Genomic DNA, 264,932 nt, shown 5'->3' with positions numbered 1-264,932 from the left:
CCGCCTTGCCGAGTGGAAGACAAGCAGATACTGGAACAAAAGTGTGCATTAAGATGAAATCACACACGAACCTGACCCTAAGAATGTGGCGGGGCCGGGGGGCCTTGAGCTTTGCTTTTCAGCTCTATAGTAACCGCAAATTCTTGATTGTCAGGCACCTTACATCATCTCATTTGATTCTCACAACCGACTGATGAAATCTTTTCCCCACGTTGCAGATGAGAAGATAGAATTCGCTCGCCTTAGGTAGTCAGTGAACGGCCAAGGCGGAATCTGAAGCCTGGTCGCCTGACGTCGTTGCCTGTGGGTTTAACCATCATGCTGTACAGCCTAGAGGGGCCTAGGTTCTATAGTAGGGAAAGGGGCTGGGACAGCTCAGAGAGCCAGCAAGGACATTTGCCGGGAGAGCATGACATTTGAGCTAAACCCCAGGTGATGAGAAGTTGACCACGTGAAAAAGTGGGCAAAAGTGCTTTCCAGACCAGTTGTAGAACAAGTAATGTAGTACGTTTGGAATATTGATCCTCCTGGGAGAGTGGTAGGAGATGATGCTGAAAAGTAGGGGGCTCAATAGCTGGAGCCTTGTAAAAGTACATTAGAGTTTGTGCTTTATCTTGAGGGCAATGGAAACCACTGATCAGAGGATTTTAAAGGAGAACAGTAAGATCAGATTTGTATTTTCTGGCCGTGGAGTGAGGACTGCATGGAGATGAGTGGTGCTTAAAAGCAGGTAGTCCCAGCTACTCAGGAGGCTGAGGCGGGAGGATTCCCTGAGCCCAGGAGTTCAAGGCTACAGTCCCTGCACTATAGCCTGGGCAACACAGTGAGACCTCAACTCTTAAAAAAAAAAAAAAAAAAAAAAAGCAGGGAGACCAATTAGGTGGCCAATGCAATAATGCTGGTGAAAGATCATAGTGCCCTGGACTTAAGTAGTAGCTGTGGAGATGGATATAAATGAAGAGATTCCAGAGATCCTTAGGGGTAGGCTGGACAAGAGCTGGTGATCAATTTGGGTGGGAGGGGCTAGCAGACAAAGAGAGAGGAGTCTGGGGTGAATTCTGGGTTTCCTGCTTCGACAAGTGGCCCAGTGGTGGTGTCATTCACTGTGATGAGAACAAGAGGAGGAACAGGTTGTACTAGGGGTGGAGAGATAAGTTCAGAATTAATACCTTCAAGTCAGAAAAAAGGCATGAGGTCATCTCCCCTCATTATACCAGCTGGAGATAGAGAGGGTCACAGAACCCTTTAGACAGGTTCAAACAAGCAAGGCTGCAAGGCTAAAGTAATAAAAATTATTTTATGACTGAGAGCCATTTAACTGTTTCTCGTATATATAGAGATAGAGGAAAGCAACCCAGAGGAGGAGATGGGCATGTGCAATAGCAGGAGAGAATTAGGTTACAGGGGGAGAAAGGGCTCTTAGATGATCTCTAGAGGAACCTAGAGGGTGGGTCTTTTTAAGCCTTTTTTTAGAATTTTTTTAAAGAATGAAATACAGAAAGTGTTGCTCATCATTGATCCTCAAGTTTATACCACCATTTATTCATTCACTCTTCACTCAGCTGCCACATCTAGAGGTCTACCATGTGTCAGGCCCTGGAAGGCCCTGGAGGTAGAGAAATAGGAAGGATGACCCCTGCCCTCCAGGAACTCCAGTCTCATAACAAGACAGTACCAACCTGTGATTTCAATCAGCTGCTGAATGTGCTAGGATTGGAGGATGCAGCTGGTGCTCTGAAAACACAAAACAAAAGCAGCTCAGCCACATGAAGGATGGAGAGTATCAAGGAAGGTTTCCTGCAGGAGGTGCCTCCTAAACTGAGTTTTGAAGAAAGAACAGGAATTAGCCAGCAAGGTTACATCAGGAACATCATGCTCCAGGCAGAAAGGGCTGTATTTGCAAAGACTGGGAGAAAACAAAGTTCTGGGAATTGCAAGTGATTCAGTCTGGCTGGTCTGTGGAGTTGCAGAGATGGGAAATTGTGATAAATGGCATGAAAGAAGTAGGCAGAAGCCACATCCTGAAGAGCCTTGTGTGCCTTTTGGAGGAGTTTGGACATTAAATTAAAAATAATGGGGAACTTCTGAGGAATTTAATCAACCAACTGACACTAGTTTTTGATATCCATTATCTCTTTTAGTCTTCTAGACAGACTTGTGAAATAGGTATTGCTGTTATTCACATTTTGTAGATGAGGACACTGAAGCTCAGGAAGGTGAAATTCTTTAGCAAGTTCACACAGGCCTTTGGACCAAGCTCACTGTCTTTTCACAGTGCCCCTGGCCTCCGAAACTTGCAAGAGAGAACTCCTCCTTCGTCTGCATGGCTCAGGGGCTTCTTTCCAACAGGGCCTTCTCCACCACACACTGACTCACAGATTGACTCCTGTGCCCTGTCTCTTCCAGGCTTTTGCTTGGAAATGATTCCACTGGGAATGATTATCTGCAACAAGCTTTAATTGTCACCCAGTCATTCTTCCTGCTGCAAGATCCTCCTCCCTCTACATCCAACTATCCTGGCCTCAATCTGCATATTTAGGGAAAACAGCAGGTACATTTTACACATCAGCTTAACAGATTGTATCTGGGAAGATCTTGGTACTGGGCCTATTTGCCCCTGATCCATTCCTCCCGTCCTCACAGGAGGAGCAGGATTGCCTTGTTTCAGTTTCAGAAACTCCCTCAGGCAGGAGCTTCCAGCTAGAACTGGCCAATGGGCAACCTGGTGGGAAATTAGATGGGAGAAGAGAGGAATGAGTTATCACTCCTCCTCCCTGTCTGCCTCAGGGGGTGTCTCAGAGCTCCAGCTTCCATTGGTGACCCTGGCTTCTGGGCTCCAGTAACCTGCCTTTGTCCCTCCACCTGTGGCTCGTAGAGTGATCTTGCTGTTGATAATTTCTTAGTTGCCTCCATCTCCTGTTTGGCTTCCCCCACCCTTCTGCCCCTGGACATTGTAAAGACTGTGAACTTACTTAGGTTAGAGTGAGAGGGAAGCCTTTAGAGGGAGCCATTTGAGCAGAGAGTCCCAACATGATCTGACCTGTTTTTCCAGGATTACTTCGGCTGCTACTTAAAGAATAGACTGTAGCGGGCAAGAGAGGAATCAGGGAAAGGTTATTACTTGGATGGACCAGAGTAAAACCAGATCTGCCACAATGAGTTTTGCCCCTTTTGAAATCCTGTGGAACCCACAGTTGTAGCACATGATTCAAGGCTTGCATACCTTGCCTATTTGATCTCTAGTTGGCTTACATAATTCCTTTCTGAACCTCCCCTGCCTAGCACAGTGCCTGAAGGAGTAGGCATTTTTTAAAAAAGAAAAAAATTGTATGCAATGAATGAGTAAATAAATTTAAAAAAAAAAATAAGAGCATGACTTGTCTTGCTGTCTTGTCTGTGAACTCCTCAAGCTCAAAAGGCTTATCTAGGACTTTGCTGTGATTCCCACGGGACACAAAATAAATGTGCAGTGAATGTTTGTTGAAAGAATGACAGCTGCTTTGTGCCAAGTGCCACAGGCAGGGTGAAGCCATTGTCACCAGCCCACCCCCACCCCAGTGGAGGTGTCCCTCAAGTTCTACTCCTCTGGCTTTCCTAGACAGCAGGCCTCCCAGCATGACCACACTGAGGCTCCAGTGCCACAAGGGGAGGATCCTTGTAAATGACCAGGCTACCCCGTCTCCCGACAGTGGCAGGCGCTTCCTGTTTGGGGTGGAAAGGAACCAGACACTTTCCTGTTAGCAGGTCTTTTAAGCAAAGCAGCAGATGCTGAGCAGGTCCTGGCCCAGCCTCTCAGGCCAGATGCCTAGCGGTGAGACAGCCTTTATGTGGAAAGGAAGTGAGGCACAGCGCCAGATTGGCCAGGCTTTTATTGTGCTCCTTGCAAGTCCCCTGGGTCCTGGTGTGAGTAAAAAACAAACCAGAAGAGGCTAATGCCCTGCTAACCCAGGATGAGAGTTAGGGGAGATGGGGCTGCTCAGAGACAGAGAGCATTGCCTAGATAGGAGATGCTCATGTGATTGCCCTGAGACAGGCTTGTGTATGTCATTTGGATGTGAGTGTGCTCGAGTGTGAACCTGTGCACAGAATACATGAGTGCATGCTTGGGTCTGTGTACCCAATATCCAGCACTTTGCAGAATTTAACAGTTTCTTAGTTTGCTCCCCATAACACGTGGGGTAATAGAAAAGGCAGGAATTATTTTCCTCCCATTTTAAAATGGCAGAAACTCAGAGAGGTTAGTGGACTTGTAAAGGTCACAAAGAGTGTGAAAAACTCAAGATCCAAACCCAGCTAGACATGGTGGCTCACACCTGTAATCCCAGCACTTTGGGAGGCCGAGGTGGGAGGATCACTTGAAGCCAGGAGTGCGAGACCAGCCTGAACGACATAGTGAGACCCTGTGTCTCAAAAAAAAAGATTCAAACCTGAGTCTGTCTTCCTCAAAATTTCTTGCTTTTTCCAGTCCTATATGAGCACGTGCTTGTGTATATATGGACAGGGAGGTAGATAGCCAGGTATGCTATGTAACCCAGACTGCTGAGACTACATCCCCATGTGCCAGAGAGGAAATTTCTCTTCCAGAGGCAGAGATGGTTACTAGAAAGTCAGGGCTTCTGGAATTGAATCACAGCTAAAAACACAAAGGCTACGGTAAATAACGGATCCAAATGCTCACAGCTGGAGTCCTCACAACTCTGGAGACAGCCTCCTCTCCAGCTCTCCCAAACTAATATCATGTTCTCATGATTCCTCATATTATTCCTGTTACTATGGTTGTTTGAAGTTGGTTTCTTTATGAGTGCCTTTCTCCGGACCCCAGAATTCTTTCTGATAAAATCTACTTTGCGTTCCGCACACTTCCTGAGGAGGAGGAAGAGGCAGAGACAAAGCTGATTGTTCTTCATATTATGAAGAGAGAAACTGAGGCCTGGAGTAGCCTTGTCCAGGTTCATACATCCTGCCTGACTCAAGGGATCCTGCTGCTGCCTTCTGCCAGAGCAGGAGGAATGGCCGGGGAGTGGCAGCCGCCAGACACTGCCCTGAGCAGGCAGCATGCCCAGGCCCTGGCACGAGCTCCACAGAGTCCTGTCCACTCTGAGAGGGCTGGAGACAGTGTGGAGCTGAGCCGAGCCCCAGTGCACAGAGAGCGAAGGAGGAGAAGCAGCTCTCTTTGAAGAGGAGGTGTGGAGAGGGCTACCAGCCAAGCTGGGTCAGGAACCTGCTCAGCCAAGCTGGTGGGGGGGGAAGAAAGGAGAGAACTAGAACCCTAGAAAACCTAGAGCTAGCTTCCTCTTGGACACTGGTATGTAGAATTTAGTGATTCAGTAGGTCTGGAGTAGGGCTCAGGAATCTGAGGTTTTAACAAGTGCTTCCAGGTGATTCAGTGCAGGTAACCCAAGACTCACTCACATTTTATAAATTTGACTTGAGGCAAGATTGTGTAATGTTCAAGAGCCCAAGATCTGAAGTTATATCAGCCAGGTTTAAATTGTTGGCTCCATTACTAGAATTGTGACCTTGGACAAGTGATATAATCTCTCTGTGTCTCAGTTTTCTCATCTTTCAAATAAGGATGCTTATAATAGTAGCTTTCTCATAAGGGAGTTGCAAAGATTCAGTGACATGATTTATGTAAAGCACATAGCACATACTTGGCTCATGTCAACTTCTCAAGTGTTAATCATTTTCATTTGTCCCAACCACTCCTTCCCATCCCCACATCCACTTCCACCAGAGGAAGAAATAATGGTACTGGATTAACATAGGGACTTGTCACCACAGTATTGTTTTGTACGTGTTGGTAATCTTAGGTCAGACTTTGGGAATCCCTGCTCCAAATCCATTCTCCAATCACTCTCCGGATGCCTTCCCTATGAACTGAGCCTCTTTCCAATAAACTACCTTGCCTTTCTCATCTCCCTTTCTTCCCTGGACTCCCCTCCCATCCCCCAGGGTGCACACAGCAAACTGCCCTCCTTCTCCACCTCATCCAAAGTGATTTGGCTTAGAATGTATCCTTGAAAGTGAAAACATACACCAAGTTAGTTGTGGGACTTCACAGGGCCCTGGACTTTGAAGACGATCACAGAATTTGGTGCTCTGGGATTTATGAGTAAACTTCAGAGGTAGAAGGGAACTGGAGCCTTCTGCTACCCAGGCTGGCTTCCTGGGAAATAGAGACATCCTGAGCAAAGACATGGCTAAAGCCCCGGGTGAGTGTGTAGATGGAGGAAGCTTTGTTCTACATAATTTTTTTTTTTTTTTTTTTTTTTTGAGACACAGTCTCACTCTATTGCCTGGGCTAGAGTGCCATGGTGTCTTATAGCTCACAGCAACCTCAAACTCCTGGGCTCAAGTAATCCTTCTGCCTCAGCCTCCTGAATAGCTGGGACTACAGGCATGTGCCACCATGCCTGGCTAACTTTTTCTATATATTTTTAGTTGTCCAGCTAATTTCTTCCTATTTTTAGTAGAGATGGGGTCTTGCTCTTGCTCAGGCTGATCTCCAACTCCTGAGCTCAAATGATCCTCCCATTTCGGCCTCCCAGAGTGCTAGGATTACAGATGTGAGCCACCATGCCCAGCCATGTTCTGCATGAATTCTTGCAGACACTTCCACCTCTGGATGGCATCTCAAGGTGACCACAAGCAGAAGTGGACTGGGGAGAGGTAAGGATGGGATAAAATAATCAAACTGAGGACACCAAAGGAAAGCAGAGGAAGTCAACATTCAAACTCATCAGTGGTACTAGTTTGAGGGGTCCAGGGACCAGGGCTAACCTGGGATGCAGAGAAAGACAGGATCGGCTTTCTGCATGGCCAAGCTTGTCTCCTCCCAATGCTCAGCCCTCCAGAGGACCTTGGCTTCCCCTCTTCCCCTCTCTCCCCAGTGCAGCTGAAATGGAGAACCTCTAGGATATAAGGGGAGAAGAGATGGAGAGATTCTGCCTAGAGAAAGAATTGGCAGACCCAGACCTGACTCCAGCTTGGCCCACAGTGTCCTCACAAACTAAGGCTCCTTGGGGCTCCCTGCCCCAAAGCAGGGCTATTTGACCTATCAAAATCCACTTGTTGGAAAAAGCCACCACATGTCATCTCATACCTGTATCCTTCACATACATGCACTCTCTCCTTTCTCTCTTTCTCTCTTTCTCTCTCTCTTTCTTTCTCTCAGGTTGCCAGATAAAATAAATGATACCCAGTTAACCTTGAATTTCAGATTAATGATGAATAATTTATAATATATCCCAAGTATTGAATAATACCCACTTATATTTTTTAAAATTATTCATTATTAATCTGAAATTCAAGTTTAACTGCAGGACCTGCATTTTTATTTGCTAAATCTAGCAACCCTATCTCCCTCCCCTTCAGACTCTCCCTTCCCGAGGTCCACTGCAGGACTTTGCTTGAACCACCAGCTGTGTCACAGCCTGTTTTTGTTTGTTTCGTTTTTCTTTTAGAGACCCAGGGTCTTGTTATGTTGCCCAAGCTGGCCTCCTGGACTTAAGTGATCCTCCTGCCTGGGACTACAGGCTCGTGCCACCATGCCTGGCTCACAGTCTGTTCTGTCCTTGACTGGAAACCTTCCTACTGGTCTGCCCGGCTAGACTGGAAGCTCTCTGAGGGCAAGACCCAGGCCTCAAGTCCCCCATCTCTAGGGCACTGACTCAGTCAGGGATGCCTCTTACAGATGTGCACAACAGCACTCTCAGAGGGGGGCCATAGATCTGCAAGGAAACCCTTCTTCAGCTCTACGCACCCAGCAGATCCCTGACACAGTGATATATATGCCTGTGCATCCTTTTTCTCATTGGTCTGCCCAGAGGAGCACCAGCTTTTAATTGGTCCACCCAGGATGGGTACCCTTTTTTCATTGGTTGGTTGGAAGGTAAGCTGGGCCTGTTTCCAATTAGTCTCCCCCAAAAGAATGCCTGTTTCTAAGATGTCTATTCAAAGAACTTTTTCCAATTCCTCCACCCCAGTGGAGTCTTTTTCCACATGTTTTTAAAAAACATTGTGTACTACTGAGGCTCTGAGCCTTAGGGTTAGAACACTGTATTACTTTTGTTTAGCACTTTATGTTTCAATTTATTTTTACACACATTAACTCATCCAATCCCACGAAGAGTCCCAGAGGTCGGTATCATTGTTTCACTTGCATTTTACATACTAGTGAGTTGAGGCTAAAAGAAAGACAGCAACTTGCTCTCAGGAAGACAGATAATGAAAACAGTTTGCTTTTGTTCAGTATGAGTTTAGCATAGATTGTCAGGTAAACTGTTTCACTCCATCCTTTATTTATTTTTTTATTTTCAAAACTGTTTTCAGAAACAGGGTCTTGCCCTATTTCCCAGGCTGGAGTACAGTGGCTCAATCATAGCTCACTGCAGCCTTGAACTCCTGAGCTCAAGGGATCCTCCCTCCTCAGCCTCCCTGGGCATGCACTACCATGGCCAGCTATTTTTTATTTCTTGTAGAGATGGGGGTCTCGCTATGTTGCCCAGGCTGGTCTAGAACTCCTGGCCTCAAGCGATCCTCCCGCCTCGGCATCTTAAAGTGCTGGGATTATAGGCGTGAGCTGCCGTGCGGGGCTTTCATTCCATCCTTATAACAACTGTATGCGATGTATAAAGCCAGGCACTTTACACTCATTTTGTCTTTTCATCTTCTTACAACTCTGGGAACAAAATATCCTGTTTTCATTTTATTGATGAGGAAACTGAAGCTTGAAGTAGTTAAAGCCTTTGTCAATGGTCACACGGCTGCAACCCACCACTTATTAAGTGCGTATTGCATGACGCCACGCACTGTGCTCAGTTACTTACACGCATTATTATTTCATTAAATACTCTCAATAATCACATGATGTCGCTATTCTTATTATCCTCATTTACTGATGAGAATAGTGTGTTCAGAGAGGATAAGTGACTGGCCCAAGACCACATAGCCAGCAGGTGGCTGAGGCAGGATTCACAGGGCTACCAAAAAAGCAGATCTGGAACTCAGACCCGGTTCTTCTGACCCCAGCCCAGGGCTCCTCTCACACTGCAGGGCCTCGCTCCCCCCCCTGACCGAAGCAATCAGCGACCCTCAGATAGGCCGGGACCCCTCTTCATTGAAGTCTTCGATAGCCACAACCGCCAGGAGACCTTTCTTCCCCCGCCTGCCCTGGAGAGATCCGGATCCAGCGGAGGCGGCGGGCGAGAGACCGGTCGGCAGGGCGCGGCGGGCGCAGGGCGAGGCGGCACAGCCAGCGGAAGAGGCTCCAGGACGGCCGGGCGTTCCAGCGGCGGAGCCGGTGGGTGGGGCACGAGCGCCGGGCTCCCGCCCCCTTCTCCCGCCCTTCCTTCCTCCCTCCCTCGGTCCCCGAGCCGGTGGACCCGCGGGCAAGCACTGCCAGAGCTGGACGACCTCCGGCCGGCTCCCGGGGAAGCTCCGGCGAGCCCCTGGGACTGTCTCTCTTCGCGCGGGGGCGGCGCAGACCCGGCGCGTCGCGGGGGTCCTGGCAGGGCTGACGGCCGGCGGTTCCCCGCGCCCGGATCCCAGCGGCAGGGGGCCGGCGAGATGGTCGCGCGCGCTGTCCTGCTGCTGCGCGCCCTGCCGCTGCTGCTGTGCGGCCGCCTGGACGCGGAGCCCGCGGAGCGTGGAGGCCGGGAGCTGCGCGAGGAGGCGGAGGTACGGGGTCGGCCCCGGGCGGAGCGCGGTGCGTGAGACCCGCCAGAAGTTCCGGTGGGGCCGCCCGGCAGTCCCCTCCGAGCGGACAATCTGCGTTACCGTCCCCCGTCCTCCGTCCGCTTCACACTTGCATACAAAGAGCCAGGGCAGTGTCCTCCCCGTGCCGGGGCTGGAAACACACGGGCACGCGGATCCGCAATGATGGGCGGGGGCGGGCGACAGCGACAAGAACTGACAAGACGGCAAGAGCCGAGAGAGGACCCCCATACCCCAGTTTGGCACGGAGCCATTGTCCCTCACCACCTAGACGGTGGAGACTTGACGTTGATTCGTCGGATGCCCCCGGACGATGTGGACGCCCCCAGTCTGGTGTGGTGGAGCGGGTCCCGCTGACCCGCCGAGATGCGGGACAGCGCGCGGGCTCCCGGCCTCAGGCTGCCGCTGACCAGCTCGAGCAAGCCATTTAAACTGCTCAGGCTAGTTTCGTCGTCTGTAAAATGAGTAAGAATAGTATACTTTCAAGAGTTGCTTCTACGGAGTTTTATTAATATATAGGGCTTCAGGACTGAACTTGAGAAAAGGGGGCAGAGAGGGGGAGGGGAACCTTAAAGATTTCCCGTTTTATTTTCTTTGCACGCCGCTTCTTGCTATAGGTTGCACAAGGGGAACTCTTTGTGAGGTAAGGGTGGGAATTGATTTGGAGCATCTATTTTCTAGATTAAGGTGATCGTAATAACACAATAGCATCATTTCTTTCTTCCTCAAAGAAGCATCTCTGTTTGTGTTCTTATCTCTTCTCAAGAATAGTACTGGAGTCTCCAGTATTTTAAGGAAAAGGGATATGGATAAGTTAAATTATTGAGCCCAAGGCTCTACTCTGAGACTCCTGCTCTTCTAAGAATTTCATTTCTGCCCTAAAACTGCCAGTTGAGAGCTTCTCAGTATCCTGCCTACTCCCCTCCCCTAAAAGGAGCAAGCTGAATTTGGGGAACCTACGGAATGGGAAAAGCCCTCTCTGAATCAGCCAGTTCCCATCACTGCTCTGCAATATCTGGAAGTGACCCTGCTTCAACAAAGGAATCCTCTCTCCAACTCCTTCAGCCCCTCCCCTTCCAAGCACGGTCTCTTGCTCTGTGCTCTCTGCTTTTGCACATTCAGGGAATCACTTTGTTTCTCTGAATTTAGACTCTTACAACATCAAGCACAGAGTCCTTGCAGTCCCAGGAGAAGGCTTCTGTCTAGCAAGCCAAGTCTTGTTAAGAGTCCCACCCCAGCTCCCCCCACCCAAGTTGAGGTCCCAGGCAATCCTTGGCAAGGGAACAGAGGCAGTATCTTTGCTGCCCATGCCTGTGGTGGCCCCAGATGGAGAGAATTTCATCCTGGGGTATGCTTGGGAAACTTAATCTCTAGCAGATTGAATCTCTTTCAGGCTATTTAACATAAATTTGGGGAAGGGAATTTTTAACTTAGAGAACAAAAAATAATTTAAAAGCATAAAAACTATGGAAATGTGTAAAAGATATGTATGTGTCTCTTACGTCTATGCATGTACAAGTATATATGCAGTTGGGGTGCGAGTGTGTGTCTGTGTATATATGTGTTTCTATGTATGATTACTTACATGGGCTTCAGTGCCAGGCAGACCTGAATGCAAACCGCGGATAAGTCATCTAACTTCTATGAACCTCAGTTTTCTTCTCTGTACAATGAGGATTAATAATGCCTATTTCACAAGATTGTTGTGTGATTTCATTGAGATCATCTATGTAAAATGCTTAGCACAGTGCCTAGTTGCCTAATACATAGAAAGTAGTCTGTAAAAGGAGGTTGCTCTCAGTGTTGTTTTTGATGTTATTATTATCTTTATCATTATCTTAAGAGAACAGAGCTTTAAAGTCCTGGCTTGGAGACTAGCTCTCCACAACGATAACATAGGACAAAATATGCAAGCAACTATTTTCAGCATTGGACGACAGATTCCAAAGAGACAATGTTGCAGTTACTATGGCTACATTACAAATTACCCCAAAGCTTAGTAAAATAAAACAACCATTTATTAAGGTCACAGATATTGTGGATTGAAATTTCAAATAGGACACATCAGGGCAGCTTGTCTCCACTGTGCAGCGCCTGGGGCCGGATCCTCTGAAGGCTGTTTACTCACATATCTAGCAGTTGATGCTGGCTGTCAGCTGGGGGCTTCAGTTTTTCTCTATCCAGGGCCTATCCATGTGGTCTCTCCGTGTGGGCTAGTTTGGGCTTCCTCACAAGGTGGTGACTAGGTCCCAAGGATAAGTGTTCTGAGAGAGGGAGAGAGAGAGAGAGAAAGAGATGGATCCTTTTTATTACTTAGACTTGGTATTTGCAGAGCATCACTTGGAGTTGCTGCACTCCATTGGCTAGAACAATCATGAGCCCCCACCCAGGTTCGAGGGGAGGGAATACCCCACAATTGATGGGAGGAGTGTTGAAGTCACATTGTAAGAAGAGCATGGTAATGGGAGATACCATTGTGGTCATTTAGGGAAATACAACCATCCACAGAAGGGAAACCCACAAAGTGAGCCCTCTGATTACCCTGGCTGTTTGCTCATGGACAATTCCCTGACTTCAGTGCAGGGAGCTAGACCCCCACACAGAGCACAGCAGTCCTGCTGAGCTGAGGTGGCAAAGGTCAGAGTTCAGGGGTTTTGAAGCAGCTGGAATCTGTGGAGCAGTATATCACAGAGGAGAAAGCTACACTGAAAGGAGTTCCTGTAAGTCTGTATGGGGGTTCACTGAGGACTGTGCTGGCTCGTGTAGGGCGAAACTGTGCAAGGTTTACCAGAGAACAGCTGCTATGTGATTGAGAACAGAAAAAAGGCTCTAAAAGTGGAGCAGTTCTGGAAGATGTTGGTAGTCTGGGCCAGCCAAAATGGGAAAAACTCTTTAACACCTGGGCATCCATCTGAAACACCAGGATGCCGTGCTTGACAGTAAGGACCATGAAGTAGAGTAATACCTACTCTAACAAAGCTTGGAAGTGGGTAAACATAAAATACTTCTTCCCTTGTCATAATTTCCTTAAAAGACAACTGACTGCTTAAAGCAAAACAATAATACTTACACATCTGTGAATTGACATGTCAGGTGTGAAGTAGGAAATGGGATGTGTCAAGTGGGAAGTGTTAAGTGTTCTAGTATTGGTACAACTTTAAGTGGGCTAAGATAGGTTAAGGATGCACTCAGATAGATTAAGGGAGTCACAGAAACAAAAATGAAAAAACTTAAAATCAAGCCTTGACAAGATCTGTAGACTAATTTCTGTGTCTATATATTTGCATATCCTGCACATTCCATATAAATGAAATCATTATAATATGTGGGCTTTGGCAACTGGATAGTTGGAGATTTTAATACCCCGCTCTCAATAGAACAAGTAGACCAAAAAAATCAATAATGATATAGAAGGCTAGAAGACTTGAACAACACTGTCAACCTTCTTGACTTAATTGATATTGATAGAAAACTACACTTGAGAACTGCAGAGTACACATTCTTTTCAAGTGCAAGTGAATCATTTACCAAGATAGACCATAATGCAGGGCCATAAAATAGTCTCAATATAATATAAAAATGGAAATCTTGCAGATAGTGTTCTTTTACCAAAACAGAACTAAATTAGAAATTGTAACAATAAGACATCTAGTGCCTGTAGTCCCAGCTACTCGGGAGGCTGAGGCAGGAGGATCACTTGTGCCTAGGAGTTCGAGGTTACAGTGAGCTATGATCATGCCACTGCACTCTAGCCTGGGCAACAGAGCAAGACCCTGTCTCTAAAAAAAATTAAAAATAAAAAAATAAATAAATGTTGATAGTAGTAAAAAAGAAAGGGTTTAGGTCAATGATTTAAGCTTTCACTTTAAGAAGGTAGAAAAAGAACATATTAAACCAAAAGGGCATAGACGGAAAAAAAACAATAAAAGCAGGTTGTGTGATCATAGGCTAGTCTCTTCTCTTTTCTGGGCTGACTTTCCTCCTCTGTAAAATAGGAGGCTAAATTTCTTAAATGACCTCTGAGATTCTCTGTAATTCTAACATTGTTTGTCGTTAGTGTGTTTATATGCCTGTGCCCGTGTGTGTGTGTGTGTGTGTGTGTGTGTGTATGTACATGTGTACATATCATCTGCCTGTGTGTCCATGTCTGTCTGTCTGGATGTATCAGTGGTCCCATGTCTCTGTGTGTATCCCTGTCCCCTGTGTGCATGGCTTTCTGTTTGCTGTGTGCACACAAAGTAATAAAGCTGAGGGCTTTCCAGAGTAGGCTTTGTGGGGGAGGAGACTTACTGCTTACAAGTTGCATTATGAACAAGTTCATTGTTGCCCACTTAGCAAAACTAGAGCTGCTCCCAACACTAGTGAGTAGGAAGAACATCCACTGCTGAGTTGCAAGATTGAAAGTTAATGAATGACATCATTGCCCTGGCCCCCTCCTCATTCCCAGACAGGCCCTGTCCTATGCTTGAGTGACACAGACCTTTTCAAGGGATCTATCTACTATTTGCTTTGCTTGGACCTTCTTTAGAACAACCAAGCAGCAGTTCCGAGCATGTGGCTTCCACTTGGTGGTCTATCCGTATCTGCACAGTAACTTCTAATGTGCCAGTACAATAAGGAGCTGGATAGTATGTTTCTCCAGGGAGACATTGGAGCTTCTGTGGATTATCTACCCGCAGATGCAGTGTCTGTTTCTCATACCCCAGAGCCATTCATTTGAGTTTTTGTGAGTCATAACCCCAGAAGTCTGGGTGTAGAAGCCATTCCCAAGAGCTCAGCTTAGTGACTCATGAGCACAGAGTGAATAAAAGTGCAGAAGAGAATCTGAAGGATCCCAGTGGACCACAAGTTGGTGGAAAAGCATTTGTCAGGCCAGTTTGAAAATGAAAAAATCTAGCAAGACCTGGGTCATGGAAGCATGAACCTAGATAGCAGGGAGAGACAGATGGACAACTTCTCCCTAAACCCAGCCTTGGTCAGGGCATTATTTTGTGCCCTAAACTTAGCAAGACGGGCCTAGTAAGAACCATGAATCCACACAATATGATTATTTGGTATTAGAAAAAGAGTACAAAATGGGGTCCAGATGAAGACTGGCCCGCTAATGTCTTCTGCCTTCCTTAAGCACAGAAATGAAAGAAGGAGTGGGAATTCCAGCAAGAGGTATCTCAGTTACACCCAGACAGGACTTTGTGAATATAAGACTAGGGTCAGGGAAAGAAGGAGAGGAGAAGGGGAGTCAGACAGGAGGGAAGGGGAAGCCTTTGCCCAAAATAAGGGAAAGGAGCTGAGCTGATTCCACCACCCTGAGGCCTTCAGTAGCCCCCAGAAGCCAGGGGGTGAAAGCAAAGCATTCTGGAAGCAGATGTTTGTCTTTGCAAAGGAATATGCTTCAGTCCTGTTGAATACCTGTAGCTTGTCAGATGATCTGTTTAGGGTCTGATGGGAGATGTGATCCCAGCCTCTATGTGAAAGCCAGAGTCCAGTGTCTGAGCAACTTCTTCGCTTTGCTCTGTCCCTGGACCTTCCTGCAGAGAAGACGGGAGAAACCCAGCTAGAAACACTCAGTTTTACCTTTTTCGTAGTTGAGAGCCAGCTCTTCAGTGGAGAGGGCAGCTTGGCCCCTGCTCCTTCAGCTTTAAAGCCTCCGAGACACTTGTTTAAATGGGCGATAAAACATCCTGGGGTAGATGTCAGAGGATTCAGATTCAAGTATTTTCTCTGTCACATACTAGGACATTTGAGCAAAACACTCCACTCCCCTGAGACTTAATGTCCTCATTTTTAAAAAGGGGAATAACAACACCTGTCGTATCTACGTTCTTGCAAGGTGATTGTGAGGTTCCAAGAAGGTATAATACCTTTAGAAGCTCTGCAGTTGTTAAGGGCTTATTGTGCTCCTGATTACCAGGAAATATTTTTATGTACAGAACATGTCGAGGCAGAATGCCAGCTATCATGTCTTGCATCTTGTCTTGCATAATAATGCTAAAGAGGTACTTGAATAAGCACAAATCTCACAGAGTCACTATGGAAAGACTAAAATCACAATGAAACATAATATGAGATGGACTATTTCACAGGTAAAGCAACATGGTCTCTGCAAGACTTTGCCATTTTGCAATTTTTTAATTCTTGGTTTTATTTCTGCTGCTGAAATTCTTTGATGTGGAGGATATCTAGGAAGGTGAGTCCTGGACTCAGCTACCAAAGGTCCATTCCTGCAATAAAGCTCTGTGACTATAGAGGTAAAAATAACATTTTAAATGGCACAACTGTCAAAAAGCTTTCCCAAAGCATCTTCTTATTGGATTTTCATGATGCTCCTTTGAGAAAAGTAAAGCACTATTCTTTCCCCCATTTTATACTTTGGGGCACAGAGAGGTTAAGTAACTTTGTCGTAGTATACACAGCTAGTCAGTTGCAGAAACAGGACTAGAATAATAAATAGAGCTGGGATATATATTAGAGCTCTAATCCAATCTCCTCATTTAACAGAAAAGGAAACCAAGGCCCAGAGAAGCACAGTCTTGCCTAAGGACACGAGGTTAGCAGCAGCACCAGGAATAAAACTCAAGGCTCTCGGTTCAGTCCTCTTGCCCTGCTAGTCCAGTGACTCAGAGATCTTGACTCAGGTCTCAGATTCATTTTGCTACACCGCGTCACTAGTCTTGCTCTTCTCAGAAATGGCCACAATTTTCCCTTCCCTCGGGCACTCAAATGGGCCGGGCTCTACACACCCTCCCAGGGCAAGTCAGGACCCATGCAGGACTAGAACCCCTGCACGGGGCTGTGATCCACATGACTGGCTGGGTCCCGGGAGAACCATTTTCATTTTACCCAGACACCACAGCCACTCCCAAGGACTTTCAGAGGTGACTCCCCAGGAAAGCAGCCCCAGCCCTAACCAAGTGGGTGAGGCATGTTGGCACAAGATTTTAGGCCAGAGTGGGGTGAGTCACCTAAGGGGCACAGTCCTCCAGCTTCCTCTCCACTCGGCTCAAGCCTTGGGCTCCCCAGGAGAGAGGATGGGTGCAGAACAGGGAAGAGAGAAAACCTGGTGCCTGAACTTCAAGGCAGGGAAGAGCAGGCTGGGCGCTGCTTCTGTGAAGTGGGCCAGGGAGGACCCCAGGTGGAGCTCAGGGAACACTGGACAAGCCCCCAGGAAAATGGAAGCCTAGAATGGAAATGACTCCGTTCGGGGGTTAGTGGTCCGGCTGGGGTGAGAACTGGAGCTGTGCTTCCCAGTCCTGCATCTTCTCCTGGGATCCCTTTGCCACGCTGCCGCCCCTCCACCCTCACTGCACACCTCTGCTCTTCCTCCCATGCAGAGTGGAGCATTTCTCTTACTTTTGCAGGGGGAAACTGAGGCATGGCAAATGGACTCACAGAAGAGAGTTAGGGGAGGACAGGGAGTCTCAACCCCGCCACCTCCTCACCCAGAGATGTGGACCCGCCTCTGCTGAACAGAACTTTAGGGCACTCAGCACTGACAGCATTAAGGGACCCCTTTCTGTATATAATTTAAAATTGTTTGAATATACTCATAGTAAGCATAAAATAAGTATAAGGGAGTCCACAAATCCTGATAATCCCTACTATAATACCTAAGTGCTTTTACGGAAATATAAAATGTCAAGTTTCTTCTTTTTCTCATTCTTTTGATGCCTCTGCTTGGCTGGTGTTCTGGGCAGTGCTCATTCTGCTTGCTAGGAATTCAGCTCCGCCTTGCAAACTCCAGAGTCCCAGAGCCGAGTCAGGAAGAAAGGCCCAGGACTTCCCTCCGAGGGACCCCTGAGAAAAGCTCCCACACCTCATTCTGCCCTGCACTCGCCTTGCCTGCCAGAGCACCAGGCACAGCAGGCCAGCCAGGAAACAGGAGACGCCGCCAGTCAATTTCCCCTCCCTCCTGCTCTGTGCAGGGCTTCTTAGTTCCAGAACTCCAGCCAACTCCCTGATAACTCCCTGATAAGGGCTGGGCGGGTTTGTGGAAAGAGTCATGAGGGAGTGCCAGCCATGCTGACCTGCGACCCCGTCTCTCCCAAGTCACTTGTCCAGCAAAATTGCTTCTAAAGAGACGTTAATTCCCGGGCTACCTTTAGAAAGCCCTCTGTCCATCCTCATCAGGGGAAAGGGAGGAGGCACCTGGCAGAGGTGAGGCAAGTCCGAGATAGAAGCACCTAAATCGAGAACAGAGATGTAACTGCCTTGTGCAAAGCATTTCCCGTTGTACAGATGGGTTGCGTTTCAAAAGTCTGTTGTTAATTTTCTATCTAAAGTAAATCAACTAGATCGACTGTTTATTGAGCATTTTCTATATACCAGGCACTATGCTAGATGTGCTTTGCTTTATTGATTAACAATCCTGAGAATCCTGTGAAGTTAATCTTATTCTCATATTGTGGGTAAAGAAAGGGAAGCTCAGAGAGGTTAAGTAATTGGTCCCCAGCCACCTAGCAGAGTCAGGGATGGGAACAGATTCTCAATCCCAAGCAGAGTGGCTGTTCCATGATGCCGCACCATTTTGAGCAGTTAATAGTTTTCCAGATTAAGCCATTAGAACCCCTTCAATCTGTTATGCATCCAAAAATAGTGTGCATTTGCAAAGGGAAAAAAGAAAACAGTGGTGCTGAAATGCTAATAAATTAATGCAGAAAAACAATACAGTGAACTTGGAAAGAGTTCTGTTGTCTAGAATGAGGGTTCCTTATGAAAAGTGACTTTACTGAGAAGAGGATGTAGAAGTCGCTGAAGACACATGTAGGTGAAATCCACAAAGAGGGGGCTGGGTGTTTGCAAAGACTTCAGAGCTTGCTGATCCTGGCTCCTAGTGTCTAGTTTCATTCCTGACTTGTGCCTTTTCCCTGAGGTAGCAGCTATGATTGGAATAATTTTGAGTGAAGAAATACAACAAAGAGGCTGGGCGCGGTGGCTCACGCCTGTAATCCTTGCACTCTGGGAGGCCAAGGTGGGAGGATCACTTGAGCTCAGGAGTTTGAGACCAGCCTGAGCAAGAGTGAGACCCTGTGTCTACTAAAAACAGAAAAAATTAGCCAGGTTTGGTGGCACACATCTGTAGTCCCAGCTACTCAGGAGGCTGAGGCAGGAGGATCGCTTGAGCCCAGGGGTCTGAGGTTACTGTGAGCTAGGCTGATGTCACAGCACTCTAGCCTGGGTGACAGAGTGAGACTCTGTCTCAAAAAAAAAAAAAAAAGAAGAAAAAGAAAAAAGAAAGAAAGAAAGAAAGAAATACAACAAAGAAAAGTGGGAGCAAGAGGACAAGGAATACAGAAAATGATTTTTGTATAGGAGGGCTAAAAGTAAGAGACTGTGTGTATGTCTGTATAAGAATTAAGCAGCTGAGGTGACATTTATGTGACTTTATCAGTGAGAAGGGCAAGCATGGAGCCAAGTGCGTCCTCTCCCCCAAGGGCAGGACTGGTGATAGGTGTGGAAAATGAGCCACACACTTCTCTCCACTGGCCTCAAAGAACTTGGTCGCTGGGAGAGCAGCTTCCAGGTGTGTAAGGGCAGGCCGGGAGTCAAAGGCATTCAGACTGTGGGATGTTCTCTAGTTACACTAATTTCCCCAGACAGTGTCATCCAGGTCCACGGCTTTATATTATCTACATGCTGAAAGATTCTGGCTGCTTCTCTGAGCTCTAGGATAATGCAGCCAGTGCCACTTGGACATCACCACGTTACTCCTATTCCCACCGGCCCCCATCTGTTCATCCCTTGGGTTTTCTCCTACAGTAAATGGTACAACCTTCCAAGCCAAACACTTAGGAGCTATCCTAGATTCCTTTTTCTCATTCCCCACAATTAATCCATCAGCAAGATTAAAATAAGCCTGCACTTCTTACCCCGGCTGCCAGCCTTGCCTCTGTCTCTGACTTCATTGCATGCACTTGCTTCTTCACACTTCACCCTGTGCCCCAGCCTTCCTTCTGTTTCTTAAACACATCAGCCTCACTCCTAGCTCAGGGCTCTTGCATTTGCTGTTCCCTCTGCCTGGAATGCCCTTTCCCACCCCATTGCATGGCTAGCTTCTCATTCTTTAGGACTCAGATCAAATATCAGCTTCTCAGAGAGTCCTTCCCAGACCTCCTGATGTAAAGTGTTCCTAAACTATTCTCAATTATATCACTTGGTTTCTTTTCTACACAGCACCAATTTATCTCCTGTATTTGCTTGTTACCTCTGTTTTTATTGTCTGTCTCTATCCACTAGTATATAAAGAGGTATGTCCCATTTACCACTGCACCTAGCAGGGTACCCAGTACATTGTATGAACTAACGAATGAATGAATGAAAGAAGGAAGTTACAGGTTTCTAATTCTAAACACATCTTTATTTCTAATTCTAAAATACATCTTCACAGAGTCAAGTTGTTCATACCAGTTATAAGATTGAGGGTAAGTATATTGTTCATGGGGCCTTAAATATATCTGCATTTTGAGGGAGGAGGATTGTTTAGGAAGAAGATAATTCCCAACCGAGGCATAGCAGAACCAGCACCTGATCAGCTCCTAATCAATACCAGAAGATCGTCTAGGAGCTTAGTTGTTTCAGGAACAAATTTGATGCCTATGAATAGTGTATAAGCATATAACATATAATGGCTACTGTGTATGGAGTCCCTGCTATGTGACAGGCACTGTGTTAAGTGCTTTTTAAGCACTATTACAATTAGTCCTCACACACACACACATACGTACACACACAAACCCTGTAAGGTAAATACTAGTATTAAGCCATTTTACAATTGAGAAAACCATAGTTTAAAGAAGTATCTTGGCCGGGCGCGGTGGCTCACATGTGTAATCCCAGCACTCTGGGAGGCCAAGGCGGATGGATCACTTGAGGTCAGGTGGTCAAAATCAGCCTGAGCAAGAGCAAGACACTAAAAGATACTAAAAATAGAGAAATTAGCCGGCCATGGTGGTACGCACCTGTAGTCTCAGCTACTTGGAAGGCTGAGGCAGGAGGATTGCTTGAGCCCAGGAGTTTGAGGTTGCTGTGAGCTAGGCGGACGCCACAGCACTTGCCTGGGCAATAGAGCTAGACTCTGTCTCAAAAAAAAAGAAGAAATATCTTGCTAGCTGAAATTTAAACCTAGGTGGGCCTGACTTTACAGCCTGCAGCTGTACTGTCCAGCAGGCCTGGCTAGATTTCTAGCAGTGCCATCAGATATGCAGGGTAGGTACTGCTGGCCCAGTTTTAGAGATAATGAAGCTAAAGTTCAGAAATATTGAGTGACTTGCCTGAGATCATCCAGCTAGTCAGTGGTGGCCTGGAATTGAGTCCAGGTCCTTTTGACTTTAATCCCAGGATTCTTTCTGCTATAGTTTATGGATCCTCTTGAGACAAGAGCGGAGATTGGGCAAAACGTATGTGCCATGGGCCCTTGGAGACCAAGGGAGGGCAAAGGATGCTGCATGGCAGGAAAAGCTGACAGTCCTCTCTCCCCCAGGCATTCCTGGAGAAGTATGGATACCTCAGTGAACAGGGCCCCAAAGCTCCCACCTCCACTCGATTCAGCAATGCCATCAGGTAGGATGGAGGGAGGTGGAGGCCTGGGGGTGCCGGGGCTGCAAAGCTCCAACCATTTCCTCCCTCCGCCAGGAAGGCTGGCCAACCAAGCCCCAGGGAGGCCAGCCTCCTGCCCTCACCCCTGCCACCCACGCTCCCTTTGTGGTCCTTTATCTCAATTCCTCCTGACAGAGAGTTTCAGTGGGTGTCCCAGCTGCCCGTCAGCGGTGTGCTGGACCGCGCCACCCTGCGCCAGATGACTCGCCCCCGCTGTGGGGTTGCGGACACTGACAGTCATGTGGCCTGGACTGAGAGGATCAGTGCCCTGTTTGCTGGACGCCGGGCCAAAATGAGACGTAAGAAACGCTTTGCAAAGCAAGGTGAGCACTGTTCAAATCCAGCTGGGCTGAGATTCCCCAACGTCCCAAAGCCCATGGCTAGGAAAATGGGTCAGCCTGGACTGGGCTTTGTCAGGAACCTCTCTTCCCCAGGGCAGGGGAGGAGTGGGCAAATAGGACCTCTTGACTTGAGAACCATGATTGTAAATACAGACATTTAAATCAGAGTGATACCCATGTTAATGAATTTTCATTCATCGTACAAGTGTTTTCCAGAGCAAACCCCGTGAAGCCCACTTAATTCCTTGATCAATTTTTAATGCAGAACAGTTGATATTTTGCCGAAGTTATTTTCATCACAGCCAGTTCTTTCTCATAACAGTTATTCAACAAAGATGTGTTCCATTGATCAGTTTTATTTTATCCATAGCACATTTTCAACAGCTTTATTGAGATATATTTTACATATCATACATATACCCATTTAAATTGTGCAATTCAGTGGTTTTTAGAATATTCACAGAATTGTGCAACCATTACCACACTCTAATTCTAGAACATTTAATCACCCCCAAAAGAAACCCCATACTCATTACAGTCACTTCCCATTCTCTCCCCCCTGACCCCTGGCAGCCACTAATCTGCTTTCTGTCTGCACGGATTTGCCTGTTCTGAACATTTCATCATCGCGCATTTTGCACATTGCAGCTTCTACTGTCGTGATCTTCCTTCTGTAGCTTTGTTTTGTTTCTTCCTCTTTTTTCTCTTCTTGCCAAATCCAATATTTCAGGGTGAAATGGTACAGATCTAAGGTTTATGAAGATTTGATGCTTCTGTCAATTTTTCACAAATAACACATTTTATTCTATGTAATTTTAGCAACACGATTGCTTTTACTAAGTCTAATTTTCTCTGATCAATTTTTATGGTTTTCAAGATTTCTAGCAAGATAGGGTTTTCCAGTCAGGTTTGCATCTATAATTAATTTTACCGTAAGCACTTTGGGCCGTGGCCACTTTTAATTTGTGTTAACTACTTTTACCGATAATACTCATTATGAACAGGACAGAAGTTTGTTTTCATTTCCCAGCTAATCCATAAGGGAATTGTGGGCAGTTCCCCTCGGTGTTTGCCAATCCAATTCTGCTTTGTGTACACGTCTAGTCACTCTGGGTCCTCAGTACTGCCTGTCTCCATGCCTGGTAAGGCAAGGAGTCAGTAATGGGGTCCCGGCTCTGGGGTCAAGATGTCCTTGGTCTCCACATGTTCTGTGTCCCCCTGTGTTTCTGGGCGACAGAGGGGAGGAGTGAAGTAGAAGAGAGGAGAGGTGTGAGCTCAGGAGGTGCTGGTGAAACAGAGAGAGCAGCATCCCTACAGCCAGAAGCCCTGGGTTCAAGTCTCAGCTGTGTCACCTGGGCCATGTCACTTTGCTCGCTGAGGCTCCATTCCCTCATCCAAGACACAGGCCCTTTCACGCTGTAAAGCAGAGATGGTCCCCGATTACCAAGTAGAAGGGGCTCGTTGTGAGAACACAGAGGAGGTGGGCAGCCCCAGAAACAGTCTCAGCAGCTGCACTTGGGACCTGAACTCCAGGATGCTTCCTTCGGGCTGCGTCTCACCTTCTCATGGACCTAACGGAGTCTGTCTGTCACTGTACAATTTGTAGCATCCCTTTTAGGCAGAGGATAGTGTTACTTGGTTGCCAGATAACATACAAGATGCCCAGCTAAATTTGAATTGCAGATGAACAGCAAATAATTTTTAAAAGCTGTTTGAAACCTTATCTGACAACCTCATTTCAGAGACCTGCTCCTCTCTGTGCCCGCAGGTCTAATTTTTAATCCCCCCTTTCCCGTCACAGAGCGGTGGGTGTGGGGGGCACGGGGGTGGCAAAGGAAGGAGAAGGGAATGGATATTTTCTGAGCACCCACTACATGCCCGGCAGCCTCACGTTGCTATCTCATTTGAGCCTCACACCTTACCACAAGGTAAGTTTTGTCAACTGCATTTTGCAAGTGAGGAAACTGAGGCTTCGGGAGATTCTATAATTTGTTGTGTAAGTTTGCAAGTGGAGGTACTGGGATTCCAACCCACGTTCTTCCCACAGTATCAGCAGCCTGATGGAAGTCAGAACTCCAGGGTCCTGCCCCGGCAAAGCTTCTAGTTCTCTTCCCCCTCCTCACTCCTTTTTATTCCCTCTTCCTCTTTGGATCTTGGAGCAAGGGGAAGTGGGTGCAGTGCGGGGTGATACTGGTGCCTGAGAGTCACCAGGAAAACCAGCCCTGCCCGGCCAGGAGTTTGGGATGGGGCCTGAAGCGGCCAGCCTTCTCCAGGGGAGCAAGTCTGGAGCAAGACAGGGAGAGGGCTCCGGCTGCTGGCCCCCGGCCAGTTCCTTCCCTCCTGGCAGGCACACCACCACCCGCCTTCCCTGCACCCCTCCCAAGGAAAACAGTCATTTTCTCTCAATTCTTATTCCTAGTCATCCTCTCTAGCCTTCCCCCAAACACACACACACACACACACACACACACACACAGAGTTTCACGGAGGATTTTTATTCTGAGACCTGGCACTTTCACTGGCTAACATAGAATGAGAAAATTGCCCACCCTCCTGCTCTCCTGTGGAGTGTCCCCTAGCTGCTAAGAGGCAGAAGGGGCCATCTCACACTATACTCGAGGATTAAAGATTTGTGAGGGGACAGAGCGAGCCTGGGAGTCCGTCACCCACAGCAGGGTGTGAAAGAGCCCAGCGCCAGCCCGTCTGGTGCTGGTGACGTGAGGACCGACTGTGTGGCTAGCGGCAGTGTTACTGGTACATGACGAACCCTCAGCCTCGCCTCTGGACCCCAGCCCCTCCCTCCACCTTCCGTGGCTCACTCCCTTCCTTAGAATCATTCCCTCTCCCCTCCCTGAGGGTTGGTCACTGGCCGGGAGGCAGAGGTTGGGTGGCTGCCAGGCCAAACAGGCCCAGGGAGGCAGCATTGCCTTGAATGGAGCTTGGCTCAGGGATGGGAGAAGGGACATGCCCCGCCCCCACGTCCCCGGGTGGGGAGGGGCAGGGAGTCCAGCTCCCCTGCTAAGACCCTCCCTTCCATCTGGACAGTCTCAGCTGGTGCTTTGACCCAAAGGAGCGATGCTCAGGTGGATTTATCAGCCTGGAGAGGAGCAAATGTGCCTGCCCACCTCTGTGGGGTAATGGAAAGAGTGCAGGGTTAGACGTCAGGGCCTGCCTCGGCTACTCCCTTCCCCTGGGTGGTAGCTACCCTGCACCTAGAAGTCCTGCCTCCAGGCGAATCTTCCACTCGAGGTCACAGTCTCCGCCCCTGAGTTTGCTGGGCTCAGAAATAGCCCGTGAGAACCCCGCGATCTGGACCTCCTAGCCACCCTACTCCTGGGTGCGTGTTGAACTGCAGACGGACCCAGACTCAGCTGACCCGGGGCTGTGGCAAGAGGCCAGGGTCTCAGCCCTCAGGGAGGAATTGCAGTTTGGGGCAAAGGGAGAGAAACCCTTAACTAAGCAGAGATGGAAAAATTTCTCAGTCAGTGACAAAACACACCCTTTGTTCTTATTTTTTTCACCTCAGAGCTCTCCGGAGTCCCTGAGGAAGCGAGGAGGAAAGCAAGGGGGCAGGAAAGGACCTCACATAAATGGGTCTTATGGCTGGTGGCCAGGGGCAGGCCCAAGACACTGGAAAGGGCAGCGTGAAGCCTCCCGGAGGTGGCAGGAGGGTGTGAGACATGGGATGGGGGGGTCACAGCTGTGGCCTCTGTGGCCCCGCCTCTCCTCTGCCATGACGCTGTAGGCAGGGGCTGGGATTTGCCGGCAGCAAGAGGCACAGAGCTGTTTGCAGGCTCAGCCCAGGCTGCGGGGAGAAGACCTCAGACCAGGTCCAGACAGACTTCTTCAGGTTGGGGGCTTTTCCTGGGTGGAGGCTGCATCCCCTCCAGCAGGCCGGGACCTCCCCAGCCCCAGGCACTGCACTGGGGACTCTCTGGGGAAAGGGGAGTCCTCTCCTCAGCAGGGCAGTATCTCCCCAGTCAAGTGGGGGGCTGCCCAGGGCAAGGGCTGTGTCTTCCCGTCAGATCAGGGGCTCCCTTGGGGAGGACCTACCTCCCCATCATGCGAGGTCTATGGGGATCTCACTCAGGCTCTGCAGCAGGTGTGACTGACTTGGCCTTTCTGAGTGACAGGCAACAAATGGTACAAGCAGCACCTGTCCTACCGCTTGGTGAACTGGCCTGAGAGCCTTCCTGAGCCGGCGGTCCGGGGGGCCGTGCGTGCCGCCTTCCAGCTGTGGAGCAACGTCTCGGCCCTGGAGTTCTGGGAGGCCCCAGCCACAGGCCCTGCTGACATCCGCCTCACCTTCTTCCAAGGGGACCACAACGATGGGCTGAGCAATGCCTTCGATGGCCCAGGTGCTGACACAAAGCCTCTCTCCACACGGCAGGAGGGGACCCCAACTAGGAGAGACAGTTTGGGGTGGCAGTGAGGTGTTCACTCTCCCTGTGGCCTTGGCCAAGCCACATCTGCTGCAAAGAACCCCTGGTCTCCTCGTCATAAAATGGGAATGTGGTCCCCGCCCTGTTAGGTGCCATATGTCCAAGGCTCTGCATGGAAAGTGGTTTGCAAACTCTAGAGAGTGGTATGTGTTCTTGGAGAATCTCCCCAGATCCCATCATCCATCCCCTGCATCTGTGCTTCTCCTGTTTTCCAGTAGTAGATTCGAGAACCTTAAAAAAACACCCACTGGCCCCCACTGCTCCCCCTCCCCTCCAACTGCCCCACTCCTGCCTCCCCCCACCAACTACCACAGTCACTGCCACAGGGCAAGAGGCACCTACCCCTGACAGCCACAGAGGTGCTTCATATACCCACACCACAGGCAGTTCTGTCTGTCCCCAACCTGAGGCTTCTGGCTGCAGTTTAAACTGCTCTGTTCCCAGCTGCTCAACACTGGCCTTCAGAACCTGAATATGGGCTATTTGCTCATTTCCTCTCTCCTAATGATTAGCCCCTTCAAGGGTGGGGACTGGTGCCCTTGTGTGTCTGGGAATGTGAGCCCCACCTCCCTGGCACCCTCCTGCAAGCCCGTCTGCAGCACAGTCCACTTCCAGGCCCTGAGTTAGGACCAGGAGAATCTAAGCTTTGCAAGAATCCACAGGAGGCACACAGACGTGCTTACATGTAACTCACTTCGCCCATGATATCTATATGAAATGGTTACATCCCGACCTAGGCAGAGCCTCGTAGCTAAGACAGCACTGTGCTGGGTGTCAGGACATTAGGCTCCTCGAGCAGCTCTCCGATTTGGGACAGATGCTTTGTCTTTTTGAGGTCAGGTCTTCTCCCCTCTGATACCTACCCATCTGTCTCCCAGAGAGAGCTGAACGGAATGAACAGTGCAGAAAACAGCTCGAGGCACGTCTATTCCTCCTAACATGGCTGACTCTCCATGCCCCGTGGGGCTCTCCCTATAATGCCAGCGTCCTGACCTTTGTCAGTCCCCGCTGGCCTGGGCTCCGAGAAGGCAAAGCTGGAGGGACCCTCAACAAGCTTCCAGGCCAACATTATTACTGTGCAGTTTGCTGACCCCTCTGTTGCGGTCACCTGCCCCTAGGGAGATGAATTGTGAAGGGTGGGGCCCTGGAAACTGCACATCCAGTAAGCTCCATCTGGGGCACACTAAAAGCTTGAGAACCACTGATCCAGCCCAACTCCCTCTGTGCACACAATTACAAGCAGCGAGGTAGAGGCCCGAAGAGGAGCCCTGGCAGAGGAGAGCAAGAAAATAAGAATACATATACTTTTATTAAAGAAAATGTACATATACATAAAAGTGCACCGTATCATAAGTTTACAGTTTGCTGAACTTTCATACACCGAACATATCCCAGCATCCAGATCAAGAAACAGAAGAGAAGGTCCCATCATGCCCACTTCTAGGGGCAACCACTATACCTATTCCTAGATCTTTTTGAAAATAATTCTCATGTAGCATTTGTAAGGCACTGTTCTAAGCATTATTAGTAATAGATGTAAATACACATACACAGATTTATTCTTCAGAACACCCGTGGAAGGAAAAGCTCATTATCATCATTGCCATGTTCAAATCAAGAAGCTAAGACACAGAGAGGTTAAGCTACCTGCCCAAAGTCACACAGCTAGTAAGTGGTAAAACTAGTATTGGAACCCAGCAGCTTGGCCCCGCGCTGTGCATTCACGCCCCACAGCCTAGTCATCTGCTCACGTCTGCACACTTCAGCTTCTGCCAGACTTAACTAGGAGAGAAATTATGCAGCAGAAAAGAGCCACACACAGCCCAGTGGCATTTGCGCTGGCCCCTGGGTGCTTGGGGCCGTCGCGGGCCGTGGCTCCCCTGACCCTCTGCGCCGCCTGCAGGGGGCGCCCTGGCGCACGCCTTCCTGCCCCGCCGCGGCGAAGCGCACTTCGACCGCGACGAGCGCTGGTCCCTGAGCCGCCGTCGCGGGCGCAACCTGTTCGTGGTGCTGGCGCACGAGATCGGCCACACGCTCGGCCTCACCCACTCGCCGGCGCCGCGCGCGCTCATGGCGCCCTACTACAAGCGGCTGGGCCGCGACGCGCTGCTCAGCTGGGACGACGTGCTGGCCGTGCAGAGCCTGTATGGTGAGCCCCCAGCCCGGCGCGCTGCTGGGCCCGCCCACCCCCGCCGCCGGACTCCCATCAGATAGGATCTCCCATCCCAAGCGCAGGGATCTGGCCTCCCTGTCGCCTGCCCCGCCCAAGCCTAAAGCCCCGGGCTTCCCTCGAATCTCAAAACCTCGGGCTCCTGCTCCGCCCAGTCTGCGGCCCCCATCTCTCCGTGAATCCCAACTGATTCCTGTGCACAGACGCCCCCACTTGCGATCCAGTTACTGGATTCCTGCCCATCCCCCAGCCTTGGCAGCTCCCCTCACATCATACCCGGCCCCGTCCTCGTCCTCGGGCACACCTCTTCCCCCATGGCGAAGTCCAAAGTCCTCGTTCCTGCCTCCAGCCCCACTAGCAATCCCCTAACCTTTCCCTCAAGGTGACACTGGTGCCCCTGCCCCCAAGCCCGTGCCTCTTGCCTGGTGGTGGACTCAGACGAGGTCTTCTCTCCCAGGACAGGCCAGGCCAGAGGAATAGGCCAGTGCCACTGTCCTGGTACCTGCCTCGGCCCGGGCTGTCTCCCTCAGAGTGCCATGGACAGAACCCGGAGGCCTGGGTTCAAGTCACCTTCCATCCCTGATTAGTAGTCGGTCTTAAGCAAAGCATTTTCCCTCTGAGGGCCCTCAGTTTTACTTTCTGTGAAAAGGTGTAATAATTGAGGCCCTGCCTACCTCACAGGGCTGTTTTTCTAGTGGGTATGAACATGCATTGTAGCCTGAGAAACCTATACAATGTACTAGTGAAGGCTGCTGTCTCATGAGTATCTACCATGGGCCCGGCACTTAATATAATCACAACACACCCATGAAGTACGTCTCTTTGTCCACAGATCAAGAGAATGGGGCTCAGAGAGGTTAGGTAACTTGCCCAAGGTCACACAGCTAGGAAGTTGCAGACCAGGATTTGGGAGCTGATGCCAAATTCTAAGCTTGTTGGACTCTCCTCACTCCTCTCATAAGTGAAGGACACTGAAGTATAATAATTATTATAATTGCTGTATTATCACAACCTGGGTCCCTGAACTCTGCCCTCATGCCACCTGTGTTGCCCAGGACTCAGGGAAGAGGACCCCCTGCCTTTCTTAGTTCCAAACCCTTGCTTGGTCCTCCCACTCCAAGTTCACCTCTGTAGTCCCTGTTCCTCAGGATGTTGGGTAGGGGAGAAGATTCCCGAGTTTAGTTCTATGGTTAACACCAACAACAAGGGACAACTCTTAGCCCCCCACTCCCACTCGCCTTCCCTGCCCCTCATGTTAGATAATCATGAAAAGAACCAAGGGGAAGTCTTGAGTGTGCAACTTATCCCCCGCCCCCCTATGTGTTCTCTCTCTTCTCTCCGTCCCCATAAAGGGAAGCCCCTGGGGCGCTCGGTGGCCGTCCAGCTCCCAGGAAAGCTGTTCACTGACTTTGAGGCCTGGGACCCCCACAGCCCCCAGGACAGGCGCCCTGAAACCCAGGGCCCTAAATACTGCCACTCTTTGTTCGATGCCATCACTGTAGGTAAGACGGTCCCACCTATGCTTTGCTTCTTCCCTTCCTCCCCACATCTCCCGGGGTCTCCAGAGCTGGACTATAAAGTCGGGGGATGGATTATAAAATCCAGAAATCCAAGCCACAAACATGCTGCAAGGTAGCAAGCCCACACCAAGCAAAATACTGCTTTGTCCTGCCTACTGTCCCCTCTACTGTAACTGTGCATGCCATGTCTCATGCTTGCCAGTTTAGGAACCAGGGTTCCAGGACAGCACCTTCCCTGGAAAGCTGGCAGGAGGCTGACAGTCATTCCTCAACTCTCTCTTGTCTCTGGGCAGACGGGCAACAGCGAATGTACATTTTTAAAGGGAGTTACTTCTGGGAGGTGGCAGCCGATGGCAACGTGTCGGAGCCTCGCCCGCTGCAGGAGAGGTGGGTCGGGCTGCCCCCCAACATTGAGGCGGCCGCAGTGTCACTGGAGGATGGAGATTTCTACTTCTTCAAAGGTACCAGCCCTGGGGAAGCTGGGAAAATTGAGGCCTAGAGAGGGGATGTGTCCTGCCCAAGCTCAAAAGAGGAAGGGAAGGAAGGAGTCTCACACCGTGAGGGAGTCCACGGTGGAGTCTCTACTCCAATTCGAACCTGTGACCCCAGGAGAGACTCTACCAGAAGAGACCTTTCAGTAATGAAATGGGGAGCAGCAGGTGTCAAGGCTGTCCCTGGGAGAGTTTCAGAGAAGAGTCTAGAGGGGTCAGAGGACTGCTCTTAAGCTCTGCAATTCAGCAGAAAGAGCCAGATCTTGCTTGGAATCCTGGCCGTGTGAGATGGGGCATGTCACTTAACTTTTGGAGAGAGCATTTCTTGAATGGGAAAAAATAACACTTCGGGTTTGTTGGGGAAGGAGGATTAAAAGAATAATGACTGAAGAGTGGGCAGTATATCACTGGATACGTGGCAATACTTCAGGAAGTAGTATTCATTTGTTCATTCGTTCAACCAATACTGAGTGCCTTCTGTGCCCTAGACACGGTAGGTGGTGTTGGGGACACAGCAGTGAACAACACAAAATCCCTGTCCTCATGGAATTAGTGGTAGTGGTGGTAATGAAGAAAGCTCACCCACGGAGAGGGCCCTGTCCCCAGCCTGGGATAGGCTCTTTCGGTGCAATCTGCCCTCTGTTGACACCTGCTGGAAATCTAGACCATAATAGTTCCTCCCCTGCGACCTCCCTACTGTTTATAATTAGTAGTATAATCCATTTTGAAAGTCATGAACACAAACAACTGTGGGTTCCGACTGGAGGAGGAGTGGAGGCATGGGGGGCAGGGGTGAGGTGGAGGGCCAGTGGGTGAGCGCCTCCAGCTCACCCTGGCTCTCCCAATGCCCCACAGGGAGCCGATGCTGGAGGTTCCGGGGCCCCAAGCCGGTGTGGGGTTTCCCACAGCTGTGCCGGGCCGGGGGCCTGCCCCGCCATCCCGACGCGGCCCTCTTCTTCCCTCCTCTGCGCCGCCTCATCCTCTTCAAGGGTCCCCGCTACTACGTGCTGGCCCGAGGGGGACGGCAGGTGGAGCCCTACTACCCTCGCAGTCTGCAGGACTGGGGTGGTGTCCCCGAGGAGGTCAGCGGTGCCCTGCCAAGGCCTGATGGCTCCATCATCTTCTTCAGAGATGACCGCTACTGGCACCTTGACAAGACCAAACTTCGGGTGACCACTTCAGGCCGCTGGGCCACTGAGCTGCCCTGGATGGGCTGCTGGCATGCCAACTCAGGGGGTGCCCTGTTCCGAAGGCACCTCCCCACCTGATGAACTGTGGGTGCCCTCAGAGCCAACTCGTTTCCCCTGCCCCAGGGGCAGAACCTGTCTTGGAAGCCTCTGAGCCTCCCTGCAGAAGACCAGGCAGCAAAGCTTCCACCAGGAACTTCATCTGTCTTTGTTCCCACCACATAGAGGTGAGGGTGGGATCCATTCCAGGAGAAGCAAAAAAGGGCCGCAGATCCCTTGGCCCTTTCCTCCAAGGACTTCTTTCCTCCCCAAGCCTTGGGGATTTTGTTTCTTCTGCTAAAGGTACAGTGTATTCAAGAGGCAACAGCACAGCACTGGATCCAACCAGAGGAATGCAAAACTCAACAGAGAGGTTGGAGACTATTTTGCAAGACTGTCCCCCTCTATGCAGGGCCTTCTGACTCTGGTCTTGGAACCTTGTGTGATATTTAATGAGGAAGCTTGGATGGGGGTGAGGGCACGGGGTCTGCAGCCTCAGAGGCCCTTTGTGGGGTCAGGACTCAGAGCAGGAGGGAGACTGACGCAGGCCTGCTGGGCCCTGGCTTTTTGTCTGGGGCTGGAATAAAGGGGCACCTCCAGCTGGTGGCCTAGTGGCGGGAAGCAGCCTTCCTTGGAACAGTTCTTCCACCCTTTCCAGCGAGAGTAGGTGGGCACGCATGCGGGAGAGGCCGGGACCGTGCTCTGCCACCCAAGCCAGGGCCAGCCAGCTGGGTGTGTGGGGTTGTGACGTAGAGAGGGGACGTGCCTCTCCTCAAAAAGCAAAATGTCCTTGCCTCCCCCCCTGCCCCCCAGGCCAGATGGAGAATGACGTGCAGCAGGGGGAGGTCAGGGGGCTTCCCTGGGGGTGGGCAGTGCTGCGGGGTGGCGGGGGGGGTGCCCCCCCCCAATGCTGCAGGCGCAGGGTTGCAGCCTCCACAACTGCCGGCCCTGCAGGTTGCGGGAGGCCTTGTGCTCACAATGGCCCCACTCACCAGGCCACACACGGAGCATTCCTAAAGCTCCTACTGTCTGGCCAAGAATAGCAGGGATTCCTGGAGAAGGAAGCAGCTCCCCAGCCTCCTCCTCTTCTGCCTCAGCCAGTCCCAGCATTTATTTTAGCATCTGGTTCTCCAGTCCCACCCCCACCCCACCCCCTCCCTCCACACCTGCCAATGCCTCATCTGCAGACACAGTGACCTCGGCGAGCCAGGGCTTCCTGGGCAAGGGAGAATGGCAAGGGCTCAGCCCTCAGTTCCCCAGGGGCATTCCTGGGCCCACGCCTTCATTTTCTTCTCTGTGCAGTGGGGAGAATGGCCCTTAACTGCCCTTGGATGCGAGTGCTCCTATGGTTCTGGGGAGACGAGGGAGAAGGCCCTCTGCCTGCCCTTTTCCCTCTGGCTTGAACCCCAGGAGGGTCCCATCTTCATCACTCCCACTTGAAACCACCTTGCTGCCACCTGAAGACACTGACACTTTGATTAGAGGCTATATTTAATGATTTCAGGGAAAGGGAGCAAGTTTCTTAGAGGGATGAGGGAACCCCGAGCTCATTTTCTCTAGGCGATGCCCCTGCCCACCGGGCCAGAAGGACCTCAAGTACCCAAGAGATGAAGGTGAGGCCAGGGGTGGGGAGGACGAATCAGGTGCGCGGGCAGGTGCTGGTTCTGCCTGGGGCGGGAGCCCGCAGTGGGCGCTGTTACAGCTGCGGGGCTCTAGGTTATGCTGGGCTCTGCACTGGGGGGACGCTAGATGGCAGGTGGGAACCCCGCATCATCGACAGTGGGCCTTGGTGTCTGAAGGGGGCTCTCCGGCTGGCGGCTCCGAGAAGGAGCAGTTCTGTGGACTGTGCCGGAGAGGGCTCGTGTCAGGGAGTCTGGGGTCAGCGAGGATGGAGGGCACAGAGGCTGAGAGTGGGGGCGCCCAGGAGCCCCCGCCTTACCCAGATCCGGGTGATCCAGAACGCAGTGCGCCACGTAGGCCGGGTGGCTGTGCAGGTTCTTGCATTTCTTGCAAAAAAGGATCTCGCAGCGCGCACAGCACCCTCTGCGCGGCGGTCGCCGCCGCGTCTCCAGCACGCACGGTTCCTCCGGGAGGCTCTGCTTCCTGCGGGCGGGGACCCGAGCGCTCAGTCTCCGGTGCCGTCCCTCCTCCCTGCGGCGCCGGCGCCCGGCCCGTCGCGTCCCGGCCCAGGGGCGCGCCTTCACCTGTCGGCCGGCACCCCCAGGCCGCCCAGCAGCGCGAACGGGCTGAGCCAGCCCCAGAAGCTGCTGTCCGCGCGCCGCAGCAGCGCCACCTGCTGGGTGCTGGACTCCTGGCGCAGCGGGCAGTAGCTCACGCAGCGGCCCTCGCCCTCCTCCGCCTCCGGGCCCAGCTCCGGGCCCCCCGCCGCGCTCTCCTGCGGCGGCCTCTCCTCGTCCTCGTCCTCGTCCTCGTCCTCCGCCTCCTCCTCCGCTTCCTCCTGCTCCGCCTCCCTGGCCCCGGGCTCCTCCAGGTCCTTCTTCCACAAGGGGGCCTTCACACCTGCGGGCAGGCAGGAGGTCAGGGCAGTCCTGCTGTCCCCAGCGAAGGGCCCCGTGGGCTGTTGACCACAGCCCGACCCCTCAAAACGGCAGGTGGCTGAAGGACGGCGTGTGCGAGACGCACCGGGCCAGTGGGACTCCGTGGGGGGCTCAGAGAGTGCAGGGAGGCCTGGCCGGCTGCTCCCGGTCTCCTGGGCTTCTGCACGGCCCAGCTGAGGATTCGGGCATGTCACCTCACTTCTCATCTCTAACATGGGAAAAAGTGGTGCCTATCCCAGGGATTGTGAGGCTGACACCAGATCATGTCTGTGTACATCGCCCAGCCCCGGGCTTGGCGAGCGGGAAGCAGTGAACAAAAGGCAGAGGAGGACTGCCAGCCCGGAGGGAATGATGGGTCGTCCCCACCTTCCTTCCAGCTGGCTCTAGGGCAGGCACCTCGTCTCGGTGTAGGCTGTCAAGAAACATTAATTGAACGGATGGTCGTTTTAATAGGAGGTTGTTAGGGTATTTTATTTTCTGAATGGAATTTCCTTCCTCAAAGTGGGTCTTGCCTTAAGGAAGCCCAGCGTCACTGGTGGCGGGTGGGCGTGCAGCGCCTCTGTGTGGTTAGAAAAGATGCCCCTTATGGGCGGCTAAGTGGAAAAAGGCCCGTTCATGCGCAGACCAGTTGGGAAAAGGCTGCCCTTGGGGTGAACCAATTAGGAAGAAGAGCCTCTTCCGCCATCCAAGCTTGACCCCAAGTGCCAGGTGGATTTCAGCCACCACTGTCCCCTTTTGCTGGTGCCTTTGTTCAGGACACAGACTCCACAACTCCAGGCAGTAGCTCTGGCAGGCAGGAAGTTCCTGGGCTGACATGGAAACTAAGCTGGCTTCCTTTGGTAGGTGTCCGCCACCCGTTCAGCACCCGGCTCCACGTGCCCTGCTGTCTGCCCCATCGGAATAGCTAGATTTGTAATGGAAAGAGGAGAGAGGAGGGCAGGGAAGACACAACACGTGGAGTTTGCTCTGGAAACGTCAAGAAAGTTTTCTATCGGTCCCTGTCCATCCTGTTTAAAGAGGTTGAGAGCAAAACAGAACGATAGTAATTGGTATCCTAGCCCATGTCTATTGAGCACCAACTGCATGCAATCACCGTGTCCAACTCTCTTTATACTTCGTGTCCCTTAATCTTCACAGCCCTCTCAGGTAGGTGAGGTGGGCAATAGAGGTGCCTCTGAATTTGATCCAGGACATTTGAAACCTTTAAAGAGAAGTTTCAAAGATTCTGGTTCTTAGTATTGCTCAGGGTGGAGAATCAGCGTCCACTGCACTTTTATTTAGGAAAACACAATAAGGAACCTTCTGGTTGTGAAAGGCCAGGCCTAGTACATAGCTAGAAAGGGGTTCCTGGGACATTTCAGCAGGAGGGGGAGAAGGAAAGGGGACTGTGAGTGCTGAGCTATGGAGTTTGGACTTTGTCCCTTAGCACTGGGAAGCTACTGAACATTCTGATGGAGCGACATGTTCAGAGCTGTGTTTTAGGATGTTTCCTCTGACAAGACAGAGGGAGCCCTACTTAGGAGTCATTACAGTCCAGGACAGAGAAGACAGAGGTCTTAGCAGGAGTAGGTGGAGATGAGGGAGAGGGCTGTAGGTAGCTACATGGATGGGTAATTGAGAGAAGGCTTGACTTCATGGTGATAGACTGTTCGTCCAAGCTAGGGTCAAGAGGCCCTGTCCTCCACCCCGCCCCCAGCCCCACTCACCGTGCTTATCCATTCTCACCAAGGCTGCGCTGCCTGCTTCCCCTGATCAGGGACTGGGATGTGAGGGGGTCCCCTGAACCCATGGAACTTGGTCTGGTCTCTGGGGCCTCTATTGGATCACAAAGGGTGGGGCTAGAACCTCACTTGCCCACAGGCTCTGCCCAGGAATAACTTCCTTTTCAAGAACCTCCAGAAGCACTCGAAACCCAGGTGTCCCCTAGTTTCCTCCTGGAAAGATATTAAGGGGGAGTAGAGGGAGGCTTTGGCCTCCAGTAGACTGGGTTCAAATCTCGGCTCTACCACATAAATATAAAGTTATCTGACCTTCAACATGTTATTTCTCTGACTTTTAGTCTCTTCATCTGCAGGTGAAAGATAGTACTATAGTACCAGACTTTCCCTGGCCCACAGAAAGCACTCAAAGCACTGTGTTTAGTTGTATCATTATAGTGTATGCCCGCCTTCTGTCCTATCCCTACCCTTCCTTACCCCATAATCCCCACCCTCCTATTTTCAGCTCATTGCCTTAGCTCCAATAATGAATAAAAGGGAATGGTGCCAAGTCCAGCAGGAAGCAGGAGTCAGGCAAGAGGCAGGTGTAGCTCCTGGATATTGTATATGTGTGTGTGAGTGGGGGCGGGGGGGCAATAAAATCATGGAGCTTCAGGAAAACCCCTTCTTTTCCTGGTACTAGAGAGGGGGATGTTGGCAGAGACAGGAGTGTGCAGATGGGCACTGGACACAGGCCCAGCACTGGAAAGCCCTTAGTCTGATGGGATGTGTTGCTGACCTCAAGGAGATTCCAGTCTGAGAGGGAAATATGATATGATCCTCCATCCAAGTCTGAGAGTGGAGAGAAATAGGGTCTCTTCCTTTAGGCATCTTCCAGTTTGGTGGAGGCAAGTTAGTGGGATGGAGAACAAAGAGAGCAGACCCAGCCCCCCAGGAATCTCCTAATCACATGGGGGCAACCTGTCAAGAACTGTGAGATGTTACCCTACGTGTAGGCTACCACGTGAACCTGCTGTCCTTTCATGGGTGCTGCCACAAAACATGAGACTCCTGGGTCGGAGACAAAGGACTTCATTCCTCATGGCACAGAAACATCAGCATATTTGTGTCAACTCCCCTTGCCTCAGTGTCCCATGAATGTGACATGAATGAGTGCCAATGGATATCTGCAGTGGTTTGTATGACAAGAGAAACTGAGCTTAGGGAATCTGAGTCTTTTATAATGGGCAGTAAGCAAACCTGCTCTTTGCTCTGGGAAGAGACACAACCTCTGTCTTCCAAGGTTGTTCGCTATACAGAAATCCTTGAAAAGTCAATGCCCTGGAGAATTGTCTCCCAACAAACCCATTCTCCTTGAACTTACTGAAAGAGCCACCATGGCTCTTGATGGCAAAATGCAAAAGCTCACACTGGCTAATTTAAAGAGAAAGAATAGTGAGCACTCACAGAAAGACCAGAAGGCTTGAGAACTGGATAGGAATCAAGGAAGGCTGGTGACTATAAACACAGCCAAGGTCACATTTTAGGAACAATTCAGTTCAGAGGCCACTACCGGGGGCCACTATGGACATTGGCACCCTGAGCAATTTCCTTGAGACACTCCCTAATATTTAATGCCTGTGGAGGGCACATCTGAACCAATGAGTCTGTGCTGTGGCTTTTGGGGAGCATTCCACCAAGTCACCACAGCAGGGTGTCCCTCTGGCCTGGTCATTCATCTCATCCAGCCTCCCCAAGCCCAATCTACCCAGCAGCCCTTTGCTACCCATCCTTAGGATGTGCATTTCCTCTTCTTAGGGCTATTGTGGGTTTTGTGGGACCTTCATAAAAAGCGAGATTGTCTTAACAAAACCATACCAGCATAAACGCATGCTAGAAATTGATCTCACAGAGTAGTAATATGGTCTTCAGTGAAAACATGAGAGCAAGCAGGTAATCCCACTGGCACCAGGGACATACGCACACCTCCTGCACTCAGACGCCACCCTGGGAGACCTCTTGAGAGGGGAAAAACCACACTGATAATGAGTGTGGACTCATCTCTATCCAAAAGACACTGTTTGAAACCAAAAGAGAATGAGCTATATTTTATTGGCAAGCTCAAGCATTATTTTCTGCCATTCATAGAAATCATACCTAGAGGACAAGATGAGGTCAGTTATCAAAAGTAAAGCTACAATTTTTTGTATTAAACTTTAACTTTTAAAATGAATAGTATAAATAGCTCATTAACTTCTAATATCCAGGTATAACACAGAGATGCAACATTAATTTTAGTTGAGCAATAAATATAATTTATAAGAAAAAATATCCAAGCCAGGCATGGTGGTGCAAGCCTTTAGTCCCAGCTACTGGGGAGGCTGAGGCAGGAGGATTGCTTGGGGCCAGCAGTTCAAGGCTGCAGTGTGCTGTGATTGTGTCTATGACTAACCACTACACTCTAGCATGGGCAACACAGTGAGACCCCATCTCTAAACAATTTTTTTTAAAAAGAAAAAAATATCCAATAAGAGAGTATGTAAGTGCTACTCAATTGGGAATATCTGTACCAACATCTTACATTTGTATAGAGAAAAGGCATGGGGCCTCTTAAACTTTGAGCATCATGTCAATTAAGATGTAGTTGGCTGGTCAAATATCAGAATGCCCAACTAATAATGGCTCAAACTTTATAAAATATATTAGTTTACTGAATAAGTCTGAAGTTAAGGGGCTCCAGGATTGGTTCAGTGTCTTGATTGGGTTATTAAGGGCCCTTGCTATTCTCATCTTTCCTCTCCGCCTTCCTTGTCTCCTTTTGGTTACAAAACGGCTGCTGCAGCTCCAAACATTGTAGCCTCATGCAACTATGACTAGAGCAGGAAGAAAGGGGATGCATGGCATAGACTTCTCAGAAGCTCTCCGGCAGACTTCTCTTTGAATCTCATTGGCCAGAACTAGGGCACAAACCCATTCATACACCAACCAATGGCAAAAAGGGGGTTGCCAAGATTGGCCTAGACTAGTTGGTTGTAATTAGTACCTTTGATCAAGTAGGACTCATGGAACATAGTTATAAAACAGTTTCAGTTTTTTCTCCTACAGTCCTTTTAAACCTGCTCAAGGGTTTCCCTTGTCCCTGGAGGATAACTCAGGCAGGCCCTATGACCTGTTCTGGGCACTCTCAGGAAATAGAAAACCCTGTGGTCACTGAAAATTGATATATGCTACATCTTTCCTTCCCCTGCCCCGCAGTGGCCTGCTATGGCCAGTGGCATGCAAACAGGATGGTGTGGGGGACAGAAGATACGGTCCCTTTACCCTCGTTCCCTGCCTCTCCTTCCTCCTCAGCTCCCCAAACACTGGTCTTTCCTTGCCCCAATCCAGGCAGTTCCTTGGATCCAGGATACACTGAATTCTGGGGTTGCTTTTTCCTCTGCAATCCTCAGGATGCAGGGTGGTCCACTTCCAGCTTCCCCTCCACTGAGGCCTGTTCACCTTCCAGGAGCCCCACTGAATAAGATCTTAGACAGTCTCTCTCCATCTTCCTCCTGACGAGTGGTCCACAGGAAACGCTCCCACATTCCCTGCTCAAACTGTGAGAGGACCCGCTGATTTCAGTATAGCTGTTCTCCTTTGTCCCTGCTGTGGAGCAGTTAACCAGCTTGTGTCTCACATTTGATTTTCCATGTCAGACATCAGTCCACCGAGCCCCCTTAATCACAGGGGACATGTGTCCAGTTCTCTGGGTGGTCCCATTGAAACCCATATTGCTGCTTCTCCCCTTGTTGGGGATGGGGAAGAGGGGAGAGATGGTGACATGTACTGGGTTCCTATTGCTGCCATAACAAATGATCACAAACTTAGTGGCTTATAACAACACAAAGTTATTCTTTTGAAGTTCTACAGGTCAGAAGTCAGGTATGAGTCCTATGGGGTTAAAACCAAGATATCAGGAGGGCTGGTTCTTTCTGGAGATTCCAGAAAAGAATCTGTTCCTTGCTTCTTCCAGCTTCTAAAGACTGCTGGCATTTCTGGCTTGTGGTCCCATCACTCTAATCTCTGCTTTGGGTGTCATATCCCTTTTTTCTGTAGTCACATCCCCCTCTGCCTCACAGTTGTGATTAGAGTTAGGGCCCGTTCTGACAATCTGGATAATCTCCCCATCTCGAGACCCCTAACTGTATCTTCAAAACCCCTTTTGCCATATAAGATGACAGTCACAGGTTCTGGGGGTTAGGAAGTGGCTATATTTTGAGTCCATTATGCAGCCTACCACAAGACACACAGCACATCTGTAACATTCTCTAAATAAATCTTTACTAATCCTCTCCAAATCTGTAACCACCCAAATCTTCGTTTACTCTAGGTGGGAGAGAAGTCTGAGAATCAAGGATAATACATATGGTCTTTATTCCTTTTCTGGCTTGTTGCATCTATGGTGTCTTGAATCCTTGGCAGAAACTTTGATTTTAACTCTGCTATGATTGACTTAGACCTATCATGGTTCTCCCTCTGGGGTTGGGCCCACATTCCCTAATTTCAAGGAAGCACTACCTGTTACCTGAACAAAGCCAGGATTCTATTAGCGAGAAAGAAAAAGAAAGGGGTCTTCTGTATGGGGGAGCCAGCCTCCAAGATGTCCCTCAGTGATCCTTGCTTCCTGGTACTCATACACGCACGTGAAATAAGGCAGATCTGGGTAACCAACAGGATATTGTAGAAATAATGATGTGTGACTTTTGAAGCTAGGTGATGAGAGATGTGGCTTCTCCGTCTTGTGCTCTCTCTTGGATCACTCACTCTGGGGAAAAGCCAGAGGATGTCATGAGGATGCTCAATCAACCCTGTGGAGAGGTCTGCCTAGTAAGGAGCTGAGGTCTCCTGCCCACAGCCAGACCAACTTGCTGGCCATGTGAATAAGCCATCTTGGAAACCCAGTGAAGCCTTCAGATGACTGCAGACCTCGCTGATATCTTGACTGCCACCTCATGGAAGACTCAGCTAGAACCACCCAGCTAAACTGCGCCTGAATTCCTGACCCATTGAAACTGAGATAACTGTGTGTTTACTACTGTTTTAAGTTGCTAAGTTTTGGAGTAATTTATTATGCAGCAACAGGTGACAGGTATAGGACCCACAATGTCTTTCAAAAGCACCTACTATGTACAAAGGCACTGAGCATGATTCTATCCTTGATTCCTCATAGCAGCTCTGTGGGATGATGACCCCCATCTTACAGTTAAGCAAACTGAAACTTTGAAATGAGATGTGACTTGCCCAAAGTCTCAGTTTCTCAGGGGTAAAGTCAAATTTCAAATCCAGGCCTATCTTATCTTGCCTGACTCCAAAGCACACTCTTGCTACTGTGCATTCAACAGTCAGCTCTGAGTTGCTATTATATAAACTCAGGTATCTTTTCCTTTTAATTTCCAAAACACTTTTCATTAGTTTCTTTCAATTATATTCTAAAGGCATCAAGACTATGGTTATTGTACCCATTTTATGGATGAGGGCACATGAAAACTGAGGGTGGGTAAGTTAAAGATCTTGCTTGCTACAGCCTCACTCCCACTGCCCCGACTGGGCTGGGAGAAGAAAAAAGTAGATTGTTATTACCCTTCCCAACCTGGCTACTGTTCCAAACCCCCAGTGCTAGAGTCACCTTTCCAACTGGTACTCATAGCAGGAGAGCAGTAAGAGCTGAAAGGAGAAGGGTCATGAGCCCTGGGTGGAGGGCACAAGGAGCAAGTTCAGTCTCCCCAGCCCTGAAGGATGTGTGTGCATGTCAGTAGGGGTCTTAGCTGTCATGAACAGGAAAACAACCCTAGCTAAATTGAGCAGAAAAGCAATGCTCTGAAAAGTTATTGGATAGCCCACTAGGCTCCCCAAACAGGCAGGATAAAGGTGACCTGGGGACCCAGCACCACAGCTAAAATTCTCCCACAGAACATGGATCATGAAACATTGAACCCCTGACTCCTGTCCCTATGGTTCTGGGAACTAGGTATGAATACCGCCAGGGCTGCCCCCATAATGAATTCCTTACTGCTTCTGGGTACCACCAGCTCCATGTCATGGCCCCAGGTGGGTGGGTCTGATTGGGTGAGCTCAGCTCACGTGCCCATGACCTGGCCAACAAGAGTGGGGCCTGTTGAGCTTCCCAAGGTGAAACCAGGCTCCTTCCAGGTGGGGAACTGCCCAAGCAAGCACGAGGACTCAGACTCTATGCTGTACAATCTAAGCCTTTTATAGGTTACAGGCAGGATCTGCACAGGCAGGGAGAGAGAAGAAATCCACTTTTTTCACTGTGCTTTTTTCTTCCAAATTCACTTTGGCTATAATTGACAGCAAACCAACTCAAACTAGCTTTAGAATAAAAGAGTGGGTGTACCCTTCCTCTGTCACTGCTCCATCTGTGTCTTCCTATTAATTAAGGTGTTCTCTGACCTAGTAAAAGTGTGAACACACAATTTTTCATTTCTTATTCAAAGCCCAGCTCAAATTCTATTCATTTCATTAAATTTTCCAAATGGAATGAATGCATCTCTATCCAATTCTCCTTCAGAGTTAACTGGATGCCTATCACAGTTCTCTTTCACTTAACATGTATATTTAAATTCCTCTCCTATCCAGACTGGTCAAAAAATAAAATTTGTGTTTAACTGAAAAATACCAAAAAAAAAAAAAAAAAAAAAAAAAAAAAAGAATTTATTGATTCATGTAATCCAAGGGTTAGGAAACAACAGGCCAAATCTGCACACAGCCTATTTTTGTATGACCCTTGAGCTAAGAATGGTTCCTATATATTTAAAGGGTTTTAAAAAAGAAAACCAAAAACAAAGAATAATATGTAATACAAACAGTACGTGGCCTATAAAGCAAAGTCTGAGAAGGGCAGTGTGGTTGGTCTATTACCTGTCTCCTGTCTCCATTCTCCCTTTCTTCCTTTTAGTGAAAGAATCATCACTGGAGATTCACAGGGCACATAACCACCATCTGGAATGCACATGTTCAGCCTCCCTTACAGCTAGGTGTGGCCAAATGACTAGATGTGAGTGGAAGTGATGTTTGCAACTTCAACACTGTATCATTAAAAAGGAAGCAGGTTGATCCCATCTTCTCGGTTCCGCCTTCCTGCAACATGGGAGAGGACAAAGTTCTGGGAAGCCAGCATTGACTATGGAGGCAACTACAACAGCCCAAGGGAGCAACAAAATAGAAAGAACTCGAGTCCCTGGACAACTTCAGAGGCATAGCCACCTGCCTACTTTGGATCATCTGCCTGTCTCTGAGAGAGAGAAATAAACCTTTCCCTTGTGTGAGCCATGTTTTAGGTGGTCTCTTTGCTATATACAGCAGCTTAGCCTGGCCCTAACTAATAGAGGCAGAGTTGTGGCTGGCCTAAAGACAGCAGAACCAAGGGTTCCAACATCCTCAGGGTCCTCTCTCCTCCCATTTCTGTGCTCTATGTGCCAGCTTCATTCTCACCTGCAGTAGAAAGACTTTCTCTGTATGATGGGAACATGGCCCCAGACTCACATCCCTAAAATCCTCACCATCTGATTGACAAAACAGCCTGTCCCTATAGCTCCAATTTAAAAAGCCCAGGGATGGCCTGTTTGGACTAGCTGAATCACACGCTCACCTCCTAGATCCATGGCTCTCTGTGGAGGGGGGAGAGGATTTTGCCTCCCAGGGACATTGTCCCCCAGAGGACATCGCCAAATGCCTGGAGACATTTCTGGTTGTTGTAATGGGGGTACAACTGGCACTTGGTGGGCAGAGTCCAGGGATGCTGCTAAACACCCTGTAGTGCACAGGACAGCTGCCCACAACAAAGGATTATCTGGCCTAAATGTTCATAGTGCCAGGACGAGAAACCCCATCTTGGATCAATCCTATTAACTCTTCAAGAGTTATACAGACTGTGACCACTTGTCATCACCTCCATCAGCACCACCTGGTCTAAGACACCATTGCTCTTCCCTGTGACTGCAATGGCTTAACCGTCCCCCTGATCTCACCCTCTACCCTGCAGTGCTTCTCCACGCGGCAGCCTGAATTTAAGCATGTCCCTGCTCTGTCCCAAACACTCCAGTGCACTTTTCGTCTCACTCAGAGAAAATGCCAAAGTCTGTAGAGCCACCTACAAGGCCCTGCGTGATCTGGGACCCCATTTCCTCCCTGCCTCTTGTCCCACCTCTCTTTGTGATTCTTAGAATAAGCCATGCATACTCGTGCCTCTGAGCTCTTACACTGGCTGTTCCCTCTGCCCGAGCACTCTTCCCCCAGGCAGCTGCAGAGCTCACGTCCTCCCTGCTGTAATACCCCCTCATCCTTGGGACCTTCCCTGACCACCTCATAGAAAATTCCACACACACCCTCGTTTCCTTGACTGTTTTGTTTTTCTCCCTGGAATTTATCGCCATCTGACTTACTATAGATTTATTTGTTCCTCTGTCATCAGTCACCCAGTAACATGTAAGTAGCCTCCATGAGGTCAGGGACTTGGGTTTTTTTGTTTATTGCTGTATCCTCAAGCCTACAATAGTACCTAACACATAGTAGGTGCTCAAGAAGTATTAGTTGAATGAATGCATTGCTGTGGCCATGGGGGTGAGGCACTATGATCTGCTGCATGGTTAGCGTGGGGGATGGAGCAAGTTCTCCAGAGAAAGACAGGGTCATGGTGCTAGAACCTGCTGGGAGAATCAGAGAGCCAGACCGACCCCGACCCGCACCTGTGTTCTGATGGTCTGATACTTTCATGTATATTATTCCTTTATTCCTCACAACTCTTCAGAGAGATAGACTATTATTCCCATTCTACAGTTAAGAAACTAAAGCATGGAGAGGTTAGGTAGTATCTGATGGGCACATGGGGATTTAGGGCTAAACTCCTGTCTTTGGACTCTACTGCTGTCTCTTTCATCTCCACCATCCCATGCTCACTAAATACCAAGGGGCATGGTACCCCCTGGCACCCCCCATTCTCCTGAAGTCCCCACCTGGTCTTCCCAGTGAGAATAAACAAATAATATATGTGAAAGTATCGGCTCCAGCCTGTCCTCCCTCTCCCTCACTCGGCAGGGCAGTGCTTGCCTGCCGGGAAGGGTTAACAAGGAGTGTTTGTAGCAGCTGCTGTCTCCAAGGAGAGGAGAGGAAAGCAGAGCAGGGAGGCCGACAGCCACGCCAGGCTCCACGGCGGTGGAGGGTGGGAGGCGGCCAGCTTGACCTGTCCAGCCCTGGGGAAGAGAGGAATGACCTCACCTCCACCCAACCCTGGGAGGTGGTGAACCCTGAGCAGACGGGGCAGCTGCGGAGTGAGGTCGCTAAACGGCCACCAAGCAGGGAAAGTTCTGGCAGGGACTGAGGAATGTGGGGGAGTAGGGGCCAGGCCTGGCCCGGCGGCTGAAGCCAGCGGCAAGTAGCAGAGCTGGAAGTCCTGGGCTCTCGGAGGGCAGAAGGGGAACCTCTGAATCAGGGAGAACTGGGCGGAGACCCAGCAGGTGGCAGGAGCAAAGAGGCAGCAGTGGGCGAGAGGAGGTGCCCACCTCGTCCCCTGCTGAGAGTCTAGCCATGACCCAGCCTGGGGGGCACAGGAGGAGGCCTGGGACCCTGGGGCCTCCTGTCCGCAGCATCCGGCCCTTCAAGTCCAGCGAGCAGTACCTGGAGGCCATGAAGGAAGACCTGGCTGAGTGGCTTCGGGATCTCTACGGGCTGGACATCAACGCTGCCAACTTCCTGCAGGTGCTGGAGACGGGCCTGGTGCTGTGCCGGCATGCCAACACCGTCACCAAGGCTGCCCTGGCCTTCCTGGCTGAGGCACCTGCCCGAGCCCAGAGGATTCCCATGCCCCGGGCTGGCGTTTGCTGCAATGGGGCCGCCCAGCCAGGTACCTTCCAGGCCAGGGACAATGTCTCCAACTTCATCCAGTGGTGTCGCAAGGAGATGGGCATCCAAGGTAACTGCGCTGGACCCCCTCCCCCATCCTAGACCCTTATCTTTCAGGGCATCCATCCCCTCTGGGAGGGCACAGCCTGGGTCCTCCTTGCAGATTCGCCTTGGGCCAGCTCACCTCTTTTCATGCCTCATTTTCCCCATCTCACAGTAAATCCTCAATAAATAAATGTGTTGATGATTGATAAATGTTTGTTGATGATTCATTCAACAAACATATATCGAGTACCTCTTCTGTGTTGATCACTGTGCCGGGCACTAAGAACTGAAAGGAATGAAACCCAGTGCCCGAGGAATTCATGGTCTAGCAAGAGAGACAGATAGTAGATCTGTAAATTACAGCCCACTGTGATGGACCCTCAAAGCAGGGGTGTAGCACCCCCAGGGGAGGAGACAGCGACCCCATGAGGTGAAAGTGGGAGCCAAGAGAGGCTGCATAGAGGAAGGAGATTTGGCTGAGTCTTGAGGAATAAATGGAAGTTTGGGGGGGAAGGGAATTCTAGGCAGGGGGACCAGGACAAAGGCACAGAGAAGGTACTGTGTTTGGGTGACTAGGAGAAGCCAGGGGTGATGAGGAAAGCGCAGGGAGGAGGGAGGGGCCTTGTCGTGCTGGGGCTTGTAGGACTTGGGAGTGACATGTCAGGATCCCTCATCTCACTGGCCTCAGACCCAGGAGTGGGACGAGGCTGGATGTTGCGCCATCCTCCAGGCCAAAGGTGGTGGGGGAGAGACTGGGGAAGGGTTGGGCCTGGGCTACTGGCTGGTGGCACAGCAGTGGGAGCAAGACAGGAGGGCGAACACAAGCTAGTGTTTCATGGAGCACCTACGTGTGCCAGACACTGTCAGCTCATCCAGTCCTCACAACAACTCCGTGCATCCCCATTGTACAGAGGAGGAACGGAGGCTCAGGGACCAGCTCAAGATCATGCAGCTGGTAGTGGGAGTCAGGACTCCAACCTTAGTGGTTGGCTCCAGAGCCTGCACTCAACCCTGCCTGGTTAGACCTGGGCTGGGGAATTGGGTTTGAGGTACCTGGTGGATGTCTCAGGTGGGAGGTGTGGGGAGCAGTAGAACAAACTGCTTCCTGTTTCTGGTCCCATCCGGGCAAGAAGCTGAGTGGGGAGACAGGAGGGTGGACTTAATCCTTCCCTTCTCCCCACCCCCAGCCTCTCCGGTGCCGTGGCCGCCCTGTCTGCACCCAGCATCTGAGCAATTCTGCCCAGACCCCTCCTAGGGGGCTGGCAGACGGGACCCCAGGATCTTGAGATCCAAACCAACCCCCACGTCTGCCACTCCCACCCGGATGACTCCCGGGGCTCCCCCCCTCCCCTGCCCCCGGAGGTCCGCAGGGGCTCATGTTCCCGCCACCCCCGCAGAGGTGCTGATGTTCGAGACCGAGGACTTGGTGCTGCGCAAGAACGTGAAGAATGTGGTGCTGTGCCTGCTGGAGCTGGGCCGCCGGGCCTGGCGCTTCGGCGTCGCGGCGCCCACCCTGGTGCAGCTGGAGGAGGAGATCGACGACGAGCTGCGGCGGGAGCTGGCCCTGCCCCCGCCCGACCCCCCGCCGCCGGCGCCCCCCACGCGCCAGCCCTGCCACTTCCGCAACCTGGACCAGATGGTGAGGACTCTGCACACACCCTCGAGGCCCCCTTCCTCCCCGCCCTCCTCTCCTCATCCCGCTCCAGCCCTGGTTGGGCCACCCTGCTCTTGAGTTCCTGTCCCCATCCTGACACTAATGCACCATGTGGCTTTGAGCAAGTCGCCTTCCACTCTGAGCCTCCACCCTAACCACAGGTAGTTTTTCATACTTTTTCTTTCTTTTTTCTTTGAAACAGAGTCTTGCTCTGTTGCCCAGGCTAGAATGCTGTGGTGTCAGCTTAGCTCACAGCAACCTCAAACTCCTGGGCTCAAGTGATCCTCCTGCCTCAGCCTCCTGAGGAGCTGGATTACAGGTGCTGGCCACCAAGCCCGGCTAATTTTTACTATTTTTAATATAGAAGAGGTCTGGCTCTTGCTCAGGCTGGTCTCGAACTCCTGAACTCAAGCGATCCTCCCGCCTCAGCCTCCCAAAGTGCTAGGATTACAGGCGTGAGCCACAGGTGTGAGCCACTGCGCCCAGCCCCTAACCACATGCAGTGATGGCGGTGCCACTTATGAGGCTTCATTACCAAGCCAGCACGCTACACCTGCCTCGTTTAACCCCGGTGGGACGGTTTTCCAAAACACAGACTCTGGCACCCTCTGCGACACCCTGGTTCAATCTTAGCCACTACTTCGTGGCTGTGTGACTTTGGGCAAATTATTCAAGCTCTCCATGCCCAGCTTCCTCATCTGCAGCACGGGGGCAGTAACAGCACCTGCCTTCTCTGAGTGCCGTCAGTATTAAGGAGCCAGCACATGCAAAGTGCTTGGGACAGTGTCTGAACAGAGGGGGCGCTTCACAGCAGTTCGCTCTCACTAACCCCATTTCTACCACTGGGGAAAATGGAGCTCAGGGGAGTTTCTTAACCACTGCACTCCGCCGCCCTGCTCAGCTGACCCCCCCCCCCCCGGGATGCTGGTCCGTAGGTCCACAGGTGGCCACTCCAGGTCTTGTTCTCTCTGTCACTTACAATCTTCTCTACTTTCTACTTGCTTCTCAGCCCCCAGTCTGATCTCAGCAGAAACCCTGGGGTGGCTCTGGGGGCGGGCAGGCCCCCCATTTAGTTTGACCCAGCATGCGGGGGAACCTTGGGCACCTGGGCAGAGGAGAGGGCTGATCTCACTGCCACGTCCCGCAGGTGCAGAGCCTCGTGAGCCACTGCACGTGCCCCGTGCAGTTCTCCATGGTCAAGGTGTCTGAGGGGAAGTACCGAGTGGGGGACTCCAACGCCCTCATCTTCATCCGGGTAAGTCCGGCTGGGGGTCCAGGGGCTCCCAGCATCCTCAGCAGAATAGCATTTCTTTCCATGGGACCTTGCGTAGGCCCGAGGACAATGACAGGAAGTCACCATTCACCCCAAGCCATCAGGCTTTGGAGCTCTCCTTCTCTCCCTGGGAGAATTCCAAGATATTCTGGCAAAGCTGGAAAGTCTATTCCCTCTTCCCGTCAGGGCAGCCAGAACCACCACCCTCCATCACCTCCAGCTTAGCCTTGTCTAGAGGGTGTCCCCAGGCAGAAGTGGGGCATGGAGAGGGGCACCCCATTTTTCCACTCCACCCACTCACTGGCTTGGTCAGAGCAAGGGGCCTGAGAGCCCCAAGTCTGTGTTCAGTGCATGGCCCTGGCCCCATGGATCCCATAGTCCCCTCCGCTTTGCATGTCTGGCTGGCTACATTCTGCAGTGAGTAGTAGTACAGGTCTGAAATGTGCCCCAATACCTGGCTGTGCCTCACCAGCACCTGTACCCAAGGGGGTGGCCAGCAGCTCTGGGCATGGCCAAGCCCTTTCCTTGAGCACAGGCCACACCTGAGCCAGCTCCCTGGGTCCTCACCTGGACCTTGAGGTAATAGCCCTGTGAAGTAGGTAGGGGCAAAGAATGGTGGCCTCCCTTTTCAATAGGAAATTGAAGCTTGGAGACTCTGTGTGACTTTCCCAGAGTGCAGTGGGGCTGGGACTCCCATGCACTCATTCACACGTATCACTGCAGCCAAGCCAGCACCATTAGGTCCCCATTTCAGGTACAAGGATGTGCAGGTGCAAAATCCTTTCCAGCGAAGGGAGAGAAAGGAGTGCTCTGGGTTACACAGTGCCTGTGAGAGCCCCGGTCCAGTTGTGGGGCAACTTTCAGTTTGCCAGCCTGGCCCCCCACCCTTGACAACATGCGTTATCCAATGCCAGTCATGGAGGAAGACGCAGGCTGCAAAAATATACAGGCTCCCAGCCACACACGTGTACAAGGGAGTATCTGCGTGTGCATGAGTACGTGGACGGGAGTATCCCCGAGTGTGTGCGGGAAGCCTGCAAGCTGGTCCAGGAAGAGGGGACGCCCTCCGCCCTTAACCTCACCCCCTTGCCCCCTCAGATCCTCCGCAACCACGTGATGGTACGTGTGGGCGGCGGCTGGGACACGCTGGGCCATTATCTGGACAAACATGACCCCTGCCGGTGCACGTCCCTCTGTGAGTCCCCTGAGAGTCCTCTTTCTGTGGGGCTGGTTGGAGAGGTGTAGCTCTTGGTCGGGAGGCCCGAAGCAGAGGTGGGAGGCAGGTCTGATCTCCAGGGTTAAGAGGGGTACCGGGAGGGGCGGGGTGGCTGGAGGGAGGAAGACACCGTAGCTGGGCAGTCACGGCGCAGTACTAATTTTAGCCACGAGATGGTGCGCAACACACGCAGAACCAGTATTTGGTCAGGGTGCCTTCCCGCAGAGCTTAGGTCTGGCTCTGGGGTCCACAGTGGTGGCACCAAGCATGACTCGGAAGGTCCTTCCGAAATCTCCATCAGCACGTCAAGCCACCCCAAATAAGCATATGCTGTAATTAACAGTTGTGGACCTGCCATGCAAATGCAGCTTTAAACAAGCCCCACAGCTGGGCCTCTGACCACGTGTCCCCTAAATGCCCCCTATAAGGAAACTCTGGTGCTGCCACTGTAGGTCCCACTGTTTTTAATGTGGGACAAGAGACAAAGGACGGCTGGGGGTGGGGAACTATGGGCTCCATATGCAGGAATTGAACCCTTCCCTCCTCTCCTTTTCCTGGGGGACGGTGTTGGCAGCACACAAGCCGGGCAGCCTCCTGAAGCCCCCAGCCCCACCGGTGCAGCACGAAGTGAGGGTGCAGGACGGCCCCTCGCAGCCCCAGCCTACGATGACCGTCAGCCGCTCCCAGAGCCCCCTGCCCCCCGTGGACTGGAAGACATATACTTCTTCAGGCCGAAAGCTGAGGCCCCCCACTGCCTCCTCACCCAGACCCCGCAGTGAGCGGGGAGCAGGGGTGGCAGTTCTCAGGTATGGGGGGTTCTCAGGGAAAGGCCAATTTTTCCTTTGGAGTCCACATTCTCAGAGGCCACCTCACTCCAAGATAAAGAGAGCAGGCCCCCAGCAGCGCCCTTACCCCAACAGGACCTCAGGTGTTCTGAACTGAAAAAGCACCAGGAACTTAGGGCTCCTTTGGTCCCTTCACATCCTTCCCATTTCACAGATGAGGAAGCTGAGGCCCAGACGGGGAACAGACTCACCCAAGGTTCGCTGCCTTATCCCCCATCCCCCCACCAAGATGAAGCTGCTAGTGACCCCTGGTTGCCAGACCTCTGGTCTGGGATCACCCCTCGAGAGCTCTGACCCCCGGCCCGGACCAGGCTTCCTTCCATCTGCTACACAGGGAACAAGGGAGAACAGACTGAAATGGTGGCCGCCACGTGTTTCATTCAGCTGAAGTCTGGCCGCCTTGGCGTCTCCCTAGGGAAAGACCATCTCTCCGCAGAGCCAGGGGACTGCACTAGCCCACCCTGCCAGCCTCATGAGTCCCCCTTTCCAGCCTTGTGATTCTCCCTTTCAGGCGCCAGGAGAGGTCTCTCACCCCATCTCGGAGGCAGCTGCCAGCTGGGCACAGCCCACCCAGCACCCGATCCTCATACACCCATGGGGACCAGGACCCACAGTGTACCTCCTCCAGGAAGAGGGAGGACAGATACCCCCCTGGACTCCCCAGGGGAAGGACTCCCACATCTTGGGTTCATGAGGAAAAAGACAGCCAGGAAATCACGGCTGGGACTCCAACTCCCCAAAGACTCCGAGCCCCTGAGGCCACCACCAAGGGAACATCAGCACGGGGACCATCTCCCCCGCCTCGTTCCTCTAGCCTAGCCAAGCCCCTGGGCCTCAGGCTGCCACTCTGGGATGAGGCCAAGGGTGCTTCCTCCCAGCCCAGGGAGCCAGCACCTGTCCGTTCTCCATCCCCCGTTAAAGGGCTCACCAAGATCCCCATCCGGCTGCCACCTGCCCGCCCCCCTACACCAGGAAGAAGCTTTCCAGGTGCTGCACGTGAAAGTCCCAGGACAGAACTTGGGAGAGGCCCCATCCCATTAAGCGCCATCACTGGGGACCTGGCTGGGTCCAGACATGAGGACTGCTCTGTGGAAGCGAGGCACAGGGACCAGAAGCCGGACATCCAGGACACAGCAGAGGCTGGAGAGCCCTGGGGCCTGGGCCCACAGGGGCGGGAGAGAAGGCACACTCCCCCGCCCCTGGGCAGCGCCGGGGAGCAAGCCATCCACCACAGCCTTGAAGAGGAGATTCTGGCCAAGATGAAGCTGCTAGAGGCGGGGGGTGCCTGTCCCCAGGGCAGAGGGTCTGGGGTCATTCCTCGAAGTGGAGTCTACGTTCCCAGCCTGGGTGGGCGGTGGCCTGAGCCTGGGAGTCCTTATGACAGAGTCATCCAAGAACTGGCCCAGGGCCTCCCGCCCCTCTTTAAAGTGGACCTGGAAGCCTGGAAGGCAGCCCCGACATGCTGCCCTAAGCCAGCTGGTACCGTGGGCCCAGGGAGCCCAAAAGGGAAGCTGGGAGCCAGAGAGTGTGGGCCAAGGACAGAGGCAAGTGCCAAGAGCCTGAGTGCCAAGGGCACCAGCACGAGGAAGGTCCCACCTCAAGGAGGGCAGGACTGCTCAGGCCCTACTGTATCTGCCAGCCCGGAAGCCCCTGCACCTTTGCCCTTGAACCCCAGTTCTGACAAAGCCAAGGCATGTCTGGGCAAGGGCAAGAGAACACTCCGGAAACCCCAGAGGGTCCCATCCATCTACAAGCTGAAGCTGAGGCCCAGGATCCGGCCCCGGAGAGACCACAGGCCTGAGAAGCGGCCTTCGCGAATCCCCAAGCCACTGGCCCACCTCTGCCTGGGTCCAGCCAGGGCGCCCCCCAGGGGCAGGCTGTTGAGGGCCGGGCGGGGCAGCAAGGGAGGGGAGGCTTCTCCAGTGGCTGGAGCGTCAGCAGGTGAGAAGAGGGAGGAAGAAAAGGAGAAGAAAGAGCCAGCCGCCCCACTGGAGAGCAGCCCGCAGCCTCTGGGGGGCCTGGGGCCACAGCAGCTTGACCGACCCCGGCTCCCACCTGAGGAGGAGTCCTGGGTCTAAGGGCCTGAGGGTGCTGCAGAGGACGGCAGCAAAAAGGGCACCCACGTTTCCACTGGATTCGCTGCTGCAGGCCCACAAGACAGGGCCTGGGCCAGAAGGCAGGCAGAGGGCAAATACAGCCTCAATCTATTCATCTGAGAAAAGGAGCAACCCATTGTCCCCACTCCCACTCCAGAGGAAGGCCAGGGGTGGCAGGGCCCCTCCCCAGAACAGCTCCCCAAACTCCTGGCCTCTGGCCTCTAGCCATGCCCCTCATTTCTGCAAGTCCTGTAAGTTATTAAACACATGTGGGTCTGTGCTTGACACCCCAGCCTCTTGAGTCTCTCACTCTAGGACTGTGGTGGTGCAGAAAGGAGTAGCTTTCAAATGTCATTCCACTGGAGGGGACGGGGAATGGGGACAAGCGGGAGGGAGTGGGGCTGAGCTAGTTGTCCTCTCTTGAGGCTCAGCCAACCTCGCCAGGCAGCCCATCTTTCCTGGAAGGGACTGGTGGGTCAGCACCATGGACAGGGACAAGGCCACCTATTCTCCACCCCCTCCCCCCCAACACACGGGCTCCTGCAAGCCACCCTTGCCCAGGACTTTGCTCTGGGGGTTGGGAAGTTAGATCACTCAGGGTGGAGAGGGATGGCAGAGACCATTCCTAACACACCTACATCCAAGAAGTTACACTGAGAGGCCACAAAGGCTCAGACCTGAGTGGGAGGGAGAAGCAGAAGCTGGGACTGAAATTTTCCAGACAGTGGCAGGGGAGGAGTTACACTTCCCTTCTGGATGGTTTTAATTAGCTGGAGGGTTCGGGTTAGGTGGAAAGGAGATAAGTCCCCAACTCTTCCCCTTTGATGTTCTGGTTAACCTGGGCTTTGGGACAGGGGCCATGTCATCACCTTCACCTCCCTTCTACATGGAGCTCAGCAGGCAGGCCCTGTAGGGACCCCGCCCCTCCCATCATGAGGAATGGAGCTGACACCTTGGTACAGAAACAAGGGAAAACACTCCCTGATTTTTAATCTGACTTCCGATAACAGCTCAATGGGCATCACACACACTTCCAGACCCTGTGGTGGGAAACCCTGAGGGGTGGGGGGAGAAGGGAAGGACAGAGACTCAGAATGGGGGTGGAGGGACCTGACATCCAAGACCTGGGGTGAAGCGGAGGGGGGGAGGGGGCCTGTCAGGTGACACATTCCAATGGCTCCCATGGGGGCACTGGGTCCCCCACCCCCACCTCAGGTGCCTCAGAGTTGGGGCTGATGGGGCATGTGAGATGCTGCCATCCCTCACCCCACCCCCCTGGGGAACCAGGGGACCGGAGTGGAGACAAAAGGGGCGGGCCCTCTTCTTTACCCTCCCAGCCACTGCGGAAGTGTGGGGAAGGGGAGCCACCTCCTCTGTTTCAGAGGGAGGCTCAGAGAGGGCAGGTCACTTGCCCAAAGTCATGCAGCACAGCAGGGACTAGAACCCAAGAACACTGGCCTGCCCAAGGTCAGGGCAGTCGCCGTAGGGCTGTGCTACCCCCAGGGGGTGGGAGGAGTGGGAATTCACCGGGGGAAGCAGCAGAGAGAACCACAGATTCCCTCCCACACTGGATGGCGATGATGAATCCCCCACCCACGACTGTTCCCCCAGACTCCTGTCCATCCCCACTCTGGACTACCTGACTTCCTGGTCCATGTGCTGCAGCCCTGGCCAAGGCGGCTAAGCCTGAGTTGTCCTATCTGTCCCTCCTAACAAGGGACCTTGATATCCTTCCACCAGACCAGGGCTGAGGGCTCAGCCTCAAGGAGAACTTTCTTTGGCCAGGAGGCACCACTTCTTCCTCCCTCCAAGTCCCCCAGCAATCCCTCAGGCCATTCCTAGAATCTTCATTATTATTGTTATTTCTAAATCGGTACAAAACTGACAGTGATCAGCTCCGGTGACGAGAGGTAGAAACCCGGCCAGGCAGCCGGAGAAAATGGGGCGGAGTGAGTTAGGGCATAGGGCCAACTGTGTTGGGACAAGGGGGTGTCAGATCCTGAGGGCCTCCATCTATGGGTGGGGATGCAGGCTTATCTCCCCCAAGCACAGGGGTCTCCACAATTCTTTTCCTGGCTCTGCTCCTCCCCAGATTAATCAAGGGATTCTGGTATCTGAGGCAGGCAGAGTCTGGGGTAGTCAGATTAGGGTGGGACAAGAGATAGAATCTTCCCTGGCATAGTCCGACCCCCTCCTGGGCACCACCCTGCCCACCACCAGCCCCCAGGACTCAACATCCCCCAATCTGGCAGACCAGATGCAGGAGGGGATAGAGAACTGGAACCTGGCACCCTGGAAAAGAATGTAGCCTTTGGGGGATTCCCTCTTCATAGTCTTGTAAAACAAAACAAAACAAAACAACGTTTTAACCCAGGGGGTGATCTGGCTTTGGGTTCAGGAAGAGAGTGGGGGCACCTGGCAGGGACGGACCATCGAGTTAAGGCTGGAAGGTAGGTTGTTGTGTCTCTGGGGGCTGCTGGGTGGGGAGGTCTCCCCGGGAGCGAGAGAGCTCAGCTTTCTCCCCATGACTCATCTGGGACCTCAACCCCCGGACCTCTTGATTGTGGTCCCTGGGCCACCCGCGACTCTGCCCTGTGCCGGTGATGCTGACGGTCAGAAGGCCTGGCCTCACAAAGCGGCTGCCAGGATCTGCGACAAGGGGATGGACGAAATGAGAGCCCTGTGAGCGGAGCTGGGGGCCGGCAGGGGGACTGGAGGGCGGGTAAGACAGGCAAGGGCCAAGAGACGCTGGGGCAGACGGACACAGGAAGGGAGGACACCGGGCAAAGACAGACACACTCCGGAGGAGGCAGGTGGGGGCCCGGCCAAGGCAGCGCCTCCGCACCCCCACCCTCCATGTCACACGCGCACCCGCAATCCCCAAAGGCTGTGGCGCCCTTCTGGGCCGGGCCGGGCCCTGCACTGACTGCAGCGCCGAAGGCCGCTGTCCCAGGAGCGCGAACAGGCGGGGGACTGAGCAGTTACGAGGGGGTCCCTCTCGCGCTCCGCCCCTCACTGGGAGGTGCGTGGCTGCGGGACGCCTGAGGCCCGGGCCACCACAGTTCTATCCTGCCCGCTCCCCGGGGAAGCCGTCCCCACACAGCCGGCCCGTGCCGGGCGCAGGGGCGTCACATGATGGCGCAGCGGTTGCGGCGCAGCGCGCCCTGGAAGCGCAGGGCGGCGTGCACGTGCTTGCAACGCGCGCAGCCGACGCTCTTGAGCAGCTCGCTGAAGAGCAGCAGGATGTGCCAGTTGTACTTGGCCGAGCACTCCACGTAGCCGCACTTCCAGGTCTTGCGCACCAGGTGCGACACGTTCCAGCGCGGGATCACGCGTCCGCGCTGCAGGTCCCGCTTGTTGCCCACGATGATGATGGGCGTCTCCGAGGTGCCGATCACCCTGCGGGGCGAGGCAGGAATCTCAGAACTCTGCCAGTGCCAGTCTCACAACCGCTGGACTGCCCAAGGGGCAGGCTGTGCCTGGTCAGTACTATCACCACCGTATGTTCTGTTCCAGGCGCAGCTCTAAGCCCTCGAGGTTAAGTTAAAGTCTGATCAGCACAACTGATCCAAAAGGGGGATACCATTATTATGCCCATTTCACAGATGAGGAAACAGGCTTAACTGTTAACTGGCCTAAGGTCATGCAGCTGAGTGGCCCTGGCAGTCTTGTTCCCGGAGTCCAAGCTTTTAACTACAGCACTAGTCTAGCCACCCCATGGTCAGGGTCCCAAAGTGAGTAGACAGAAATGGGGACAGCAAGATGTGGGTGAGTGTGTGCAGGTTTGAGTGTGGGAATCTGACAGCATAGATGCTTCATCTCTATCCCCCTACTGTCCGCTTTTCTTGGGACTGGCTGGCATTGGGGTATCCACAGAGGTGGCAATGGACTGGGTTGCTGCCCCTCACCTCGTCTCCAGGATCTGCTGGCGGATGGTCTTGACGTACTCAAAGCTGTCAAAGCAGCAGATGTCGTAGACCAGGATGTAGGCATGGACGCTCCGGAGTCCCCTGCAGCAGGCATCTGCCCACTCCTGCAAACCGCCCCCCCAAGCCAGTACCAGGGTCAGAGCAGTCATGAGGGCTCCCCTAGCGTCCAGCCACCTTCCGCCAGGCTGACAGCGCTCTCACCTGCCACTGCAACTGAGGCCTTCCATACCCACCCAGCACCCACGCCCAGGGGGAAGGGAGGAGCTCAGTGCTGCAGCTTCCCCATTCTCAAGCCAGGATACAGCAGTGTCCTTCAGGGCCACTGCACCGTTTGCGTACACCTGCCTCTCATCCAACCATCTACCCATCCACCCAGTCCTTTGTTCAACAAGTACATTTATTAAGTGCCTCTAAGAGCCCATCCCTGAGCTAGTTGTTGGACCTATTGAAAACCTCTCTGTCTTCCAAGGCTCAGCTCAAATGCTTCCCTTCCAAGAAGCCTTCCTGATTTCCCCCACTTCTTGCAAGCAGGAAACTGCTCCCTTCATCTCCTGTGTTCTCACAGTCCTTTGATTATGCCTTCGTTAGAGCTGTTCCACCTCATTCCCCACTTCTGCTGTGAGCTCCTGACAGGGCCAGAGCCAGGCCTTCCTCATTTTTACATACTCCCTTCTCCCCTCTCAGTGCCTAGCACTGTTACCTTTTAGCAGAGGCTCCTTAATGGCACTACCTAGGCTGGTGAGCTCTCCATGGTCCTGAATACCAACTGGCCCAAGCTGGGCTCAATGCAACTCCTGCCTCCGACGCCGCCCTTAGTTTGCCACCCAATATGCCTCTACTGTATGCTCCACTCTGCCCTCAGGGTTGAGAAATAGAAGTCCCGAGGAGAAAGAATTGAGACTGGATGCGGGACAGGCTGAGGTAGAGCAGGGCCCCAGGGCAGCTCCAGGGAGATGGAACTTCCTGAATGTCTGTGGCAACTTCTCAGGGAGGGGCTGCAGCTCAAGATGAATAGGCCCCTGGACAGGCTGAGTGCTCTAAGGAGAAGGTTCCCTAACAGATTGATTAGCTAGTTAACCTGCCAGCAGATGCAGCTGCAAGAGCAGTTTCAGGCAGCCAGTGTGTGGAAAGAAGGGGGTCCATGAAGTTGAGGGGACAGAGGTAGGGCAAAGGGAACTAGGGTCTTCTCCCTCGAGGACTCAGGCAAAACACTAGAAGGAGGCAGAGGCATGTCTCCTGTCCCAGCTTATGGGGTGAGTGGGGCAGGAACCGGGCACAAAGGAGGACTACAGTTGGTTCTCCACTTCAAAGCAGGAATAAAAGGGAAAAGACTTTGGTCGCAGTAGCGCAGTTAAGTCTAACTTCAGAGCAGCACTTCCCAACTCAAAGGCTTAGAAGATGCTGCAGTGGATTTCCCCATGGAGATGATGTGGCATCTTTTCTTTGTGCTGAGGTTTTAGTTTTCAGCGCAGGGGAAGGATGCTGAGGACAAATCTAAAGCCGTAGGAAACCATGAACTGGTTTCTTAGACCAGGGAAGACTGCATTCTGCTGGACACGGTGACCCCCAGGAGCCTGGGACCTGCATGTGTATGTGACTCCTTCCCCATCGCACAGGACAAGTGGACATCAGTGAGAAGTGAGAGGGGTGAGAGGTTCCCGCCCTTCAAGCTCTCTGTTGTGAGAGGGCACAGCTGCCAGACCTTGAGGGTGACAGTATTACCTCTCCCCCAACATTCTGCCTCCCTGAGGGGACCTCCAGGCTGCTTCCCACCCACTCCTCTCTGGGGGCTCCTAAAAGGGAAAGGAGGAAGGCTCTTGATTGGCTGGCTTGTCCCTTTACTCCAAAACTCAGGGCCAATTACGAAGAAAAAGGGCCCACAGCCCAATAGAAAAATGGGCAAAGGAAATTAACAATTCTCAGAAAAAGAAACACAGAGGCCCTTAAACATATGAAGAGATGCTCAACTTCACTTATAATCAGAGATGCAAATAAAGACTACAGTGAGAGTATCTAGCTCATCCCTCAGATTGTCAAAAATCCAAAAGTTTGAAAATACACTCTGATGGTGTGGCTTTAGGGAAACGGGCTCTCGTACACTGCTTGCAGGAGCTCGGCAAATGCAGCTGTTACAGGGGGGAACTGGGAGCACCTTCCAAACTCCACTTGCCTTTGCCCTTTGATCCAGCCATGCTATTTCCAGGAATTGACCCCACTGATATGCCTAGCTTTGTACAAAGTCACTTATGTACAAGGCTATTCATTATGACATTGTTTGAAACAGCACAAGACTGGAAAACACCCACTTGTCCCAGGAGAAAGGACTCCCTGGTACATCTCTTCAATGGAGTACAGTGTAGCCGTGAAAAAAGGAGGAAGTCCTCTAGACACTGACATGGAAAAATCTCCAGGTTATAATATTAAGTAAAAAACACACAAAAACCCACCAAGGTATAGAACAATGCAGTTTTTGTGGGTTTCTTGTTTGTTTGTTTTTATGTAAGAAGGGGGCATGGAATGAGAATACATTTTATTTTTTGTTTATTTTTAGAGACAGGATCTCACTCTGTTGCCCAGGCTGGAGTGCAGTGGTCTGATCATAGCTCACTGTCAGCTGGAATTCCTCTGCTCAAGGGATCCTCCAGCCTCAGCCTCCCAAGTAGCTGGGATTACAGGTGTGCACAACCACACCTGCCTAATTTTTATCAAAAAATTTTTATTGAGATGAGGTCATGCTATGTTGTTTAGGCTGGTCTCAAATTCCTGCCCTCAAGTGATTGATCCTCCTGCCTTGGCCTCCCAAAGTGCTGGGATTACAGGCCTGAGCCACTGCACCCAGCCTACAGTTTCTTATTTGAGTAAAGAAACACTGGAAGTATGGATCAAAAACCAATAAGAATGCTTACAGAGAGTGGGGCAGGAGCCAGGGAGAAAGAGGCAAAGGATGAGACCAAGACTTCTCTAGGCCAAAGTTTGGACTTTTAAATTGTATCTTACCTATTCCAAAATTAAATTAAATTAAGTTAAAAATAAATATACAACTTATATGAAAAGATAAAGTTCAGTGTGTAGGCTTGGAGAAAGAATTTGAGTGTCTACTCAAGCTACCAGTAAAGTCTCCTTTAAAGGAGAACTAGACTGGCTCAGCCTCACTGGTTCTGGGGCAGATGCGTGGAGCAGGCATTTGTCTTTGTGCTGACCCAGGCACCTGGGATGGGAGCAACAAGTGTTTCTAGCAGGTTGGGCCAAGGCCCTTCTGCCTGGTGTCACTGACACAGTGCTGTGCGCTGTCTTAGTCTGAGAAATTGCTGTATTTTCTCAATTACATTTGGCCAAGCCCTGTCCCCTGCCTTCTGGGTCTCTACCGCGGTGCCTTTTCTTCCCCGCAAACCTCTGCTCTGCTCAGAGGCTTCCTTCAGTGAGCAAACATGTCTTAGAGCTCAGCTTCCCTCTGCTGGGAAGGGAAGGAACACCGTAAGCGAGGACTCTGGGGACATTTAAACCCAAACCTGGCAGAAGGGTGTCCAGCAGGCATGCCCTGAGCTCAGGGGACAGAGCATCACCTAAGAGAAGAGGACCTTGGGCAGGAGACCAGACTGGGATCTCCACAGTCTTTGAGAACACACCTTCCCAGGTCCTGGCCTATTCTGCTGCTTTCCCTGCTACAGATGACATGGGGTGTGCATCTGAGGCCATGGTGGGCAAAGCCCAGAAAATCAGCAGGCAGCTAGTGTTCCCTGTCCTCCTCTCTACTGTCCCCTTCCTGCTTAAAACCTACTTAGTCGAGACATCACCTCCTGTGAGCCCCGTCCCCACCCCGACACACTGGGTCTGCCCAGCTCCCTGTGTCTCCCCCAATCACAGCGCTTACCTATCACACTACCTAGTAACTGCCTGTTAGTCTTTTCTCACCAGACTGTGAGTTCCTTGAAAGCAAACTCCCATTGTGTTTTGCTCACCATTCTGCCCCAGTGCCCACTGCAGGGCCTGGCACACATTAAACGGTCTTCAAATATTTGTTGAATAAACTAGCACACAAATGAGTGGATTCCTGGAACAGCTCTAAGCAGAGTGGCCCAAGATGCAGAGCTCTCAAACTCAGCGGCAGGGCCCTGGCAATAGGGCCGGAGCTAGAGGGGATTGGAGTCCAGCTCCTCCTCCCCCACCCCTCCATTTCCCCATTGCCCACTGCCCCTGAGGGCCCTCCTACCTGCAGCGTGTTGACAGGAAAGGCGCTGATGGGTGGGAAGTCGAGGATCTGGAGGTCGTGCACGTGGCCGTTCATGACTACAGCAGGCAGGTAGAGGCGGCGGGCGGTGGTGGGCACACAGACCTCGCTGAACTCGTTGTACAAGAACTGGCGCACGATGGCACTCTTGCCCACGCCTCGCGCCCCCAGCACGGCCACCCGGTAGGTGGAGACCATGCCTTCCGCCCCACTCCGCCACCGCGTCCTTGCCGCTGCCTGGGGCTCCCCCGGGCTGCATATTCCAGGGGCTGGGGGCTCAGCCACCGTCGGGACCAACCATTGTTGCCTCTGTTTGCCCTGGGCCCTCTGTGGCCTCCACCTGGACTGTGGGGACAAGAGGTGGGCTTAGTGTACTGGCTCATCCCCAGACACGTCCTGCACTTTTCCACCTATGGGACTTTGCTGAAGGTGTTCCTGCCACTTGGAATGCCTTCCCTTCCCCAGAACCCCTCTCTCCACCTATCCAAAACTGCTCCATTTTTTCCTACTGTCCTACTAGTGGGAATATCTTTCTTGACTTATATCATGACCTGACTTTTCTCCAGGTCCAACTCCCCAATCAAGGCAGGCTGTAGAGCAGAGTGCAGACAGCACTGGACTTGGGTTCAAATTCTGCCTTTCCCACAGAGCCCAGACAAGAGAGCAACTCCTCCGTCTCAGTTTCATCACCTCAGGGGAGGCATTCCTGGAATTCCGTACGGGGAGAATTCTTTATTGTGCAGGACCGCCCACACACTGCAGGGCATTTTCCTTCCACGGTTCCCAGGAGGTAACTGCCAGCAGCAGCCTCCAGTCACAATAATGACCCAAATTGCTCCCCAATTTCCAAATGCCCCCAATCCAGAACCCTGCACCAGATGACCTCTCCGGCTCTGGAGCACAATGCTGTCGACCACTTACTCTGGTGGCATGTCCTGTGGTTATCCCTGAGCAATACAATATCCCTAAGGGATGGGTAGTGTTATTCCCCACTTTAGAGAGAAGGCGCAGAAGGAGTAAGAAGCATGCCCCCAGTCACACAGCTGGGAATGGCAGCTACTCCTTTCTACAACGTCACAGCACTTCCAACTTTCAAATGTAGTGATCCTAACTGGTGAATCTGACAGGATCCCTTGGAGTTCAGAGGGCCTGGCACACAGCAGGTGCCAGGAAGGGGGTGCTAGGGGACTGGACCTTGGAATGGATTCCTCAGCTCCCTGCTTGCTCAGTTGCAATGACTTTAGAGCTGGGCTGTAAACCCCAACTCTGATGTGTTCTAGCTGTGGGTCAGTGGGCAAATCACCTGCCCACTCTGGGCCAAGCTCTGCACATATGTAAAACAGGGCCAATAGCCCCTATTTCTGAGATAATCAAAGTAAATCTCTTAGCCAGGAAAAGGAGAGAATCTTTCTCTTTCTACTGGGGATGGTGACCAGGGAGGCTGGTAGATGCCTGAGACCTCCTGTCTGGATTTCCAGCAGGGTGATACCAGCACTTGCTAAATAGGTCCAGGGCAGGTGGGTTTGCCGGATTCCGACAGGGCCATGCTTTTAGCGTGTGTGTGCATGCTGCTTCAGCGGATGTGTGTGCCCTCTACATAAGCACAGTCCACAGCTGAATGTCCCCTGTGGCTGTCCTGGTTCAGAGAACTCAATCCATGGAGTACGTGTACACACAGCAGAGCAAATAAAGTGCAGGATTTGAAGTGAGAACCACCAGGGTTGGATTCCCAGCTCTGCCAGTCACCTAGAGGCAAGACTTCATAGGGTCTTGTGAGGTCGTGCATGTCCAGCTCCGTGCCTGCCACAGAGGAGGCAGTCAATGAACACTGGCCATTATTATGTACAGGGGTCTTTCATCCATCTAAGGTTTTCCACTTAGCAATGGGACCTCCTAGCAATCCCAGGCGGGGTCACCACCCACTGTTGTCTGGGCTCACATACATGTAGTGTGTATGTAAGAGATTCTTCTCCTCATTTTATTGACGGTTAAAAAAAAACCCCAAAGACTTAGTGAAGAGCTCATAGCCAGTTGAGTTGTCAGCTAAGACTAAGGATCAGGATCTCCTTCCGCTCCATGCAGCATCCTTTTTCCAACAGGTGCTTCTACACTCACATGGGCTCCCGACTAGGAGAAGTATCAATCCCTCCTTCCCATATAGGCCCCTCAGGCAGCCCTGGCCACTGCCAGCTTGGCAGAGAGACTCAGCTGGGTTAATTACATAACCAGCACAAGCAGGTGGGGAGGGGGCAGTCCTAGGGGAGGAAGAGAGGGCAAGGAACGCAAGAGTCCTGGCCTCTCTCTGGGTGTGGCAACTCAGAGGTTTCCAGGATGTACCCTACCTACAGATTCTCCCGGACACCACACTCCCTACCTAGAAACCAGCCCTTCCTGGGGAGTAGCAGGGAAATGAAAGCGGGGCACAGCCCAGGAGCCAGGGAGGGGGTGCAAGAGAGGCCCCTAGGCTGGGGCCAGCCTCCTGGAACTTACCAGGCCTAAGTGTGGCCCCGTCCCCAACTCAGAGGTGATCCGTGCCCCTCCTTCCCAGGCAGAGGTCCTGGGTCTCAGCATACATTAATCCAACACCCTGGCTGGGTGGGGATGGAAGGGGGCTGTCCCAAGAAGCAGGGCCCAGGCCCCCGAGTGCTCCCTCCCCAAGGCCTGCGCTCTGCAGTGAGTCTGCAGACAGCACCGGCAAAAGACCGGGACACACACAGGGGCCAAAGCCTGGTTCTGTCCCCTTCCGTCTGCCTGCACACCTGGGTCCCTGCCCCTGACTGAGGGCGGGGGCTTCGCGGATCCCAAGGGCCGGGTCACACGTCCGCCAGCTGTTTGTTCCAACCACGTTCGCGTGGGGGTGGGCTAGGGGGCGACGCAAGATGCTGGGCTCCCCATGACCTGATTGGTAGGAGTTTGGGGGGATGCAGGAGCCCAGCTCGCTCTCCGCCTCCAACACCTTGCGGGCACCCCCCGCCCCCAGCTCCAGCTCTCACGTGGCCGCCCCGCGCCGCTTCCCCGCCAGCCCGCCGGCCCCCTCCTCCCTCCTCGCCCTGGACGACCCTCGCCCCGGCCGTCCCCTCCGCACCCCCTGCCCCTGGCCCGACCCATCCCAGCCCCGCCCCGCCCCGCCCGCCGTCCCCTCCTCCCGCCGCTTACCCGGGGCCGTCCTAGCTGCCCCCTGCCCTGGCCGGCCGGCCGGCGGGGCTGTGCTCCCCCCGGGCTCCGGCGCTGCCCCCCGGCTCCCCCGCCCGGGGGGAGAGAGGTGGGGGCGCCCCCGGCTGCCCAGTCGGGGCGGGCTCAGGGCGGGCGCGGGGGGGCAGGTGCGGGCCGCCGCGGGGGTAGAACCTCCAGCCCCGGCTCTCCCTCCGGAGCGCGCCGCCCGCTCGCGCCGGCGAGGGAGGAGGGGGGAGGGGGCGGGCTGGCATTCCGCTGGGTCCCTGAGCCTGACATATTCGCCTGGACAGCCCTGGACGAATTCTTCCTCAGTCCCTCGCCTCGACCTTCACACCCCTCCAGACTCTCCCTTGGAGGATGTATCTCTAACCTGGAGGAGCCGGAGAAAGGCACCAGAAAGGCCCTGAAGGCCTTTGCTTCATTCCGACTCCTGGCCTCACTTGCCCCCCTGCCACGCCAGCCTTCTGACCTCCGCCAGGCAGTCTGGCAGTTACCCCGCAGGCGGCCCCTGTGTGCCCCACGCTGCGTGCTGGAGACACCCAGGCTCTGCTCCTCCCCCACACCCCGGGAGGACTGAGCAACGGGTGGTCACTCTCGCCCTTCACTGCAGCAGAGAAAGACAGACCCGGCTGGTGCAAAGCAAAGCTGATTCCCTGCCCAAGGCATGACCTCCATTCCCCTAAAACTGCTGTTCTCCTCTCCTCTCCAGACTGGGAGATACCAGCATTTGCCAGAATTGCAGGCAAGATCACCCAAGTATTTATTCTAAAACAATCATCATCAATGTCACTTCATCGTCAATAGCTAACGTTGATTGTGCCAGAAAGCATGTTACGAGCTTTGCCTGCATCCTCAAATTTAATCCTCACAATTCTAAGAGATAGATTCTGTTTGCCCCATTTTACAGATGAGATAGCTGAGGCCGAGAGAGGCTGAGTAGCTTGTCTTACTTCAAAGCAAAATGTGGAATACAAAGATTGAGAATCACTAGCTGGGCAGCCACTGACGAGCTTGGCAGGAGGCTCACAGTCCAATGTGAGACCAAAGGCAGACAGCGCTAAAAGATGCTTTGTGCAAAGTCAAGGCGCTGGGGAAGGGCAGAGGAAGTGGGTCAACTCGCTAGAGGATCAGCAAAGGCTTCAGAGGAGGCAACTTTCAAGGAAGCAACCTTGAAAGAAGTAGATGGAGGCTGAGTGCAGGGAGATTACAGGATTGTAGGCAGAAGTAGGGAGCAATGACAGAGCATTGAGAAGCGAGTCCAGGAACCAGACAGGAGCTCTTGAGGCTGGGAACATGGCGAGAGGAGAGGCCAAGAGGTTGAGTATGGTGAGGTCACAAAGGCCCTGACTGCCAGGCTAGGGAGTTTGGATCCAGCCCTGGGCTGGATGGGAAGGCATCGAAGGGTTTTGAAGCAGAGCAGCACCTGGTCCGGGTGCATTTTAGAGCCTTCAGAGAGGGAGGGAGGAGGAGCAGGGAGCTCTGAGAGATATCCCAAGTGTTTTTGCCCCTGGGACCCTGCATCCTCCACTGAGACTTTCTGCTACCGTGGGCTCTTGCTCCCTCCCGGAACCCAGTTCCTGCTTCCTTCAGGGTCTGCATTTTGGGCGCCTTCCCAATTGCTCCCCTCCCTCTCCTTCCAGACAGGAAACATAGTGGGCATGAACCTGGGCTTCAGAATCACACAGATCTGGATTTAAATCCTGGCTCTGTCACTTACTATTGTGACTGAAGGCAAGTAAGTTGAACTCTTCAATTTCCTTATTTATCAAATGGAGACATAATTAGCTGTCCTCCACTATTGTTGACAAGGTATTAATGAGCCTAGGTGTGTAAAGTCCTTGAGGCAACACCTGGAATATAGTAAGTCTCAGTGTGTGGCCTGCATTTATTTTTGTCTTTTTTAGGGACCCACGGCCATCCTGGAGGAGGTGGAACTCCACTCTGGGAAGCAGTTCCATTTATTCTAGGTGGGCCAGAGGGCTGTGATGGGGGTATGAGAAGGGCCAGGGCAACAGCTAAAAGCAAGTACAGGGCTGGGAAGGATTTGGCCTCCTGGAGCGTCACTTTTGGGGGAAAGAAATCAGATTTTAACTGGCCCTTCGGGATTACATGGGGTCACTAAGAGCCTCTTACTGTGATTAAATCATCTAGGGCACTATCTAGCCCCCACCAGATCTGAACATCTTTAATCCTTACCCTGACCGAGGATCCCAGGCTGTGTGTCCACCCCCCCCCCCCCCCGGCTGTGGCCCTCCACTCTGGTTCCATTTCAGCCCAACGTGGGCTAGAAATAAGAAATCGTGCAATGGTCACACTCACACCTTGGGGCCAGGCTTCTCAGAAGCTTTTCGGTTACACTAGGGAAGACAGAGCCACTGGCTAATGACGGGACCTCATACTGGCCTCCAGTGGTAGGTCACCCAAAGCATTATTTTTATTTAAACTAACAGCCATAGTATCTACATCAAGTGGAAAATCTGCTTGAATTTAAAATAGTTAAGTCATTTTGGTTTGCTGAGAGTCACTTTGGGCCAAGAACACACACTCTTAGGGGCCTGTTCACGTTCCTCTGTTACTAGGATTACCTTCGTGGAAAGATTTGAGAGGTCCCATCCTTGGGTCTGTCTTGACCTTGAGCCTCAGGCGGGTCTGGATGCGCTGAGGCGGCCTGATGGCTGAGCTGCCAGCGGAGGTCCCAGGGGAGCAGACTCACGAGGCCACCTGCAGTAGCAGAGGCCCAGACGTGAAGTAGGACTACCTCTGTCCCCGCTTCAGCATAGCCGAGGACCCCGCTGAGCTTTCAGAGGCTGTTTGGCCAAGCCTGGAATCTCTGACAGTGCATGCGGAGTGAATGAAACGAGGGAGGGAAAGCCAGAGGCTAGACTTGAGCATCACCCGCTAACACCTACACAGTTGGAGAAGTGGGGTGAGTGGAGTTCTCTCAGCCCCAGAGTGCTGGGGCCCTGCCCAAAGGAGAAAGGATCCCAGAGATGGCAGTCTCATCTCGAAAAACAATGCTCCTGGAAATTAAGCCCTTGAAAACCACTTCTCCAACTGAGAATCTGGATCTAACCAACCCCCAAATTAGCCTTCCCCTTGTTGGCAGCATCAAGCACGGCAGGGCAAAAGCTAAATGAGAAACTGAGATGGCAAGTTTGGAGCCAACTCGGAAACTTTTCAAGAAACATCCTTGTTGCTAATAACATGTCTGGGGGCTGGTCTGGATTCTAGGATTAGTGTTCAGGAGATAGAAATGGGTAACAACGGGGGAGGTGTGATCTTTTTCAAGTGCCATACCAGGTATTAAAATAAACAGGCTCTTGCCTCCTGGAGCTGGGGGTGGCAAGGAAAAGAAATCTGGGTCCAAGCAAAATCAGAAAAAGCATTAATGCAGGAAGTGGGAGTAGGAAGGCCCAAACCTGGGAGTCCTCAGCTGTTTTCCGACCTCAGAAACAATGTACCTGAGATCTTAGAACTTCCTAGTGGCCTCTCTAGGGGCAGAGGACAGTGCAACCTCAGGGGAAAGTCTGGGGCAGCGTGCCCCGAACGTACTGGTATCCTGGGGGTTCAAAAGGGCTGGCTGTGGCTAAGAGCAGGATGTGGCCTATTACAGAAGTCTGCAGTGGAACAAAGGAAGAAGCTGTAGTGTAGCAGGAAGGACACAGAGAGTTAGAAGATGTGGGGATATTAAATTCACAAGACAGGCAAGGGAATAAGCAGGCATCATGTGCATGGAAGTGCTTTAACCATTTTTCAACTGCCATAGAACATGAGTATTACTTTAGAAGAGGAAGTAGGTGAAAAGGTGTGAGCATGTCTCTCTCTGGCAGTAATTTTTTACCCTGGCTGCATATTACACATGCCTGGGGAGTTTTTAAAAACACAGATTCCCCCAGGTCCCATCTCAGACTGATTGAATAGAACCATCAGTCTTTTTGTGAAAGCTCTCCAGGTAATATTAACATGCACCTGACAGTTGAGAGCCTCTACCTAGGGACTTGCTTTGCCCAAACCAACATCACTCTTAAGTGGTGACCCCAGTTAGATCTCAGTAAGGCCCCTCTGCATATCTTTGACGCTGACCCCATTCCTCCCCAACCCTAATTCCTATTACAGCTTGGGCTAACCGTAGCCTGGCAACATGGAGACGACCACAAAGTTCTGTTTCCGAGCACCGTGCACAGCGTTTTACCTACACTCTAGTGGTGAGAGAAGTTCAGGGACTCTTGGTATTGGGTCCCTCAGTCCAGCCTCTTTCCCCTACTCCAGGCTGGGGGAGATTTCAGCAGCTGTCAGCTCCTCAGAATGCAGGGGCAGGGCCCTCTGTCTTGACAACAACTGAGTCATGTGTCCCTGCAACACAAATGCAGTTCACTAGACTTGAACTCCTTGGGAAGCTTTACTTCTGTCTGGTTGGGACTATGCAGGTTCTGAGCCCAGGTCTGAGAGGCTTTTGTAAATTGAGAGATGAGTGAGATGTCCTGGGTAATAGGAAACTGATGAGACACCCTGCTGGCTGGCTGCTGACCCACAGATCAGAAAAGAGCTGCTGCTAGTGCCCCTGGGACCATCTGCCTGGGCCCCCCACAGGGGACCTGCCAGGGAAGATGGATTGGCTCCTCTGAGAGCTCCCCTGCCTGCAGAAAGATGCCTGTGGTTGGGGCTTGGTCAACAGGAGCCTCCATGAGATACATGATTCTTCCTCAAGTCAATCTTAATTTCATCTGGCTGAATCCCTGGGAGGGCTAGGGCAGTCAAAGAGAAAAGTTTTAATAGAGTGGTTATTAATGCTGTGTCCCTCCCCAGGCCAGCTGTATTTTGCCCTAGAGTGTCAATTCTGGGAACAAAGTACATACCACAAACTTCATTTTGTGTAAATGAGAGTTTATTGACGAAGACACAAGGTCAAGCTTCCCCCAGCCCCCACCCTCCCCAAGAACAGATCCCAACAACAACAGAAGAATGAGAAGCATTCTTAGGGCAACATTTACCCCTCCCCCCTCCCCATGTCTCTCCAGAGTCCCACGCTTCACAACACAGACACAGGGAACTGGCTTGGGTGAGGACAGACACTCAGGGGATCTCTGACCAGCAAGAGTTCTGGGTGTTTGCTTCCCTTGCCCTTGGTATGATGCCAGCTGATGTACAAAGATGCACTCAGGTGGAGGAGAGGGGGATACAGGGCAACCTCCACCCTGCTCCCCCAGTGTGGCCAAGCTTGGAATGGGCCAAAAGGGAAGCTGTGGTGGAGGCAATGGGTCCTGTCTCTTCAGGAGAGAGGGCCTTTTCTGTGAGTGGAACCCTTCCCTCCCGCTGCTCAGGGGTGCGATGGGAGGCAGCCTCCCCAGGGAGCGAAGACTTCGTGGATTGGCTCAGTCAGGTCAGCTGAGAACAGTAGCTGTTACCCACCACTGGTGGGGAGGCTGAGAGAAGCCTAGTTTCAGGGGTTGAGGGACATATCCTGGTACAAAATTGTGTTGTATGCTTGCCCTGACATTCTCTTCCTTCTGGAACTAGTTTGCTTTGAGATGAGAACACAGTATTTGTAGTGTGAACCTTCTTCACTGCTTGTATCCAACTAACTCCATGAATGAGCCCCAACAAGGGAACTTTATCAACCTGCTTTTCCACCCCACACATCACCAAACTGTCCACCTCCAACGCACAGTCCTGTGCTATTTCCTATAGCCCACGCGCCTGATGGGCAGTGAGCGAGGGGCGTATTTCCTTCCCCCACCCCAGTATTTCTTCTCTTGGACATTCTCAAGGTTTAAGGAACAGCTTTGGGGGACCCGCTCTCCCCAAGCTTTGCAACCGGTATGAAGCAGGGTCATTTCAGACAGGGCTGGGGGGTAGTTTTTGCTCTTGTTTTCCACAATTCCTTCTCTGAGTCCAATGAGTTCGATCTGAGTCCAACATGAGGCTTCTGATTAGAGCAGGGGCATTTGAGAAGAGCGGTCTTAGTCATGGACCCTGTATACCGCATGCCGGGTGATGCAACAAGTACCCACGGATCAGACAGGGCGCACACTGCTAAACAGCTTGGTGTTTGGGGCACAAAGCGTTCTTTGACAAATCATATCCAATGTGTCGGGGAGGAGGGTGGGGATTTCACATCCCCCAGTCTTTTCAGAGATGATAAGAACTGCTTGACCCTCTGGGATGTTCTTAATTTGCCTTGAAGTCTAAGTAACATGAATAAAGAGCAGATCAGAGAGCTGAAGGGATAAAGAGAATTTTCGACATCTCTAATCTCACTTCATCTCTGCACCCACCCTGCTGGCCTCAAGAACTGTGGCTCCAGAAGCACTGGGAAACACCAGCTACTCCTTCATTCTGGCATCTCCATTTCCCTTCAAGTAATTGAAAAGATACCCTGCTGCCACCTGATGCCAATGACTGGGGTGCCCAAATCAGTGTGGAGATGTGAAGAGCTGCAAAGCAGGCACAGAAGAGGCAGGAGAAGGCATGGAGGGAAAAACAATGAGAGACAGTCCTGCAGTGAAAGCCCCAGTGACGGGGACTGGGGAGACTCAGTCCAGCTCCGCTGCCTAACAGCTGACAGGACAGGCAATGACTTTCTTGCCTTTTATCTTTCTCTTTCGCAGAAAAACAGGGTGAGTTATTACTCTGTTTCAATTCTAAAACTCTATGACTTTAGATCTGAATTGGACCTAAGAAACACAGGGAAGGGGTGAGGGGATGGATGGCATTTTGGTTCCTGTTTCCCATCTCTACTCAAATTCCTTCATCAGTGTTATGAATGGGTTGGTGCAGGGGAAAGGAATGTAGTAAGTTGAAACTTCTCTCAGCTGTGCTGCTGACAGGCCCTGTGCTTCCTTCCTGCACCCCGAAACGTCGTTCAAGGAAGATCCCTGTGCCCAACTGCAGAGCGAGCAAATGAGATGATGATATGGAATGGGGGGTGGCACAAAGGCTCGGCCAAGGACAAGGAGTTTGCAGAGAGAGGAAAATCCAAACAACCAGAGAACCCATAAAAGGGTAGGGCAGGTAACTGCATCTCTTTCTCCAGGACTACGTGGTTAATGACAGCCCGTTGTTTTAACACTTTCTACTGGTTACACTACTCCCTCAATTTCTCATATGTACAAAAATATAAAACAATAAAGTGCAGTTTATGTTTCAGTGACACTTTTCCTTGCTTTAATATTTGTTGTCATTTTCTGCTCTTGAAATGAGCTCTCGATTACAAAATATCAAACTACACTCAAAAGAGGGTGTAGAAAAAGCCAGTCATTGGCATAGCATGGAGAAGCCCACAAGTAAGGACAGATAGCAGCAACGGGTGGCAAGAGGTGGGAGGTGATTGAAGCAGTGGTTACAAATGTTCACAGGAAGCTAAAACTATCCAGCAGGTTGTGCCCTAATGTTAGCACAGGTTAGACTAGTTACTACCTTGGTGGGTGGGTGGCCTCAGTGTGTTTCGGTTCATACTCTACACAGCAATACAATTTCTTCCAGTTAAGAGTTCTTGGCTTGCACCGATCACAGGGTGACTGGAGGGCACTGGGCCAGTCTATTAGTTTTTCAAAATGCTGTCGTAGACCTGATAGATGTACTGAGAGACTTCAGGAGCTCTACACTTCAGTGACAGCTGTTAGGAGGAAAAGGAGATGGACAGTTAGCACAGAGGTTGGCATTAATCCTAAAGGTATCCAAGCACTCAGTTCAAGAAAACTTCTGACACATGGGAGAGGAGCTTCTGTCACTGGAGTAGCCAAACAAAGAGATCATGTTAATAGGTACTGTGGGTTTTAGAATTTCAATGTAATCAATGTCAAGTTGTGCTGTTTCTACCTACATTCTATGTGGGTCTACCAGATTAGGAAATAATCCACACTAAAAATATCAAAGCCTCTGACTGTAGATGGAACAGCTGCTCTAATGCTTTGCTAAGAGTTACGGGGATTGTTACCAAATGAGAGGGACGGGCTAAAACCCTTAACTCGGGGATGGTCGTTTCAGCTGCCTGCCTCAGTTTTGATCTGACCAGGATGGTTATATCTCAGTCCCAATTTCAGGAGGATGTACAACCAGTAAAACAAAAACGTAAGCTAGGTGGATCCAAGGTACTAGTGCTTTCTGTATCATAATGAGGAGAGTATATACCCTTAAGGAGGGAAGACAAGAACTAAGACAAAAAGACATTTATTTAGTACGACCCAACCACAATTCATGTCAATAGTTAATCTGTTATTTTCTGCCTCTTCAGACAGGCAAATCAGATATTTCTGATCCCACTCTACTCCTCTACCATCACCTCTTCTTTCAGTCTAACAATTACCAAATTAAACATCAATATTAAAAAGACCTCAGTGTTGACTATTGAGAATTTCACTTTGTGAGTCAGTAAGGATATTTAAATCCAGATTTGGACTGCTTAGTTGTATTAGATTAGGAAAATATTATTAACAATACTTTAAGCACACACAATACATTCTAGAACCAGAAAAATTTTTTTGTATTACTGACATCACTGCTCTTGTTTATTAAGGCAGATAACAAAAGTTGTCTTAAACAATGTTTCACCATGAGATTTTAGACTACTTTACCTCTTTATTCTCTTGAGACCATGGACAATTTAACATAGTACAAAACATGAGAATATCTTTGGGAAAAAGATCAAGAATTCAACCCAAGTTTCCTGAAAAACTAACATCCTAGAAGTTACAGTTAAATTTAAAAATGCAAAAGGCAAAAACCTATCAAACAAAAGAATATCAAAAGATACACTCTATTTACAGCTTTAGTATTCAGTCTCTCAGGCATTTCTAAAACTGCTGCTTGATATTAGCCAGGAAGACAATTCTGATAAATGTAAAAAAATAAAACAAAAAATAAACCAACCAACTAATTTTAGAATATAAATATACATAAAAACAGCTTCCTACTTTGGTCCAAGTTGCAGCTTTAGGCATTTCCCTGACTTTCAAACTCCCTATAGAAGCAATTCTTGTACCTCCTCCTCCTCGACAGCCTTCTCCCCCGCCAATGCTGTGGAAAATTCTAGTGGGAGACTATGTGGGTTCAAAAGAGGAGGAGGAGAGGAAGCTAAAACGAGGAACAACAGCTTAAGGGAGTCAACTCTCTCAGACTAAAGAGGGGTATAGTTCCTCTCCCCCAAAATACTGTCCGGTATGTTTTCACATCTTTGTAACAATACTTGAAGTTCTACCAGCTGTACGTTGTTGTTTTTTTTTTTTGAGAGTCTTGCTCTGTTGTCCCAGGCTAGAGTGCAGTAGCATCATTGTGGCTCACAGCAACCTCAAACTCCTGAGCTCAACCAATCCTCCTGCCTCAGCCTCCCGAGTAGCTGGGACTACAGGTGCTCACCACCAGGCCTGGCTAATTTTTTTTCTATTTTTGGTAGAGACAGGGTCTTGCTCTTGCTCAAGCTGGTCACAAACTCCTGACCTCAAGCAATCCTCCCGCCTCAGCCTCCCAGGGTGCTAGGATTACAGGCGTGAGCCACTACACCCAGCCTTTTTTTTTTTCCCCTTGAGACAGAGTCTGGCTCTGTCATCCAGGCTGGAGTTCAGTGGCAGGATAACAGCTCACAGCTCACTACAGGCTTGAACTCCTGGGCTCAAGTGATCCTCCAGCCTCAGCTTCCCAAAATGCTGCAGTTACCTTGAGAGACACTGTACCTGGCCTCATTTCTTGTTCATGACTAGTAAGGAAATGTTGCCTTCCTCAACAAAAACCCAAACTGCCAAGGTTGGCACTGGGTGAGGAGTCACAGACTGAGCAGACTTAGACCCTGAGCATTACAGCTGCTCTTTGGAAGAACCTTTCCCTTTCTCTAGACTCCAATATCCCCAGCCCTCCATTCCCACCTCCATCCCAGCCTTTAACAAACGGTCAAGTTTTTTATGGCTCCTAGGGGAAAAGAGGCCTTCCCTGGGTCTTAACTTTCGAACTGCTAACCTGCTTATGTGATATATCTTTAATATCAACCACTCAGGAATGCTGCCCATCTAGACCCACCAAGGGCAGGAGAGTCACCTGTCCTGCCTAACTAAAGCTAAGGGCTTACACATCCACTTCTGACGTATGGTCTGGAACATATGCTTCTTCACCTGGGACAAGTTATCTTTTCAGGTGAGACTTACCTACTTACAGAGATGTGGCCTCACTCTTATAGGACAAACACAGCTTCCTAATGAAATACAGTAAGGATTGGGGTTGAGGGAAGTGCTCTATCAATGTCTTTTAGGAGACTAGGGGACAACCAGATCTTCATGCATCAGCATTGGCTCAACCAGATGTCTTTCCTCCTTAATATCTAGCTGAGATCAGATCAATCAGATTAGCATTTAGGGTGATGGAAGGAAGGGAATGGATCTGAATGATTTTAGAGTCTGGAGTGCCACTTAGGGGAATGGATTAGACACCTACGTCAGTGCTGTGATGGAAGATTTAGATGGTACTGTGGGCAGAGGGAACCTAGTCACCAGAGGGATGGAGACTAGGAAAGGGGGCAAGGAAGTATGAACAAATTGACCATTTAAAAATACGGGGGAGGAAGGAAGGTGGGTACTGCTAAAAAGGATACCATAAGGACAGGCTCTCATTGTATTCTTTTTTTTTTTTTTAACCTTCATTTGCATTTATTTTATGCTGAATTCATTCTCAGGCCATAAATTCTTACTTCTTCAGTTTCTTCTAAGATGTCTTTTTCTTCTATGCAACCTTCTCTTCTAGTTTAGGAGAGTTTATTCTTTTTAGTACAAGGATCATCTCAATGTGGCAGGGTAGTTCACTTATGGGTTAATCCGACTATGAGCTCTGTAAGTATGGTACCACATCTTGGGGCTTTGTCCACCTAGAAGTGCCCAATGACCAGAGAATCTACATCCAAACCCTTAAGTTCAGCATCGCTCTCTGCATTTTTAAGCATGTGCAGCAATAATTCAGCCCTCTTTTTGGGCCACAGACCCTGTGTTCAGCCCCACTGTTTAGCTTAGGCACACCTACCAACTCCACCACTGCAATATGTTTGAAAGCAATAGTACACCCTGCTTCTATACGGTGGTATCTTCCAGATACTTGGTGGCTTTTGGATATGCATACCTTTGATAGCTTGGGCAGTTCCATGGGTGTTCTTAAAGAGAACATGAAGATGTGAACCTCTTGTTTATATGATTTTGTGGGGCTTTCTGGGTCAACTGAATAAAGATCATTTTTAGAGATCACCTCAGGCTGCTTGTGGGAAGAGCTCACTGTATAATTTCTTATAACTGCATGTGAACCTATAATTACCTCAAAATAAATTTTTTTAAAAAACCATGGGAGACTATGGAATGTCCTCCGATGGGTGAATGGAGAAACAGTGGTACATGTATACCGTGTACTATTATTTGGTCATAAAAAAGAACAAACTATGGATACATGTAACAACTTGGAAGGATGTCAAGGGTATTATGCTGAGTGCAAAAAACAATCTCAAAAGGTTACATAGTATATGAATTTAATTTACGTAACATTCTAAATGCCGTAATTAAAGTAGCTGCCTGAGGTTAGGGCTGGGGCGGGAGTCTAACTATAAAGGGATAAAGGGATAGCAAGAGAGATTTTTTTTTTTTTTTTTTTTTTTTGTGGTGATGCAACGGTGTGTCCACACTGTGGTAGTGGTTATAAAAAACAATACATGTGATAAGATTTCACAGTACTACACACCAACCAATCAAAAACAAAAAAAGTAATGTAAAAATTGGTGAAATCTGAGTAAGGTCTATAGTTTAGTTGATTGTATTGTACCAATACCTATTTCCTAGTTTTGAAACTGCTCCACTTTAAAAACTTGTAAGTCTTCAATAATTTCAAAATAAAATGTTGTAAAACATTTTTACAAACTATGTTTAGGATAGTGATATTAAAAGGCCCTTCTCAAAATAAATAATATGGTGTAGGAAGTGCCAAGAAATACCTGAGTTCTAAACACAACTCACCTACCGACAAATTACATGGTCTTGAACAAGTCACTAAACATTCTTAGCCATGGTTTCCTTATCTGCAACCTGGGGGTAAATCATGCTTCTTTAACAGAGCTGGCATGGAAGAATGTGTACAATAAAATAATGGATGGTAAATACAAACACACACATATATACAAACTTCTAGCAAATTTCTAGGGAAGTAAATGGAGTTATTTGTTTTTTTCCCTTTTTTAAAAATAAAACTGAGATGGGGTCTTGCTATGTTGCCCAGGCTGTTCTGAAACTCCTGGGCTCAAGCAATCCTCCTGCTTCAACCTCCGAAGTAGCTGGGATTAGCAGGCACATGCCAGTGTGCATGGCTACGTAGACTCTTTCTGCAAGACCTTGATTTTATAGTGAAAACCTGTGCCTCCAGGAACAGCACAGAGGGGTTTTCCTTTCTTGGGGAACTCAAGATAATTAACAAGGTAGGTAACTCTCCCCTCAAAAAAGACAAAAGATTGGTGGAGGACGAGGAAGGAGGGAGGAGCGTACATTTTATGGGGGAAGCCTGAAGTTTCCCAGCTCACAAATGCTTGGGCATTTAACTTGATAGGACTCACACACACACATGCTATTCCAACTTACTTCAGGCGAGAGAACTAGTGAGGAAAACACCAAGAATTTTCAGCTCTGGGTGGTACTATTCCCTGATACATGCTAGTGAAAACAGACTTAGCTGTCAAAATTAAGGAATGGGGTCATAGGCTTTTCTCAGCTAAATGGCTAAAGGCTCCCTTAATCTACTGACTACTCAGCTTCCTCAGAATTAAACAGCCTATAAAAACCCCATCCCAAGGGCTTTTCTTTTACTTTTCAAAATGCAGGCGACAAGCAGCACCCTATCAGGCAACCACATTTTCCACCAGCAAACAAATGCCCTGTGCTTAGGTCTCAATCTTCACTGTTTAACAAAGCAACTGCTTCTGCCCTATAAAGTACAGCCAAAATTTTGACTGCAGTTCAGTGTCATACTGGAAAAAGTTTTCCAAACGAAAGTCCCCTTACAGGCTGCCAAAGGTGTGTTCCATTTTGCTTTACCTTTCACAACAAACATTCCACTTCATACAATGCTGCTAAAAAAAAAAAAAAAAGGGCTCACGTGTTTATGATATCCTTAAGGTCACAAACACCAAAAGCAGGAAAGGTCTTCTTGAAATTAGCTATGTAAACAATCCTCTCACAGTAGCTTGTTACAGTACCACATGCACAGGTGTGGTAGATAAATATTAACTGATATTGAGGATGAAGTTGCCAAGTTTTGTTAGCAATTTTGTATGTACCAGGGGGAGGGATGGATTTGAAGAAATCACTGCTGCCAGAGGCACCGTGACTCGGGCAGACACTGCAGACAGCAGGTCTTCCCCTGAGATAAGTGGGGACTTCTTCATGGACTGCTTGTTTCGCATATCTCAGGTTGTGAAATACTCCCTCCAGGTATTTCCAGGGTGCTGAGAAGAAAGGAAAGGGCTCCTACCTCCCTCCTCTAATCCATCTTACCCGTTGTGAGAAGGGCCTTACCGTATAATTGGGGTTTCCTGGCTGGATGCGTAGCTCAGCCAAAATCCAAATGCCATTAGTGAGCTTCAGAGATTGGTACAGCATGTCCTGCCCTTCCACATTCCTCTTGGCAATAGTATAAACATTGTTGTTTTGCAACTTGCTGGAAACAGTGTCTAGAAATACAGATTCAAAATCCAACTTCAGTTAAAATCTCAAACAAGTGCATGCTCTCTTCTGACATCCTTATGAGCCACATGTGCTCAAGTTCCCTGGTAAGTACTGCCATGTGCACATGTATACCTTTCAGAAAGCCCTTCTCCCACAAAAAAATAGCAAAAGGTGAGGAACAAGCTCACGAAGTGCCTGCCTATAAGATTTCAGGACAGAAAACAGATTAAGGAACAACTATGCATTAGCATAAGAGTTACCTGTGCAGATTATAAAATAGGTGGGCCTAAGGAGCTGGTAATCTCAGCATGTGCTAGATAGCTAAAAAGGCTCTACAGAGGATAAAGACAGAAATAGTGTGCCACAGTGACTGTCGTGTTGGTATTCACTTCTGGAATGCTGGTCCCAGATCAATGGGGACACACAGACCGATGATCACATCCATAGCAATACTTCCCAGGTCACTACTGCTTCACTGTGAGCCACTTCGGCCTCAACTGTCAGGATCAGAAAAGGGCACAGAGTTGCAGAAGTCAAGTGCAAGTCAAATTTATTAACCTAGATGTTTAAGATTTTTTAAATAAAAGCAGGCAAATGATTTCTGAAGCCTTTAGGGAAACGTTCCTCCAAAATAATAATGAAACAAACTGTTTCAACCAAAGACTTTCAGAAAAGACTGAAGTTGTACAAAAGTGACTGTGCTAGGCCCCGAAATCCCAGTTGCTGGATGGAAGCCTTCCTAGTCAGCAATTCAGAGTAAGAACAGGTTGGTGTTTCAGCTCTTGCTTGTGACTACAGCATCAAAAAGACACGATGTTCCAGAATTAAAGATCAATTTTTCCCTCTTTGTGAGATGCTGCAGCATCAGAGAAACTTTAAGAATAGAGATGATAAACACTGCTGCTTTGTTGACTATTATATTCATTTCTAATGAGAATTCAAATTACTCATGCCTACTTCAGGAACTAAATTCTCCCCACATAAAAATCTGTCATATTCTATTGTGCTGTCTAGGAAAAGGCTGCCATGATGGATGGTCTCTCTACCCTCCTAAATGGTAAACTCTCTGAGCACGGGGATCCTGGAGGTTTTCATCACTGTGCTTCCCACGGTATCTGGGACACAACGCGTACCTGGGATCAGTATCTGTTGAATAAGCCTCTGAGAGATGATGGAGATGCCAATATTTACATAATGGCATAGACATTAAAAACCATCTACTTAGATGTGAGCTACTTTTAGAGGCAGTTCTTGTCCTGATGTCTTTCTTCCATATTCAAATCAATGACAGCTCGGGGAGGAGGCACTAAGGCCCCTACTTCGTGAAACATTTTTATTATACTTGGTTATTACTTAATTTTCCCCTTTTTGTTTCCAAAGTTTTCATTAACACCAAGCAGAATAGAAACTTAACAAATGGCTCTATTTGAGGAGCCAAAACACGTATCTCAGGGTAGTTACATGCGACACTGCTGGATGAGGGGCCTCAATATGCTTTTTAATCACCTTGTGGGGAGTCAGGCAGTTCTGACTGTCACCTTGGTTCCCACAGTGAAGGGCTCTTGCAGCTCTGACTGGGTTGCTAGGCAACATCACCAGCTGGAGTTTGGCTAATGCCTTTTGACAGGATTGCCTTTATAGGGGCTTGCTTTAAGTTGTAAAAGCCATTCCCAACTTTCAAGGCTCTTGTCCATTTCCCAGGAAAACAAAACACACAGTAAGGAACCTTTCTTGAAGAGCCACCTTGTTGCATAGGTACAAACACGGTCTAGACTATAAATATAGCAAGGCCCAGATTCCTATAGACTTCTCATGATTATTTCACCAGCTATGTAGGAGATGACAGGCTAACACTAACACACACACAGACACACACACTCTCTCTCTCTCTCTCTCCCCCCAATCCAAAATTAGAAAACCTGGCAAACAGCCAGGAAGAATAAGCTAGTTGAATGTATGTAACTTTAATACATCTGGAAACATGCTGGCCAGGAACCTGGCTCTGCTCCTACTGAATGGCTGTACTGTGTCTTTTACCAGAAGACTGAATAGAAGGAGTGTTCTATAACATTAGTATGTGTGAATCAGTTTTTATACATTTTAGATAATAGGACTGAGTTTGGGGATTTATAGATTGCAGAGTAATCAGACTTTGCTAAATGTACTGATTAAAAATGACCATGGGAGCCAGACATAAGGAAGCTCCCTAGACAGACTAGAATAGAATTCTTAACAAGACATTATAGTTCTTTGTGTTTTAAAACACATCTGAACTGGGAAACACAACAGAATCCTGCAGTTGCCTGACTTTGAGAATGGGAAGGTGATGTTAATTGTTTCAGTTTGTGGTGATGATATCACCTGAGGGGCAAGACACTGAGATCTGCCCCAAAGCAGAGAGTTAAAAAAAAAAAAAAAAAAAAAAAAGTCAAATGCTGTCATAACTTGCTTCAAGATGTGATTTCTTCTGGTTTATCTGTATTCTTCTATAAATTTGGCTTTTTGGATCTAGAGCCAGAACTCTTAGAAAGTATGGGCATGATTTTCCTTCCTTCATCTTTCTACGTAAGCTAAGGTCACACCTCATCTGGCAGCAAAAATGGTGGAGAAGGTACTCATGTTAGAGAGTGGAAATGGGAGAATACGCATTTGGGAGCCCTGTTGTGGTATTCATTAGTAAGTTCAAAACCAAATGACTGCTGAAAAGAACACTTTTTACCATTTGAGCAAACAAACTATAGTTAGCTGTTGGCTGGGAAAGAGTTTCCATTTCTGAAATGTTCCAAAGGACAGGGAGACCCACAACAAAACAAAGAAACAGAACTCACCCTCACCTAGTCCCCATGCCAGAAGACATATTCGTCTTTCACTACAGTATCTAACTAGTGAAAACAGATACATCACGTATCTGAGCTTTTCAGAATATAATAAACAACTAACAATACATTTTATAGAACTGCTTGGAGCAAAGATTCCTTTCTGGATATGACTGGAGATGCAACTACTACTTATCTACTTAAGATAGTAGTCCCAGACATATACTAACCCCAAATGCAGCTGTAATGGTAAGATGCAAAACAGATTCATACAGATCTCTTGATGCCCACAGAAATGATCAGTGCTAGAAAGCCCATTAGTACCTTTCTAACATTTGCTAGTTCTTATACAACTAGTGGCACCATAAGCACACCATCCTGTATACTTTTCTATTAAGATCTGATTAATTATTAAGATTTGGGAAGAGAGTTTCTTCTTTCTTCTCTAGAAAGAGATTAAAGTGCAAAAGTAAAAGCTCAATGCTAGGCTGGTAAGTCCTTTAAGCCTGTGACTTCCCGTAGCCCTCAGAGTGCTGACTCCATCTGTCAAATGTCTATGCTAGCACAGAGAAGCTATTTAAAGTGTTGGTGCTATTGTGATTAGGGCAGATCAGCTGGAAAGAATGGTATTTTTAGCTCTCAGCTAGACCCAGGGTGTTGAATCAGAAGGCACTAAACCTGGAAGCAGTCGTGTTAATAGAGTTCTCAAGACTGGAAAGAAATGTAAAGGCCAGGGCACTCCAGACCTTGAGATGAAGTCAAAGGAAGAACTGGAAAGGGTTAGTTGCAGGAAGTAGTCTCGAAAGAGTAGCAGTGATTTAGTGTGGGAAAACGATGACCTTGGGCCCCTGAAGAAAATGAAGTGGCTGTTTTTCCCTATGTTCCATGTGCTATGCAGCCACAGAGCAGTCTGTCATTAGAAATCTGATTCATTTCTATTTGGAGCACCTAAGACAGGAGGGACTGGCGTGAGGCCATGGCAGAATTGATCAAAACTGAATTTGCTCTGAGAAACTACATCAGAGGACACAGCCCCACTGGGAGAAAGGCCAGACATTTCCTCCTTGGCAAGATCACAAACATACACCAAGGTGCAATGAGAGTTCAAAACTCCAATCTGGAAGCAGGGGGATCTTTTCTTTCTTTATTTTGGCAGGTCAGACTAAAGTCCTCTGTCACCCAAACTTCCACTTTCTTTTATGAAAAAGCATGTCCCTTTCATACTAGAACACCTCTGAAACCAAACCTGCTTTCCAATTACTCTGGCCTATCTCTTGGTCTCTATAGGCCAGAGTTTCCCAGATGATGTTCAAGGAACATTGGTGGGTCACAGGATATTAATAATAAGTATTTTGTGATTTTAAATTCCATGATCAAATAAATTCCATTAACACTGAGTTAAATGGGATTCTTCAATGTAGGACTTCTTAGAGCTTTTAGTGTCCTAATGTGCAATGGTGACTTCTAAGACAGGCATACCATATGTTGTATATTTCGACTTTAATTGACCACAGAACACCCCCCCTCTTTTTTTTTTTTTTTTGAGTGGGCAAGTGTTCTCAGGAACATATTATTTGAAATGTTGCCACTGGATTAACTACCATGAAGGTGACTATAACCAGGGGTCTGGTCTCTTCCAAGCTGGGTACAGAGGCTGCTTCTCTAACAGGATCTACTCTGGTTCTTAGCACCAGCCACTGTGGATTCTGCACCAGAAAGCTTGCTGAAGAACAGCTTATACTGTGGAAAGCTACCCAACCTCCTGTACTCACCAGTTCTGGTAACTGACCAGTGAACCTCAATGAGAGGGACAGGTGACAGTATCATCTACTTAGAGTATGGCACACAATAAGGAGAATCAACTATCTACTTATTATGATGGAAATTATAGAAGACTCTCCCTCAAACAACTCTCCAAGGGCTCAGGAGACGGTAGACAGTCACTATCAGAGGCAAATGCCTCTCTGAAGTTTTTCTATGTGCAAAGATGCCAGTCTGTCTGTCTTTTATTTCTGAGGGTTCAAGCAGGATTTCAGCCTCCTGAATGTCTCAGAAAGGGCCTATAGAATCATCACATCTAAAAGAGGTATCACAGGAAGAAGGTGATCACTATTCTGCTGGGTCTCAAAAGCCTTGTAAGAAAAGATTCATCTGAACATAGATCAATACAACACATAGCCCTGAAAACTAAAATTAAAAATGAAAAGTTGGAATGAGGCAGCAGTGTTTTGTTTTTTTCCCCCCTTTCTGTACTGAAATATTACCTTTTTCCCCCAAAGTGAGGCTCCAGCTGCAATGGGAGGACAGCCATGTGCTAAAAACCCCTTATGAGAAACACCAATGTATGGAGGCACCAAGGCTCACTTGCACTTAAACTTATAAAGCCTTGTATTAACAGAGAGAGACAGAGAGAGAGAGAGAAACTGGCAGAAACTAGAAAAAAGGCAGGACTGAATAGCTTAGAGCTTCTTCTTTCTACTCCTGGGGAATACTTCAGGGAAGCCAAAGCCCTAGGGACTGATAGCTGCTATTGCTTCTCCTCTTGGGATATCCCTTTTATGTTCCATTATAGTAATAAAATTAACTACAAAAGGGTCTAGAGGCTTTTAAATGGTGGTTAAAGAGGTTAGAATTATCATAAGAAAGCTGACACAGGACAGTGAAGAAAAAGGTTATCAACTAGGCTTTAACCCACTGTGACACATTATGTAATTATAAACACAGGATTGTAAATACAGAATCTCAGAAAGAAATCTACCCTCCCTCCAGTATCAAAGGTTGATCTAAAAGAAGAAATAGTCCTTTCACTTTTTAGGAGAATGTGTATTCTCAAGTGCCACTTCAGTTATTTGATACTTGGGACTTTTTTTTTTAAAGAGACAAGGTCTTGCTCTGTCACCTGGCTGGAGTTCAGTGGCCTGATCATAGCTCACCGCAGTCTCGAACTCCTGGACTCAAGTGATCCTCCCGAGCCAGCCTCCTGAGACTACTGATGCACACCACCACGCCTGGCTATTTTTAAAAGTGTTTTGTAGAGAAAGAGTCTTGCTCTGTTGCCCAGGCTGGTCTCAAACTCCTGGCCTCCCACCTCGGTCTCCCAAAGTGCTAGGATTACAAGCATGAGTCCCCACACCCAGCCCAGATACTTAGGATGTTTAAGTAACGTGACTAATACATCTTCAACTACTGAAGAATTGGGTAGATAGATCAACTCTAGTTTGTTTCTGAAATCTGTTAGGTTTTTTTTTTTTTTTGAGGCAGAGTCCTGCTCTGTCACCCTGGCTAGAGTGCTATGGTGTCAGTCTAGCTCACAGCAACCTCAAACTCCTGGGATCAAGCAATCCTTCTGCCTCAGCCTCCTGAGTAGCTGGGACTACAGGCATGCGCCACCATGCCCGGCTAATTTTTTCTATATATTTTTAGTTGTCCAGCTAATTTCTTTCTATTTTTCAGTAGAGACAGGGTCTCGCTGTTGCTCAGGTTGGTCTCGAACTCCTGAGCTCAAACGATCCGCCTGCCTTGGCCTCCCAGAGTGCTAGGATTACAGGCATGAGCCACAGCACCTAGCTGAATCTGTTAGCTTTTAAGTAATAAAGTATCTACATCAAAACATACCAAGTTTTTGGCCAGGTGTGGTGGCTCACACCTGTAATCCTAGCACTTTGGGAGGCTGAGGCGGGAGGATTGCTTGAGGTCAGGAGTTTGAGACCAGCCTGAGCAACAGCGAGACCCTGTCTCTACAATTAATAGAAAAATTAGCCGGGCGTGATGGCCTATGCCTGTAGTCCCAGCTATTCCAGAGGCTGAGGCAGGAGGATCACTTGAGCCCAGGAGTTTGAGGTTGCAGTGAGCTATGATGATGCCACTGCACTCTTGCCGGGGCAACAGAGCAAAAGTCTGTCTCAAAAAACCAAAACAAGGCCAGGCAAGGTGGCTCACGTTTGTAATCCTAGCACTCTGGGAGGCCGAGGCGGAAGAATCATTTGAGCTCAGGAGTTCGAGACCAGCCTGAGCAACAGCGAGACCCTGTCTCTACTAAAAAAATAGAAAGAAATTAGCTGGACAACTAAAAATATATAGAAAAAATTAGCTGGGCATGGTGGTGCATGCCTGTAGTCCCAGCTACTCAGGAGGCTGAGGCAATAGGATTGCTTAAGACCAGGAGTTTGAGGTTGCTGTGAGCTAGGCTGACACCATGGCACTCTAGCCCCAGCAACAGAGTAAGACTCTGTCTCAAAAAAAAAAAAAAAGAAAGAAAAAAACCACAAAACAAAACAACAAATCAAACCAAACCAAAAAAACACCAAGTTTTTAAACATAAGTTTCCAAAAGTCATAATCTACCACATAACCACTAGAAACATGGTAGATATGGAAAAAAGAGGTAAGTAAAGATAAGAATTTCAAATATCTAACTTGATTTACTGAGATGAAAATGAGATTTAGAATTATTACTCACCAGCATTTAAATGACATTCCTTAATCTGAAACTGAAGTTCATTTTCATTGGGAATATCCTTCCATGTTGCAAGGAAGACCTGGCGCTCTGTAGTGAAACAGAGAGGAAGGACGGATGTACACAATCTGTCAGTATTCCGATTTCTAGCGCTTTGCACCACTTCTCCTTTAGCATGCTGGCTCTTGCAGTACAGCTAGCAGCAGCCTGGGACTGGAGCCAATTTTTAGCTATGCAGAAGTGCTTTACTCCAGGGTCAATTAATCCCTCACCAATAGCACTAAGATACCTTAGAAAAGAGTTTACATCTAGGATTTCGTTTTGGCTCCTCTGTTTTCCTGTTTGGGTGACTCTGGATAACTTTTTTGAGCCTTAATTTCTTTACATATGATTACATCTGTCCTGGCTACCCAAAGAGCTACTGTCAGATTCAAATCAATTAAGTGTAAACGCAATTTCATGTGTACCAATATAAGCCAATTTTATTAGATGGTGATTTCACAAGTAAGGGAAGAGTGAAATGTCAATAGCCACATGGGGAGTACTGATGGTTTATTACAAATCCCTGAATTCTTACCATGAGGCAGTATGAACTTAGTAAAGGGCTAAATTTACATGTATTAGCTCATTAAGTCATTATAAAAACTATTTATGCTTTGTAAACTTGGAAACCGAAACTCAGAAAGCACCCTGCCTGCGGACACACAGAGATTAATGGCACAGCTCGATTCAAATCCACATCTACCTGCCCCCAAACCTCTTCTTCTGTATCCTGGGGTAACTGGATTATTCAGATAATGGGGATTATGATTTAGAGATCAAAGGCAGAGCAAGAACAATCATGACTCAGGTGAATGAATAATGAGCAATTACGAAGAACTTTAGAATATCCTTTGCCTTTTTTTTTCTCCAAAATATTAAGGGGGTACAAAAGTTTTTGTTACAGGGATACACTCTATAATGCTGAAGTCACGGCTTTCAGTGTGCCTGCTACCAGGACAGTGTTCAGCGCACCCAATAGTTAAGTTTCAATCTCTCCTCTCCCCCCACCCTCCCTGCTTCTTAGTTTCCGATGTCCTTTAGGTCTTCTTATGGCCATGTGCACCCATCATTTAGCTCCCACTTATTAGTGAGAACATGTGGTGCTTGTTTTTCCATTCCTGACGTGCTTCACTTAGGATAATGGTCTCCAGTTCCATCCAAGTTGCTGCAAATGACATCACTTCATTCCTTTTTATGGATGAGTCGTATTCCATGACACATACATACACACCACATTTTCTTTACCCACTCATGTGTTGATGGGCACTTAGGTTGATTTCCTTTCTTTGCAATTAATTGTAAATTGTGCTGTGATAAACATTTAAGAACAAGTGTCTTTTTGATAAAATGATTTCTTTTCCTTTGCCTTACCCCATTTTTTTTTAACTTCAAAATAACCTGTACTACTAGGGGTATGCTCTGCTGACATTCAGAGGAAGGGCAAAGGTATACCGGGCAGAAGGACAGGAGGGGATGTACTTACCCATTTTGCCATCTTCTACAAAAAGTACATTGAGTGGGATGAGGCAGCTGAAGTAGAAGACATCAATATTGTTTTTCACAGCCACCTGCCAGGAAAGCAACAAGGGAAAATGAGGACATCATGGGAAGCCAGGAAGGACAGTTAGAATAGTTACGTGTCTAGAAATATAGCTCCTTAATTCCTTCCTCTTCCAGTCAGTGCAGGCCTCCCCAAATCAAGACACACCAAACCATACACTGCAAAGCACACTCTTCCTTACTCCATTGTCATACAAATGTAACAACCTGCAATTCTACCTCTCTCCAGAAGGTCTGTCTTCAAGGCACAACTTCTATGCCCAGAGTAATCTACTGAGTTATTTTTTTGTTTTTATGATTAACAGTAGCTGCTACCACTTACTAAGTACCCACTAATGATATTATTCTAATTCTCATTATAACTAGCCCAAACAAAGTAGTTATTATTCCTCTCTCTCTTTTTACAGATAAGGTAAACTGAGGTTGAGAAAGACTAAGTATTAATATCCAGGGTCACATAGCTAGTACACAGAAGAATTAGGATTCAAACTCAAACTTGTCTGACTCTAAACCTTAATTTTTATTTTTCCCTACAGTAACTACTGACAGACTGCCTCTTACCTTCCTTTTAAAGTTTTAAAGTTGTTTCTTTTTATAAAATCTTATTTCCTAGATCCTATGGTTGGAGAAAGCTTGTTGGGTCAAACACTGGTAAATCTGATGACTACAGAACGAAAAACCTTTAAGTAAGCAAAGAAATGAGTTTTTTTCTCATAATACAACTTGTACAGTGAGACTATACCATGGTCTGTTTAATTCAGAGCACGCTGTTTTTTAAAAAGCTACAGTAAGTACTTTCATTCAGGGCAACACTGATTGGTGTATACATTCAGGAATAGGCAGATTCCACGACCCATATACTGTAAGAAGAGAGAGTAGGAGGAGAAGTGCTCTAAACCACCACCTCCCACTGGTTTCTGTCACTAGTGACTTTCCTATCTATGCTCTTGGCACTGCAGGAAAACATTTCTCTGGGCAAGTTCTATGATCAGTAACTATACCTATTTCTTTCTCTTTCTGCTCTAAAAAGATAAAAGAAAAAGAAGCGCTTGTCTAGAACCACTATTCTTCCTCCCTGACTTTTATGGCAAATGTCTACACTTCGATAGCCTACTTACGCCTTCATCCAAACTTTGGCTATGAGATCCAAATATCCTCTTTCTGAAGCCCTTCTAGTCTTTTTACATTTATTATCAACTTATCTTCCTGACTTTAAATAGTACCTTTATTTTCTCCTCCACGATTGTTTGGTTATGTCTATCTGAAACAGTTTTTCTGTTCTCTCTCCCAGAAGATTCCATCCAATACTTGCTTTTAACCTGTCAAATATGAAGCCTACGAGTTTCTGACCTATATCACACACCCTGATGCCCAAAATGCTGACATAGCAGGATTCTCAAAAAGCTTGAGTCTCGTGAATTTAAGCAGAGTAACTAATGCCAGGAAAAAGGGACTTAAGATATTAAGATGTACTAGAGCACTACTTTCAAAGATTTATGTCAGTTATGGGCTTCTGGGAAAGAGGTATTTTCTGATTCATCTGCAGATGAATTAGAGAGAAGGAGAGCCCTTACGTCAAAAAAGGGCACCAAGATCTTGGGACAGTGCCAGGCTCTGTAAGGACATTTAGGAGTGAAAACTGGGGTGATGGATATAAGCTAGTGGTAGGTCACATAAAGGTCTCAATGTGAAACGTGATTATTATTAATATCATCTGTGTGTTTTTTTTTTGTTTTTTTTTGAGACAGAGTCCCACTCTGTTGCCCAGGCTAGAGTGCTAGAGTGCAATAGTGCAATTGCAGCTCACTGTAGCCTGGAATTCCTGGGCTCAAGTGATCCTCCTGCCTCAGCCTCCAAGTAGCTGGGACTACAGACATGTACCACCATGCCCGGCTAATTTAAAAAAAAAAAAAAAATCTTTTGTAGAGACAGGGTCTCATTATATTGCCCAGGCTGGTCTTGAATTCCTGCCCTCAAGTGATCCTCCTGCCTTGGCCTCCCAAACTGCTAGAATTCCAGGCGTGAGCCACTGTGCCCACCCTCATCTTTGAATATAAAGCAGTTATATTCCACAATGTGCTACTCATTCAAACATTAATGTTTATTGCATCTCAAGCATTTGAGATATAAGGAAAGATACAGAAAATAGAATCCTTGTCCTATGGAGGATAATATTAGTAGTTCTTAACCAAAGACTTATATCAGGGCCAGTTGTGGTGGCTCACATCTATAATCCCAGCACTTTGGGAGGCTGAGGCAGGAGGATCACTTGAGGCCAGTAGTTCAAGAATAGCCAGGACAATAGCGAGACCCTGTCTCTACAAAAAATAAAAAAAAATAAGCCAGGTGTGGTGGCATGCACCTATATCCCAACTATTTGGGAGGCTGAGGCAGGAGGATCCCTTGAGCCCAGGAGTTCAAAACAGACTCCAGTCCCCATCACCATCCCCAATATAAAAGAATTATAATCCTTAAATCTGGGACCTGGCATGAGGTATTTGGGAAAAACTTCCCAGGAAGATCAGCCAGATAAGCAATTAATTTAGAAGGATGTTATCTAAGAAGTCTCAATGGGCTTGTAAATATCTTGTTCTTCTGGGGGACTCATTATGCCAACAGGAGCTCTTTACCAATGGGAAGGACATGAAACACTCCTCTAGATCAGTGGTACTAAACTGTTCTGCCCTGTAGTCCCTTTTGACAAACAGATGAAAGCCATCAATTCTCTTGCTAAAAAATGTACATGCAATTTTTTGAACATTTCAGGAGTTTTGGGACACTCTGAGGACTACCCTGAGACTTCTGCTCTAGAATAATTCTCTGAGAAGCTGGGACACCCACACCAGAAGCAGCAGACACAGTGGTTCAGAGCATGGACTTGGGAGTCAGAACACCTGATTTTAAATTCTAATTCTGACAGTTTCCTGTCTGTAAAATGGAGATTACAACAGCACTAAATTCATGGGTTGTTATGAGAATAATGAGTTAATATTTGCAAAGCACAGAGAACTGTGCCTGACTCACAATAAGTACTATAAAAGTATTTGTTCAACAAAGAAAAATTCCCTCTGCTTTCACCATATCCTGTTTTACCTTTTAACTTAGAATTTTTCATAATTAAGGATAACCACATTAGACTTATCTGAAATTTTACACATGCTCAAGTGCAGTAATACTGTTATGCTAAAAAGAGATCAGACGAGATTTTTAAAAAGGCTTATTGGCAAATTGTTAGCTTAATGGTTCTTTTTGCTACTGTGCTTGGTAAATTATCACCTACACAGGGTACCCGGTGGAGGAAGCATTTCATCTCTTTTTCATTATTAGCTTCTCAAATTCTGTATTTTGCAGCTCTCAAATTTTTACTCATGGCTAGAACTGTGTTCATTTCAAGAATATATGGCTCTCTTGGATCTGACTCCTGCCTGCCTCTCCAGCCTATTTCCTTAACTTCAACCACATCAGAATTATTACTTCTTGTTCCCGAAACAATGCAATTCACAGCTCTGTTCCTTTTTTACATGTTGTTCTTTCCGCTTAATATATTCTTCTCTTTAAGCTTTGACTGTCTGGAAAATACCTATATTTAACCTTAAGATTCAGTTCAAGCTTGAAATTTCTCAGAAAGCTCTAACCCTTCCCCACAGTACCCAATGCATACACTTCTACCACAGCACAAAAAAGCTGTTTACATCTGGCTCATCTGCAATACAAGGAGCTCCTTGAGTGCAGGGGCTGTCTCTCATCTTTACTAGCATACTGCCTGACTCAATAAATATTTATCGCATGAAATTAAGGGAAAGATGTTGAGCAAATAAAATGAAACACTGGTTTCTCAACCTTTTTTTTTTTTTTTTTTTTTTACCTCTACATCATTCATATGCGTAGCATCATCCCATCAGTAACATCTCTCATTAGGCGCACTGATTGTCAATGAGGCAGGGATGGGGGGATGGGATTGTGCGTGGGTTCTTTTGGTTTCAAATCATGTAATATCTACATGTTAAGGAAGAATAATATAGATTGTGGATCACAACCCTAAGAATGCTAGATTCTTCAAGGATTTCCAAAGAATAATATGCAAATCATTCTTTGGGTGTTAAAGAGAACGAAGGGAAAAAGACAGTATGAAGCCAGTTCCAATTCCAATCCTGATGTTGACTATTCTTATTAAATGGAACTGAATCAGTCTTAAAAGGTATGATATTGATTGTTATTGGAGAGAGGGAGAGAGAGAGGAAAAGAGAAAGGGGAGTTTCTTGTTTTTTATTTTAAAATTCACTATCCCAACAGGTACAGTATAGGAAGATATAATCCAAGCAAGATGGAGAATTATTTTCCAAGAGCTTTAACATCACACCTAGCTTGCCTATGGGAAATCAATGATCACATATAAATCTAACTGCCTACTTAATACCTTCATTTAGATAACTAATAGATATCTGAAAAGGAACACGTCCAAAGCTAAACTCTTGACCTTCCCTCCCCATCCCCAAATAGAATTCTCCTGCTGTCTTTCCAAACTCAGTAAATGGAATCCTGCAAAGCCTTTTAACAGTCTCCCTGCTTTGCATTTTTCTCCTACCCATCCCCCCCACCTTCCTCTTTACAACACCTAGCTTCCCCAGTCTATTCTCAACAGCCACAGAGATCCTAAAATGTAGGTCAGCTCATAAATATTTCTCTGTTCAAACCTCCACTGACTTCCCATCACACTCAGAATAAATACCAAAGTGACAATTGCCTATAATCTGATCCCATTACCTCTCTGATGTCGTGTGCTAATACTCCCTCCCTTGCTAGCTCTACTCCAGCCATATGACCTGGCTCTTGTTCCTTGTATATACCAGGCATGCTCCCACTTCAGGGCCTTCCACATTTGCTGTCTCTCCTGTCTCAAATGCTCTTCCTCCGGAAATCCATGTGACCTATTCCCTGTCTCCTTTAAGTCTTTGCTTTAATCAAACACTATCTTCTCAGTTAGGTCTTCTATGACTAATGCATTAATAAAATCACACTACCTAACCTCCAACCCCAGGACTCCATATCCCAATCCTTGTTTTATTTTTTTCCATCACCCTGCCTACCATCTGACATACTATTTATTTTACTTATTTGTTGGTTTATTGCCTGTCCCCATGCTACGTACTCCAACTCTGGCAGAGCACAAATTCCACGAGGGAAGGGATTTTAGTCTTCTGTTTGCCACACAGCATTTTCTCAGTTTCTAGAATAGTGGTTGCACAGAGTAGGTGCTGAAAAATGACTGTAAAATACATTACTCAAAGTTTCTGACCCCGTTTCGGTTTAGACAAGATATGAACTAACAGATTCCAAAATGATAGTACTTCTCAAGTTTTTCTAGTGTACTTCCCTTAGCAGAAGAATAAAGTACAGACACACACTGGAGAGGAGGTGGGGGAAGGTCAGGATAGGGTACAATACAAAGTAGCCTGCCATAAGAACAAGGTCTCTTTAAAGTTCCATGATAAATTCCATAATGCATCCACATGTGTTGTAACACGAAAATGTGCTTCTCCCTTTACCTTTGAGTAAAACTGATGCTGCAGGAAAATGTGCATTGTGTATTGCTTACCTTCAAGCACCCCGAGCATGGTGGATCATGACCAACTAGTAGTTCTTAAAACTGATTGAGTGGGTTGAAACTGGCATAAAAAAATAGAATAGAAAGTATCATAGTATATCTGATGAAGAGTAAATAATGTTTCCTGCAACTGTTCAGTTTTATGTATGTAGTGTGTATGTGCACACATTATGTAAAATACATCTTACTGTAAGTTGCAGTCAAAAAAGTATGAAAGCCACAATGCTCACACACCAAATTAAAAGCAAGCAGTGAGGAAATGGTTCAACGAGTGAAAGAACAGAACGCACACCTCAGCTTCTGCTTTGAGGATGCCCAGAGCAGATCACAGATGGTACTAAGAAGCACATTACCTAATCCTCTGTTCCTCTAGTATGTCACGTGCAACATGTGGCCATAACAATATTAACTTGCTTCTCAGGGACACCAACAGAAAGAGCAAATAGAAATGATTATAAGGCACTTTGAAAACACAAAAGCAGGCTACGAAGGCTTAATAATAATAATGATTTTTAAAAGTTACTTTCAGTGGCTGCTGGGGAAAGAGCAGCCTGTCAGCTTCAGCCTGTAACCAGCAATTAGTTCCTTTCCAGAGTGTAGGAAGCCTGCTGCAGGAGCTGCAATCTCTTTATGGTGGCACAGCTGGAGACGAACAGGCTAAATTAATATTCTAACCTTGTTCCAGTATACTCAAAAGTACTATAAAAAGGTACAAGATGAACTCAATCTGAACTCTGGCAAATGAGGCCTCTTACCACACCTCTCACCGCAGGTGACCACAGGAGGCACTGCCACAAGAAAAACCAAGTCAAGCAGTACAGGGCTCGAGATTATATCATCTACTCTTCCATGACGTCACTTGTGACCTTTCCAAGTCTCTGAAGAATATTTTTTTCTTTTATTCCTCCTCTCCATTTAGCTTTTGGAAAGATTATTTGCAGGCTGGTCCAAGCTAGGACCAGGCAGTGACGTCAATCATCTCCAGTTCTCTGAGGAATGATGACTCAAATGTGTTTTAAGCACCACACAACCGAGTTGACAGATTCCTAGCGGAATGTCTCTGAGTGACAGGTTTTTAATGACACAACTCCAACTGTCTGATATGTGTCATTTGAGACTTGAGCAGAAGTGGCCCTTTCTGCTAGCTGCTAGAGTTAAATCAACCTGTAGCTCTGCTAGTTAATGCCAAAAAACATCTACCATCTAAACTTTAAATCTAATTTCAAACCCTATTGACCAATAAATTATCAAGGAATTCTCAGAGATACTCTGACAAAACAGAAAGGTCTACCTACAGTATTGGACAATATCTGACTACAGTAAAAAGACAGCAGAAAGAGTCATGAAGCCCACCACAGAAAATGCCATATTACTTTCCTTTCAGTGCTAATTAAATTTTAAACTGAATAGCATCTTTAGTTCACTTCCAAGGGTAAGATTCAAACAAGAACCCTCTTCCTATAGTCTTTCTCAGTCTACCCAATAGATCAAATGGATTACATGACAGCTGAGCATCCCTCAAAAAGTACCCACCTGTTGTTCATCTAAGCAAAAGCCACACTTGTTTATTCTCAGGAGATGTTAGGACACTGTTCACTGTTAAGAGTGAGTAGACAGTGGAACCCTTTATAGAGAAAATTTTATCCTTCTGATAAAAGCAGTGGTTCCATGTCCCTAAGGGCAACAACATGTACTTCAGCATTTAAAGTTTCCATATTTAAATGGCTCTTAGAACCAGAAAGGAAAGCTTTGAACAGAGCCCCCAGATGATTTCTAAAATTATAAATCCTCTAGTAGCACATATAATTATAGGGCTTTAAAAAGGCAATGCGGTCCTAACAGCCAATCTCTCCTAGTAAGTTTGGTTTGAAAGGAGGTGAACAGAAGCTAAGATATTGAAACTGAAATACTATGACTCCTCTTGTAGTCCTCCCCATTCTGCCACCATGAGATCTACTAAATCTCCAAAAACTCAAATAATTTAGACCATGAATTAGAATGTAGGCAATTTAATCTCTAAAGAGAAGATTAAGATTGTAAAATGGTATGGATAGACATTGGTTTAAAAGACTTTTGGGTTAAACTGTCAAAATCCTGATTTGTGCAGGAGTAAATCAGAATGATGAACTTCAGGACTGTCCACTGGGGAGAAGGCCAAAGCACAGCAGGGTTAGAACTACTGGAATAAAATTCTGTAACTCTTTTGCAACTTAAACTACATTCTCAATTACTGCTTTAAAAGAGAATTCCCCCTTCCTTCAAAGCCATTTGGAAAAAGGGTGGCTAGGTCACCATTTTCATAAAAGATTATCTCTGTGAAGGGCAGAAAAAGCAGCCCGTGGGTAGCCATCACTGAAGCCACCTAACTGCAGAGGGTCAGGCTGAAGTCACACCCTCAAAGTGCCAACACAATCTTCCGGTGCAGCTGGGTGTCACCTCATTCCCAAAGTGAATTTCAGCTTAGGGGTCTCAACCCTTTTACTCCTTTTCTCTTACTTCATAAACAAGAATTCCTACCAAAGTAAACTTTAAAAACCTGGAATTGGGAGGTGCTAGACCACTACCTTTTTTTTTTTTTTTTTTGAACTTTTTTTCCCTTAAAGGCAAAAGTTAGATTGTTTTGAGTATTTGAAAAAATTACTTTGTTAAAGCAAAGAATTGAGCAATGAGACATAATGAATATCCATTGGCAAAAGACAACCCTTTTTAGCCCTTCCTTTTCAAGTTTGCCTCCTTGCTGCTTTGTCTCTATCAGGATTATGAAAGACAGGCTTCTTTCAAGGGGCTTGCCCAGCTCCATTTCCTGCCAGGCATGCGAATTATTCTGATTTTCCCTGAGGCTCCAAGATACTTATAGAGCATCCTTGAACTTCCTCATTTACTCTGACCTTGAGCTTCCACATTTACTCTAGGAGTATTAACCAAAATAGTCTTAGGCTCTTAGGATAATAGTTTAATAGTTTCATGATGGCAATTTGTTTTAAAAAAGCACATATACCTACATTAGCAATAGAAAAACTTCCCAAAACGTTAGCACATTTTCCTAGTCATCTCCAATCTTGGAAATAGGGTCCATTAATGTGCTGTGATCTTGCCTTTTCTAATATAGATGAACAGAGTACAGGAAGCAACAACTTCTAATATTTGCTCTGCCTACTTGAGAGAAAGTAAATTTATGACAGTAGTTCTCAGATTCAACTTGGACTGGGACCAGACCCATCCAGTTAAAGAGTACTAAATCAGAGTCCGAGGATGGACGGCAAGGTCACTGAGAAATAGGCAGCTGTGTTTAGGGATACTCTGTTTGCTAAGATGAGGAGACGGCCTTGCTGAGTTTGGTTCAAGAACTAGAGGAATCTGATGCTGGTTAACACTTCCTTAAATGAAAGCAAAAAGACTCATTCAACAATAAAAAGACTTGTGTGCCAGGCATTGATCCAGGCAATGGGATGTATATCAGTGTGGAGGGGGGAAGCACAGACAAAAACCGCTGCCTTTTTGGAGTTTGTGTTCTAGTGGGAGAGGAGCAGGAAGTGATAATGAGTAAACTAAATAGTATTTAAAACGTAATAAGTACCACAAAGAAAAAATAAGGGTAAGGAGGATTGGGAGTACTCGGAGTGGAATGAGGAGGCCTCAATAAAAAGGCACTATTTTAAAAACATTTTTTATTGATACATAATATTTGTACATATTTATGCAATACATGTGATATTTTGATATATGCATAGAATGTGTGATGATCAAGTCAGGGTATTTAGGATATCCATCACCTCGAGCATTTATTATTTCTTTGTTGAGAATATTTCAAATCTTCTCTTCTAGCTATTTTGAAATATACAAAACACTGTTGCTGACTATAGTCACTCTACTGTGCTATCAAACATCAGAACTTATTCCCTCTAAACTGTATGTTTGCACCTACCCATTAACCAACCTCTCTTCATCCCCGACCCCAAACACACACATCCTTCCCAGCCCCTGTTAACTATCAATCTACTCTTTAAAAAAGGTATAATTTTAGCAAGACACAAAGGAAAGAAGGAAGCCATGCTGCTATGGAGTTTGGAGGAAGGCACATTCCAGACAAGGAAAACGGCCCTGGGGTGGCAGCATACCCACTCCAGGATCAGTGAGGAGGCCAGCGTGGCTACAGAGAAGGGGAGCAGTAGCAGATGAGGTAAGTAGGGAGGGACAAGGCACAGTTAGATCATATTAGGTCTTGTACACCATTGTTAGGATTTTGGCTTTCTGCTTAGAAAACTTTTAACGCAAGTTCTTCCAGATTGGCAATGCAAGCCTGAGTATAGTGGTGTAACAAGAATTAAGAACTTTCACGAGTCTGCTAGGACCATACCTATGTCAATGGCCTCACAAATAACCCAGGTTAAGTGAAAATAATTTCATTTGTTCCTGCTCCAGGGTAGCTTCCTCATTCTAAAAAAGTTTTATATGTTAGACAAAACAAATCAGGAACTTACAGCAAATGTGTGTGTGACTGCTTTCTGCCAATATATAACCCACCTGTGATACTATACTGACCAATCCTTTACTCTTCAGAAACCGTTATTACAAGTCCGTAATTATCCCTTCTTCTAGCAGCCTACAACTACAGTTTCAGTTGCCAGAAATAGCCAGAAATTTCATAAGCCTCTCAGCCCGCCTCACAGGTAAGCTTCCCAAACCCTAAAATCTTACCTTAAACAGGTTCTGTGAGACCTATATTAGCAGGAAAAAAAAAAACCCAAAACAAAACAAATCTCACAAAAAAATGCATCTAAAGGCATTAGTCTTTCTCTTTTCTCCTTTAATGGCAGCTACATGTACTGGCTGATGTGCCCTTGGTTGCACCTGTCCCATCCTAGACTACTACTATTTATGTTAATTGTCTGGAGGTGGGGTGGGAGGACTGGAGGTGACAGATGACTCATGAGCTGTTGTTTGCTGTGTAGGGCTTATTGTTAAACTTTAAAAATACATTTAATATACACTGTACTGAATCACAAAATGGTGAAGGCAAGACTATCAGTTAAAGTGATTAGATATTCAACACTCCAGTCTACATGTCATAGAAGACCTAGTAGAAACTCAACAGAACAGACCTCAGCAACTGGCAATGACGGCAGTGAATGAACATTACTGGTTTTTAAATTCCTGGGTAACACTGACCTAGAATCAAATCTAGGTTCTGGATATTAAGAATATCGTCCCAGATTAGTTAGATGCAACTTAGAAATCAAATGAGTTCACAGCTATGCCTATGTACTGCCCAGTGTACTATCCAACCGTACGTGGACAAAAGGAGGACATGTGTGTGTCAAGATGGCTGGACAGATGGGCAGGCCACTGAGCATGGATGCCATCTCTGGGTAGTTCCACTGGGGAAGCAGGTCATACATATTAATAGAAAGGACAGAAATGTTTGTCAGGAGCAAGTGTGAACTATGGAACTGAGAAGTTTTGTGCTTTCAGATTCTCAGTACTTGCCCTCCAACTCTTTCAGTAGTTCCTGGAAAGGAAGGCTGCTACCAAACCAAGGACCATCATTTATTCACACACTTTTCAAAAATGATTAGATAATATTTTCCTTTAGTCTCTAAACTATAACTGACTCTAACTACATTTACCAGTGTCCCTACTTCTAACTCGTGTTTCTTTTAAAACTAGAACAAAACTGACATCTATATAAATGTCTTTCCATAAACTTAGACATTCCCGAAGTAAAATAAAAGGGAAAATGAATTCAGACTGAGCACGTTTTCATTATAGGCCTACTTGATTGATTTTTCAGGCCCTGTGTGCCTTGATTCAGAAAGAAACTTGTTTTGCAAAATCCCAATTCTACAGATAGAATCTAAAGGAAGATATATTTTATTTCAAATAAATAACTTCCTCACAGAGTTTTATGAAAATGGAATAAGCCATTTTAGGGTAGTAAATCACCGGTCTATTCATGTAAACACTGAGATTGCAGTCGCTGCTCATGTAGAGGAAATTCCATCAGAAATAGATAGTGTTTGAAACAGACAATATTAAAGGTCATCCCTTCCAACTATTAGGTTTTACATTCTTTATGTGTACATGCTCATACGCCTCAAAGCTTTTCTGAAGCTTTCAAGATGTATGGATCTTAATACTATAAATCCTGTGCATAACCCCTACATAATTGTAAAGGATTGAATGATGTAAATTCTTTCCCTATCTCACTAAACATGATACTACAGCAAAATATAAGAGAATAAATATGAACGAGAGCAGGATATGTCTCTCAAATTCAATCTAATTCAGGAAATTAACAGAACTCAGTGAGTTCTATTAATTCCAACCTACGATATACCTTAAGGCTTTTTTTTTTTTTTTTTTTTGAGACAGAGTCTCACTGTGTTGCCCGGGCTAGAGTGCCATGGCATCAGCCTAGCTCACAGCAACCTCAAACTCCTGGGCTCAAGCAATCCAACTGCCTCAGCCTCCCGAGTAGCTGGGACTACAGGAATGCGCCACCATGCCTGGCTAATTTTTCTATATATATTTTTAGCTGTCCAAATAATTTCTTTCTATTTTTAGTAGAGACGGGTCTCGCTCTTGCTCAGGCTGGTCTCGAGCTCCTAGGCTCAAACAATCTGCCTGCCTTGGCCTCCCAGAGTGCTAGGATTACAGGTGTGAGCCACTGCGCCCGGCCTACCTTAAGGCTTTGAGTAAAGATTATCAGCCATAATGAGAACATATGGACTAAAAAGAAGTGCCTACTTTGTATCTAGAATTCAAAGTCCACTAATGCATAAAGACCACAAGGTTAAATCTATTTCCAATCAATTATCAAACTAGAAACACAAAACTTACTCCATTTTCTATCATCAACTCCTAATTTAAAATCATGATAAAAAGATGGCTGTGAATTTAATAAATAAATGAAAGTCCACAAATCACTTTTATTACTATTTAGAACTACTTTATGTAATTCATTATCCTTTGCTTAGGATCTTAGTATGGCTTCTGTTACTTACTTGGGTAATATGACCCAAGCTTGGATATTTTCAGAATTGAATTCTGAATTTCAGAAACTATCTCCTGCCTTTGAGAGCAGATTTCTGATCCATCATACCACCTCTGCTTATCAGAATACAGAATTCTTGTCTACTACTTCTGTGTGGCCATTCAAGCTGGGCACTTGCTATTAATAGGCATATTCTTAAAAGAGTGTCCAGAAACCACTGGTTGAGTGCTGGTTATAAAAAGACAAAAGATATTTCTTAGTAGAATTTTGATTATTTTACAAAAAAGATAAGGAGTGTCCTCAATAAGGGCAACCTACTAGAAAAGGAATATCGAGCACATAAGATATTGAATTTCTCAGATGAGATTAAAGGATATGTTTATAGTCCTGATGTGACATGAAAAATACATTAAACTTGAAGTAGTAGTCATAGAAAGTAATTTCCTATTTTCTTTTCTTTGGTAGCAAAATGTTTTAATCTTTCATAATTAAGAATCCATTACCAGCCGGGCGTGGTGGCTCACGCCTGTAATCCTAGCACTCTGGAAGGCCGAGGTGGGCGGATCGTTTGAGCTCAGGAGTTCGAGACCAGCCTGAGCAAGAGCGAGACCCCATCTCTACTAAAAATAGAAAGAAATTATATGGACAGCTAAAAATATATATAGAAAAAATTAGCCGGGCATGGTGGTGCATGCCTGTAGTCCCTGCTACTCAGGAGGCTGAGACAGGAGGATCCCTTGAGCTCAGGAGTTTGAGGTTGCTGTGAGCTAGGCTGACGCCACAGCACTCACTCTAGCCTGGGCAACAGAGTGAGACTCTGTCTCAAAAAAAAAAAAAAAAAAAAGAATCCATTACCTATATACTGCTATGTAATATTTTAGATGGAATATTTTTAGGCCTTACAGGGGTTATTTGCAGTTATTTGCAGCATTGGATCTATTTGACCTAGGAATCTCTGTATAGTTCCTTTAAGATCCATCACTTCAAGGACTCAACGTCTATTCAAGCAGCATTGTGGTCCCCACAAAAGCAATCAATCAGAATGCACAGGCCTCAACTGTAGATCTTAGAAGACCAAAGAAGGCTTTAACACTGAACTTGTTTGGCTTACACAACAGTCAAGAAAAGCCAGCAAATGCCAAGCTGGTTTGTTTCATTTGATGAAAGCCGCTGAAAAGGTCTTCCGTTTGGAAGCATTTACCAGTTTTTCTGGTACAATAGCTACGGCTGTGGGTTTTCTGAGTGTGAACGGACATATGCAAGACATGAAATATCAGGGACAGGCACCATCTGCAACTGACTGTCTCATAGGCTGCGACAGCAATGTAGGAGTACCAAGGGACAGAATTTTTTCAGGGCCATACACTAGCAAAATTTGGCTGACGATGATCTTAAAGACATGAATAAACAGGATTATACGAGTGTACTTTGCAACTAGTGTCTTCAGCACTTTCTGCCCTCATCATTCAAAGGTTAAACGAACAGAACTAATGAATACTGCCTTGTTTCAGATGAGACATTCAAAGAGAAGAAAAAAAACAAGAGACACTATGTCTATTTCTTTTGCCTAATTAATATCATGCCTCACCTGTATAATGTTTAGGTGAGATTTGAAAGCAATAAAGAGATGGATTACAAAAACCACATATAGGAAAGGGCCAATTCTTTATCCATAGATTCACCTCTAGGTTTCCTAATTATAAAGTTGTATAGAAGGAAGGAAAGAAGAATTTTTAAGAGGGTACTATCAGACCTCCAGGCAGACACAGTACACTGAAAAATCACATTTAAATTTCCTTTCTCCTAGAAGAAATTCTGCCATAATTAAAGGAAAATAAAAAATTTTAAAAGTATAAATTCATAAACACAGGAAAGAAAAAGATACAACAGCAGTAAAATCTTGGTAGCTGGAAAAAAAATGGATTAGCAATAATACCATAGAATCTCAAAGGTTTAGGACTACCTCTGGAACTGTATAGAGGGGAGGGAAAGGAGGGTGTTGAGAGGATTAAGATGCCATTAAGGATCCTCAATGCCCACCCAATTCCATACTGCTAGACAGCTCTTGGCCCCCCAGCCCCGTATAAAACTGAAGACTGATTTTTTTAGAGAGGATAAAATACATGGCACTTAGACAGGAATGCCAGACACGGCTGAGGGGTGGTAAAGTAAGTGAATTTATGCATACTGAATGCTAAGACTCCAGCCTTCTTTCCTAACTTAACTCCCAGGAGGCTGGCAGTAAGCCTTACATTCCAGACAGGAGACTCAAAAATAATTTTTCAAATCATCAAGCCAGCCCAAGGAGAAAGACATGCAAATATTGAGAAGGATTCTAGCTATCCTCAGTGATGGGCGACTGGAGCTCCTGTCCTGGGCCTGATGGTGAGGGTTCTGATACTCCTACCCTCCTCTGGCCTCCCCCAGCCGAGAGAGAGAGGAATCCACAGGACTAAAGGGACATGCTCAGCCAGAACACACAGAATTCCCTGGCCAGACAACTCCAATGCTGCTTCTAAGGCCTGCTTGAGACACTCCTACTGGTTACTTTTCCTGAGAGACAATAAGCATATCCTTCCGTTTTAAAGATACATATTTAATATTTACAAATTAAGTAATATAAATGTCTGGGATTTGCTTCAAAATAATATGGAGTAGGACTATGGAAAGGGGTACAAAGGAAATGATATTAACCATGTATTGATCACTATCAAAACTGGATGATGGGTACACAGGGACTCATTATACTATTATGTTTACTTCTGTAATGTCAATAATTTTCCATAAAAATAAACTTCTTGGAAAGTGGAACAAAAGGAGAGAGAGAATGAAAATACGAGGGAAAAAGAAAAGGACTGGTCCAGGAGAATCAACATCCAAATAGCAAGATTTCTAATAAGACTAACGGAGAAAATAAAAGGGAGAGCACCAGCAAAGAAACTTAAAGAAAAATTCCCAGAATTGAAGGATGTAAGTTTCCAGTTTGAAAAAACCCAATGAATACCCAGCATGATGGGTAAAAAGAGATTCAAACTGAGACACATCACTGCGAAATTTCAGAACACTGGGGTAATGCAAGGACTGTACATGTTTTCATTGAGAAAGAACAGGGCACAGAGAAGACTCAAGAATCAGAATGGCCAGGTGTGGTGGCTCACACCTGTAATCCTAGCACTCTGAGAGGCCGAGGTGAGAGGACCGCTTGAGCCCAGGAGTTTGAGACCAGCCTGAGCAAGAGCGAGACCCCGTCTCTCTAAAAACTAGAAAAATTAGCTGGGTGTAGTGGTGTACTCCTGTAGTACCAGCTACTCAGGAGGCTGAGGGAGGAGCATTGCTTGAGCCCAGGAGTTGGAGGCCGCGGTGAGCTATGATGACACCACTGTGCTCTAGCCTGGGTGACAGAGCAAGACCCTGTCTCAAAAACACCCAAAAAACCAAAAAAAAAAAAAAAAAAAACCAACAACAACAAAAAACAAAAAACCAAACCAAACCAAAAAAATCAGAATGGCTTCAGACTATGAGGAAAATAATTCCTAACCTACAGTTGCAAACAGAAACCATCAAACCAAGTATGAAGAGGGAATAAAGGAGACTTTTTTTTTTTTTTTTTTTTTTTTTTTTTTGAGACAGAGTCTTGCTTTGTTGCCCAGGCTAGAGTGAGTGCTGTGGCGTCAGCCTAGCTCACAGCAACCTCAAACTCCTGGGCTTAAGCGATCCTACTGCCTCAGCCTCCCGAGTAGCTGGGACTACAGGCATGTGCCACCATGCCTGGCTAATTTTTTCTATATATATTTTTAGCTGTCCATATAATTTCTTTCTATTTTTAGTAGAGATGGGGTCTCGCTCTTGCTCAGGCTGGTCTCGAACTCCTGAGCTCAAACGATCCACCCACCTCGGCCTCCCAGAGTGCTAGGATTACAGGCGTGAGCCACCGCTCCCGGCCATAAAGGAGACATTTAAAAACATGTGAAGTCTCAAAAACTTTGTTTTCTGTAGACTTACTCTAAGGAAGCTACTGGAAGATGTGTTTCATCAAAAGAGGAAGTAAACCAAGAAAAGGCAAATAAACAGGAGACCCAGCATAGGAGAGAGATGAAGAGAATGAATCCCAGGGTTACAATGACATGAGATCCCATGTTAACAGCTATGTTTCGGGAGTTCAAGAAAATCAATTGAGACTGCAACAGGTCAAAAGACCACAGAAGAGATTTCACGAAAGGGAAACTGATAAAACATTTTGAAGGGCCTGATCTTGATAGAATTTGGGATTGAATTACAGTTAAGAACACAGACAAAAATATATAGGTATTAATTCTGATTATTTTTGGGTTTTTTTAACAGCTTTCTTGAGATATAATTCACATACCAAAAAATTCACCCACTTGGGCCAGGCGCGGTGGCTCATGCCTATAATCCTAGCACTCTGGGAGGCCAAGGCAGGAGGATCGCTCGAGGTCAGGAGTTTGAGACCAGCCTGAGCAAGAGCGAGACCCCATCTCTACTAAAAATAGAAAGAAATTATCTGGCCAACTAAAAATATATATAGAAAAAAATTAGCTGGGCATGGTGGCACATGCCTGTAGTCCCTGCTACTCAGGAGGCTGAGGCAGGAGGATCGCTTGAGCCCAGGAGTTTGAAGTTGCTGTGAGCTAGGCTGAGGCCACGGCACTCTAGCTTGGGCAACAGAGTGAGACTCTGTCTCAAAAAAAAAAAAAAAATTCACCCACTATGTACAATTCGATAGTTTTTACTATATTCAAACAGTTGTATAACCATCATCATCATTTAATTTTAGAATATTTTCATCACCCCTAAGAAGACTCCATACCCATTAGCAAACACTCCTCATTGTCCCCATCTTATCCTCAAGTCTAAGCAACTACTGCCAATCTATTTTCTGTCTGTAGAGATTTCCCAAGGGATATGTGGATTTTTGTGACTGGCTTCTTTCACTGATTTCAAGGATCACTCATTTTATAACATGTATTAGTACTTAATTTCTTTTTATTGCAAAATAATATAGATACACCATATTTTACTTATTTATTCAGCTGATGGACATTTGAGTTGATTCCACTTTCTAACTATTATGAATAATGTTGCCATGGTAATTCATATGTAAGTTTTTAACTCCAATTATTTTATGGAGGAAAAAAATCACACTTTACGGCTCAGCTTTGAAGTCATAATAATGCAAATACTGAACACTGATTTAAACAAATTCTAAGACAGCTCTATCAGGAAAATGAGAATATGGGAAGCATACACGCAGATGATGGCAGTGAGTGGGGGAGATATAGAGGAATACCTGAGATGGAAAAATCCAGAAGTCTCAATTGAACATGGTACTTAGAGAGGTAATTATCAAAAGAATCCACTAAAACAAGTGAAAGAAATTGCCTCTGTAGACAGAGAACTTGGGGGCCATGTCAGGGAAAGAAGGGTGGGGACTGGGGTTTTCTTAGAACTGTACACTTAGTTGATGCCTTTATAACGCTGATAAAAATCAAAGCTTGAAGAATGATGCTATCAGTGTTGTCATAAGAGTTTACAGCCGCTTGAAAATGAAAGCCAAGCAGCTGTGAGAACTCTTCAGCATCTCTATGCAAAGACCTTGAGCATCGCCCTAGGGAAGAACACATGCTGTATCATAATTTCATTGTCTTCTTGCAGACACTGACTTGAAAAAGCGGTCGCTTGCCAGGTGTCAAGGTTGAAGTAGTATATTGGGAAAATGTTTCTAAGCAACTAACACTGATGAAATGAAAAAATAAGGACATCAGAGTTAGAGAAAACTCACTCAGAGAAAATTTAACATTTATTAAGGTTTTTGTTTTATTTAAATAGAATCAATTCTCTTTTTTAGGAGTATAATTATATGATATAAATAAACTCAAGAGGTTCCCAATGGGAGGAAGCTGAATGCTTTTACTTTGTATAATATTCATAAGTTGATTCACAAAGGCTTTTACAACTGACATTAGTACAACAGAAAAATTCTTCTAGGTTCAAATCTCTACTAGGTATTTAATTCCTATCTCTGAGGCATAACGTATTTTATATTTTAAGAAGGCTTTTAAGGTGTCTTTTTAACCTTTTAATAGCGTTTCAAAGAGACTATAAACTAATAAATAGTTTAACGTGAAAAGTTTTTATAACAAGTGTTACGTTACAGTTCTGGTAGCTGGGTTTATTTGTTCTACACATAGATAGCAAATTAGCCAAAATAGCTAAAACCCATACAGCATTCAAAATCTCAACTCCTCAACCCCCAAACATTTTTTCTTTCCCGATTTTACGGTCTGGAGTACTAGAAAAAGTACTAGTTTTCCTACATGAGCTCTTGAATCTAAACATTACACAAAATACATTTAAATGCTAGCTCAATCTTTACCTGGCTTTATCTGTATCTACAAGGTCTAACCTTGTTGGAGTTATGTTTTGATTTCCTCTTGTTCATATGGGGTCATGGGCAGAATGGAAGTGGAAATCTAAAGTAACCCACCCATCCTAAAGCAGCCATTAGTTTCAACTCCCACAAGCAGACACTAAATAGAGCTGCTTAAAGGGGGGAAAAGTTTCTCCTTTTTCAAATTTTGGCTTATCTTCTTCAATGGGAAATGCCAAATAATGAGAAAATAGCCATAATTATGACATCCAGAAGAGAATTCATGGGGAAAACTGGAGAATCAGTAGTTGACTATAGATGAAAAAATTTTAAGTTTGCTTCTTATAACGTCAGGTTTGTGAAAATTAAAACTTGCTAGTCCTAATACCACATCAATACTTTTGAGGGAGGGAGTTGGACTAAGATACAACTTCTCTTATGAGGGTTCCTATTTGGGATTTAGTGAAGTGGAAGTACAAATAGGAAAGCAAACTGACATTCATACGTTTACTGATTCTTTTCGTTTTAAGAACAGAAAATTTGTCCTGGTTTCTGTGACCCAAATTCCCTTTCCTACTTCTGAAGTAAAGCATTCTTGCATGCATGCTGATGTCCTCAAATATTAGGCTTGAGGCTTTGTGGCCAATGTGAGGTTAGATTTTGATGAAAGGGGAACAGATGTAGATTTGGGTTAGTTACTTCAGGATCCTATGCTGGAAAAGCCCCTTAACACATTACTCTCGTCATAGTAACAGCCAATTCCATCTGCATAGTAATCCCTGTTTTATTCTTCTAGTCTGAGCCAAGTTACATTGTGACTCACTCATCTCCACTCTAAATCGTTACTCCCTCTGCTGAAAAAAGAGGCAGTCAACTACTGTGGCAACAAGGTAGTCAGTGAACTGGCAAACAGTCCTGGTATGCTGGTATTTAAACTACTGAAGAACATTTAGTTTTCACTCCAAGGTATTTTACGCTCAATGTCTCACCATCAGTATTAGTACCCCACATTGGTATTTCTAGAAGAATGAGCAATGGGACTCCAACTGTCTCTACTGGAAAGTGGAAGGTGGGTATTTTTCTTTCATCATTTTAAAAACATATCATACTCTCATTCAGACTGCTCAATCATCCTAAGTTCTTAGTGAGGGTTGGGGAAGTACCAATCCTCCTTTTTGCTATGTCTTCTGACACAGAAGATGATGTCCTTCACAGTGCATCCCCTTCCCTCTTTCTCTCTGTCCCGCCTTTGTTAAATTGTGACATGACTTTCAGTAGAGATTTTCTTTTCAGCTGGGAATCCTGATGGCCCTAAAATTTAGAACTGTTGCTGAAGGGCGGGTTTGCATTTGCTTCTGCCAAGATCCTAGGTTTCACCAGTCCTGGACCAATTTTACATTAACTTATTGATTTGGAGATTACTACACCTACACAGCTCACATAAATGTGGACTATATAACTTATGTATGGCATACACTGGCCCTTGAATTTCTCACAAGAGGCCACCTAGAACCCTGCCCAGAGAGAAACTCTGTCACTTTTGGGGGATAGTGAAAACATTTTTCTAATTCCCCTTTCCCTTTCATTGAGGGAGCTGCCCTTCAGGGTCTCTCCTTTATGCAGGGATCAGTTACATTTCCCCATCTCAGGTTGGCCCAAGGCTATCACCCCTGTCCTTGTGCGCATTAAAATCGTAATCTCAAGAGCCTGTACCTGACTAAAGCCCTTCAGGGTTGCTACAGCTTCGCCTTATGAGCTTACTACTCTGCCTTCACGATGCCTGAACTCCAGAAGGTTTATATTTCAAAAGAAAATTCAAGAGGAAAACCGAATGAAACTCTAAGCTGGTACCCACACACTCTAAAAGATTCAACATTTTCAAGATCAAGAGGCTCTTATAGACCAGATAAAGTTGTTCTCGGTTCCTCTAAGATGCTGCTACACTTATCATAGATATGTGCTAACAGAGGGAGGCATTTAAATCCAAATAGCCTAGCTACTTGTGGTGCAGAGCATTCAAAGATAATCTCCACATAAATCTCCTCTGAAATCTATTCTTATACAAATGACATTCAAATTTTGCTATAAAAGTCATAAAGAAAAAGATTGTAAATAAGAAGTTAAGAAAAAGTTTCTGAATGTTTGAGTAAAAGAACATCTTTCTATGGCAATGCATGACTTTTGTTCTTCTTAAAAACAAAACAAAATAAAATTCTTCTCCACAAAGACTTATTTCAAACCCTATTTTCCATGACCAACTCTAACATAAAAAAGAAAGAAGTGCTGTTCTACAAGTGAAAAATTGGCAAGATATCAACCTGTACCACCCAAGTGAGGTAAAACTCTGACCTGCAGGTTATTCAGAGGTTCCATCTTCATGACGGGTCCCAAAGTGTTGAGAGGCAGGGAGACATCAATGCTCTGGTTTGGCATCAGTGGTGTATGGATGGCCAGAGGAGTGCTGGGGATGACACCAAAGCTAGGAGAGAAGACAAATAAATCATAGAGGTTAACCAAGAGGCAGGATTTAGCCACATTGTTGGATCTGAATGGATTTTTACTCCATTTGAAGAAAATAAAAATTTTAATGCAATTAAGCAGAAGGAATAGCAGGAACCAAGGTGTTCAATTCCAACTTGCCATAATATTGGTTATATCATAACCTCTGTTTTCCATTAAATGGATTTGAGGAAGGGGAAAACTTTCCTAAGTACAGAATTGCTTTGTAGTGTTATAATTCTGAAAGTTTATTCTCTTTCTCATGTTACTTGAGGGACAGGTTTGATGAGTATCTTTTTTTAAATAAATCTTTCCTTAATCTTTGGTAGAAAGGAGATTTAAGAATTTCCACTCCAGAAAGAGAAAAGTACAATAAATTGTTATTATTTCACTAGCTTAATAAACCTGCCTGATCAAGTCCAGAGGATTATTTACTGGTAACTCTCATTTTCTTTCTTTCTTTTTTTTATTCACTTATATAGGATGCAATTAATCACCGGGAAAGAGCAAGTCTAAATAAAGCAAAATTGACTGGCTTATACATTCCAAAAAACTAGGATAAGTTGTAGACCCAAACATGGCCGCTTTCTAAGCCTACAGCAGGCAGTGGGTACCCACCAGTTTGACTTCTCAAGAAAAAGCCTCTTTAATAATAATACAAGGATGGTAAAGAGAGAAAAAAAAAAAAAAAAACTCAGCCCAGGTCTGAGGTAATATAAAAAACAAAAACATGAGCAAGAAGGTAGACAGTATGAAAAACATAAGAATAAAACTTTGTAAGTATGGAGTAGAAAGAGAAAAGTGGGCCTAGAAGTGTAACAAACAAAATGATACAAATTTATATTTATGTTCTAAAAAGCCTCAAGAAGGAAGACAGGACTATAATACTTATAAAATAGCTAAAGAGTTTACATAGATAGTATCTCTTTCAAGAGTCAGATGGCTAAAGCAATATTTTCCTTTTCCTAGACAAACTACACCTTATAGTACCAAAATAATAATGAAATGATCCTGAGAATTCACATCACTCATTTAGGGGTAAAAACTCATAGGTCAAAAAAACATTTTGCTCTTTTTTTTTTCTGAGACAAAGTCTTGCTCTGTCACCCAGGCTAAAATGCAGTGGCATCATCATAGTTCACAGCAAACTCAAACTCCTGGGCTCAGGCAACCCTCCCACCTCAGCCTCCGGAGTAGCCGGGACTATAAGCACGCACCACCATGCCTGGCTAATTTTTTCTATTTTTGGTAGAGACAGGGTCTCACTCTTGCTCAGGGTGGACTGAACTCCTGAGCTCAAGCAATCCTCCCTCCTCAGCCTCCCAGAATGCTAGGATTACAGGCGTGAGTCACTGAGCTTGGCCCATTTTGCTCTTTTGATCTTGCTCTCACAGTCAGCAAAACTGCCTTTAAGTCAATATTGGGATAGAAACATGGCAGAAATATAGTTCCAAACTTTCCAACTGCTCTTCTTGGAAACAATATAGAAGAAACAAAGAAGGGGGAAAAATCCCCATAAACCTACAATTTCACCTTCTGCAAAACTACAAGTCAGAGAAAACCCACAGAACTGGTAAGCGATGCTCTGGTGGTGCAGTACGGAGGCCCAGGGAGTCCAGAGGAAACTAGCAGCAGTAGGTCTCAGAGACTGACAGTAAATATCCATTCTCAGAAGACAGCCCCATTCTGACTGCTGTGGGTAGGACTAAGATCAAACAGGGAGCAACATATAGGCAAGGTTAAAAAAAAAAAAGGTAGAAAGTCCCCACAGGGGCCCTGGAAGTGAGAGAGCTCAAAAAGCATCACCTTTTAAAGAGAAATAAACTCTTTAGAACACAGGGCTTAGAGGAAGAGACCAGTTAAGGAATTTGAAGTGCACAGGACTGGAATCAAAAGCCCTCTTGAGTCAAGTTAGGTTCTGAGAGGCAAAGGAGTTTGTGACTACACCATAGCAAAAAAGGAAGAGATCTTGAGTAGCAAAAACTAAAAATCTACCCTGGCCTATCTTCCTCTTCTATGGGACTCTCCTGCTAATAGCTAGCCCTGCAGATTCCAACTTACTCAAATATGAGCATCAAAGTGGTATAAACACAGCAACTATTCAAGGCACTATTACCAAAAAGCGAAAAGAAAGCAGTACAACTTCCTTAATGACAAACAAAACATACTTGAAAATAACTTTCCATTAAAATAAATGAAATTATGAAACATTTGTACATGAGGGAGGAAAAAAAATCAAAACCTAATGAAGCAATTGTAGCTACCAATGAACACACAATAGTAAAGAAAGCCACTGGGGAAGAGATAACCAGATAATGTGAGGTGAAGGTAGGATAAGAAGAAAAGAGGAAGGGAAGTCAGGAAAGAAATAATAATAAAAGTAAATCATGTCAGAAATGGTAACTATATACCATGAACATAGATGTAAAAATACTCAACAAAATTTTAGCCAATCAAATCCAGTAATACATAAAAAGATAATATTAATATGTACTGACCAAGTAGGATTTATCCCAGGAATGCAAGGTGGGTTTAATATTTGAAAAATCAATTGATATAATCCATCATATTAACAGACTAAAAGAAAACCTCACATAATCATCTCAATACATGAAGAAGCATCTGACAAAATTTAATACCCAATTCATAATAAAACTGCAAACCAGGAACAGAAGGAAACTTCCTCAACCTCCATGAAAAACCTACAGCTAACATCCCACTTAATGGTGAAAGACTGAATGCTTTTCCCCAAAGAATTAGAACTTTTCTTAGCACTTCAGCTCAACATTTACTGGTCCTAGTTAGTACAATCAGGCAAGAAAAAGAAATAAAAGGCATGAGATTGAATAGGAAAAGATAAAACTCTGTGTTCATAAATAACATGATTTATCTAAATAGAAAATCATAAGGAATGTACAAAAAGGCTACTAGAAGGGAAAAGTGAGTTTAACAAAGTTGCAGGATACAAGTTCAATATAAAAAAAAATCAATTCTATTTCTACATACTAGCAACAATCAAAACTGAAAATAAATACTATTTACCATAACATCAAAAATATGAAATATTTAAATCTAACAAAAGATGTGCAAGATCTGTACATGAAGAATTGTAAAACACTGTAGAGAGAAATTAAAGACCTAAATAATGTTATACAACGCCAATGGATTAGAAGATTCAATGTTGTTTAGATGTTAATTTTTCCCCAAATTAATCTATATATTTGCTGCAATCCCAATAAAATCTTAGCAGACTTTTTTATAGAAACTGGCAAGTTGATTCTAAAATTTGCAGGGAATGCAAAGGACTTAGGATAGCCAAAACCATTTTTTTGGAAAAAAAAAAAGAGCAAAGTTGGAAGACTTACACTATCTGATTTTAAGACTACTATGGGAAAAAAGTTTACCTTGACTCTTCATATCATATTTAAAAGCTATCCCCAAAGGGATTATAAAACTAATGTAGGAGCTAAAACTATAACACTTATATTAAAATACAGAAAAAAAAAAAAAAACCTTTGTAACTGTGGGTTAGGCAGATTTCTTAGAACACAAAAAGTATAAGCCATAAAAAGAAAAAAACTGATAAACTGGACTTTATTAAAAACTTGTTTTTTGAAAGACACTACTAAGAAAAATAAAGGCAAGCCACAGACTGGGAAAAAAATGTGCAACACATATATCCAACAAAGGACTTGTATTCAGAATATATAGAGAACTTTCACAACTCAAGACAATCCAAAAGCAAAAAAAGGTAAAGATTTGAGCACATACTTCAGCAAAGGATGTAAGAATGGCATCCACTTATGGAAAAAATCCTCAACATTAGGGAAACGTAAACTAAAATGAAACACTACTATATCCCACAAGAATGGCTAAAATTGGCAAGGATGTGAAACACCTACAACTCTCGCACTTAACCATATGGGCCAGCAACATCATTCCTATTTACCTAGGAAAATCAAATATGTACAAGCACACAAAGATTTATACACAAATGTTCACAGACACTTTAGTCATAAAGGTAAAACTGGAAACAACCCCAAATTCTAACAACTGGTGAACAAGTCAATTATAGTATATTCATCAATGGAATACTACTTAACAATAAATTGGCAACGGACTACTGATATATGCATCACAAAAGCAGTATGTTAAGTGAAAGAAACCAGATATAAGACTCCATGTGATTTCATTTATAAAAAATTACAGAAAAGGCACAGTAGAGTGACAAAGAACAAGGGACTAGACAGCATAGTAAATACAGTAAGAAACACAGAGACTAGAAATGAGAAAAAGCAAATATTTATAAAAGAGAAACAGGATTTGAGATCCCCACCAACCATGAAATATTTTTCCAGAAGATCAAGTTTAAATCTATTTAAGTCTATATACAGATTCGCCTCCGATTTACAGATGTAATTAGCAAAATCAAGATTTTGGGAAACTCTGGGAGGCCAAGGCGAGAGGATCACTTGAGCCCAGGAGTTTGAGGTTGCTGTGAGTGGGGCTGATGCCACGGCACACTACTCAGGGCAAAAGAGTGAGACTTTGTCTCAAAAAAAAAAAAAAAAAAAGGTTTTGGGAAACTCCACAGGTAAAAGATCTAATTTCTTCTACAGACAAATTTCAAGGTGGGGCCCCCCTCCTCTGGTAGGGGGTGGGGGGAGGGGAAGAGAGATAGGAAACCATAGGTTGTAAGAAACTTAAGACACTTATCTCCCAATTGCAATACATCTTTCAAAAAAGATTAGAGAGAAAAATAGCACATATAGAAGTAGACAAAGGAGAGCCAATAAATGCATAACTGGAAACTCCAAAGAAGAAAATCAAAACGATGGAACAGAACCAAAGTTTAAACATATAAACCCTGAAAACTTTCCTGAAATTCAATACTTCAAAGTACATATTGAAACAGCACATCTTTTTCTTTTTTTTTTTTTTTTTTTTTTTTTTTTTTGAGACAGAGTCTCACTTTGTTGCCCAGGCTAGAGTGAGTGCCGTGGCGTCAGCTCACAGCAACCTCAAACTCCTGAGCTCAAGGGATCCTTCTGTCTCAGCCTCCCGAGTAGTTGGGACTACAGGCATGCACCACCATGCCCGGCTAATTTTTTCTATATATATTTTTAGCTGTCCATATAATTTCTTTCTATTTTTAGTAGAGATGGGGTCTCGCTCTTGCTCAGGCTGGTCTCGAACTCCTGAGCTCAAACGATCCGCCCACCTCGGCCTCCCAGAGTGCTAGGATTACAGGCGTGAGCCACCGCGCCTGGCCGAAACAGCACATCTTATTCCAAGAAAAACTAACCAAGATTGGTCAACATTAAGAACATGCTAGTATAATTATTGAACTTTAAAACTTTGGGCAGCCAAACAAAATAATCAAATCATTTATATGGGAAAATCAAGTTGGTAACTGTCTTTTCCTTAGGAACATTCAATGACAAAAAGACATTGTAACAAAATAAAAGTTCAAGTCAAGAATTTTCAAGCATAAAGGTCACAGTTCTGACAATGTAACAAAATTCAAGAAATATTGTTCACATGAGCCCTTTTGGGGGAACCTGCTAGAAGATATCCAAGAAATGACAGTGCAAAGGACTGGCAATGAGTACAATTCCAGGGCAAACAAAGATGGGAACAAAGGTGAAACAATCAACTGTAGGAATGGTACAATTTATAAAAATGAGAAGGGGCAAGAGATGAAAAGTGGAAGTTTTCAGCCTCATCTGTCATAATGGGTGACAAATCAAGTAGTAGAAGTTTACTTACTTAAGAGTTAAGTAGAAGCATACTTAAGAGTATAAAAGTAAACCCAAAGAAAGAAGTACTACTAATATTAGGTAATGGGAGGAGGGGAAGAAGATATAAGTTACTCATAGTAAGACATCAATAGACTACAGAAAGCAGGCACTAAGGTTGTTTTATAAAGTAATAGGCTTGATCATCAGAACAAATATATGAGCCTTACTGATTATCGGTAAGTACCAGAATGACTTTAAAAAAAAAAAAAAAAAAAAAGCACAGCCTGAGCTAACAGCAAAACCCTGTCTCTACTAAAAATAGAAAAATTAGCCAGGCACAGTGGTGTGTGCCTATAGTCCCAGCTACTCAGGAGGCTGAGGCAGACTGGAGCCCAGGAGTTTGAGGTTGCAGTGAGCTATGATAACTCCACACTGCACTCTAGCCAGGGTGAGAGACAAGACTCTGTCTCAAAAAAAAAAAAAAAAAAGTAGCAAAGACAAATAGAGATGAATGATGTAGAGATTATGTAGATTTCCTTTATCACAACAGATTCCCCTAACAGGTTCAGCTTATCTATCTATCTAATCTACCTATCTCATCTCATCTATTGATCTATCTGCCTGTCTACCTACCTACCTACCTATTTTCCCAACAGCCTTCCAGGGGTGGGTAACCTGCAGCCTCAAGGCCACATGTGGCCCTCCAGATCCCCAAGTGCAGCCCCTTGACTGAATCCAAACTTCACAGAACAAATCCCTTTATTAAAAGTCTTGGCCTTTAACAGGGCCAGCTCCCCAAAAGTGGCTAGAAATATATCTGGTCTTGAAGAAGGAGAAACAGACTTTCTAGGTACTTAAATGATTTCTAACATGCCACACTCTCAAATCCAGGGTACAAAAGTGTTTATGAATAATGAGAAATAAATCACAGCCACTGAGGCAAATTGTCATTGACAAATTTTATTAAATCTACTTTAAGGGTCCAATTACTACTTTGTTATCAGCAAGGTTGAATATCTTGTATTTACAAATGAATGGACCTGCTATTAAAGTCCAACAGCCAGTTTCCTGAACCATAAAATTCAATAAAAATCACTGATGCTTCAGAAGTATAAGACATTAACATTCACTTCTTTATGCTCTCTTCCTTAGTAAGGCAGAGAATTCATTGCTAAAAGCAGATTGTCAGCCTGTGATTATTTAGTTAACAGGTATACCATATTGACATGTCTTCCAGTATTTCTGACACCAAACAAAGTACATTAATTTTTCCCAGCAAGAGGGGAGGTGGGAAAAAAAAAAGAAAGAAAAAAACATTTTTCCCATCAAAATGTGAACTTTACTCAGGGGCTTTCTTTGGTTCACTACTCTAGCCCAAGTACCTAGAAATGTCTGGCACATAGATGCTACCTGTTATCTGTTGAATGAATAAATAGATTTCAATTAAAAGTTTAATTGTTTTATTAAAAACATTCTAGTCCTAGAACCCTTCAAGCCAACAGTAAATAAGTTCTGGTTTCTTCATTTCATATGGATGAGTTTCCCAACAAAATTCCTTAGTGCCTCCAGGGTTGAAGCTGACAACTGAATATACTTGCAAAAGCCAGGGCTCACTCTACATCCACCATCTGCCAACATTTGAGTTTTTATGCATTGTTAAATAACATTCTCTTGTTGCACATAAGTACATTGTTGTCTCAATAACAAGCTGGGACTCAGATTTCTTACCTATTCTTGTTAAACTGGATTGCAAAGTCTGTCATATGCTGTAGAGCTTTGTTGGTGAAGTTCATTTCCATATAGATGTGTCCTTGGCGGTGAGTAAATGTTCCTGAAATCTCTAAGCCTTTAGCCTTTACTGCAGGTAGCCAGACCTGAAACACAATATAAATCTCAATAGAACCAGATAAGATTTATCTCAATGCTATTTATTTTTTAACAAAATAAAGATGAAATTAAGATTTCACAGGCCGGGCGCGGTGGCTCACGCCTGTAATCCTAGCACTCTGGGAGGCCGAGGTGGGCGGATCGTTTGAGCTCAGGAGTTCGAGACCAGCCTGAGCAAGAGCGAGACCCCATCTCTACTAAAAATAGAAAGAAATTATATGGACAGCTAAAAATATATATATAGAAAAAATTAGCCGGGCATGGTGGTGCATGCCTGTAGTCCCAGCTACTCGGGAGGCTGAGACAGGAGGATCGCTTGAGCTCAGGAGTTTGAGGTTGCTGTGAGCTAGGCTAACGCCACGGCACTCACTCTAGCCTGGGCAACAGAGTGAGATTCTGTCTCAAAAAAAAAAAAAAAAAAAAAAAAAGATTTCACTTTAGGCAATTATGGTGATTTTTATACTATAAATGTCAAGTTAATGCAAATGGCTCTACATAAAGTCTTTTTGAATTCTGAGATCATCCTCAATTATCTAAGAACCAAAAAACAATCTACAGGCAACCTTGGCCGCTTCTCCATCTTCCGTTCAATTTGGTCATTTTGCTGCTTTTCAATACTGCTACCAGATGTATATGTGTGTGTGTATACACACATATACACATACGGAAAAGAGAAATCCCAATGAGTATGTGTTTTTCTGTTAGTTTTGGTAAAATGTTCAAAGAGAAGAAACTGAATCCTCTAATGAAAACAGCATGCTTGTTATCTTTGAAGACTTTTTCATCATTATCATCAAAAGCTATTACCAGTAATCTCCTTAAGGGCATGGACCATGTTTAATGTATATTTTTAACTCCTGCTATAATTTCTGGTAAATAGTAAATATTCACATGTTGCTTAAATATTCTGAATGCCTATTTTCTCTATCTAATTCATTACCCACTCCTGGTCCCAGAACCTTTGATACTCCTGGCCTATACCAGTGGGGGGCGGGGGGAAGTCAGGAAATTCATGAACTGTTATGACCAACTAAGACAGAATACCAAAGCGTCTGTGGGTGGTAAATAATCATGATAATATACTCAGCCACAATAAAAGAGTGGGGCAAGGACTAGGGCGTAACCTAAATGTCCACCAACAGAAGAATAATTATAGGTACATGCATGATCTTTCCTTTTTCTTTTGAAAGGACATATGAGAAAGTTAACAGTGGCTATATATGGGGAAGTAGGGGCAGGGAGAAACAATTTTCCAGCTTATATTCCTATATTATTTAAATTTGTATGTATTACTTTTATGTTAGTAAATGAGTACATTAGATAATCTTTTAATTAATAATTAAAACTCTGTGAGGATTAATATTCAACATAGCAAACCTTATAACAAAGCTATTGAGTTGTGCCAAAACACTATGGCTCAGTTTTGAATCATATTTTTGGTTATTCTACGCAATGACTGTATGAACTGTCATTCCAGTTATGACTCCTGGAATGGACAACTGGTCTACATCTCTATAGGAGGGATCCCCTATAAGAAGTTGGATGAGCAGGCAGAGAATTCTGGAAGCAACCAGGTATGCTGGTCCTCAGAAAGGCAAGGTTATATGAAGACTAGCCTATCCTGGATGGCACTTTTCCCAAAGGGTTAAATGAACTTCCTTAACAGTGAGTTTGTCCTCTGAAATTTCAATCTGAGTGATATCCAGCAAGGCTGAGACAAGAAGAGCCTCAGTGACACAAATCTAAGTCAGAACTCTAAAAAGGTACAATAAAATCCATTAAAACAAAATTTGAGCAATGGCACTCTAGAGTCCATATGTAATACCAATGGGGAAAGGGGGATGGAAGGAATGAAGTAAAAATGTTACTTCTCTTTACTGTATTTTTTCTGGAATACAAGTGTACTATATACCGGGATTTTTAGTAGATTAACTTCAATGTTGACAAACAAGACAATATTTCTAAACATGAAAACAAAATTAAAATACTTAATATTTCCAATTTTAAGTCTAATTATAAAAATGTCTAACAAGAATGCTATTGATGCTTCCTATTGCTAAGTTTGAAACCACCTTTCATCTGCCTCTTAAGTCCTCCAGAACAATGGCCCAAACCTTGGATATATTACCAGTGGAAGTAATACAAATGTTAGAAGTGAAAAGATTTGGGTCCTGTCCATTAGGAAAGAAAGTATTGCTATGCTAACTCTTTACTTACAGCCTTAGGAGCCACATATCCACCAGGAGCCATGCCTATCCCTGTGGACAGTTCAAACAGGTCATTCAGACCACTGCTGACCACAGCAGGAGTAGGTGAAGGAGCAAAGGTTGCAGGCACTGATGATGGGATGAAGGATTGTCCCACCTGTGGGCAGGGGGAGGGGAGAGATCAGGAAGAGCAGATTAATAGTCCTTAAAATGTTGCTATATATTTTAGCACTATTGATAAATCAATAAGAAAACACCATAATTAGATTCTTAGGAGTTGAATAGTATATTCTTTCTTTTTTAATCAGCACAGTTATTTTTTCATTACTGATAAGATACACACACTCAAGAGAGAGTACTCAGTAGGATATAGGAACACAGTAATCCAAGATTTTGTGTGTTTGTTTCCAATTTTAGCTTCCATGATTCTGTGCAAAAGGCCTACAGGTACCCTAACAAAGGGGGGGAGTTTGTTTCTATAGAAAGAGGGAGAAGCATCCAACTTAAATAGCAGTTCCACTTCCACTCCAGTTCAGCAAAGTCTTATTTCCCCATTTAGGCATAAATAGCTAATAGGAAGCTCTCCTAGGGAGATGGATATTCACACCCCCCCAAACTAACTCGTTTATAAGGAGAGTCTCACTCTGAGTCCACCTGACTCTCAAGTTCTTTCTAGATGACAGCAGGAATAAGAGCATTCTCTAGTCAGGATGGGAGGTCCCATTTCCTTTAGCTTTTTAATGTCAGAAAGACAAAGATCTCTATAGGCACCAAAGTACTAGTCCCTAAAGATGTCCCTAACACCACATGTGGTACATGACCCCAAAGATTCCAAGTAACCTATACTATTTTCTACTCCTCATATACTGTAATAGAGGTTTTGGTGTGCAGTTCTAGATAGTAGCAGTGGCTGGTCTGATAATGTGTACATAGGAAAGGCATCAAACAGGGGGCAGCGCTTCCCATGGTGAAAAAAATGGATGGCACTTACTGCCGGACTTCCTCCAATGCCCCCGCCAAGGTCACTGCCAAGCTGAAAGAGAGAAAGGAGAGAGAGGAGAGAGAGGTAGAGTTCATTTAGCTAAGTACTAGATGCCCATATAGAACCTATAAATTGTTCTACCAAGTTGCTGGAAATACATGCCATTCAAGTCGTCTCCCAAAGCCTAGAGAAATTCTAGATCGCAAAGAAACGTGTATTAGGGGAACCAAGTGGTAGCAGTGATGGTGTATGGGTTTTGAGAAAACCTGGAAAGAAAATGGAGCTGGGACATCTCTGGGATGTTCCAGATCCAATCTTTCCACTGGGTTACACGGGCACAAACCCAAACAAGATTTAAAGACTTTGTATATTCTAAGAAGCTCTATCCCCAAGCAGCAATGTTTTCAATGTATTTTATTTTTTCTTTAAAAGAAATTTAATGAGGCGGGGGAAGGAAAAGGCAAAGAAAAACTAAAATGTACCTTGACCTACAAAGCCTGCTGACCTACTGAAAGGTGGGAACCAAACTAGCATGAACTGCAATTTTAAGCTTCAAAAACTACAGGTGAAGCAAAAGTGATTTTTAGAGTTTAGAACATTCCTAAGAAAGAAAACAGCTGGGATAGAAAGATATCCTACCTGGGGAAGAAGTAGGGAGGCATGCAATGCTTCGAATCTCTCTCACAGCATTATCACTAAGGAGAAATACTGTGATTTTCTCACAGTATTATCACTAAGGAGAAATACTGTGATTTATTTGGAGTAGATCATTTAAAAGGATGCTAAGCATTAGAGAATCAGACTAACTGAATTAGTTAGCTGATAGGAAAATAATTCCACATGGTCTTAGTCCTGCTTTTTTTCTCAGGATCCTAAGACCCTGCTTGAATCATCAAATGCTATGTCTGCTCTAAAAACACTTTCCTTTATTGTCTATAGAAACTTGGAGATATAATTCACCCTGAAGTCAGTCTTCCATGACAAAAACATTAAAGAAGAGCTGAAGTTGAAAACAGCTAGCATGTAAGAAATGTCAAACATATATAAACACAACTAATGGCACTGATTAAAAAGCAAAAATTACTTTTATTGGGCTACAGTTCCACATTTTCTTCTTCCCTAGTTCTCACTCTGCATCTAAAACACCTCCTTGAATCATCAAATGCCATGTCTGCTCTAAAATCACTTTCCTTTGTTGTCTATAGAATCTTGGAGATTGCTGTAGTTGTGTTAAAAGACAAAATTATACTGCATCTTTAGGATTTGAGAAAGGATTTATTTATCTTCTCAATGAACAGATAGTATATAAAATGGCATTTCCAAAATTTAAAAATCAATCTTAAATATTCAAAAATACCACAAAAGTCTACTTAAACATGACAGAAAATAACCCTGGTAGGTGCTTCATAACTGGCATTAGCAAACATGCTCTGCACAACTACAAGGCACTCCAAACCACAGAGCCAACATTTTCAGAATCAGTTCCCTGAAGACTAATGACTGGACATGGGATGAAAATCATATACTTAAATAAAAAGGTCATCCCAACCAAGAATTTGAATAACTGGAAAAGTGTAAAAGCAAACAGAAAAGATTACACATCTGCTTTCTCTCTGGTTTTATAATGGCACACATCTGCAGCATGACATCTGAAAAGCATGAAATTCCTTTTATTCAAACAAACACTTATGTAACATTTACTGAATGCAAGGCATTACAGGGGATGTAAAGATGCCAGACAATGAGGAGACTATATAGATAAATAAGAATCAGGCTTTGCAAACTGGCAGGAGAAATCAAACATGAATGCAAAACATACAGAATATACTAAAGCAAAAAGGGGAAGTTCTGAAGGGAAGAACCTCCTTTTGGCTAAAAGATAATAAAGAGAAGCTTCAAGGAGGTGGTAGTGTGGGATTATAATGGGAAAAATTATAAAAAGCTAAAATGGGGCAAGCTCATTTCTCAGATAGCATGAACAAAGGCTGAGAAAGCAGGAATGAAAGCCTGATCAAGAAGAATGAGTGCTCTAATTAGACTGGAGACCAGCGTAGATATGTTTAAAAAAAAAAAAAAAATATTCATGTGAAACAAGTTTGCAAACGGCAGTTTGATTATAGGAGGTTCTTCAATTTTCCCTTCATAAGAACCTAGAGGTTTCTTTGACTAATCCTAAACTTTCTAAGACAAATAATTATTTTAATTATGTTCCAGTAACTATGATTTCAACCTTGGATACCCAATGTAATCAATCAATGGGGAGGAGTGTTTTAAAATATACTGATACCCGAGTCTCACCCCAAGAGATAGCAATTTAATTGTTCTGAGGTATAGCCTGGGCATCACAATTTTGAAAAGCTCCCCTAATTGATTCTAATGTACAGACAAGGTTGAAAACATTGAGTCAGAGAATGAATTATGTTGGAGTCAGACAAGATTCATCTGTGCAGAAATGACTTTGGAGCTTACTTCTGAATAAAAAGAATTTGAACAGAGAGAAAAACCCTTTCTAACAAAGGAAAGGAAAGGCTAAATACAAAAGCCATGGAAGGGGCTCTACAAAACATACTTTGATGTGGTTTTATCACTTTCTGATGGGCTTACCCCTTCTCCTAACCATTCTCCCCCTTCTGGCCAGGCTTACAATCCAAGCTTAAAAGAGACAGAATTCCTAATGGACCTGGTTGGCACTCAATGGCAGACAAGTAAAAATACATTGGAAAGGAAACAGCAGTTGTACCAAATATGCTAAATTCAATAAAAGGCATTGAAAAAAGATACTCACTGGCAGTGCTTAGACCAAAGGAAATGAAGCTCATGTATACCCATTATCTTCTTAGATTTCATTCTTTTCATCTTTGAATATTGTGTGAATGTTATCTTAGCCAATGATATAAGTGTTCACCTAATTGTGTTATGTCCAAAGAGCAAAGGGAAAGGACAATTTCAATACTGTGTGTTTTCTAACTAGCAAGACTATTGCTTATTCAGACTTTATTCAGCGTCTTTTCTCTTAACTGAAAAAGATTCCAAAGGAGGTGATCCTCTTCTCTGAAAACAGGGCAAGGTGACAGCACGATGATGGGTGTGAGTGACTAATAGGGAGATGTCAGCAAGGATGGAAGCCAATTACCCAGTGAGTGGCTTCTCCTATCTACAAGTGACAAGCAGGATAAAGCAGATATTAATCAGGTGGGAAGGAGGGGAAGGAGGGAGGGAAGGAAGGGTAGGAGGAAGGCTGGAAAGCTAAACAAATACCCAGGAAAGTTGTATATCAGCCTGTACTAGACATTAACCATGTCAGTTCTGCTGCTAGCGTTTTTGGGAGTCAGGTTCATCTGTTTGGAAACACTCCAAGCCCATACTTATCAGATAGAGTACAAAATTAATCAAACTAGGACTTGTAAAATTCAGAGTGATATGTTATCCAGTGAGTCCATGGGAGTCAAGAGTGAAAAGGAATAGGTTTACAGGGCATGGCTTTGATCCTAATCTTAGGTGTCCAGACACTGTGTTTTAAGTGTCTCTTGGAGGTGTCCACTTCCCACTGTTCCCAGGATTGCCTTACTGAGGCTGCCATTTTCTCCATGAAGAAAATAATGTCAACTCTAGGCCAACTAAATCAGGATACAGGAGGATAGAGGAAAAATTCCAATTTCTGGAAAAGAATTATTTCAAATGCTGAAAATCGAGCAGAATTTTCTTAAAGGGCTGTAGCTAATATCCAAGTCCAAATTTTCTGATAATGGTAGAATTCCCACAGTTTCCAATCATAGTAGTCCCCAACCACAGTAGCTATAGTATTAAATGGCACTGAAAATAATACTAATATTTGGCTATTGGCAAAGAATGGTCACTTTACTATGTCTGAAGTAATGCTGACCGGGACTCAGTTTATGGTGAATGACACAATAATGTGTTGTTTAATGCATTATTAATTCAGTAACTGGATGGAAAGCAGTGATTTTTGTGGTGACTTATCATAACTTACAGGCTAAAGGGATTTTAGCATGAGCTCTGCAGCAGAGCAGGTAGAGCTAAAAGTTCCAGAGCTGAGCCTATATATAGGCTCTACTTCAGCTACAGATACCAAAAGGAAACATTCTCACCCAATGGCAATATGCTATAATAGCAGAAATACAGAAAGAGAACTCAAGACGGAGGTTCTGTAAGGGAACAAGTCTGCCTGACTTCAAGAAAGAAAAGAAAAACAATTTTTTACAAAGAAATATCAACTGAGATGACCACTGAGCAGACCAAAAAAAGAAAAAAATCGCACAAATTATCACAATGACTGATCTGGGTTAGCCCCTTTATGGTATGTCTGATCAGTCCAAAGTACATCTATTTGCTTCTAAAACTGTGGAGCTGTCTAGATATCTGAAGACATTCTCTTAACTGGAGGTACAGATCATAAGCTCTATGCTCTATGTCTAGAGCTATCATTTCTTTTATTTAATGCTTTCCAGAACTAATTGAATTGAAGGGAATCTAAGGAATATTCCAAGTCATATCGTTTACCAATAGCTCTGTTATCTGGGAGTCAATAGAATGATGCAAGGCCGGGCGCGGTGGCTCACGCCTGTAATCCTAGCACTCTGGGAGGCTGAGGCGGGTGGATCGCTCAAGGTCAGGAGTTCGAGACCAGCCTGAGCAAGAGCGAGACCCCGTCTCTACTAAAAATAGAAAGAAATTATATGGACAACTAAAAACATATATAGAAAAAATTAGCCGGGCATAGTGGCGCATGCCTGTAGTCCCAGCTACTCGGGAGGCTGAGGCAGTAGGATTGCTTAAGCCCAGGAGTCTGAGGTTGCGAGGTTGCTGTGAGCTAAGCTGACGCCACGGCACTCACTCTAGCCTGGGCAACAAAGTGAGACTCTGTCTCAAAAAAAAAAAAAAAAAAAAAAGAATGATGCAAAAATAGTACACAATGATTCCCATCACAAACAATACAACCTACTGTTGTTAAAATCCTACTGGTGTCAAAAACATCAATCTGTGTTTTTTTCAATCAGGGTTTAAATTATAGAAGGCACACAGCATCTTAGAGGTAAAAGTACGGTTTTCAGCTGAGCTGCAAATTTTAATTTGATCTTTAGAAAGCTATTCAAAAAAGACATCATAAAATGTAACTAATCAAATTGGTGAAAAGACTCTGTAACCACGCAAAAGCTATTAAACTGATGGCTGAGCAGACTTGATATGGAATAGCATAAATGAGTTGAAAAAAGAAAAATTGGAAGATTCCTTAACTTGAAGGGAAAAAAGGCTTCTATCAGCAAAAAGCAGGTGGATATAACAAAATACTTCCTGACATGGGACAAAAAGGCCTTAGAATGGCCACCATGGATCTCTCAGGTCAGACAAGTCAACAGTCAATGCTGAACATAGTGAACATCCACAGGAGAACCTCTGCATCCTGCCTCACTGTCCTTCACAGCATTTGTGCTACCTCATTATATTCATATTTATCATTTGTCTTCTCCCACTAGAGTGTAAGCTTATAAGAACTCTGTTTCATTCACAACTATATGCCTAGTACATAGAATACAGCCTGACATACATAAGCACTGAAATATTTACTTATTGAATGAATAAATGTTCTACTAATTATATAAGTAGGGCTACTGGCAATATTTCTCGGGGGGCAATTTTGAAATCAATCACTTTATTGGAGAAAATTCTCACCAGAAGGACAGAAGGCTGACAAAACTGTTTGCCAACTGCCCTAGAGCACAGTATCTGCATCAACATTGCCAACACATATGAATAGAACCAACTGGGGAAAAAAGATGAATCCCCTCCCACTCACCCAGGCCAAAACCCTTTCTAGAGAGGACATCTATTATTTGAGTGGTTTTGATAGCAAATTTTCAGGAGAAGAATGCCTGCACATCATTTAATTGCCCAGAATGTATGAGTGCTTTATCATAGCTCACTGCCAAACAGATGGGAAGATGAGATTTTGGGCTCTACTTAAACGAAGATAAGATGAATAATCTTTGCTCCTTTTACTGCAAGAAAGGTGCATGAAATTATTCAGTCTCTCTTTTAATGAATGAATACACTTCTATAGTTCTTCTCAAACTTTCATGTGCCTCCTAGGGACATACTGGCCCCAGCTCATACACGCAGGGCTCCTGGGAAGTACAGCATGAAGAGACCCAGGGCAAGCAAGCCATGTGTTCTGTCTAAACAGTGGTGCAATTTTACATTCTAGGCCATAACACACTGATGGTTATTCTGTGTTTACATTACTTACCATCAAGTAGGACTGACACTACAAGACAATGAATCATGTTTATCTTGCAGCTTCAAATGCACCTTGTACTCTCCTCTGTACCCCAGTTTGAGAAGGACCAAAGTTAGGTGAAACTGGGCTTTATTCTAGAAGGTGACAATAACAAACTGGAGGAATCACAGCATAGTGGAAAGTGTATAACCTCTGAAGTTTTGAAGAAGTCCTAGGTTTAAATCCCAACTCTGCGACTAATTGTTATGTGACCTTCAGTTTTCTGTAAAATGGAGGCCAATATCAACTACCTCGGTGAGTTTTTTTGAGGATTAGAAATTATAAAGGTTCTAGCACAGAAACTGGCACTCAAAAATTATTTAATTATTCTCAAAACTGCCTGAGTCCAGCCTTGACTAAATCTATGCATCGATTAAAAAAAAAAAAAAAAACAGTGGTTACAGAAGCTATGCTGAAAAATTTACTGGACAAAATTGGGAAACAACTTAGAAAGATCTTTTCACACAATGCAAACTCTAAAAACTAAGCTCTTAAAAATCACTGCAAAGCTCCTCCAAAGTAAGAAATATGAAGATGTAAAACTAGTATATATGATGCATTTCCTGTAGGCTAAGAAAACTCAAAACTATAATAAACAGCTCGTGACTAAAATATCTGGAAGGTAAAAACCTGCAAGAAACAGAGCGGGAGATTTTGAAAATCATACACTGGGAGCCAGCAAAAGGTAGTTTCTCCTATATTCCACTCCACTCCGGCTGGGCACACAGAAGACATTTCTCCAGTATGAAATCCTTCATCAGCATAGAAAAAGGGCACTCGGGGTAATGCTTCCTTTCCATTTTTGATACACAATAACACCATTTATCCAAAAGAATAATGCACAGTATCTTGCATGAACGAAGGCTGTAATTTAGCCAAAGCCTCTGCTGACAGACAAGGCCACTTCCTTACTAGAAGTAAAGGCAACAAATAATAGAGATTCAATCATTACTTCAGCGATCCGCACAGACGTCAGACTCGTGAGCACCTAACACGTATGCAAGAGTTATACACATGGGTATCAGGTCACCTCCCACATTATACCAAACCAGAAGGATTTGCACTGTGAGAAAAATCACACTACCCAGAACCTCAGTAAAGTGTCAGAGGCATAAAAAGAAACCAAATCCCTCCACCCCCCACCCCCCGCAACATATATGGCTTCTGAAAGAAAAAAAAAAAAGCCCAAACAACTACTATTGCAAGCTTACACCTAAATAGTATACTATCATGTTCTACATGTAGAACACATTAAACACATAAGTTACATTACTTGAATTCACTCCACATCAAGGCAACACTCAAGTTTATACAAACAGACAGAAGAAACTATCTGTAGAATACAAGCAAAAGAGAATATGCTGAAGGGCAAGCAAAAAATAAGGATGGGGATGTTCCAATAAGGAGAATAAAAAGAGACAGGAAATCCACTTGATTCAAGCCCTGTGATGAAGAGGCATTCCATTTTTAAATCTCTGCCTAAATCAATGATTTCCAAAGGTAACTGCTTCCTTTAAAAAGCATACAAGAATCAATCATCTGGGAGGCACAGCAAGAGTCCCACCCCACTCCTCTTTAAGAATCACAGATATTACAAGTCACCATTATTGAGGGAAGAAGTCTGGAGCCTCCAGGTATGCTATGGCAAATAATGATAATAAATTGATAAGAATTTCCAGAATATGATGGCTTTAGAAAAAGGTCACAATTCACTAAATCTCAAAAGTTCACAAGTGTGATAAAAAAAGAAGATGAAATAGCACAAGATCTAATACGGCAGAAACACCAGGCTATGAAAAAAGAATAAAAACATCTTCTGATGACTATCAAGTTTTAAGTCAGAGGAACAGAAAATGGTTAGACAGTCCAAAATATAAAATGTCCTCAATTTTCAGTATCCAATTATGGAAAGTAAGCAAGGGTAAAAAAAGATCCTAGGACTGAGCAACTACATCTAAATTGGTCAAATTCATCTTGCAGCTAACTTCTGATAGGGTGGATCACCTGACATAAAATCACAATGGAAAAATATCCTGGGTTGGGAAGAACAAAGGTAAAATCAGAGATGTCTCTTTTTGTAGGAGGGGCCAAAGAGGCTCTCCAGAATATAATTCTTTTGTGGAAGTTACTGTCTTGGCTTAGAGATCAGCTTTTAACATCTCTTCTTCACTCCACTTAGAATTTCATTTGGCTCAATGTTCTCAACCCCAGCTGCAAAATTAAAGTAACCTGGGTAATATTTTAAAAATAGGTCTAAGTCCTGTCACCCAGAAGTTTTGTTTAACTGCTCTTGGACCCAAGTATTGACAGTACTTTTTTAATGGTACTAATATGGGACTAATTTTGCAGCTAGAGTTGAGAACCAGAGAGGTTAGTAGCTGCCAGGCAATATTTCATTGGCAGCACACCACTGACCTCTATGGGTGAGGTTCTCTTAGAAACCCTGCAGTCTAGAGGCCTGGTTGACAGTCTTTCTGAAAGGATCACTAAACTAACCTAAATGCTGTTGTCAAACAACCACACAATTCTAACGCTGGCCATATTTTAAATAGGCGTTTGGGTCAAATTCTACCATTCCTAGCAACACTATTCTTCCTAGAGGGCAAAAGAAAGAGCTTTAACAAAATAATTTCACAAGTTTCTTGCCCTCCCTCAACTAATGTGAGGTAGTGGAGGAACCCTCTTTCCAGGATTGTTTACTACTAGTGAAGTCAAGACAAAAAGACATCTGAGTACCTAGGCAGCTATGCTTGAAAGACCAAACTGAAGTGGTTCACAATGGTCACAGATATTCTAAGTCCGGAGCCTGTTAAAAACGCAGACTCCCAGGTCCCACCCCAGACCAACTAAATCAATGTCTCTTGTACAAGATCTCTAGGAGATTCACATGCATATTATAGTTTGTTGTGAGAAGTGCTGCTTTAAGACAAGGATGCATTCAAGAAATGGCACTATCTATATAGATTAAGTGACAACACTGAGGATTATTTTCCTCTTTAAATTAGATAATTTAACAATGACAGCACTTTAAAAGTGGCATAGTCCATTGCTGCCTTAGAAACTCATCTTCTACACAGCCAGATTTAGGTCTTCCTTGTCATGTTCTCGTAAAAGGAATCTAGGTTCTCTGAGTGAATATATATTTAACCACATACAGATCCAAAGCAAAAATAAGGGCTTTTATTCCTTCTCATTTTGATTTCTGGGACATATTTATATCTCAGAATAAACTGAAGAAAATTGTACCGTAAACACTTTCTGGGGGTTATAACACCAAGGATACCATTTTAAATCCCAAAGTAAGGAAAAGCTAAAATTTAGAGTTATACAACAACATAATTGGGCCTACCTAGCAAAGCCTGTATAATATTTAGAAATACAACTGGAAAAACAACTTACTTCCTCTCCCAAAAAATCAATATCCTTCACAGAAAAAGAAAAAGGGAAAAGGTCCATGTGTGACTTTGGCTACTACTAAATATAATCCAAGCAAATTCTAACAACTTTTCTATCTGAAGCAAAACTTGTCAAAATTCTAATAGATGACTGGATACCCATGTAAAATATAAAGACAAAATTCATTGGTTTTGCGGTCAGCAAAAGCTCACAAATTCAAGTGTAAATAACATGTCTCTTTGTTTCTATGCTAAAGTGGGTCAAGAAACAAGAGTGTAGAATTCTGGGCCTGTCAATATCAAAATGCAGGGCCTCTTTCTCCCCTCCATCCCTCAAATTTAGCTCCTTTTTCACCCTCAGGTTCAATGAGTCTACCATGTAGTAAGCCACCAGGGAAAGTAGTAAGTAGGGTTGTTATGGCATAAACTTGAGACAGCTGCAATATTTAACTTGTGGTTGATGTGTCAATAGAATAAGAAGAGCTATTTTAATTTCATAAGGGACTTTTGGGAGCCTCAGTGGATATTTAAATATTCATTTGTCAGTCTCTGGAGTTGATAAGGAGGCTATACAGCAATGCAGAATGATCATATGAGGAAGCTATTCTGCTTATACAATCAGTAAACCCCATTCATTAAAGATATGAATATGTAAAGTATTTGCTTATATTCCCAAGAAAGACAACAGGAGTGCTCACTTGTGTCAATATAAGCTGGAGTCCACAGCTTGGTCAATGTATAGATTCTCAACGCAGTGACTTTCCATTAGTAAAATGTACAACCCACATATGACTGTAACCTTATTTCCTTAGACTCTCTGCCAGCAAAAAAGTAAATGTACCTGCACTGGCTGGCATAAACCCCAGACACACTACTGTTCATAAAGTATATGAAGTAGACAGTAAGGTTGTTTTGTTTGTATCATCTGTGAGGACATATATTTTTATATCTATGATATCTGCCTTCCAGTGATGTTGGGATATAAATCATTCTTGAGCACCTTTATAGTCATCAGGTTGACAAACATCTCATTTGCAAGTGTCTAGCTCAAGGAGCCTCTAATTCCACCACAGTCAAGTACCTAGTTTGCAGGGAGTCATGTGATGAGACCTGTTATTTCTGGCCTTCTCTCCACAGATTGATGGTCATCCTTAATATTTCTCATTTATCTTGTACAGCAACAAAAAATAATCTTGGTTCCCATTGCTGGCACATATCACAGATATTCTGGACTTTGGAGCCTTTTAGTGTTAGAATCCTGGAAGCTAATTAAATTGGAAGTATAACAGGGTAGAACAGGTGAGGAGGAAGGGGAAAAAAGAACCAATCAAGCAGTCCTTCCCAACTGTAATAAAGGTACATTTTGTACAAAAATGGCTCAAATGGCTGCCTTAAAACCTTTCAGAATTAGGGCATAAGTCAATAAAATTTAAAAAGGCAAAGGCTAAAAGCCTCAAAATAGGACAATCTGTACAAGACCTCTTTGATGCTGTTCAGGTCAAAGAGAGAATTGGAGGGGGTATCCAGAATTAAGGAGCAGCAGCAATAATGAACACTGGAAAGGATAATAAACACTAAGGTTGCTAAACAATAGACTGGTTAAATATTAAAAGCTCTATTTAGAGGCAGGAAAATAAAATAATCCCATATGCTTGCAGATATACCCTATTACCGATGATCAACAGTATTACAATTAACTTTCTAAAGACAAATAATCCTGTCCTTTATGAAAGGACATTACCGCTCAAAATCAAGGAAAGGTCTAGTTCTACAAAGCTGAATAATTTAAAGTTCTCTAGCATACGAAGAACTAAAAATAAACCAAAAGGAAAGGGGCGGAAAGATACTTACCAGACTATCTAGTCCTCCTCCCAAGAGATCCACGGCTCCCATCTGCATGGAGGATACCTGTGGCACATTGACTGGGGGACCGAGGTCAAGGTTTAAAAGATCCCCGAGAAGGTCACCTTGAGAGGGGATAACCTGAGGCTGTTCCAGGTTGGTTGCAGTAGTGGTACCAACAGGGCTGTCACCTGCATCAGTGCTGTTGTCACATGGACACAAAGAGGAGAAAAGACAAAAGTCAGTTTCACCTACAATATAACAATAAGGCAACAAATGGATGTCAAACATATAGCTATGAATATAAAACACAAGACTAAAAAATCCTCTTATTTTATAATCATTTGTGCATGTTCATGAAGAGATCATAGCAATTCTTGTTCTCATGAAAACACAGTTGTTAAAACAAAAACAAATTATATTATGTAACCTCATCAGTCAGTCAATTTTAATTGAGTATCTATGAGGGAACACTGTAAGGAGCATTCCATGGTTCTCTGTAGAAACCGTAAGGGGAAATATACAATTCCTACCCTCAAATAACTTATGTACTAACAAAAAAAAAATCAGCATTTACAAAATGACTGAAAGGCAAGTTTACTGTGTAACAGTAGAAGCAAGTATTGTGCGTCTGCATACTAACAGGGTATGGGAGAGAAGGAAAACAAAACCGGGGGTACTGATTCTAAGAGCTTCTCAGAATTGTCTTATGAGACCTCCAAAGAGGGGGGATAGCTTGTGCAAAGGCAGAGAAATGAATAATTTGACTTTAGGGTGGCAAAAAAGTTATAATGGCAAGAATAGAGATTGTGAATGGTAAGATTTGGGGGAAGAGAGGATCAGGGAAGAGGAACTTTGAACCTCAGTCTCAGAGTTAATTTTTGCTATGCTAGGAAATACAGAATCACTTATTTCTTGAACAAAGAATAAAAACTAAAAATAACATTAGAGGACCATTATTCTAGCAGCTGTGTGTATAATGGACTGAAATTGGGAGAATGGACATGAAGATCAGCTAAGAGTAACGTAAACTGCTAACTATCATCAACTATATATGTAATAATAAAAGCCCAACAAGCTGTAAAAACAAAAACAAAGTGGTGAGTTCCAAAAGATATTAAATGGACTAGCAGGAGAAATGATGACCTTTTCCATAAGTGGTACTGGGTCAACTATATGGGGAAAAAATGAACCTTGACTCCTATGCTTCACAACATAAAGAAAAATTGAGATAAATCAGACATAAATGTGAAGGGCAAAACCTAGTTGAAAACCTAAAATAACATCTTTACAACTTTGGAATAGATAACAGTTTCAACAAAAGGCACTAACCATGAAAGAAAAAAATTGATAAACTGGACTTCATTAAAATTAACAACATTAGAATTAAGAACGTCATAAGAGACATGGGAGAAGGTATCTTATGACATATGCCATTTAGAAAATGTGATAGAACACATGGATTTATCAGTACGTCTAAACAGAAGATAGAATAGGTATCAATGCACATATTTTTCTTATGAGAAGATAAAGTGAGTTAGATGAATAGAAGTAAATGATCCTATAGATTCTACAAGTTAAGAACATGATACATCATTAGGGTACATTCTTTCTAAACAGAAAATACAAGAAACATGAAAACATTTCCCATTGTGAACTCATGGGAAGTAACTACATAAGGGTCATCAAAGCAATATTTTTAAAAGGTTGAGATTTTCCAAATTAGACAATTGTTTACCACCTCACACTCATAGAGCAGCTGCCAAGTACAAGCACAGTAAGTAATACCCAAGTAAAAAGCACTTCTCTCTTTCCCAAGTGATTTTAAAAGACCGAGTGAAGTAAGCATTTTTAAATCTCTAGAAGAGGCAGAATAAGGTTTTAAAGTGTTCATTTCATATCACTTAACCTTATGCTGCAGAAGAGAGCTAGGCAATGTCAATACAATTATAGACATGCCATTTGCAGCAATGTATCATTCCTATTTATCTCAAAAGGGATTTTTTCCTATATTTGTACTTCCTTTTAAAAACACAAAACATGTACAGATGGACTAAAGGAGGTTATCCAAAAAGGAACCACATAAGGAATTGTGAAGTTAACAAATTAAAGGCTATTAGAGATCTTATGTTAAGAGACTATGTTTCTTTTTGTTTAAATGCTGTTTCTTTTCTTGTGTTTAAGAAAGGGTTGTTTCTGTTTATTGATTTGTTTCATTTTTCCCCTCCCATTTGAGGATCAAAAGTTATCAGGAGAGAAGGCTAGATTAAATGGTACATGAAGATGGTTACAGAGGCAAGTTACAACGGAAAATCCATATCTATATCAAAACTTGAAGCAAAGCACGAGAGAAATTCTTAGAAGTTAAATAGTTGTATCTACAAAATGTTGAACATGCTTGCCTACAAGAAGAAACACCCTAACTTATTATAAGGCCTAATCCTTATGAAACCACACCTCTTTTGGGTTAAAATCACAGTACCTGCCCTAAAACCAAAAATTCAATTAAAGGCTACAAAAGATTAGTAATCATTTTCTTGGGTGCTGCCCTTTCCTTTCTGTTTGGTTATGCCCACAGTCTGTTTAAATAGAGCCCAAAATACTGACTACACCAATTTGTAAAGCAATAAATCCTACACTCTGGCCACTCACAGACCACATAAATAATAATACACATTAGATAATGGTCCAGTTGAAGCCCGATTATTCTAACCACTCTGGGAGCAAATTCTACTTAGACTGTAAGGTTTATTATGATCGATGAAGGAATCAGATTTTGAAAGACTCTCAAATACCCATTTTAAGAGTTTTATTAGAGTACTTCTCCCTAATTAAAATTTTAAGATAGCTACAAAGCAAGAGCTCCATGTTACCTGAGAGCCTGTTTACAACCATTTCCTTACTGATATGATCAATATAATTGGGTAAAAACTTTGTCTATACAGAATTTAGGCTGTTTTTATAAAACAATCGTGAAAATATTATTTCATCAATAGCTTTACAGAATAAGAGAAGTTAGTAACTGCTAACTTTATCCATAAGCCTCAATCAGAGCTACAGTAAAGCATAAAGACAGCTAAATGTACATACAGGCTTTTTCCCAAGTTTTCAATTCTGGGAATATTTGTAGCCTTTTCTTACTGGAAACTTACACAGCTTTCAGACTTTATCAATTTAGAAGGTCTTATTCACCAAAATTTTCTAAAAATTATACTCCTAGATTGGAATACAGAGGAGCCTTTCAGCCTTTGTATGTGTGGTCACGGGTATTCAGATGGAGCTCTCAGGAAAATACAGTATTAACAGTAGGTTTGTAAAATGCACGGCAAGTTCTTTTCCAGGCTATAAAAGCATGAAGAAGACCAACTCTAAACAAAGAGTCAAACCTAGTTCACACCTGCTTACCTTCCATGATGAATTGGCAAGTGTTTGCGATGGATTCCATGACTTCCTTCTACAAAAGCATTGGGGGGCTTATGGTACACAGAGGCCAAAGAACCAATGTGGCAGATTAGCTCATCCAGCAGAGTTGGCTCAATAAGGTCTGTCTCCTCAGAGATCAGTGGCTTCTCAGACAAGACTACTTCTTTGGCTGTGACAGGGTCAGTTGAGAGAAGGCGCCAATAAATATAGCCCCGGTCTCGAAGGTCAGGATTATCAGAATCCTAATGAAAAGGCAAAAGCAAGAAAGGTTTAGATGGAACAGTTCTCCATACAAAAATCCAACTGCTGGATTTATTAACAAGCCAATGCTATAGTGATTCATGCAGATGGGCTATTAAGAAGGTATTTCATTTAGACTCAATATAGTTAGTTTTTATACAGTCATAATTCTATGATGTTTAATGTTTCAAGGAATTTAAATATAAATTGAGATGTGTTGCTCCTAAGACTCAAATTCAAAGTAAAGTAGGAAAATAAAGTTTAATCTGGTAAAAGTTAACTGGTTCAGATGGCCTTGGGGCATAAAAATCATATTTTTAAAAACTGCTATAAATATTAGTGAGATTATTCATAACATGCTATCTCTTATATATATTTCACCCATATCTTCTTTCTTCTCCTATAGAGACAATGACTAGGCCCTGGAAATAAAGAGATAACAACACATAGTGCCTAGTTTTAAGGAGCTCACAGAATATTAACTATTTCAATATAGAACAAGAGGTACTATTATCTAAATAACCAAAAACTGTTAAAGAGAGCACATAATTAAGTGCTTCCAAAAGGGGTGACACTTGAATTTAGTGGTCTTGTTTTTTGTCGTGGTGGTTTTTAAATAATTTTATAGATGCTCATGGCTAAAAAAAAGAAAAAAAAAATTTACCAACACCACATCACAATTTTTAAGCATGTAATTTAAAAAGAAATCTCTGCCTATTAGCCAACTCTTCCCCGTCCCAACTTCCCATCCCCCAAATAGCCATGAGTAACAGTGTGGTATTTATCTGTCCAAACACCTGCCAACATGCATACATTTATTTTATACTAAACCAGTCTCATATTATATATACATATATATATGTTATACATATATACATATATATACTGAAGTTGCTTTCTATATTGACACACATAGCTGCAGTTTTCCACTGTAATGCCTCATTGCACCATTATTTATTTAATACTAGCCCCAACTGATGAACATTTAGATTGTTGCCTCTTTCACCCTGCCTTCCTACCTTCTATTTATTATTTTTGTGATCATTACAAAGTGGTGATAAATATCCTGGTATCTACCTTTTAGAGTATGTCTATACAATAGCATTTACTTATGCACAAGTTGTTCTAATGGCATATTAGTAAGGCAACAATAAGTTTCTGTTTCAATTTCTGTTATTTAAAACTCATACACAATCAAAAATATTTTCTCAGCCTGAGTAAACATAGTGAGACTCCAACTCTGCAAAAAATAAAAAAATTAGCCAGGTGCAGTGGTGTGCACCTGTAATCCCACTGGGGAAGCTGAGGCAGGAGGACTGCTTGAGCCCAGGAATTTGAGGTTGCAATGAGCTATGATGACACCACTACACTATAGCCTGGGCAACAGAATGAGATCCTGCCCTGATTTAAAAAAAAAAAAATTTTTAATTTACATTAGGGCAACTGGGGGGCTTCCACATGAGTTTTTAAGTGAGCAGATGAATTGGTTCATGATTTAGCCACTTAAGGTGCTTATCATTCAGCTCAATATCAGCAGTCATCCTGATGGTTTTGACTACATAGGTTTAAATGGGTTTTCTTAGTCATACATTGTTTAATTTGCACTCATAATGGATTGCTGGTTAAAGACTAAAAGCATAATGAACCCTGCAATACAGCAAGTTAACAGCATTAAAATGGAAAACTTAAAGATAATCTTTATCACATTCATAGGTTGCATTATCCTTCTTATTACATATATAAGGAGATAGATACATAGATAGATATCATAGCAAAATGTCTCTACTATTTGAAATGCCTGGGTTAAAAAACAGTAATAATCATATAGAATTTAGTTGATTCTGTTTTGTTTTGTGGGGGGTAAGAAATAATTTGTTCCTAAGTGTTTATAAATAACAGTCTAAACCTCCTCACTTAGATCTTCATTTGAAAACAAAGTTTGAACATTATAAAACAAAAACAATTTGATTTTTTAAAAGAGCAGAATACACGTTTCTCAAAATATTAGGTCAGGAAAACAACACCTCTCCTCCACATTTTTTGATATACAAATTAAAAGTTTAAAATTTTAATCTATACATCCAGTCCCCAAAGCACATGTCATTTAGGATTTGTAGACAAATTATGCTTTCTATTACATGATTAAAATAAACACTGCATTTGTCTTATTAACTCAGAAAATTCAGTATGTCTTTATGAACTAGTAATATTGTTAAAGGTATTAAACTTTATACTACGTGGTACAATAATACACTCATTAAAAATGCTTTTTACTTCAAATTATTTCTCTCATATATCAAGCAAATATTTAACCAAATAACCAAAAAGAAAAATTCCTATAGGAATTCACAAAATTATATATATCTGTGAAAAAAGTTTGAGAGTTCCCCACAAACTCAAAATGCTGCAATAGGGTAAACTGCTAGAGATAGTGACTGGATCAAAAGGTATGCACACTGTAAATCTAAATAGACACTGACTTAAAAAATATAGTCTTATGAGAAATGAATGCAAATTTCCCAAGACGGAAAGAGTAGGGATGGCTCTCCTAATGCTCAAACCCTACTGTTATGAGGGAGGATTTGTTGGGCCTACTGTAAGCTGGCCTTCACTGCCTCACTACTCACATAGAGCGATAAGAAGTCAGGCCCAGTCAAGACCTGTGATAAATAAAAAACCAGAACCTTTTTATGACCTTAAGTTGCCATTAAATGTTTGGTGACACAAAAGTTTGGTTTTGGATCTACTGTACTGCTAGCCCCATAGGTCCTCCTCAGGGGAGGAGCTTCCAAAACAATCCTTTCCAGGCAAGCTCTAAAACAGTAATTCTTAAACTATAACATGCATCACCATTTTTAACACACCAGGAAAGCCACTGAAAGTGCAGAACCCAGCCGAGCTTAGTGGCTCATGCATGTAATTCCAGCATCCTGGGAGGCTGGAGGATTGCTTGAGGCCAGGAGTTTGAGGCCAGCCAGAGCAAGAGTGAGACCACATCTCTACAAATAAAAAAAATTAGAAAGGCATGGTGGCACACGCCTGTAGTTCCAGCTACTACTCGGGAGGCTGAGGTGGGAGGATCACTTCAGCCCAGGAATTTGAGGCTGCAGTGAGTTATGTTCGTGCCACTGTACTTCTGCCTAGGCAACAGAGCAAAACCTCAACTCGAAGAAGAAGAAGGAAGAAGGAAGAAGAAGAAGAAGAAGAAGAAGAAGAAAGAAGAAAGAAGGAGGAAGAGGAAGAAGAAGAAAGAAGAAGAAGAAGAGGAAGAAGAGGGAAGAAGAAGGAAGAAGAAAGTGCAGAATCCAAGGGCAATAATAACAAAGATTCTGTTTCATTATGTCAGAAATAGAGCCTAAGAATTAGTATTTTTAACAAGTAGCCCAGGTCATTTTGATGATGGTGGTCCCTAGTTCCTGGATAGAAAAACCAAGATGAAGACTTCTCTTTCATGTACTACAAAGGATAATTACTAAAGTTTAGACACTTCTGTATTTTTTACTAATTACTTTACATTGGCAAGAAACTATCACGACAAAAAAGACAAATCTTTGAAATGAAGCCTTGAATTCAAGGGTTGGGTTTTTTTCCCCCTAACTAATGATATCTGTAATTATACTACCATTTTATTTAAAATTGAAAGCACTAAAATTTCACATACACTTCACTTAATTCTAAGCACAGGTAAAGAATAGTATTAATTAACTCAAGAGAAAACAAAAGCACTGTGAAAAGAGAAATTTGCTCAGCTGTGTCCTGAATCAGTGGAAATGGCAGAAACAGAACCTCACAACTCAATTCAAATTTACAGAATTTGGTGGACCGCAATGCCCTTAACTTAAATTGGTCCTCACCAGGTATAAATACTAGGTTCTTATTTCACAAACTTGAGGAAAAAAAGAGAAAACTTCCAGAGGAAAAGACTTACATAAGTGTGCTCATTCTTTTATAACTCCTCAGCCCACGTTAATTAATAAAACAGAAAAGGCAAGCCTAGAGAAATTGCTTATTAATTATTTATAGCCAAATATGAAATAATTATCCACAAAGATCTTAAAACTAGGAAAAACATATATACATACTGATGTATGCACAATAGTGCTTCAGGCAGGGAATGTGTATTCTCCAAGTCATTTTAACTTTTAGACTAGACAAGCATCATAGCATGGTGGATAAGAACATGGACCCTGGAGCCAGACTACTTGGGTTTGAGCCCCAGCTCTGCCCCATACTAATTGGGCCTCTCTGTGTCTTTGAGTTTCCTCATCTATAAAACAGGAACAATAACAATATCAATCTTTACTGAGATTAAGGGAGTTAATACCCTGTTCTATTCTAGAAAAAGATTTAGCAAAGCCTACGAAAATGCATCTAAGGCTAGAAAGCAAGAATTAAAACTAGAGCTAGCAGCTCATGCCTGTAATCTCAGCACTTTGGGAGGCCAAGGTGGGAGGACTGCTTGAGGACAGGAGTTGGAGACCAGCCTGGTCAACATAGCGAGACCCTATCTCTACAAAAACAAATAAAACACAAAAATTAGTTGGGTGAGGTGGCTCACGCCTGTAGTCCCGGATACTCAGAAGGCTAAAGTGGGAGGATCATTTAAGCCCAGGAGTTCAAAGTTGCAGTGAGCTACAATGATGCCACTGTACTCCAGCACAGGTGACAGAGCAAGACACTTCTCTTAAAAAAACAAAAAACAAAAAAACCCCAAAACTAGAGGCAGAATGATGAATGCCACAATGACCTACATACTTTCCATAGGAGATCCTTAAATTTGATTCTAAGCCTTTAAACCACCAATATGAAAAAGGTATCTGACCAAGTAAGACATTCAAAAGATAAATCAACTACACAACAATACATAGGAAAATTCAAAGCTTGTTAGGAATTTGTCAGGGTCTCATAAAGAAGAAAATACCTAATGGAATAAACAACTTTGATAACAAACTGCCAACAGATTCAAATAAGATAGTTTCTCATGATGACCTTTACTACAGGCTGATGGTGTCAGTGTAACCCAGTAAAAGCAATCCCTTTAGGGGTCAAAAATGACCCAGTTTAGGTACTCTGGTCTCTATTAATATGGCTTGATTCAGAGGTGAATTTCAGACAATCTGTAAGAACAGTGCTACCTTGTACCCTGTAAACAATTCTCCCTAAACACTTTAATTCAGTCAAATTTTGATAAATATTGAGAGGTGATGAGATTGGGTTTGCACTCTGACAAGAACCCAAAACACAGCTGAACTGTGCTGCCTATTAAATACAAACACATGGGCAATGGAGATAGGGTTTAGAACTTGTGAAAACAATGGAAACTATCAAAGACACTTGCTTGAATATTTACAGGTAAGCAGAGAGGAAGCAAGGCCAAAATTCTCTTTAGAAATTATTTTGACAGAATGTGAATTGCTCCAATCTGTCATTCTATGTGACCACTTAAAGTTTAAAATTAAAAAATGAAACAGAGTGCAAAGAAAAAAAAAAAGAAAAAATTGTTTTGAATTCATCTTAACGGAGATACAAATGGGTTAATCAAGGATCCAGACACAAGAAGTCTAGAATGCTCAATACAAATAATATCAAATAACCAGCTGGGTGTAGTGGTTCATGCCTGTAATCCTAGCACTCTGGGAGGGTGAAGCAGGAGGACTGCTTGAGGCTAGGAGTTTGAGATCAGCCTGGGCAACAAATCAAGACCCTATCTCTACAAAAAAGAAAAAAAAAATTAGCTGGGCATGACTGCTTGAGCCCAGGAGTTCGAGGCTGCAGTGAGCTATGAGCACACCACTGAACTCCAGCCTGGGCAACAGAGCAAGACCCCTTCTCCAATAAATAAATAAATAACCATCGATGCTTATGGAAATTGCTTTGCTTCAAGCAAAGGAAGATGCTTAAGAGAGTTTTTAAAAAAATACTTCAAAAAGTTCTTATAAATTTTTAAAAGATGTAAAAATAAAAAAAATGACAGCTTAAAACTAGACAAAATTCTATGAAATGGTTTTAAATTTTGATAATATACCATTAAAGAGAGATGAAGAGAGAAAAATGATAAATTGAATATCTGAATCAGATTCCACGTACAGATACAATCTTAACTCTCATAGCCTGTTAAATTTAGCTTGTTCTCGAATCCAATTAAGAACATTACTAAATCATGATAGACTGATAATCATTATAGTTACATTAGAAAAAGTAATTACTTCGATTTCTGTAGATCTAAAATGATGAACTGATCTTTATTTATTTTTTTTTTTTTGAGACAGAGTCTCACTCTGTTGCCCAGGCTAGAGTGAGTGCCGTGGCGTTAGCCTAGCTCACAGCAACCTCAAACTCCTGAGCTCAAGTGATCCTCCTGTCTCAGCCTCCCGAGTAGCTGGGACCACAGGCATGCACCACCATGCCCGGCTAATTTTTTCTATATATATTTTTAGCTGTCCATATAATTTCTTTCTATTTTTAGTAGAGATGGGGTCTCGCTCTTGCTCAGGCTGGTCTCGAACTCCTGAGCTCAAACGATCCACCCACCTTGGCCTCCCAGAGTGCTAGGATTACAGGCGTGAGCCACCGCGCCCGGCCACGAACCGATCTTTAAAGTGAGTCACCACATTCCTGAATTCAGAATCCATCTAAATCTCTTTTCTTCTGACCAAAAATATCAAATGATTCCAAGGAGGGCCAAAAATATCAAATAATTTAAGCACTTTAAAATTATCTCCAAGAAGCCAGGCACAGTGGCTCTGGCCTGTAATCTTGGCACTTTGGGAGGTCAAGGTGGGAGGATTGCTTGAAGCCAGGAGTTCCAGACCAGCCTGAGCAATACAGCAAGACTCTGTCTCTACAAAACATAGAAAAATTAGCTGGGCATGGTGGCGCAGGCCTGTGGTTCCAGCTTTCAGGAGACTGAAGCAGGAGGATTGCCTTGAGCCTTGGAGTTTGAAGTTGCAGTGAGCTATGACAACGCCACTGCCCTCTACCCTGGGCAATAGAGTGAGACCCTATCTCAAAAAATAAATAAATAAAAATTTAAAAGTAAATAAAATAATCTCCAAGAGAAAGGTAATCACTCTAGAAGGTAGAACAACACATGAAGCTTTGTTGAGGCATCTACCATCTCCACATGGTACTTTTATTTGAAAGCTGGAATGAAGTCACCCAGAAGGAGGTACTACTATCAATGTCATTCTCATATAAGTATGTCCTTAATTAACACTTAAGAGTCTACGTTAAATTTTCACGAATCATCATGAAAACTGGAGTCAGCCAAATCATTTAAAAGCCATACAACCAGCTATAGTTCAGTAAAACATGTTAGGCATTATTTTAATATTTTAACAGCATCTAAAGGCTGTAACTCTTTCAGTTAAACTCTCTCCCCTCCAAAACAAAACAAAACAAAACAATAAAAGACAAACCAACCTCTCATTTTTCCCAGATTTCTTACCTGTGTTGCCAAACTCAACACCTGCTGGACCAGCTCCTGTGTTTCTGATGGTTTCTTGAGAAACAGCTTCACTATGGCAGTAAGCAGAGTGAGCTGCACCTAAACAAACATAATTTGATAAAGTGAAAGAATGGCATTGGCATTATTCCCTGCCATCATCTCCAAACTGGTGTTTCCCCAACTATGAATTATTATGGGGCTTTTCTGATATTGGTTAAAAGGCAAAAGGTTAAAACTCAGCCAACATCAACAATAGCAGTCAAAAGCATTCATCTGAAATACAGAGGTATTCAACTGAAAACTAGCCTCCTATCCTCAAAATGTATTTTTGGCACCAAAAATTGATTGTTTCTGGGACAGATAATTATCTGTATTTCTTTTTTTTTTTTTTTTGAGACAGAGTCTCACTCTGTTGCCCAGGCTAGAGTGCCGTGGCATCAGCCTAGCTCACAGCAACCTCAGACTCCTGAGCTCAAGCGATCCTCCTGCCTCAGCCTCCCGAATAGCTGGGACTACAGGCATGCGCCACCATGCCCGGCTAATTTTTTCTATATATATTTTTAGCTGTCCATATAATTTCTTTCTATTTTTAGTAGAGATGGGGTCTCGCTCTTGCTCAGGCTGGTCTCGAACTCCTGAGCTCAAACGATCCGCCCACCTCGGCCTCCCAGAGTGCTAGGATTACAGGCGTGAGCCACCGCGCCCGGCCTGTATTTCTTAAGGTACATATTAACACATAGATGGTGATAAAACCGGTTCCTGACCAAGTCTTTTATTATATACTTCTACTAAAAGAATTTTGGGGGAATTATGGAATCATCTGTCATACTGGGGCAAGAATCAAGACAGTAGAATTATGTCAGAACACAGTCAATTAAGAGTAGGCTGCTAAACCACAAAGATACTGACTTGTATGTATTCCTTGTATTAGGTCTATTAAAATTACTATGGTGGATTATATACATGAACTTCTATTTGCCATGAGTACAAACACCAGGGGAAAAAGGCTTAATAATTTATCTGCGTCTCTGGAACCATGGCTTTAATTCTGGTAGGAGTGATGGATGGAAGATGGGAAGGAGTTTAATCATCCACAGAAAATCTCTTCTAACCTCACCGCAGCCCCAGGTGAAAATCTCTGCTGTCATGAGCCCCAGCCATTACTAACAAAAATGTGTAATCATCCTTACGTGACAGAAAATAAAAAGTGATAACTACTGCTCTAAGCCAGTGGTTGCCAAAGTGTGGCTCTGGACCAGCAGCAGCACTCTGAACCTTTTAAGAAACGCACATAGTCAGGCCCATCTCAGACCAAACTGAGTCAGATACTCTGAAGGGTGAGGTCCAGCAAACTGTGTTTTAACGAGCCCTCCAGGTATTTATAATGCTCATTAAAGTTTGAGAACCACTGGTCTAAGTTACACAGGTTTGATACACTAGAAATCAGGACAACTGAAAAGGTTCATCCCTTTTGGGAGAAAAATGAACACACAATATAGAAATACATACACAGATCCAGAAGAAATTTTTACTTTTTCTCAAATCTTCCCAGAGAGATCTAGGATTAATGGAATAGATGAGAACTTACCTGGGTGCTTTCATCGTGAAAACCTTCCAGGAAGCTCTCTAGTAACTCATCTGCATTGTCAATTCTTTCAGCATATTCTCCCACAATCCAAATCATAGCCGCTCGAGCATCTGGCTCATCCAGCGAGTCTAAGTTCTCACATAGAGTGGCAATGATGCTTTCATACCTCGTATTAAAAAATGGACTATGGTTACTGAAGGCAAAACTAAGAACAGTATTTAATAGTGAGGCTAAAGGCAAAACCACAAACAAGGGAGCCTACACCAAACCGCCAAACTATAAACTATACTCTATTTTAGTCTAGAGAATGTATAGGTTTTAAGTCAGAAGACTCATAAAATGTCTTTAAAAAAATTTTTTTAAGAGGCAGGGTCTTGCTCTGGTGCCCAGGCTAGAGTGTAGTGGCGCAAACATAGCGCACTGCAACTTCAAACTCCTGAGCTGAAGTTGATCCTCCCATCTCAGCCTCTCAAGTAGCTGAGACTATAGGCATGAGACACATTGCCCAGTTTATAGAAGATTACAAATGTTTTAAATTTCCCTGCAATTATGTTTTAATAACTAGAACATAAACCTTTATAAAAACTCATAAGATGTTCTTTTTACAAGGAAAAATTAACCAATTGTGTAAGGTAATACCACTACCTTGTATTTCTTTTTCTAAAAAAAATTTTTGAGTGATTTTACTTTTTAAATTTCAGAATATTATGGAGGTACAAACATATGGTTACATAAATTGCTTTTGTACCATTTGAATCAAAGTTAACAATCTTTCTTATGAGTAGATCAGATTTTTTCCTATTATTTCATTTTGCCTGGTAGAGAAGAACAGAAATTTCAATTTATTTTTAAGCAAAAGAAATTAGACAACAACAGTGCCCAGACTAGAAATGGTAATTGTCCCTCAATCCACCTATCTCTCATTTTTATAAAAGAGATATTCTTTGTGTTCTCTCTTTTCAAGATACCCTCACTAATGACTTGTTTCTCCAAAGAAACAAGTAATTCAAATACTTGCTTTTACAGATCTATAGCTCTCTCATATTTACTATGTTGAATCCATCTCCTTGTGTGATATAGTTTTAAACATCAAAATGGCACTGTATAATAAATTAGATGTGGACAACTGAATAGTATACTTAAGTATCTGCCCTTCTTCCAGTGAATAAACCAGGCTCTTGATTGTTTTCTTACAAGTAAACTGTCATAAGCCCTTATTAACATAAACCAGAAATGGATGCATTTCCCTGCCAACGATATTAAGATACATGTCTCCATTTTTAATCAAGAAGTTTAAAAACTAGGTACAGCAGCGTGCACCTATATTTCCAGCTACTTGGGAGGCTGAGGCAGGTGGATCACTTGAGCCCAGTAGCTGGAGTATAGCCTGGGCAAAACAGTGAGACTCCATCTCTTTAGAAAATAATAATTAATTACAAAACAAGAAGTTTAGAAACCCAACCCTCCTCTTTCCTGGGAGAGTGGTAAAAGTATATTTCCTAAAATACTGTTTCTAAAATTTAAAAAACTATATACAATGCTTAATAAACCATTACCTTGCCAAAATATTTCTACTAATTCTTGAGCCTACCACTAAGCTAACTTACTATAAGTTGCTTCATTTAACACTATCTTTAAAGATTAATCAGAAGCTTTGGCATAAGACATCTCTATGACTGTAAGGCAAAATGAGATTTAGGATGCTTACAAGACCAGCTCTTACTTCATTTGCAGATTCCTTAATACTTATTTTCAAATCAAACCTAAAAAATTATTTTTGCTTCATAAACTAAGAGGTCTCAACCTGGAAAATTTGTAGAGTGAAAATACAGATTTTGCATATCTGTACGACAGCTGCTTTAACAATTCAGAAAAGACCTAAGATTGATAATTTGTTACATGTTCTGTAATCTTCCCCAACACAGTAGGTAACATGCAAAGTGAACAGCACACCCATTATGTTCCTGGTTTTCATGGCAGGGTATGATTTTACCATCCAAACTGAGTCATTTCTGAGAAAAAGGCACACAATCATTAATTATATCTGGATAATAGGCATAAACTGAGATTATACCCAGACAACCTGGAATATATAGGAATCCTGTTTAATGGTAATTGCCATCAAAGAATATGGCTATGCTAACTTTAATATATGCCAATAGACAAAGCATATTTAGGCAGAGCTTCAATTCTTCTAAAAGAAAGAAAGCAGATTGAAAACTCAGGCTTTAATCCCTGTGCTAACCACTTTATGTTTCTGATTTTTAATACAGTATTCTATTATTCACATTAAAAAGAATAATTCTTATCTAGCCAATTTCAAAGTACCTTACTTAAACATTTCCTAAATGATGTGAGGACGAGAGGTAGAAGTATTTGGACATACTTGTTGGGGTATTTGCGGAAGATGTCCCTGATGACAACAATTGCCTCTTGGACAACATAATTTACTTTGGTCTGGATTAGATCAAGCAATGTGCTTACACAGCGCTCTGCAGATTGCTAGAAAGAGGAACATAAAAAATGAGAAGTCAGATGATCTATCCAATCATACTACCCCAACATAAAAATCTTGAAATCATACAGGTACATCAACTAAACTAAATGATCAGGCACTTAATTTCACCAAGCTATACTAGAAGCTAGGCTATCTGATACAAATATACAGAAGTTCTAGATATATCACAAATTTTACTCATTATAAAATATGTTGACAGATGAGTCAGTTCAAATGAAAAGAGTAGATAGCCAGGAGAATAGAAATGAAAAAAAAAAAACAAAACAATAAACCAACATAGGAGAAAAGAATAAGAATTAGGAATAATGAAAGTAGGAAGTCTTACTAGCTAGATTAACCAAGAAGAAAAGAGAGAGGATTCAAAACAAGCTCAATCAGAAATGAAAAAGGAGACATTACAACTGGATACCACAGAAATACAAAAGATCATCCAAGACTACTACGAACACCTCTATGCACACAAACTAGAAAAATCTAGAGGAAATGAATATATTTTTGGACACACACAACCTCCCAAGCTTGAATCAGGAAGAAATAGAAATCCTGAACACACCAATATGGAGTAGTGAGATTGGTTCAGTAATAAAAATAACTCCCAACAAAAAAAAAAACCCAGGACCAGAAAGATTCACAGCTGAATTCTACCAGACCTACAAAGAAAAAGTGGCACCTACCCTAGTGAAACTGTTCCACAACATTGAGGAGGGAATCCTCCCTAACTCATTCTACAAAGCCAGGATCACTTTGACACCAAAGCCAGGAAAGGACATAACAAAAAAGAAAACTATAGACCAATATCCTTCATGAACACAGACGTAAAAATCTTCAACAAAATGCCAGCAAACCAAATCCAACAGCACAGCAAAAAGATAATTCACCACTATCAAGAGGGTTTCATCCAAGGGATGCAAGGATGGTTCAACACATACAAATCAATGAATGTGATTCGTTACATAAACAGAATTGAAAACAAAAACTGTATGATTCTGTCAATAAATGCAGAAAAGCATATGATAAAACCCAGGTCAGGTGCAATGGCTCATGCCTGTAATCCTAGCACTCTGGGCAGCAGAGGCAGGAGGACTGCTTGACCTCAGGAGTTCAAGATCAGCCTGAGCAAGAGCAACACTCCATCTCTACAAAAAACAGAAAAATTAGCCAGGTGTGGTGGCACATGCCTATAGTCCCGGCTACTCGGGAGGCTAAGGCAGGAGGATCACTTGGCCCCAGGAGTTTGAGGTTGCAGTCAGTTATGATGATGCCATTGCACAATAGCTGGGGCAACAGCACAAGACTCTGTCTTAAAAAAAAAATATTCAGCAAGCTTCATGATAAAAACCCTCAATGAACTAGGCAGAGAAGGAATATACTTCAAAATAATAAAAAGCCATATATGACAAAACCCCAGCCAACAACATAGTGAATGAGGTAAAGTTGAAGGCATTCCCCATAAGAACTGGAGCAAGACAAGGTTGCCCACTTTCACCTCTTCTATTTAACATAGCACTGGAAGTCCTAGCTAGAGCAATCAGGCAAGAGAAAGAAATAAAGGGCATCCAAATCAGGAAAGAGGTCAAACTATTCCTGTTTGTCAATGATATAATCTTATATCTAGAAAACCCTAAAAACTCTACCAGAAGACTCCTAGAATTGATAAATTTGTAGAGTTTCAGGTTTCAAAATTAATGTACACAAATCAGTAGCATTTCTAAACACTAATACCAGCCAAACTGAGAATCAAATCAAGAACTCAATACCATTTACAATAGCTGCAAAAAACAAAAACAAAACCCTAGGAATATACTTAACCAAGGAGATGAAAGATCTCTACAAGGAGAACTACAAAACACTGATGAAAGAAATCGTAAATGACACAAACAAATGGGAAAACATCCCATGCTCACGGATTGGAAGAATCAACATTGCTAAAATGTCCATATTGCCCAAAGTGATTTACGGATTCAATGCAATTCCCATCAAAACACCAATGTCACTTTTTACAGAATTAGAAAAAACAATTCTAAAGTTCATATGGAAGAAAAAAAGAGCCTGAATAGTCGAAGCAATCCTAACCAAAAAGAACAAACCTCGAGGTATTACATTACCCGACTTCAAATTATGCTACAAGCAGCCTATAGTAACCAAAACAGCATGACACTGATATAAAAATAGATACACAGATCACTGGAACAGCATAGAGAACCCAGAAATAAAACTATTAACCTATAACCAACTGATCTTCGAATACCTATAACCAACTGATCTTCGACAAAGCAGACAAAAACCTACACTAGGGAAAGGATGCCCCATTCAATAAATGGTGCTGGGAAAATTGGATAGCCACATGCAGAAGAATGAAACTGGATCACTCTCTCTCATCATATATAAAAATTAACTCAAAATAGATTAAAGACTTAAAATGTAAGACCTGAAACCATAAAAATTCTAGAAGAAAACTTAGGAAATTGACACAGGCAACAAATTTATGACTAAGATCGCAAAAGCAAATATAACAAAAAAATAAATAAATAAATGGGACTTAAACTAAAAAGTTGCTGCACAGCAAAAGAAATAATCAGAGTAAACAAACAACCTACAGAATAGGAGAAAATATTCGCAAATTACACATCCAAAAAAGGACTCCAGAATCTATAAGGAACTCAAATCAGCAAGAAAAAAACTAACCCCATTAAAAAGTGGGCAAAAGACATGAACAGATTTTTTTTTTCAAAACAAGATAGACAAATGGCCAAGAAACATGAAAAAATACTCAACATCACTAATCATCAGGGAAATGAAAATTAAAACCACAATGAGATACCCACCTTAACCCTGTCAGAATGGCATTAAAAAGTCAAAAACTGATAGATGTGGTGAAAAGGGAATGCTTATACAGTGTTGGGTGGGAATGTAAATTAGTATAACCTCTATGGAAAACAGTATGGAGATTCCTCAAAGTACTAAAACTAGACCTAACATTTGATCCAGCGATCCCACTACTGGGAGCTCAGGCAGTGATGTGAGTGATAGGGAGCAGCTGTAAATACAGATGAAGCTGCGCTTGCTTGGGGCAGCCAAGCTAGAAACCAAAATGCCCTCTAAGATCACAAAGGCTCTTCAAGTGGCCTTCAGAGTAAAGGCAAACCTCCTGCCCTAAAGCAGAAAACTGCTAGTCAACAGCTCTGCCTACGTATACAGAAGTCCTAGTCAACTTTTATTACCTCATTCTTAAATATAAATGGGCTGCATATTACTGTAGGTAGGGTATATATTGCAATTAAAAAATTATATATATAGATATGGAACCATCGACATAAAATACCCCAAATAATTAAATTCAAAGTGCATAAAACAAAAAACTAATTAATAATTCATATCCTCAGAGATTCAAGAAGCTCTTGCAACCACAAAAAAAGGAATGCTATGAAAAAAGTACCAATAATAAGAAACAGCCATGAAGGGTGGCCGTCTGGAACAATATGCAGAGACCAAGAAAGCAATCACCAGACAGGAGCAAGAAACGACAGAGGATTGCAAAAAAGAAGAATCTAGGACAAGAGTTGGTTTACAGATTTGATATTATGCTTAAGGAGCTGGAAGAAGATAGGGATGCAGTGAAGACAGACAATGTAAGAAAGAAAAGGCAATTAAAGAAACTCCAGAAAAAACAAAAGGCTTTATAAGAAAGCAAATACAATCATTTGTATTGTATTGGCCCCATATATTCACATAGTCATAATATGCATAAGTTTTACAAGTCTATAGGTGACAGAATAAGAAACAAAGGCATTATTTCAATTTACCAAGATAACTGATATAGACACAAAAAAAACCTATGATGTAACTACACTGGAAAACAGGAGAGAGAAGTGGGAATGGTGGCTATATGAACTAAGCTTCTTATAGCAGAAAGTTAATACAAAAAGTCCATAATTGGTAAATCAATAAATAATAGCATAAGAACATTATTTATAGATATGGAAGTACAGTCATCTCTTGGTATCCATGAAGGATTGGTTCCAGAGCCCCCCTGCGGATAGATACTAAAATCTATGGATGCTCAAGTCCCTTACATAAAATGGTGTCATATTTGCATAAAACCTAGGCACATTCTCCCACATACTTTACATCATCTCTAGATCACTTATAATATACAATACAATGTAAATACTATGTAAATAGTTGTTATATTGTATAGGGAATAATGACAAGAAAAAAAAGTCTGTACTGTTAAGTACAGATGAAACCATCCTTCCCAACTCTCTGAATGTTTTCCATCTACAGCTAGTTGAATCCATGGATATGCAACCCACAGATATGGAGGGCCGACTGTAATCAAAACAATGAGTAAAAATAGAGTTAAAAATGATTCCCTCTGGAAAGAGGGTCTAGGTAGGGAAGGGATGGACCGTGGACAGCTGCTTTTCATTAAAAATTCTTTAATATTTTAACTGTGTGCTATATTATTTTGATAAACATTAAAAATGTACTTTAAAGAAAAAAGTTAAGAAAACATTCAGTATTCCCTGATCACAGTGACCATCAGACACTTGCCTCCACCTTGATGGCACATCGTCCAATGGCCCGCACAGCTTTGCGAACAAAGTCAACATCCACCTCTGTGGCATATTCCTTCAATTCTGCGAGAACCTGTGAAAAATCCAGAAAGTGGATAATCATTAAGGATTCTCAAACAGCAATCTCATGGCCTAGCTTCTTCTGAAGCCCAGACTGTAATTAAAATCCAAATCATCATAAACTTGAGTCTTCTTAAAGTCTGACCTGAGCAATGTTGGCCTGAGAAGCCAAACGAATCATGATGTCCAACTTCTCTAGTTTAACATAGATGGGATCATTGTACTTCACAAAGAAGACTTTAATTTCCTGCTTCAAGATTTCAGGCCTGTGGTGCACAGAAACACAAGAAAGGAAGGTGAAGGCATATACTGATATATCCTTTTGAATCTGTATTAATATCTAATCTCTGCCCTCCTCCCACTCCCCCCAGGGGGAAAAAAATGCACAAACTTCCTCTATACCTCTCTATTCTTATCAGTTCCATTTGGCAGACTATTTTTGTCCTTTTTAAGCATCAGGGTACACATTGCCCCGAAGAACTGCTAGAACAACAACAATCTGGCTCTAAACTATAGCCTAAACCATATCAAGCAGGCACCAGATAGTATAACAGTAAGAGAACCTTCAGAAAACAAACTGGATTGTAGAGAACACCAGGTATTTATTAATATTATAGGAACACTCTAATATCAACTGTTAGCCTCCTGATCCTGGGCAAGTTGTTCTGCCATATAACATTTTCATTTTTGTACATTAAAAAGAGATTAACACCGGCCTATTTGACATTGATATTATTAAGCTTAATTCAAAATTACAAACACTTTAATCACCAATGCACTATTTCCTAACCTTTTCTGGACAATTAGGTTGATGTTCCTCAGGGCGACATACTGCACTTCTGGTTCCCCAGACAGCAAAGTGACAAGAGGAGGGGCTAACTTCTTCAGCAGCATATTGTAGTAGTCAGAGTCCTTGGGTAACAACTCCAGAAATTTCATTAGGACTTTTACTGCTGAAAGTACCACTGCTGAGTTGGCATGGGATAGCCGGGGAGTTACCCGCTCACAGATGCTAAGGGCAGAAAAGGAAAATTAATATCTTGAATTATAATTTCTTTGCTCAATCCACTCTATAAGGTAATGTGTCAGAGTCCCATGGCCCAAGTATCAAGAAATTAAAGAGTCAGTTAGAAAAGTCAAAGCTCCATGCTTAGGTAAAATTGGGATCCACCACTGCAGAAGCCTCATTCCCAGCAAACTACAGACAGCAAGGGACATCAGAAGACTTTAGGAAACCAGCAATAAGGGATGTTCAAACTGGAACAAAACTAGTAATGCCCCCCAAACACTTGAGCTCACACCATTTACCTTTTTGTTTTACAGTCCTCTTTTTCTCCCCATATTATGTTAGGTCTCCCTGCCTCACAGACCATTTCTACTCAACCTACAGGAAGTCAAATTAAGCATTCTGAGAATTATTTCGTACTGACAGATATCAACTCAGCTGTGACTAAAGGTTTCATTGGAAGATAGAGGAGGAGGTGTGTTAGCAGGGTAAATAATCCAAACCCCCTGCCTTCAGGATAATAAGGGAATCTCTAAAAGGGTTTGGTTGGTTTGTTTCTTAAAACAGCAGAACACCATTGCAATATTCTCCCAACTTCTTCCCCTTCTAGCCCCTGCCACCTATACTTATGTGCCTCATGAAATCTTGGATAATTATCTGTTGATCATTCTTTAGAAATTAACCTAATTTTGAGTATTCTTAGGCAATATGTACAGTTAGTTTACTATATTAAGTTAAGGATACAGGATAAGTAGGCTATGTTTCTCTTTCTTCCTCTTATATCCCCTTAAGCTGACTCCTGACCTCCTTCGGGTCTTTATACAAATATTGCCTTCTCGGTAAGGCCCTCCCTGGCCACCCTTTTTGTATTTTATATATTTCTTATTTTTATTTTTTTTTAGAGACAAGGTCTCACTCTGTCACCTAGGCTGGAGTGCAGTAGCATGATCATAGCTCACTGTAACCTCACACTCACAGGCTCAAGTCATCCTCCTGTCTTAATGTCCTAAGTAGCTGGAACTACAGGCACATGCCACCATGCTTGGCTAATTTATTTTTTCTACAGAGATAGGGTCTCATTATGTTGTTTAGGCTCCTGGCCAACCTTTTAAAAAAATACAACCCCTCACCCCCAAATGCCCAGCATTTCTTAGATCTCTCCCCTACTTTATCTTTTTTGTTAGCACTTATCACATCTAACAAATTATATATTATATATACTCCTACCCACATCCCTCAGAATAAGTGCTCCATGAGGGCCATGATTTTTGTCTGTCCATTGCTGTATCTCCAGGGCCTAGAACAGTGCCTGGCACACAGCATGTGCTTAATAAATATTTGCTGAGTGAATGAATGAATTAGTTTGATGTCAATGACCAATGGAAAATAAAATTCTCGGTAAGGTTCTTTCCAGAATATATTTGTACTGTGAATGATGGAAAGAAATTACATGGGTGACCTATAGTTCAGTCTAGAGGGAACAATTTCCCAGACAAGTGAAGAACACTTACATTCTAGTAGCTTGGAAATCAGCTTCAGCCAGGCAAGGAAGGTTCTTATCTACCATAATTAAAATATTCCAAATTTAATGAAGAGCCAACATTTCTTCAGAAGTACTTTGCCTAGTACAGTGCCTATATACACAAAATGCTCAATAAAAATTAGGGATAATTTCAACTTTGTAAACTAAAATGTGTGTATATGCAGATGAAATGTAGTAGTCAATTTCTGATAGTCAAAGAAAATTTGCAACACCAAGGTGGTAAAGGGCTGAGGAAAACAATCTAGGCAGCCTTCCAAAATCTTTTCCAAACTCAGACTGACAGGACTTCTATATGCAATGGGAAGCAACATATATTTTGCTGACTTTACCATACTTTCTCTAGTACTCAATATAGGTATAGCTCAGCTCAATGACTAATATGAAACCACTTACTAAGTATCTAACAGAATGAAAAGTTTGTCACTACAAAGAGACATTCAATATCCTTTGTTTGCCAGATAGCCAGGCACTGCTGTATGGGAGATGTGAGAAAATGACGAGAAAGATTTTAGCAGAGGTAACTGTTCTATTCAAATAAGAAATGAAAAACATGTATTTCTTAGAGCTATTTTTTTACATGGTTTACTCCACCACCTAAATGTTCCTAAATTCAATGAGGAAAATACCTTGGAGATAGCAATATCTACCCCACAAGTCACTGACCTACTTCAGCATAAGAGATTTACTCTAACGGCAGATTCTAGAATTTATTGAATCAGGCAAGACTCTCAGATACTTTCAAGGAAAGCAGACTGACCTCTGGGCCTCCCGGTCATCTTTAGGGTTGTAATTAGAAAGGCAGTCCAGGATGAAAATCTGGCCCCATTCAGTGCACTCATTCAAGGCTGTCAGCAGCTTATTAATGTTCTGTGGGTTCAGATCAAGTAAGTTGCTGTTTGGGTGAGACTCACTGATTTCAGATAACGCTGCTACAGCATTAGCCACCACCTGGGAAAGAAGCAAATATGACCTTGATTCACCAAGAACAGTACAACGATAGACACACACTTAACCAACCTTCCCTGGATCTCTTCACAGATGTCAACCCATAACCATTCCTGAACAGTTTACCTAGTCAGATAGAAACAGATAAATTGCTTTCCAAACATATATTAAACCACCAATGACAGCAGATATAGCTTCCTAGTGGTCAGGCAACCCAGAATTAAAACAATTAATATATTAGTAGAGTCACACATGATTTAATATTAAAACATACATTAACCATTTTAACAGTATTCAAAACCATCAATAAAAATCAGGACATATGAACAGCATATGAAAAATAGTGAAGTATACATATGAAATATGTATATTAGGCAACAGAGAAAAATCTAGCAAAATAATTTTATAGAGGTTTGCAGTGGTGTATACACGGGGGTAGGCGAGGTGACATGGTCAGTCATACCACAAGTCTCAGAGTGAGAATACAGGGGCCTAGTTCACTAGCATACAAAGCTGAGAGAACATATAATCTCTGTAAAGTTCAGTTTCCTCATCTGAAAACTGGGGATAATTTAGTCTACCTCACAGGTTAGTTTTAGTTTGAGGATAAAATCAGATGACATACATATAAGTGCTTTCTATAAAGCCTTAAGCAAATTTAAGGGTTGGTTATATCATTAATATCATAATCCATCAAGTGTAAGTTACAGAGTTTTTCACATTCACATCTCTGAAATTTGGATGCATTTTATAATCAATGGCCTCTCAGTTTAATAGGAAGCATTTTCTTTCCTAGTAACACAAAAAATAATAATGCATCTTACAATCAATGGCATTAAATATTCAACAAAATATGGTATTTCAAATGTATCCTTCTTTCAAACAGTATGGTAAATGAAAAATTGCTACCTTACACAAGAAAATACACTTGTATCCTGACTCACAGATCTGGGAATCCACTTGGTTGCCAGAAGAAAAGTCAACACTTTGTATCAAAATTACAGATTATTGCTACTATTGCTAACAAATCTATAACCAACGAACATACAAAGTCATTTAAAAACTTCAAAAATGGCACAGTGGCTCACGCCTGTAATGCTAACACTATGGGAGGCTAAAGTAGGAGGACTGCTTGAGGCCAGGAGTTCGAGACCAGCCTGAGCAAGAGTGAGACCCTATATCTACAAATAATAGAAAAATTAGCTGGGTGTGGTGGCGCATGCCTGTAGTCCCAGTTACTTGGGAGGTTGAGGCAGGAGAATCACTTGAGCCCAGGAGTCTGAGGTTGCTGTGAGCTATGATGATGCCAGTGCACTGTAGCCAGGGCAACAGAGTGAGACTCTGTCTCAATAAAAAAAAAATAAGAAAAACACAAAAATATTCAAAAGCACACATAAGATACTATACACTACAGCCCTGTATAAGTGAGTTAAAACCATGTTTTGCAGTGAGGCTGCATTTAGTAATGCTACTAAAAATTACCAAAGTGAGGCTGAATATAAATACTCTAAGTATAAATGAGACACGATAGGAGACAGCAGCTTCAGCAATTAAATATATCAAAAAGATTCTCAAAAATGTCAACCCATAGTTAGTTCTTACTAAAGTCCCTTGCTAAAAGCTTGGGAAACTAAGAGTTGTGTGATAATGCTTTTGTTAGCAAGAGAAGAAACATTTAGCTATTGATTTTAGTACCCACATTATCTCGGTAGTCTTCGATTATCCCAGCATATAATCTTACCTAGAAAATAAGTGTCTAGCGAATATGATTTAACAAATGATACACTTAAGACAACATCCATTATTATGTAAAGGATAATAATGCACAAATAGAATCATCTTAAAGCTATAATTTGGTGATCAGAACAAAGATTCAAAAATGAAAAATGAAAGACTCACTTGGTGAATATAATTACAAATATAATATTTTATTGTTCTTAAGATAAAACAGGAAGAGTTATCTAGCCCACTTACTGGATGGCAAAAGGTATGAGGTTTTTTTCTACTTAATTTTTGTTTACTAACTACATCATCAAGCATGAGATTTAGTGAAAACTAAAAGACATAAAGAGCGAAATAATAATCCCCTTTATGTGCTTCATATGTAGGGAAGATATTTTATTTCCCATGCACAATATACTTTATTGACCTTAGGATTGTCTAAAGGATCAGTATGTCATACTGGTAGGCCACATGGCTGTTTGACCTATCGCTGCCAACACATGCCCAGTCTTGGTTACCAGTTGTCTAAAACAAACCTCTTACCATAATTTACCACTTCTGCCAGTCAAACCCTTCTCATGTTTTTTTAAAATAGGTTAAATATAAAGTCTGGTAACAGAAAATGTGGAGAATGGGGGAATTAAAAACAGCAATGGGGAAAAAGAGAAGAGGATGCTAAACAGAATGAGCAATTAGAATTCCTCTGTTATCACAAGCAATTGGAAATTAAACCAAGTGTATAACGCAGCTAATGAAGTATATGTTCTGGTGTTTAAAAAGCAATTTCCACTTATCATCACATTAAAACAAGAAAAGAAATAGAGTCTAATTGAAAGATCTGGAAAGATCAAATTAGAGGATTATGTTTAGCAAAGCCTGCATGTGGAAAAAAGAGATCACTGCCAAACAGTCACTATCTCAGCGACTGACCAGAGGAGACGCTGCCTCAGCCTCTAGTGCCAAAACTCTACTACTGTTCCTCTAAAACTCCTTGAAGTTCCTTCCATTCTTTCTCTCCACTTTCATCTCCTTATCTTCACATTCAGACTATTATATTTTTAGAAACATAATGAGGCAGGCCCATGAGGGAGTGCTTGAGTTTTCCTGATCAGTAAGCCACGTTTCTCTCACTCTTTAATGAAAACTTAAAATAAACCAGTCACACTGAATCTAAAGTAGACAAAGAAAAAAACTGACGTCAAGACAGCAACTGAGTGCCTAGGGCATACAAGATGACTCACTTGTCAATGTTTATATTGTTTCTTTGGAATTTTGTACTATGTACTTATATTGTCTATTTTTAAAAACAAACTTTAAAAATAATAGATTGAAACTTAAGACTCACTTCCTCTTCCCAGAGAGCCTTCTCCAAACAATACAACATCACAAAAGAACAAATCCAACCTTTGCAGAAACTGCCTTGACTTACCTGCGTATTAAAACAAAAGTATGCTTCTTTCATTTGAACCATTACTTTGATTTTAAACTGTTAAGACAACTATGTGTAACATTTTCTCTCTTAGAAAACTGACATTTCTCTGAGGGAACACTGCCACAAAGAGAACAACAGCCTTTTGACTATAATCTCAGAAAAATCAGAGTTTCTGGGAGGCGGAAGGTTTCTAAAGAAAGTTTTGCTTTAAAAATGAATCTATAAATACGGTTTCTTAAGTGAGCTTCCTCAGTACATAAGTTGATTTATAAAAAGTTGGCATCTAGGTTACAAAGGAACATATCCACAGCATTTGGAAAAGAAAACCAGAAAACCCTTTTGTTCATCGTGCCTCCCAATTATAGTAAATTCTGGTTTTTGGGAGACTGTAACTAAATATTCCCCACCCCTCACCATCCATAGACCTAATTCAATATATGCATACTTTATAAGACACAGATATTAAACATAAACATACATACAAAAGCATATGTAGATATATGTAAAATCACACTCAATCCTAGACAAATCTTTCTCTGCCTGAACTACAGATTTCTTTTCGATTTGGTAGTTCCTATGGACCCTTAGTCTGCTGAATTTTTTTTTTTCTGGCAAATTTGTATTTTGATTTACTTTACATTATATCTAATAAAGTAAGTTGCACAGAGATAAAAGATAGCTAAAATTTATTTAACACTTACTAAGTGCCATTAATTCTCATAATTACTCTGAGGTAGTTGCTATTAAAATCCACCTATTACAGATAAGGAAACAGGCTTAGAGAAGTTCAGTGACTTGCTAGGGTCAACACAACTAGAAAGGGATAGTGAGTGCTTGAATCTGAATTCAAAGTCTGTGTCTGATTCCAGTGTCTGAGTACTAATCCACCCTGTCTCCAGCATTTATAAAAGTCTCAAGACTTGTGAATTTCAACTCAGGGAAAGGGAGAGAAGAATCAGAGTCGGGGAGGATAATATAACCAAAACATTATTTCCAGGGAAAAGTGACATGCAGATTTATACAAGGAGAAAAATGTATTCTTCTACTTTATGTTTCAGAAATAGTCATATCCTGACAGCACTTAAAGAGGCAAGATTTACTACCCAGCTATTAAATCTGATTTATAAACTATACTTATCTTATATGAGACAATTCTGAGGACATAAATTTGACCTTATTTTTAAGAAAGGGCGTGAGCTAGAGCGGTGAGTATGGTTAGAATAAAAATGATCCTGTAAAAAAAATGACTCTAGAAGGAAATCTAGACATACGCTGGAATTGGAATTTCAGACAGAGGCTCACTAATGAGAAATCTCTCATACATTTCCTTGTCCCTTATAATGACTTCCATCCTGCACTCTAATTTGACTTATTTTTATAGCCTCAGAATCCAAGAAACTTATCACTTTCCAATACAGTTACTTCCTCTTATTACCTAAATTACCGTTTGGAGGACTCTGAATTCCAGCAATGACCTTCAAGGTCACACACTCTGAACAGATTTCTGCTTCAGTTTTTCTACTCAATTTACAATTCTTTTGGCTGCTGTCCCTGAAGACTTAACTACAGTGAAAGCAGTAGAATAACTGACAAAAACTATTATGAGGAAATACCCAGGTGGTTTACATATTTTTATTCTCTTAGAAATCAGCAATGGCTTGGAACGTTGCCATCTCCTTTATGGAGCTGCCTCAAATGACGTATGAAACACAGGGCAATACATATTTGTTCTAAGCATTTCAGTCATTACCATCTCCTCAAGGAGACAATGACTATGTAGTACCAGTTAAATTTTTTCCCCTCTCAAACCAATTAAACTTACAGCTTATATTTTAATCAAAAATGTTGTCCAGAATGGCAATGGACATTGCATTCCATAATACTCCAGTTTTTCCTCATCGTCTTCCTTGCAATAATAGCTAAAATTACCTAGTTCACCCAACACTCTCATTATGACAAGAAAGTTTGATTATATGTTAACAAGTAAGATTTACAAATAAAAAGTTCATTATTTAAGTGGTGTCTTAGTCCATTTGTGTTGCTATAAAGGAATACTTGAGGCTGGGTAATTTATAAAGAAAAGACATTTATTTGGTTCACGGTTCTGCAGACCGAAAGACTAGGCATCTGGTGAAAGCCTTGGGCTGCTTCCACTCAGGGCAAAGGCAAAGGGGAGCTGGTGTGCAGAGGTCACATGGCAAGAGAGGAAGGCAGACAGAGGAGGGAGGTGCCAGACTCTTTCAAACAATCAGCTCTCCCGGGCACTAACAGAGCAAGAACTCACTCATTACCACAACAGGCACCAAGCCATTCATGAGGATCCATCCCCATGACCTAAACATCTCCCATTGTACCCCACCTCCAACACTGGGGATCAAATTTCAACATGAGATTTGGAGGGGTCAAATATCCAAAGCATAGCAAGTGGCTTAAAAGATGGTTTGACAAAAATGCACATATTCTGAATATAGAATACATGTCTGTTACTATTATTTTTATTTATTTATTTTGAGACAGTCTTACTCTGTTGCCCGGGCTAGAGTGCCCGTGGCATCAACCTAGCTCACAGCAACCTCAGACTCCTGGGCTCAAGCAATCGTTCTCCCTCAGCCTCCCGCAAGTAGCTGGGACTACAGGCATGTGCCACCATGCCCAGCTAATGTTTTCTATATATTTTTTGTTGTCCAGCTAATTTCTTTCTATTTTCAGTAGAGACAGGGTCTTGCTCTTGCTCAGGCTGGTCTTGAACTCCTGAACTCAAAGGATCCACCCACCTCAGCCTCCCAGAGTCCTAGGATTACAGGCGTGAGCCACTGTACCCCGGCCATGTCTGTTATTATTAAGGGCTTACTCTACACAAGGTTCAGTAGTAAGTACTCTGCAAACCCTCTGTCCTTTAATGTTCACAACAATCCTATAATATAAACACTATTTGCAATCTCCATCTTGTAGATACGGTTACTAAAGTTTAGGGAGACCACACAGTTAAGAAACTGCAGAACCAGGATACAAACCCAAGTCTGTTTGGTTACAGAACCCGAGTTTTTTTTTTTTTTTTTGAGACAGAGTCTCACTCTGTTGCCCAGGCTAGAGTGAGTGCCGTGGCGTCAGCCTAGCTCACAGCAACCTCAAACTCCTGAGCTCAAGCGATCCTACTGCCTCAGTCTCCCGAGTAGCTGGGACTACAGGCATGCGCCACCATGCCCGGCTAATTTTTTTCTATATATATTTTTAGCTGTCCATATAATTTCTTTCTATTTTTAGTAGAGATGGGGTCTCGCTCTTGCTCAGGCTGGTCTCGAACTCCTGAGCTCAAACGATCCGCCCACCTCGGCCTCCCAGAGTGCTAGGATTACAGGCGTGAGCCACCGCGCCCGGCCAACAGAACCCGAGTTTTAATCACTATACCATAGTGACTGAAAGAAAAATACCATTTCATGGTTTAAAGCGCTTTTCTGTTTTTGAGATACTTTCGTACAGAATAGGTTACTTCTTTACAAAAGGCAGTGACTAAATGAAATTTCTGTTCTGGATTAAACCCTGAATAGTAAAAGGATATTAGTGTTAAAATAGTGAAATTCTGTACTTTGGTTAATAGTAACCTATCAGTGCTAATTTCTTAGTTTTGACAAATGGACCATGGTTACAAAAGATGTTAACAGTAAGTGAAACTGAGTGAAGTGTATGTGGAAACTTTCTGTATGTCTTTGTAACTTTTTAAATTTAAAATTATTCCCTTAAAAAATTCATTTTTGGGTTTTTTTTTTCTTTTTCTTTTTTTTGGCTGGGCATGGTGGCTGATGCCTATAATCCTAGCATTTTGAGAGGCCAAGGTGGGAGGACTGCTTGAGGCCAGGAGTTCAAGACCAGCCTGAGCAACACAGCGAGACCTTGTCTCTACAAAAAAATACAAAAATTAGCTGGGCATGGTGGTGTGTGCCTGTAGTCCCAGCTACTCAGGAGGCTGAGGCTGGAGGATTGCTGAGCCCAGAAGTTTCAGGTTGCAGTGAGCTATGATGATGCCACTGCACTCCAGCCCAGGTGACAGAGTGAGAGACCCTGTCAGTCAATCAATCAATCAATCGTTAAAAAAAAAAAAAAATAAGCTGGTAATAATATAAAATAAAAACAATAATTAAAAAAGTGAGAATACACTGAAAATGATTTCCACAAAGTGTATTATAAAGGAAAACAAAGTGTTTGCATTCTCCTTAAGAAGAGACCAAAAAAAGCAGTCAGATCAACTTGTAGGAAATTTAGGAGTTGGGCAGTTGGCCTCATATCAAAGCAGTCCACTTACTCAATACTCCAATCCTTCAGAAATTAACAAAAGCTCCTCTTTTAGTACCAAATATAACATTAGTCACTTGGGGAACTAAGACACAGAGTGGACTTATTACCTCCTACATTACTTTTATCAAGCGCCTACCACATACTGAAACTCTCATACACGCCTAAAATTCTACCAGCTCCATAACTCCTTCATGGACATTTGGTATAAAGAGCATTATACATTTCTAATTTCACTTATGTATATAATATTTGAATTTTATAACTGTTACTTATTAATATATATTTAGGGATAACACATATCCTATAAATAAAATACTAAAAATTAAGTGAAGTCATTAAGTTTTTTGTTTTTTTTGTTTTTTTTTTTGAGACAGGGCTCAAAGAAACAGGGTCTCATTATGTTCCCCAGATGGTCTCAATTGATCCTCCTGCCTCAGCCTCCCGAAGTGCTGGGATTATAGGCGTGAGCCACTGCTCCTAGCCTGGGCTTTCCTTTAATAGACTGTCTATCTATCTATCTATCCTTTAATAGGCTATCTATCTATCTGTCTATCTATCTATTTATTTATTTATCTGAGACAGGGTCTTGCTCTGTCGCCCAGGCTAGGGTATGGTGACATAGTCACAGCTTACTGCAACCTCAAACTCCTAGGCTCAGGCAATCGTAGCTGGGACTATAGGTACATGCCATCATGCCTGGCCAATTTTTTAAATTTTTTTTTGTATAGATGGGGTCTCGCTATGTTGCCCAGGCTGCTCTTGAACTCCTGGCTTCAAGCAATCCTCCTGCCTTGGCCTCCCTAAGTGCTGAAATTACAGGCATGAGCCACCATGCCCAACCTAAAAGACAATTTAGCACACCCCACATGAATACCAAATATATTCTTTAAAAAAAAAAAATCCTCCTTGAGTTTAGAAAGCAATCTAGATAGCCTTGACTTTTTCCAGTATTTATCTTGTCAGATTGACAACCAAACCACAAGTAAACTTTCTAATGCCTAAATAAAAATTATAATAAGCAGAAAGTGCATGTTAGGTCTATTCCTCAAGCATAGTTGCAATTTATTAAATGTTTACCATATGTCAGGTGCAATTTAAATTTTTAAATACATCATTCTTTCATCTTCAAAATAATCCAGTAAAATAGGTATTATTACCTCCATTTTATAAATGAGGAAACCGAAGCTCATTCTAAGTAACTTGCTCAAGGCCACATTTCTAGTAAGCAGCCACGCCAGGACTCAAACAGCAGCCTTCATACAGAATAGGCGCTCTGGCCCTGAAGCCTATATGCTAGTTCCATAACCCAGAGTTTCACAATCTTGGCATTACTGACATTTAGGCCAGATAATTGTTTGTTGTGGAGAGCTGCCCTGTGCACTGAAAGATGTTTAAAGCATCCCTAGACTCTACCCACCAGATGCTAATAGCACTCTCCCATCAGGTAAGACAATCAAAAGTGTTTCTAGACATTGCCAAATATCCCTCTGCAGAGCAAAATTACCCCAGGTTGAGAACCACCATCGTAATTTCATGCTGTCTACATCCTGGCTAGCACACAGTCAACATACACACTCCCTTCTGAGAAGAAAAATGTTATTTTTCATAACGTGGTTTTCCAGCAAAAGTTCAAATTAAAAGAAGCTGGTAGTTTAGAACCACTGCTAAAGACTAAGGTGAGCCTAAATTGAGGCTATTATGAGTATGCTGCTTGTGCAGAAGAATCATCAACAAATAAGAAAATATACTTTTTACTAATTCAATAGTTTGTACTTTTGCAGAAAGGACAGAACAATGGAAGAGGAGTATTCTCACAGGCATCTGTAGAGTGACAGAAGACCTGGAAGATGAAAATTAAAGGGAACAGGCAGTAAACCAAGGGACTTAGGAGAACTGAGCTCAAAAACAAAAAGCAAAGCACGTGGTGGGGCTGTCAAGAGAGTCTCTAGCGTGTCAGATTCTAACGTAAACATGTTCACTGAAGTCGAAATACCCAAAAATACCTCTGAAAGCAAGATGAAAAACCATAGAAAGAAGGGAAAATCTTCATGTATGGGTGAAAAGCTGGAGAAAACTATCAATCAAAAGTGTACACTGCAATAAAGCAAGGCCCACACAAAAAAAATGTGCAGTTTTCTTGCAAATGTATACTTGTGAGATGGCATTTCTAAAATTCTGATAGTTGTGAAGAAATTACAGAAGCTAACTTCCTGTGGCTCTACAGGGATTCCTTATTCTGGATACAAGTTTACTTTCAAAATAAAGAACTAATAAAATCCACATCTGGAAATAAGCTTAATGCCCTCAGAACAGATACAGCAATAATGTTAATCTTTGCCTAACGCCTACTTTAGAATTACCGTAGTAGCCCTCATTTATGAGCTGACCATATGCCAGGTACTTTAATAGGCACTTTTCATATAAAAGCTCAATTAATAATCCAAACAAGTCTCTAAGATAGTACCCCTCATTTTCCAGAAAAGAAAACAGACTCAGGTAAATTAAGGAACATGAACATAATCTTTCCTTCTCAACTAGTATTTCACTGAAAGTCATCTTCAAGTATAAACAGTAAAACAACTGCTGTAAAATGAGGTGTATGTGATTCCCCCCGCAAAAGGCAGGTAATTAAGTTCTATTAATTTACTTGCAGCAAGGCACACTGCCACCAGGAACCAGACTGGAGGGCAACACAACCCTGTTGGCTCTCAATCAACATTTTACTCTCATATTAGGAGATTCCAAAGTCATCTCTGCAGATGTTCTGTTGCTTTCAAATGTAGGATGCTCTTCTGCAGTAAGCTACAAGTAAACTAATACGGTGGAATCCCTGGAAGTATCCATTTCCTTTGTAGGAGAGTCTAATATTTGGTGGTGCAGTGCTGCCACCATGTGGGGCAGACTCAAAAAGCGGAACAAAGTCAGTCCTCAAGAGCAGTAAAATAAGGACTGAGTCACTGGAGTAAGATTGAGAAGATTTCCATAATAAAGCAGTTTTCAGATAAAGGTCTTTGTGTGTTCAAAATTGTAACCATTTTGAGAAAATGAAACAGTTCTAGATGTGTGCGTGCACATATAACACATTTAAATTCTATCGTATACATTCACCCATGAGGTAGTGACCAGTAATGGGTTTGGGGACTCAGAACTAGGTTAGAATCCTGGCTACATTGCTACCGGCTGCATGACTTTATGAATTCTTTAGTCTGAGTGCACAGTTCCTGAACTGTAACATGGAATAACTTCTACTTCACAGGGCAGATCTGAGAACTAAACAAAGCATTATATATAAAGCATCAACCATTGTGCATGGCACAGAAGGCCCTTAAATTTAAAATTCTCTTTTCCATCATAAGCCTTATGAACTTCTGAGATGTTTGAGCCATCAGCAGCATCTGACCCCCACTGATAAAAGGAGTGTTCTAACTACAGTTGTAATACTTTAAGGTAAAAAGTAGGACATACAGTTCAGATGGAAAGTATGGATTCAAGATAAAAAGTAGGTATGTGTCTACGTGTGTTGGCTACCTCTTAAGTCCAGTGGTGTGAATGGGAGTATGTGTAACAAGGCCAAGATATGAGTAAGACAAGTGAGGGGCACTCCAGACTTAAAATTTAAGGAGGTACCCTGTTCTCAGGCTTGTGCAGGTCCAGAGCCAGGACCTGAGAGTGAGTGCCTCCTTAAATTTTACTCTCTGAGGACCTCTCTAGCAATAAATTGGACAGTATCAGAGAAAAGTTCTGCTACTGAGTCTGTCAAGAATATAGGAGGCAGGCCGGGCGTGGTGGCTCACGCCTGTAATCCTAGCACTCTGGGAGGCCGAGGTGGGTGGATCGTTTGAGCTCAGGAGTTCGAGACCAGCCTGAGCAAGAGCGAGACCCCATCTCTACTAAAAATAGAAAGAAATTATATGGACAGCTAAAAATATATATAGAAAAAATTAGCCGGGCATGGTGGTGCATGCCTGTAGTCCCAGCTACTCGGGAGGCTGAGACAGGAGGATCCCTTGAGCTCAGGAGTTTGAGGTTGCTGTGAGCTAGGCTGACGCCACGGCACTCACTCTGGCCTGGGCAACAAAGTGAGACTCTGTCTCAAAAAAAAAAAAAAAAAAAAAAGAATATAGGAGGCAGTATTAAGAGGACAGTAGGTCCAACAATTTGATATCTAATGCTGATACCCTGCTCTATGAAAATCTGCAATAAAGAGACAAGAAAACAAGAGGCATTCCTAAAACAGTTTCTCAAAAATCTACTAGGTAGCCTTAAATGTTCTCTAAAAGTCTCTTCAAAGATACTTGTAGAAATCTCCCCAATTCAACCTCTTGATTTGTTATAGTAAAACAGGTTAAGAATTAAGAGCATTATACAGTTTACTATAATACTATCATATATTAAATTCAAATAAAATTTAATATGTCATAATATTCATGTGTGGTCTGTTCAAATTATATAAAGCTAGGGGGTAGGGAAAGAAAATAAGTAAAACAAAATTGGCATGCAGTGATAATTATTAAATCTGATAATAAGTGGATTCATTTGTTTGTTAAATTCATTTATTCCCTCTAATTATGAGTGTTTGAAGATTCCCATAATAAAAAACATAATTAAATAAACAGCATACATATAATACTTGAGTACTATGGACTGAATGAAAATCAGCCCTCTCCCCTGAATAAATCAGACAAACTAGCTTGTTCCAGAATCTTTCTATTCTTCTCAATTGATCTGGAAAAAGATCTGTAAGTACCACTGGAACACACACACAAAATGCCTTTATTGCTTAAACCCTCCATTTGTCGGGTAAGGCCATCTAATTTTACAGGTTCTGCATTGAATTTATATTAGTGTAGAGATAACTTTTTCCCTCTCAAACTGGAGTTGCCCATGAGTTAGAACTCATTTTCACCTAGATCCATTCCACATTCTTAGCACCACTGAACATTTAATAAGTTTTCCATAGGGCACATGATATTCTGCTCATCTGGTTGGCACTTCCAGCCCAAACACTTTTCATCTCCTCTACTGTCCTCAGGTAGAGAACTATAAAGATAATTGCTCAAAACAACAGTGATTCAAAGGCAATGCCAACAACACAAGTTGGTACCAGCTAAGCATTTTATAACACAAACACTATTGTCCTATAAACTTATTTCTTTATGGAATAAAAAAAAAGTTGCCACATGGTGTTACTTGGGGAAAAAAGGGCAAGGTTGAATCTTCTAATACTGATGGTGATACCTTGTCAGAAGTCAGTTTTTAAGCACTTGCACTTTCAATCCCACTCCTATGCCCAGGAGATAGCTGAAAGATTCCTGATGGTAGTACTATAAGTACCTTAAAAAATGTAACTTGCTTCATCCTTTGGCCTTAATACTAATTTTAAAGGATAATAAACAGAAGCCCAGGCTACGCATAAAATAAGATGAACCAAACAAGATGTCAAAGCAGAGATCTGAGCAGGTAATTTGCAAGTGAGAGACAGAATCTATTTTCAGGCGAATTCCAACTCTATATTTGAAAAAGTTCAACAATATTCAGAGGTTATACCCTGATTAACTCTTACTATTACTCACCTTCAGATAAATACTGCATTGGACAAAAAGGGAAGCACTTTAAAGAAAGCAGCTATATTCCTCCATCTTCTTGGTAACAGTACTTACCAATCAAATGTACTCAATTAACACTCAATTCAAATGAGTTTCAGTTACTAGCAGAGTCAATGTATCACTTGGGACTTGACCCGCTTCATTATATAAGCAGAATTAAAAAGTCAGTAAGGGAAACAAAAGATCCCAAAACTTTAAGGTGTTAAGCTATGTCTGGCTGCTAAACACTTACAACATAATCAAGTTGGCTAAAAAGAATCTTGTCCTAGAATTCTGTAAAAAAAAAAAAAAAAAAATGCATTACAATAATTAAGCAATAAAGATCACCTTGATTCAGATTCTATTTCCACATCACCAGAAAAATACCACAAACATCTGAAGAAATAAGATTAAAACAAATAATATATACATATAAAAATTTAAGATAAAACCTCCTGAAGACAATGATGAAAGTACTGGGTTTTTTTATGAGCAAATACAGGGGTAGGTACAATACAAAGGTTTGCTTTAAGATCCTTGTATTTCAAGTACTTGGTTCTCACCTCAAAAACACCTAGGGTGTGAGATATACAATCTGTGCGACACAGAAAGTCATGTTTCCCACAGATACTCTGTAGCTCAATGTCCCAAAGACCAGGTTTGTGTTAAATATACTTTCACAAGGTACTCATTTTAAATACCGCTCTCTTTATAAAAGCAGAAGCTTATTACCATTGGATTTGAATCTGCTATAAGATCCCGTAAAGAATCCAGAAATCCCTGATCTTCTACCATTTGGGCATTGATATCATGGAGTTTTGCCACACAGACTGCTGCTGTTTTCCGAACATAGGGGTCTTCATCCTTCAAGCACTTGCGGAGGGGCTCACAGAGATATTCTGTAATTTTGTCCACCCGGATGCATCCCATGGTTCTGACTGCCAAGGCCCGAATCAAAGGATTAGGATCTTCACAGTCCTACAGGAAACAATCATTAACAACTGTAGGTATACATAGTGACTAAACGTAAACAGTCCAGTTTACAAAAGCCACAAAAGAATACTTCCTTCATTTAAGCTTCCAGTTACATTCTACATCAGACCCAATCTCCCATATTATTCCTTTCCTAAGTACAAATCTTAGTTGCCTATTTAAAAGTTAGGTTAGGAATTCATTTAACTGCTTTATATATACAACGGGGAAAGGTTCAGTAGGATTCATTCAAGGGCCAGGCAGAATCCTAGTGAGTTGGTATGACCATCCCCATCTCCATCAGTGGACATGCCCTAAAACAGAAAAGGCCTTTGCACTAATATTCTGGCACAGAAAAATATGAGGAATTGGAAAGACTGTGTTCCACTCCACAGTCAGTCTGTAAATACCAAGTAGAGAGAAAAGGGGCTAGATTTCTGGGGCCTACAGCAAAGAAAACAAAGGAGAGCACAGGAGCTGGTTTGGGCCCGACATGAGTACCTGGAGCTAAGCAGCAGAGAGGGTCCTCTGCGCTCCTGACTAGCATATATTCTCCTTTGCTTCCAGATACAGTACAAATAGAGCACTGAGAAGGAACACTCTTTTAAACTGCCCTACATTTAAAAAAAGTTCTTGAAACCATATAAATCTATGTACAGCTCTAAGTTTCAAAAAATGTAAACTAAATTCTTTTCAATGATATATTGCATCTATGAACTACCAGATAGGTGGGATGAATTGTTATGTTCTGACTCTGTATAATGTAGCTAAACAAAGGAAAAGAACAAAAAGTCCATGAAAAGGAAGAAAGCATATTGGTTTATTTTCCAAAACATTTTAAACAGAAGCTAATTTTAGAAACTGCTATCTGATTTTTTCTAATGTAGATTAAGTTCCAGACAGAGAAAAAAACAAGTAAAAAAAAATTAATGGGAACAACTCCATTATTATGTTTATCAAATCTAAGGATACAAAAAATCTGGCTGGACATTCAATATTATTAAAGAAACTTTTTAATTGTCAATTTTTAAAGATGTGACAATGGTACTGTGGTTATGTTTAAATAGGATATCTTATTCTGAGAAACATAAGGATGAAATTATATGATGTTTAGGATCTGCTTCAAGATTATCCAGCAGGAGAGGGTGTGGGAGTCAGGAAAAGTATGCATAGGGAATATAAATTAAACAAGAGTGGCCATGTGTCAGTACTGTTAAAACTGCAAGAGGAATACTTAGGAATTTATTATACTATTCCCTCTATTTGAATATGTTTAAAATTTTCCATAATAAAAAAATTTAATCAAATGTTGCAAGACCTATTAAATAATAAAAGTAGTACCTCCTGCAGTTTCCACTACTTTTGATTCATAAACATAATTTTTACAAAGACAAAATAGGTAAAGTCTGAAGGTTACTGATATTACAACGATATGGACAACCTTTGTCAGCCTTGGAAGGTAAAACAGTGAGATTTTACCTAGATTCTGAGGTTTCTACCCGCTTGGCAAGGATGCACCAAGCCCTGTTAACAGAAGGCTCACCATATGGTTCGAATTTCTCTGGATGATATGCACTGACATGAAGAATCCTTAACACATGAACATTCCTAGTCACTGCCAATACTTCCCTAGATGTCTTCCTTTAGAACAGAGGTTGCTTACTTGCAATACAGACACTAACTGAAAAGGTTTTTTGAAGTCTTGACTCTTTGGGAAAAGTTACCTTCACAAAGCTGTTGACAGCCATGATGGCCATGTCTGGCTGACTCTTGGCATAGTTCATCAGGTAGAGATACACAAGCTTCTTTAGTTCCAGGTTGTCAGTCTGCATACAGTTCACCACATCTGGAAAGAGAGAACTGAGAAGAGAGGGGAAAAGAGAAAAGGAAATTAAGCAGATGCTGGTGTTAAGCTGTTGGACAGAACATGAAATGTCCTTAACAGAGTGATTTGATGTAAGGACGAATGTCCCCACACGGATCATTATTGTCAGGGAAATGAATTACTAAAGAAATTGCAGTACTGGTCCCAAAAAGGTCTCTAGTTTTTTAAAACACTTTGTATTGGGAAAAATTTCAAACAGAGTGCAGTATAATTAACCCAATGTACGCATCACACACAAATATCGATACACGTTCAATTTTGTTTCATATATATCCTCAACCCATTGCCGCATCCCTGTCTCCACCCCATGCAGTTGCTCTGGATTATTTGTAAATAAATCCTAGACATCATACCATTTCATCTATAATATTTTAACGGATATCTTCAGCAATCTTTTTAAGAAATCACTACCTTTACCACACTAAATTCAGTAGATTTAACATTACACATTCAGATAAATGAAAATTTGAGAGCAATCAAATATAAAAGGCGTTTATACCTTTCCCAGGTTCTAGTCGTTTCATGATTTACCATTCTCCTATAAGCCACAAGAAAGACATTTATGTTTCTAGTCACAAAGTAGCACCATTAGCTTGGAACGGTTGGGCTTGTCAGATTCTAAACTGTAAGCTGTATTTTTAAAATATAGGTTAACTAAAATTTTATGGGAAGTTAGCAATTAATCTAAGGCTTTATCAAAGTACCTTATAAATTTTTAATGCTTCTAAACATTAAATGCTTCTAAACTGGCACAGAAGACAGGAGAAATAAATGTCAGTATATTTCTACAGAAAAGTAAGAGAATGACCAAAACAACTTGTCACAGGGTATGGGTCCCATACACACACAAAAAGAGCGTACAGAAGCAGAAATTGTTTACAAAAAGGAAGCTGGACTGCAAAGTCAAAGAATCTACCACATCTCTAATGAACCAATCACTCTGTCCTAGGAGCCAAACTATTTGTTTAATTTGTATGTATGGTACCTAGTATAGTTTCATGAACAGGTTGATATTTAATAAACACTCTCCAAAAATGAGAATAGGAGAACAGTTCATGTGTAAAACAACAGTAAATAAATGTGAAATAATAACCAATCGTAAATTTAAGATCCTAAAGAATTTAATTCTAAACAACCTGCATAAGATCAAGACTTGATAGCCAGCATTCTAGAGGTAAAACTGTTAAGTGCCAACCTACAAAACTAGAAACCTGAACTTTCCAATACGAAGGCCACTAGTCATATGTGGCTACTGAACACTTGTAATGTGGCCGATCTGTACTGAGATATGATGTAAATGCAAAACACACATTAGATTTTGAAGACTTAGTATGAAAAATGCAATGTAAAATATCCCATTAATAATGTTTATATTGATTACATGCTGAAATGATAGTATTTTGGATATTGGGTTAAAAAATTTATTACTAAAATTAGTTTCATCTGTTTCTTTTTACTTTTTTAATATGGTTACCAGAAAATTAAAAATTATGTATGTGGCATGCACTGCATTTCTACTAGATAGCACTGAACTTGAGGTTACTTGCAGGGAAGACTGAAATACAATAACCTCCAAATAGCTAATTACTATTCTATTTCTTTGCGCTATCTTTCTAGGCACAGCTCATATGTCATCTCCTCCAAGAAGGGTTCTTCAACTATTCCTATTTGCATGGATCTCTTTTTGGTAGAATTCTTACTGCCTTTAACATATACACTATAATACCCAATTACATAACTATATTTTATTTTTCCCTAATTTTTCAAGTTTTGAGTCTCATCAACTAGACAGAAAGTGCCATGAAGGCTAACAGACATCTATTATACTTTTGTTTGAATCATGATAAGTGGTATAGTGCCAGTCACATAATAAATTATCAGCAATTAGCAGATTAACAAGCAGTATTTTACCAAGCATACAAAAGGAAAGTCAAGAGTTTTAACTTTTCTGTAGGATATAGAAATAAGCTTGGCAAAAACACAATGTAAGGCTGGTGGCAGGTACCCCTCCCTTCCTTAATGAAAAAAGAAGCCCCTCCTATCCTTCAATACCCGCCCCAAAACTGAAACAAAGAAATTCCTTACTCCTAGCGCCAACATCTCCTGGCCGAAGAAACTCCCATCCCCCAGCCCTAAGAACCTATATAAACCCACTCAGACTTCTGGGCGGGGCGGCTTCTCTGGTTCCACTCGTGGGACTGTGAGGCTCGCCCAGGTCCCTCTCTCGGGACCCGTTACCCCCATCTGGGAACGCTCTAATAAAGCCTCTTTACTCATCCCTTTCAACTCTGCTCGTCTTTCTTTCTCTGCTGCTGGCCACTCCAAAAAACCTTACACACAACAGCCCCTGAAAAGAACTATGTCAACTTTTACCAGTTCATTTGTACTGATGCTCTCAATCTAGATTTATTACTTAGCAAAAACAGCCCTTCAGTGACTAGATAGATCATTCATTTACAGGCAAATTATTACCTGTGGGCTAAATCAAGCCCCCTGCCAGAATTTTGTACAAGCTATAAGCTAAAAGCAGTTTTTAGAGATGAACATTTACAACTGATTTGATAATACCATGAACCCCAATTAAGCAAAATATTATTCTTCTCCTCCAAAAAAAGAATCCACTCTTCTCATTAGTAGACATGTAGTACAAAAGATTGTACTTAATTATTGTATTTTGTATTGCATCAATAAAAAATTTTGAGGAAATTTGTTTTCTCTCTTGCTATATGAGTACCTATATAAAAGACTTAATTTTGCCTCTTTGCCTGCTAAGCCAAAAGTATTTACTACTTTGCCCTCTATAGAAATAATTTGCCAACCCCTGAGATAGATGGTCACAGAACAGCAATTTAAGAACCAAACAAACAAAACAACAATAACAAAAACTCACCTGAGAACAACAGAGTAATTTCTTTCCTTTTTTTTTTTTTTTTTTTTTTTTTTTTTTTTTTAGACAGAGTCTCACTCTCTTGCCTGGGTTAGAGTACCGTGGCATCAGCCTAGCTCACAGCAACCTCAAACTCCTGGGCTTAAGCAATCCTACTGCCTCAGTCTCCCGGGTAGCTAGGACTACAGGCACGTGCCACCGTGCCCAGCTAATTTTTTCTATTTTTAGTTGTTTGGCTAATTTCTTTCTATTTATAGTAGAGATGGGGTCTCGCTCTTGCTCAGGCTGGTCTCGAACTCCTGAGCTCAAGCAATCCTCCCACCTCGGCCTCCCAGAGTGCTAGGATTACAGGCATGAGCCACTGTGCCCAGCCAACAGAGTAATTTCTGATGCTAACATTTCTATCTGGGCTCCCTGTTTGATTATGGGAGCAGCTCTCACTCCTTTGGTCTCAGGATCCATTTATACTCTTAAAAATTATTGAGATCCCAGAGAGTTTTCATTCATGTTGGTTATACCTATTGATATTTTATCATAACAGGAATTAAAACTGAGAAATTCTGGCCAGTTATGGTGGCTCATACCTGTAACCCTAGCATTCTGGGAGGCCGAGGTGGGAGGATTGCTTGAGGCCAGGAGTTCAAGACCAGCCTGAGCAAGAGTGAGATCCTGTCTCTACGAAAAATAGAAAAAATTAGCCGGGTGTGGTGGCACACACCTGTAGTCCCAGCTACTTTGGGAGGCTAAGGCAGGAGGATTGCCTGAGCCCAGGAGTTTGAAGTTGTAGTGAGCTATGATGAGACGCCACTGCACTCTAGCCTGGGTGACAGAGTGAGAGTCTGTCTCAAAAAAAAAAAAACAAAAAAACCTGAGAAATTTTAAAAATATTAATCCATTTACGATAAAAGTAATAAATCCATTTCATATTTTAAAGTGAAAATTAACTTTTTTATAATAAGAAGATGGCATTGTTTTATATTTTTGCGAATTTCTTTAGTATCTAGTTTAAACAAAGATAGCTGGATTCTCATATATGCTCCCATATTCAACTTGTTGTAGAATATCGTTTTGGCTGAAGCGTGAGAAGAAAATCCAGCTTTATACATGTATATAACTTGGAAAATAGAGGAATATTTTAATAGCTTTTTCTTATAACTGGATACTCTTGATACTACACTAAAAGTAGATAGTGAGTTTTCTCTTTCTTTTTTAGTCCACAAATGGTAGTTTCTTAAAAGTTATTTGCTATGTGGAATCTGAAACCCCATCAGTAAACTTTTTGTACTTGATTGCCTTAAAATCTATTTGTTGTATCATGCACTGTGAATAGATCTTTTACCCATGCATAAATTTTGTGATATACATATGCACTGGTTATCTGGACAATTTTGGTTCACTGAGTTATATTGACACATTTCATTATAAAACAGCAAATAATCACATTCACTAATTTCACCACCAATCTTATCAGAAAAGTCTGTAAGTACTAGGAAGCTGTCAAGCTTATGGTGGGAGATACAAGTTTTCTAAAATTCTAATTTTTACTTTAAAACTTGAAATGTATCTACTGTCAAATTTTTTCTCTTGAAGTGACAGGTTCACTTTGTTCATTTTTGACAAAATGTCTCCTGAATACTGAAGTCTGATTAAATATAGTTTATCTGTCAATGATTCTTTCACATAAAAATGGTGTTTGCAATTCAAACATCTGCACAAGATTTTTCTCTCAAGTCAACCATCCCACTTTGCCATGTGGCAGAAGAGCTTTATGTGCAACTTCTATTTCATCACACAGAATATTAAAAAGACCTGTATTCAAGGTTCAAGTTTTAAGAAAGTAAATGTTTAATGGTTCATGAAGGACACTTATGACATTCATAAGTGAAAACTGCCCTTTTTTCTCTTGTCAGTACATGGTGAAGAATACAATGACTACTGTTATGGTTGGCACCACTGCCTTGATTCATGCCAATCCTTACTTATTTTCAAATGGTCTAACTCAATTACAGAAAAACAAAAAATAAGACCAAATGGATTTTGTTAACATTAATTTTCATCTTGAATTCGGCAACTGAGTGTACAGTTGTAAAGTTGAGGCCGTTGGCTTGAGATAATTATAAAATACATGAGCTTCTGCTTCTTGGTATATTTTTATCATCTTCTAAAACTCCCTTAGCCCAAAGATTTGTAACTATGTCAGCTCTCAGGAGGTTTTACGCTAGATCTGAAAGCAATAAAACCAAACTTGTTTCACTCTTTTAAAAAACAAAATAAAATAAAACAAAACAAACCCATCACTTAAGTCAGAGAGGCAATATAAAAGCAACTGCACTTCCTGATGATTTCAGTGGGACAAACCCATCAGAGGCTCTATGATTATAACAGTTTCATAAGAAATGCAGTAAAGGCCATAAAATGGGGTATGGGTCTCAAAAGTAACCAATGGCAGGAGTAATTAACCTTACCTAACATCCTTCCCTACAGTCATAGCAGCAATCACTTTCTTCACAGCCTCCTTTCTCTTTTCTTTCTTTTCATTGTTGAGTTCAGCTTTTAATTCAAAGATTTCTCCTACAAGAGATGAGAACAAACTGGTGAGGTCCCAGGATCAGAGAACTAGAGCAGAATACCTCACTATGTAACAACTAGTAACAGGACAGCAGGGCAGCGAATGAAATAAGATTATTAAAAAATTACACAATACGTAAAATTCAAAGCCCTAGAATATTAACTGACCCACTAATAAGGACACCACCAGTAAATTTTTAAAACCTTTTAAGTTATGGTCAGAGAGGAAGGTGCAATCCAGATCTTTAGGAACCATAAGAGTGGGGAAAAGCAAATCTGGTATCTAACTACAACGAGGAGAGAAGAAAAGAAGGATGATCTCCCATCAGAAATTTAAGGTCCTGAGAAGAATATAAATGCAAGCAAGGAGAGGATTAGAAATCAGTGTTTCCAACCAGAAGAGACTCAACATATCATCTCATTTACCCACTCTCGACTTTACAGATAAAAGAAACGAGGCTCAAAGGTGACAGAGAAAGTTAGTGACAAAGCTGGGCTTAGCACGGTGTCTGCTGACTCTTGAATCCAAAGGTTCTCAACCTTGGCCACACACTAGTGTCACCTCGGAAGTATTTAAAGATAACAATTCTTAGGCCCCACTCTGGACCAAAGAAATAGCATTGCAAGGAGAGCTCCCCCAAGTGATTCTCATGTACAACTAGGGCTGAGAATAACTGCTCTAATCAGTACTTTAATAAGTTAATGGCCTTAAAGCCCCATCCTATTCAATCAATCTAATAAGAATAATCTTGAAGCTTCATCAATGGTACAAACCAGAGTCATTTCTAAAGGCATAATCTTGAATGACTGCGTAGGCCCTGCACTGTGAAATGCAAGGGACTGTAACCACTATTTTAAGGCTCCAGGCTCATCTATCTTTGAGATGCTGGAGTCAAAGTAAAAAAGAAGATAACAATGCTTATCTTGTTTAAAAACAAAGGAAAAAAATCCCACACCACTAAGTCCATGAAAAAGAGGTTACTTGCTCCCACATCAACCTTTCATCTATACCCTCAAACTCACCTACCATATTGCCTCATTTTCCTCCACCCTCAAGACTGTTCTTGATGTTCCTTTTAACCAGACTTCATTCATCAATATACTATAGAAATAGTGGGGACAGAATGCTGTGTCATCTGCCTAAGCCCCTAAATGGGAAGGATAAAACTGACAACACACACAGCAGTCAAGCACTAAAAAAGCTGCTTCATCAATATCCATTGCCAATAAGGCAAAAAAATTGTTACAAAATCGCTATTTAATCGATAGCTGTAAAAACAGCACAGCCAGAAAAGCTGGGCACTTTAAAGAGTCATTCGCTTCTTCACCAAGCCCTATGCTGCCAAATACAGCTCTTAGGGTTCCCATCATTCACTTCTGGGAACAGTAAAGGACAAACAGCAGGGTTTCAGAAAGTCTGAATTGTGAATAGCAGCAGCTGTTGCAGAACCAAAGCAGGATGTAACTGAAATTATTCCAATTCTAAAAGCATAAAGTTAAAGAATATGTTTCAGTGGCAGTTCTAGTGGGCGTTGCAGGAAGCAAAAGGAACACAGTCTATCCAAAGTTTTTAAAATGTGGCATTTATCTGCAGTGATTCAATCTGTAAGTCTCAAACTTTAATAAACGGATAAAAAAAGATCACCTGGACCCCTCACAAGAGAAAGTTTGAAGAGTTAGGTGAGTTTTTAAATTATATCCCTTTATGTCAAAATACATTGGTCATCAAAGCACACAAAATGTTAACAGAATAAGAAGTAAATACGTTTATAAACAATAAGAAAATCAGAAAAAGCTGGCAATGAATGACAAGGGGCTAATGGCTTATGTGAAGTGTAAGTAATAAAAATAAGGAGGAAGAATTTGGGTGGGGCCAAAGACAGGTACTAAGAGAAGCAAAGTATCTCATGTATACTACAACTTTACTAAATTCTTGTATTTTTTCCCTCCTCCTTCCCCTAATCAAATCTAACAAACACTGCCAGTAGCAAGCAATAGTTCTCAATTCTTGGCTACACGTTAAAATAATCTGGGGAGTTTTAAAATCCCCACACCCAGACCATACCCAGGACCACTAAAATCAGGATATCTGGGGTTGAGATCCAGGCATCACTATTGTTTTAAAGTTCCATGGGCAATTCCAATGTGTAGCCAAGGTTGAAAGCCACCATCTAGTAGTTAACATAATCAAGCACCTCACTATGGAATCTTTGGTATTAAAGTAAAAGAACTTGTTCACCTATACATAGCTCCAATGATAGAACAGGGCAGACTGCTTGAGCTTTCAGGAAATACCAGTGCTCCTTTCTCACTCCAGGCCACCACAGTATGCCTTCCTACTTATTTTTTTTTTTAATTTTTATTTTGAAATAATTTCAATCTTAAACTTCCAAGATTCCCCAACTGTTAACATTTTGCCACATTTGCATTCTCTCTATATATTTACATTTTTTTCCTGTACCATTTAAAGATATCATACCTCTGCAGCCCCAAATAAATACATCAGTGTGTGTTTTCTAAGAACAAGGAAATTCTCTTATATAAACATAAGACAATGATTAAAATCAAGAAATTTAACACTGATTCATCATTATCTAATCTATAGACCTGATTCAAAGGTCTTAATAATGTCTTTTACAGCAACTGGATTCCACCCCACTCCCACCTCTGGTCAGAATGCAGTTCAGGAATATGCATCACGTTTACTGTCATGTCTCTTCAGTCTCCTTTAATCTGAAACAATTCCCTTGTCTTTCACGATGATTTTTTTTTTTTTTTTTAAATACAGGATGGTTATTTTACAGAATGCCCTCAATTTGTCGTTGGTGCTCCCTCATGATTACATTGAGGTTATGCATTTTTGGCAGGCTAACTCATAAGCAATTCTATGTTCTTCTCAATAGATCACATCAAGAAGCAAATGATGTTAGTTTGTCCCACTATTGGTGATATTAACACTGAATACTTGGTTAAGGTGGTAAATGCCAGATTTTGACACTGTAAATATTTTTTCCTTTGTAATTAGTAGTTTGTGAAAAGATATTTTGAGAATATGTATTCTGTTCCTCATCAAACTGCCATGTGCTAGCTTTAGCATTGATGACTCTTGCCTAAATTATTACTATGATTGTATGTATGTACACACACGCTTATTATTCAATAGCTTATAATCTATCACTATGGTCACTTTTTTATTGTTCAAATTATCCCAAATTTGGCCAGTGGAAGCCCCTTCAAGCTATGCTCTCCTTGACATATCCCCAACATTTTTTGAGCACTTTCTTACTTTCTGGCACAAGATGTTCATGTTCATCTTGCACTTTCCCTTGATGCTGTCCTGAAATCAGTCATTTCTTCAAAGAGTCCTGGTTCCTTTTAGTGGGAAATGGTCCTTAGAAACCAAGATCTGGATAGTAGGCGTCCTTTGCACCTCCTCTGACTTGGAGGAAATTGGGATATTTAATCAGAAACTCCACCAGGGTTAGAGTGTTAAGAAAACGTGACCCGTGCATAGTAGACACTTAATAAATATTTACTAAATAAATGGACATAAAAAGCACTCTGCAGAGTGTTCAACAATCAGGCCAGCAACCATTACAAGAGAAACAAGACAGACAAATTCTGGGGCAGAGAAGTTGTCTTATTTCAGCCACTGGAAGAGAGGAGAAAAGGTACTTTTGAGAAGCCAAATTGTTGGTGAACAAGAGGAAAAGAGGAATGGTAGTTTGTGTCACGTCCAGAATTCTTTGGTAAATGTAAAGACTGCTAAATACAAAAGCACGGAATTCTGATCCTGAGAAACAAATAAAGCAGGCTCAGCTACAGGCACAATAGACTAAGAAGTTGATCTCTGAGGGGAGGGCCATCCACACCTCTAGGAATGAGCTATTTTATTTAGGAACAATTTTACAAAAGATGGGAGGTTGGACTTTACCGAGAAGAATCCTTAGTTCCCAGGCCCACATTCGTATGTAAAACCAAGCACTATACTACTGATTACAAAGATGATGAGGCTACTTAAGTAAATTCAGTCTATGACCTAAAAATCGTGTTACTGACTCTAGAGGTTCCCTGTTTTATATACACACCTAGACAAAGAACAAGGTAGATCTTTTGCCCTCCTCAGATCTATTAATTATCAATGGATTAGTGTTGATTTCAAACAACCAAAAGGAATCCCTTCCTTTCACTAAGACAGAACCTTCAAATCAAAATGATGTACATCACAGTCCCATCTTTTAAAACCTATATGTTAATACCTTACTCAAATACATTTATCTGCAGAAGTAGATTTCCAATGAGACTGTCCACAACATGAATGTCTAAAGGAAGAGGTCAAGAACACTCTATTTGAGACAATCTTATACTACAACTTTTGAAAAATTTCATTGATTAGGTTCTCATACTCACCTTTTTTATTGGTTGTGAAGTACTTGGAGTCAGTCATGATTGTAGATCTTTAATGTGCACCTACAGAAGAGAAAATGCAGCAAGGCATCCAATTAAAAAAAAATAAGAAGAAACAGGGTCTTGCTATTATCCAGGCTGGAACCCCTGGGCTCAAGTGATCCTCCTGCCTCACCTCCCAAGCTGGGACTATATGCATGTGTCACTATGTCTGGCTAATTTATTTTTGGTTTTACTTTTTGTGGAGATGAGAGGGTCTCACTATGTTGCCCAGGCTGGTACTGAACTCCTGGCCTCAAGTGATTGTCCTGCTTCAGACTCTCAAAGTGCTGGGATTACAGCCATCAGTCACCATGGTTGACCTAATTTTGTTTTTTGTTTTTTTTTTTAAGAGACAAGGTCTCGCTCTGTCACCCAGGCCAGGGTGCAGTGGCACAATCATAGCTCACCTTAGCCTCAAACTCCTGGGCTCAAGCCATCTTCCTGCCTCGGCTTACAGCTGGTACTACAGGTGCATGCTACCATGTCCAGCCCAGTTAATTTTGAGAACACTTATATTTAAGAATTTCTGCACTCAAAAATGAGTATCTTCTTCCTTACCACCACCATTGTTGATTCAAGGGATGCGGAGAAAATTAAGAATGTGAATTCTTAAAAATTAGCTCCTGCCTCAAGGAGCTAATAGGCACAAAATCTAGAGGCCAAATGCAATCAGGTACTAATTTGAACCTATTATGACTTTGTGACTTTGTCCACAATTATCTCCTCAAAGCCTTCAAGAGTTAAAGCAAGACCTTTTTTTAAAAAAAATCTTCAATTAGTCACGCAAACATTTAAGATAAGCTTGTTTTTAAAGATCTTCCCATTACTTTCCACTCAGGAAAATCTGGTTACTTCCTTGCCTCAAGCTGGAGTTACTCCAAAGCCTGTACTCTGAAGCAGTGTAAGGTCAAAAGAGAAAAGAATTTTGACAAGGTACACAGCATTACCCGGAACTTTCAGTAAAAAGGAATCTCTTTCAGAATAAAAAGGTCTAAATTAGTAGGACAATTTCTTTCACAACAAACATCTAGAGAGGCAAAACATGCCGTACACATGATTTTTTTTTTTAAATTGTGGCTTTCTTATTTCTAACAATCTACATCTAGCCCAACAGTATTCCCAGAGAATAAATAATCAGTTTACAGTCAAAAACAAGGCAAAAGACTGAGATATTTGTGTACTCGGTCACACTGAGTACAATGGAGAATCAGAACTGGTGTTAAAACTTAAAAGAATGTGGATCCAGCCTCAGCTCGTCTGTCCCCATTCCCAGGAGAATTAATCCAGATGACACATGGCTCCACTAGCAAAACAAAAACTGCACAGCTGGACTGGTCATATTTCTCACAAAATAATGAAACAATGTTTTTTGATTTGAGAAATTCTAGGACTTTGTCCAAGTATATTTCTTTAAATATATTAAAATATTCCTTCTACACTCAAAAATGAGTATCTTATTCCTTCCACCATCACTAACATTACTTATTACCAACTTCAGGACTGCACACCCTCGCACCTGCTCATTACCAACAGGTCAATATAGCAGGAGTGATAACACATTTGGCAAACAATGGTAGCGGATTTGGGAGAGAAAAGACCTAAGCACCAAACAAATCAATGTAATTAAAGAAACAGAAAAAAAGCCAGATAAACATAAAGTAATGAAAAAAGTCTGATTCAAATCTGATCTCTAAAATGTGCCACTTCTACAATTTAATGGAAATGAGACCCATTTGCTATCTTTCCAACCAGCTAATTACTATAGTCTTCATCCTAATGTAATAGTTCTTTATGTTGTACCAGAATTTTACTGAATTACCTTGTTGAAGTGAGGTAGAATTCACAAATATCATTACAGAATATGGAAATTTCTGTTTTCATATTTGTTACAATTAAAAATGAATCGATAACAGAGGCTTGCCTTATGCAAAGTTTTCATAATGCCTTTCTAGCAAAAATTCAAAGACTGTTATAATCATTTAGTCCATTCACAATACAAACTAAATGTGAAGTGGGCAAATGAAGACAAGACTCCTTCATGGTAAAGATCTGGAATAAATCTGAAGTTATCTATAAATTTACATATGCAAACAGAAAAATCAGTATCCAGAAATGATTACTAGGGCCTGAGAGAAGGGTTATAGCTCAAATCCATTAGGGGCTGTCTAGGATGCTACTATGCCATTCTAAGCCCTCTAGGAGCATCAAAATTTAAAACTTGTTTAAGATTCAGAAAAAACCTCCTTGGAAATGTTCATCCAGTTTCTTCGAAAAAGTGCACAAAAATTGTTCTGTTTTCTAAAGCTCTCGTGCATATACAAACACGTTAAATTCTTCACAGAAATTTTGACCACATTCTGCTAAATGTTAATTAGCCTAGTCTTAAATCATGCTTTTATTAGCAGCTCACGTATTTCATTATCTCCCCTAACAAATTTCAACGTCAAAGAATATATTTCTGTCCTGTTCATTGTGAGCATTAAGTGTTCTTAACTGGAGAATAATGTATCCACCTAAAAAATTTCAGGGAAGAGAGGAGAAGAGCCAAGTATCTTTAGAAGCCCATAACATAAATCCTAAATTATTACTAAGAATCCCTGCTCTAAAGAGAAGGGATAAACATACCACTCCCTTTACTGTTGTAAACAATAGTAATGTAATAATCCCTATCCATATTGGCAGAGAAATATTACACCAAGTCGGTTCCTGCCTTAAGTCAAAATAAACTCCGAGAAAAATGAAAACAGTCTAAACAAAAACAAATGAGAAGAGGTGGTGGTTACACAACACTGTGAATGTACTAAATACCACTGAACTGTTCACTTTAAAGTGGTTACTTTTATGTGAATTTCACCTCAAAAAAATTACATTATTTAATGAGATACACTTAATCACATGCCAGATAAGGACATAGCTAGATTCTCCAAAATACAGGATGGGAAAAACTGATGTCTGCATTAGAAGCCACAGAAAAAGTAGACAAGATGGAGCTCAAGGAAAAAAAATCCAGTATTTGCCGAAGTGCCTCAAAAATCAGTCTCCTCCTAGGGGAAGGAAAAAAAAAAAAAAAAGGTTGCTTCAGGAGAGCCCCAGAAGCAAGCAAAGCCATAATGGCATCTGAACTCACACTACCTTTCTACCAGATCAAACCAGACAAGTCACTGGCTGTTCTGAGGATTTATGGTATGGCCTAGGGACATTGTTAAACAACAAAGCTGCCACAGTCAAAGCACATAATCACTCTTACTTGTCCTAGACCAGTGTGTGATGTCACCACATCTCAGAGAGGGCCTCCCTGCACAGGATTATATATCCAGATTTAACATAACCTAGTTTCTACCAAATATAGGTTGTGAAAGTCCCTCCTCTCCTGTTCCTCCCTCTCTCCAGTTTCCCAAAAGAGAAACTGAGCAGCAAAATAAGATTAATAGCTCAGTAAAATAAGGCCAGAAAAAAATTTAATAGGGTCTTAATTTCAAATGGCTCACTGAGAAATGGCAGCTAAATTAGGGTTGGTGAGGTCACAAAGCCCTTCCTTTCCCAAAGTTGGGCTTTACATAGTGCAGTGCTCATAGTGAAAAACTGGCCAAAGTTAATCAAATTATAAAGCAGAAAGGTCATTCCAGCAACCTTTTATTAGAAGGGTGAGAAGTGCTAAGTTCATTTCTAATCAAATATTCAATAATAATGCAAAGACAATAGCACCTTCAGGTATCATTTAGTTCATAAAAAATTATGAGACGCTTAAAAGCTAAAAATTACCTGTGATTTCTATTTAAATACAACAGACTACAAAGCAATTTGTTAATTTTATACAGAAAGAAAGAAGCTCAGAAGTTTTACATCCAATCGTTAACTGAAATACCAATAAACTCTGGAAAACTTAAGCCTGGACAGAGAGAAGGAAACGAGAAAGGAGGAAGTGTCCTATCTAATGTGTTCCTTGTTCAGCTTGGTTCAAACCTGTGCCTAACACTTAATATTCTAAAATATGGTTCTTTTAAGAAAAAAATGGATGAAAGAACCGGTCTTCTTTGAGTCTCTTAATACAAAGTCAGAATTTTGGATTTATATTAATTTTACCATCCTACTTTTAGTGAGGCCATCTGCAGAACACACTATTCTTTCTGCTTCCTTGGGAGCTTCAACGGTTAAGATACCTGCAAACAGTTCTCACCTTACCACCACGCTTAGTCATCATTGGAATGTGTTACACGTTTTCTTGTACAGCTGCATGTCCTTCATCTGCTGCTTTCTATTATTACTTTGTAAGTGTACCCTGAGGCTAAGCAATAGAAGTATACAAGGAAAGTAATTAATAATTTAAATTGTTCCTCCTTTTTTTTTTTTTTTTTTTTTTTTGAGACAGAGTCTCACTCTGTTGCCCGGGCTAGAGTGAGTGCCGTGGCGTCAGCCTAGCTCACAGCAACCTCAAACTCCTGGGCTTAAGCGATCCTACTGCCTCAGCCTCCCGAGTAGCTGGGACTACAGGCATGCGCCACCATGCCCGGCTAATTTTTTGTATATATATATTTTAGTTGTCCATATCATTTCTTTCTATTTTTAGTAGAGACAGGGTCTCGCTCTTGCTCAGGCTGGTCTCGAACTCCTGACCTCCAGCGATCCACCCGCCTCGGCCTCCCAGAGTGCTAGGATTACAGGCGTGAGCCACCGCGCCCGGCCTAAATTGTTCCTCCTTGAGACCACCTTCTTTCTTAGTCATTCTGCCTTTCTAAGGTTACTGCGTTTAATTTACTTTTTTAAAAACCACAACGTTTATGATAACAGTGTTGGGCAGTTTAAAAACATTTTTCTTTTCAAAAGTCAAAAGTGTAATGAAGCATTCATGCTTCATTCACAATGCTTCATAATGAAGCTGCCAAGTGAGTGCAATAAAAACCTGCCTCCCAAATTGAAGACTACTCTGCAAACAAGCAGCTTGAATAAATTCTTTGCATTCAAAGAACACGGAAATAACAGCAAGTTCCAGTTTCCTTACTTCTAGCTTATCTACAGCCTTTCCCAAACCAGACCGTTCCTGCTAATCCCAGAAAAAAAGTCCAGGCTAAGGTTTACCAGCATTTGCTTACCCCTCTCTCACATCAGGTCAATTCTGGAGTTTTCTCTTCCCTTCCTAGTGTCAGGAATTCCTCTTCTTCCCCCAGGTGGTCAAGACTCTAGGTATATGTTCCTCCATTTCGAGGTGGGGAAGAGGTGTCTCTTAACCTCAAGTTACGGGAGACAGGCGAGGTTTGCCCATCAATAAGCAAACCTTTGGGGGAATCCCTCTTCCCTTTCGCTTGCTGGACACGTCCCAATCTCTCAAAGAACGACGCCGAGAGGGAACGAAGGTTCTCCCCACGGCCTCCAGCCTCTACCGGCCACACCCCTGGCCTCTGGCTCTCCTAAACCCCCAACTTCGAAACACATCTTCCCCCTCCAACCCCTGCCATGCCCCCAACTACCTGCTGCCACATCCGAGAATTCCCTCACCCCACCACAGCCACCCCCTGGGGACCCTTTCTCCAACCCTTTTCTTCACAACGGTCACACCCGACGGCTCCCTCCATCCTCAACGGTCACGCTCTTAGGATTTCCTTTCCTTTGCCGGTCTCGGACCCAGCGTGGGGTTCCCCTTCCCTCTCCTCCTCCCCCATCAATTAGGGACACACCCCAAAGTCAGCCGCCTTGAACTCACCGGAGGCAAGGGCGGGGGTGGCGGCAGCAGCCGGAGAGCACAGCCCGGGTGGTGTTGTAATGGTTTCCTGCCCGTCACGATTCTTTCTCTAGGTCTAAGCCACTGCGCAAAACCCACTTTGCCAGGGACAAAGATGGTGGGCAGGAAACTCTGACGTCAGAAAAACCTCGCCGTGCGACGTCATCGGAGCGCGCGGGAGACCAGAAAGGAGGTGATCTTTGTCGCCTTGGAGACGGAAAAATTTCGCTTGGCCCCGGCAAGGCCTAAAGACCTGGGCCTCAGAGTATGTTCGGTGGCTATCCCAAGGGATATGTTAAACAAGCTGACATTGTCTGGATTTGTTTCCTCGCACAAGAATTCTCTGGAAAACTTAAACATAGGGTGAAATGTTCTATTCCAAAAAAAAAAAAAAACAAAAAACACCTCAGCTAATCTCCCTGGCAGGCTAAGAAGCGGACAGTGATGATCCAATCCAGGACTTTATACGGGAGCAGTGGAGCTAGAGGAGAGTGGTGCAAGGAAAAGAGGTTGAGATGACATCAGATCTCAGTTCGAAAGTGTGCCCTGAATGTGACAGGGAAGTTGCTTAACGTCTCCTCAAACTATCTGAAATGAAGACAATGATATATCTCTCTCTGGCACGCGAAGCTTAAACGACATAAAGTAGGTAAAGCACCTAGATGGAACAGGTGTGCTTACGCAAAAGTAAGTTTCTTTCGGAAGAAAATTAAGACCTAGATTCCAGGATCTGGAATTGGAGAACAGGGTTGATGAGGGCAAATGAAACGCTGTCAATAAAACTAACTGTCCCTAAGGTTTGAGGGTGTGAGGAAGGAAGGAGAGGAAAGGGATGAATTTTTTTTTCTCACATATTTGCCCCTCAACTCTGGGAGTTGAAAGTGTATATGTATTTTAAAGCTTCGTGCTTATGTAATTGGAAGTATGTAAAAATTTCATATATCATATTCATATATTATTATTTCTTCTATTATTAAAATAGGAGAAATTGGAAACCTAGGTGTAAAACTAGAGAGAATGTAAACCTTTATGGTAAATCAGGTAGCTGCATAATGTTGTAGAAGAATATTTTATGAAACAAAATTTACGATAAAATGTTAAGTATAAAAAGGATTCAAAACAATATAGTATACAGTATGACTACATATGTATAGAAAAAAGGCAAGAATATTTAGCAAAATGTTAAAATGGTTAGTGCTAGAAGGTGAGAGTTTTAATTTTCTTCCCAATATTTTTCTGTACTTTTCAAATGTTCTACAGTGAACATGTATTTATTTCTATGATTGGAAAATGCCTTTCAAATCATATTTTTGAAAAATATATGATATAGAAAAATGCTTTGTTATGATATAGATGATGTTAAGGGGGAAACCCCAACAAGATACAAAACTCTAAATCCAGAGGAGTATCTATACCTATTAGAGTGGTTCTGTCTGGGTGGTAGATTACAATGTTATCATGCTCTTTATATTTTTTGTATTTTCCAAGTCTTTCTCTAAGAAACATATGTATTTTAAGAAAAAAATAAATAAATGCTATTTTTAAAATACACCATCAATCCAAAAGCTTTTCAGATCACATGCTCCTCTAGTTCTGTGTCAAAGTATTGCCCAATCTCCCCTTTTTTGAATTTTTGGGACTGTGTACCACCGAGGTACTTCTACCCATCTTCTTTCTGGCTCCTTTACCTCCACTATTAATTCACAGATATTTATTGAGGGCTACTATGTGCCAGGAATTGTACTAGAGACCCAGCTCTGAATAAAACCTGGTCCCTATCACCAAGGTCTCATAGTCTAATGGGAGACCACTCAGGAAGTTGTTGAAATACTCCAGCCACAGGATAATGGTGGCTTAACCAATCTAGTTAATATTTACTGAGCATTTATTCTATGTAAGTTATTCTGCTAAGTACTTTGCCATTATTATATTTTTAAATCCTCACAACCTGATAACCAGGTAGGTACTATTACTTTCTCTATTTTACAAAGATACAGGAAAGTTAATGGTGGAATTAAGATTTGAACCCAGGAAGTCTAACACTAGAACTGATAATGCCCATGTTTTAGGCTTGGGCAAAAGAGTAATCATGGTACCAGTCATTGAAAATAGGAAAATATAAGAAATGGCACACGTTTGGGGAAAGTTAGGGAGGTGGTGAGTTTATTTTTTTACACATGATGGATTTCAGTATAGATGTCTGTCCAAGAGATATTTGACTGTATGTGTCTGAAGATAAGGAATGATCTGGAATTGTGTTAGATTTGTGAACTAGCAGCATGCACATGATAATTTAATCTGTGGGAGTGAACATTACTCATGAAGAATGTGGAGAGTGAGAAAGCTTAGGGCAGAAATAGAAGAAGCCAAGAATACAAAGAGGACTGAGAAGCAATAGTCAGAGAGATGGAAGGAAAAGCAGGATACTATGATATTTTAGGATGTTTTCAGAGTTCCATGAAAGTAGGGACTATACCAATCTGTTCACTCTTGTATACCTGAGTCCTAGCCCCCCCCCATTAATATATGTTAAATAAATAAATGTATGAATAAGTGGTCAACAGTATCAGTTGCTATAGAGGGGAAAATGAAAGGCTGAAAAGTGTCCACAGGATTTAGCAACATGGGGGTGTTTGATGTCATTGCTGAGAGCATCAGTAGAGATATGAAGGCAAAAGCCATCCTGTGATGTTTGAGGATGGATTGGAAGTGAGGAAATAAAAACATGAGTTACAGATAACTCATAAGAAAGTATCACTGAAGAGAGAAGAGACAGAGAATGGTATTTGAGGAAAAGAGTGGCAAGGATTTGTTTTTTAGTTCTATACTCACACATTTTCTCTACACTAACCGTTTAGCAATAACAGAGGTTTATCTTCCATACATACCACTCCAAAATCTCTATCTCTAGCCTTGACCTATTCCCCAAATTTCATCACCAAATTGATAACCATACTGATAGGTAATTATTAATATATATTTATGGCCCATGAAAATTAAATCATAAGGAGATAGAGGACATTAGAAAAACCTGGTGCCAGGTACAACTCCCAGAAGAGAGAGGTGGATTTCATAAAGAAGATGTCACCAGAAAATCTTTAAGAAATTTGTTTCATAACTCTCCCCTGTTCAAAAACTTTCAATGGCTTCTCATTGCCTACCATATTGAAAAACCTCTTCTTTCCTCAGTTTACCCCATCTCTGTGTTTCTTTCATTGGTTTTCTCATCTATAAAATATGGGAAGTAGCAATATCCAATCATAAAACCGTTATAATATTGAACAGTGACATGAATTATTATATGTAAAGCACTTAGAACTATGCCTGGCACATAGTATGGACTATGTAAATATTTGCTATAATTGTGATTATTTCAGTAAATTGCAGTGAACCACTCAAGGCAGAAACCTAGGAGTTATTCTTGATTTCTCTCTCTCCCTCAACTGCCACATCCAATTAATCTCCAAGTTATCAATTCTACCTTCAAAATATATCTTAAATCCATTCAGTTCCCTCTTTCTACCTCATGAGTCCAAACCACCATCACCTCTTGCCTGGACTCCTAGAAGCTTCTAATTCTTCTCTCGACTATTCTCCATACAGCAGCCAAGTTTTTAACTTTTTTTGAAGTGTAACATACATTCAAAAAAAGTGCATAAATCATAAATGTGTAAAACTTGATATACAAAGTAAATACTGTATGCCCACAAAATCATCAGAGGGTCATCTTTTAAAAATATAGCCCAGCATGATAGCTTACACCTGTAATCCCAGCTACTTGGGAGGCTCAGGGGGGAGGGTCTCTTGAGCCCACGAGTTGGAGGCTACAGCGAGCTATGATTGTGCCACTGCACTCCAGCCTGGGCAACAGAGGGAGACCCTGTCACTAAATATTATATATATATAGATAGATAGATAGATAGGTAGATATAAATTTGATCATGTCTCTGGTGTATAAATTCTTCATTTGCTTCCCATTGCACTTGGACTAAAATCCAGGCTCCTCCCCATGGCCTAAGTCCCTTGCATAGTGCGGCCCCTGTTGACCTAACAGGACTTTATGCCTTTTTGGCACTCATCATTTCACCCTTTGCTTGCTATAATAGCCCCCAAACTCTTTCCCACCAAGCTCTTTCCCACCTTAGGGCCTTCACAAATACTGCTGTTCCTGTCTAATATTCTTTTCCTCAACTCCTCACATGTCTGGCTCCTCATAATTTAGGTCTCAGTTTATTATTTCCTCAGAAGGGCATTCCTGATAATCAAGTCTGCAAGATTCTGCTCTCCCAGCCACCATTGCCATTCTCATCCCAGCCCTCTTATTCAACTTGTAAATTATATATTTCTTAGCTTTATTATCTTTCTCCATAACTAGATTGTAAATTGCATGAGGGCAGGTGCCATGTCTGTTTTTACTACTACTTTACACCCAGTATCTAGCATAATGCCTACCATACAGAAGGCACTCAATATTTATTGAATAAATGAATGGTCACAGGCAAGTTCTAAAAGTAGCATTTAAGATCCTCCACAGTCCACCAAAATCTACTTTCAACATACTCTCCACTTTTCCTTTCTGTTGCTCTAAAGTTAAAGCAAACTTTACAATTCCTCCTCGTATTCTAAGCTGTTCCTGCCTGGAAAGTGCTTCACCACTGCAACTTGCTCCAAATGTATTCATCTTTTGAGGTCCACCTAATCCACAAAACTTTTTTAGTGGACATGTGTTACAACATGGAGTACAGTAGGTACCAGGTTACATCACTGTATCATAAGGCAACTGGCAGAGAGAAGCTGAAATAAAATATGAGGTTAGAAATGCAATTCTTCCAATTGTTTGGTTCCATAGGCCAATATATTTGCTTTCTGTTTCAGCAAGTTTGAACTACCTTATTTTTCCCAGCTGTTAGTTATTTCTTCATCTAAAGTCATATTAATCTGATGGCTCCTAATACCTTTTAACAGAAATGTACTTTTTATGTGTCATCTCTTTATTAATACCCTCTATTAATCTAAACTTGAGGGTGGGATTTGCGATGTGGTTTTTATTATTTGTTGACTTTAATAGTTGACATGTTATCTTTGACTACTCTTTATGTAATAACTTCAGTTTATTTTTGGAGTCTCCTCCTATTAATCAAGATGCCCTGCCCTCCTCTGTCTAAAAGTGAAATACAGAATAGAGAGGGAACTTGAACCAAGATAGGTCAGTTGGAATTTGAATCATGAGTAGTGATAAGTAGATATCGGTTGAAGTTCATTCATTGCAACAATGTTGTCTGAATGATACCCTTCCCTAATTCTTGCTAGAGAGACCCAATAGGAATATGTAGGTCCTGTTCTTTCAGGGCTGGCTTTACTTATTTTGTGAGCTACTCCATATACTTCTGATAAATTACTTTTTATCTTAAGTTAGCCTGTTTGTTTCTATTGCTTGTAGCCAAAGAACCCTAACTGACAATATTTAACTAATTTCCCGCTTGTTTTAGTTGATGCTATTTCTCAACTTTGTGTTTTTGCTATCCACTTAAGAAAAGCTTGTACATAATAGCTACCATTGAATGAGCACCTAACATGTACCAAGTTATTTATATGGATACATTATCTCCAGTCCTTAAAACTCTATAAGGTAAAAATCTTGTATTAATATGATATTCTCTGACAAATATTTTTCTAGAGTAAGAAACACTTTTTAGAACTATAAATAAGGTCAACTTACAAGACTTCTCTCCAATTGAAACAAAACAACTAACCCAAACCTTGTTTTTGAGGGTTCTCGTTATGCAAACCAATTATCTTTATAGCACAAGGTATTCTAGGGTGGTGAATGATACCTTCTATTTCTAGCTATTTCCGAGGCGGGGGGGAGAGGAGGTTGAACTCTCATCCAAATTCAATAAACCTGTATCAGCAACTCAAACAAGGCAAAGCTGTATACGATGTAAAAGCACTTTACAAGCCGTAAGGTCAATTACATTAGTTTTAGTATTAAAAACTGAATGAAAGGCACTTATCTGTCAAACCTCCCCAGTTCATGCTAGTTAGAATTCATCAGCATCCCTCCGCTTTAGCACTATATTCATACCACTAATGTGACAAATCCTACTGTGTACGAGGGCGAGGACTATTTTCATTTATTATAGCACGTGCCTGGAATTATGATTGAATGTAACCAAAACCTGGAAAAGTTAAGCTACCACCTTGGATGAAAAGTAACCGTACCTAGTTCTGAGGAACAAGGAGGAAACGTTCTCTTTCTGATCATCTTTCTTTATAATCGGCAGCAATAAAGCTAAAGTTTTATCTATCTAAGTTTCTCCTGCTATGTCGCAACCCCTTTCCGGAAGGCGGCCGAACATATATTAACCACCATCACCACTGCACGGGTACAAGAAAGTACTTTCCACGCTTTCTCCCTCCGCCCCGGCTTGCTCGCCCGCGGGCACACAGGCCTCGGAAGCGACGCCTGTACCCGCCCAAACACCTGTCAAAAAGACCTCTGTACAGAGAGGATCAGAACTGTGGCTTTCCACCCAGGGTACGATGCAGACCCAACCACCAAAAGTAAAACAAACCGGAGAACTGAGAACCATAACTAGCCCGCCAAGTACCCTCTTTAATTTTAGCGGGGACGGAAGCGGAAGTTCAGGTGGGGTCATAGAGTTCTCTCGTTCCGGTTTCCGGCTGCATTCGGGGATAGAGCGCCTCTCTTACGCCAGCCGCACCCGAGGTCTCCGTAGCTTCTATTTCCGGGTGCGGGTTCTGTCATAAAGCCGAGACCTCGCTTCAAACGTGGCGTCGTGGGTCCTTTGCGCCTCGCCCGGGGTCAGCGAGCAAGGACGGGCGCGGGTGGCGGTACTTACAGCCGACAGCTAGAGCCGGTCCTCGCGTCCCGAGCCCGCACGCGCACCTCTGATTCCTCAGAGCCGTATGGCTTTTGAGCCCTTATGATTGAGGGTCCCTGGTTCGCAGCTCCAGGACTGTAGCTCGAGAGAACAGCTCTCCTTCGCCCATACCTCTCCGCCACAGTCACGCTCTGCCCCGTGAGGTGCGGCATTTGACAAGTCACCCCCTCCCCACATACCACTTCCACCCACGTTCGAGTTAACTTCGTTCTCAGCCTCCTTATTTGAGACCCCTCCCCTCTTCGCCTCCAGACGAGGTTCTTCCCCAGTTCAGTTTCGCCTGTAAAATCTCAAGTTTGGAGTTTCGGGTATCATGGAAGATTATCTTTAAGACCGAGCACTAATTTGATACCAAAAAAAAAAAAAGTTTATGCTTACTAGAGAGTTTGTGGGCAAAGTGAAAGCCAGGACACACAGGAAACTATGGCTGAGCATGGGGCTCACATCACAACTGCTTCTGTGGCCGACGACCAGCCATCCATCTTTGAGGTGGTAGCACAGGACAGTTTAATGACAGCAGTGAGACCTGCTCTTCAGCATGTGGTCAAGGTAAGGTATTAACTCTCTGAAAGGTTTTAGGGAAGACTGGATAACAACCAAACCAATAATTTGTGTTTCTTTGGTAGCTTAATGTTTGAAATAACAAATTTGCATATAATTCATATCCCACGTCTCAACTATTATTGAGTCTTTGTGTAGAGCCCTGTACTGAATACCCACTGCTTCAGGGAGGTTAGGGGAGACTCCAAAAGAAGTGACTTATTTAACCTGAAAGTGTGTACAATTTAGAGGAAAAAAGGGAATGGCAATACAAGGTATAGTAGTTGTGTAATGGAATGAATTTCATTTATTGATTTATTTTGCTTTAGGTTCTTGCAGAATCAAATCCTTCCCACTATGGCTTCTTTTGGAGGTGGTTTGATGAAATCTTTACTCTGTTAGATCTTCTGCTCCAGCAGCATTATCTGTCTAAAACCAGTGCCTCATTTTCTGAAAACTTTTATGGCTTAAAGCGAATTGTAATGGGGGACACTCACAAATTTCGGAGATTGGCCAGTGCTGGTCTACCAAAAAAGCAGCTTTGGAAATCAATCGTGTTCCTGGTTCTTCTTCCCTATCTGAAAGTGAAGCTGGAGAAGCTAGTTTCTAGCCTGAGAGAAGAAGATGAATATTCTATTCATCCCCCTTCTTCCCACTGGAAACGATTTTACAGAGCCTTCCTGGCAGCCTACCCATTTGTTAACATGGCCTGGGAAGGCTGGTTTCTTATACAACAGCTTCAGTACATCCTAGGAAAAGCTCAGCATCACTCGCCACTGCTGAAGTTGGCTGGAGTTCGGCTAGGTCGACTGACAGTTCAGGATATACAAGCTCTGGAGCACAAACCAGCTGAAGCCAGCATAGTGCAGCATCCAGCCAGGAGGTAAGACCTTAGCATTTCAAAAAAAATCTTTCATTAATAAATCCTAAAATCTTATCCCAATTTTATGAAACTCGTCTCCCTCAGTCTACTTTGTGGTATTTCATAAAGTAATAGAAAAGTTATTCTTTGTGCTCATAAAACAGAGACTGTCATCCTGGAAAGCTTTCTCATCATACTAGATAACGTTTTAGTGCACACTTGCTATGTCCCAGGTCCTGTGGTAGGTGTTTGCTTTATGTACACTATTTCACTCCTCATCACAACCCAATGAGGCAAATGTACTAGCTCCATTTTACAGTTGAGGAAACTGAGCCCTAACAGCTAAGCACCTTGCCAAGGCCACACAGCTAAAAGGTGTCAGAGCTGACATTCAAGCCAGATCAATATAATTGTAAAGACTGTGCTCTTAATCATGATGCTGTTAGTGCTTCTAGTTTGTATTTGTGTTCTCCTACAAGTTTAAATATATATTCCTCAATACTGCTAAGTTATTTTTTGTTAAGTGAGTTGAGGTTATTTTTCTAGGTACACTATCCTTCATTTTTTTAAAAGTCTATATAATCAACTTTTCTACCAATTTCTTTCTCAAAACCTTAATTGTTTGTCATTAAAAACAAAGCTTAACTCCTATACTACTAAAATACTGTAAGTCAGAAAGAGGGAATCATTTAGAATAGATCCCTAAGGAGACAGTGCCAATCTAGCAACTTTTCAATCTCCCAAAGCAGTGATTCTGATGAAAAGTGTAAACTGCATTTATATTAGCTGTTCTCTGATTATACCTAAAAGTTTCTCTTTGCCTACTTGTTCTCTTCTCCCAACAGTGTTAATGAGAAGATAAAGTCAGCTCTGAAGAAAGCTCTGGGGGGCGTTGCCTTATCTCTTTCTACTGGCCTTTCTGTGGGTGTATTCTTCCTGCAGTTCCTTGACTGGTGGTACTCATCTGAAAATCAGGAAACCATCAAATCACTGACTGCCCTGCCTACTCCACCACCACCTATACACCTAGACTACAACTCCGATTCCCCCCTGTTACCCAAAATGAAGACTGTGTGCCCGCTGTGTCGTAAAACCCGGGTGAATGATACTGTTCTTGCCACCTCTGGTTATGTGTTTTGTTATCGCTGTGTATTTAATTATGTGAGGAGTCACCAAGCTTGTCCCATCACAGGTTATCCAACAGAAGTACAACATCTGATTAAACTGTACTCCCCTGAGAACTGAAAGGGACTAGCATCTTATCTCACAACAAAAGTATTGCACTGTAAGGCCACAGGGCTGGTTTTCAGCATGGTACATATCACTGATACTTCTCAGCCTCAATTCATAACTGTATGAACTTTAAACAGCTATATGGATTTCTTTAAAAGGATATACCCATTTGATCTTAACCTTTTAGTCCGCTCTCTAGAACCCTACTTATAGTTGACCAAGCTGGTTGAAGTAGGCGAATCAGTATTGGCAGAAGATGTGAGGGCCAGTGTAGACGAAGTAGATAAAACAGGATTAGTATGGAAGCTTTGCCATCCCTTTACTTAAAGAATAAGAGGTATAGAATAGCTCTCAGGAAAAACCCGGGTTAGACTTCATAAAAAAAATAAAGTAGGTGGTGAAGGGGGAGCAGACCTTCTCTTTAGAAAAGAAAGCATTTATCTGCCTGTGAGGTGGAGATTTTTATCAGTTTGCAAACAATATGAAACAATGGACCTGCTGTTTATAGAAATGCTTAGAAACACACTAGGGAAAAAATCCAGCTCCTTCCATGTACTGTGACCCATTTGTTAAGTGACATCTGCAGTAGACTATCAACTTTTTTCCCACTTCTCCACAGAGAGTTTATTCCTGAGACTATATTTGGATCACATCTGCAGAGCAGGGATGAACTCTGGGCTTGAGGGCGGAAGTGCTGAAGAGATTGAGATGCAACCCAGGTCATTCTGGGAATTGGCCCCAGGATCCAACTAGAGAGAGAGGGTCAGCCCACGTCAGGGAAGAGGATCCTGATTCCAGGAGACAAATTTACTAACTTTTAAAGATTTCCTTGTAAGCCATACATATCTTTCTTGGGAAATTTGTTAAAAGAGAATAGGGCTCAAATGTTTATATATAGAGAGAGAGTAGTCTGAAAATTGCAGTGTGAAAGCAAAGCTAACAAGCAATGAAGTGATGAAGTAAAACTAACTGTGTAAAGAAAGGATCTTTTAATAAGCTCTTTCTGCTTCTTGTTAAGAGTTTGCTAAGCTATTATGAATTATTCTGGTTATTACTAAAGTTTCTATGAAACATTTAAGTAAATTTTAAGAATAAATGTTTCTGGCAAAGAACTGTTCCATGTTGTTATGATTATATGGAAACTTAAAGATTACTTGGGGTGTTTAAAATGGCAGGCTGGTAAAAACATGGGCTTAAGGGAAAAAAACATCATTACTAGAAGGAAGGATGACAATAATTTGTAAATACCTCTGCTGATAGGTGTTTTCCAATATTTTAACTCATTTTAGCAATCCAAAGCACATTCTCTGATAGCATAAAGATGTGAAAGCTAAATTTTATAATGGAATATCCTATGGATTTTAAAATACTAAAATTTTTATATACCATAAGTATAATGGATATTTTAATAATTTTTGTTAAACCGCAAAGGTTTTACCAAAACAAATACCATAGTTAATTAAGCAAAGCATTTTTAATACAGTAATAAGTCAATAAGAGAACTGAACCAGATTCAGGATTGAAATGATGTGGTCCTCCACGAAGATTTCAAAGCCAGATTTTTCACCTCAACCTAAGGAAAACATAAAAGTATCAGTAATTCAAATGAATATAAAAGAAACTTATACATAATAAAACCAGTATCCAAATAGGGTACAACAGACCTGTGTGGAAAAACCACAACCAGAATCAGCTCAGAGAGAAGATTAAGGGATCATACCCTGGTCAAAGCCAACACTGAAGCAATGGCAATACCAGGTCAGACTCTACTTCACTCATCATCGCATCATTGCAGTCCAGCGCCCTATTTTCACATCCAAGAAAACTCAGGCTTACCTATGAAAAAAATAAAGTCTTCTTTTTAGATAAGTTTCAACCATGGGTTTTCAATTAATATTTCATTTTCCATTATGCTTTCCTTTAAGCAACTGTGCTATACAAAAATGAAAACTTGAACAAGTTTTGTTTGTGGGGGGTACTTTGGTTTGTTTTTGAAGTACAGAGGAGACTGGGGAAGCATCTGCATTCAAAAATATTTTTTTTCCTAATGAACCCAAACACCATGCATAATAAAATCTCAAGCATGTTCATGAAGAAACTTATAGCCTAGTTCTAAAGCAAAAGCTTTAGGAAAGATTTCCTACTAAATTTCTTTATAAACTTCAGTTCATTTAATACACAATTTACAATTCTGCTGCCAAAAAAGATAAAAAGTACAGTCATAAAATTTTTATTCTTAAGATTTTCTTAAAATTTTATTCTTCTTAAGAGTCCAAGAACCTAAAGAGGCTATTTGCTAAAGATCCACAGCAAATTAACAGCAGAGCTAGAAAGAGAACTGAGATCTGTTTTGTTTTGTTTGTTTTTTGGAGACAGGGTCTCACTCTGTTGCCCAGGCTAGAGTGCCGTGGCATCAGCCTAACTCACAGCAACCTAAAACTCCTGGGCTCAAGCAATCCTGCCTCAGCCTCCCCAGTAGCTGGGACTACAGTCATGCACCACCATGCCCAGCTAATTTTTTTTCTATTTCTTTTAGTAGAGACGGGGGTCTCACTCTTGCTCAGGCTGGTCTCGAACTCCTGAGCTCAAATGATCCTCCTGCCTCGGCCTCCCAGAGTGCTAAGACAATAGGTGTGAGCCACGGCTCCCCGGCCGAAAACTGAGATCTGATTACCAGATTTATATTTTTCCACTAACGGCTAAATAAAAGGTTGAATTTCATTTTTTTTCAGGCTCCTATCTTTAGATTTACTAATGAGGGAAGCCATGGGCAAGATAAAGAAAGCAAGGAAAAGCCTGGGTAATTCACAACCCGGATAATCAATTTCTGAATGAGAAAGCTGACTGCATTTCATTTACTCCAAATGACACCTCCTTGTGGTATATCATCGCTGACATAGAAAAGTCACCCTCTTCAGACTTTCAATATGACATTGTCAGTATCTAAATAACAATTCTGGAGCCACCATATACTTCCTTCAGCCACCTATAAAGGTCAATAGACTGATACTCCATAGTTAAAATCTGACAGATGTTGGTCTGTGTTCACCATTCAGACAGGGAAATTAACTTACAGAGTGCCTGTTACACAAGGGCTATGCTTGACCCTTTAGCTTGTCATCCTCTACAGGTGAAATAGGTACCAATTAGAAGTAAGGGAAACAGGCTGAGAGAGCTTAATAATTTAGATAACTCTGTCTAAAATCATGAAATCTGTGAGCAGAGCCAAGCTCTTAACCAATGAGTGCTAGACTTTAAAGCCCATGTTCCTTCCACCAGACAATACTGCTGTCTCACTGGGTCTCCTGCCTCCTGTTTCCCTCCCATCCTACATACTCTGAATATTACTCACATACTAACCTCAATATATGGAAGTGTGATTATGTCATTACTCAAAAGAATTCAATTGATCTCCACGGTCCAAGAAATAAAGTCCAAAGTAGTTTGCTTAGCAATCAAGATATTTCAAAACTAATCTAAATTTATCCATCACAAAGACCATAACCCTAACATGTACCTTACAGTCTAACCAAGCCAGACTATTCTTTAGTTCTCAAACCTGCTCTATTTGACCTTGTGCCTTCCACCCAGAAAGCCCTTCTCCCTTCTGTAGAAACCCTTGTACTTCAAAATCCTACCTCTCCAGTTTGTGACCCTCCAAAATGCCACCTTTTGCATGATTTTCTACATCAATCCAACAGGAAATATCCGACCTTCCTCTGAATTATGGAAGCACGTTATGCCTGTTTTGTGGTACCTATTTCACTTTGTATTTGAAGATCCAGACAGACAACCTAATTTGGAATTCAAGATCTTTAAAAGTCTTCCCCCTACCTATCAGCTTCATCTTGGCCCTTGGACAAACCCCGCCATGTGCTCCAGCCATACACGGCAGGTACAATTTTCTAGTTCTTTGCCTCAGTATACTTAGCTCATCTGGAGTGCCTTTCCCACCTCTTTCAATAGGTAGAAAGCCTAATTATACTTTTAAAATTTTACTCAAATGTCACCTTCTCTGTTAAGACTCCCTAACTCTTTCAAGCATCCCCGCCCCTCTGACTCCCACAGCACTTTCTTACACCACAGCACGCATCACACGCCAACTACTCCCCAGTTCACGTTTTCTCTCCCACTACCCCAATCACACCGAGTTTCTAAAGAACTAGAACTAGGTTTTACTGGCCTTTGTAGCCACTGCACTCACAATGGTGCCTGGTACACAGAATGTGGTTCAATAAATGAGTTTTATTCAATCAATGAGCGACCCTCGCTACTAAACCAGCACAATTTATAAAGCCGACTTACCTCCCCAACATTTCACGTAGGTAAAGACCATACCTCAAGCATCTCCAAGTCCTCATTCCCCCAGCCTCTACCTCATGGCGCCCTACACAGCTCCCTGTGCAGAACCAGAGCTTACACACAATAGACCCTCAAAAATAAAAGTAATGATGATGATAATGATAAGGTACAAACTAAAGTCGCCCTTGCGGGGAAACACGACTAAGGCCGTGGCCAGGACACAAACCAAACAGCCGGGCAGGAGTCTGCACCCCCTTTCCGAACTCCTAAAACTCCTACGCCCTGGACTCTCTCAGGAGGCCCAGGAAGGATGAAGGCAGCCCAGCTCTGCGGCTTTCGGTCTCGGGCCATACCTGGTTCCCGCGTCCCTCTCTCCCCTGCCTCGCTGGCCAGCCCGGGGCCCACAGCCCAACGCGTCACTCGCCAGACAACCAATCCCACGGCGGTCTTCGGGTCACGTGGGCTGCCGGGGAGGGGCGGGGTGGACGGCGGACGCACCCTTAGCGTCACGTCGCTTATTTGCGTCACGGACTCTACCCTGAAAGTTAGCCTAGTAGCTTCTCGTATTGTGAACGATTCTTTTCTTTCTTCTTTCTTTTTTTCCTTCCCCCAGCACAATTCCCAGCCCTCGGACCTCGGCGCGACTGTTAAGCAGAGTGGTTTTGCCGGTGCCTAGTTTCACAGCTGAGACAGGGCGTCTGAGGCGGGATCGTGGCGTGCGTGCGCCCCGGGCTTGCGGGAGCAACCGTGGATTCCGACGGCGATCCCACAGTGCCATCCCAGAGCATTCACTGCGCTTGTCTCGGGTTCCGGCCTGGGGGCTAGGGGTTGAGGCGGACTGACAGATGAAGGCTGTCCCTCCCTGTCCGGAGGGAGAGAACTCATTGGCTGGCCCTGCGCTTGAATGTTTCCTAAATAAGCAAAAGGTGCCACACGAAAAGCGCCCCTAAATATCAAAGAAGTGCGGAGGCGAGCAGGAGAGCCTTCCTGGGAAAGGTGGCATTTCATCTGGGGCTTGAAGGATGTGTGCGATTTGAAAATTAGGAGATTCTGGTAGAAGGGATAATTTAAATTCCCGAATTAGCAGAGAAAGCATAGGGGAGTTTGCTAAAATTCGGTGAAGTTGATACAGTTGGTGCGTCTCAGTTAGAAACACCTGGAGGAACCAGTTAACTGTACAAATGTCCCCCAACATAAAAAGCAAACAATGAAACTCCCCAAAATGCCTGGGGCATAACCCAGGCTTGCTGAATCAGATGCTTTGGGGTTGGAGCCCAAGCATTATCTTTTAAATAGGAGCCCTAGGGATGATTCTGATTTCGCACCAAAGTTAGAGGGCCAGTGTTAAAGAAGGCTGGTGGTAGGAGAATGGAAAGATAGGTCAAGGCTTTGTTCAGAATAATAGCTGGATGGCTGCGTAGTTCAGGATACTCTGGAAAAGTGGAAGAATTGAAGATTTCAGAGGCCAGGAAGTTTGGTGATCAGAGCTGTACTTTAGAAAACTCAATGTCAAACTGTATTTAACTTGGAGGGGTGCAGAGAGTGAAAACGGAGGAAGCTATTGTAATGGTTCAGGCGAGAGCTAATAAGAGCCTAAATTAGACTGTAGGACTGGAAATAGATGGCATAGGAAAGGTGTATGAGGATGTGTCAAATAGGGATGCGTGAAAGGACATGAAGAAATAAAATGGAGAATTTTCTGTACCAGACCTACTGAAAGACCTCCCTTGTGCTTTAAGGATAGGGGAGTTTAGACAGTAAAGAGAATATGCCTTTGCATGCGTTATTTCCTCTACCTGGTTTATCTTCCCCCCCTGCCGCCTTCATCTCCCTTTCTCAACCTGGTGCATTCTTACTTACAGGTTCCAGCTCACATATAATCTCATTTAGGACATCTTTTTCTGATTCTCACAAACATAATTATTGCCATTCCTCATAACACCTAGAGCACACTGCTCATACGTTGCAGACTCTGCAAAGTGGCACTGGAGTGTAGTAGTGGTCATGCACATGGACTATATTGGCAAGCAACTTAAACTCTCCCCCCAAATCCCCATCTGTAAAAAGAGGATGATGATAGCATCTACCTGATAGAGCAGTTTGTTAAAAGATGAAGTAGGCCGGGCGCGGTGGCTCACGCCTGTAATCCTAGCACTCTGGGAGGCCGAGGCGGGCGGATCGCTCGAGGTCAGGAGTTCGAGACCAGCCTGAGCAAGAGCGAGACCCCGTCTCTACTAAAAATAGAAAGAAATTATCTGGCCAACTAAAAATATATATAGAAAAAATTAGCCGGGCATGGTGGCACATGCCTGTAGTCCCAGCTACTAGGGAGGCTGAGGCAGTAGGATCGCTTGAGCCCAGGAGTTTGAGGTTGCTGTGAGCTAGGCTGACGCCACGGCACTCTAGCCCGGGTAACAGAGCGAGACTCTGTCTCAAAAAAAAAAAAAAAAATATATAAAAATAAAAGATGAAGTAAATGAGAACAATGCCTAATATATAGAGTGCTCAATTGATGTTATTATGTATGTTGTGCTTTTATGAGCTGTTTAATAAATCTTTTCCCTCTTTAGACTGTGAATGGAACATGTGTCTTATTCTTCCAGCTAATAGTAAGGCTGTGTAGCAGAGAGTAGATGGGCTTTAGACTCAGATAGACCAATGATCAGAGCCCAGCTCTGCTACTTACTAGATGTGTAACCTTGAGCTTTACCTCACTGAACTCAGTTTCTTCATTTACAAGGTGATGAAAATAATGTATGTCTTGCAAGTTGTTATGAGGATTATATGAGAGAGTGAAAATTGCATAGTTGGTTCAAGGAAGGCAGTCACTAAATGGCAGCTTTTATTTTGATGTGTAGTCCCAGAGCATAGCACCATGTTTGGAACATAGTAAGTGCTCAATAACTGATTGTTGAATGAAAAGATGACATTATTTGCCAGGTACCATGTTAAACCCTTTATGCATATTATCTCACTTCATTCTGACAAGTGCTCTGTGGAGAAGGCACTAGTATTGTCTCCAATTTGCAGAGAAGGGATTGAGGCTTAGAGTAGCTTAAGCAAGGTCTCATAGCTAGAATGTGGCACAGCTAGGATTTGAACATGCGAGGAACTCCAAAATAGCTGATTGAATGAAAGAGAGGAAACTTACCCAGAGGTAGGTAGTGGCAGTATGGTGGAACCAGGACTGTTGCTCTTGGTCACTATGCTATTTATACTCTTTGAATCATTTCTACGTGAGATGGAGGCACATGAGGGTTGAGACCAACCTTTCCTCTTCAGCTTGTATTTGACAGTTTGTGTCCAGTGAACATGCAGGCTGTACATAACTACCACTGCTCATAAACCTAAATGCTTAGTGAATGAACCCATCTTAAATAAATCAGGGGTTCCGGTTCTTAGCCAGTCATCCACAGTATGGCCATATAACTTTCCTAAGATATAGGAGAAAGCACTGTCCAAGCTACTGATTTTAAGCTGTTTTGTATTCAGAACATTTGCTTTAGAGATAGATGTCAAAGCCAAGATGTGAGGTCCTCCCTGGCTTGACAACCTAACTATTCATATCTAGGGGACTTAACTAAGGAGTTTTAAAGAAGGAAAAGAAACCCCCATTGCTCATCTTCCATGTTATTTCTACCCCTCTTCTCCTGATTTGGTCCCCCAGAAGAATAAGAAGGGAACAGCAATTTCATTCCTAGTTCTCCTGCCCAAATTATGTTGTTCATGTTTACTGGGAATAAAAAGGGAGGTAATTAGGGAGACTTCTGATTTTGAAGGCTCTCAAGCAATCCAGAATCCCAAACTAAAAGGGCAGTGAAAGGATAGGAACCTTTGAATTAGACAGACCTGGTTTTGAATTTTCCCTTTTCTACTTACTGGCCATGTAATCTCAGTTTTCATGTAGTGTGTAGAGCTCCCAGCAAGGTCCCTTGCATCCAGTAAGCACATTTCCAGTAAATGGTGGTCATTTTTATCCTTCTCAAAGTAAGTCATAGCAGAGGGATTTCAGTGTGAAGTGAGGCTGAGAGTTAAGCTACACAGGAGGACTAGAAGTGGGACTCGATTCACAAATGACACAAATGAAAAAGGGTTAAAGTCAAAGTTGATAGCAGGCCTTTAGAGCTTATTGTGTAGCTATGCTGATTATACACCATAGTATCCTTTCTGCCTCCTGTCCTGGAAACTCCATTTGGGCAAACATGTACGACAGTAATGCCAACAAAGCAGGATGCCATAGGGCCAGTAGCCTCAGTTGACAACAACAGCAACAAAAATAGGGATGCTCAGAGATATATTTAAGGATGTCATTTCATCATAAACATATGGAAGTAGAAACAGAGTTATTTGCTGGTTTGATTTAGAGGGAGAGAAGTATATTAGTTTTCTGTGGCTGCCTTAACAAATTGCCACAAACTTGATGGCTTAAAACAGCAGTTTAAAATTTAAAACTTTTATAGTTCTTTCACAGCTTGTAGTTCAATATCAGTCTCATTGGGTCAAAATCAAAGTGTCTGCAGGGCCATACTCTCTCCAGAAGTCCCAGGGGAGAATCTGCTCCTTGTCTCTTCTGGAGGCTGCTGGCATTCCTTTGCTTGTGGCTGCATCACTCCAATCTCTGCCTCTATGATCGCATTGCCTCTTCTTTTGTGTGTATCAAATCTCTCTCTGTCTCTTTCTTAAGAGAACACTGTGATTGGATTTAGGGCCCACTGGATAATCCAGGATAATCCCAGTCTCCCCAATTTAAGATTCTTAACCACATCTACAAAAACCCTTTTCCTTATAAAGTAACATTTATGGGTTCCATGATAATAATGGTAGTAATAAGTGGCCATTATTTAGCCTACTATAAGAAGCTTGACCAGTTTAGTCAGTATCAGATAACTGACTCTTGTCTGTTTATTTTTTTTTACCATTTAATTGTTTTTAATCATAAAAGTGATTCATGCTTATTGTAAAGCATTTTTAAAAATACAGAACAGGCCGGGCGCGATGGCTCACGCCTGTAATCCTAGCACTCTGGGAGGCCGAGGTGGGCGGATCGTTTGAGCTCAGGAGTTCGAGACCAGCCTGAGCAAGAGCGAGACCCCATCTCTACTAAAAATAGAAAGAAATTATATGGACAGCTAAATATATATATAGAAAAAATTAGCCGGGCATGGTGGCACATGCCTGTAGTCCCAGCTACTCGGGAGGCTGAGACAGGAGGATCTCTTGAGCTCAGGAGTTTGAGGTTGCTGTGAGCTAGGCTGACGCCACGGCACTCACTCTAGCCTGGGCAACAGAGTGAGACTCTGTCTCAAAAAGAAAAAAAAAAATACAGAACAGTTTAAAAAAAAAAGGGAAGAAAAATAAATTAGATGAACTATCTTCTGTAATCCTCCCACCCAGGGATAGCCAGCTCCCACTCTATCAGCAATTTTCTAGTCTGAGTCTTATGTCCATCACAAAGGAAAAGTAGGAAAAAGAATAAAAACAGAATATAACAAGTCATTTGGAAGGTAATGAAATAGGTTAATATTGTTCACAATGAATATGTACCAGACTTCCAAATTTAAAATAAACATAAAGCTTTGCCATCAATTAACCAGGGAAAAAGGTGCATGCATGATATATGGAAATGATGCTCCGTCCCTGAGCAGTGCTAAGTTTAACTTTGGCCTCTCACTTGAAAACCCCTGTTTTCCCATTGCTACCTCATTCACTCTCTGAGTTCAGACCCTGGCCTGCTAATCTGCACTGCCATAGGCACTTCTTGAGTCCTTATCAGTCTTCCTCAGTGGGTCAATGTTATGAAGACTGGGGGAGTCTGGCAGAGTTCCTGCTCCTCCCAGGGTGATATCAAAGGGCAACAGGAGCTGCGACAGAAGACAAACACTCAGACTAGAGCCAGATGTGGAACTGAAGCAGCAAGAGGAAACACAAGAGCATAGGTAAAAAAAAAAAAAAAAGAAAAATTATTTTAAAAAATCTCATCCATCTCATTTTAGGGACAGTTTATGTCTGAGAGCATGAAGGGCTTGTAAAATAGTATTTAAGGAAAAACTTGCAAAGAAAAATGAGTAAAACCTTCTGGGAAGTGTGGAAAGGATGTTCTTCTAGAGCTAGAATCTCAGAAAATATTGTATTTAGCAGAGTTGTTATCAGCACTCGAGTAATATCAGTGAGACCACAGGGTCTGCTAGTACAAAATCAGTTAGATTTGTTCTATGGGTCCCATCAGTGGAAGTTACAGGGAGACAAATTGCAGCTGAAAGTAAGGAAGCCATTTCTAACAGAGCTGTCAGAAAATAGAAAGGACAACTTGAGAGATACTGAGTTGCTCATCACTGGAGGTTCAGATAGCAATTTGGGGGGAGTTGGGAATATCATAGAGGCGATTTAAGATTCAGATTGTTGGACTGGAACATCTTTAAAGTCTCTTCCAACACTTCTGTGATTCTCTGATATAAATAGAATGTTATGAGAAAATTCCCATAAAATACCACACTTACATGAACCTCTAGAAGCGGCTCACATACTGAAAAACAGTTCTTGTTTTCCTGCAGGAAGTGAGAAGACAACCAAGTACAAACTGTTGTCAGAGGAGTGTGCATGTCCTGCCGGATGCCTGCTTTTTCCCTCTTGGTGAGTATATACAACACCTACAGGGCTCCCGCTTTGCAAAACAGAGAAGAGGTGGGTTCCCTTCTAGAGGAAGAATTTTGGTTTGAGTTAGTAAATATTTTGTTATGCAATTAAACAAAGATAAGGGGATCCTTTCTGAATTATTTGCTTCAGAGCTCTAATTTCAATTTAAGAGGCTAATTCTCTCATCTATGAAGCAAAAGAAGGGTTGACCATAGTTTGATGACCATGCCTCAAAAGCTCACGTTCTTTTCCAAGTCTTAGAGGTTCCCACAGCACAGGGTAGAACTATTAGGAGAGAAGGAAAACTCCGGCTTCCACATCACAGTGCTTATAAAGAAATGTACTTTTAAAATTTAGAAGAACAAGGCAAGATTAGAAAAGATTTATGAATTTGATATCAGTTGACATTCAGGAATAGAATGAAACTTTTCAAAATGTCTAAAATAGCACATAAAAATACCAAAATTTACATTTGTTTTTAAGCAAGATCTTCTATGGGACATACACTACAAAACTATACTTCCTTAGTTGTCTAGCGCCTTCCTTTCTTTCTCCTTTGCATTATGAATAGGAGCATCTTCTGCCTTCTGCATATTCTCTAATAACTTACCTTGGCTCCTTTGCCAACCCATGCCCTTTATATCTGGGCCCAATATTAGTGTTTTGCTTTGTTTTTTCTTTTTTAGAGACAGGATCTCACCCTCTCACCCAGACTGGAGTGCAGTGACACGATCATAGCTCACTGTAAACTTGAATTCCTAGGCTCAAGTGATCCTCCCACCTCAGCCTCCAGGGTAGCTGGGACTACAGGCATGCACTACCATGCCTGGCTAATTTTTTAATTGTCTTTTTTTCGAGATAGGGTCTCACTCTGTTGCTCAGGCTAGAGTGCAGTGGCATCATCATAACTCACTGCAACCTCAAACTCCTGGGCTCACATGATTCTGCCTCACCCTCCCAAGTAGCTGGGACTATAGGCACATGCCATCACACCTGGCTAATTTTTTGTTTTTTGTAGAGATGGGGTCTCGCTGTTGCCCAAACTGGTCTTGAACTCCTTACCTCAAGCGATCCTCCCATCATGGCCTCCCAAAGTGCTAGAATTACAGATGTGAGCCACCATGCTTGGCCTGATTTTTTAATTTTTGTAGAGACAGGGTCTTGCTATGTTGCTCAGTCTGATCTCCAACTCCTTGGCTCAAGCAATTCTCCTGTCTCAGAATCCCAGAGTCCTGGGATTATAGGAGTGACCCCTCACACCTGAGGTGTTTCTTGATCTTAAATGGAAAATGGCTGAAAAATTCATCATTGCAATTTTTCCATTATGGGAAAATATTAAGCATTCACCTTTATCTATGTCTGTTCATGCTGGAAAGGCTAAGGATATTTGCCAAAATGGTTAGAAAACAGTACTATCAAAGGTGATTTCCAATGTTAAAATATATCTCTAGTAATTGATAGCTTTGAAGAAAATATAATATTGTAATCTCTGGAATTCTTGTTAATGTAGAAACAACATTTCTGTTCTGATTATAGGAACTCCTTTCTGTTACTGTTTGGAGCACAGAGCGGCTGCTGAGATGGAAAGTCCCAAGACTGATACAGAAATGCCATATGCTGAGAGTATAGTAGAAGTGGGCAGAATCACTTTTGGAGAAGAAAACAGAAAGAAGATGACCAATAGCTACTTGAAAAGATCTGAGAACTCCAAAATCATCCAGGCTATATGTGCACTGTTAAACTCTGGAGGGGGTGTGATCAAAGCAGAGATCGAAGATAAAACCTATAGTTACAGATGCCATGGGCTGGGACAGGATTTGGAAACTTCTTTTCAAAAGCTCCTCCCTTCAGGTTCACAGAAATACCTTGACTACATGCAGCAGGGGCACAATCTCCTGATTTTTGTGAAGTCATGGAGCCCAGATGTTTTCAGCCTCCCACTAAGGATTTGCAGTGTGCGATCCAATATATATCAGAGAGATGTCACTTCTGCCATCAACTTGAGTGCCACCGGTGCACTGGAGCTTCTCAGAGAGAAGGAGTCTAGAGGCCAAAGAGGAAGGCCAAGGGTGAAGGAGCTGCAGTCTCGGAAAGTTCTCCACAGGTACATTCAGGAAGAGGAAGATATAAAGATGTCTGCCTCAGAATTTTTTAAAAGAGACAAACTCATGTATAAGGAGAAACTCAACTTTACTGAGTCAACACATGTTGAGTTTAAAAGGTTCACCACCAAAAAGGTTGTACCTCGGATTAAAGAAATGCTGCCTCATTATATTTCCGCATTTGCCAACACTCAAGGGGGGTACCTAATTATTGGGGTGGATGATAAGAGCAAAGAAGTGTTTGGATGTAAGAGGGAAAAAGTGAACCCTGACTTATTAAAAATAGAAATAGAAAACTGCATAGAAAAATTGCCTACATTCCATTTCTGCCATAAGAAGCCAAAGGTGAATTTCACTACCAAAATCTTGAGTGTGTACCAGAAAGATGTCCTGTATGGTTATGTCTGTGTGATTCAAGTGGAGCCCTTCTGTTGTGTAGTGTTCGCACAGGCCCCAGATTCCTGGATCATGAAAGACAATTCTGTCACAAGGCTGACAGCTGAGCAGTGGGTGGTCATGATGCTGGATATTCATTCAGGTAAGGAGACAGTGACGTCATTACCCAGTCAGCAGGAAGGAGCCCCCTTCTCTGCTTTTTGTGGGTATTCAGTCATATATTTAGTTAAACAGTAGAAATTTGGTATTTCCTACAGATGTTCTCCCATTACAGGGTTCTTTTCTAATATCTTTACTTCTGACCACTCAGAATAGAAACTCTTTGAGGACAAGAAATGTTTGGATTTCAGTCTTATTTTGAGAGGCCAAGGCTGGAGAATTGCTTGAGGCCAGGAGTTGGAGACCAGCCTGGGCAATGACGAGGACCACCTCCTGTATCTACAAAAAATAAAAAAAATTAGCTGTGCGTGGCAGCACATGCTACTTGGGAGGCTAAGGCAGGAGGATCATGTGAGCCCAGGAGTTTGAGGTTGCAGTGCACTCTAGCCCAAGCAGCAGAGTGAGACTCTGTCTCCAAAAAAAAAAACAAACAAACAAACAAAACCGTATTTCAAAGAAACATTGTTTAAGAATGACTCTCCACTAATTCTTTCAAGAGAAACATTGTTGACAAACGTTAGGAGCTAATACCTAAACCACTTGGCTTTGGGCGCCACCCAGTGGGGAGAAAATGATGCAAAAGGAGATGTTGGGGCAGGGAGGAGGACGTCTGGTGTTTTCATTTCCCTTGCAGTTTTGCTTTGAATCAGCCTTGGTGATTCCTAATGAATCCACAAAGGACATACAGATTGAACTAAGCTTATCAGCTTGCCTTCATGGTAATTATGGTCCAAATTTGATAAAAGAAGCTTGGATCAAGACTTGAGAGATTAGAGAATTTTATTGGATCATTCTTTCCTTGCCCTAAATTTGTTAGAGTTCACTCCTCTCCTCTCTCTTCCTTTTCCCCTCCCTCCACCAGACCAGAGATCCTGCTGCTTTTGATTCCAGCTAACCTTAGATGGGGACTTAAACAACAACTATAACAATATATATATAAATAAAACACTGAGCTTAACCTTGGATGATGCCATTTTTTCTTAGAGATAGCCTGGAATAGAGATCATTACCTCATTCTTGCATGAGAGAGAGGTGAAATGACTTGCTCAAGCTGAGTCACACAGTGACTTAGAATATGCACCCATGACCCCTGCAGGAGTTCCCAGACTTCCTCTCCTGATATATGTGAACTGTTTGAGGCACAGTAAGTGTCACAGCAGCTCAGGCACCTTGCGTACCCAGGTAGGAAGAGCAACAAAGGTGTTCTTTTACTTTTTATTTTTTGTCTGAAACAACTTTCCATGTAATTGTTTAGCTCCTTCCAGTTTGGCCACACACTACAGCTCTCAACTGATTTCAGCAGCTCCATCTGCACTGAGAAGCCCAGGATATCCCGTAAAAGTCCTGGAATTTAAGGAGGCTCTGCAACAACATTTGTTTCCAGGTATCTCCTCTTGATTTCAGCTGAGGGGACTATTTATTTTCTAAAATTAAGTGGAGAGGTATTGGTAGCAATTAGTTCAAGTCTTTCTCTTTAGAGAAGGTCAAATGTAGAACTTAGCAGACATAATAGTCCTGAGATAATATACGTGTCTGAATCTTGTTTCCTAGTCATCAGATCTCCACTATATTTTTGTGTGCTTTTGAGCTTCCAGCCACATATGGGTTTAGTTCTCCAGATTTTAAAGTGCTGAGTTTTCAATGCAGAAGGAGCCATTGGGTCACCTGAACTCTTTCTATAGAGGGTTTTCTCAACCTTGGTGCTATTGACATTTGAGTCAGATAATTCTGTTGGGGGGGGGTCCCCTGTGAATTGTAGGATGTTTAGCAGCACGCTTGGTTTCTACCCACTAGATGCCAGTAGCAACCTTCCAGTGGTGACAATCAAAAATTCTCCAGACATTGCCAAATGTCCCCAGGATTGTGGAGGAGTGAGGGGATTCCTGCTAGTTAAGGACCACTGTTCTAAAGGAAAGCCCTTAGTTTCCCAAAAGCACCAGGTTCACAGAAAACCCCTAACAGGAAGGAGTGCCTTCCTAGCAGTAGTAGACCATCTGGGGTTGGGGAGAGGGTGCCAGAAGGCTATTCTGTGAAGACCCCTCCCTGATAGCTTTCTCCTGTACTACAGCTGCCAGAAGTGGGAATCTCTGATTGTAGTCCAGGACCGTGAAGACCGGGTGCTCTCTTTGCAAACAAGGAAACCCATAGTTCCATGGCCAGAATAATTTCTTCCTGCAATGTTGCAGGAATACTTACCATATACTTTTGTAAGTGTTGATAACTTCTATTCCTTGAATTTTCAGTGACACAGGAAGAGATACAATTTAAACCAGAGTCCCTCTGTAAGAAGCTATTCTCAGATCATGAAGGACTGGAGGAATTAATGAAGACACAGATACATCCTTGTTCTCAGGGGATTGTGATATTTTCTAGAAGCTGGGCTGGTGATGTTGGCTTAAGGGAAGAACAGAACATCCTGTGCGATGCTCTCCTAATAGCAGTTAACAGCCCCCTGGTTCTCTATACAATCTTAATAGACCCCAGTTGGCTTGGAGGACTTGACTATGCCCGAAACACTGCTCATCAGTTAAAGCAGAAACTGCAAACTCTTGGTGGTTACAAAGGAAAAGTGTGCATCATTCCAAAGCTGATACACCTGACCAGCGCACAGTGTAGACCTGGTGCGATCCCTGTGCACTACCCCCAGTCCTACAGGCTTGCTGATGAGGATGAAATGGAAGACTTGTTGCAGGCCCTTGTGGTGGTCTCCTTGTGCTCCAGATCTCTTCTGAGTGTCCAGCTGGGCTGTGAATTTTTCAAGTTGCTCATAGCGGAGCAGAGCGAGTTGCTTTCTGAGAGCCTCCAGGAGATACGGGAATTGTTCATCCACTGCTTTCCAGGAACCAGGAAGACAGCCCTAGCCATAAAAATCATGGAGAAAATTAAGGATTTGTTCCACTGCAAACCAAAAGAGATCCTCTATGTTTGTGAAAGCGACTCCCTAAAGGATTTCGTGATGTAAGAGTTTTATCAACTAAACACACAAAAAAATTTAGTCAGTCTTTTCAACTGTGTCATAAAAGTAATTTGTGTTGTTAGCTTAAGTTTTTCCAATGCCTTAGCACATAAGTGCAAGAGCCCAAACTATATACACATTTCCAAATGATCAGGGAGTTGAACTACAAAAAAAAATGTATAATGTTTAAGTTTAAACATCTCATTATAAATAAGCCAAGTATGCATAACTTAATTTTTTTTAATTTTAATTTAATTTTTTTTTTTTTTGGAACAGAATCTCACTCTGTCATCCAGGCTAGAGTGCAGTGGTGCAATCATAGCTTACTGTAATATCAAACACCTGGGCTCAAGTGATTCTCCCACCTCAGCCTCCTGAGTAGCTGGGACTACAGGCACACACCACCACGCCCAGCTAATTTTTAAATTTTTTTTTTTAGAAACAGAGTCTGTTGCCCAGGCTGGTCTCAAACTCCTGGACTCAAGCAATACTCCTGCTTCAGCCTCTCAAAGTGCTGGGATTACAGGCATGAGCCACTGCACCTGGCCATAACTGTAAATTTATGGAACTAGAAACATTTTTTTTTCACAATCTGTGGCCTTAAATTTTAGAAAAGTAGAAATGAATCTATTTTGCTTTAAGTATACTTTTTGCATGATACTTAAGGTCATAGCGTATTTCTGTGAATTAGACATTGTACTTAGCAGGGACTTGAATTTAAAGACAATCTGATTTTGTTTATAAAATGTTTTCATTTTTTGATTTGTTCTGCATCAGTAATTTTAGAAAATTATGCAAATTTGCTTCTGATTTAAATCTCTAGCTTTCAATTTAGTAAAATAAATTGGTCATAATTCAGCAAATGAGGGCAAAATCATTTTGGTTATGGTTTAGTGTACTTGTTCAATGAATATTTGTTTACAGTTTTAAAAAAATTATTTCAAAATATTAATTAAGGGGGTATAAGTGTTTTGTGACATGGATATTTTGTATAATGCTTAAGTTAGGGCTTTTGGTGTGCCTATCACCAGAATAGTGTTCATTGTACCTAATAGGTAAGTTTTTATCTGACACCCACCCTCCCCCCTTCTTGGTTTCTCATGTCATTTATATGGCTTTCAAGGAATCGTATTGAGCACTGTTTATGTGCTAGCTAGACACTGTGCTACATTTAGTGTTAGAGGAGAAAACATATTGAAGACCTTGCCATAAAAAATGTGAGTGTTGTATAATTAGCATAATAATAAAGATACACTTATTTTAACTTAGAATGGAGATTGGTTGGTAAATACTCCCCAGTGAAGGAGACCCTGGGGCACACTCCTAATAAATGAGTAGGAGAAGTCGATAAAATGAGGAGGGCTGTCTAGGCTAAGGACATAGCAAGTCCAAAGCCATGGGACACTAAAGAACCAGAATGGTAGGTCTGACTGCAGCAGTGAGGGAGTGAGGGTGCAAGCAGCTGGTGACGTTGGAAAGGAGGCAGATGCCAGATTATGAAGGATCTATGGCCTGTGCTAAGGACTACATTCTTTTTTTTTTTTTTTTTTTTTTGAGACAGAGTCTCACTCTGTTGCCCAGGCTAGAGTGAGTGCCATGGCGTCAGCCTAGCTCACAGCAACCTCAAACTCCTGAGCTCAAGCGATTCTCCTGTCTCAGCCTCCCGAGTAGCTGGGACTACAGGCATGCACCACCATGCCCGGCTAATTTTTTCTATATATATTTTTAGCTGTCCATATAATTTCTTTCTATTTTTAGTAGAGATGGGGTCTCGCTCTTGCTCAGGCTGGTCTCGAACTCCTGAGCTCAAACGATCCACCCACCTCGGCCTCCCAGAGTGCTAGGATTACAGGTGTGAGCCACCGCGCCCGGCCGAGGACTACATTCTTTATTCAGCTTTACAGCTAAGTTTAAAAATATCCCAGTCAAAAGGCTCATTCAACAAATATCCACTGAACTCCTAATGTGAGGGGGACACAAAGATGGCTAAGAACCAGTGCTTTTCTTCAGGAGTCACACAGTCCAAACCGGAAGAGAAGACCATAAATAGTTATGATTCAAGGCTTAGGGAGTAAAGTCCCAGAGACGACATATGTAAAATCAGGGAATCTTTAGGAATTACTTGGATCCAAATTAGAGGAGGCAAGAAACAACCAAACTTGTTAAGAAAAGAATATATGGCCAGGCATGGTGGCTCATGCCTGTAATCCCAGCACTCTGGGAGGCCGAGGTGGCAAGATCTCCCCAGGCCAGGAGTTTGAGACCACCCTGGGCAACATAGTGAGACCTTGTCTCTAAAAACAGGAAAAAGAAACAGAATACATACATGCTAAAACATGTTATTAGGAAAATATGCTGTGTAAATGCAGTAGTTCCAGAGAAACATAGCCCTATAGATTTGTTTCCCTACTTGACATGTCATGGAACTCAGCAACTTCTTAATGTTTCCCTTACCAAAACCTAACCTAAAGAAGCTTTAGGTTTTACACTACATATAAGTGGGGAAATAGAATTTGATTTAGAGGAATTTGAATTAGCCCATATCTCTTTTGTATATAAAAATTATGATATGTCTCTTGGTGACTGTTCTCCAGCTCTAAAAAGGGCAGAAAGTAAAAAAAGTAATAAGTGTAACATACTTTTGAGGTTTCCTTTCCTCTGCTTTGCCTCAAGAGCCATTAAAAGTGTAAGTTACTTTTGAGATTTCCTTTAGGATGTAAAGAGCTTGTCTTCAAGGATTGTCAAGCAGCAGAAATGGGCTATTAATAGAAATAATAAAATCTCCTACCTGATTTCATTTAAAAAGTTTCAACATGCAGATGTAACTAGATAACCCCAAAGAGAAGGGTGTAGACTTATGCGTTCTGTCTGTCAGGTAACTTGTAAGTAGGTCAGTTTTGTGGTATTCACAACACTTTTGAATCAATGAATCAGCCTGCAGATGAGAATTAGGCTCTGATTCCAATCCAGAGAGTAAGGGATGCTGGTGTTCCTTTTGTTAATATGCCTGAAACCCTGTTCTCACTTTCATCCTTACAGCCAACAAACCACCTGCCAAGCTGTGACCCGGAAAACCTTCATGCAAGGGGAGTTTCTAAAGATTAAACACATAGTGATGGATGAGACTGAGAATTTCTGCAGTAAATATGGTGACTGGTACATGAAGGCTAAGAACATCACCCATCCAAAGGTGAGAGGGGCTGGAAGTGAAAACCTTCACCATGGGGTTCTCTGGATTTTTCTGGATCCTTTCCAAGTTCATCATGCAGATGTCAGTGGTCTTCCCCCTCCATCTGCTCAGTTTCCTCGAAAAACAATCACCAATGGGATCCATTGTTCTCTGGAGATAGCAAAGGTCATGAAAGAAGAAATGAAGAGAATCAAAGAAAATCCTCCCTCCAGCATGTCCCCAGACACACTGGCATTGTTCAGGGAAGCTGCTTATGAGGAAGCAATGTGTGCCCAGGCTCTGCCTGGGGTGTGTGAGACAAAGATTAACCTGACAACGGAACAAATAGCGAATTATGTGGCAGAAAGATGTCACATCCTGTTCCAGCATGGCTATCTGCCCAAAGATATAGCAATTCTATGCAGGAGAGGGGAGGACAGAGGACGCTATAAGCTTGCACTGCTGAAAGCAATGGAATTAATTGAGACCCAAGGAGCACCAGAGGTTGTGTTTAGCCAGGCCACTGGTGTTTGGGGCAGTCACATCATTCTAGACAGTATTCAGCAGTTTTCAGGCCTGGAGAGGAATATCGTGTTTGGGATTAGTCCAGAATGTGCCCAGTCAGAGGAATTTCCTAAGCTCTGCTTTGCCTCGAGAGCCATTAAACACCTCTACCTGCTTTATGAAAGGAGGGCAGCCTTCTGAAAATTATTACAAATAAGGCAGGAAGCCAGGAAGAGCAGAGTCCATTTGTCCAGACGGGTGGCAGCCACTCCTTTATAACATTACAAGTAAGGAAATCAAGGCACATCAGTATGGCCTGGAGCCACGGAAGTGTGTCTTGGGGCTGACGCTTCCACTCTATTTGCAGTGCCACTGTCCTTTTCCTAGTCCTCTCCGCCTCCTCCCTGACAATTACAACAGGCTTCTAACTGGTCCCTGAACTCCAGCTTTCCTAGCTCAATCCAGCTGTCATCCTGTCAACCAGAGAGATCCTCCTCAAATAGAGAACTGATTTTATGAAATCCCCTGCTAAAGTACCTCCAGTGAGTCCCCACAGCCTTCAAACCAAACCAATTTTCAAACCTTTCCATGGTGCACCTGATTTACTCTCCTAACCACATCCTTTGTTATACCTCCATCTCCCAGGGTTTCCAATGCACCGCAGCCTCACTGGCCTATTTTGGGGTACTGGCACTGTCCCCTCCAGACTAGTTACTTTGGCTGGGTGTCTCAAGGGCAGCAGCTTAACTGGCACCTCATGCTGGCTGTGAGTCTCGAGTTTCACAGGTCCAGAACTCTTTGCACCAAGCGTAGATCAGTCTCCTGAGGATGCTTTATGCTAACCAAGCTCACAAAGAACCAATGCATCCATGAAAAATGCCATTCTGTTAATTTACAGTGAGGACTGTAACAAGTGGGTCAGGTGCTTTTGCTAAGCAGTGCATTCAGCAGTAACATAGGAAACCAGAATAGATGAGCTTAGCCTTACAGTAAGGGAAGCTGGTAATCTGATTCAAATTTTAGACAGCTTCAGGCTATATTAGACTATTACGATATCTATAAAATAAGGTTGCAATCATTTTTAAAATGAAGATATTTCCATCACAAGGACTAGACAGGTCAGGTTTTACAAGCTAAGGCAAATTTTGAATGCTAAGGGTGACTAGTTGTTCAATACTCTCTGCCTCAGGTGAATTTTTGTTGTTGTTTATGTTTTTGTTTTTTTGAGACAGTCTCGCTCCATCATCCCCGGGGTTTTGCTCTTGTCCAGGCTGGTCTCGAACTCCTGAGCTCAAGCGATCCTCCCACCTCGGCCTCCTAGAGTGCAAGGATTACAGGCATAAGCCACTGTGCCTGGTCTCTCTTCTAGTTTCTAAAGTTTCCAGGTTGGCCGCCAACCTTCCCCTCATTCCCCCCAACGTGTATACATGTTGTTCACATTCATTTTTTACATATGTGAGTACACTCAACCAGGCTAGATACTCCTTTCACTGTGCTACTGGCCTGGAAAGTAGGTCGTCTTTAAGGGGCCTTTGCATATCCCTGATCTCTTCCATTATGAGTTGGTGTTAATTTTATAGTCCAATTCTCAGAGTTTATGGGGAGACTGGGTGGCCACTTTACCACCTACGCCACCCACACACATCCCTGGCTCCTGGCCTGTGCCTATGCCATTTTCTTAGCCTTCTGTCCCCTCGGCCTTTGAGATCTTTACTCATCAATCAAGTCCTTGTTTAAATGCCCACCTCCTAAATTAAACTTTCACCACCCCCTAAGTTAAACTTAGTCTCTCCTGACCATTCTATGACTTTAACAAAATATGTTGATGATAGCACCAAACTCTTTCCAAACTGTGCCAGAGAAGTAGTTGTTGCCCTAGCAGAATCCATGCAATGTCTCCGTATCCCATCTCCTTTCCAATGTATGTGACATGTATTTGGAGTAAGATCAAAGTTTCTTCCCTCTAGTCAGCTTCCAAAATGGCTGAGTCAGTCCTGTGCTTGCCAATACAATCTTCCCTTTGTAAGGATTTTTAAATTGCTTTGGGAATATTCCTATTTCCAGACTGTTTTTAACTTCTAGAAAAGTTTAGGAGAACTCGATTCGGAAGACTTGAATCCAGGAGAATGTGTGGAATTTTTTTTTTTTTTTTTTTTTTTTTTTTGAGACAGGGTCTCACTCTGTCTCCCAGGCTAGAGTGCAGTGGTCTCATCATAGTTCACTGTACCCTCAAACTCCTCAGCTCGAGGGATCCTCCCACCTCAGCCTCCCATAGTGATAGGATTACTTGTGTGACCCACAATGCCTGGCTTAGTCTTTTGGCTGCAATTTCAGATAAAGCCCCTCAGCCTTCCAAGAGGTGGGAGAGCAGGCAGGGCTTGCAGAAGGTCTCTTAGCTGCCTTCCGAACTGCTCAGGCTCACCAGAGGGGCCAGTAAGAACCCAGTGGCCAGCTACCGCCCCTGCCTCCCGCTGCTCTAATTACTTGGCACTTCCTCTGTTTTACCTTTTCCTGGGGGCTTTTGGGTACTTTTGGGGGGGGGAGTAGAAAAAATGAAATTCAGCAATTAATTAGCTTTGCAAAAGATACCCGTGCATTAACATTCTGATATAGGAAGATGTATGAATTCTATAAAAATAGTCAAAAGTGGGTGGAGATTGGGGGTATAGAGAGGGTAGGACAAGGAACGGCTATATTTTAGTCATAAGCCTCAATGCTCTTTGACTTTTTAAACTATATGCATGCATTATAGAATTTCTGTTTCTTTCTTTTCTTTTTCTTTCTTTCCTTCCTTCCTTCTCTTTCTCTCTTTTTTTCTTTCTTTCTTTCTTTTTAGACATGGTCTCACTCTGTTGCCTCGGCTGGCAACAGAGCTCACTGCAACCTCAAACTCCTGGGCTCAAGTGATCCTCCCGCCTCAGCCTCTCAAAGTGCTAGGATTACAGGCATGAGCCACCATGCCTGGTCTATAATTTTTTATAAAATGACTGATTTGTAAAAGGATTGTTTTAAATATTGAATTTGAGAGTCTGTCAGTTCTCTGTCAAACAGCTCAATCAGCGTTAGAGCAGAAGGTCTAACTTGGTGATTCTCAATCCCGGCTTCTCATCATAATCACCTGGGAGCTTCAAAAATGGTCAGTGATCAGGCCAGACACCATACCAATGTGATCCCCATCTCTGGGCACAGGCTTGGGCCTCAGCATTTATTAAAAGTTGTCTGGATGATTCTAATATGCCATCAGGGTTGAGAACCATTGGACCCTTCTCCTAGTCTGTTCTTTCTGTCCTTAAAAACTGTGTACACATTTCTCTTCCTATTAGAATGGTCACTTATGCATATTTATTTCCCCCAAAGCAGCTAGCACAGTGCCTCACACATGGCAGGTATTCAGTGAATTTTGTTGAACTGCATTTGAAGGTTGTCGAAAATTGGAATCTCCCAGGGACAATGCTTCTAGAAAGTCAATAAAATGAGTAATAGGAGAGCCTTCAAAGAGGTCAATGTGGAGAATAATCTTCAACACTGCAATAACAAAGAATAAGAGAATAAAGGGAACTAAATTGATTGTAGGCAACAGGCAAAGTTAAAGATCTATGATGACAGTTAATTAAATTTGCATTTGAGATTAGGAACTGGTGGGGATTAAGACTAGTTTACTAACTTGGTTGTACTTAGAATTCTAAATTTTTTTCAGAGTCTTGATGTGATGGGTAAAACAATTAATTTAATGAAATAAATTAACAGAGTTGCATGCTGTGAGAAGCTGCTAAACTTACTTTTTAAAAGAAGGGTAATATTAATATTATCATGTAAGTCTGAGAAATGGAGAAAGGCAAAATGAAAAGTTCTCAAATCATCTTGTCATCTAGGCATAACATTTTTTCATTTTTGCTTATTTATTTCTATTCATTGATATGAAAAATATTTTTACATAGTTATGATTGAGTTGTCCAATCAACTTTTTAAAAAATTACCATTATTATTATTATTATATTTTTGAAACAGAGTCTCCCTCTGTTGCCCAGGCTAGAGTACAGTGGCATCATCATAGCTCACAGCAACCTCAAATTCCTGGGCTCAAGCAATTCTCCTGCCTCAGTCTCCAGAGTAGCTGGGACTATAGGCCTGCTCCACCACACCTGGATAATTTTTTCTGTTTTTGTAGACACAGGGTCACTCTTGCTCAGGCTAGTCTTGAACTCCTGACCTCAAAGGATCCTCCCACCTCGGCCTCCCAGAGTGCTATGACTACAGGCATGAGCCACCACTCTCAGCCTTAATTATATTTTTATTTCACTAGATTTAAGGGCTAAGAGTTGAGTTTCATTACATGTATATACTGTATGGTGGTGAAGTCTGAGCTTTTAGTGTACCCACCACCCAAATAATGTACATTGTACCCAATAGGCAATTTTTGTACTCAACTTTATATCCTATCTGTGTTCTTCTTCTATTTTACTTTTTTGTGAGGCATTGTTGTAAATTGTATTACTATTCCCAGTACTTCATCCCTCCCTATACCTATATTCTTTGGAGTTCCTAACATTAGAGCTAGAGGTATTTTCCCACTCCTTTGATGTAGTTGTGATGTGCACAGAGGCTGTACATATGCTTTCAGCATTAGTTTGCTCTCTTGGGTTTCTGCTATTCTCATATGAAGAATATGCCCTGGATGGACCACCAGTCATGGAGGAATGAGAAACATGTGAAGCCAACTTGAACTCAATCCATGGCCTGGAACCAAGTTCAATCAATCCCAACTAGATTGGCCAAAACCCCGCTGACCTGAAAATGTATGAATGAGAAATAAATGCTTATTTTATAATTGAGATGTGAAGGTTGTTTGATTCATAGCTGTAGCTGATTAATGCAGACATTTCCCCATGTTGTAGCATAGTCTTCAAATCATTTTTAATGTTTGCACAACAACTTAGCCTGATCCTACAAAATTTCCCTAATCATTCCCTTATTATTTGTGTCACTAGCAATTTTACACTAATAAAATTAAGCCAGGCACATACTTAGGCATACAACCTTTTGTTTTTTTGGCATATATTTTTTTGGGGGATGACAAAGGATGTTTATTCAGGCTTGATTCCTTGATACAGCCATATGTGTAAAAATGTATCATTTACAGTCAAGAAAATAACAATCAGGTTGGTGTGACCTCCCTTCCTCCCCTTTGGCAGAGCCTTCGCAACTGGCCCTCTGCCCAGTGGTTTCCTTCAAAATCTTGGTGTGGAGGGCAGAGGGTCACTTCTTGGAAGCCTCTGCCTGGGCTGCCAACTCTGCCTCTTTCCGAGCAGCCAGGAACATGGCTCACTCCCTCTGGAAGGCTGCCAGCTCTTCTGCACTGAGGTCCTTCACCACGCAAATGCCCAGGGAGCGGGCAGAGCTGATGATGGAGCGGACAACAGAGGACAGGGGTACGTCCTGCAGGGCAAAGGCGTCGTCCTGAGCTTTGATGCGGGCAATCTCATACACATGCTTCACGGTCACCAGGACTGCCACCTCTTTCCCTGCCTCCCCGGCCCCTTTCTCAATCCCAGCAGCTGCCTTCAGGAAATAGGAAACAGTGGGTTGTCCAATCTTGATTTCAAATGTCCTGTCAGGCTTCACAAAAATCTTAGTGGGCAGAGGAATGCCTTCTTTGATGTCCTTCATCTTCTCGTTGAACTCTTTGCAGAACTGGTTGATGGAAACACCTTGCTGACCCAGGATGGGACCTAGTGGGAGCCCGGACATGGCCTGGCCTGCCCTCAGGATGGTCCGGATCACGCTGCCAGGCTCAGGCTTCCTGAGGGCCCGAGTGGCCCGGCTTAGCTTCGACAGGATGCGGGGCTTCGGGCTTAGTTCAACTCAGGACAGCCCTGGCATATTTATAAATCCCCAGAGACAGGAATACTGGTTTAAAATGGTAGTCTGGATGAAAGAATCCACTTATTCATGTTAGTTCTGATGAGAAGTGCGTAGAAAGCCCCCATCACTGTACTTGACAACATACAGATTTGTTGTGTTAACTAAGAGAACAAAATGCTGACATCAGGTTCTGATGACAAAAAAGAGGCATTGATATCTCACAAACAGGTGCCTCTGCAAGGGAGCATGGAGAGTAAAACCAGGGCTCATAGTCCTAATCCAGAATCTCAGAGGATGAACTTAACTGGGAGAATTATGGATGGGAGCATGAACTATGTAATCTTGACATTATATAGAAAAAAACTCTGGCTACTTGAAAATGATGTGGGGTACTAACTGAGAGGGGAAAAAAAGATACCATTGACCACGAACAGGACTTTTTCTGAAGAGAAACTCTGATATGGAGAAACCCATTTAAGAGAAGAGAAGAAGGTGTAAAGGTAAACTATTATAGATCTTCTATGAAGCTGAGCTGCCTCAGTTTCCCCAAGGTTTTGGGCAGGCTGAACATAAAATTATTTTCAAGAAGCTTCAATTTGAAATAGGTACAAAATTTATAATAACTGTATTTACTATTTGTTGAGATCTTACTATTAATACAACCAACTGCTATTTGCTAGATGCTTTGCACACATTCTCACAATTCTATGAAATATATACATATTAACTCCACTTTATAGATAATAAGACAGGCCAAACCCAATGGCTCACACCTGTAATCCCAGAGCTTTGGAAGACTGAGGGGGGATAATCCCTTGGGGCCAGGAGTTTGAGACCAGCCTGGGCAATGTAGTGAGACCCCATCTCTGCAAAAAATTAGCCAGGTGTAATGATGCTTGCTTGTAGTCCTAGCTAGTCAGGAGGCTAAGGCATGAGGACTGCTTTAACCCAGGAATTACAGTGAGCTATCATCACACAACTGCACTGCAGCCTGGATTACACAGTAAGAGCCTGTCTCTAAAAAAAAAAAAAAACCCAATAAATTAAATAATAAAAAAAGATGATAAATGATAAAACTGAGGCACAGACAATTGAACTTTCTCAAAGTGACATATCTATTAAGTGGCCAAGCTTGTTAAATATATTATATAAATGGAATTCTTGATCTGGTGGTCCTAACTCTGAGAATTTATAAATATGCTGAAAATACTCTCCAGAGTATCTCAGAGTATCCAGAGTAAACAACAACATTCTCATTTGCTATCAGCTCTGGTCTCTAGAAAGTATTAGCCTCCACTTTAAGTGAAAACAGTCGACTAGACTGTACTGTTTCCTATAGTTAGCATCTCACAGAGCCTCTTGATAATTTTGGGGGACTCTGAATTTCTTGGTCTGCAAAGCAAAGTATCGGCATCTGCTGATATTCCTGACCCAAGGTCAGTCCCTCCCGCCATGAACTGCCAGGTCCCCTCTAAGGCTGCTGCATCTTAGCTTCTGCCATTGCAACCTTGGAGGCATTTCCCAGTGATTTAGAATATGGCGTCTCCACCTTCCTTCCTTTCAAATCCCTTGGAAATATTGCTGGTTATCAAATGAAACGGGGATTTAGAAAGTTCCAGCGACAGTGTTTTCCCTCTGAATCTATCTCACCCACAAGAGGAAGGAAGGGCCTGAAGCTGCCCTCATTCAGTATATTCAGTTAACAGAAGGTAAACATGATTTTAACATAAATGGGATCAGTTTTCAATTTTGTTTCTTCTTTCATTCTCGACTTAAAATGGAAGCAAAGAATGAGAAATTAAGACATGGCCACTATGTGCGTTCTCTTACTATTATTGTTTACTACTTCAGAATTATCTCAGGCCAAGTGCAGTTAAACTCTCTCTCTCTCTCTTTTTTTTTTTTTTTTGCAGTTAAAGTCTTTTGACCTTTCTTTAATCAGAGAAGGCTGTCTTTGCCCAATGGTACAGCTTCGAAGAGGCATGTGGCAGAGGAAGGGACAGTGAGAGAAGCAGGTACTTCCTTCCTAGCCAGTGAGGTATGACAAATAAACCCCACCAGTCCATGGCTAATACATCAAAATACCTCTACAGCCCCACTCTTGTCTCCTCTGATATATATATGGTTATAACGAACATGTATTAAGTGCTATGTGTGAGATATGGTGCAAATTGTTTAAAATATATCTTCTAACCTCCAGCCACCCTTTGAATTATGTATAGCAGCCCCATGTAAGGTAGGACAAGGCAGTGTTAAGAGCTTGATTCCGAAAGTCAGACGGACCCTGGCCTTGAATTCCAACCCTATTCTCAATTGGCTGGATGACTTTGGGCGAGTTACTTTACCCCTTTAAGACTCAATTGTCTCAAATCTGTAAAATAGAGATAAAACTCATACCCATGCCTTAAGCTAAAGATGAGGATTGAAATAAATACTGCATTTAAATAAAGCCTGGTAGGTAGAAAGCTCTCAAATTGTGGCCCTTATTAACCCTAATTTACAGCTGAGGAAACTGTGAGTTAAAAGGTAAATACCTTCCCCAAGATCACAGAACTCGTGAGTTCTGAACCAAGGAAGTGAACCCATGCCTGTCTGACTCCAAAGTCCGTGTTAGCCTCTACATTATCCCGCCTCCCTGTATGTCAAAGTTAAGGGCAGGAGTCTCCATGTTCACAGTAATTCCTTTGATTTTATGAAGAGACTAGAATTGGATACACTTACAATATTTATCGTATTAACCAACTTGGTAATTCTTAGCTTCTAAAATGTTCCCATAAAATCAATACGATTACTCAAATGACTTCCGATATAGGAAATGTTGAGAGAAAAGCATTTTCTACACTGAGAAACTTAAAAAATATACCTGTTATTACAAGGTCTATATAATGACATTACTGAAAGATTAGAAAATAGAGAACCAGAAAAGAAAACTCATCCCTATTCTTACCATCACTTCACACAGTTGTTTGCACTTTTGCTTATTCATTTCCAGTGTTAGTCCGTCAGCAGATATAGTTTAGCAGCGTTGTAATCACAGTGTACACTCCATTTTGTATCCTGTTTGGGTTGATAGTTCTGGTGACCCCCTTCCCACGCTGCAGTCTCCCCTACGGTATGTTAGGCATTTTCCACATCGAAGCTGAGAGAGAGGTAGTTTCAAGTGCCTTTGAGCTGGGAGCCATGATTCTCAGTACAGTAGAGCCTCCCTTGTTCCACTTGGTGCAGCCTGACCTCATGCTTATAGAGAGGAAGAAGAAGAGGAAGACGATGATGGCAAGTAAAAGATGAAAAAGCTCTTCCTCTAACTCCATAAAATATGGGGTAAGGTGGGGTGCAGATATTTAGGGAATTCAGCAACAGAGTAACACAATTAGGACAGAAATATTCTTCCTCCCTCATTCCCTGACAGGTTACCGTGGGAAACTGGCATGGGCAACTGTGGCAGTTAACAGTCCCAGAACCTGGGAGGTCTATAAAACAAGGCTCTGTTTGCTCAAAGGTACTGAAGGATGGAAGAATATGCCTCCCCCACATATAACATTTTGGCATAAGGACAATTTTGAGCTAAAGGCACTTGAAAATGGCTGATGCAAGAAGGGCATTCTAATCTTTTTTTCTTCCAAAAAAACAGGAGATGATAATCAGATGTGAAAGATGCCCTCCCTGTACCAGGAGGAAAGAAATATTCTTTGACAGGAGTCATAGCCAAGAGAATTCTGTACAAGCACACCTTGTTAAAATAATTCCTATCTTCCTTTGCCTCCATACATAATTTAATTACTTTCCCTCAATTGCCACTCTTTGTTCAACCTACTACATAAGCATTTAGGTTTTGCCACTTCTTTAGGTCTTTATTTTCCTATAGGGGCTCCCAGGTTTATGGAAAAATCACTATGTTTTTCTCTTGTTAATCTTTCACATGGGAATTTAATTTTCAGGCCCAGCCAAATTCCCTAAGAGGGTAGAGGTAAAATTTTGCCTCCTGTACATTTCTGGTGATGAAGACGGGATCCTAAGAGGCTGGGATGCCCACTCACTCCAGAGCCTGTGGACAGGGTCCTGGGAGAGCTGAGAAATAGGGGCAGAAGGAGAGAATTCTTACCAAAGTCAGCTCTCCCGTTTCTCTGTCTGTAGTTCCCAGTACAGAAAGGAAGGCAAAATATTTTCCTTGTCCTTTCCTTTCCAAATTCAGATTGGCCGGAAAGAAAATATTTGTAAGAATGAGTTCTTTGAATTGTGATTCATGAATTTGGTCTGAGTATGATCCACAGCCTCCCAGGAGTAGTCCTTATTTTCCTTGTCTCTGTCTTTTGTGTTGTTTGCCATGAGGAGGAAAACCATAAGATGAGAGTCTTCTTTACATCCTGAGAGCTTGGCATTGTGACCAGGGAAAATATTCTTTGTCGTCTCCACCCACCAGGGGGAGCAAGTGTTGGCTTGCATCAGATGGCCAGCCAAACAGGCTGGGATCCCAGATACAAAATGACAAGCAGCATTCTCTTTGTCCAACTGTGCCAGCTCTCAGGGAAATTCATCTTAATGAGAGGTCCCAGTCCATTAGGGCCTTTTCTTGTGTCCATCTCCATTATCTTGATAGTGCTAGAAACTCCTCATCCTGGTATTGCCCACCTGATGCCCCAGATTAATGGGTCTGTGGCTGGAGGCATCTCACATTCGTATGGGAGAGACTCTGTTTTCACAAACACCATTCTCATTGTCTGTAACAAAAAGGGTCTTTGCTTCCTCAGGCTAATTCTGGGAGTAAACTGTCTGGATCTTGAGAGGGCTACACTTTTTTCACCCTCTTGGGGGACAACTCTTGCATCCATGCTTAAGCCATGAAAGGCTTATTGGTTGTAAGTCATAAAAAGAGTACTGGTTTTGAGTCACAGTTAAGGTAAGTATACCTTTGAAGATTTGGTCTTTTAAATCTCATAATTTTGTGTAGAGAGCTTTCATCCTAAACATATGTCCCATTGTTACCTATGGAAAGATCAGATGGAAAGGAACAAATTAAGAAGGCAAAAATGATAATCAACTCTTATATAAATTAGTAAATTTCATGTTTCTGTATTTATACCAAACTCCTGGCTAAAACTTAAAATGAAAACTATAACATCTCTGTGCCAGGCATGGTGACTCACATCTGTAATCCCAGCACTTTGGGAATCCAAGGTGGGAGGATTGGTTGAGGCCAGGAGTTCAAGACCAACCTGGGCATCATAGTGAGACCCCATCTCTACCAATAAAAAATCTTTTTAATTAAAAAAGATCTCTGTATGTTTATGCCTATATATGTGTTTTATGCATAAGTGATATTTCTCTAATCTTGAAGCTATTGCACCAACACTTGTTAGTCTGATTCAGCATGTCTGGGGAGGGGCCCTAGAATCTGCATTTTTTAAAAGTGTGCCAAAAGATTTTGACAAGCAGCCAAGATTGGGAACAAATTATCTGGTACCTGACATCTTTAATTCAATTCCCTCTAGTGCACAACTCCTTTTCTCATAGCTAAAAATGATTACTAAATCCACACTGTAATAATTCTTGCAATCCATAAGGATGGACACCCAAAAGAAATGGAACAAGAAACCAAACAAGGACTCAAGGGAATTGTGACTCGTGTGACTTGTGTGGGCAGTGGAGGGAAGCAGCAAATCAAAATGGTCAGTAGCAAAAACTTGACCAGAACTATAGCCTCAGTATTACCAGCCAAATCAATACAGGGAATCCAGCAGGAATTTCGACTGGGCTCCAACTACAGCTGTTGGGATCATAGAGGCTACTAGAAAAACTAAGTGAGAAAGTCAGTGAGATGTGCTGCTTAATTCCTCTCTATGTGGAAACAACCCAAGTGCCTATCAATAGATGAGCAGATTAATAAAATGTGGTATATGTATACCATGGAGTTCTACTCGGCCACAAAAAACAATGATCTAGCACCTCTTGTATTATCCTGGATAGACCTGAAGCCCATTCTACTAAGGGAAGTATCCCAAGAATGGAAAAACAAGCACCACATGTACTTAGCATCAAATTGGTATTAACTGATCAACACTTCTATGCACATAATAACATTCATTGGGTGTTGGGCAGGTGGGAGGGGGAGGAGGGGATGGGTATATTCACACCTAATGGGTGCGATGTGCACCACTGTCTGGGGGATGGACATGCTTAAGCTCTGACTCTGGTGGGGCAAAGGCAGTATACGTAACCTAAACACTTGTACCCCGGTAATATGCTGAAATTAAAAAAAATTTCCTATCCAGATCTCCCACTGTGTCTTTTCTTTTTATCCTTTTTCTTTACTTACAAAAATATTTCTTGGGTAACTCAGTGTATTGCACAAAGTAACAATTCCCCTCTTCTACTCCATCCTCTTCCTCCCCCATTCCACTCCCAGGAGAGTAATCCTTAATATCAGTTTGTTGTGCATCAAAAAAAAAATTTTTTTTTTGTAGCATTGTTCTCCAAAGTGTTTAAAGTATTTCTTCTGATAAACGATTTCTTTGATCTCTCTAACCTATCACCCATTTATTAAAATGATGAATTCCTGTTTATCAACAGGAAATAGCATTCCTCACCCTCCTCGCTCCTCCCCCCTCACCAAGCCAGAAAGGTAGGCATAAAGAGGGCATAAGTATTCTAAGGAAGTGTTTTGCGAAATCGAAACTTGAAAAAGGCGGAAACATTCTAGTTTCAGTTTCAGAAAAAACAGAACCTGGCATTGCTTTCTGCAGAGGGCTCCGAGTTGAGAACCATTTCCTCAAGCTGCGGACTCCTGAATAGATCAGGGCTCCTGGAGCTTTCTCTTCAGCACCCCAACCCTGTGGACTCTTTTAATTGCCAAGGTGAGTACTGATTGCCTGGAGAGACCCAAGCCATGCCTACTCATCAGCAAGGATGCTCTTAGAAAGAGACCGCAGAACTCTAAGATGCAAACCCACCCTATGACTAGACCCTTCCAGATATACCCACTTTAGACAGGAGAGGCTGAGGTGGATATGTTAGGGCCACGCTTTTTATAAATGAATGAAAGTGAAGAGAGCTGACTCTTAGAAGGACTCACCTTGTAGCTGAGGCCGGGGTTCAGGATTCCAGCCCAGGGGTCTGAGACCTCTGGAGAGAGGTGTGAAGGCTTCTCAGAGTTCTGGGGGAACAAACCTTCGGACAGGACGGGGGAGGGGGGTGGGGGAGCCTGTGTAGGGTCTTTATCAGTTATCCAGTTGGTTCATTTCTGTGAAAAGGGTTTTCTTGGTTTTCATTATGTATACCCTGTTTTGTTTTCAGGAGAAATCTAAGCTATACTGGCTGGGAAGCTATGATCTAGTTGGATTTTCGAGGTTATTACTGTACATGTTTCAAAACTACATTTGGTTATTTTGTTTACCAATATTAATTAAAGCAGATACTGGTGAATGCCCTGGGAAGTGAACTTGCTCAAGTTTAATGAGTTGCTTCCTTGGATCCTTTTGGAGATGGGGTGCACAGGAATACAAGATTATGCACAATTCAGCAGGTGGATGACAGAGAAATGTTTGCCACTGTGTAACAGGAAAACGTAAGATACCTATTTTCCTAAGTAACATAAGCACAGGCAACACCTGGATGTTTTCTCAGCATCAATTGGCATTCTCATTTTAACACTATCAATGTATATTTATTACTTTGGCCATACAGATGAGATCCAACTAAATGAACTACCCAATGTGTGTGTGAGTAACGCAGCACTGGAGACTGTAATTGCTGCACTGAGGTGCGGGGCTGGAGGGAGGGAGAGGCGGACAAGGCAATCTACTCCGGATTCAGTGACTGCAACTGTGACCATGTCCGGAGTTGCTCTTCCCTTGGCGGGCGAGGTGCAGGCGGACACTGGTGCCTGGGACCAGACAGCGCCAGCTCTGAGGACTTGGGACTCCTTGCTGTAGCGAGTCCTTTCTTTGTGGATTGTTTTTGTCATAGCCCTACTTCTCCATTCCGTTCTTCCCCTCCACCCTCCGCCCAGGCTCCCGGGGCCGATGGCTCCTCGAACACACACACGGGGGCGCACACACACCGGGGCGCACACACACGGGGGCGCACACACACACGGGGGCGCGCACACACGGGGGCGCGCACACACCGGGGCGCGCACATACGGAGGCGCGCACACACGGAGGCGCGCACACACGGGGGCGCGCGCGCACACGGGGGCGCGCGCACACGGGGGCGCGCGCACACGGGGGCGCGCACACACGGGGGCGCGCACACACCGGGGCGCACACACACGGGGGCGCACACACACCGGGGCGCACACACACGGGGGTGCGCACACAGGCGCACTGGCGCTCGGCCCGCCCTCAGGACCCGGGCAGGCGGTAGGCGGACGCGCAGGGAAGGGGCTCGGAGCGCTGCGGGGAGAGGCCCTGGAGACGCTTCTGCCCCCCAGGAAGAGGGAGGCGGGCGGGGGCGCGCCTGGGCTGTGCACGGTCGCTCGTGGTGTGTGTGTGAGATACTTGCAATGTGTCTGAGGTGTGTGTGACACAAGCGTCAACCACCCTTTTATTCGTTCAGAGTTCTTTTTAAATAACAAATATGCTAGTGGTTTGTCTAAAAACGAAAAACCAAACAAAAAAGCAAAACCAAAACTCTTATTCTTGTTAAGAAACCAAATTGGTTTTTACTTTTTCAATTTCCTTCTACCCTGACATTTATTATTCCTGTTACGTTGTGTTCCCTTGTGATCTAGATCCTTTTCTAAATTCTTTAAATTTGTTTTTTTTTTAATTCTTTAAATTTTGAAGCAAATCACTCTACTTGTATCTTTCTGTCCAACCAATTGAGTCATGGATTTTTCTCCACATACGTTCAGCCTCGTCATGGTAATTTGACGTGACCTAAACCATAAACCGCCTACAGGCAGACCCTCACTGCACATGGGGTGCCCACAGTGAGTGCTCACTGAATGTTTCCTGCACTGAAAAGTCAAAGAATGAACTGCTTTGATGGCGTGCTTGCATGTATAATCAAGCAAAAGAGACAAACGACAGGGCAGCTTGCAGCACAATTCTGAGCATCTTTAGAGCCTCCTCCCTCCCCACCATGGGTCTATTGAGTTTTATTGATTTGCACGACTGCTCCCAAATATAAGTTCTTTGAAATCATGAAGATGTCATTGATCCTTCTTTTTCTCCATTTGTCAGATCCATTTCCTGCCCTGGCTGTCTTCATTTCCCACCCTATCCACTGAGAATGTATAGTCCAAAAGTTTAACTACTTTCTTATCAATGTTCTAAATTCCTGTGCCCCACTCTTCTTTTCAATTTTTTGGAGGTAGAGCTTTTATTTTTTATGTTATGAACTATTTAAAACTTACAGAGAAATAAGAGGACAATGTAATGAACACCAATGTGTCCACCACTCAAATCTAACATGAGGTCATTTTAATAGCTTACTGTGGAAACTTCTCAAATATGAACAAAAGTAAAGAGAATAGCATTCTGAATTCCCATTCACCCATTACCTACCTTCAATGATCATGGATCTCTTGCCAATAAGAGGGAGTACCACCCACCCGGTTGCCCTAGCCAAAAACCATGTTAACTAAAGTTTAGCCATTTCTCCCTATTTCTATCTAGTCAATCACAGCACCTGTTAATTTTATTTCCTAAATATCTCTCAGATGTGCTAAATGCTATTCATCCCCAACACCATTACTCAGGCCCAGGCCACCATCATCTCTCACTGGATTACTGCAAAAACCTCCCTACTGGCTGGCTCCTCTCTGATTAGTTCGCCACCCTGAATTGATAATGTGCCCCACCCCTTTAGAAAGCTACACTACTGTGAAATTAACACTTCTGATGTACAGTTCTACAAATTTTAACACACGAATGAATTATACGCACCACCATAATCAGTACACAAAACAGTTTCACCACCTCAAAAACTCCTTTGTGTTATCCCTTTGTAATCACACCCTCTCCCTTCCCACAGCCCTTGACAACCACAAATCTGTTCTTCATCAGTAAGGTGTCTTTCTTAAATGGCTGTTTGTTCCTATCACTCCCATCCTTAAAACCCTTTTTTCTGGTGTTCCACTGATGTGAACAGGGCCCTTTTGTGTAGACTCCGCTTTCGCCATTCCCTCCGTGCCACCCACCCACTATCACTCTTAAGATCTGGCCAGACAGAACATCTCTCCACTGCTTTAAAACACTATTTTCATTACTGATTCCAGGCCTTCCCATATACTATTCACTCTGATTATAATTCTTTAATTCCTTCTCCCAACCTCTGATTCCTTTGCTGGGCTCACTTAGATATTAGCTTCAATGCCTTTACCTCCAGGAAGGCTTCCCTATTTATATTAGGTTGATTGTTGCTGTTAAGTACTTCCCCTTTCAGAGTACTTATCACACATGACTGCAGTTGTATTATTCAGCCATGTTTCCTTCCAGACGGTGAGCTCTGAGTAGCAGGGGCTATGCCCATCCTTGCTTTGCCACTGACTGTCCGGGCCCCGGCACCTATAGGAACTCAGTAAATATGTTTGAATACATTAATGAATGCATTTTGTGTGTACTTGGAATCTACTTCTTCATCAACCCTGTTTTAATGGTTTCAGTTGCAGAATGAACGTGGAAGAATATAATTCGTCTCTGGTGCTAGAATTGTCTTACCCAGACTTGGTCATCAACATAGGAAAAGTGACTCTTGGAGAAGGAAACAGAAAAAAGCTACAGAAAACTCAAAAAGACCAGGAGAAGGCAAGAGTTACAGAGGCTGTGTGTGCTTTATTAAACTCAGGAGGAGGAGTGATTCCCATGGAACTTGCAAACAAGGATGAGCGTCCTGTGGAGCTGGGACTGGATTTAGAACAGTCTTTGAGAGACCTTATTGAGTCTTCAGATTTGCAGACTTTCTTTGAGTTCAAACAACAAGGGAGGCGTTTTTACATTTTTGTTAAGTCTTGGAGCAGTGACCCTTTCGCTGAAGACAGTTCTGTGAGGCCCCGCATTTGCAGCCTCAGTTCTTCACTACCCCGTAGATCTGGCACTTCTGTGTTTCCCATGCATTCAAGAGAGGCGTTTGACTTCCTGAAGAAAAGGAAAGCAAAAATCCTGGGGAAAGAACCTTCTGGTGAATTTCTCGATGTTATAAATCAAAAGCTCAATCATTCGGATCCTGCTGACTTAGTATTCCAAAAAGACCGTATTGAACATGGTGATATCCTGCCTTTTCCTGAGTCTCAATCCATAGAGTTTAAACAGTTTGCTACAAAACACATCCAAGAGTATGTAAAAACTATAATTCCACAGTACGTCCCAGCATTTGCAAACTCTGGAGGAGGCTATCTTTTTATAGGAGTGGATGATAAGAGTAGGAAAGTCCTGGGATGTGCAAAAGAAAACGTTCACCGTAACTCTTTGAAAAGTGTAGTAGCAAAAGCAATTTGCATGTTGCCCGTTGTCCACTTTTGCTCTTCAGAACTAGGGGTGGAGTACAGCACCAAAATCATAGATGTGTTTAAGGGAGGAGAGTTGTACGGTTATCTCTATGTGATTAAAGTGGAGCCATTCTGCTGTGCAGTGTTCTCAAAAGATCCCAAATCGTGGATGGTGAATGACAAGGACATCCGCAGCCTGAAAGCCAAGGAGTGGGTGGACATGATGATAGATCCCGATCTAGGTAAGGGGAAACAAGTGCCTCCCTCCCTGTCCTCCTGCCCCCTCAGCATCTCCATGTCCTTCTACATTCTTTGGAACTCAGCTCCTCACACCCACTCAAATTTACTTTCTTTAAATGTCCATGCTTTTCATATATGGGAAGGTTTTATTTGGTGAGAAAAAGCTAAAATCAGATATATTGTGAACGGTGATTTCCCAGAAAAGAAGAGGTAAAGGGAAATTTTGGAAATGGATTCCTTTATTAAAACTCTCTAATTGGAATTTGCTAGACCCTCATAATGACAATTACCTTGTACCTCAGTTTAGCATGAAATCAACTCTGGGAGACAAAAGCCAGTGTTGGGTGAGGTTTGTTTGGTTGGGGTTAGTGGAGGTGCATGTGCAGGAATATAAAACACATGATGACTAGAATTTAAAAAGAGAGTGTTTTAAGTGTCACTAGAATTCCAGGAAAGAGCTATTCAAACATGGAAGAGGAAGCATTATATTGAATTGGGAAACACCACTCAAGATCAAAAAGAAGGGCTTTGTAATGGTGCATCTTTGGCAAGATTGACATAAGGTCAAGGAAAGGTGAAGTGTCTGACTTTGGGCCTGAATTGTACCATGTGATATGGAATTTAGACAGAGCCTTCTGTGGGCTATGCCAGTGGTGAGGGACAAAATCCTACAGGGTAAACTGTTCTTTCTTTCAGAGTTACTTTCAGAGTTGGCCAAGGCTTTTGAATCTCAGCTGAGCCTATCAGACAGGCCTCCACTTTGCAGACCGGTGTATTCCAAGAAAGGTCTGGAACGTAAAGCAGATCTCCAACAACATTTGTTTCCAGGTACTAACTATCAGTTTTTACATTAGGAGAAAGGGAGGTGATTTAATACAGTTGGTTAAACACAAATCCGTGAAAGACTGTGTTCTGCAAATCCAAGTGTATAAAGTGACGGTGCCACAAGCCTCTTGGGGATGAGTTTCAGGTACCCTTAGAAATAGCTCAGTGGTTGCCAAATCTGGCTGATTACCAGATAATACTGTAGGAGGTAGTTAAACATGCAGGTGTTCAGGTCCCCACCAAGAACTTATAAACATGTAATTTCCAGGGATGAGGGCTGGCCTTGTGCATCTGAGCAGCTTCTCAAATTCTTCTGATGCTCTGCTGGGTTTAGAACCACTTATCTAGTACAAGTGTAGGCAAACAAGGGGGTACTGTGGAATAATTGACCACTACTGGTCAGCATTTTGGAGATGGAGGAATCATATCTGTAAAAAGAATAAAAATGTTTGCCTGGTAGAATATAAAAACACAGAGAAACCACAAGTAATTTCTCTTGAAGGGACTAGAGGAGATGAGTCACCAGTGCCCCAGAAGAAGCACAGAATAATCATTCAAGACCATAGACAATGTTCGGTAACCTGTCTCCCCCCTGCCCAAATATTTTTTAGCAAGATTTGTCTAGGAGTTCCTAGTTACAAAAAGAAACCTAGATTTCTAGAGGAGGAAAATGACTTATTTAACTTCATACATCAGATTTATTAAGTGTGAGATCTCACAGTAGAACATAAAATACAAATGTCCTAATTAAGTCTTAACATTTATCAAGGGCCTGATAATTAATATATTAGGTCTGCCTTAGGCCTACTTTTAACCAAATAGTTTTCTTACTTACTTGAGATCTTCGTGGTCATTAGCTTATAAGAAAGGTTTTTTTAACATTCCACAATAAGAATCTTAGAGACAAAGTAATTGAATATATATGGTTTCACTTTCTCAGGTTCAATAAATTCCACTTTAGTTGACACACTCTACTCTCCATGAGATACGTAGAAGGGAAGCATCATTCAGTTTACCACATTTGTAGGGTGTGGGTTACACAGAGGTGCACCAGAAGGAATTTCTCCTAAATTGCATAATTATTTTGGGGGCTTTACTCTCTCTTTTATATATAAGATGTGATTCATACAAAATAGTGCAAACATATTTTTAAAAACTTTTCTATTTTTTCAACATCTAGTGGCATCAGGTCCTTTGAGATATACTCCGGAATCCCTCTGGAAGGAGCTGTTCTCAGAGCATGAGGGGCTGGAGGAGTTAATAAATAGGCAAATGCGTCCTTTCTCCCAGGGAATTTTGATCTTCTCCAGAAGCTGGGCAGTGGACCTGAACTTGCAAGAGAAGGAAGGAGTCATCTGTGATGCTCTGCTGATAGCACAGAACATCCCCCCCATTCTCTACACCATTCTCGGGAAGCAGGAGGCAGGGGGGCAGGACTACTGCACCCACACAGCCTTAACTTTGAAGCAGAAGCTGGTCAACACAGGGGGCTACACCAGGAAGGTGTGTGTCATCGCCAAGGTCCTCTGCCTGAGTCCTGCGAGCAGCACAGAGTGCTTGGGGGGTGCAGTCTCTCTGATACCTTACCCCAGGTCCTATAGCCTGGCAGACACCCAGCAAGTGGGAGCCTTGCTCCAGGCCCTCGTGATTGTCCTGCTCAGCTTCAGGTCTTTCCTGAGTGACCAGCTCCGCTGTGAGGTTCTAAATCTTCTCACAGCCCAACAGTATGAGCTATTCTCTACAAACCTCCGCAAGAACCGAGAGTTGTTCATCTATGGCTTGCCTGGCTCAGGGAAGACAATCATGGCCATGAAGATCATGGAGAAGATCAGGAATATGTTTCACTGTGGGGCAGACAGAATTCTCTACATTTGTGAGAACCAGCCGCTGAAGAACTTTGTCGGGTAAGCAGTTGGACCTTATGTGTGTAAGTGTTATTTACTCAGGGTTTAATTTTATCTGCTACGTCTCCTTGTTCCTTGAGAATTATGTGGTAAAGTGATCTGTGGCAACAGACTGTTCAGGGGAGCACAATAGAGTAATTTTCCCTCTTTTTTTTAGTTAGAGAAAACCTGAGTTTGTCATTTTAATTTTTACAGTAACAAGAAGATCTGCCAAGCAGTGACCCGGAAAAGCTTCATGAAATATGTCTTTAAAGATATTCAACACATCGTCATTGATGAAGCTCAGAATTTCCGCACTGAAGATGGAGACTGGTACGGGAAGGCAAAAACCATCACTCAGAGAGCTAAGCCTTGCCCAGGAATTCTCTGGATCTTTCTGGACTACTTCCAGACCAGCCACTTGAGTTGCAGTGGCCTCCCTGCTCTCTCAGACCAGAATTCAAAAGAAGAGCTCACCAGAGTGGTGCGTAATGCAGATGCAATAGCCAACTTCTTACAAGGAGAAATGCAAGTAATTAGAAATAATCCCCCACTTAACATCCCCCCTGAGTCCCTGGAGATGCTTCTTGAAGCTGAATGGTCTCCGAGTATTCAGGGGTCCTTAATAATTAAGACAGACTTGACAGAGCAGCAAATAGTGACCTGCGTGGCAGAAACCTGCAACCTACTTTTTAAAAAGGGCTATTCTCAGAAGGATGTTGCTGTTCTTGTCAGCACTGCGACAGAAGTGGATCGATACAAGCATAAGCTCCTGAGAGCAATGAGGAAGAAAAGGGTTGTGCAGCTCAGTGATGCATGTGACATGTTGGGTGATCACATTGTGTTGGACAGTGTCCGGCGATTCTCAGGCCTGGAAAGGAACATAGTATTTGGGATCCATCCAAGAACCCCTGAGTCAGCTATCTTACACAATATTCTGGTCTGTCTGGCTTCCAGGGCAAGACAACAGCTGTATATCCTGTGGCATGGTGACCGTTAGGAAGAAGTCCACACCAAAATGAGATGAGGCAATTGCCATGTAAACTTCTGTGGGTGAAAGTCTGCTTGCTATTGGGAGAAACTTCTTTTTAGTTCACAAGTCAGCTAGAGATTTTGGAATTCCTCCTCCTCTCTGGTTCTTCTTTCAGGGTTCCTCCCTCAACTCTTTCCAGGAGCTATGGTTGCCCCACATGCTCTGCCCTGTTTCTGCCAGACAGAAAGATGGTGGTTTTCTATAGGAGCTTTTGCCACTCTGCACGATGCAGACCTGTGCCTTGTACTGTAAAAAAGCCATAAAAAAAGAAACTCATCTTGTGGCTCTACTTTCTTCCAAGTCTGGACTTTTCTTTTTTTTTAAGTGACTTCATATACTTTGTTGTTTTTAAAATTTGTCCAGAATTTTTAGTTTTCATCTGCAGAAGGTTGGTCTGTTAGGGGCTTACTTGGTCATACCAGAAACAAAACTTTTTTCCTGAATTCTCGACATTTTCCTTTCCTATACTGATTCAGGACTTGGATGATTACCAAGATAATTCAGTCCCTGAGAGAGTGAGTCTTAATCATGTTGACAGAACAAGCAGCACTGGTATTTAATTTTTCAAAATTGTAATCTCCAATGTCTGTTCTCAGAACAGCCCAAACCAAGCCTTAATTTTGATAGTAAACATTAATTTTCACTTTACAGATAAATTATAGGCCAAGAGAAAACAAATATAAACCTGTTTTCCATGGGTTTCAGTGGGACATAGTACTGGAGACTAAAATCTGGTTATAAAGGTGTATACCAGCCCCAAAGTGAACAGAACTAGGAAAGATGAGATACCTTAAACAGATACAAGTAGACCTACCATTTGATCCAGCAATCTCATTATTGGGCATCTACCCAAAAGAACAAAAGACATTCTATAAAAAAGACATCTGCACCCGAATGTTTATAGCAGCACAATTCACAATTGCAAAGATGTGGAAACAACCCAACAACACATGAGTGGATTAATAAAATGTGGTATATGTATACTATAGAGTAATACTCAGCTATAAGAAACAATGATGATATAACACCTCTTGTATTTTCCTGGATAGAGCTGGAACCCATTCTACTAAGTGAAGTATCCAAAGAATGGAAAAATAAGCACCACATGTACTCCCTACCAAATTGGTTTCACTGATCATCACCTAAGAGCACATCTAGGAATAATATTAATCGGATTTCGGGCAGATGTGGGTGGGGGAAGGGATGGGTGTATACATACAGAGTGCGATGCGCACCGTCTAGGGGATGGACACGCTTGAAGCTCTGATTCAGGGTGGGGGGAGGGTGGGGCAAGGACAATATATGTAACCTAAACTTTTGTACCCCAATAGTATGCTGAAATAAAAAATATCAGTGAGTTTATATGGCAATTTCTCAGATTGAATGTACTTACTGTTCAATAAAATACTTAAATTTTAAATCATTCTTGAATTGTAATTTTTTTCCTTGATGTTCATATTTTGGTGGGCCATTGTAAGGACTGAATGTTTGTACTCCAATCTGCACCCCCAAATTCCCATGTTGAATCCCTAATATCCAGTGTGGACATGGGGCTGCTAAGCAAGTAATACAAGTAATAAGGTTGCATGAGGTCATATGGATGGGGCTCTGATCTGATAGTATTGGTATCTTTATAAGAAGAGATATCAGAGAGCTTACTCCCTCTACCCCTGTGCCCACAAACAAGAGATCATGTGAGCACACAGAGAGATGGCGGCCACCTACAAGTCAAGAGAAAGGGCCTCAGAATGAAACCCACCCTGCTAACACCTTGATCTTGGGCATCTCAACCTCCAGAACCATGATACATAAGTTTCTGTTGTGTAAGCCACCTAGTCTGTGGTGTTTTGTTATTGTAGCCTGAGAATACAGCTATATGATGATTCTTCAAATAAAACCACTGATACTGTGTCATAATAAAAACAGTGATACTCATTTAATGCTAATGCACTTACTTACTTGCTTTTCAGTTTCTACAAAACATTCTAAAACACTCATCTAAATACTAACAATAAGATATTTGGATTACTAATGGAAATTAAGAATATTACACTCCTAATACTCCATTTATTAATAATCCTATTCTACTAATTCCCCACCCCCCCATTGTAAATTTTGGACTTCTCTGCCTATCTTTCTCCTGTGTTTACCCAAGGAATTCCAGTTATCTATCCTTGAAATTGTAGGCTCTTTAACTTAAGGGAAATATGACATATCAGCAGATTAAGTAGGAAAATGGTCCTTGTTTCTTTCTTATTGCATTAAATCAGATACAACTCAGCATCAAAAAGCTCTTTATAAATGTTGTTGCTAATGAATTAGTCTTGTAAGATCCTTGGACTTGTAGTTGTTGCAATGTTTGTGGAAGTAATTCTTTAAAAGTCTAATTCTGACTGATTGTATCAATCAGTGATTTTTTTTTTTGCCCTAGTAATAACATTTGAAGCAATATCATATTTTTAAATGTATAAATCCCCATGAGTTTTTATTTAGACCAAAGAGGATTACTGATGCTTCCTTCTTCTTCCCTATGAATGAGGAAAGGTTTAGCTTATATATCTGCTGCATTTCTGTTTTAAATAAAAATTTGAGAATTTATGCCTTATTAAACTGAAAAAAAAATGGTACTGTGAAATACATGATTACATTGGGGGCAAGGGGAGGAGTGAGGCCAGGGACTCCATGATAGGGTCTAATGTGAGGCAGTAAAATGTGCATCAAGATTCACCTTCAGTTGGGTTTTGCTGTGTGCCTGCCTGTCCCTGCCTTCTGGCTCTCGACATCTGGGACCTACTTCATTAAAGGTCTGAAAATTTACCCAGCCATTGTCAAATAAAATAAAAGTCTGAAACATTTAAATCAACTTTTTATCTTAGAATAGTTTTAGGCTTACAGAAAAGTCGAAAAGATAGTCCAGAAAGTTCCTGTATACCCCCCACTCAATTGCCTTTTTTATTACTGTGGTTCACTTGTCATATCTAAGAAACCAACCTTAGTATGTTGCTATTAACTAAACTTCACAATTTATTTGGATTTCCTAGTTTTCCCCTAATGTCCTTTTTCTCTTCCAGGATCCCACCTAGGACACCATATTACATTTAGTTGTCACATGTCCTTAACCTCCTCTGATCTGTGAGACATTTTCAGACTTTATTTTTCATGATCTGTTTGAGGAGTGCTGTTCAGGGATTTTGTAGAATGCTTCTCAGTTTGGGTTTGTGTGATGTTTATCTCACAGTTCGATGAGGATTATTGGTTTTCAAAAGAGAGATCACAGGGGTGAAGTGTCATTCTCATCACATCGAGGGGATATGCTATCAACGTGTCTTATCATTGATACTAACCTCGATCACCTGACTGAGCAGGTGTTTACCAGGTTTCTCCACTATGAAGTCACTTTCCCCTGCCTCCCATGTCACTAAGTGGAGCTGACACTGAAGGGTAGGGATTGAAGTGCCACCTTTGAGGGAGGAGTATCTGCATAAATCATTTGAAAATCTTCTGTATAGGCAACATGTCTCTTCTTCCCCATTTACTTATTCCTTCAATCCTTTGCTTGTGTATATTTATTTAGTAGTTTATGTTATATTCCAACATGACATTACTTACTCTGTTACTCAAATTGTTCTGGTATTAGCCTTTGGGAGCTCTTTCACGTTGACTCCTGTGTCCCTTTCACATGCCCCCACCATTTTATTTTTTGAGCATGTGCTTACTTCCTAGCACTGCAAGATGTTCCAGGCCCATCTTGTATATTCGAGGCACCAGCCCTAGAATCAGCTGTTTCTCCAAGAAGCTTTGGTTCCTTTTACTGCAGAATTTTATTAGAAACCTAGATTGTTGTTATTTGTTTATTGAATTTGTTGATATTGACTGTTGTGGCTTCTGCCAGATGTCCATCAGCCACATGTGGCAAATGACTACTTTCTACGAGACTAGTCCAAATTGAGATGGGATGTAAGTGTACAATATACACCTGGGTTCAAGAACTTAGTGGGAAAAAGGAATGGATATATTACATGAATCATTTTATATGGAGTACATGTTGAAATAATATCTGAAAATATTGAGTTGAATAAGATATATTGTTCAAAGTAATTGTACCTGTTTATTTGTACTTTTTAAACGTACTTACTGTGAAATTTAAAATTACACATGTAGATTACAGTATATTTCTGTTGGACAGAACTGGCATATGGATTATTAAAATAGGTCTGATCTTTGTTAAAATTAGTCTGCTCATTGTTAAACTAGAGCAGTGATTCTCAACAGATTGGGCGGGGCAATGGATTTTGCCATCAAAGGGACATAATATCTGGAGAGTGTTCTGGTTGTCACAACTTGAGGGGAGTTTATTAATGGTACCTAATGGGTAGAAGTCAGGGATACTGCTAAGCACCCTACAATGTACAAGATAGCCCCCACAGCAAAGAATTTTCCAGCCACAAATCTCAATAGTGCGGAGGATGACAAACCCTGAACTACAGGAAGAATGAGTGTAGTTCTAGCTTCTTTAAATAAGTATTTCTGGGTTGGAAGGGTAGAACTGGTTAGAGTTTTAATGTGATGGAAGTGAGGGAGTGTTTTGCTTTATGACAATTAAGTCCTGATTGACTGAGTTTTCCTTTACTGCTAGTGACCTGGTAAATGGAATGAAGAATCCTAGAGGATTCAGTGTCTCCCACAGAGACCTCAACCTTTTTGATGTTGAAGTGATACATTTGCAAAAGCTGTCTCTTCCTTATTAAGTGGTAGTGGTACGCCAAGGACAACTCAAGGAAGAATTTCCTCTGAAAGATAGCCTATCTTCAGAGGATATTAGAAAATAAAGGCATAAATGTCCCTCAAATTCTATGTTTGTATATTGATCAGTTTTAACATATAGCTAAGTGCTTATATAACTCTAATTGAGGGAGTCTCTAAGAATCTCCAGGGGCAGAGGGGAGGAAGGAAATTAAGCCAAAATCTCTAATTCTTTAAATATGCTAACTCTTTAAGACATTCAGTGGTAATCCTACAGATACAACTCTCTGAAACTTGCACAAAAATTTTAAATGCATTAAAAAATTTAATCTTCAAAACTCTGAATCTTGTAATTTCTACCTGAAAAAACTACAAATAAGGCATAAAATCTTTAGTTAAACATAAATATTAGTCAGAATAAAATAAATGCAAAAAATCAATGTAAAAGCAAATAAGTAATAAAGTTTAAAAATATTCCATCCTGGCCAGGTGTGGTGGCTCAGGCCCCTAATCCTAGCACTCTGGGAGGCTGAGGAGGGAGGATCCTTTGAGCTCAGGAGTTCAAGACCAGCCTGAGCAAGAGCGAGACCCTGTCTCTACTAAAAAAATAGAAAGAAATTAGCTAGACAACTAAAAATATATAGAAAAAACTAGCTGGGCATGGTGGCACCTGTAGTCCCAGCTACTTGGGAGGCTGAGACAGTATGATTGCTTGAGCCCAGGAGTTTGAGGTTGCTGTGAGCTAGGCTGACTCCATGACACTCTAGCCCAGGCAACAGAGTGAGACTCTGTCCCTGAAAGAAAAAAAAAATTCCATCTTTCTCACATAAGTCAATTCTCTCTCTAAAAAATCCAAGTTGAAAAATAGGAAAATCTGACTCCAGAACTATGGTATCGTTGCTGATAAAGAAGCAGGACCTTCAAATTATTAATAATTTTAGGGCAGAAATTAGTAGTAACTAAAGAATTTAAGAATCTATTCTTTACTAAGACTTCTAATGTTTAGTGGGTTTTAATATTGTTTGGCAAAAAATTGCAAGAGAATCAAATTTAATGCTTCTAATTGAGGAATCCGCTTTGTTAAAATTGTTTCATGAATTCAATTCAAGGTATACAAAATGGCATTTTATCTTCTCTCTAATTTTCCACAGTGTGAAATACAGGTGCAGAGAAGGCATTTTCAAGATCTCTAGATTGCTTTGCAACTTCCAAAATACCGACATTCTGCTACCCGTTCACAGAAGAGTATTTACTGCACTATATAGACGATATGAGAATGTAAATGTGCCCTCGTTCTGAGTTGGGTTATAACGGAAATGACACGTTCATTTCCGTGCAGTTGGTTTTTTATAATCTCAGAAAACCCAGCAAATTATGTGCTTCTACAGACTTACTCTGTTTATACCATCAGGGTAAAATTTTAAGTCGTCCTATTTCTCTTTGAGAGCATTTTGAGCCCTCAGTAACTTAATGCTGCATGGGTGACCACCTGCACAGGGTCTCTGGGATTCCCCCTGAGAGCTGGGGTCTGGGAGGGTGCAAAGAGAAGGCTGAGGCAGCCTTGCTTTCCTGCCCCCGGAAAGGGAAAAACAAGCGCTGAACTCCCCGAGTGCCGGCGAGGACAGGAAACACTGTTATTGCAGACACAGAGATGCCAACTGCACACTGTAAACCCGGCCTGGGTGTGGGGCAGAACTGAGGCTCCATCTTCCGCCTAGAACCTTCCAGGGAGAAGGGAAGGAAGGCAGGCGGAGCGGGAGCGGCAGGGGAAAGGGAAAGAGGGACGGGGCGGGGAGGTAGGAAGTGAGTGGGGAGGAATACACAGGACTCTTCAATTGTAGTAGTATTTCATGTTCTAAGGTGGGTAGTGGATACACGGGTGGTAGCATAGTTTTTTATACGTCTGAAATATTTCATAATAACAAATTGTTTTTAAAGACAAGGTCTGGCTCTGTCACCCAGGCTGGAGTGCAGTGGCGTTATCATAGCTCACTGCAACCTTAAACTCCTGGGCTCAAGCGATCCTCCTGCCTCATCTTCCGGAGTAGCTGGGACTACAGATGTGCGCTACCACGCCCCTGCTAATTTTTAAATTTTTTTGTAGAGACAGGGTCTAACTATGTTGCCAAGGCTGGTCTCCAACTCCTGGACTCTAGGAATCCTCCCACTTGGGCCTTGGAAAGTGCTGGAATTATAGGCACGAATCACCGCGCCTGGCCCATAATAAAAATTTAAGGAATTAGGGCTGGGCGCGGTGGCTCAGGAGGATCCTTTGAGGTCAGGAGTTTGAGACCAGCCTGAGCAAGAGGGAGACCCCATCTCTACTAAAAATAGAAATTAGCTGGACAACTAAAAAAAATATATAGAAAAAATTAGCCGGGCATGGAGGCGCATGCCTGTAGTCCCAGCTACCCGGGAGGCTGAGTCAGGAGGATCGCTTGAGCCCAGGAGTTTGACGTTGCTGACGCCACAGCACTCCAGCCCGGGCAACAGAGCGAGACTCTGTCTAAAAAATAAATAAATAAAAATAAAAATAAATTAACGGATTATTCTTAACCTCATTCCCCCAGGGATAACCAGGTGCCGTGTTGCCAGGACGTGTCCCCAGTAACTGGACGGGTCCTTAGCTCCCAGGGTTGCTCCCCTCCCCCGCCGTGACGGCAGCTCCTGGCGTGACCTCGCTCTGAGCCGGCACCGGGCTGGAACTCAGGACTCCCCTAGGTTTCGAGGGGGAAATTTAAATGTGCTCCAGAACTCTGGGTAGATTCTTTAGGTGTTTTTGTTTGTTTGTTTGTTTTTGTGTGTGTGTTTTCTTTTTGTTTGTTTTGCAAATGAGGTTTCGCCTCTGTCCCTAACGCTGGGAGCTTCAGATTCTCCCTTCATCCTGGCAGGTCTGGGGGTACTAAGCCTGACTAGTGGTTAGTGAGCCAGAAGGCCAGCGTCCCCTGGGGTAAGATCCGGTCTAATCCTGGTTCGCCTAGAATATGGCTGGGTGGGCACCAATGCCCACAGCCTCAGCTGCGCTCACAGCCCGGGGACAGGTGGTAGGGAGGTGTGCGCGCGGGCTGCAGCTTCTGCGCCCCTACCCCACCCCAGGCGGAGCTAAAGAAGGTGCAGAGACAGAAGAAACGTGTGGGAGGCGTCTTAGGTCCCCCAGCCAGGGGCTTGCCGTTGGGGAGTTGTCTTGGCCTCCGGGTTCGGGAGAGATCCGCCCAGCTGGACACAGAGATCTCGCCTTCTAGGAGAGAGGACCAGTCCACCAAGCCTGCCATCTGTTTTCTTTATAGGTTTACTTTTTAAAAATAGCTGTATTGAGCTATGATCTTCATGCATTAAACTGCACATGTTTGACGTGCACAATATGATGCATTTTAACCACACATGTAAACCCTTGAAACCATCACCACATTTAAAACGATGAATGTATCAGGGCCGATGAGGGTAAGGAGAGTGAGGCGCTAATTTCCAGTGCAAAACTTTATGGGGCACACACACAAAATATACCTCCCAGCAATGAAAATAAACAATATTTTAAAAATCAACATTAATACAAAAATCCGTGATGGATAAAATATTAAAATGTTAAATAAAGACAGGATCCCACCCTGCATTTGGACAATCCTGCATCACTCTTCTCCCTGGTGTCAGTTTTCCCATCTCCCTGAAGTCCTCCCCTTCTCCAGCTTGCTCCCTCCTGGGTCCTAAGTGGGTGACTATAAATTGTGTTTCTGGATTCTCTTCTGTTCCATTAATCTGTTGGTCTATTCTTGTGCCATGTCACCTTGCTGTAATACTAGAGCTTTATTGTTCTTCAAGATTGTTTGGCTGTCCTTACCTTATTGCACTGACAGGGCACAGGGCTCCTGTCATCTTCCACATCAGCCATGAGGGCTGCGCAGAGCAGGTGGCTAGAATGGGTTAGTGATACTTATTCGACAGTGTTTAGACTAAATTCTCCAAGTAAGAGACAAACATTATTAGGTTATATTAAACACACATGCATGATAGGGATGCCCAGATAAAAACTATGTGTTCCTTTTTTTTGGAGGGGGGAGAAGGATTAAAAGAAAACAACCCAAATCCAAACCCACAAACTATTTCCCGTGCTCTTGAGCAGTTAGATATGGCTTGTTCCCAAGGTATGGCCAATGGGATGTGATTGGAAGTTAATGTATGTAATTTTCGCATTGTGCCCTTAAAAAGAAAGGTTTGACTTCTCTTCCTTTCTTTTCTGCTGGCTGAATTGTGGACAAGATGCCAGAATCTGGTACAGCCTTCTTGGAGCAGAGGTTGGTGTGGCAAATTGCAATATGGTTCAATAAGGTTGGTGTCCAGCCCCCAGAAGCAGATCATATTCTCTGCCCCATTGGTGTCAGGCTTGGTAATGTGCCTTGTTATGACCCATGATATGTAAGCAGACATAATGTGTGTTACTTCTGAGCAGAATTTTTAAGAGTCACTGAGTGGTTCTGCCATGTTCTATTTTCCTTCTGATATAAGATGGGCAATAAGCCAGAGTCAGCTGGGTCCTGGAATGACAATGATGAAGAGTAGAGCCAAATTGGATCCACAACAGACGTGGAGTTTAAGCAAGATGTTAACAAGTGTTTCCCAAATTATACCCAACACCTGGCCCTACTGTTAGCAAAACTTAGTAAAGTCTTGAGCATAGTGAAATGTGAATATTTAAAATTAGGTATTAGATGTCATGTGTCCAGAGTCGTTTGACCATAGATGATCCTGATGGTCTTATCTCTCTTGGTCCCTGTGCCTCCTTCTACTGCCATCTTTTTCTGACACATTTGCAAGCAAGTAGCAGACATGATACTAACTTACCTCTAACTTACTTCAGTGGGTGTTTCCTAAAAATAAGAAAATTCACAGTACCATCATCAAAAATCAGGAAATTAACATTGATACAATACTATTATCCACTCTATAGACCTTACTTGAATTTTATCAATTGTCCCACAAATGTCCTTATGGCAAAGAAAAAAAAAAACTTCTGGTCTAAGATTTGATCTAGGATCACACATTACGTTTAACTTTTACTTCTTTTAAATCTCATTTTATGTGGAACCATTTCTCAGTCTTTGTCTCATATGCTTGCCACTGTTGAAGAGGATAAACCTATTACCTTGCAGAATATCTCTGAATTTGGGTCATCTCATGTTCCTCATGATAAGATTTAGGTTATGCATTTTGGCAAGAACACCATGGATGGGCTATTATATCCTTCTCAGTGCATGATATCCAAAGACATATTTACATTTATGTTTTTATTCTACCAGAATTGATTTTGGAGTGAGGGATGCGAATTAATTTTATTTCTTATGGGAACACGAGATTTCTCAGCACAATTTACAAAAATCTCTCCTCTCTCCGCTGATCTGCAGTGCCAACTCTGTCCTAGATTATCCATAAGCAAGTGAATCAATTATAGGCTCTATATGTTATTCCATTGTTGCTCTATTTGTCTAATTACTATTATTTTATAGTAAAATTTGGTATCTGTACACACCCTGTTTTAGAAGTATCTTGGCTCTTACACATAAACTTATAATCAGTATGTCAAGTTCCATGAAAATACTGTTGGGATTTAAAATGGAACTCAGTAGATGTACTAATCAATTTGGGAAGAATTGATGTCTTTCATATCTTGAGTCTTCCAATGCATGGACATGATATATGACTTAATGTATTTATTTATCATCTTTCAATAAAGTTTTATAAACTTTCCCATAAACACCTTTGAGATCTTTTCTTAATCTTTTCCCCAACACTCACAGCGGTTGCCTTATGTTCCCTCAAAGACTCTTCCATTTATTCCTCCAGCCCTAAGGGTAGTGGCTCTTGGCTGTAGTTACCTCCATAATATCTTGGTGTTACCTCTCTGCCTTTTCCGTTATCTAATTTAAAAGTCTTTATACCTAGGGAATAGTTCTCTATTTTAAAATCTCTCTCTTCAAAATAACTGGTCTTCTGGCAGGACCCTGACTAGTATAGAAATTATTCTCTAGAGTGATCCCAGGAAATGGACCCCCAAGCATGGGATTTTAGTATTGTTTGGTTGTATCTTTGGGTATCAGTCTTTCATTTAACATTGTACTGGAAGTCCTGGCCAATGCAATCATAAAAGAAAGGGAATAAGAGAAAAGTATGTAGATTAGAAAAGAAAAATAAAACTGTCATTATGTACATTTGATATTATTATATTCTTAGAGTACCTAAAAGAATATATAGATCAATCATGAAAGTTAACTAAAAAGCTTAATGAAGTTGGTGAAAAATAGGCATACAAAGTCAATTGTATGTTTGTAAAGCAAAAACAGGTAAAACTTAAAATTTTTGTAAAAACAGAAAGAAAATAAGAGGCCCAAGAAAAACTCCTTTGTTAGCTTGTTATCTATATATTTTTGTTCTAATTCTTTTACTAGTAGCTTTAGGGATTAAAATAGGCATCTTCAACTTATCATAATTAAATGATATTATATGACTTCATATATAATGAAAGAACTTTAAAGCAATATATGCTAATTTTTCCCTTCTGTCCTTTGTGCTGTCATTATCACAATTTTTATTTCCACATTATGTTATAAGCACCAGAATACATTGTTATTTTTTTCTTTAAACAATCTTTTTTTGTTTGTTTGTATGAGATGGGGTCTGGCTCTGTTGCCCAGGCTGGAGTGCAGTGTCATGATCATAGCTCACTGCAGCCTCTGACTGTTGGGCTCAGGGGATTCTCCTTCATCACCCTTCCAAGCAGTTGAGACTACAGGTGTGCACCGCCACGTCCTACGAATTTTTTAGCTTTTTGTTGAGATGGGGTCTCCTCGCTATGTTGCTCAGCCTGGTCTCCAACTTGTGGTGTCAGGTGATCCTCCTGCCTTGGCCTCCCCAAGTGCTGGGATTATAGTCGTGAGCCACCACATTTGGCCTAAACCATCATTTTAAAAATAATTTTTAACAGTGAGAAAGAGCATCTTTTGTATTTATCTGCATATTTACTATCTTTGGTGCTCCTTGCTCTTTTGTGTAGATCTGAATTCCATTCTGGTATCCTTTTCCTTCAACCTAAAGAAAACTTCCATGAACATTTTTGGTAAGACAGACCTGCTGGTGACAAATTCCCTCAGTTGTTTTTTTGTTTTTTGTTTTTTGTTTTTTTTTTTTTGTCTGAAAAGGTCATTATTTTGCCTCCGTTTGGGAGGATATTTTTTTTTGATGGTTACAGAATTCTAGGCTGACAGTCTTTTACTTTAGCACTTTGTAGACGGTTCGTGACCAGAACAGGTTTGTACAAAGAATCTGTAAACAACATTGTAGAGAAGAGTGGAGAACCTTAAATATGATGACATGACAATGTACTGAAATGGAAAGGTGGAGGTCATTGAAAAAAAGCAGGTTATGAAACAGTATGTACATTATGATCTCATTTTAATAAAAATATGTTACATATACATATGTGTAATATGTATGTGTGTACTTATATAGATTATATACATATATAGATCATATATGTATACCTACACCTATGATCTGGAAAGACATATAAAATAAAATGTTAACAGTGGTCAGCAGTAACCTCTGAAGGGAAGGACTCTTAGACATTTTATTTTCTCACTTTCGCTTCCACCGGAGCCTGGTTGTCGACCCAGAATTAACCGCATTAATCACTGTTCCTGCCCTTGGGCTACTTGTCGCCAGCGGGAACTAGATCTACAGGCAGGGACACGCCTGACGCCGGCCCACTGGGCGCTCAGCAAAGCATGGGGAGTTACGAAATCCAAGTACTCAGACAGAAACTTGGCAGTGTGCGAAGTCTGTGACAGGGCAGACAATCAGAAAGTAGGTTGGTTTTCTCAGCGCACAAGTAGTCTGACGGTGACCAGGGTTGACCCGAGCACAGCCCAAGGTCATCGCCAAATCCCACTCTCCAGCGGGCGCCGGGCAGCCCCGCCTCGGCCGCCCAGCTTGGACGGACCCTGCCACGAACCGATCGCGGTCCGATCCGCGCACCTGCAGCATTTTGGTGGGGGATCCGGGACAACAGCGGAGGCTCAAATTCTTGCCTTGGTCTCCAAGACCCACTTTCCGGGGCAGGTGGGGACCGAACCCCAGCTTGGGATCTGGGGCAATTGGAGCGGGTTAGAAGGGTAACGCTCTGATGAGAGCTCGGCCGGACCCTCGGAAGGGTCCCGGGCAGGTGGGACAGCAGGCGCCAGGGAGGAGGGACGCGAGGAAGGACCCGGGCCGCTGCGCCGGGAGCGCAGGAGCAGGACGGCTGCATGCGCCTGGGGAGGCTCTTCTCACCCTCTGAATAATCTTTATTGCTGCTTTTACTGTAATTTCGACAGACATATGGCAGGGAGGAGCGAGGAGACCAGAAAGGCGGGAAGGAGGCAGGAAGCGGGAAGGAGGCAGGAGGCGGGAAAGAGGCAGGAGGCGAGAAGCAAAAGGAAACTGGGAACCGTCCCCTCCTCCCAAAGGCAAGCACGAAGTTGGCGCTTCTTTTCAAAAGGGGGCAAAGTTTCCCGGGCTTTGTTAGACACTCCGATTGGTCAGTCCACCCGCGGCGTCAGCACCAGCGCTGGTATATAAGGACCAGAGGCCCGCGCCTCCAGGCAAACGCGACGGGGACCTCGGACGCGCTGGAGTGAAAAGGTAAGAGTGGGGTCCCAGCTCTTTTTTTCCCCCTAGTCCGCAGAGTTCCCGCTTCTCCCCAGCCTCAGGGGTCTAGACTGGCCTGACCCCCCACGGGGCGGAGACCCGGGCGGGGGGCCCAGAAGAGAGCCGCCATGACCCCGGGCCACGTGCGTTTCTCTCCTCTCCGGGATGCCCAGCGAGTAGCTCAGCCAATTCCCTGAAAGGCGCACTGTGGAGGGCTGCGCAGCAGGGCGTGGGGGGGGACTGGAAGGGATTGCGGGCGGGCTCGACCTGTGCGTCTGCTCTACGAGGAAAGCAGGAAAAGCCCCACCCAGTACAGCCGCCCTGGTTTCTGTGGGGGCGGGACCGGATGCGCAGCCTGGGCTCAGTGCCCAGCACCCTTTGGACAGATCCCAGGGCACTGAATGCCGGGCTTCCGGAGTTTTTGGAACTGTAAATTTGAGAAACAAGCTCTGCGGGTGAGTGTGTGACTGACCAACCACTGTAAATTATTGTCCGTAATCTAGGAGCTAAAAAGCAGAATTAAAATTGCCATTAACCTGCGGGGAAGTTTATAATTTAGAGAGGGAAGAACTGAAAAAAATGCCTTCCTTGCACAAGGTCTGTAAAATGCAAGGGTGCTGTTGGAGAAGGGCAAAGAGCTCTATGATTTTAGTTTCCCAAGAGGTCATTTCTGTCACAGCCCATTTCCCTTTCTGTTCAATTTGTGCCCGAGGCTTGCTATCCCCACCTGTTTCCCTCAAACCTTTATCTCATGGTTCGGAGCCGAGAGTTTGTGCTGTCCTGACTTTACCTACAATACACCTGTTTTTACTTACAACACGCCTGCATGGGAGGCCTGAACTGTTTTCATCAATTTCCTCAGAGAAGTGAGAGGCAAGAAAGTCACCTTTCTCTAATTATTCTCATGCCTTTGTGCTGGCCACTTACCAACTAGCATCCATTGCCCCCAGGGGCTTCTCACAGGCCCCTCTCCACTCCCCAAACCCTCAACCGGGGTCCCTGGATTCTGGGCATTTCTTTCCATGTTTATCTAGCAATCCCAAGTACAATAGGTTTACTTTGTGTCGTATAACATTTTAAATGCTTTACAAATATAACCTCATTTAATTCTCACAAAACTCTGTAAGGTAGGTTTTTTTGTCATCACTATTTTGCTTAAGTAGACAGAAGTCAAATAAATGCCCCAAACCACACAGCTAATAAATGCCAGAGCTAGCATTTGAACCCAGGAAGTCTGAATCTTCATCCCTGACCTCTGCTGCCTTTCTCTCTACATATGTTTTTGTATATAGGTCCTTCAGAACTGATTTTGGTGGAAGGAAACAGCAGATAGTGCTAATTCACTGTGTTGGTGGGAACTCTGGATACATTTAAAGGTTGGAGAAAGTTATCCTGTAAACCCAACAGAAGCAGGTGCTTTTGTTTTTACACTTCTTTGGTAAGTGTCTGGATTTTTTTTTAATTCTCAGTTTTTTTATTGATTTAGTTCAATTTTATTTACGGCTCCAAATTTATATGGAAAATATCTCCACAAAGATCTGCAAGTGGCATTGATCATAATTTTCCTTTAAATCTAAGGATAGAGATGGAAATAAAGTTCCCTGAGCCTTTCCTGCCTGCAGGAGAATCTAAACAGATGGGTGTGGTTGCCATTTTGAATGCAGTTACCAATGAATAAATATCAGCATATACTCCTTTAATATTAAAGTGTATAGGGCAAAGAGAAAATATTTAACTTTGAAGTCCCCCATATATCAAAATGAATATTTTACAAAAGACAAGGATGTTTCAGTGATCTTGGAATGCAGAACAGAGTCGTGAGAAGTATAAATTTCTCTGCAAGAGGGTAAGATTGTAGATGTGCCAGCCTTCATTTTTATCTAACAAATTTCTTCTAAATATCCTCACTGCTCCATAATCTCATTCTTTCTGTCACCTGTGTAAATATCCACCTTATCTGTTTAGAGCTACTAGCGTCTACTAACAAGTGAGAATTGCAATTTCAAGCCCTTAGGATAGAATTTTGTAGGAAAGGAAATAAAGCTGTGATAGTCTACTTCTACAGTTTGTATATATCCCTAATGACTTCAAAATAGTTTTTGCATTTATTGATTGTTCTAAATTCTAGGTTTTTGTAAATTTTCAAATAATGCTTCCAACTATTTGTGGATTGTATTAATCTTTTAAGAAAATGCTTAATCTTGATTATCTATCCATAGTTTTTCATTTCTCAGTTTACTCTGCCCTTATTATTTCCCTTATTCAGTCCTAGAATCCATTGACCTTTTTACTTTGTCCCCATCCATTGGATCCGTACTGCCCTCACTCTCTGTCCTGTTTATCTTAAAATGCATAGTCCAGATTTCAATCACTTCCATGATAAAATTTGGGGGAGGATGGCTTTTTAAAAATTGTGTAATAATTCAAAATTCCAGAAATGTAAATTGAATATAATAACAAAAATGCATATCTCACCCACCTCTGACATTTAGTAGGCTTGCCATTTTGCCATATTTAACACAAGTCTTTTCCCCCCTGAACTTACAGTGTTATATATACAATTAAAACCTTCTTAACTCTCCAGTCTCATTCCTTTCCATCCCTATTGGTAACCTCTGTTAGGAAACCAGAGTACATCCTTATTCACTATTTTTTATCCTTTTACTACACATATATATTCACAAATAATATTTATTGTAATTTTGTCTTTACATTTTTATCTATATGCTATTATATGTAGTTTCTGTAAACTTGCTTTTTTATTGATATAATTTTTATTGATATATCATAGTTGTACATATTTTGATACATGTAGACAGTATGTAATAATCAAATCTGGGTAATAGGGATATCTGTCAACTCAACTATTTATTTTTTCTTTGTATTGGGAATGTTGCAATTCTTCTCTTCTAGCTCTTTTCAAATATACGCAATAAATTATTGTTAACTATAACTTCCCTCTTGTACTATGCAATACTAGAGTTTATTCCTTTTATAAGCATACCTACTCCTTCTCTTTTTTGGTTTCCATTTGTGTGGAATATCTTTATCCATGCCTTCACTTTCACTTTCAGTCTGTATGTGTCTTTATAGGTGATGTGAGCTTCTTGTAGGCAGCATAAAGTTGGGTCTAGTGTTTTATTCCATTCAGCCACTCTATGTCTTTTAATTGGAGAACTTGATCCATTTACATTCAATGTTGTTACTGATAGGGAAGGATTTACTATTGCCATTTTCTTACATTCGTTGTGTAATTCCTCTCTTCATTTCTTACTGTCTTTGTGGTTAAGTAATTTTCTCTGGTAGTATGTTTTAATTCCTTCGTTTTAATTTTTATCGTATATAGTATAGATTTTTGCTTTGTGGTTACCATGAGGCTCCCAAAAACATCCTATGGTTATAACAAGTGTTTAAAACTGATACCAACTTAACTTTTAATTATAAAAAATGAAAAGCAAACAAATTTTTAAAATCTCTGTACACATTAACCCCATTCCCAACATTTTAAATTTTTTATGTCACAGTTTACATTTTTTATATTACCTATCTCTTAACTGTTGTAGTTATTATCATCTCTAATAGTTTTGTCTTTTAATATTCTTACAAAAGGTATAAGTGATTTACATACCACAATTACAATATTAGTATAACAAACACATTAGTGTTCTGTTCTTTTGGTTTGAAGACTTCCTTTAAGCATCTCTTATGGGACAGATCTAGCAATAAATTCCCTCAGCTTTAATTGTCAGGAAAGTGTTCATCTCCTCTTCCTTTTTTTGAAAGGTAACTTTGATGGGTATTTGGCATTTTTTTCCCTTCAGTTTCTGCAGAGACGTCTACTGCCAGGCATCTTGGATCTCCCTAATACGTTTTTTGCTTCTTTCTCTCACTGCCTTCAGGATCCTTTGTTTGTCTTTTGCCTTTGTGAGTTTGATTAAAATATGTCTTGGGGTGTTCTTATTTGGGTTGAATCTGATTGGTGGCTTTTGCTCTTCCTGTACCTGGATATTTATATCCTTCTCCAGGTTTGGGAAATTTTTTGAGATTATTTCTTTCTTTTTCTTTCTTTCTTTTTTTTTTCTTTTTTTTTTTTTTGAGACAGAGTCTCACTCTGTTGCCTGGGCTAGAGTGCCATGGCATCAGCCTAGCTCACAGCAACCTCAAACTCCTGGGCTCAAGCAATCCTCCTGCCTCAGCCTCCCAAGTAGCTGGGACTACAGGCATGTGCCACCATGCCCGGCTAATTTTTCTATATGTATTTTTAGCTGTCCATATAATTTCTTTCTATTTTTGGTAGAGATGGGGTCTCGCTCTTGCTCAGGCTGGTCTTGAACTCCTGAGCTCAAACGATCCGCCCGCCTCAGCCTCCCAGAGTGCTAGGATTATAGGCGTGAGCCACTGCCCTGGGCCTTAAGATTATTGTTTGAATAAACTTTCTACCCCTTTGTCTTTCTCAGTTCCCTCTTTAACTCTGATCACCTGAATATCTGCTCTTTTGATGTTGTACTATAGTTCCCATAAGCTTTGTTCATTCCTTTTCATTCTTTTTACTGTTTTCTTGTCTGTGTGTTTTTAAATAGTCTGTCTTCGAGCTCACTGGTTCTTTCTTCTGTTTGATCAGTTCTGCTGTCAGTGTTCTCTGTTGCATTTTTCATTTCATTCATCATACTTTTCAGCTCCAGAATTGTTTGAATTTAAAAAATTATTTCAATCTCTGTTGAATTTCTCTGATAAATTTCTGAGTTGGTGTTCTATGTTTTATTGAAGTTTGTTGATCTTCCCTAAAACAGCTATTGTGAATTCTATGTCTGAGAGATCAAACATCTTTATAACTTTAGGGTTGGTTTCTGGTGCCTTATTTTGTCTGTTTGGTGAGCTCATATTTCCCTGAATGTTCTTGATGCTTGTACAAGTGCTGAGGGAATTTATTGCTACCAGTCTGTGCCTAGAGGGATTAGGTATTTATTTTAGTCTTTGCCGTCTGGTTTGTTTTGTGCCAGTCCTTCTTCAGAATGCCTTTCAGAGATTTAAAGCCAATTGTCATGTCCCCTGAGCCTATGGCCACTGCAGCCATCTCAGCCCTAGAGGACACTATAAGCTCAGACTTTCCATGAGCCTCAAGAAGCCTCAGAGGTTGATGTGGCTTTCTGGCCACATCTGGACCCAGGGAAGACCCATGGAGGGTTCTGGGTCTGTGTAAGAACGCTGTTCAGGGATCTGCATCTAGAAGACTGTCCCAGTGGTCCAAATGGGCATGCCTTTCAGCAGATCCATGCAAAGGCAGGCTATGTCTACAACTGCAGCAAGAGGGGCTAGAGTTGAGATTGGGCCCCTTGAGGATGTGCTCTGGGAAGGAGGCTGGTGGGCCCATCTCACTCAAACAGGTGTGTATCACCCTGCAGGTCCCTGAACATATGGAGTAGTTCCTCAGCTGCAGCCGGAGGGATTAGAAGCTGAAACTGGTCCCCCTGAACATCAGCTGTGGGATGTAAGTTGGTGAGCCCATCATCGAGGATCAGACTCTTGGGTCAAGAGATATGGACGCGTCTCCATCTGGGTCCTTGTGGGAGCAGCTCTCGAGTAGGACCTCAGCTGAGGAAGGCTGGAACAGTGCCACAGGGCACGTTTCAGGTTCACTGCCAAAGCCAATATCATTGTCTTACCCAGACTTGGTCATCAACATAGGAAAAGTGACTCTTGGAGAAGGAAACAGAAAAAAGCTACAGAAAACTCAAAAAGACCAGGAGAAGGCAAGAGTTACAGAGGCTGTGTGTGCTTTATTAAACTCAGGAGGAGGAGTGATTCGGATGGAAATGGCAAACATGGATGAGCGTCCTGTGGAGCTGGGACTGGATTTAGAACAGTCTTTGAGAGACCTTATTGAGTCTTCAGATTTGCAGACTTTCTTTGAGTTCAAACAACAAGGGAGGCGTTTTTACATTTTTGTTAAGTCTTGGAGCAGTGACCCTTTCGCTGAAGACAGTTCTGTGAGGCCCCGCATTTGCAGCCTCAGTTCTTCACTACCCGGTAGATCTGGCACTTCTGTGTTTCCCATGCATTCAAGAGAGGCGTTTGACTTCCTGAAGAAAAGGAAAGCAAAAATCCTGGGGAAAGAACCTTCTGGTGAATTTCTCGATGTTATAAATCAAAAGCTCAATCATTCGGATCCTGCTGACTTAGTATTCCAAAAAGACCGTATTGAACATGGTGATATCCTACCTTTTCCTGAGTCTCAATCCATAGAGTTTAAACAGTTTGCTACAAAACACATCCAAGAATATGTAAAAACTATAATTCCACAGTACGTCCCAGCATTTGCAAGCTCTGGAGGAGGCTACCTTTTTATAGGAGTGAATGATAAGAGTAGGAAAGTCCTGGGATGTGCAAAAGAAAACGTTCACCGTAACTCTTTGAAAAGTGTAGTAGCAAAAGCAATTTGCATGTTGCCCGTTGTCCACTTTTGCTCTTCAGAACCAGGGGTGGAGTACAGCACCAAAATCATAGATTTGTTTAAGGGAGGAGAGTTGTACGGTTATCTCTATGTGATTAAAGTGGAGCCATTCTGCTGTGCAGTGTTCTCAAAAGATCCCAAATCGTGGATGGTGAATGACAAGGACATCCGCAGCCTGAAAGCCAAGGAGTGGGTGGACATGATGATAGATCCCGATCTAGGTAAGGGGAAGCAAGTGCCTCCCTCCCTGTCCTCCTGCCCCCTCAGCATCTCCATGTCCTTCTACATTCTCTGTAACTCAGCTCCTCACACCCACCCAAATTTACTTTCTTTAAATGTCCATGCTTTTCATATATGGGAAGGTTTTATTTGGTGAGAAAAAGCTAAAATCAGATATATTGTGAATGGTGATTTCCCAGAAAAGAAGAAGTAAAGGGAAAATTTGGAAATGGATTCCTTTATTAAAACTCTCTAATTGGAATTTGCTAGACCCTCATAATGACAATTACCTTGTACCTCAGTTTAGCACGAAATCAACTCTGGGAGACAAAAGCCAGTGTTGGGTGAGGTTTGTTTGGTTGGGGTTAGTGGAGGTGCATGTGCAGGAATATAAAACACATGATGACTAGAATTTAAAAAGAGAGTGTTTTAAGTGTCACTAGAATTCCAGGAAAGAGCTATTCAAACATGGAAGAGGAAGCATTATATTGAATTGGGAAACACCACTCAAGATCAAAAAGAAGGGCTTTGTAATGGTGCATCTTTGGCAAGATTGACATAAGGTCAAGGAAGGGTGAAGTGCCTGACTTTGGGCCTGAAGTGTGATGTGGAATTTAGACAGAGCCTTCTGTGGGCTATGCCAGCGGTGAGGGATGAAATCCTACAGGGTAAACTGTTCTTTCTTTCAGAGTTGGCCGAGGCTTTTGAATCTCAGCTGAGCCTATCAGACAGGCCTCCACTTTGCAGACCGGTGTATTCTAAGAAAGGTCTGGAACATAAAGCAGATCTCCTAAAACACTTGTTTCCAGGTACTAACTGCCAGTTTTTACACTAGGAGAAAGGGAGGTGATTTAATACAGTTGTTTAAAGACAAATCCGTGAAAGACTGTGTTCTGCAAATCCAAGTGTATAAAGTGACAGTGCCACAAGCCTCTTGGGGATGAGTTTCAGGTACCCTGAGAAATAGCTCAGTGGTTGCCAAATCTGGCTGATTACCAGATAATACTGTAGGAGGTAGTTAAACATGCAGGTGTTCAGGTCCCCACCAAGAACTTATAAACATGTAATTTCCAGGGATGAGGGCTGGCCTTGTGCATCTGAGCAGCTTCTCAAATTCTTCTGATGCTCTGCTGGGTTTGGAACCACTTATCTAGCACAAGTGTAGGCAAACAAGGGGGCACTGTGGAATAATTGACCACCACTGGTCAGCTTTTCAGAGGTGGAGGAATCATATCTGTAATAAGAATAAAAATGTTTGCCTCGTATAATATAAAAACACAGAGAAACCACAAGTAATTTCTCTTGAAGGGACTAGAGGAGATGAGTCACCAGTGGCCCAGAGGAAGCACAAAATAATCATTCAATAATCATTCAAGACCATGGACAATGTTAGATAACTTGTCTCCCCCCTGCCCAAATATTCTTTTAGCAAGATTTGTCTAAGAGTTCCTAGTTACAAAAAAACCCCTAGATTTCTAGAGGAGGAAAATGGCTTGTTTAACTTCATACATCAAACTTATTAAATGTGAGATCTGACAGTAGAACATAAAATACAAATGTCCTATGTATGTCTAAAAATTTACCAAGGGCCTGTAATTAATATATTACGTCTGCCTTCAGCCTGTTTTTAACCATAGTTTTCTTACTTACCTGAGATCTTTGTGGTCATTAGCTTATCAGAAAGGTTTTTTAACATCCCACAATGAGAACCTTAGAGACAAAGTAATTGAATACATACATGGTTTCACTTTGTCAGGCTCAGTAAATTCCATTTTAGTTGACACACTCTACTCTCCATGAGATACATAGAAGGGCAACATCATTCAGTTTACCACATTTGTAGGGTGTATGTTAAAGAGTGGTACACCAGAGGGGATTTCTCCTAAATTGCACAATTATTGGGGGTGGGGGCCGGGGGCCGGCATGCTTTACTGTCCCTTTTAAATGTATGATGTGATTCATACAAAATAGCGCAAACACATTTTTGAACTCTTCTATTTTTTCCACATCTAGTGGCATCGGATCATTTGAGATATACTCCCGAATCCCTCTGGAAGGAGCTATCCTCAGAGCATGAAGGGCTGGAAGAGTTAATAAATAGGCAAATGCGTCCTTTCTCCCAGGGAATTTTGATCTTCTCCAGAAGCTGGGCTGTGGACCTGAACTTGCAAGAAAAGGAAGGAGTCATCTGTGATGCTCTGCTGATAGCACAGAACAGCCCCCCCATTCTCTACACCATTCTCGGGGAGCAGGAGGCAGGGGGGCAGGACTACTGCACCCACACAGCCTTAACTTTGAAGCAGAAGCTGGTCAACACAGGGGGCTACACCAGGAAGGTGTGTGTCGTGCCCAAGGTCCTCTGCCTGAGTCCTGCAAGCAGCACAGAGTGCTTGGGGGGTGCAGTCTCTCCGATACCTTACCCCAGGTCCTATAGCCTGGCAGACACCCAGCAAGTGGAAGCCTTGCTCCAGGCCCTCGTGATTGCCCTGCGCGGCTTCAGGTCTTTCCTGAGTGACGAGCTCCGCTGTGAGGTTCTAAATCTTCTCACAGCCCAACAGTATGAGCTATTTTCTACAGACCTCCACAAGAACCGAGAGTTGTTCGTCTATGGCTTGCCTGGCTCAGGGAAGACAATCATGGCCATGAAGATCATGGAGAAGATCAGGAATGTGTTTCACTCTTTTGCATATAGAATTCTCTACGTTTGTGAGACCCAGCTGCTGAGGAAGTTTTTCAGGTAAGCAGTTGGTCCTTATGTATAAGTGTTATTTAATCTGGGTTTACCTTTCTCTGCTAAGTCACTTTGTTGCTTGAGAATTAGGTGGTAAGGTGATCTGTGGCGACAGACTGTTCAGGGGAGCAAGATAGAGTAACTTTCTCCCTTTTTTTCAGTTAGAAAGAACTTGAGTGTCTCATTTTAATTTTTACGGTAATAAAAACATCTGCCAGGCGGTGACCTGGGAAACTTTCATGAAAAATGTCTTTAAAGATATTCAACACGTCATCATTGATGAAGCTCAGAATTTCCGCACTGAAGATGGAGACTGGTACGGGAAGGCAAAAACCATCACTTAGAGAGCTAAGGCTTGCCCAGGAATTCTCTGGATTTTTCTGTACTACCTCCAGACCAGCCTCTTGAGTTCCAGTGGCCTCCCCGCTCTCTGTGGCCAGTATCCAAGAGAAAAACTAACCAGAGTAGCGCGCAGTGCAGATGCAATAGCCAAGTTCTTACAGGGAGAAATGCAAGTAATTAGAAATAACCCCCCAGAGTCCTTGGAGATGCTTCTTGAAGCTTAATGGGCTTAGGGTATTCAGGGGTCCTTAATAATTAAGACAGATTTGATGCTGCCACAAATAGCGACCTATGTGGCAGAAACCTGCAACTTCCTTTTTTAAAAATGGCTATTCTCAGAAGGATGTTGCTGTTCTTGTCAGCACCACAATGGAAGTGGAGGGATACAAGCATGGATCTAAAGGACACTAATTGTGTTATATTGCTATGGAGAAAGCTTAGCATGGGAGGAATATGCATGTCCCTCTGCTTTTTTACATAATTATGCCACATTGAGACTATTAGTAAGTTTTGAATTTAAATTTAAATGATTGTGCTTTCCTGGCTTCATTGTTATTCATTTGCAGGAGTCCAGTCTTCCTTCCTTACATGCTCGTTTTTTTTGTTTGTTTGTTTGTTTGTTTTGTGATCTCTCCTGGTCATGTTGAAATGCTTTCTCCCAGGGACCCAGGCCCAGGGAGCCTATTTGAATGAATGGCTAGGCTCAAGATCTCTTAAGAAGGCAGCCTCCTTCTGGTTCAGCTCTGAGTTTTCAGGTGACACTTAGGGAACAGTGCTTCCTTCTGCTAGATTTGGAGCCATATCCTCCTTCCCTGAGATAAAGTTACTAGAGAAAAATCTGATATAATTCTTCGGGAAACTGTTTGATAATATCTATATTGGTATGTTTTGCACTGCTGTAAATGAATGCCTGCAGCTATGTAATTTATAAAGAAAAGAGATTTATTTGGCTAATGGTTCTGCAGACCATACAGGAAGCATTGTGCCAGCATCTGCTTCTGGTGAGGACTTTATGGAGCTTACAATCAAGGCGAAGGTAAAGGGGAACAGGTGTGTCACATGGCGAGCAAGAGAGAGGGGGTGGTGCCAGGCTCTTTTAAACAACCAGCTCTCTGATGAACTAATAAAGTGAGGACTCACTCATTATCACAGGGAGGGTACAAACCATTCATGAGGGTTCCACCCCCATGACCCAAATACCTGCCACCAGGCCCCATCTCCAACACTGGGGATCAAATTTTAACATGTGATTTGGAGGGGCAAACATCCAAACCATATCTCTATATATCAGAGTCCTTAAATATGTTTCATCACTTCAGCCAGTAATTCAACTTCAGAAACTTCCATTTGAATGTATATATATATAAATACTTTATACACGATATAATTTTAACATATTTATGTACTTAAGGCACAAGGTCAAGTATAACCTTACGTTTCAGCATGAAGCTTTATCACCACAGATGCAGACTCTTTCTTCTCTTACATGATTTTTCCCCTTCAGTGTTCCTTTTCTTACTTTCTGCAGTCTGGCTTCTTTTCTGTCTGCCTGTTCTGGCCTCCCATCACTCACCTCAACAGATCTTTATACATGTCTGAAAAATATCTGTATATAGAATTGAGGTACTTTTCCAGGGGTCTCTTGGACTCCATGAAAATTAGAAGATGTGATTTGCATACCCAAGCATCAGAATAACTGAACCAAGATCCTAGTATAGCTATATTGAGCAATTGAAAGCAAGTTCAATTCCCAGCTCTAAGGTAATATCTAAGTAATGGTACATTAATACTATATATGATATTATGCAGCAGTTAAAAAGGTTTTTAAAGGATAGTTAATTATTATTTTACAAAACTGATTGTATGTGATATATCATACTGTGGAAAAGCAAGATTCAAAGCTGTCCATTTTAGTTTCTGGCAGTATGGCAGAGTATGATGAACTCTCCCACTGGAAAAAAGTGATCATGCTGGGTGAAATGTAAAAGAATAGGAAAAACTGCTTATATCACCAACTCACTTTATGAAGCTATTGTAACTTTAATACCCACATGTGTCAACAATAACATGAGAAGGGAAGATTATGGATGTGAAATTGTAAATAAAATATTAGGAACTTACCTTCAGTATTAAGAAATGATGGCAGGAATGATGTTAGCAAAATGGTGAATTGGGAAGCTTCAACCCTTTATTTCCTCACAGAAACATAAAACTGGCTGAATTAACGGTCAAAGGTCTACAGCAACCAAGTGAATGCCCACTGAAGAAGAGGAGGCAACATTCAAAATTTTAGCAAGTTTCATGAGAGTTTTACTAAACCTTGCCCTACCCTGTCATGTGCATGGCAAGGTCTTAGTCTTGAGGAGGCAGCAGTACTGTTCGCATTTCCCTCCCTTGAACTAGAGGGGGCAGAGAAAACCTTCTCTGCAATGGTCTAACCTGTCTGGGGACTGCCTGAAGGATTGGTGTCTGTATCACTTAGCTGAGATCTCAGATGGGGAAAAGTGGTGTAAGGAGACTATAAACTCACAAGATGTCTGGGGTGAGAGATTAGAGCTAGAGACATACCATAGACATCTAAGGCCCCAAAAGAGGCCAGGGGGAGATTGTTTGGGAAATTAATACATTCAAAAGCAGCCATGTATAGGGAGGAATTAAGAAAGCCCTATGCAACCCACTCAACACGAATGCCCAGAAAAGAGGTGAGAAGACCTTAAGCTTTCACCTCAGGCTGATCCCTTAGATCAAAGGATGCCCAGCTAATCAGTGAAGGACTGCCCTGGCACAGAGTTAGTCTGCAAAGACTGAGAGAGGTGGCTGTTTGTTCAAATGCCCTATTTTCTACAAAAACTCACAAGGCATACAAAGAAGAGGAAAACATCGCCCATGCAAAAGAAGAATGTAAATTGGCAGAACATGTCTCTGAGGAAGGCCATACACTAGACATATTAGACAAAGGTTTTAAAACAACAGTCTTGATAACCACATGCAGAAGAATGAAATGAGGCCATTATCTCACACCATATACAAAAATAAACTCAAAATGAATTGAAGACTACATGTAAGACTTGAAACTGTAAAACTGCTAGAAGAAAATATAGGAGAAAAGCTCCATGACATTGGTCAGGACAATGATGTTTGCATATGACCCCAATAGTGCAGGCAACAAAAGCACAAATCGAATTATGTCAGACTAAAAAGTTTCTGTAGGGCAAAGGAAGCAATCAACTGAGTGAAGAGACAACCTATGGAATGGGAGAAAATATTTGCAAACCATACATCTGATAAGGGGTTAATATCCAACATATATAAGGGACTCAGACATCTCAATAGGAAGAAAACAAATAATCTGATTGCAAAATGGGCAAAGTATCTGAAAAAATATTTCTCAAAACAAGACATACAAACAGCCAACAGGTATCTAAAATAATGCTCACCATGCATTACTGATAAGCAGGGAAAAGCAAATTAAAACCACAGTGAGATATCACCTCACACCTATTAGAATGGCTATTATCAAAAAGGCAAGAGATAACAAGTGATGGCAAGAGTGTAGAGAAAAGGGATCCCTTGCACACTGTTATTAAGCATGTAAATTAGTTACAGCCATTATGGAAAACAGTATGGAGGTTCCACAAAAAATTAAAAGTAGAACCACTATATGATCCAGCAATCCCACTACTGGGTATATGTGCAAAGGTAGTGAAATCAGTATGTTGAAGACATACCTGCACTTACATGTCCATTGCAGCATTATTCACCATAACCAAGATATGGAATCATGGTTGGAATCAACCTAAGTGTCTATGAACAGATGAATGGATAAAGAAAATATGGTACATAGACACGATTGAATGCTATTCAGCCTTAGAAAATGAAGAAAATCCTGTCATTTGTGACAACAAGGATGAATCTAGAGAACATTATGTTAAGTGAAGTGAGTTAGACACAGAAAGATGGACACTGCATGATTTCACTTAAGTGTAGAATGTAAAAAAAGTCAAACTCACAGAAGTAGAGGGTAGAAACGTAGTCATGAGGGACTGGTGGGGGGAAGTTGGGGTGATAACTGGACAAAGGATATAAAATTTTAGTTAGATAGAAGGAGTAAATTCAAGACTTCTATTGTACAACATGGTGACTATAGTTAACAATTTATTCTGGAAAATTGCTAAAACAGTAAATTTTTAGTGTTGTCACCACAAAACATAAGTATATGTAATATTGCATATGATGGCTCAATTTAGCTATTCCACATATTTGAAAAAATGTTTACATGATCAATATATACTTTATCTGTCAATGAAAAAAACAATGTCCCCACCACCACAAAACTGTCTTGAATATGTTCAAAGACCCAAAGGAAAATATGGATGAAGACTAAAAGAAATCAGGAAAAAAATGTATGGGCAAAATGAGAATATCAACAAAAGTAGAAATTATAAAAAGGAACCAAACAAAAGCTGTGGAGCTGAAAAACATAATAACTGCATTGAAAAATTCATTAGAGAGGTTCAACAGCAGATTTCAGCAGGCAGAAGGAAAATTCAGTGAAGCTGAAGACAAGGCAATTGAAATAATCAAGCCAGAGAAGTAGAAAGAAAAGAATGAAGAAAAGCATACAGAGCCTAAGGGACTTATGGAACACTATTAAGCAGACCAATACATGCATTGTATTGGCCCCAGAAGGAGAAGAGAGAAAGGGGTAGAGAAGTTATTTGAAGAAATAGTGGATTAAACTTCCCAAATTAAATGAAAAGTATGGATGTACAAATCCAGGAAGCTCAATGAACTCCTAGTAGGATAAATCTATAGAGACCTGCATCAAGACATATAATCACACTGTGTCAAAAGCCAAAGATAGAATCTTGAAAGCAGCAAAAGAAAAGCTACTCATCATGAACAAGTGGTCCTCAGTAGGATTAACAGGCAGTTTCTCAGAAGAAACTTGAAGGCCAGAAGTCAGTGGGATGATATGTTTAAAGTACTGAAAGAAAACACCCTGTTAACTGAGAATTCTGTAACAGGAAAACTCTTTCAAAAATGAGGGCTAAAGTAAGACATTGCCAGATAAACAAAAGCTGAGGAGTTCATTACTACTGGACATACCCTAAAGAAATGCTAAAGGTAGTTTTTTTTTTTTTTTTTTTTTGAGACAGAGTCTTGCTTTGTTGCCCTGGCTAGAGTGAGTGCCGTGGCGTCAGCCTAGCTCACAGCAACCTCAAACTCCTGGGCTTAAGCGATCCTTCTGCCTCAGCCTCCCGAGTAGCTGGGACTACAGGCATGCGCCACCATGCCCGGCTAATTTTTTCTATATATATTTTAGTTGTCCATATAGTTTCTTTCTATTTTTAGTAGAGACGGGGTCTCGCTCTTGCTCAGGCTGGTCTCGAACT

At 42.9% G+C, this 264,932-nt stretch overlaps 9 protein-coding genes, 1 long non-coding RNA gene, 1 other non-coding gene and 1 pseudogene across 12 annotated transcripts; 6 read left to right on the top strand and 6 right to left on the bottom strand.

Annotated features, from left to right (window-relative positions):
* Nucleotides 1-9,570: 9,570 nt before the first annotated feature.
* On the top strand, nt 9,571-31,541 carry MMP28 (matrix metallopeptidase 28). The gene is made up of 8 exons (XM_069483124.1): nt 9,571-9,681; nt 21,194-21,273; nt 21,445-21,632; nt 25,784-26,008; nt 27,996-28,241; nt 29,615-29,764; nt 30,076-30,243; nt 31,129-31,541. The coding sequence occupies exons 1-8, from the start codon at nt 9,571-9,573 to the stop codon at nt 31,539-31,541; spliced, it is 1,581 nt and encodes a 526-aa protein (XP_069339225.1).
* A 1,703-nt stretch (nt 31,542-33,244) lies between these two features.
* Nucleotides 33,245-35,776, bottom strand: C9H17orf50 (chromosome 9 C17orf50 homolog). The gene is made up of 3 exons (XM_069483123.1): nt 35,764-35,776; nt 33,704-34,019; nt 33,245-33,602 (listed from the first exon to the last, which is right to left on the bottom strand). Exons 1-3 carry the CDS (start codon nt 35,774-35,776, stop codon nt 33,245-33,247), a joined length of 687 nt encoding a protein of 228 aa, XP_069339224.1.
* Nucleotides 35,777-45,336: 9,560 nt separating this feature from the next.
* On the top strand, nt 45,337-52,762 carry GAS2L2 (growth arrest specific 2 like 2). The gene is made up of 6 exons (XM_069481035.1): nt 45,337-45,721; nt 47,094-47,335; nt 48,498-48,605; nt 49,722-49,818; nt 50,414-50,645; nt 51,175-52,762. Exons 1-6 carry the CDS (start codon nt 45,337-45,339, stop codon nt 52,760-52,762), a joined length of 2,652 nt encoding a protein of 883 aa, XP_069337136.1.
* Nucleotides 52,763-53,737: 975 nt separating this feature from the next.
* On the bottom strand, nt 53,738-64,329 carry RASL10B (RAS like family 10 member B). Its single transcript, XM_069481034.1, has 4 exons — nt 64,094-64,329; nt 60,920-61,282; nt 56,689-56,813; nt 53,738-56,179 (listed from the first exon to the last, which is right to left on the bottom strand). Exons 2-4 carry the CDS (start codon nt 61,133-61,135, stop codon nt 55,909-55,911), a joined length of 612 nt encoding a protein of 203 aa, XP_069337135.1. The 5' UTR covers nt 61,136-61,282; nt 64,094-64,329; the 3' UTR covers nt 53,738-55,908.
* A 4,681-nt stretch (nt 64,330-69,010) lies between these two features.
* Nucleotides 69,011-185,438, bottom strand: AP2B1 (adaptor related protein complex 2 subunit beta 1). Of its 2 annotated transcripts, XM_069482295.1 has the most exons (22): nt 185,328-185,438; nt 179,591-179,650; nt 175,078-175,183; nt 169,565-169,700; nt 167,601-167,846; nt 153,649-153,839; nt 151,133-151,354; nt 150,488-150,608; nt 150,260-150,355; nt 145,574-145,689; nt 143,188-143,353; nt 141,600-141,698; nt 133,895-134,154; nt 130,499-130,691; nt 118,967-119,008; nt 117,986-118,132; nt 115,610-115,755; nt 107,991-108,120; nt 86,578-86,662; nt 85,056-85,142; nt 77,632-77,786; nt 69,011-71,726 (listed from the first exon to the last, which is right to left on the bottom strand). In XM_069482295.1, exons 2-22 carry the CDS (start codon nt 179,625-179,627, stop codon nt 71,652-71,654), a joined length of 2,856 nt encoding a protein of 951 aa, XP_069338396.1. In that variant the 5' UTR covers nt 179,628-179,650; nt 185,328-185,438; the 3' UTR covers nt 69,011-71,651. The 2 variants fall into 2 exon arrangements, with proteins under 2 accessions (XP_069338396.1, XP_069338397.1); XM_069482296.1 differs by lacking the exon at nt 118,967-119,008.
* A 6,671-nt stretch (nt 185,439-192,109) lies between these two features.
* On the top strand, nt 192,110-195,959 carry PEX12 (peroxisomal biogenesis factor 12). The gene is made up of 3 exons (XM_069481033.1): nt 192,110-192,799; nt 193,120-193,673; nt 194,498-195,959. The coding sequence occupies exons 1-3, from the start codon at nt 192,674-192,676 to the stop codon at nt 194,895-194,897; spliced, it is 1,080 nt and encodes a 359-aa protein (XP_069337134.1). The 5' UTR covers nt 192,110-192,673; the 3' UTR covers nt 194,898-195,959.
* A 461-nt stretch (nt 195,960-196,420) lies between these two features.
* On the bottom strand, nt 196,421-199,554 carry LOC138391372 (uncharacterized). The gene is made up of 3 exons (XR_011234842.1): nt 199,541-199,554; nt 196,606-196,721; nt 196,421-196,458 (listed from the first exon to the last, which is right to left on the bottom strand). It is a non-coding gene; the product is annotated as an uncharacterized lncRNA (long non-coding RNA).
* LOC138392767 (Z30 small nucleolar RNA) lies at nt 196,576-196,672 on the bottom strand. Its single transcript, XR_011235043.1, has one exon. It is a non-coding gene; the product is annotated as a Z30 small nucleolar RNA (small nucleolar RNA).
* Nucleotides 199,555-207,400: 7,846 nt separating the features above from the next.
* On the top strand, nt 207,401-215,307 carry SLFN14 (schlafen family member 14). The gene is made up of 4 exons (XM_069481032.1): nt 207,401-208,460; nt 209,733-209,861; nt 210,721-211,435; nt 214,473-215,307. Exons 1-4 carry the CDS (start codon nt 207,401-207,403, stop codon nt 215,305-215,307), a joined length of 2,739 nt encoding a protein of 912 aa, XP_069337133.1.
* A 5,100-nt stretch (nt 215,308-220,407) lies between these two features.
* Nucleotides 220,408-220,854, bottom strand: LOC138391370 (large ribosomal subunit protein uL11m pseudogene; annotated as a pseudogene).
* Nucleotides 220,855-231,581: 10,727 nt separating this feature from the next.
* On the top strand, nt 231,582-236,409 carry LOC138392355 (schlafen family member 11-like). Its single transcript, XM_069483122.1, has 4 exons — nt 231,582-232,638; nt 233,333-233,464; nt 234,642-235,365; nt 235,561-236,409. Exons 1-4 carry the CDS (start codon nt 231,582-231,584, stop codon nt 236,342-236,344), a joined length of 2,697 nt encoding a protein of 898 aa, XP_069339223.1. The 3' UTR covers nt 236,345-236,409.
* An 18,921-nt stretch (nt 236,410-255,330) lies between these two features.
* LOC138392354 (schlafen family member 13-like) lies at nt 255,331-259,947 on the top strand. Its single transcript, XM_069483120.1, is given in 5 exon segments — nt 255,331-256,465; nt 257,153-257,272; nt 258,477-259,191; nt 259,364-259,847; nt 259,849-259,947. Coding segments are annotated over 5 exon segments (2,553 nt in total).
* Nucleotides 259,948-264,932: the final 4,985 nt, after the last annotated feature.

Source organism: Eulemur rufifrons, chromosome 9, assembly GCF_041146395.1.
Source record: "Eulemur rufifrons isolate Redbay chromosome 9, OSU_ERuf_1, whole genome shotgun sequence".
Classification (NCBI taxonomy): domain Eukaryota; kingdom Metazoa; phylum Chordata; class Mammalia; order Primates; family Lemuridae; genus Eulemur; species Eulemur rufifrons.
The sequence above is the reverse complement of the archived record's forward strand: the minus strand, read 5'-3'. Positions and strand labels throughout refer to the sequence as shown.

What these genes read in the sequence shown, in the direction of transcription:
- C9H17orf50 (XM_069483123.1), bottom strand. An exon ending in CTGGGGGTGCCGGCCGACAG is followed by an intron (nt 33,603 to 33,703) that starts GTGAAGGCGCGC and finishes CCCCGCCCGCAG; the next exon opens with GAAGCAGAGCCTCCCGGAGG.
- MMP28 (XM_069483124.1), top strand. Translation starts at nt 9,571, where the DNA reads ATGGTCGCGCGCGCTGTCCTGCTGCTGCGCGCCCTGCCGCTGCTGCTG. An exon ending in GTTCGATGCCATCACTGTAG is followed by an intron (nt 29,765 to 30,075) that starts GTAAGACGGTCC and finishes GTCTCTGGGCAG; the next exon opens with ACGGGCAACAGCGAATGTAC. An exon ending in AGATTTCTACTTCTTCAAAG is followed by an intron (nt 30,244 to 31,128) that starts GTACCAGCCCTG and finishes AATGCCCCACAG; the next exon opens with GGAGCCGATGCTGGAGGTTC.
- RASL10B (XM_069481034.1), bottom strand. Translation starts at nt 61,135, where the DNA reads ATGGTCTCCACCTACCGGGTGGCCGTGCTGGGGGCGCGAGGCGTGGGC. An exon ending in TTCCTGTCAACACGCTGCAG is followed by an intron (nt 56,814 to 60,919) that starts GTAGGAGGGCCC and finishes GGCGGTTTGCAG; the next exon opens with GAGTGGGCAGATGCCTGCTG. An exon ending in CAGCAGATCCTGGAGACGAG is followed by an intron (nt 56,180 to 56,688) that starts GTGAGGGGCAGC and finishes CTCGCCCCGCAG; the next exon opens with GGTGATCGGCACCTCGGAGA.
- AP2B1 (XM_069482295.1), bottom strand. Translation starts at nt 179,627, where the DNA reads ATGACTGACTCCAAGTACTTCACAACCAATAAAAAAG. An exon ending in AACCTAATTGTCCAGAAAAG is followed by an intron (nt 150,609 to 151,132) that starts GTTAGGAAATAG and finishes TGTGCACCACAG; the next exon opens with GCCTGAAATCTTGAAGCAGG. An exon ending in ATCCAGTTTAACAAGAATAG is followed by an intron (nt 108,121 to 115,609) that starts GTAAGAAATCTG and finishes CTTCTCTCCTAG; the next exon opens with CTTTGGTGTCATCCCCAGCA.
- LOC138392355 (XM_069483122.1), top strand. Translation starts at nt 231,582, where the DNA reads ATGAACGTGGAAGAATATAATTCGTCTCTGGTGCTAGAATTGTCTTAC. An exon ending in GATGATAGATCCCGATCTAG is followed by an intron (nt 232,639 to 233,332) that starts GTAAGGGGAAAC and finishes TCTTTCTTTCAG; the next exon opens with AGTTACTTTCAGAGTTGGCC. An exon ending in CCAACAACATTTGTTTCCAG is followed by an intron (nt 233,465 to 234,641) that starts GTACTAACTATC and finishes TTCAACATCTAG; the next exon opens with TGGCATCAGGTCCTTTGAGA.
- GAS2L2 (XM_069481035.1), top strand. Translation starts at nt 45,337, where the DNA reads ATGACCCAGCCTGGGGGGCACAGGAGGAGGCCTGGGACCCTGGGGCCT. An exon ending in ACGCCCTCATCTTCATCCGG is followed by an intron (nt 48,606 to 49,721) that starts GTAAGTCCGGCT and finishes TTGCCCCCTCAG; the next exon opens with ATCCTCCGCAACCACGTGAT. An exon ending in GCAGGGGTGGCAGTTCTCAG is followed by an intron (nt 50,646 to 51,174) that starts GTATGGGGGGTT and finishes CCCCCTTTCCAG; the next exon opens with CCTTGTGATTCTCCCTTTCA.
- SLFN14 (XM_069481032.1), top strand. Translation starts at nt 207,401, where the DNA reads ATGGAAAGTCCCAAGACTGATACAGAAATGCCATATGCTGAGAGTATA. An exon ending in GCAACAACATTTGTTTCCAG is followed by an intron (nt 209,862 to 210,720) that starts GTATCTCCTCTT and finishes TTGAATTTTCAG; the next exon opens with TGACACAGGAAGAGATACAA. An exon ending in TCCCTAAAGGATTTCGTGAT is followed by an intron (nt 211,436 to 214,472) that starts GTAAGAGTTTTA and finishes TCATCCTTACAG; the next exon opens with CCAACAAACCACCTGCCAAG.
- PEX12 (XM_069481033.1), top strand. Translation starts at nt 192,674, where the DNA reads ATGGCTGAGCATGGGGCTCACATCACAACTGCTTCTGTGGCCGACGAC. An exon ending in CTCTTCAGCATGTGGTCAAG is followed by an intron (nt 192,800 to 193,119) that starts GTAAGGTATTAA and finishes ATTTTGCTTTAG; the next exon opens with GTTCTTGCAGAATCAAATCC. An exon ending in GTGCAGCATCCAGCCAGGAG is followed by an intron (nt 193,674 to 194,497) that starts GTAAGACCTTAG and finishes TTCTCCCAACAG; the next exon opens with TGTTAATGAGAAGATAAAGT.